General features: G+C 47.9%; 18 protein-coding genes, 1 long non-coding RNA gene and 1 other non-coding gene across 56 annotated transcripts in view; 11 read left to right on the top strand and 9 right to left on the bottom strand.

The window, feature by feature from the left end:
• The first annotated feature begins 26913 nt into the window (after positions 1 to 26913).
• On the top strand, positions 26914 to 31251 carry LOC134160739 (transcription factor sma-9-like). Of its 2 annotated transcripts, none has more exons than XM_062613015.1 (11): positions 26914 to 27290; positions 27638 to 27748; positions 28490 to 28611; positions 28717 to 28870; positions 29214 to 29402; positions 29527 to 29682; positions 29770 to 29889; positions 30410 to 30519; positions 30605 to 30679; positions 30855 to 30939; positions 31105 to 31251. In XM_062613015.1, exons 1-11 carry the CDS (start codon positions 27183 to 27185, stop codon positions 31216 to 31218), a joined length of 1344 nt encoding a protein of 447 aa, XP_062468999.1. In that variant the 5' UTR covers positions 26914 to 27182; the 3' UTR covers positions 31219 to 31251. The 2 variants fall into 2 exon arrangements, with proteins under 2 accessions (XP_062468999.1, XP_062469000.1); XM_062613016.1 differs by having other exon boundaries at positions 29551 to 29682.
• DHX38 (DEAH-box helicase 38) lies at positions 31199 to 40686 on the bottom strand. The gene is made up of 26 exons (XM_062613014.1): positions 40334 to 40686; positions 39669 to 39856; positions 39406 to 39510; positions 38820 to 38985; positions 38597 to 38715; positions 38386 to 38462; positions 38077 to 38232; positions 37294 to 37455; positions 37103 to 37210; positions 36625 to 36737; positions 36388 to 36525; positions 35950 to 36136; positions 35674 to 35859; positions 35068 to 35208; positions 34780 to 34890; positions 34578 to 34694; positions 34352 to 34459; positions 34116 to 34228; positions 33417 to 33625; positions 33182 to 33336; positions 32826 to 32981; positions 32616 to 32750; positions 32412 to 32537; positions 31914 to 32009; positions 31627 to 31748; positions 31199 to 31481 (listed from the first exon to the last, which is right to left on the bottom strand). Exons 1-26 carry the CDS (start codon positions 40645 to 40647, stop codon positions 31397 to 31399), a joined length of 3693 nt encoding a protein of 1230 aa, XP_062468998.1. The 5' UTR covers positions 40648 to 40686; the 3' UTR covers positions 31199 to 31396.
• A 1717-nt stretch (positions 40687 to 42403) lies between these two features.
• Positions 42404 to 44472, bottom strand: LOC134160740 (haptoglobin-like). 2 transcript variants are annotated; one of them, XM_062613017.1, is made up of 5 exons: positions 44334 to 44471; positions 43987 to 44048; positions 43715 to 43816; positions 43386 to 43460; positions 42404 to 43210 (listed from the first exon to the last, which is right to left on the bottom strand). In XM_062613017.1, the coding sequence occupies exons 1-5, from the start codon at positions 44342 to 44344 to the stop codon at positions 42447 to 42449; spliced, it is 1014 nt and encodes a 337-aa protein (XP_062469001.1). In that variant the 5' UTR covers positions 44345 to 44471; the 3' UTR covers positions 42404 to 42446. The 2 variants fall into 2 exon arrangements, with proteins under 2 accessions (XP_062469001.1, XP_062469002.1); XM_062613018.1 differs by lacking the exon at positions 43715 to 43816 and having other exon boundaries at positions 44334 to 44472.
• A 1674-nt stretch (positions 44473 to 46146) lies between these two features.
• On the bottom strand, positions 46147 to 49945 carry DHODH (dihydroorotate dehydrogenase (quinone)). Of its 2 annotated transcripts, none has more exons than XM_062613023.1 (8): positions 49867 to 49945; positions 49084 to 49283; positions 48796 to 48878; positions 48073 to 48260; positions 47569 to 47682; positions 47100 to 47253; positions 46872 to 47031; positions 46147 to 46736 (listed from the first exon to the last, which is right to left on the bottom strand). In XM_062613023.1, the coding sequence occupies exons 1-8, from the start codon at positions 49882 to 49884 to the stop codon at positions 46682 to 46684; spliced, it is 972 nt and encodes a 323-aa protein (XP_062469007.1). In that variant the 5' UTR covers positions 49885 to 49945; the 3' UTR covers positions 46147 to 46681. The 2 variants fall into 2 exon arrangements, with proteins under 2 accessions (XP_062469007.1, XP_062469006.1); XM_062613022.1 differs by lacking the exon at positions 49867 to 49945 and adding an exon at positions 49518 to 49749.
• Positions 49946 to 50794: 849 nt separating this feature from the next.
• IST1 (IST1 factor associated with ESCRT-III) lies at positions 50795 to 59910 on the bottom strand. Its single transcript, XM_062613021.1, has 10 exons — positions 59772 to 59910; positions 57126 to 57225; positions 56341 to 56521; positions 55995 to 56082; positions 55665 to 55748; positions 55205 to 55315; positions 54634 to 54840; positions 53451 to 53543; positions 52244 to 52289; positions 50795 to 51117 (listed from the first exon to the last, which is right to left on the bottom strand). The coding sequence occupies exons 2-10, from the start codon at positions 57211 to 57213 to the stop codon at positions 50918 to 50920; spliced, it is 1098 nt and encodes a 365-aa protein (XP_062469005.1). The 5' UTR covers positions 57214 to 57225; positions 59772 to 59910; the 3' UTR covers positions 50795 to 50917.
• A 576-nt stretch (positions 59911 to 60486) lies between these two features.
• ZNF821 (zinc finger protein 821) lies at positions 60487 to 72932 on the top strand. 24 transcript variants are annotated; one of them, XM_062613034.1, is made up of 9 exons: positions 60489 to 60625; positions 61948 to 62039; positions 62203 to 62514; positions 63959 to 64296; positions 65543 to 68792; positions 68888 to 69043; positions 69513 to 70316; positions 71173 to 71339; positions 72019 to 72932. In XM_062613034.1, the coding sequence occupies exons 8-9, from the start codon at positions 71206 to 71208 to the stop codon at positions 72671 to 72673; spliced, it is 789 nt and encodes a 262-aa protein (XP_062469018.1). In that variant the 5' UTR covers positions 60489 to 60625; positions 61948 to 62039; positions 62203 to 62514; positions 63959 to 64296; positions 65543 to 68792; positions 68888 to 69043; positions 69513 to 70316; positions 71173 to 71205; the 3' UTR covers positions 72674 to 72932. The 24 variants fall into 24 exon arrangements, with proteins under 24 accessions (XP_062469030.1, XP_062469026.1, XP_062469031.1 ...); XM_062613026.1 differs by having other exon boundaries at positions 65543 to 69043; XM_062613033.1 differs by having other exon boundaries at positions 63959 to 64189; positions 65543 to 69013.
• A 1767-nt stretch (positions 72933 to 74699) lies between these two features.
• Positions 74700 to 81714, bottom strand: ATXN1L (ataxin 1 like). Its single transcript, XM_062613019.1, has 2 exons — positions 81621 to 81714; positions 74700 to 81370 (listed from the first exon to the last, which is right to left on the bottom strand). The coding sequence occupies exon 2, from the start codon at positions 81258 to 81260 to the stop codon at positions 79182 to 79184; it is 2079 nt and encodes a 692-aa protein (XP_062469003.1). The 5' UTR covers positions 81261 to 81370; positions 81621 to 81714; the 3' UTR covers positions 74700 to 79181.
• Positions 81715 to 82368: 654 nt separating this feature from the next.
• On the top strand, positions 82369 to 136887 carry AP1G1 (adaptor related protein complex 1 subunit gamma 1). Of its 2 annotated transcripts, none has more exons than XM_062613071.1 (23): positions 82369 to 82556; positions 95551 to 95754; positions 100121 to 100245; positions 102854 to 102995; positions 104081 to 104177; positions 106320 to 106396; positions 110857 to 110952; positions 111448 to 111528; positions 111780 to 111878; positions 112287 to 112342; positions 112955 to 113068; positions 124779 to 124919; positions 125587 to 125641; positions 126471 to 126593; positions 126920 to 127009; positions 127495 to 127622; positions 128236 to 128340; positions 130467 to 130608; positions 131068 to 131194; positions 131639 to 131734; positions 131980 to 132140; positions 133175 to 133273; positions 135654 to 136887. In XM_062613071.1, exons 2-23 carry the CDS (start codon positions 95554 to 95556, stop codon positions 135753 to 135755), a joined length of 2457 nt encoding a protein of 818 aa, XP_062469055.1. In that variant the 5' UTR covers positions 82369 to 82556; positions 95551 to 95553; the 3' UTR covers positions 135756 to 136887. The 2 variants fall into 2 exon arrangements, with proteins under 2 accessions (XP_062469055.1, XP_062469056.1); XM_062613072.1 differs by lacking the exon at positions 82369 to 82556 and adding an exon at positions 83009 to 83031.
• Positions 122540 to 122622, top strand: LOC134160763 (small nucleolar RNA SNORD71). The gene has a single exon (XR_009963673.1). It is a non-coding gene; the product is annotated as a small nucleolar RNA SNORD71 (small nucleolar RNA).
• Positions 136888 to 140940: 4053 nt separating the features above from the next.
• Positions 140941 to 176307, top strand: PHLPP2 (PH domain and leucine rich repeat protein phosphatase 2). Of its 3 annotated transcripts, none has more exons than XM_062613069.1 (19): positions 140941 to 140959; positions 141655 to 141899; positions 150467 to 150600; positions 152780 to 152970; positions 153408 to 153533; positions 154742 to 154896; positions 158807 to 158953; positions 161354 to 161584; positions 162311 to 162513; positions 163631 to 163691; positions 164376 to 164471; positions 166461 to 166616; positions 167371 to 167571; positions 168554 to 168716; positions 169224 to 169354; positions 169750 to 169860; positions 170318 to 170506; positions 170641 to 170872; positions 173362 to 176307. In XM_062613069.1, the coding sequence occupies exons 3-19, from the start codon at positions 150546 to 150548 to the stop codon at positions 174490 to 174492; spliced, it is 3579 nt and encodes a 1192-aa protein (XP_062469053.1). In that variant the 5' UTR covers positions 140941 to 140959; positions 141655 to 141899; positions 150467 to 150545; the 3' UTR covers positions 174493 to 176307. The 3 variants fall into 3 exon arrangements, with proteins under 3 accessions (XP_062469053.1, XP_062469051.1, XP_062469054.1); XM_062613067.1 differs by lacking the exon at positions 140941 to 140959 and adding an exon at positions 141103 to 141279; XM_062613070.1 differs by lacking the exons at positions 140941 to 140959; positions 173362 to 176307 and adding an exon at positions 141133 to 141279 and having other exon boundaries at positions 170318 to 170453; positions 170641 to 170836.
• A 2010-nt stretch (positions 176308 to 178317) lies between these two features.
• On the bottom strand, positions 178318 to 182455 carry MARVELD3 (MARVEL domain containing 3). Its single transcript, XM_062613079.1, has 4 exons — positions 182452 to 182455; positions 181580 to 181934; positions 180662 to 180762; positions 178318 to 180561 (listed from the first exon to the last, which is right to left on the bottom strand). Exons 1-4 carry the CDS (start codon positions 182453 to 182455, stop codon positions 179957 to 179959), a joined length of 1065 nt encoding a protein of 354 aa, XP_062469063.1. The 3' UTR covers positions 178318 to 179956.
• A 7790-nt stretch (positions 182456 to 190245) lies between these two features.
• TAT (tyrosine aminotransferase) lies at positions 190246 to 196938 on the top strand. Of its 2 annotated transcripts, XM_062613050.1 has the most exons (11): positions 190246 to 190520; positions 190696 to 190800; positions 191485 to 191552; positions 191789 to 191947; positions 192117 to 192255; positions 192765 to 192817; positions 193185 to 193337; positions 194197 to 194325; positions 194749 to 194832; positions 195380 to 195478; positions 196315 to 196938. In XM_062613050.1, exons 1-11 carry the CDS (start codon positions 190280 to 190282, stop codon positions 196456 to 196458), a joined length of 1374 nt encoding a protein of 457 aa, XP_062469034.1. In that variant the 5' UTR covers positions 190246 to 190279; the 3' UTR covers positions 196459 to 196938. The 2 variants fall into 2 exon arrangements, with proteins under 2 accessions (XP_062469034.1, XP_062469036.1); XM_062613052.1 differs by lacking the exon at positions 193185 to 193337.
• A 12168-nt stretch (positions 196939 to 209106) lies between these two features.
• On the top strand, positions 209107 to 210555 carry CHST4 (carbohydrate sulfotransferase 4). Its single transcript, XM_062613053.1, has one exon. It carries the CDS (start codon positions 209107 to 209109, stop codon positions 210412 to 210414), a length of 1308 nt encoding a protein of 435 aa, XP_062469037.1. The 3' UTR covers positions 210415 to 210555.
• A 782-nt stretch (positions 210556 to 211337) lies between these two features.
• LOC134160747 (uncharacterized) lies at positions 211338 to 212804 on the bottom strand. The gene is made up of 2 exons (XR_009963667.1): positions 212669 to 212804; positions 211338 to 211441 (listed from the first exon to the last, which is right to left on the bottom strand). It is a non-coding gene; the product is annotated as an uncharacterized LOC134160747 (long non-coding RNA).
• Positions 212805 to 212819: 15 nt separating this feature from the next.
• On the bottom strand, positions 212820 to 214351 carry TERF2IP (TERF2 interacting protein). The gene is made up of 2 exons (XM_062613056.1): positions 213845 to 214351; positions 212820 to 213327 (listed from the first exon to the last, which is right to left on the bottom strand). Exons 1-2 carry the CDS (start codon positions 214349 to 214351, stop codon positions 212890 to 212892), a joined length of 945 nt encoding a protein of 314 aa, XP_062469040.1. The 3' UTR covers positions 212820 to 212889.
• KARS1 (lysyl-tRNA synthetase 1) lies at positions 214340 to 222533 on the top strand. Of its 2 annotated transcripts, none has more exons than XM_062613055.1 (14): positions 214340 to 214471; positions 215076 to 215226; positions 215441 to 215606; positions 215958 to 216051; positions 216344 to 216530; positions 216701 to 216826; positions 218034 to 218153; positions 218397 to 218559; positions 218653 to 218826; positions 219559 to 219644; positions 220330 to 220415; positions 220753 to 220879; positions 221627 to 221770; positions 222430 to 222533. In XM_062613055.1, exons 1-14 carry the CDS (start codon positions 214410 to 214412, stop codon positions 222502 to 222504), a joined length of 1761 nt encoding a protein of 586 aa, XP_062469039.1. In that variant the 5' UTR covers positions 214340 to 214409; the 3' UTR covers positions 222505 to 222533. The 2 variants fall into 2 exon arrangements, with proteins under 2 accessions (XP_062469039.1, XP_062469038.1); XM_062613054.1 differs by lacking the exon at positions 214340 to 214471 and adding an exon at positions 214541 to 214706.
• A 241-nt stretch (positions 222534 to 222774) lies between these two features.
• Positions 222775 to 248569, top strand: ADAT1 (adenosine deaminase tRNA specific 1). 4 transcript variants are annotated; one of them, XM_062613057.1, is made up of 9 exons: positions 222775 to 223015; positions 223678 to 223746; positions 224918 to 224972; positions 225640 to 225770; positions 227936 to 228554; positions 232773 to 232918; positions 235497 to 235596; positions 238181 to 238267; positions 245817 to 248569. In XM_062613057.1, the coding sequence occupies exons 1-9, from the start codon at positions 222775 to 222777 to the stop codon at positions 245947 to 245949; spliced, it is 1581 nt and encodes a 526-aa protein (XP_062469041.1). In that variant the 3' UTR covers positions 245950 to 248569. The 4 variants fall into 4 exon arrangements, with proteins under 4 accessions (XP_062469041.1, XP_062469044.1, XP_062469042.1 ...); XM_062613060.1 differs by lacking the exon at positions 222775 to 223015 and adding an exon at positions 223130 to 223271; XM_062613058.1 differs by lacking the exon at positions 222775 to 223015 and adding an exon at positions 223288 to 223306.
• Positions 248570 to 250949: 2380 nt separating this feature from the next.
• Positions 250950 to 258706, bottom strand: GABARAPL2 (GABA type A receptor associated protein like 2). The gene is made up of 4 exons (XM_062613062.1): positions 258650 to 258706; positions 258366 to 258421; positions 253148 to 253320; positions 250950 to 251524 (listed from the first exon to the last, which is right to left on the bottom strand). Exons 1-4 carry the CDS (start codon positions 258681 to 258683, stop codon positions 251434 to 251436), a joined length of 354 nt encoding a protein of 117 aa, XP_062469046.1. The 5' UTR covers positions 258684 to 258706; the 3' UTR covers positions 250950 to 251433.
• Positions 258707 to 258988: 282 nt separating this feature from the next.
• Positions 258989 to 264022, top strand: TMEM231 (transmembrane protein 231). Its single transcript, XM_062613063.1, has 7 exons — positions 258989 to 259190; positions 259271 to 259440; positions 260449 to 260577; positions 261412 to 261555; positions 261839 to 261920; positions 262054 to 262160; positions 263021 to 264022. The coding sequence occupies exons 1-7, from the start codon at positions 259049 to 259051 to the stop codon at positions 263207 to 263209; spliced, it is 963 nt and encodes a 320-aa protein (XP_062469047.1). The 5' UTR covers positions 258989 to 259048; the 3' UTR covers positions 263210 to 264022.
• Positions 264023 to 265389: 1367 nt separating this feature from the next.
• Positions 265390 to 274815, top strand: part of LOC134160753 (carbohydrate sulfotransferase 5-like) — a 10172-nt gene continuing 746 nt past the window's right edge. Inside the window, exons 1-2 of one of the 3 annotated variants that reach the window (XM_062613064.1) lie at positions 265390 to 265547; positions 274040 to 274815. The exon at positions 274040 to 274815 is cut by the window's right edge and continues 746 nt beyond it. In XM_062613064.1, the coding sequence (XP_062469048.1) occupies positions 274068 to 274815 (748 nt within the window). In that variant the 5' untranslated portion in view covers positions 265390 to 265547; positions 274040 to 274067. Of the gene's footprint in view, positions 265548 to 265653; positions 265775 to 270594; positions 271740 to 274039 lie in introns of those variants that run through there. The other 2 variants (XM_062613065.1, XM_062613066.1) reach the window with 2 other exon arrangements.

Raw genomic sequence — 274815 nt, forward strand, 5'->3', positions numbered from 1 at the left:
CAGCTGGAGCCAAGTGAGGCAGAGACAATGTGCTCAAGCATTCTGTCTGAGGGGAGTTTGGGGAGGGGGAGAGGGAAAAAGGCTGTTAGATCTATCGCTGGCAATTTAGATTCAGAGACATTTCATCTGCAGTTCCCTCAAGTGTTGAATTGAATAAAACCAGCACAGTGGAGGAGGCTGTGGGGGAAGGGCTCCCAGCACTCTCGGCTGAACAAAAAGAGACAGGCAGCTCATAACAAAAATGAATTGCATCCCTGAGATGCGAACACCGCTCCATGGGAGGGAAGGAGGGCGTGTGGCAGAGCCACCAGCAGGCAGGGAGGTGGGCTCCGTGCAGCACTCCTGCTGCCCCAGCACATCACAGCACCTGCTTCTGGGCCTTGTGATGCTCTGTGAGGTTGGAAGCTCCAGCTGTAGAATCAAGCAGGAAGAACAGTCCCATGCTTTTTCTGCTGTTACAAAAAATCCACTTTCCAGTGACACAGGAGAAAAGTGTGACAGTGAAACCCTCAAGGGTCAAAAATTCAGGAGATAAAGTAACTTAGCTCTTACAGTTTTGTAAACACTTGCTGTTTGGGGCCCAACCAGTGGTCATGGGCTAGCACAGCTGCCCTCATCAGTAGGTGTTTCCACTGGTCTGCCTTTGGGAGGCAGTTGCTGCTGGCTTTTGTTCTGGCCATGCATTGCAGCATTTGTTGTTCTCCGGATCTATCTTTCACTCCCTGACCATCAGGTGAGGACGTGGAGAGCCACACAGCCTTCAATCATGGCAGCCAGTCGAGAGAATCAGAGTACAACAGAAACTGAATTCCGGAGTCTGCTGCCTCCTGTGTGGTGCCACTGCTCCCACAGGGGTGCTCCCAGTGGCTTCTCAGGTCACAGAGAAACCTCAAGGGAGGTGTCTGCAGCCTGACCGTGACCTTCCTCAGGACTCCCCTTGGGACACTGAGGTGCCGCCTGCTTTGCTGGCAGCTCCTCTCCCTGCTGCAGCCCATAGGGGCCAGGCCTCCCACTCCATCTTCCCTGGGGTGGCCTCTGGTTCCCTCCTGCCAGGCTCCCCACAGCCACTGGAGCACCATTGTGCTGTACACAGCCGTACAGAAAACCTCCCGATGGCCAGGCCAGCACAGCACTTTCGCAGGTGCTTACGTAGCAGCAGCACATCTTTCAGCACCTATTCAGGCACAAGGCATAGTTCTGACATGTTCACCAACATGTTCTCGCTGACATGTCCTAATCCTATCTTGTGCCCCAGCGTGGACATGGCATGTGGCAGGCTTTGTATGTGATCACAGCCCAGAATTCCCTCAAGTGTGCAGGACCTGTGGGCTGCAAGCCTTTGCCAGCCTTACCTTGTCTGTCTCAGGCCTAAGGCACTGGTAGCCTGCTGGGGTTTTCCCTGGGGAATATTTAGGCCTGCTGAGATACAGGGTTAGAAAATGGTCTGCAACAGCACTTCCAGCAATGGTGGAGTAACAAGAAGCCTGCTGGTGCATCACCGGGAGCTTGAGCAGGGGGGTTCACGCTGTTCAGGTCCCACAGACACTGGCTCAGACACGGCGGAAGGGGCAGGCTGACACTCCTCAGCAGTTACTTCTTCCAAAAATGTGTTACTGCCTCAGGTGGAAAGGTGGATCTTTTGTTTGCCCCCATCATCTTCACTGACCTCCTTGCTGCCTTAGAACACCTTAGTGACAGACCTTCAGATGAGCATGTGCCCGTGGCCAGCGTGTGCTGCCACGGCCTGGCATGTGAGCAGAGGTAGGTATGCAGCCTCAGGAGGAGCAGGCGTAGGGCTGCAGGCAGGGCGCATACATGGGGCCAGCTTGACCCAGCTCTCTGTGCCTCACTGAGAGAAGCCCTCTGAATAAGCAGCATGTGCAGTCAGTACCCTGCAGCTAAGGTCTGGCCAGCACCGAGTTACCCAGTGATGCAGACGGACAGTTTGGGCTGGTTCTGAAGCCGTACTGGTTATGACTTGGTGGAGCACTGTGCTTACACTGAAATGCCACTGCCTTTGCTGGGCATAGCACAGAAGTGCATTGAAATACAAAGGCAAGAACAGGGTGAGGAGTCAGGACTTCTCAGAGCAGGCAGCGATACCTGTCTTTCAAGTCATTTCAGCTGTGAAACAGGGGTCATGATTCTTACTAATGTCACAAGGATCTGGGAGCCTGATTAGCTACAACCTGTAAAAGACTGAAGAAGTCTTACTGCGAATCTAGGACCAAAGAGTGGAGAATGAGAGAGGTTGTCTTATGGGCATTTATTATGCTGCCCTGATTTTCTCCTTGCATTATCGATCCAGTGGCTTGCTAAGATACAGCCCTGCCTGCTGTAGTTGTTTAATTCATTTTTAAGCATCATTATTTTTCATGTTGTGGTCTTCCCCTGCTTGGGGTGCTTCTCACTGCCCATCCCCAAACATGTCCGCTCCTGTCTGTGTTTCATGGCGTGCGCTGCTCCCACATGTGTGCGTGTGTACACCAGGGAGATGGTGAGGCAGCTTCAGCTACACTAAGCAATTAAACTCCGGTAGCTCAGGGATGAGCAGGAGGCCGTGATTTTCTTTTCCTTTGCAGTAATTGCCTCTGCAATCAGCTTTGATCACCCGAGAGCAGAGGAGATGAGTGCTGCAAGTTGACATCAGTGGTTTTAATATATCCATTTACATATACAGGAGCAGTGCAGCATACAGCTTTCCATAGCGCCTCTGACCTGAAACCATCGCCGCTCCATAGACACCTCATTTAATTTAATACTTCACCGCCACTGCGGAAGCCACAGGATGGGGATGGGAGGGGGGATAATCAAGCCCTCACTCTCTCACTCTCTCTGAATGTCTGCAGAAATGACATGAAAGTAATTGCTTTTGAAAAGCAAAGCAGAAATGGCACAATTGATTCCACTTAAATGAGAGAAGGGCTGGGGGTGGGGGATGTTCACCCTAAACATGCCACCTTCTTTCCTGCTGCAAGCAGATCACTTCGTGGGTCCGTGTGGGGATGAAGGAGAGGACGGCTCATCTCTGAGCAGCAGCAGGGGAAGAAGGAGAGCTCAGCCAGGCAGCACTGCTTTGGGCAGGATGTATCCTCTCAGCTAACTCGGACCCAAAAACAGGTTCTGCTTCATGAAGCCCTATGACATCCCCTGTTGTCACAGGCATTCCTGTTGCTGGGGAGCTGGTAGGGAGCCTCACTGCATTGAAAATTCTCAAATTATTCTGTCTTCAGAACCCACTCATCTGCCTAGCAGCTAGGGAAGCGGGTGTTTATTCTGCATGCTGAGGAGGCGTCAGTTCTCTGTCTCTCATCCATCTCAGAGTACCCCTGCGGGTAAAGTTTTGTGGCCTGGTGCCGGCTGGTGGGTACCCATCTCGGCACCACAGAGGCACATCTCTGCCTCCCCATTAGTGGGAGCTGGGACCCAGCCATGCCCCTGCAGCCACACTCATGGGGCTCCACTGCCCCTCTGCAGCCCTATGCTGTGGGGCAGGCATGGCTGCAGGAAGGGAAAGGAAAGGGAAAGGAAAAGGAAAAGAGAAAAGGAAAGGGAAAGGGAAAAGGAAAAGGGAAAAGGAAAAGGAAAGGGAAAAGGAAGAGGAAGAGGGAAAGGGAAGGGTGTTGTGTACCTTCAGCCTCTTTGGCTGTTGGCCTGTGCTGCTTGTGCAGCTTGTCTGCTCAAGCAGGTGGCTGTGTCCTCAGCCAAGTGCTGTTGGCAGCACAGGTTCCTGGGACAGCTCTGCAGGGATGAGTCCTCGCATGGATTTTAAATATGCTGCTGCTCCTTGCCCTCTCAGAGATGAGAACAAGCAACCTGCAGGTGCTTCATCTCTGCATGGCAGCCAGCTCATCTGTGCTCCAGACTCCAGCCACACACAGCAGCTTTGCCGTTTTCCTGGCTGCCAGGAGTTTCCCTGGCTGTTCCTCCAGGGCAGAGGTGGTCAAGGACTGCTGTGGAAACGCTGTGCCTGAGGCTGCGAAGGGGGTGTCCTACCTTGGTGCAGGAGCTGATGCTCTGGACTTACAGGCAGTGGTGCAGAGCTTGTCAGAGCCACAGCCTGACAGCCTCACACAGCACAGAGGGAGTGGGAAGGAAGTGCTTTGTCTGTGCCAGGCTGAATGAGGTGGCACATAAAAAGTCCTCCATGCCCCAGTGCTCATTCTGTTCTCTGTCACAGACAGGAAAAAAACACCACACAGGAGTCTTGGGGATTCTTCCCAGCTTGGGAAGACTCAGATACGTTGTACAAGACAAAGCAAAGGCTTTGCAGGATGTCTGTAGTGCTTGGCTCAGCCTGTGCTCTCACTGCAGTGGCAGTAGACTGTTATTGCCTGCAAAGGAGTAACCCAAGAGCCAGGCTGTCCCCTCTGCCCAACACTGGAGTGTGTCCTTTGCCCTTCAGAGCACACTGTTCACTGCTGTATCCTTGTCGTGGTTTAAACCACGACAATCCTGCACTCAGCACAGAGAGAGTCCCTGCTATTGCAGGGCAGGTTAGCACATGTGCACGCACTCACATTCACTCAGAATTTAAACATGTTCTGTTTTCAGTCTCAGTGCGCATTTCACTGGACAGCTATAACCTTTCTCACTGTGGGTTTGGATGGGTTACATGCATACAGAATATAGCTTGGAGGAATCCAGAATACTGTGCTAATAACAATGTCTCAAATACATCTTTAATGTAGACATTAATGTCATTTTATGTTAATAACATGCAAATTGATTATTAATATATTTATTGAATGTTGACAGCTGGGTGACAGTCTTCACTAAATATGTTTTACTAATCAGTTAGCATTTAATTAATATTGAAATTCTCTCTAGGTTTAGTAAGACAGTGAACATTAATGAGTCCCCTTGGTTGCTGTGCTGCAGGAGGGCTGCGGTGCTGCTGGCAGGGCCCAGCCGTGCTTGCAGCTCTGCAGGGCCCCGAGCAGCACAAGGACACAGGGATATGTGCCCAGGAGGCAGACAGACGTCTCTGGGAGGTGTTGGTCTTGGGAGCCCCACATGCAGTATGGGGACAGCACAGGGGCAGTGGGCACAACATCCTGGGCAGCCCCTGTTTCCAGGCAGAGACATACATAGAAAGCTGTTCTCTGAATGTTCTGCTTTGTTCCCACAGCTCTGCACAGCAACACAGGGACTGCTCACATCCAGTGCCAGCAAGATGTTTCCACTGTCTGTCCCCTGCATGTTACCTTGGTGAGTTACCTGGAAGCTCTGTAGAGCCCTGTTCCCCACCAAACAGCTGCTTCCAGATGCTCTGGAGCAGTAACAGCAGCATGCTGTTCTCACCTGCAGTGAACATAACTGAGGGTCCTACTGCAGTTATGGCAAGGCACTGCACAACCCCCTGGCCAGCGGTGCAGAGGATTTCATAATGCTGAATTTAAAACACCAAACAGACCAATTCTTAGCTCTGTTTTCTCTTGCCTCCCAGTCATAAGCAGGGCAAGAGCCAGGCAGAGCCTTTGCCCCTGCCCCACACACTTGCACCCACTGGCTGTGGCTCCTCTCACCCATCAGAAGGCAGTCAGCAGCATCCCTGAGATGTCCATTGATTGCAAAAGCACTGGGGTCAGTGGCTGGGCAGATCCACCACAGAACTGCTGCAGAACTGTTAGCTCTAGGATCGATACTTTAGCCTTGTCTTGCTAATTGCTCATTGGTTGACATTCATGATCCCCTTCTGCTCCCTCCCTGTGTAAACTCTTTCCAGCTGGGAGCCAAGAAGTGAAAACGCTGAGCCCTTGTTCAGAAAGGTTGGACGAAGTCTTGGTGACATGGTTTAGTGTGAGGTATCCCTGCCTATGGCAGGGGAGTTGGAACTGGATGGTCTTAAGGTCCCTTCCAGCCCAAACTATTCTATGATTCTATGACCAAGCCAGGGGCTTTGGAGCTCCTTCCCTTTTGCTCTGTGGACAGCAGGTGCAGGGAAGATGTCTGAAGGGGTCCTTAGGCAGGGTGAGGAGCACAGAGCCCCAGCATGCAGCCAGATCAGGAGCTGGTTATTTACTTACTAGTTAGAATAACTTTGGTTTTGCTCAGTTGCTGTTTGCTTCCCTCACGTAGGTTGCCTGATTCCCCTCCAGAGCAGAGGCAGGTACTTGCTGCAGCAGCCTCTGCCTTCCCTGAGTTGAATACACCGCTACTGCCGCAGGCGTGCATGTCAGATCACACCTACCATATTGGCTTCCTGTCCCCAGAACATCAGGTTTTTGCAGCTAATGTGTGTGGGGGGTGTCTCCTCCTGACAATCCCCACCCCCCGCAGCATCAGGCCTGTGCTGTTCGGGGTTTTGTTAAGCCGTTTAGTATTAATTGATTTTTTTTCCATTTTTTCTTTCTTTCCCTGGGCGGGTCAATAGCTGGATGCTCAAGAGCAGAGGATCTATCAACTGCAGACCAAGCAGAGGGAGAGGCAGGCAGAGCTGGAGCAGAAATGCAGCCGGATCCAGCAGCTCAGCCAGGACCTGAGGCCAGCCATCAGCTGCAGGAGGAAGCTCAGGAGCAGGTAGGAGAAGATGCCAGTCCACTCTAGCTTGGCAGCCCTGGCTGGGAAGGGAACTTCATTTAATGCATTCACAGCAGTAGTGATAATCTACTGTTCTGTTTACATGGCAGCATAAGGAAAGACTAAAGATGCGACAGTAGAGTGTCAACTCCCAGTGCGGAGGGGAAAGCCCAGGGAACTGGGAGACACCTACAGCTCTGCTGACTGTAAATGGGTGCTGGCATTGCCCTCGATTTGAGGGTGTGACTGCTGTAGTGCACAGATATCCTGGATGTTGCTCCCACTGCTGACCACCTCGGAGAGAAGGGAACAGGGCAGCCGGCAGAGACAGTGCCATGCAGGACAGCACTGTCCTCACTGGTGGTAGCAGTGACGTGTAGTGTGCCAGGAGACAAGCCTTGTTCAGCTCTGCTGCTGTGGATGAACTCCTCCACTCACTGCAGGACCTGCTGACAGTGAGGATGGGAGCACCCTCATGGCCCCACGGCCCTGGCCGGAGGCCTGTGGGGCAGCACATGTGTCAGCCCTCCCCGTGCCAGTCTCTGCCCCTGCCCTGCTACAGCTCCTTTCTCCCCACCCCTCTATTTCAAGCTGCCAGGAGTCAGAGTGTTTGCTCAGCATATTCCTTCTGCATGTGAATACCTGGCTTGGGAGAGTGTGCTGCTCCCCCATCTCCTCAGCCACAGGCTTGTCTGCCTGATGTCCACTCGGGCACCTGTAGTCATGAGCATGTATCAACCACAAGCTGTCATTCAGATCCATGTGGCAGAGATGAAGAGAGCTGATCCTGGAAATCTGTGCAGCTACTGCTGCTGCACACTGCGGGATTACTTGCTTAACCTGCGTCTCTCCATGGTACCAACCTTGAATCTCTTTCAGCACCCCATAAGCCAGAAATGTTATATCTGTTTCAACAACTTGATAGTTAAATATTCTCAGTGTTCTGGGAGACTAAACCAAGTACTCTTGATATTGGAGTATCGGGTACCAGCATGCTGGATAGCAGGAATGAGCTCAGAACAGCTGGTTTGTCTGAGGAGCATTTTAAAACAGGGGAGGGATGCCCTTATTATTCTAAGGGGAAGCATTTTATTTCACTTAATTCAGTGGTGGTGAATAGGTACATATGAATTCAAACATATATGAACAACATATGACTACAATGCCATGATTATGTTCATTGCATTTGAAGGAACATAATCAGATATTGTTCCATTTACTACCCAGTCCTCCATTGTTCTCTGCGTCTGTGCGTGGCTGAGCTGCTCGCTGCTCGCCTGCTCTGCAGCTGCCACTGCTGAAGCTGGATGTGGGAAGTTTGTGTCCCTTTGTCTGTGTTCATAGATGCCGGAGCACAAATGGATCTGCCAGTGTGTCAGCGGGTACCTGTGCTTTGTTCTACCTAGGTATATGTGTGACCATGTACTGATTTGTGCAAGGACACCATGGAAGGGGTGGAATCACACTTCTGTTTCATCTTATGGGTAGTCTTTCTCCCTTTGCATCCTTCCATCCATTGATACTGAGCTCAGCTCAGCCTAGCTGCTTGGTATTGGTTTGAAAGAGGCAGACAAACTAGCCCAGGTCTAAACTTTCTTTTACAAAACTCCCAATTAAAGTACTGAACATCAAGCCCTGTTACATCAAAATAAAACACTATTCTGGGTTAAAACGGTGTTCCACCTAGCTTTGTGTCTGGCAGCAGCTATGCCCGTGCCTGGGAAAGAGCTCTTTTCCCCTGGGAAAATGGGGGAAGCTTGTGATACTGCCCCAAGGTGCTCACTCACCCTCTGTGGTGAAAGGGCTTCCTGAGCCCAAGCAGGAGTCTTTGTGTTTAACAGCCCTGGAATAATTTTCATCCACAACTTGTCAAAACTATTTCTGTAACTCAGGTATTACCCATTTTCGGCAGTTTCTTGTAGCAGCAAGTTCCACTGCTTAACGTACACGGGATGCAGAGCCACCTCCTCTTGTTTATTTTGAACCTGTCCCCTGACAATTTCCGTTGCTTTATTGGAAGAGACCATGAACAGTCATTCCTTAGTTACCTTCCCTGTGACACTTCTGGTTTTACAGACCTCTGTTGTGTTTCCTTTCCAAAGTCCTTCTTTCAGACAGAAAGAAACCTTTTTTCCTTTGTTTTCCTGAGCCAGACACTGTTGCTGATAAATCTCTGGATCTGGGGGCTTTGGACTCCCATGACTGGCAGTCCCAGGATGCCTGTAGCAGGCTGCGCGTACCAGAAGCCCTCTGCAAGGAGCGTCAGATGTAATTTAGCACTGGGAGCATGAGTTATGGTCCTGCCCTTTAAGGAAAGGCTAGCAGCACAGCCCTGCCTGTCAGCTGAGTCCCCAACCTGATCATGAGCTCTCCTGGTGAATGAATCAGGATTTGGCATATCGTTGTTTAATACAGCCCCCATGCTAATGTCTTTTTGAAATGAAACTGAGAAAGCTGTTAACCTCAGTTAGCCAGCTGTCCTCACCGTGACCTGGATAAATCATTGTAGCAGGAGCTCCCAAGAACACCACTCTCACTGCTTTGGAACACAAAGCTGGAAGGGAAGTGCTGTGCTTCCAGCTTACGCCAGGAAGGCTTCTCTGCACCAGGGCTGACCAGCAAAGGGACTGCTTTGTCCTCCTCCCAGTGACCCTGCTGGTGCCCCAGGCTGGGGTCCAGTCCTGGACACTCACAGAGGCTGGAGAGCCCACTGCAGCCTCCCTGCCCAGAGTACATCATGGCATTACACTGACTGTGGAGAAGGGCCACAGTGTGTCTGGGAGAGGAGAGGGTAGATTTCCCCAGTGACCCCAGGGACTGGCTCCTTCCACCACTCAGACACATCCAGCCTGGCTCATGAGCACATACGTGGTTTTCCATGTTCATTCCCTTCACCTGGAGGCTGGACTTTCTCTAGGGCCATCTTCTTCTTTTCCCACCACATCTCAAGGTAGCTAGCCTTGAGCTGCCTGCCTCTGTGGTAGGAAAGTGTGTAAAGAGGACAATTTGGTGGCTACCACAAGGAGATCTAGATCTCCTGGAGCACAGCTTTCTCCTCACAAACCTTTTTTTTAACTCTGGTAGATGTTATCTTTATCACTTGATCTGTTCTCACAGGGCACGCTTAACTGCATTCCACCAGACAGGTTTTCTTTTGTTGTTTCTGATCTGGCCATTTTGTTGGTTTTTTTTCTCCTGCATGTCTAAGGAAAATCACACCACCAACTGCATGTAAGAAACTCCTGGAAAGGGAAACAAAGCCATCTGTTCTCCATGTCCATGAAGTCACACACAAGAATTAATGGGCATCGAGAAAGATTCAGGCCAGGAACATTTTTCTAATGGGGAAGAGAACAAAACAATGAACAGACTGTCAGGGGCCTGAAGATTCTGCATCACAACAGATCTTTTAAGGAGAGATAAACAAAAGACAGGGCACTTGTAGGTTCCCCTGTCTTAGAACTGCAATACTGGCTATCAACTGCTTGAGGTTCATGCCAGCCTTGCTCAATTCCTAAATCTATCCTTATTCATACTTTGGAACCCCGCTCTGCCTTCTTCAGAGCCCCACCACCATCCCCTTTAGTGTTCATGTGATACCAACATAACATGTCCTAGGCTGATTTCCTATCCTACCAAAGTGGCTGGACTAGAGTCTTGGAAGTGTGCTCGCATCCTATGGTGGTTCACCTGGTCCCAACTTTGTGCTTCAGCTGATGTCACATCTCCAGCTGTGCTGGCTGTGTTCCCATGCTGGGTAGCAACATTGGTTTGTAAAGCATTCTTCCACCTCACTGTTATGCCCCTGCAGGCTTGCTCACAGGAGAGACTTGCTGGGGTGTACACACTAACATTTCCCCATGTAAATTCACCCTTAAGTGCCTTCTTTCAGCTCTCTTCTCAAGGAACAGGGTTCTTTGTTGTGAGTGCTGTGGGCTGGAGATCTCTGTATGTGGAGAGACTCTCCCCTTCTAGCCCTCCACAGGTAAGTGTAGCTGCCTAATCCCTCACATTGAAGCCTTAGCGCTCACCTGAACATACTGGGCTGCTGACTTGGTGCTCCTCCGCACGCCCCAGAGGAACCTGTTCTCTGGGATGCTTCTGGGCGAAGACACACTCCATAGGGTGAGCAGAGGGCGCAGTGCCGCTGGCTGAGAACCCAGCCCAGGGCAGACAGGGATCAGCAACAGTGCAGCAGTGAGGGACACAAGTGCAGAGCTGACAGCCCTTGAACTGCTCCCTTCAGCACCTCATCCAGCAACTTGCTTGCTAAACCGCACCCAGGAACTGGCATGTGCAAAGAAAGCTGGATTTTGCCCCTTTTACCACCTACTTATCTAGTCAAAAGTTACCCAAAAGCCACAACACATGCTTTGACGTATGCTAAAGAGAGCAAGCAGAGCCTGGAGGATGTCAGTGGGTGATGAAGGCTCTGATACTACCATCTGTATGACATGTGCTGCTGTGCCTTAGGCTTTGGCCTGAGCATTGCAGTTCCACCACTGGTGGTAAACAGAAGATTAGGAAAAGATGGGAATGAGATTTGCTATCAGAACTTTTGGATTCAATTTCCATTCTCAGTAGAAAAGCTGTGTGCAGTTTCTTACATGTGCTGCTTTGCAAATCAGTTGTGCAGGAATGGCAATCAGTCAGGCTGCCTGGAGAGTAAGGTCAGCTTGATGCCATGTAGTCTTGCTGTGCAAGAGCTGGCCCAGGCCACGTGGAAGTCAGGGCCTGACTGATGGAAAGGTCTCACCTCTGCTCCTTGATGGCTATAGGAGTCCACTGCCCTTTGTCTACCTCCTACTGCTTGAGTGCAGCCATGGAACTTCAGTAGCTGGTGAGGTAGAACTGCCTGGATATCAGTGGTGGGTCTATCTGCTTGCTTTTCAGTAACCAACAGAGGGGCAGATGTGTGCTGCCAACCACAGAGCCTCACAGCTGTCTGACACATAGCAACCACGTTAATATGAAGCAGCACCCACTTGGGTTATGGGTCCTCACGGGGAGGGTGGAACATGCACAGACATATACTACATACCGCATAGCAGGATGCAGACCAGCTCATACAGACATTCCAGCACCACTAGCAGGTAGACAGGGCCAGAAACACACAGCCATGGCAGCCAGAGGGAACTGCGAGCGAAGGTGAACGGTGTTATTTGTGTAGGACCCCCACCGGGGGCCTGAGTCTGAGAGCCAGGTCTACAACACTGGCGTTACAGAGGGAATAAAGAAAATAATAGAGCGTTGACTAGAATGGACTGCAAGGCTGATTTCTCTCCATGCAGCCTCTGGAGGAGCAGCCTTTGGGGCTGTGGAGAAATAGGGAGCCTCCAGGCTGTGAGGCTAATGCAGAGCCACGGCTGTTTGTATAGCTGCAGAGCCTTTAAGAGAGACTTGGGAAAACTAGCTTGGATTCCAATGAATATTTACAATTACACTGCTCCAAAGCCGAATCCAATCACAGCACTGTGGTATGCAGGCTTTGTGCATCAAAAGAAAATGAGAGGAAAGCAGGAAAGATGGAGTTGCCTTTGGAGAGACTTATAAACACGGATCTCTCTGCTTGTGGCAGAACTAAAATGCTTTATTTCTGGTAGGAGCAATTTATTCTTCAGGCATTTTGCCTGATATTAGAAAGTCCCTGGCTGGTTTTGAAGTGAGAGTCTTCAGTAGACAGTCCTTAATTTAGAATGAAAGAAAGGAATGGAAAGTGTTGTAGTCTATAATTCTGATATTGTACTAACAAACTCCAGAAATAGGGGAGCATTTCCAACCAGAGCAGGGGCCCCCTTCACTCACTGCATTGTCAGATACCATGTGGAAACAGGCTGGGCAGAGCTACCCTTTTTACAACCATGCTTCTAGTATGATATTTGGCTGTTTACCATGCTCTGCCACTAAACAGGATGATGTAATAGAGAAAGAAAAGGGAAATGCTGAAAATTCATTGCAGCTCACTATTGGCCTCTCCTTTTTTTGCAGTGGAGGGTATACAAAAATAATGGTGATGGGGAATCACTGCATGATGAAAAGATGGAGGATTTGTGACTACCATACCACTGCAGAGAGCTGTGTGCAGCAGAATAGGACGTGTTGACAAAGCAGAGGCACTGCTTGCAGTGACAACAGGAACAGCACCAAGCAGCACCTGGTGTCATGGCCTGCCCATGCTTCCCACTGAGCACCCTTTCTACACAGTGCCACAGAAAATTATCTTGGATTCTCTCACTTGTATTCCTTGTGTTGGTATTTGGGAGAGCTGTAGGAATGGGCTTGGCTAAAGGGGTGCCCTTCTGGAAGCTTTAAGAAGACCTACAATGTGTCCCATCGGTTCCATCTCTTGGGAGCTTTTGTAGAACTCTTGGGAACTTTTCTGTGGACTCACTGCTGCAGTAGTGGAAGAAGTCAGGTATGAGAAGGGGCAAAAGCACAGGGCAGGCTGGGGACAACATGGATCACATAACCAACCGTTACTTCTTCCTCCAACACAGCATGCACAGGACATCAGTCAGCAGAGCTGCCAACGCATGGCTGCAGCCCCAAATGCTGCCTGCTCCTCTAACATACAGGGGCTGTGAATAATGTGTAGCCTTGGTGTGGTCCTATAGCACCAAAACACCACTGCTCTGAATTAACTACAAATATATAAGGTATATCCTTGCATTACACTATGCAGACATTCCCTGGCACCATGGCAGGATGCGTGCAAATAGTTTGAGAGAAGCCAGGTTAGGATTTACAGTGCAAGAGCATGCAGTAACTTGGACACGGTGTGCACTTACAAGCATACCTGACCTGGGAAAGCAACATCTGAAAGGCCAGCCTCTGCCATCCCCAAGGACACAGCAGGCAACATGTCTCCACCTGGAACAGAGGGCAGCATGTTGCTGTTCTCGGATTGTGCTAATCCCTTTGTGTGTTTTGAAGATGCCGTTTCCTGGTGCATTTCACCTTGTGGCTGCACAGATCCCTTCTGCTGGATGGCAATCTTAAAGGATGCTGATGGGAAATCCCAGGAAGCTGGTCTCTGATCTGAGTCACACCGCTGGTGCAGGGAAGCGCTCTGTCACATGCAGGCATAGCACAGGTTGTTCCCTGCAGCTTCGCATGTACCAAAGTCGATAGCCCTCAGCAGGAACTTGCATTCAGTATTACACTAAGAGGCTTAAAACTGACTATGAAGTTTCAGTAGAGCTGCAAAAAACCTGATTCCAGTTTGTCCGCTGGTAGCTTGCTCCAGACAGAGACAGTGCAATCTGGTGATTGACTCTTGGAATCTGACTAGTCCATCTATGCTGGTGTATTTGGAATCATGTTGTGTAATATGAAAAGCAGTCATTCATTTCATTTATTTGAAGTTGCCTTGCAGAAATGGCAGCTGCCCAGACAAACACCACATGAAGATGAAAACGTGACAGAGAGCCCAGGACTCTGTAGCAGAAATAATTGTGCAGTTTTTCACCCACCAGGATGCCACTGTGATCCATCTTGTTCTCCGTAGCTTATTGCAGATTCTTATACTAGCTCCTGATAGACACCAATTGCTGTAGCCAAAACCAGCGTTCCAGTTGACCAAAGGAGGAGTAGCATGCTTGCACAAACCTGCTGGAAAACTATGCCAATAGTTGCTAGTGTTAGAAGCAGGTTAAGGCTTAAAGCCACAAATGATGTTGGAGCAGGCCTTGGCATAACAGTCTACAGAAGCCACCAGCCCAGGAGCTGCAGTGGCTGTGAGGGTCTCCTCTGGCCAGTACTGTGTATCTCCTCTTTCATTTGGCTGGAGCATAACTGAGTTTCCTGAGCTCAGTGGGGCTGAAAGGCAAGCTTGGAGGAACAAGTCAACTGGAGTCACAGCTGAGGCCGATAGCAGGCAAAGCCCACGGTTACCTCAGAAGTCCCAACTGAGCCACCCAAGGAGGATGCAGGGGGCCCACATCACTGTGTGCCTGTACAGCTCTGCCCATGCTTTCAGCACTCCGTCTCCTCCCTCACCACCAGCCTCCCATGCTGTGCATGATATGGATGAGTGCTCTTCAGAACAGGTCCTGTGTCTTCTCTTTCTAAGCCCTACACGGCGCTCTCCTGTTTCCACAGCAGAGCTGTGCAGTGAGACTCACGCTGGCTGGGAGAGTTGATCAGGCTGTGTGCCCACATGGCTCTGAAAAGGCAAGAACCCTCACTGGTGTGGTGAGGTACAGGCGAGTGGGGAAAGGGCTGAAGGTGCTATCTCAGCTGTAGAGCCCAGAGAGCAAGCAATGCTACTCCAGATGGATGAAGAGCTGCTCCAACAGCCAGAGCCATCTCTACGGGACTGGGGGATCCTGGGCTGTGAACAGTGCAATGTAGAAGGCAGTGTTTGGTGGGTGCCTGTCCACCACAGCAAGCACTTGAAGTCTGTGAAAGCATGGTCTCTCCTGCTCACTGTCCTCTGGAGGCCTACAGCACTTGCCTCAGATAGGATCCCATGTTCCAGACTCACTGGGCTGAGCAGGAGCCTGTGTATGTCTGATGTGGAGCAGCTGACTTTCAGCTGGGGCCGTAGTGCCTCACATCACTTATCCAAGTCCCCTCAGCTACCTGGGCAGCCCTGAAGGCCCCAGGGACCTTTGCACTCTACAAGCCACAGCCAGGCACCAATGCCCTGAGCTAGCACCACCACATGGGTGCTCCCTGACTCGCAGGGGTACAAGTGCCCTCAACCCAGTAAGAACAAAGTGCAGGTTGCTGCACTGATGTTGGCTGCTGACACAGCAGCAAACTGCTGGACACCCTGGAACCCCATCACAGAGGGGACTGGGATACAAGCTTCTGCTGCTGTCACTGCCAGCTAAGAGAGTGTTGTTCAGGAGGGGGTGGTCTATGAAGGCTCACCTGCATCCCGGAACTGTGCGGAAGGGCAGTTGCTGACTCACCACTGTGAATTTTAAAGCAAGGCTTTTTGGACACAGCTCTTTAAAGAAGGAGAACAGACTTGCACAGACAGGGCAGGATCACCCCCTGCAAAGGAGCCTTGAGCAGTGAAGGGAAGAAAACCCTGCGATCAGCTGAAGACTGTCTAGTGAACCGTCTCATCTCTGCCACTCTCATCTCTGCTAGTTGCCAAGAACGGCTCTCTCAGTCAGTTTAAAGAGGGGACGCAGATACCACAGGGCTGCCCAAACTCCTCTGCCAGCCTCCAGGGATCCACAGCTCAGGCTTCAGAAGCAAGTGGGATCTTGGATTTAGTTGAGGTAAGTGGATTTTTTTCTCCCATTAAAGTGTTTAATTTCTTTATGAATGTATACAAACTTTGGGAACTCTCCGTATCCTATGTGAAGCACCAGAAAAAAAAAAGAACTAGTTTTTGGTTTGTAGTTGTTACCTGTTAATTTATGGGCTGCTGCTGCTTCTTATATTGAAGGGACAGTGAGAAATCATACTGCAGACAACCTCTGTATGGCAAACTTGATTTTATAATCCTCTTCAGTCACTTCTTCTCCAGGCTGAAGAGACTATCTACTTTTTGCTCACATGGAAAATATTCTTTGTATTTAATCATCCTTGTTGCTCTTCTCTGAAATGCTTCCAACTCTTTTTCTTGGGAGGCAGAACAGGACTGCATATGGTAATCACAGGGCAACTTCCACTGTGGATCTGTTCAGTGGCATAACTATGATGTGGTCCCCATTATTTTCCTAATGATTCTTAACAGTTTGCCTTTTGTGCTGCTTCTAGGCACTGAGCAAACATTTCCATAGAACCATCTCTATCTGGCTTTATCTAGCCTAGCCCCAAGCCCTCACTCCTGAGGAGGGAACAGAGCTACAGCGGCTGGGACTGCAAGGGAAATCTTGTAAGAAAGTGCAAACATCCCAGAACTCCAGCAGGATAAAGACCATCTGGCTGTGCACTGCACCTTCACCACAGGGACAGCTGCTAAACATCTGAAACCAAGGAACACTGAGTTCGGATGATCCTAACACCACTGCAGCCCTGACCTCTTCCAGGCACGTCTGCCCTCAAGCATCAGCCTTGCCTGAAGCTGCCAACACTGTTGGAATTGCTCAAGAACCTGCTCCTTGCTGAAGCCAAACTCAGGGTCCATCCCAGCAGAACCACTAGGAACAGCCCATGTCTGCCCTGCACGTGGAGCATCCCCAAGCAAAACACCCATGCCCATGGAACTCAGGCACCCTTTTAACCTTGTGCAAGGATTCCTTCCAAGATCCCCGTTCACTTCTCACAGCAAGCACAAAGGCTGATGCCATACATGCTACAGGACTGGCACACAGATAACGCATGTTCTCTTAGTCCTTCTTTGCATTTTTTTCCTGTAAATTCAGAGTGAGCAGGCAGGGACCACGCAGGGACCATGCAGTCTGACCTTCTGCACCTGCAGTCAAGAAAATTTCACCATGTCATTAGCTAACTCAGTAACTTGTTTGACAAAAGCAGCTTCGGCAGGCGCTCAGTGGGGCTTGAAGACATCAAGAGATGGCAAATGCTCTGCTTCCTCCCTTGGCAGTCAGTCCATTTGCATCACGCCTACTGGGTTTTTTCCCTCTGGTTATTGCTGTGCCACTGGAGCTAATGAAGCTTTCTATGCTTTATCTTTTCTGTATCTTAAAATATTCCTTCCTTTTTGGCCAAAGACTGAAGATTAACCATAAGGAAAGGAAGGGCATGAGGATGTTCTCTTTCTGCCTCCATTTTTGCATTCCTGTGCCCACCCTCTCCAACAGGGTTCTCCCTGTGGTCCCCACTTCAGGAGTCTTTTTCCACCTACCCAGCTCTCTCTGGTTTCTCTCTGTTTTCTGCCTCCACGTTTTCCCCTTTTCCCACCTGCTGCTGCATGGCACTGGTTTGGGAGAAGGCCCCCTGAGCCGATGCTGGTGTACCTGTCTGGGTGCACCATCCATCTCCTAGCAGCTTAGTAGCTGTAACTGAAGGAACAGTGCCCAGACCTGAGCAGCACTGCTTTTCCTTTACTCGTTCCTTCCTTCTTCCAGCAGGATTTCTGCTTTCTGATTTGTGGCTCAAGGTTCCTTACAGAAACGTGGCAGATCCTGCACAGCTTATGCGTGGTCTTAACCCTCAGACATGAAACCAAGAGACAGCTTGTGGTAGCAGTGGTGGTGATGGTTGCCACGATGAAGTAAGTACAGGACAGCACTGAGCAAGGCACTGCCAGCACGTGGCACTGAGGTGGAGGCAGCTCCAGCAGACTGGTGCCCTTCATGGTTGCCCTGGTGTCTACCCATGCATTCCCCTTACCCCAGCCAGAGGTGCTGAACAGCCAGGGCTGGAGGACAGGGGAGACACAGACTCCATGCTCCCACTGACCACAGCTCCTCTCCCACCAGCAGCACCAGGCATGGATGAGCCAAGGGGTCTGGTGCTTGAGCAATGGGGCTGTCAAGGGCTGGCTTCTGCATGACCGGGCTGGGTGGCCCCCACACACCACCAATCACTTCAGCACCTCCTGTGTACAAGGGAAGGTGCGGAGTGCCAGAGGGACAAGAGAGGCACAGAGCACTTCTGCCTGGGCCAGCAATTGGCTGGGGCTCTCAGCCTGGGCTGGAAATGCAGCAGGGCAGGTTCCGACCGAGCTTTGCCACTGTAGCTGTTTCCCCCTCCTGTGTGTTTACACAACCATTTATTCGTTTCTCCCTTCTCTGGAGGGAACCCTCACCAAGAGCCGCAATGTTTTTTAATAGGTATTTTTCAGGGGGCTGGCTGGGACCCTGGAAAAGATAATGAGATCATTTTCACTGCAGAATGCAAAGCTATGCGAGGCTTTCCTGTTATTTCTCCTCTGTAGACTCTTGACCGTGCTTCTGGTAATTTATGCCTGTTGATGTTCCTCCCCACCCAAACACAGAGTGCCCCACACGGTGCCCAGTGCGATGAGACCAAAGCCAGCGTCCTGCCTACACCCGGAACTGGGAATCACCGCTGAGACTGCACAGAAATAACCTTTAAGGCCATTAAAATTCCACGAACGCAAACACTGTTCCCGTCCTCCCTTTCTCGGATCCAGCGGCTCCGCGGGGGGGGCACCGACCCAGTGTCCCCCCGCCCGGGGCTCGGGGTCCCGCACAGCGCTCCCCGCACCCTCCACAGCCCTCCCGGGGCTCCGCCGCCGGGGAAACGGCGCGTCCGGGAGAAACCCGGGAAGGGCCCCGGTGCAACGGGCGGGTGGGGCAGCGCCCGCGGCACGCGGAGGCCTCGGGCCCGGCTCGGAGCGCGGAGCACGGAGCGCAGAGCACGGAGCGCGGAGCACGGAGCACGGAACACGGAGCACGGAGCACGGAGCGCGGAGCGCGGAGCACGGAGCGCGGAGCACGCAGCGGCTCCGGGCAGCGCGGCAGCACCGCGGCCCCGGCAGAACAAAGGTCCGGGTCCGGCGGCAGCAGCCACCGCAGCGCGGAGCGACAGCGACCCCTGCCGAGCGGTCACGGCACCGCGCGCGGCGGGCGGCACCCGCGAGCTTCCGGCGCACGGAGCGAGGGTGCTGCACCGGGCTGCGGGCGCGCAGGGCCGCCTCGTGCGGAGCCCGCTGCGGGGGGCGGCAGAACAGAGGCCGGAGGGGGCTGAGGTGCCGAGGAGGAATGTGGGTCCGGACAGGGGCGGGAGGCCAACAAGAACGGGGGGGCTGAGACCGTGGGACGCCAAAAAGGGGTGTGAGGGAGGCACAGCAGAACACAGAGGATGAAAACGCGCAGGAGGCTGAAAATGGGAGGGAGGCCAACACGAAGGAAGAGACTGAAGAGGGGCAGGAGGCCAAATAGCAGTGGAAGGCCAACGAGAACATAGAGGCCAAGATGGAGTGAGAGGCCAACAGGAAAGTAGAGCCTGAAAATGGGTAGGAAGGTTAGAAAGGGATGGGAGGCCAGGAGCAAAGCAGAGGCTGATGCCAAGAAGATTGTGAAGGCTGGAAAGGTGTGGGAGGGAGGCCCACATGGGCTGGGTGGCCAACAAGAAAAGAAGAGGCTGAACAAGGTTGGACGGCCAAAAAGGGGTGGGAGGACAACAAGTAAGCAGAGGCTAGAAACATGTTGGAGGGCTAACACACGGGAGGCCAAAAGAAGACATTAAAGGGTGAAATTGGTTGGAAGTCCAACAGAAAAGTAAACTGAAAATCTGGGAGGCTAAATAGCTGTGGGAGGCCAACAGCAAAGTCGAGGCTGAAAATGGGTACAAGACCAAAGAAGAGTGGGAGACCAACAAGAAAGAGGTTGAAAAGGGTGAAAGACCTGACAAAAGCATGGAAAGCCACCAAGAAAGCAGAGACCAAAAAGCAATGGGAGGTCAGCAAGAAAGTAGGGGCTGAAAATGAGTGCAAGTCCAAAAAGGAGAGGAGGCCAAAAAGAAAGTATTAGCTGAAAACAGGTTCATACAAGAGTGGGAGGCCAAAAAGAGCTTGGAGACACAAAAGGGGTGGGAGCCTGAATAGAGGTCAGAGGCCCAACAGTGGTATGAGGCCAAAATGGGGTTGAAGGCCAAGAAGAAATAGCTGCTGGAAACAGGTGTGAGGCTGGAGAAGAGTGGGACACCAAAAACTGTTGAAAGACCAGCAAGAATGGAGAGGATGAAGAGGGGTGGGTGGCAGAAAAGTTGTGAGAGGCTAACAAAATGAAGTAGAAGCTGAAAGCATTGGCAGGCTGAAAAGGGGTTCAAGGCCAAAAAGAAGGAAGGTCGACAAGAAAGTAAAGGCTAAAAAGCAATAGAATTCCAAAGATGGTTGGAGGACTAAATGGGATGGAAGGCTGGCATGCAGTCAGAGGCTTTGAAGGGGCAGAAGGCTGAACAACAAGCCAAAATGTGATAGGAGGCTGAACCAGGATGGGATGCCAAAAGGTGGGTGGAGGCTGATGTGATACTTGACGTCAAATAGGGGTGGAGCCAGAACCATGGCTGGATGCTAAAAGTGTATTTGGAGACCAGAAATATGTGAAAGGCAGAAAAATAGAGCACAAAAATAGAGCCCAAATATGACACAAACATGTCTTTGGTCCCCTCAGCACACATAACCACAGGTCACCTGTGACACAGGAACAGCTCCTCTGAGAAGGACCAAAACCTGAATAAAGCTTCCAGCCCAGGCTGTCTTTCAGCTTGCCCAGAGCCTGGGTCACCCCTAGAGCGCAAGCCCAGTGACAAGCACAGGGATGGGGGGGGGGGGGTCTGGCTCAATGTACCAGTGGACACCCAGCACATCTCCCACCCCACCAGAATTAATGTCTGCTTTGGCATTGGAGACTGGTGAGCAGAGGTGGAAACACACTGTCCAAACTTCTCTTTCAGTGGCCGCTGATGGCACGTCTGCAGCAGTCCCATTTACTCTGCTAACTACTAATTCATATGGGTTTTTTTCCCAGTTTGTTTAGCTTGTTTCCTCTTGCAGTCATCAGAGATGCACTTTCCTCCACTAGATCCAAGAGGGTTCTGTTAGGGTTCTGTTGTCCACAAAACCACTCACATATCCACATGTGAGCAAATTATCCATTGCTCTCCCCCACCAGACCCTGCGTTCAGCATCCCTGGAGTCCTGCAGGCTGAGGCAGTGCCTGTGACTGCTCCTGGAGCCCTTCCCAGAGCTCCAGCAGCCCCCACACCCTGAGCATCATGCCACCCCCAAGAGCCCACAGCCCCTCAATGAGCCAACTCAGCCATACTGTTGCCTCATCAGCCTCAGCTGCCTCTGAGCACCCACAAGCCGTGATCAGTCTCCAAGAGCACAGCAGCTTCCACCCTGCCTGTGATCCTGAACAAGTCACTGTGCTGCTGGGAGCAGGATTTTACATTTTGCACTGACCTGATATCATCTGCCTATTCCTGTCACACCACAACACCCAGAACTCTGAAGTGGCGGGACGCCTCCTTTGTTGTCCCCTCATCCCTGAATGCAGGAGCATGTCATTAATTATTTGATCAGTCTTGTCTTTGTTTTCTTCCATTTGTTAGGTAAAAACACTACCATCTGCTTTGGTACAGGTCCCTTGCATTTGCGGAAGTTCACCATTCCCTGTGCTTCCAGGAGGTTGCTCAGTTTAAAGTGATCCCAGGTCTGGGCTTTACTCCAAACAGATTCTTCCTTTCCATTTGCTCAGCAGCAGTATATTGGGCACGGGTACAGGGACCCTGCAGTCCAGAAACCCATGTGGGGACAGTGAGGCAGTGTTTGGGGTGGGGGGAAGCGGGCACGAATGTGCAGGGTCTGTCCCACATTTGGTGGGAAGGCAGAAGTTCCTTATGTTAAAAGGTGCTTCTACCTTTTAGCATTGCCCCCAAAATCACCAAAGACCATTCCATCAGTGGGGTTGACCCACTCTGGTGCCAGTAAATATATCTGATCAAAACCAGACAGGATTCTGGGGGTGTGATTATTTGCATACACATCAAATACTGAAATATAACTGAACTGACTCTCAGTGGCTCCACAACCGTGGCATTCCCTCTTTTCTGCAGAGGGGACAGTGAAGAATGGGCTGTTGGAGAAAGACAGGTTAAAATGCAGTTTAAAAAGAGAAGGCTCCTTTTAAAGTACCACCCAAAACTCTCAGGTGTGTTAAGAAGTTGGACCTCAGGACATGAGCGCTGCACATATCTAGACAGCATGAGATAAGAAAGCAAACAAAGCAAGGATTTAAGATCTGCCCTGCCCAGGGGATTTTCCTGTTTCCTGTGTGCAAAATCATGGCCATTGCCTTCTAAAAACTGTCCATTTAGGCTGGCTTCTAGGAAATAACATGCAGCCACAGATACAGCTAGCGTCAGTTGGTGGGAGCAGCAGGACTCAGAAGCAGAATGAGGAGCAGCACTCAGAGCCCCTCCACCAGCAGTGAGCTGCTGTCGGGTCCACGCAGGGCGACAAGGTGACATTTGCTGCAGGGGCACATTCCCAGGTCACTGCAGGTGATTCCTGTTGGCAGCTATCACAGGCAGGATACTCTGACCTGCGCTTTGTTGGCTGTCGGTGAATGCTGGCAAACTGCCCCTTGTGTGCACCATGGCTGGCGCTGCACCATGGCTGTGCTGCAGCCGGGCTGGGCGTTCGGCTGCACAACTGCCCTTTCCTGGGTCCAACACACTGCTGGTACGTGCAAATGTGATGGCTGCTGCTGCACAAGCTGCTTATGCATTCACATGGTTACAAGCGAGACCTTAACTTATCTGTGCTTCGGCTTCCCTGCGCAAAATGGAGATGATAATAACACTTGCTCATTTTGCAGAAGGGCTCTGCAGTTCAGTTCATGAATATCAAGTAGTTTGAGATCCTCTGATGGAAGGTGCTAGAGATGGACAAAGGGCCACTAATGGCACAAAGCTGACTAAGTCCCGAGCAGTAGTCGCACCCAGTGGCACTGTGTTTGCTAATCCAAGTGTGTAATCAGCGTATACAGAGGCGACATGTTGGTTCAGGCTGTGTAATACACAACTTCAAAGCACTCTCCCAACGTGAGCTCCTGCTTCCCGAGAGGGGCAGTCGTTGGCTCTGCACAGTGTCTGTGCACAGTGTCTGCAGCCACAAAGGGCTGTCAATGCGCACATGAACGTGGAGAGCTGCCTGGCAGCAGGAGCACAGGATGGGTGTTTGTCTAAATACAGACACAGTGCTGCTCCCTGGAACAGAAAACATCTACATGTCCCTCCTCCCTCCCCACCTCTGGCTGTCAGCTCTTCCAAATGAAGTCCCAGCTTTGTTTTCCTGATTTCCATTTTGTATCCTAAAATATTCACTCCAAGTTCCGCTTGACAGACATCCCTAATCTAATCTCCATGTCTGCTTTCTAATTTTCGCAGTCAGGATAAAACAAATTGGCTGGCGTTAATTGCCTGTGCAGCGGCCTGGAGCTTTGAGCCGTGATTTACGAGCTCGGAGCAGGCGCTCTGCAACACATTTTTCTTAATTTATTTTTAATGAGTCTCTCAATTAATTTTCTTGGAAACATCTTAATGATGTTAGAGGCGGGTGTTAATGAGGTTTGTACCAGTGCTTCATTTTGCATATTTTCAAGTACTGAATGGCATCCCAAACCAGCACCTAGTCCTAAACCAGAGAAAAGGCTGGAGAAAGGTCTCCTGCTCAGCTAACACTGCTCTCTCGGGCTAGGCTTTCAGGCTGCATTGGGTGATTTAGAACATTGAGATGAAGCTGGCCGAGCTCACAGGGATAGGGTGATCTCAGGAGGCGCAAGGGGTTGCGCTGGGGCACGGCTCGTGGCCGGATGCTTCCTAACAGATGGGATCAGGGCCTGGGCTCTGTGCCTGTCCTCAGCTCCTGGGCTTGGCTCCGTCCCGCCATGCCCCATAACTGGGCACCCCGTTGTGTCTCCCCAGCCAGATCTGGTGGGAGGCAGCACCCTGGGTCGTGGGGCCTGCTGGGGCATGGGGCCAGGCCACCTGGGGCTGTGGGTGCTCGGGGTGTCTCTGCGGCTTGCAGGGTCCCCAGTCATTGCTAGTGCATGTGCGGGTGAGAGGTAGCAGCTGATTGCCTTTGTTTTCTCTCAGCATGTCAGTCTTCATTAAACCAGAGGGGAATGAAAAAGGATTCACTTTTGTCCCAGCCAGAATGTGGCAGCTGTTTAATTTCAATTAACGTGGTACTGAAAAGAATAACATTACTGCAGTAATTAAAGTGAGACAGCTCCCACCCCAGCCCTGTGCAGTGCTGCTCAGCAGAGTCCGGTTTGACTTCCCATCCTCCCAGCACTAGGCGAGCACCAGCAGGCAGCTGTGGGTCTGGGCCGTGGGGCTGCCCCACAGGCTCACAAGGAGCTGGAGCAGGGCTGAGCACTCCCCGCCAGCCCCAGGGCAGCAGGATCGGCAGCACATCAGCTGCAGCAAGGAGAAAGCCACATAAGCAGTGGCTGCAAGTGGATCAAGGTGCTGCTGGCTGCATGTGGGTGCGCTCTGCTGCAGGACGACAGCGCAATGCCAAGCTGTGCTGAGCTGTGCTGAGCTGTGCTGAGCTGTGAGCCATGTGCCGGGCAGAACTGTGCCAGGCGAGCGGTTGGGGCTGCTCAGAGCTCAGTCCCAGCATGGGTGTGACATGTGGGGTGCTGCCAGGGGAGGGCAACCAGCTTTAACTAAAGCAGCAATGGCGCTGTGACCAAGGCAGAGGGTGGCACATGGGGGTTCCGTGTCCTGGCTGCCCCTGCCTGAAGAGCACTGAAACCCACAGAGAACCCCCCAGTTCCCCTGCACTGGCAGAAGTTGGGACTAAACTCAGTAGCATTGTGCACGGCGCGGTTTAGGTGGCTCTGCTTGCGGGACTGTTGGTGCTGCCGGTGCAGCGGATCGTCATGGCAACTGATGGTTCCTGAGACTGTGCATCTGTGTTCACCTCCTGGGACCAGGTTGGCCTTGGAGATTCCCGTCAGAAAGCTTACCTGTGAAACTGCACGAGCACCAGGGAGCGGCAACGGCACCGGGAGCTCCAGGGTGCAGGCAGAGCCAGCGGCTGGTGCGTGCCCCAGGCACCCCTGTGCAGCCACACTCAAGGTGGTGCTGGCACCCGGTGACACCAGCGCTGCCACCCGCGTGTCGTGTGGCCCTCGCAGTGCAGGCAGAGCAGCCACCCTGTGCCCGGAGCTGATGAGCCATGAGGGCGCTGACCGGGGTGCAGGGCTCCCCCAAACTCAGCACCACATACCCCATTGCACCAGCCAGCAAAACCATCCATTGTGCCTCTACGGACTGGACTTCACACACCTGCACTGCTGCACCCATCTACACTGAGCTAGCCCTGCCTCTCTCTGTCTGGCCACCATCGCACATGGTCCTTTGGCAGGTCAGTGAATTGCTCCCCAGCTCCCACTTGCTGCAGGGTGCCCCTCAGACAGAGCAGGTCTCCTGTGCCCCGGGAACTGGCTGGAAGTTACTGCCTGCCACGACAGGCACGCATACCTCCTGCCAGGGTCAGCCCATCCACTGTGCACCATTCTCCTAGAAGCCCTGGGTGCAGTTTCCTTGGCAGGATTTCCCTTTGCAAGAGCACTCGCCCTCTCCCCAGCAGGTCAGGGTCACACGTGTACCTGCAGGTTTGGGTTTCTGTGGACACCCCAGCCGGGCTGGCAGCCAGGCTCACCCCCATCCTCAGAGCTCCTCCTCACCCATGGGTGCTGTGCTTGCTCCAGGAAGCTTCTGGGGCACGCTCAGCCTCCATACAGAGACTGAGAGCAGAGAGGCTGCCCTGTGCAGCAGCAGCACACAGCCTACTGCCATCACTGAGCCAAATTCATTCATGTTTACCGTAACACACACAGGCAGAGAGTTTGGTTTGGGTTTGGTTTTTTTCTGGTGCTTTAAGAGGGGAAAAAACATTTCTCCCTCTCTGCCTAAACACTATTGATCTATGCCGGGAAGCCGCATGGAGAGGGAAGGGCGTGGAGAAACTGAAATTTCATTTCTGACAACTTGTTTCTGTTATTTTTACTTTTTTTTGGACAGGGAGAAGCAGGGTGCAGCGGCCTGGGCGATGTGGTCAATAGCTCCCCCCCAGCCGTGGCCTTGGGTGCTCACCGCGCACCACCGCGGCACCGGAGACACCTCACCGGGAGGGTTCCCCGCTGCGTGAGGTCACCAGGTTCCGGTTGTGGGCGGTGTCCCGGGGCCGCGGCCGGGCTCGGGCTGCGGGCAGGGAGGTGCCGGGGCGGGGGGGGCCGGAGCGCGGCAGCGATGGCGCGGGAGGGCTGCGGTGAGGACCCGGGCGGCGCTGGGGCCGTGCTGCCATGGAGGGGGCGCTGGGGCCGTGCTGCCATGGAGGGGGCGCTGGGCCCTGCGCAGCGCTGCTCTGCCGCTGCAGGAGCCCCAGGCCCGGCGGTTGAAGAGCCAGTGCCACAGGGCGGTGGGGCTGCCCCAGGCCAGGCCGGGCAACGCATGGAAGAACCCCGCTGGGACCGAGGGTCGTCGGGGCAGCAGGCAGGGCCTGAACCGTGCTGTGTCCTTCCCGCAGCGAGAGAGTGCCCGGTGTGTGGCACATCCAAGGAGGCTCCTGCACCTCCGGGCCAGCCCGAGAGTCCCAGTGAAGGGCTGCCGACACCGGAGGGGGCAACGTCAGACCTGAGCAGCTCCATCCGCCAGCTTCATCAGGAGACAGAGACCCAGGTGAGCGGTGCCAACCCCACTCCCACTCCAGGTGCTGGGTGTGGGTCCCCGGGCTGGTGGCTGGTGGTGCAGGAGGCCCTGGCCAGCGCTCACGCCTGCCAGCAGACGGCTCCTCCCCAGGGCTCGGGGATGTCCGCTCCTGCTGCAGCTGCACTGGTCCCACTGCCGCGATTTCCCACAGCAGCCACAGCTCCTGCTGGCATCGCTGCAGTGCCAGCAGGGTCAGGGGTTGGCTTCGTGAGCCCAAGAGGACTTTAGAGCACACACAGGGTGGTACCGCCTGGGGTGGGGGGGGGTCTGCACCCACCAGTTACCGACATACCCCAGTGCTGCTCTCTGGGCTGCCAGCAGCCTCATCCAGCCCTGGTGCGTGCCAGGAGCCGGAGGAGGGTCTGGCTGGAGCAGTGAGCAAGAGCAGTGCTGCTCATGCTGTGTCCTAGGGCCAAAGGCAAGCGTTGGTGCCGGAGCCATGGCAAGGGCAGCCCCAGGCATGCCAGGACACACCGGAGCTGGAGCCAGCCTCCATACGGGCACTGCAGCTGTACGTGGACTTCTGCAGGGGCATGAATCACGAGCTGCTGGTGCAGCTGCAGCACCAGGAGAGCACAGCAGAGCGGCAGCAGCAGCAGTTTGCCTTTCTGAGGCAGCAGTGCCAGGCGGTGATGGGCAAGGTACTGCTGGAGGGTGCCACAGGCCAGGCTGCAGGAGTCCCCCACCCTTGGCCATGTGCTTACATCTTGGGCAAGGCACCATGCCTGCCCAGCAGCCTGCCTGCGGGAACTGCTGGTGATCAGTGCTCAGGGACGGGCAGGATATATCCTGCCAGCCACATGTGGGACAAGGAGTTAGCACCTCACCCTGTATGGAGCACCCTAGACATGGGGCAGGCATGGCTGGCATGGCCCAGTAAACCCAGCTGAGCACAGCTGGAAGACTGCAGCTCCTAAGGGCCCCACTGACACTCTGGGCACCATCCAAGGGCTGGGCTCCCACAGGTCAGTGATGCACCTCTCCCCAGGAACAGAAGGATGAGGCAGTGCAGACAGAGGTCACCTTTGATGTGGCTGCCCATGGCCATGCGGACACCAGCTACAACATCCTGGAGAAGCACACACTGCTTCTCGAGCAGGTCAGTGCTGGCACACTGGGCCAGACAGGGGCCAGCACACAGCATACAGCAGTGCTGCTCACATAGGCAATGGTAGATGCAGAAATGAGGCACTGCAGGCAGAAGAGAGCAGCTAAGGAGTGCTGGTACTGACACAGAACACAGCTGGGGCGCGCGGCTGAGCCAGGCAGTGCTGAGGAAGGTGGGGTGGGTGAGGATGGGGCATCCAAGGCCTCTGGGCTGGAACATGTGAAGGCTGCAGCCTGCAGCCAGCAGCCTGGGCTGCCACAGTCTTGGTGGCTCCAGCCAGAGCTGCAGCCCAGTGCATGCCCCAGTGGCAGAGAGCAGCAGCAAGGAGACATTTGGCACCCATAAAGGCCAGCGTACATGTGGCTGGAGGATGAGGCACAAAAGGACCCCAGGAGGCAGCAGGCATCAGTTACTGCATGTTCACACACTGCAACACTCTGTCCATCCTGGTGTAACAATGGGGAATGGCAAGACCCTGTGGTCACCAGAGGCTCCCTGTGCTTTTGGGTCATCACCAGTTGCAGAGTTAAGGGGCAGACAGGGTTTGCCTCTGCAGTCCTGGGAGGGAGGATGGGCAGCCCCTGAGCCTGGGGGGAAGCAGCCAGGGGGGCACAGGAGCCACGAGTGCCCCAGAACCACAGCGGCGGCTCATCCCTGGGACAGGGGGAGGCAGTGCCAGCCACGCTGTCTCAAGCAGCCGAATTAGGCCCTGCCAGCCTGGACTCCCCGCAGCGCACAGGGGAGCAGCCGTGCCGGTGCCTGGGGGAGGACCCACAGCAAGATGAGGGCTGCGAGGTGGCAGCCGTGCTGCAGGAGGAAGCGGCCAGCAGTAGAGCAGAGCCGGCTTGGAGCAGGTGAGCCCCACACAGCCGGAGCACAGCAGGGCTCTCCCTGTGACTGCTCCATCACAGGCGGGCAGCCGGGCGCTGCAGCAGCTCAGGCTGTGCCTGTGCCCACAGGGAGCTGGCAGAGCAGCTCAAGGCAGAGCTGAGCCAGTGGCAGTGGAAGCATCAGGTGACCCTCGAGCAGGCACTGCAACACATGCATGCTGCGGCCCATGCTGCAGAGGAGCTGCAGAGGAACCAGAAACAGCTCCAAACCCTGAGGGAGCAGGTAGGGAGCAGGCAGGACCTGCTGTGGGGTCCCTCCGTCAGCCTGGGCCCGGTCTCTTCTGCCCCTGTGGGTAACCTAGGGCCCACCCAGTGCCAGCAGCAGGCTGCCACACCATGAGAGCTGCAAGGGGAGCTGCACTGTCAGTAGGATGGGAAAGAACAGCTCTAGCAAGAGCTGCTGCAGGCAAAGGAGTGGACGAGCACTCTCGAGAGTTAATAAAGCCCTGTACCAAAGCCTGTGCTGCAGGAGTGGACAGTGAGCTGGGATCAGCAGCAGGAGAGAGGGCACAGACCTCACTCGAGCACAGCAATGCTGCATTCCCTGATGCATTGCCTTCTCTCAGCTGAGGACACAGGAGGAGCAGAGCCAGGGCCTGCAGCATCACCTGGCTCGGCTGCAGGAAGAGCTGGGAGCCACCCAGGCCCGGGAGCAGCAAAACCTGCAGCAGCTGAGTGAAGCCAAGGAGACCATCCAAGTCCTGCACCAAGAAGTGGCCTCCAACAGAAAGCACATGGCAGAGCTGCTGCAGCAGGTGAGGGCAGGGACAGGGCAGCCCTTGGTGCAGAGCTCACTCTGCCCCTGGGCAGCACTGGCCCTGGGTAGCCCAGCCTGCCATGGCCTGGCCAGCACGCTCTGCCCCGTGATTCTGCACACAGGTGAGGGACATGACCACCCTGCAGGCAGAGCTGGCCCAGGCCCAGCAAGAGAAAGCCAAGCAGGAGGAGAACATTGCAGCCTATGTGATGCAGAAGCAGCAGCTCCACTGGGAGCTGAGGAAGCTGCAGGGGTCCCAGGAGCAGTGTAAGCAAGAGGTAAACATGTCCTGGGCCTTCCCACAGGGCACCAGGAGTCTATGCTCAGCCTGTGTCCCTCTCACTGCTTCTCTGTGCCACCAACAGGCCCATTCCCTCCAGGAGACGCTATGTGAGCTGAGGAGCCGAGCCCAATACTGGCAAGAGCTATACAAGGACAGCGCCCAAGCTCTGGCTATGCGAGAAGAGGAACTAGTTGTTTGCAAGGTGGAGCTGGCTTTCCTCAAGGAAGAGCTCAGCAAGGCCATGGAGCAGATGCAGGTTAGAAGGAGGCAGCACCACAGCCCAAGACAGGAGCACAGGATGGGCCCCCTAGTACCAGGGAATAACAAACATCCTGGTCCACAGGCAGGGGAGGGGGGGAAAGGAAAGGGGACAGCATTCTGCAGCTCCTAGCTGCCAAGGGAGGAAGCTGAGGGTCTGACAGCAGCAAAGCACACCACCTTCTCCTTAAAGTACCCCTCCTCACTCAGCTGCTAGAAGGAAGCACCTCTGCATTGAGCTACCATGTTAGAACAACAGTTCAGGGCAGTAGTGCTGAGGTTAACAGTGGTGCTCCAGAGCAGGTCTCCTGAGGCACCACCCTCTCAACCCTCTGCTCAGCCCAGGTCGCTGGTCCAGCACAGCCTGGGTTCTCCAACTGCCTTCAGCCCTTAGCTCATGGAGGCTGGGAAGAGCAGTCACAGGCACTGCAAAACACACATGGCACTGTGGTCACTCTTTCCAGGTGAAAACCCTGCACTCTGCCCAAGCTCTGCCATGCTCCAACAGTGGCAGACTGCAAAAGGAAACAGAGCTGCTGCTGGTCAACATCAGCCAGTGTGTGAAGGAGCCAACGTGAGTGAGAAGCCTTACTAGAACACAGGGGCAGGTGGCTGCCGCCTTCTCACACCGAGTCGCTCAGCTCATACCTTGTTTTCAGGTATTCAAATGAGAAACTAAGGCACAAGATCCAGTGGGAAATCAAGCAGACTGCAGAGCTGCTAGGTGAAAAGGAGTAAGTCCTGAACACAGGGGTGGAGCTGAGCTATCCCAAGCAGCAGTTACTGCTGCTGGCAGGAATGTATGGGACACATGGACAACTGCTGGACTAGTCAAGCTCCTGAAACACCAGCAGATCAGGGTTGTCTTTGCATCATTGCATCCCCTCATTTCCTCTCCCTTTCCTCCAGGCATGTTCAAGACACACTGCGGGAAGAAGACACATACCTCATGGTTGGAACAGATGAGCAGCAGCACAAGTGTGAGCAGCTGAAGGTGAGAATTCCTGGCACAGCCTGGCTTGAAACAGGGTTGGCCCTGTGGGCTTTTGTGGGCAAGGGCAGCTGAGCACAGGCTGTGGCAGAACTGCCTCTGCAGTAGTATGGGCCAGGGCGCCTTTGCCCTCTAGGTCAGTGTAACGCTGTGCCTTGTGTCCTATAGGGCAACAACTTCACATTACCAGCCCCCCACAATTCTGCAGGGCTGTTTCCACCCCCCTCTTGCCCAAGGGACAGGAAACAGCGCAAAACAAAGCAAGGACTAGACAACTTTTAAACAAATAAAAGTCTTTTCTGTTCTGTAGCAAAATCAGTGCCAAGCACTACATCCTTTCTGGGCCACAAGCTGTAGAGTGCCTCAGAGAGTACAGTGATCAGAGGAGGGGCTGGGCACACATCTAAGACTCAGCTTCTCCTGAAAGTCTTTAGGCTTCAAAGCAACGGGCACTGCTGCCTTAGAGGCCAAAGCGTGCTGGGGTGCGTCGTGGTGTCAGGGGCTCGCCCTGCTCCTTCCGCCCAGGGGTGTAGATTTTAGTAGATCTGCCAGGAGAGAACAAGGGTGATTAGCGGAATACGTAACTTTTCCCTGCACCACAGCACCCATGAGAAAGTTGGCGTGCTCCATGCAGCTCACTACTCCTGCTCCTCAGCAGGCATCCCACGGTCAGGCACAGCCAGCACCTACCTGGCACTGCCCAGAGGGTTGCGGCGCTCCTGCTCCTCCCGGCGGGCACGCAGCTGCTCCTCGGCCAGTGCCATCTCCTCCTCCATGGCAGACACTTCCTCCTTGGCACGGCGGCGGTTCTCCTGGAGCAGGGCAGGGGAGGTCAGGGAGAGGCAGAGCTGGCCAGCAGCCGACTCGCTGCAAGCCCACAGGCCTGCTCCCTCCACGCCAGAGAGCACACACCGTGCTGTAGAGCAGGTATGCAGTGGGCCTGCTGTCTGCCAGCTCATCCTGCACAGGAAACTCACCTGACGTGACTTGCCAGCATGCTTGATACTGTAGAACATGGGGCCCAGCTCTGCCAGCCACTCTCCATCCACAGCGGTGACACACTGCATGTATTCCTGCAGGGACAGAGGAAGGGACAGAGGAAAGGTCAGAGTAGCAGGATGGCACTTGCCGACTGGGCACCATTTCCAGAGCCATGGCAGCTCCCCCCTCCCCCACTTGCTGATGGCACTTTTCATGCTGGGGCTACACCCCTTCCAGATCATTCCTGCCAGCCTCAGAAGCTGCTATGGGCTGGACTTGGTGAGACTGCAAAGTTCAAACATGTCCCACACAGGTCAGGCTAAAAAAGGAACAAACAGGACTCTGCAGATGACATAGACATGCCTGGTTGGTATAGATGGGAAATGCTGATAACTGCCCCTCCAACAACTCCTAGTCACACGGCAAAGCCCTCCCACCTCCCTCATCATGACAGCACTCATCAGCCTTTCGGCCAGCCCTCAGCTCAAGCTCACCTTGGTGGTCATGACCAGCTCGTGATACACAATGTAGTCTGGTGTGTAGCCCATGCCAAACAGAGAGCTTGTGGGGTGCAGGTGGCAAGGCATGCCCGTACGGATGTTCACATACTCCCCAATGCCCTGCAAAGAGGAGTATCGTCAGTGACTCAGCTCCCAGACAGGGCTTTTCAGCCTCAGACCAGCAGAGACAACTCTCACCTTAAGCTTTGCAGCTTGATGGAAATACGCAGCACAGATGCACTTCCTGACAACATCCCAGTCAGTACCACAGGATGCCAGGCTCATCCGCTGCTGCACCATGATGTCCTTGAGCTGGGCACGCACCTCCCGCACCTGCAGGGGTGTGTGACAGTCAGACCCCTCTCCTGTGTAATGCTCCCACCCACAGCCTCATTGCCGCAGCCTCACCTTCCGCATGGCCTTGGCATGGATGAAGTGCTGGTTGCACCACAATGTGGAATACCTGTTGTTCTTCCACTGCAGGTAAACATTCAGGTAAGTCAAGTGATCACTCTCGGGAACAGCAAATTTCTCCCGCACTTGGTCACTCTCCTCCTCTCGGCCCTGAAGGGTGAGAAGAGAACACAGGTTAGTCAAAGACCAGGTTGGACAAGGCCTTGGGTGATATGATTTAGCGAAAGGTGTCCCTGCCCATGGCAGGGGGGTTGGAACAGGATGATCTTAAGGTCCTTTCCAACACTAACTATTCTATGATTCTAAATATCAGCAGAAAGCCCCAGACTGCTGAAGGAGCAAACAAGTACCTTAGGCCGATAAAAGATGGCAGGTACAGACAACATGGAGACAATAAGCAAGATCTCGGAGCTGCAACCCATGTCACAGGAGACAATGAGCATTTTGGAGAGTGCAGGATCCAGTGGAAACTCCACCATGAGACGTCCCGTTGAGGTCAGACCACCTATAGGAACAGCACAGTGGTCAGCAGCTGGGCAGGTCCCACTCCCACAAGGTGACAGCTTGCCCCAGCAGCCAAAGTACCAGTGTTATCCAGGGCTCCCAGGATCCACAGCTGATACATGGAGTTAAGCATGTTGTCCTCAGGGGGCGGATCCATGAAGTGGAACTGCAGCAGGTCCTGCACACCCAGGGACTTGAGCAAAAGCACCACATTGGCAAGGTTGGTGCGCTGGATCTCAGGCACTGTGGTTGTCAGCAGCTCATTCTTGTAGGCACTCTGGGTGTAGAGCCTGGAAAACAGATGACAAGAGCATGTTCCTCACATTCAGGCCATGGTGTCCCCTACTGACTCACCCACCGCTGCCCACCCCAGCCAGCAGGACATCAGAGGGGAACTTCTACCCTGGCCAACATGTGGCCTCCCCAGCGCTTAAGGGTACCCGTGCTGCAGCACAGCGCACACCCTTCACAAGCACAGTAATTCCCTGGGCACAGACCAGCCTCAAAGCAATGCATTGAGAAAGCTGCTTAGCTTGGCTGTTACCCTCACAGGATCAAGGGCAGAACAGCCACAAGTGAAGACAGGCAAGGGAAGAAACTGGAGCATGGCCTTTCCTCTGCAGAGGCACTGGGTCCAAAAGACAAGGGCTCAAGACCTGCCTACTGCTCTCATACCTCCAGAAGTTCAAGACAACAAACAGCTCCAGTGAGAAAAAAGTATGTATAACCTGATGCCAAGCTGCAGATAGGACAGGAACAGGAACACCATTATGTGCCTACCTGAAGCAGTGGCCTGGGCCCGTTCGGCCAGCTCGGCCTGCCCTCTGGTTGGCATTGGCTTGACTGATGGGGTAGATCTGCAGTGCATCCATGCCTATACGGGGGTTGAAAACCTGCAGGACATAAGCAGAACAGAGTGAAGAAAGAGGAAGGCTGGGTCATTACCCAGTCACAGAACCCCCTCAGACCAAACCCAGAGATGACAGACATAAATAGTACAGGAAATCATGGCTTACCTTCAACTTGCAGTAGCCAGAGTCAATCACAAACATGATGCCATCCACTGTTAGTGAGGTCTCTGCAATGTTGGTGGCAACAATGCACTTCCTGACCCCATCTGGAGCCTGCAAGCATACTGCACGTTAGTCACAAAAGGCATGCCTGCACCTCTCACTACCTCAGTAGTCTTCCCTGTACTAGTTTCTCCTACCCCCACCCCTACCACAGAGCACACATCAGCACCTTCTGGAAAATCTTGGCCTGCAAGTCCGATGGCAGCTGTGAATAGATAGGCAGAACAGCGAGCGCAGGCGCCTTCTCCAGCTCTTCGAGGTGCTCAATGATTTGCTCTGAGGTCACCTAGGCACAAGAGGGGTGTAACCATAAGATGGGGTGTAATCATAAACAACAAGGGGGTAGGATAGTGCCTACCCTTCCAGCTCACCTCTATGTCCTCCTGGCCAGGCATGAAGATGAGGATGTCTCCAGGAGCACCAGACAAATGGACCTGCAGGGCTTGTTTCACTGCAGCTTCCACATAATCCTCTTGTGGGGTCTGAAAGGCACAACCAGATTTCAGACATCAGTATGTGACCTGCCCAACCCTTCGTGCAAGACTGCATCACAGCCCAGCTTCTCCTCCTCTATCCTTTGACCACCACAGAGTGCTGTACACCCAAGAATCAACCCCCTTCTGTCACAACAGAACTTTCCCCTGCAACATTGACCATACCTTGCTGAAAAGAATATCAACAGGGAAGGTGCGCCCAGGAATGTGGAAAATGGGAACGTTTCCAAAGAAGGAGGCAAACTTATCCGCATCCATGGTGGCTGAGGTAACAACAAGCTTCAGATCTGAACGTCGGGCCACCACCTAGAAAGCGGATGAAAGGAACAGTAAGAAAAGGGCCCTTGGGCATGGCTGCAGGATGCTTCTATTGTTACTGAGACAACAGCACAGGACAGAGCTTCTGTACTCTAGAGTCACTGGCTGTTAATGCCAGGGAACACAGATGCAGTTAAGCTTATTTAACTGCTCTGTGCAGTTAAGTAAGACCAACCTTGGTCCAGGAAGCCTTAAGCCAGCAAAGATCTCTGTACCTAGTGACAGCTAGCCAGCAAGCTTCTGGCAGCACTTCTGGCACTAGGGGAGATTTAACAGCTAATTAAAACTAAGGGTTAGAACCACAGGCTAGGATGGTGGAGCAGCAATGCAGAGATGTGGCAGAGCTGCTTCCTTCTCCCAGACTTGGTAGAGAAGGCCCATCCCTGTCAATATTTTGTGTTAAGACCAGCTCATGTCCTCTGTGCTGCTGTTGTCCTCTCCAGGCTCACATACCTCCCGAAGCAAGCCAAAGAGCACGTCAGTATTGAGCGAGCGCTCATGTGCCTCATCCATGATGATAGCACTGTAGTTGTCCAGGTCAGCCTCTCGCAGGGACTCACGAAGAAGGATCCCATCTGTCATGTATTTGATCAACGTGTTCTCGGACGTGCAGTCCTCAAAGCGGATGGCGTAGCCCACCTGGGAGGGTAGAGATACAAGTTGGTCTCCGAACAGTCCCATGCACTCACTGTCCTCAGCCCACAGCCCTGCACCCACTGCCAGGCTCACCTCCTCCCCAAGCCGCACGCCCATCTCCTCACTGACCCGCTTGGCAACGGACATGGCTGCCACCCTGCGGGGCTGCGTGCAGCCAATCATGCCGTAGTCGGTGTACCCATCCTCATGCAGGTACTGTGTCAGCTGTGTCGTCTTCCCGCTCCCCGTCTCCCCCACCACAATCACAATGCTGTTGTCTCTGCAGAAAGGGAAAAAGTATTGCTTTACACACCATGAAGGGCTTTTGCACTCACAGCCCTGGCTGGTCACCCATGCATCACCCCCCTCAGACAGAAGAACTGCCACCAACCACACAAGGCAGCGGGGTTTGTTTCCTGAGGGTGCAGCATCCAAACAGGCCATGTAGCTCGGAGAAATTCTCACTTGGGTTTCTGAGATATAGGTCAATGCCCTGGGAATGCTCTCTGACCAGCTCCCTAGCAGCCATACCTGAGGATGGAGAGCAGCTCCTGCTGCACAGCAAAGATGGGCAGATACTGTCTCTGCTCCAGGATTGATTTCTTCTTGGCAAACTCGCTGCTGGCTTCATTTTTTTCTTTCATGTGCTCAGCAAACTTCTGCTCAGTCCTGAGGAAACACCAGAAGTCCACACACTTTGTTAAGCAAATGGGCACCATATAGACCCCATTACTGACTGAGCAGGAGTAACTAAAAGCAAGCTCATACTTGTAATCCACTTTGCCATCTTCTGTCACCATCTCATCCTTCTCGTCTTCTTTCTTGATCCCCATAATGTCTCCCAGTTTTGTGCCTGCCAGCTCCCAGTGCTTATGCTGAGCCTGGAAGGAGAGAGAGCACCATAACTGCCACAGCAAGCCCTGACAAATCATTCTCCTCCAATCCTATTCATAAGACTAGGAAAGCATGTTAGCCCCACAGTTCTAGTGCTAGAACACAGAACACATACCCCATTCCTATACCAAGTCTCCCTCTTCCAAGTGAGCCAAAGCAGAGCTCTTTAGACACTGGTCTGGATACAGAGAGTATCCAGATACGCTGGATAAACAATATCCCAGGTCACAAAAATATAAACTCCTTATTATCACTTGCTACCAAAGCCTATACTCTGCAAAGCCCAGACAAACGCTGTAAAGCACTATATAACGTATACAGGGCAGTAGTAAGTCAAAAGGTCACACCATACCCTCTTACGCTCCTTTTGCTCCCTGTGCTTTCGCACCAACTGGCTGCCTTTCCGGGCTATGATGGCCAAATCTGAGGTGGCGTCCTTGACAGGGATGACTGGCTCCGGCTAGAGGAAAGAGGTATTGTTTCAGCATGAAGAGCTCACACTTCTGGGGCTCCCTGCCACCAGTCTGCAGCCACAGTTTTTACCTGCTTGGTGAAGACAATCCTTCCATCTAGGAAAGGGGGCACCAGGTTGTGCACCAACAAATGCACTTTAGCTGAGTTATCCTCCTCAAAATCGTCATCGATTTCAATCCGATGAACCACACCGCTGGTCAGCATCCGATTTGTCTCCCAGCGCTCGTTATCCTAAGGGAAACAGCATGTTAGAAAGAATACAAAAGCCTCACAGAAAGCCCAAAAGATCACACCAGAGCTTAGGGGTCTGGGACCCACACTGACAATAGGATGAAACTGATGCTTCCAGCCTAGGAAGCCTGAAACCAAGCACTTAGGGAAGAATAAATAACTGGAAGCAGCAGGGTACAGGAAACACAGTCTGACCCGATGAAGCACATGCTCAACAAGGCTGTCTCCAAGGAAATGCAGGAGAGGCATTTTCCACAAGGCCCCTGCCATACTCAGAACACACCAGGAAGCCAGGACATAATCCTGCTTGTGCTAAGGGCAGCAACCCCCACCATCACTGGGCCAACAGCAGACAACCCGTGCGATGTAACTCACACCCCAGAACAGCAAGAGCATAGCCCTTCACATTCCTGTTGCCCTGCGCACTGTGAACCACTGCAGTTACTCTGTGCAGCAGGTACAGGGTTGCACTGTCCAGGGGAGCTTAGCAATAGCTTCCCTGTGAGCCTGGGCCAGGACACACACTGTGCTTCCCCACCTCGCAGCAGAGGCTTAGCTTTGCAGCCACCAACCAGATCTATGGAGGGACAGCAAACCCCACACGTTCACAACAGCCCTTACCTCGTTGATCTGCCGCCGCTGCGCTGAGATGCGCGTCTGCCTCTGCTTGTGCAAATGCTGCTCCCGCTTCTTCACGTACTCGTCGGAGGAGCAGGCCAAGGGGTTGTGAAACTCGTCGTAGCCCTCATCCATCATGTACCAGTCCCGGTCAGCTTGCTGGGAGGGGAGAGGCGCTGCCATGAGCACCCTCGGCCCCGGAAGCCACCAGGGCCGGGCCGGGCGCTGCCGCTGCTCCCGATGTGGCCGCCGGGGGGAGCCCGCCCGCCGCCCGCACTGCTGCCTGCCCGCCCCAGGACCCGCGGCTCTCACCCGCTGATCGTCCTCCCACTGCTGCCGCTCCTCCTCCGTCTCGAAGGCGATGCCCTCCTCCCCGTCTGTGCGCCGGCCTGGAGGGGCGAGCAGGTCAGTGCGGCCCCAGTCCGGGCGCGCAGGGGAAACCCTACAGCACCCAACCTGGTGCTTCCCGGGAGAAGGGAATTTCCACGGTGCTCTCCCAGGTAGCTCAACCCTGGCTCCTCACCTCTCCCTCTGGACAGCCGTGGTGTAGACCCGAGGTGTCTCCGGTCATCAGCCCACTCGTTGTATTTGTACGATGGTGTGGGCAATGGTGTCTTATCTGAGTACCTGCTCCTCACAGACCTGGAAAACAGCACAAGGGAGGAACTGGTGTCAACAGCCAGGCACAACCCTCACATACACCCTCCCCTTTCTGCAACTAACAGCTCAGCCCCAGGCACTCATACCTGTCCCGGTCTCTCCGGTCCGTGTCCCGCTGTGATGATGGCCGGTGGCTGCGCTCCGAGTCTCGGGAGGAAGGCATGGGCGAGGGAGATTCCCACTGTGAGCGACGAGCACTGCTGGAGCCAGTGTCATCCTCCTCCCAGCCAGAGCGAGACGGCGTGGCTGCATCTAGCAGAGAAGATGGGGTTTGGCACCTGGTGTTCAGTGACCTCCTAATGACCAGGAGCCACTGTACACCTTCTAGCAAGGAGCACGGAGAGAGGGTACCCATCTGCCCCTATCTAAAACATAGGACTGGGCCAGAATTCCAAGGAAAATTGCCAAGTGACCACATTTCTATCACACAGACCCAGAACAGACCCCACTGCACAGAGATCAGCCAGATGTCCACACACATGGCTGGCAGATTGCTCCTGGGCCCAGGTCAGGCTAGGAGTTTTAGGTTTACCCTAACCACAAATGTTAACAGATACAGGCTTTTTGACCCACACTTGTCGTGACAAAACCGGCAGAAAACATTAACAACAAAAAGAACAAACCCCTTCCTGTTTGGTCTCACATAAGAACTCTGCTGGGTCCCACTCCTACCTTTGGGCCGATGCCTGGGACTCTCTGGTTCACTCCTCCTGCTGCTGCGCTCTGATGAGCTGTCCCTGTCTGACCTGCTGCTGTGACGACTTCTGTCCCGTTCCTCTGCAAAAGGAAAGTGAGATCATGGGCCAAGTGCACCAGCAGGCTTCCCAGATCTGCTGCAGAAACTGCCATGAACATTAGCTAAGGACTGCAAACAGGCTGAGGGATGAGCCCAAGCCCTAAGCAGTAAGAGGCACAAAGGTCTTTTGGACAATTACCACGGTGCCGTTTGCGATCATGGTCCCGGTCCCTACTGCGTTCCTTCTTCTGCTGTTTCTCCTCCTTGGAGGAGGCAAAGACACCATGTGCCCGACGGTCCCTTTCACGCTGCCGGTTGCGTTCCCAAAACTCCTCACTGACGCCCCCCGTGTAGGAAGGTGATTCCACATGGGTAGAACGGTAATGCCTGCAAAGGCAGAGCAGAGAAGAAAAGCTCAAGAGTGCTGAGGAATAGTTGGCCTTCAACTTGACTCACACAACTCTACTTCTAACCTCTGCCGTAGCAGAAGCTTACAGCTGAAAGTGCTCTCTCTATCCTTTGCTAACAGCACACAGCGTCTCTGATGCTCTCACATGCAATTCTGAACAGGCCGCAGCCTTCAGGCATCGGGAAGCACGGACTCTCTCAACTGGGATGGCTGGTGACTGTAGGCCTGACAGCACCTACCCTTAACACCCCAGGCAGGGCAGCAGCGAAGAGCCTTGCCCAGAGTTCCTCAAACCTAGAGGTGCCCCCGGTCCTACCCGAGGAAATTCGCCGCCCCGCCGGTCACCGGCGCAGCCCCGCACACCCTGACGGTGCTCACGCTCATTCCCCCACGGGGATCCGGCAGCCGCGGAGGACCCGGTGGCACCGAACACCCGCCCGTCCCCGCAGACCTACCTGTGAACGCCGTGGCTGCTCCGGGTGCCCTCGTCGCTGTCCTCCTCGGCGTTGCCCGCCTCGCCGCGGCTCTCTTCCCGGTCCTCCCCGTGCGAGGCGACCCGGGACCGCTTCCTGCTCACCTCCTCCTCCCCTCGCTCCCGCCGCTTCTGGGCCGCCAGCACATCCAGGCCCAGCAAGGAACCCCGTGGTGCCGGCGCCTTGAAGACGTGCAGCTCGGCGGCGGCGCTGCGCTGCCGCAGAACCAGCCCGCCGGCCTCGCCGTCCGGGGTGGTCCCCGCCAGGCGGTGCAGAGACCCCTCGGCCATCGCCATCGCCGCCGATGAGCGGGCGAGAGGGGTAAGCACTGGAGCTCTGCCTCTGTCTGTGTCTGCCTCTGTCTGCGTCTGCCTCTGTCTGCGTCTGCCTCTGTCCCTGTCCCTGTCCCTGCCCCGTCCCCGCCCCTACCTACCCTACCCTACCCTACCCTACCCCTACCCTACCCTAACCCTGTCCCTATCCCCACCCCCGCCCCTACCTCTGCTCCCGCCTCCACCTCTGCCCCCACCCCCGCCCCCACCTCTCCCCCCACCCCCACCCCCGCCCCTACCTCTGCCCCTACCCCCGCCCCTACCTCTGCCCCTACCCCTGCCCCTGCCCCTGCCCCTGCCCCCGCCTCTGCCCCTGCCCCTGCCCCGCTTGCGGTTGCCTCAGCGCCGTTCCGCCAGCTCCCCCGGCGCCGAAATGGCCGCCCCACAGTGCTCCGCGGGAAGAGCCGCTCTAGCCGCGCGCACCACAGACACAGAGCCCAGAGCCTATAGGAGCGGCAGCCACCATAGAGTGCCGCGCCGCTGGGCAAGACGCGCTACCGGTCCCTCGGCGGACTTCCGGGGCGAGGGAACAGCGCGGGGTCATGTGGCTCCGGGGCACTTCCGGGTGCGAGCGGCCGGGGCTTCCCGTGCGCAGCGCTGAGCACGGGGCCGGTGGTGCGGGCCGGTAACGTTACGTTCTGAGTCACGCTAATTTTGATGGCTTTGTAACGGAAAGGAACGGCGGTGCTTGAAGGTCGTTCGCATAGCTTTGTGTGCTTAGGACCGTAGTTAAAAAAGCGTAAGGAAAGCAGAACAGAAAAACGGGAGCTGGGGATGGGGAGCGTCTGGGACTTGCAGATGTCCAGGGTGGGCGAAATAAAACTGATGAAGGGAAAGACAGGGTGATGGCTGTGTTTGTGGTGTTAATGAACCCATTGAGCTCGTGTAAACATCTGCTGGGGAGTATCCGGGCCTAGCAGATGTCCAGGATGGGAGCAGTTAAACTAACTGCTAAGTAGAAGGACGAGATAATTGCTGTGTCTGTGGTGTTAATTAAGCGGGTGATTCAAAGACTGCCAGAAGTGATGATTGTTGACAGAAGTAAACGACCCTCAGAGACCACCACCACATTTTTGTATGCATGCGGGAAACTTTCCGGAAAATGATATAATTCGTGTGTAGCCTCATGAATATGCATGTATGCCGAGTGACTGTATAAGGCCGGCTTGTGTAGCAATATGGTGACACGCGTTAGGAGGAGCTCTCCCCCGTGTCTCCCGGCGCCGCAATAAAGAATACCTGCTTGTCAGCTTGGAACTCTGTTCGAGAGTTTGTTCCTGGAGTTTTCTCTGAATCGGGCCTCACCAGTGCCCAGTGCAGGGGCACAACCCTGCCCTGGCCCTGCTGCCACACTGGTGCTGATACAGCCCAGGATGCTGGTGGCTGCCTGGGCACAAGCTGCCCAAGCTCAGCTCCATCAATCAGCACCCCCAGCTCCTTTCCCATGAGCAGTTTCCAGCCACTCTTCCCCAGCCACTCTTCCCAACCACCCACAGACCCCCACCAGTCTCTGGGGTTCTCACAGACACCCACGCAGGACAGGGGGGGAAGGAACCCCACACACAGGGGGAAGGGGAGAACCCCACAGAGCCCAATGCAGCCCCTGCAGACAAGCCCCCCCAGGCACCACCACAGGGGAGCACTGCACAGATTCCACAGGCACCATCCCACCAAGGGCATGCACACACTGTGTGCAGACAGATACACAGACAGAGCTTGCTTGTGGTGGGTGCAGGGCAGCTTTATTCATGCACGGCCCTCCCTCAGCTGGCTGCCACCGTGTCCTTGATCCAGGCCAGGACACGCTGCACATCCACGTATACTCCATACTTGGAGGCCCTGCAGGTCTTGTCATAGCTGAGGATGCCAGCTGCATACCATGTGTCATCATCGGGGTCCTGCACGGCGAAGGCACCACCAGCATCCCCATAGCATGTGTCTTCCTGCAGCTCACTCATGCCCACACAGAAGGTGTCATTGGTGAGGAGGGGCTGCACCCAAGAGGATGCATTCTGTGCCCCATAGTACTGCCGGCACTTCTCCCCCTCTGCCACTGGCAGCATCACATACTTCAGCATGCTGGAAAAGGCAAAGGTGGCACCACGGCCCCAGCCTGAGACATAACCCACACGCCCTGGCTGCACATAGTCCTTCTGTGGAAGGCAGATGGGCATTATCTCCTCTCCAAGGAACACCTTTTCCTTGAGCTTCAGCAGGGCCAGATCCACAGCCTCTGGGTAGCCGGGGTGCAGCACCACATGCTCAATGGCCAGGGCAGGCTGCTCCCGGCCACCCAGGAAGAGCTGCAGTGTAGGGGCAATCTCCTCCGGCTTGGTGCTGTCGCTGTGGTTCAGGTACACGTTCCTGCCCGTGGTCAGCAGCCACTGGTCACTGATGAGTGTGGCCCCCACAGTGAGGTTGTGGCGTGTCACCAGCCGGCCCTGCCAGGGAAAGCTGCCCTTCCCAGCCAGCAGGCCCCCGATGATACGCTGCATCTGCCTTGGGGGGTTCTTTGGCTTCCCACACACTGCATGGGGCAGAGCATGGCCCTGGTGAGCCCCTGAGGCTGGCAGGTGCCACCAGCAGCCCCAAGGAGAAGCGCTGAAATTGTGAGCAGCCCCTGCATTCCCTTGGCTGCACAGGCAGACACTGTCAGCCTCCTGCCACCTTGCTTGCTGCAGCCCCTGCAGCTCTGCTCTCACCTGGCTCGCAGACAGGTGCTTCCTTGCCAGCTCCAAGGCTTACCCATGCATGATTCTCATCACACTTGTATGTCCCTTTGGAGGGAAACCAGAGTCAGCACCTCTACTCTGCACAGGCGAAAGCCCCATAGCCAGGGAGGCACAAAGGTACTTGTACCTCCCCAGGCTTGAGCGAGTAGGGGAGCTAATTGTAGCCCCAAGGAAGCCAGGGGGGACGGGACAGGACAGGACTGCATCATCCAGCACTGGGGCAGGGGCAGCTCTGTGCAGCACCTGGACCAGCGGACAAGCCCCATCCTTGGGTGCTGTGCCCAGGCCCTGAGCCTCACCGTCACCAGCGCCACGCAGTTGGTAGTACGGGTCACAGTGGTACTTGACAAGGTGCTCCACGTACCCATGCTCGATCTCCGGAGGCTTTACACAGCTCCACTCTGCAGGAAGTGGAGGCTCAGCTGGCTGGGAGGAACAGCCCAGGACAGAGCCCTCATCTCCAGCAGGTCCCCCCAGTCCCATCTCCCTGCCCCACACCTGCCCCACACCTGCCCCACTGCCCATGCCTCTGTCTGTGCCCCTGAGCTCCCACCCATGCCCTGTAAGGTACCGGAGGCAGCTGCAGTCTCCAGCACAGTCCAGGCCAGGCCAGCAACCAGCAGCACTGCAGGTCTGCAGGGAAGAAGGGACACGCTCATCAGAGGACTCCTACCCCTGCTCCCAGCCTGGGCTCCACCACGACCAGTGCTGCAGCCAGGCTCATGCTCTGTTCCAGAGGCTCTGGGCACCAGACACAGGCTGGAGAAGTCACCTGGGTCAGACCCGAGCCCTGCTGCTGTGGAGGATGAGGCTGCAGTGCTGAGACCTGGAGCACCTCCAACCCCACTCCGGTCCCACCACAGCCCCCAAGCAGGGCCAGGTCCTCAGGACAAGCCGGGCAGACAGCGCATTGCTCACCCCATGCTCATGGCTCCCTCTCCTCACAGCAGCCTCCTCCCGCAGGCTGGTGCTGTCCCGGGCTCCCTCTTCATGCCTTTTATTGCCTCCTCCCTCTCCCTGGGGCAGCCCCCGCTCCAGACCTCTTGACCCCCACTGCCTGCAGCCAGCACCTTTCCCAGCAAGGAAGAGCACAAATCCAGCTGGCTCGCGGCCAGCCTGGAGCAGGTCCTGGAGCTGGCCAGGCCCCCGAGCAGCCCCATGCCAAGACATTCTGGGATCCTGCAGCTACGAACATGCAGGAAGGGATCTGACCGCAGCCCCGGCTGCCCTGGCACCGTGACACCGACTGAGGCTTGCAGGTAGCAGAGCCAGCCCCGCAGAGCTGCCCCACGCCATTGACTTGAGCGAGCCCTGCAGCGCACATGCCAGCCCCACAGAGCACCGGCACCCACCCACGGCTGGCAGGTGATGGGCACAGGGCCCGAGCCCCATCCACCCTGTGCCTGGCTCTGCACAAACACCCAGCACCCTTCCTGCCAGCCCTCACGTCGGGGTATACCCTGCACCCCACCACCTCTCACATCGGGGTACACCCTGCTGCCCCACAGTGCCCTGTGCAGCCCCAGCCGGGCTGGCCGAGGATGCAGCATCTCCGTTCCGCGGCAGGGTCCAAGGCACCGCGCCCGGGCCAACCTCTTCCCGCAAGCACCCGCCCCTTCCCGCACGCCCGCGGCCAGAGCCCCTCGGGGCGCTGGTTTGTCCTGACGGGAACCGGTGCAGCGGCCGCTGGACAGAGCCCAGCTGGAAGCGGCCGCAGCGGCGCGGAGCAGCACAGGGCAGCGCGGCGCTGGGAGCTGGGTCTGCTTCCAGCAGCGCAGCCAAGGGCAGCGAGCGGGGGCCGCGCACCCGCTGTCACCACTGAAGCTGGGCCTGCCGGGATCTCACCAGCACCCTCCTGTCCTCCAGCCCTCCGGGGCATCTGTCTGGTCCCACACTTCAGCAAAGCCCTTCCCACCCTGTGCAAGCTCCCTCCCCTCTCACGGGGTGCCTGTGCCACAAACCACGCAGGGCTGGACAGCTCTGGCCCAGCACCAGTCGCACTCGTGCAGCCACACTTGAAACACAGAAAGCTGGAGTCCAGCACATGATGCATCAGGGCTCCGATCCATGAACCGCACCAGCACTCAGGAAGGCGCTGTTGCGGTTGGCACCAGGCTTAGAGCAGCAATAAGCAGAACACCTTGGACATGAAGAAGCAGAGGGCTGCAGGAGCAGGGAGTAGGAGGGAGGCAGCCCTGATGTGAGCTTGGGGCCATAGAGAACAGGGTCAGCACTCCTGCTCTTCCTGTAAACAAGGCTGGTGAAGAGCTGTGTTGCAATCCTGCTCTGCAGGGCGGGCTGTGGGGCGGAAGAGAGAACACTGTGTCCAGGTCAAGCTGTGTTGCTCAAGAAAAGCTGGAGGACTACAGGGAGTCCAGGGTAAAGACGCAGCCAACACCGGAGGCTCCAAAGGCAAAGCAGACTCCAGAGGCATGAACAAACAGAGCCTTTTCATAACAACCAACAGGGCATAACCACAGCTCTCTCCAAACACCTATGTACTGTCAGCAAAGGGAGGAAACGCCACCTAGCACCTCCCAGGACCCAGCCTCAGGCAGAGCTCTCTACGAAGTAAGCCCTGGTGAGTTTTGTGTGGATCCATTCCAGAGCCGGGCTAGCACAGGGCTTCTGCCACAGGAAAAACACGCTCTGACAAGCAACAGCAGAGAGAGCTAAGCCCTCTGGACTGCATCCCTCTGACCCCAGGGGATCCCCGAAGCACACACAGGACCAGGGGAGTCAAACATTTATTGATGCTCGGGCAGGACCAAGGTCTGCATCAGTACCACATCTGGAGAAGGGAGGGGGGCAGATCCTGCTGTGGTGCTGTGGTGCAGGACCAGGCACCAGCAAGGGCAGGGGCTGTGGGTCCCAGGCAGGAGGACACTCCATACACTGTCTGGCCCACAGCTCTGGCAGTAACACAAGGGAAGACAAACCCTCCATGGGAAGTGCTGCAGCAGGAGCTAGGACAGAGGACAGCCCACAGTGCACAGCGCTGCCCCTTGGGGGCCTTTCTCGCCAGCCAGCAGAGCCTTACCCCATGCTGCTTTGTGCTGGGGAGCCCAAACACAGGAGAGCCAAAATACAGCCCTGGGCAGCAGCACCAGCAGGAGGTCCCTTCCCCTGCTCCCCATCAGCACTGACCCTTCCCAAAGGCTGGGACCGGGGCTTCAGCTTAGCCCCAGCCTGCCCAGCGCTGGAAACATCAGATGTATCCCTGCTTGTCCAGAGCTCCTCCAGCATGACCTTGGTTCTGCAGCATGTCAGGACTGGTGATCAGCTCCAACTGCCTCCATGACGTTCCTGAAGCCCTGCTCCCTACAAGGGACAGTGTGTGCCCACAGGCCGGCCTGGCACAGTGCCTCGGCCCAGCAGTACTGTGCCCGAGCACTGGCATATGGCTGCCTGGAGCTGCCCTTGGGCTCCATGGGGATATGTCTGGCCCTCACTCACCTCAGCAGCTCCTCCAGCTCCTGCTTCACTGCCTGCACCACTGCTGGCCCGTGGTACACGAGTGCTGTGTACATCTGCACAAGCGAGGCTCCAGCACGGATCTTCTCCAGGGCATCCTGCCCGCTGCTCACACCACCCACCCCGATGATGGGCACCTGGCCTGTGGCAGATACGGGGTCAGGACAGCACAGACGACACTGGCCCAGGCCCCCAGGCCCCTGCCCCTACCTCGGGTGAGGGCGTACATGTCCCTGATGGTCTGTGTGGAGAGCTCCCGCAGGGGCTTCCCACTGAGGCCACCAGGCTCCGAGCGCTGCCGGCTCTGGAGGCTGCTGGGACGGCTCACCGTGGTGTTGCTGACAATCAGCCCATCCACACCGAGCTGAGGGGGGGGCAGCAGCATGAGGTCCACGAGCAACCCCCGCTCTCACCCCCCAGTCGCCAGGCCAGCACCCCTTAGGGACATGCACCAGCAACGTGCGCCGGGACAAAGCAGCCACCTCCCCCTGCCTCTGGGTGGCACAGAGAGGCCCTCATAAACTCAGAGCTACAAAGGGCACTGTCCCTACAGCAGCCAGAGTGCTGCAGGTCTGCGTGTCCCTTCGGAGGTGACTTGCCAGGAGCACAGTGGTCCTGCGATCACGCTGCAGGACACAGCACCCAGCTCCTTGCCAGCCTCCCGCTCCCCCCTCCTCACCTCGCAGACAACGCTGGCAATGTCCTGCTTGTCCTGAGTGCTGAGGTCAGGGGCAATCTTCACCAGCACAGCTGGCTTGCGTGCGCAGGGCAATGCGTCCCGTGCTGCCAGTACCTGCAGGGCAGCGCATGGGCCACAGAGCAACATGTGCTGGGGACATGTGTGCACCCACTGCCAGCAGCAGCACGGGACGGGCCCTGCTCTCCTCATGTGCTGCCAGGGCACGCGACCTGCACAGGCCCACAGCGAGTCCCAGTGCCATGGGGCAGGGAGGCAAAGCAGAGGGCAGTGCCACACTGCTTATGTGATTCTTGATGGAATACAGTACCCCAGTGAGCCCTGTGCCAGCAGCTGACCAGGGGACATCTTGGTGGCTCTGCCCACCTCTCCAGGGTGCCACCATGCTCCTTCCTGTGCTGGCAAACCCGGCCGGAGCAGAGCAGGCACTACCAGATGCACCCACTGGTGCAGCTGTGGTCTGGGCTGGCTGTGAGGGTCACCCACCTTGGTCAGCAGGTCCTGCAGCTCAGCCTTGCCCTGCAGATGCCGCAGGCCTGGTGTGTTTGGGCTGGACACGTTCACAACCAGATAGTCAGCCAAAGGGCCCAGTGTCCGGACCCCAGCCACATAGTCAGCTGCAGCATCAGTGGAGCTCTTGTTCTTGCCCAGGTTGATTCCAAGCGGCATCCCCACTGGAACACAGACATGGCTGAAGCATAGCAGCAGGACCACCCACCGCCCAGAGCACCTGACACAGGAGCCCCGGCACCAGCTAAAATCAAGATGGGGATATGCAGACCATGTGTTTCATGGGGGTTTGCCTGGGAATGTCCTGCAAGCACAGGAGCATCACCACAGCTGCCCAGGTAACACCTACAGCACCGCAGCCTCCAGCCTGCACACACAGCAGAAACTGCTCTTGGAAACTGCCCAGCTCTGGCTGCTCTCAGCAGACACATCCTGCCCAAAGCAGCAAACGTAGCCTCTGTTGCAGAGCAAATGCCTGGAGAAAGGTGCTGATCACAGTCCCAAAGAGAAGAGCTACAGCCCCAAGAGAGTTCCTGCTGTCCGAGTGCACCTTGGTCTGCCCAGGGCCCTCCCATGCTTGGACACTGGCTTTACACACTCTTCCTGGCCTACATGGAACCCATGGAGACAAAAAACTACATGGGAGACCCCAAACCCACCCTGCAGACTCCGAGAGCAAAGGCTGATAAGCTGCCTCACCACCAGTGAGCCGGAGCTGTGTGTCCTGGCGGGCCCGCAGCCTGCACTCCACTGCAGCGTGGCCATGGCTGTTGAACCCATACCTGCACCACAACAGGCAAGGTTCAGGGCTGTGCTGGGGCCACAAGACCCGAGCAGGACACAGGAGAAACAGGAAGAGACAGCTCAGCTCTGCTCAGCACATCCCACATAGGAGCCACCACAGCAGAGCCAGTACCACCCAAACAAACACCCAGCCCCGTGTGGGCAGCCCATGGGACCCTGCAGAGCTGCACCCTCGGGTCCCACCTGTTAATGACTGCCTCGTCCTCCACCAGCCGGAACACCCTGGGCCTGGGGTTCCCCTCCTGGGGCAGGGGCGTTACAGTCCCGACTTCCACAAAGCCGAAGCCCATCTTGTACAGCCCATCCACGGCCTCGCCGTGCTTGTCGAAGCCAGCCGCCAGGCCCATCGGGTTGCAGAACCGGTGCCCGAGCACTCGCACCTCCTGCAGGGCAGGGGCCGGGTCACACACGGTCAGCCGGGAACCAGACCCTCGCCCCGGCCCGTCCTCCGTTTCTTCTGCCCGGGGGACCTGCGCTCCCGCCGGGGCCATCTTCTGAGCCCGGGACCACGCCAGGAGCCCCGGCGTGCACCTCCGCGGACCTGCTCGCTCTCTCCGCCGTGCCCGCTGCCCCCCGCCCGTCACCCGCCCCGGTGTCCGCCCACCGCAGAGCCGCACCAGCGCTGGGCCGTCGGGACGGGCGGGAGGCAGCAGCCCCAGAGCGGCGACGCGCAGAGCCAGCCTGTGCGCGGCTTCGGGGGGTAGGGCGCGGAGCGCGGGCATCGCCGCCGCGTAGAGCCGCTCATCGCCCGCCGCCAGCGCCGAGCCCAGCAGCAGCCCGCAGCCGCCCAGCGCCGCCGCCAGCGCCCGCAGCCGCCCCTACGGGAGATGGTCAGCAGCGACATCGTCAGGACGGCGCCCGCCCCGGCCCCGCGGACCCCCACCCGGCCGCCCCGGCCCCGCACCGCCCCGGCCCGGCCCCATTCCCCTACGTCCCCCGCCCGCCCGTGGCCCGCCGGCGGCTCACACGCAGCGGCGCCGCCATCTGCCCGGCCCGACACGTGGAGGGTCACTTCCGCGACCCCGCCCCGGTGATTGGCTGAGGCCGGAACCCTGCAGCCAATAGCGAAACGGCAGCGCTCGGGGCTACTGCCGAGGGGGCGGAGCCCGGAGCGAGCCCGCCCTCACCCCGCCCCAGCCCGGGGCTCCCGTGCTCTCGTCCCCGGTCCCCGCAGCACCGGACACGGCCGCTCCAGCCCCGGTTTTATTAGGAACCGACCCGCACCGTACAAATCACCCGGGCGCCAAGGAACGGTCCCGTGAAGCGCTACGTACAGAGACACCAGAGAGTGCCACAGCGGGCACGGGTACAAGCAGCACCCTCCACCGCGCTCCGTGCGAGCAGAGCTGCTGCCACGCGTCCTGTCAGGGCTCCTCAGCCTTGATCAACCGGCGCACTCAGTGCCCAGTCAGCATCCCAAGTTCCTCTGTCCAGCCTGCTTGCAGCGCCCGTGGGGTCAGGACAGGGAACGGGGCTGAGGACATGGCCAACACCCTGGAGAAGGACCACGTATCCAGCGGGAGTGAAAGAGGACATCAGGCAAACTGCGACCAGATACAGCTGGAGCCAGGGAGGTGGCAGATGGGCACAGCCTGAAGGGCAATGCCACATCTTCTCACGCAACCATATTCCCCACCTCAGCCCCAGTTAGCTGGAAATGCTAACACAGAGACTTAATCACCCTGACCACAGATGCCATGGAGCAGAGAGGGGGAGCCTGTGGGCAATGCTGCCCTCGAGACTGAAGGCCAAGCACAGCTTCCCTGTACAGCTTCCCAGACAGACAGGAGCTGTTTCCTGCTCCAGTCTCACCAGACTTCCCACAGCTCACCTCCTGGACCAACAAAGGTCAGGACAGTGCCAGCAGTTGGTTTAAGTACAGCGAGAAAAGAGCTCAAAAAGAAGAGTGCATTCATTTGAGGTTAACAGAGAAAACAAATTTCAAGGGGAGTCAGTTTCAGTGAGAAGAGCCATCACAGCTCTTACCCCTCACCTTGGGGTTACAGCCCAGTCAGTTTTATGTTTTCTTCTTCAGTTCCTCAAATCTCCTGGAAAGATCATCAAAGTCAATGTCTTCAGAGGCAGAAGAGTTGGCGCCAGCAGATGCTGTTGGCAGCGTGTCTGGTACAGATGGCAGTTCAGGCAGCACAAAGTTATCAACAGTATTAGGAGCTCCAGCCTGTGGTTTAGGAGAAGCCTCTGACTTGGGCCCGGGCCCTATTTAGAGTAAGATAAATACCATTTTACCTCAGTACCACAGACACAAGAGGGCCACACAAAAGAAAGGCTGTTCTACCAAAAACGGCAGTACCAACGTGGTTTTCAGAACAGGACCAGTGGTCAGGCAGCTCAGATTACACAGATTCACTGGGGAAAACCACAACATCTCAGCTTTAGAAGGCTGGAAGGAGCAGCAGCAGAGGCAGATACAGACCCGCAGCCCTGTGCTGAGGCTGCAGCAGAAGCCCCCCCGCAGCCTACAGCCCGCTGCGGCCGGGCTGGAGTTGCCCTTGCCTGCAATGGCGGGACTGTACCACCAGGATCCAAAGCCCCGGGCTCCTCACTCCAGCACCTCCTGGAGACACGCCGGTATCACACTGTCACACAGCTGAGACTGAAGCATACAGCCAGATCCAGTGCACCCAGAGGCCTATCTTCTTCAGCACACATGAACACTCCCCACAGAAAACCTTGCTGGAGCTGGCAAGGGTCTACTTACTCTAAAAAGCCTCTCAGCCTTTATCAAGTGCTAGAGATAACAAGTACTTTCAAAACACACAGAGCAAAATCACAATGCACAAGACAGGAGAATTTTGTTATGATCTAATTACGCTGCAAGAAGCACCTTGTAAGACTTTAGGTGGACCAAGGGATAACAGCTATCACTACTAGCCCTGCTCTGCTGTATGCAACTTCAACACTGACATTAATACAAAACCTGTCTACCCTCTTGGTACATACTTCTTTCATTCTCTTGCTGCAGAGCAGTATTATTTACAGTGTGTAAAAATATATTACCACTTAGAGCTGTTGTTTCCTCATTTTATCATGCAACACCCCATTTTTGCTCTGACAGGACAGCTTAAGCTGGAGACCTAGTACTGACTCCTATGTCAGACTCTAGTTCTTGAGTTCCTTGGTGGAAGTCTGGATCTGCCCTGTTTAGAGAGGATACTCTGCACTTCTGTCAGAATCCTCTTCAGACTCAAATCATGCTCTCAAAATGCATCAGGTTGTACAAATTTCTCCCTGTGTGGAAAGCTTCCTTCCAGGGACACCAGGATCCTGAGCTAAGTACAGCCCCTGACCATCCCAGGTTTCCCAGACTTCTGGATGTACTCACCAGGCACCGGCGCAGGAGTGTCCTTGTCAGCGCTAGGCTCGGCAATCTGAAAAAGACTCTGTTACTACAGCAATTTGCTACACGTCAGAGGATCTCACTGATGTGTAGGCACTGCTCATGGGCAGCAGCAGCCACAGTAGTGGGCTGGAGGCCATGGCTCCCAGCACACTCACAGGAACCTGCCTTTCTACCCTAGAAAAAGGGGCAGTGCTTTGACTTTCCCTCCCTGTCAATTAAAGCATTTCCACTGGCCATATTCCAGAACTGGATTAACAGAGCATGTCCACTAGCAGGTCTGAAATATTTATTACAGACATAGTGTGAGAAGACTGCCCTCTTCATCCACGGCTGTAATCACAGCCACCACTTCCTTTCTTTCATAAAGGACAGACATGTCCTTGTAACCAGTAGCAAGGTATGAAATGACCCCATCTCAGGTCTTCGTCCAGTTGGGACAAAGGCCCATTGTCAGCTGTGCTGGCATAACTCCTCATTCCCTGCAGGCTGCAGCCAGTAACATCTGTCCCCACCCAGCTAACAACTCCTGTGTCTGTGCCTGCACCTCTTGCACCCAAAGGCTGCTGTACAGCTGGTACAAGGTGTCAGCACTCAGGGGTGCTTGGCGATGCTCATCCCTATACCCAGGATACTAGAAAAAGAAGCAGCATATCACTGAAAGAAAGATGGGAGGCGTGGTCATGAACTGCAGCAACAAAAACATAGACAAGCAGAGAAAGAAAAGAGTACATCCTCTCTTTTGTTGTCCCCAAGGACTGAGAAAAGTCTGGGAGAGGAAGTGTTTAAACATATATCATCTAAGTCAGCCAAAATTGTTATCCAGGCTAACTATGCGTTAGTTCAAAAGCCATAATTAAGCAGACCAAAGGCAATATGCCCTCACATTAAAAAAATCAGAATTTGTGGACTCTACTTGTTAACTGTTTATCACCATTTTAACAAAGCAGTAACATAAATCTTGGCTCTCTTTTGCAGGCAAACCACACAGCTGAATGAGGTCACAAGTCATCCTCCCATCACATGCACTCAGTGATTCACCACACTGTAAGCAACACCAAGCACCACCCCCAGAGCTACACAGGTCAACAGCAATGTGCTTCATCAACATTTGCCTTTTCTGTGGCTACCACAGCCCTCTTCTTGCAGTTCCCTGTGCTGCCTACAATGGTGATCCAGCTCAGGCACTTACAGACTCATATGTTGGTGGGTTTGCTGGAACTGGTGGTGGATGAACGTTGGTGAAAGGCTGGTAGGTCCCCACTGGTACACCACCGAAGTTCTCCTGTACAGAGAGATTAAAGTCATGCACCAAACTACACACCTGGGAGAGTAACCATGACACCTATAGCTGTTGTGCGAGTCAAAGAAAGTAATCTGAGGTAAATGCAGGAAAGTACCCAACCCAGTACAGTTTATACTTATAAGGAAAAGATTTACAAGTATTAAGCCAGATGTAGTCACCTAGAACAACCAAATCCAAATAACAGCACTGTGGGCTATTCTAAAGAGCCATCATGACGGAACACTTCACCTTTCAAGGTATTAGGAAGTACCAGGACAAAGAAGGCAATACCCTGCATTAAACACACAAGAGCTATTTTCCAGAGTGCAGCATCACAAAGGACAAAGGAGGTCTCCGGCTCACTCAGAGCTTTGTATTACCCTTACTTCTAACACAACAGTGCCTCAAAAGACCTATATTTGTCACAAGTCCTCACTGTATTTATGCCTGGGACAACAGCCAGCTGATAATGCTTGGCCCAGATTCTGTACAAAAAACACTGCAGCACTGCTGGAACCATATGAAGACTCCAACCCATCCCACTGTTCCCGCCGCTTTGCAGTCTATACAGATACCCTGTGAATGGCTGAATTTGGAGAACACTGCTCTTTCCAGCTCCCACCTTCCAGGCTCACAATAAGACACCTCCAAGAGCCACTGGCCTGGTCTCCTTCCCTTGCAGGTCTGAAGGCAGAGCACTTCTGCATTCTTATGTGCTGTTCCCACCCTATAAAACTCACCTCATTTCCTTAACTGAATCTTGCCACACTACCAGCCTACCAACGTCAAAACGCAGCTCCAACCCATGGTCAAAAGTCTGGCAGTCAGAAGACTGACTCAAGAGTTAAGTCTGGACTCCCCTGTTCCCTGAAGGCAAAGAGGGCTGGCTGGAGAACAGGGCTAGGAACCTCCACAGCCAAGAAGCAACATGAAGCTTCAGCCGCACTGACAACAGTTTCCATCCGAACATGATAGCCTTCTGACACATCAAGGTATCAGGTACAGACACTCTCGAAGCAGCAGGCATAAGCTAAGCACCACAACTGGAGTCTTCCACAGAAAAAGGAAACAACAAAGCAAAGGCACTTACCGGTCCCTTTGGAGATGGATAGGAGAAGGGCGGAGTTGGTGTTGGCATGGGCATAGGCATCATCACTGGCATGGGTACTAATCCATCATGACCAATCATTGGGGCTGTAAACCCACCACCTCCTCCCCCTCCTTGGCCACCCTTCTTCACATCATCTGTAAATCCCACATCAATCAGATCTGCCTCTCCACCTGCAGGGGCTTCAGCCTGGAGAGGGTGGAAGAATTCTGCTCATCAACATATCCCTATTCTGATCCCATCCCTCTGAAGAGCATTAGATGCAGCTTGGAGAAGATGAGACAACACAATGAAGACAGAACAGACAGCAGCTACACAGTGATATTAATGGGAATCACAAAGGTAACCGGACTATAGCATGGCTAACTATAGCCACATGCTGCAGGGCTGTGGGAAGGAGCAGGGATCACGTACTCAAAGGCCGTCTACAAAATACCAAAGCACGATTATCACTGAGCTTGCTGCAATGCCACAGCCCTGTGCTCTGAAAGCCCACACATTTCAACCACTGGAACACCAAAAGGAGCTCCAGATTTGCAGATGCCTCACTCACCATCACCACAGAGTCAGGTTCATAGGGCACATTGTAATTCTTAGCAATCTCGATGAGGTATCTCTCCACCAGAATCTTGGGTGGTGCCTCCACACTCAGCTTGTGCATCAGCTAGAATACAAGGTGGAGAGACACTCATGGGACTGGGCAGTGCAGCAAAGGTCCATCCTGGCTGTTACAGGGAGGGATGCCCTTCCTCCCAGAACAGCACTGCTGCAAGGGGGGCTGCTGGCAGCCACAGGCCAGGGCTCCATGTGTGCTGCTCCTTTTCATCTGCAGCCAATGCAGCAAGGCCCCACCACCAGGGACCTCAGCACTGTGCCCCAGTGCAGGCAGGACCCTACCCTGCATGAACCACAGGCATCAGCCACTGGTGACCCAGAAAGGGAGCAAAAAGCCACAGCAGTCATGTCTGTTCTGCCAGCTCCAGCTGGCTGCTGCTGTTCCACCAGTTCATTACCCTGTCATTGACTGTCCCAATCTGGTTTGTCCGGCACAGCTTCCCATACTCCTTGCTGTACTTGGCACAGAGCTGGTCAGCAACCTGCAATAGGAGAAACCACACACTACATGTCTGCTGTATTGCTCTCATTTCTGCTACTGAGTGCCCCAGCTGAGCAGTCTTAGCCATCCCTGATGCTTCAGGGACACCTATACTGGGGTCTCAATCTGCAGAGCCCATAAAAACATGTCCTCTGCCTTAATAACAGAGGCCCAAAGACATCCATCAGCTTCTTGCAGCATCACCCCCACCCTGCACATGTAACACCCCTCAAATAACCCTACTCACAATCTTCAACTCAGCCACTTCTGACTGGAGTCGTGGTGCAGCCCAAATCAGTGTAGATACTGCTTCTGCCAGGCCAGAGTCCAGCTCCCTATGGATAACAGAAGACAATCTTATCTCCACACCAAGCACTTAAGTCTTTGCTGCCCTCAATCTGCCTAGTCTGAAGGTCCCATCAACCTTGCTGGGCTCCAGTTTTCCCTGCCTGAGAAAAAAAACTCTCTGAAATCCCTAGAAAACCCAAACATAGGTCCCCTTCTGTACCCCAGGCCTGCCCCTAACAGCATTCCTCCTTGAGCCCAGGGGCCTGGACCCTCTCCCACAGCACACCCTCTAGGCCAGAGCTTACTTCATGGACTGAATCAAGCCGAAGCGGGCTAGCAGCAGGTCGCAGTACAGCTCCAGGATCTCCATGGCCTCCACAAGGTAATCTTCACGGATGATGTGCTCCACACGAATCCTGGCACGCTCATCTTTTCCGGCTGCCAGATAATCTGCAATCTCCTTCCTTGCCTTCTGGGCCAGCTCAGCTACAGCACATATCCCCAAGACCCGTCACTGTGTTGGCAGAGCTGCTGCCTCCATACCCATCCACAGTCCCCACCACACAGTCACCACAAGCTTCTCTCTCTCCTTCATTGAGCTTCTGCAATGCAAGACACTCCACCATGGCTTGGTTGAGCCCTTGTGTCTAAGTCCTAGCACACTAACTCACAGAAGAACAGAGAGTGGGCTTTTAGGTGCCAAAAGTAATTCCTATACCTTCAATTTCCCTGCAGAGTCAGTCAGAACCATAGATCTTATCCATGCCCAAGCAGGACAGGCAGGGAGAGCCTCCACACCATGCTGTGAGTACAGAAAGCCCAGGAAAGCCCCTCCTGGGGCAAACTGCCATGTCCCTCCACACACAGCCCAATGTTACCACCCCATGTGCCCCACAGACTGCACACCAAGGAAGGTGGCCAGCCTGCTCCTCTGGGTACAGCAGGGCAGACTGCAAGGCCTGGGTCCAGCAAGGGAAAGCAAAAGACTGCTCCATAATTGGCCCATGAAAGTACCCCAACTCCAGAATAGTCTCAAGGCTCCTGAGCTCCAAGACCATCCTGGGTTGCACTTGTCCCCTCAAATACTCACTCTTCTTTTTCTCCAGCAGTTTGAGGCGATTGATGACAAGGCGCAGGTTAACTCGCAAGCGCTCAGCCTTGAACCCAGCGCCCAACATGATAGATGCTTGCTGTGGGAGAAGAGGGAAAGTCAGTGGAACCAAGACCTGCCAGTCAGGAGGAGCAGTCACGGCTTTACTCAAGGACAAAAAAAAGACCCAACAAAACAAACCCAAAAAACCCAAACCAAAAAAACCCTACCAGCGAATTCTCCAAACAAACAGGCCCAGGCCTGCTATTCCAGAACATGAATGGAGCTACAGCACTCATCATTCCCTTTTCCATTTTACAACCCTGCACCTATCCACAACACCAGGGAATAGAAACTTCCTGGATAGTCCCATTCTGATAGACTGAATTTTGCCCCCAGAAACAGATTTATGATGATCAAAACCTGGGATTACCCCATAAATATGAACAGGGTTAGAAAACACATCCTAAAACAAGAAGATAAGGGCCTGAGTCTCTTTAACCTAGGTAAGTGACACCAGCCATTGATGTCAATAGCAGTGCACAGTAAAGCTTTAGGAACATTAGAGAAACATCTACCAGCAGTGGTCTAGAAAAGTGTGGCTGTGCTCATTTCAGTACACTGAGCTTACTGAGATGTGTTTTGAGGTTCAGCTCCAGAAATCTAAGAAGCCTGAGTAGGGAAAACCCATAGATTTCACAATAAATAGCACAGCTGCTAGAAGACATGCTTTCGTTCCCTGCTTTGAAAGGTGAAGGAAGTAAACCAATGCCTCAAGATGCCATCTGTGACAACTAACACAGCCAAATCCTGTTACTTCATTGACAAAACCACATTTTTAACGGAAATGAAATCAATTGCAAGAACCAAGCCTATTAATAAGTAAGCTGTAAATTAGCTGTATAATTAACCCAAGGACTGTACAAACTAAGGTTGTTACTATCCTGTCATCAGGAGGAAGAAGTTGCTATTTCATATACCCCATGCTTCCTACTTCCTGAATGCATGCTCTGGCATGTCTCCAGTCTCTCATGAGTTCAACTCTTCAGCCCTACAGAAAATTAACTCAGAAGACATTTTGTTACAGCATTTTGTTACGCCAAGAACCAGTCATCAAAAATGCTTAAGAACTATCACATTGAAAGACTTTAACTTGTAACTGAAGAACACACTTGGTGAGGCTTTTGGATAGTGATATCATTTTGTGTGTAACAAGTGCTTTGCACTGTAACAAATCTTATCTACAGTACATCCAGTTTATTTAGCTGATCTATTCAGTTATTTGAGCGATGCACAGAACCCAGAAAGCTCAAAAAACGCTGCTGCAGAAATTATGTATGCATGATCCAAGCCTGATGCCATAAAAAAGGTTCTGCCCTTCTGTAACTCGAACATACTCCTACAACATTAAAAGAACTTTATAGTGCGGCATTGTCCTGGGTTCAGCAGTAGCAGTCATTTTTCCCCTTCTTGGTAGCTGGTGCAGTGCAGTGTTTTGACTTTCAGCTTGGGAACAGAGCTGATAACAAGGATATTTTGGTTTGGCCAAGGACTTTGTGAGCCTCATGCTCTGCCAGGGAGGAGGGGAGGCCAGGAGGAGGCAGAGACAGGACACCTGACCCAAACTGACCAAAGAGGTATTCCATACCACAGCACGTCATGCCCAGGATGTAACTGGGAGTTAGCCGGAAGGGCTGGGGGACTGCAGGGTTGGAGGAGGTATGGGTCGGAGCTTGGTCGGGCTTGGGGGGCGAGTTATCGGTCGGCTGGTGGTGAGGTGTTGTATTCTCTTCCCTTGTTATTTCCTTTATCATTATGATCATTGGTGGTAGCAGTAGTGATTTGTGTTATACCTTAGTTACTAAACTGTTCTTATCTCAACCCGTGGGAGTTGCATTCTTTTCGATTCTCCTCTCTGTCCCTCCGGGAGCAGGGGGAGGGCAAGAAAGGGGGGGAAGTGAGCGAACGAATTACCTGACTAGGTTTAAACCACGACAGGCATGAAACAGTCTCAGCACGAGTTGCAATGTCTCTGTAAAAGTACCTAGTAAACATCTATTCCAATTAACAGCCTGTTTAACAGATTAACTCAAATGTAGCCACTAAGCAGCCAGCTCATTGCTTCTTTTCCAACCATCCTGCCCCTTTAAAGAGTTCTGTTGCCCCCACTGCCCCGCATGAGGCTCCAGCCACGCTGCTGCAGAAGGGCTGACCCAATCCTTTCCTCCCTGCCTCGCCTCCCCGTCCCTTCCTACAGACGCGCAGCTACTGTGACCAGACTTAAATCAACCTCTCCCCGCAGCGCAACGAGGCTCTCGCCAGGGCGGCTTCCAGCGCGGCGCCAGCGGGCCCGACCCGCCGCGCAGGTCCAAGGGCCCAGCGCTATCTCCCAGCAGCGCAAGGCCCAGGGCTGGTTTTATCGGCGCGGCTGCACCGTGACGGGGTGAGGGCAGAGACCCCGACCCCTCCCGATCCGTCCCCAGCGAGGCGGCGCCGAGAGGTCTCACAGCGGAGGCGAGGCAGGCTCCGGACCTACCTTCGGCCCCGCCAGCGGGCACTCGGGAAAGGCGCCCCCCCCCCCCCCGCTACCGGCACCGCCCTGGCCCCCGATCGCATCCCGGCGGCGGCAGCCCCGGCCCCACTCACCGCCCGTCCTCCACGCAGCTTCCAGTACCTAAAATGGCGGCCGCCGCACCACCTCACCGCCCGCGGAAGGATCCGCGGGGCCGTCCCTCCTCACACCGCAACCGGGACACGACCGATCCGGTGCAACAGCTGCACCGCAACACCGTCCGCGATGCCGCCGCTCCAGAGCTAGCGTCCTGGGGAAGGAGAGACAGCGGCGCGGAGCCGGAGAGGAGACATTAAATGGTCCAGCGGAGCGATCCACCTCTAGCGAGTGCGTGAGTACGGCAGCCAATAGGTGCCCGCCGGTACCCGCCCCCGGAGTAGAGGTTCCGTCGGCAGCTCCCATGGCCGCGGGTCCCGCCTCCACGGGTAGGGCGCCGTTCGGTGGAAGGCTCCGTGCCGGTCGCAGGCGGGCGGAGGGCCCTCCGGTTCCCTGAGGGCCAGGCGACGGTTGTGGCTCCGTGAGGGACGGTCGGGCCGAGGCTGAGCCGGGTCCTGGTGCCTGCAGTCCTGCCGCCTCGGGTCCCGGTGCGGCGCAGTCCCGAGGGTAAGCTGGCCCGGGGCGGGCTGCTGCGGAGGGAGAGCTGTCGTGCAGAGAGGCGCCACGCCGCGGTTCGGTTCGGTTCGGTTCCAGGCAGGTGGTTGGGCTCACACCGCGGCGGCTTTTGGATGAATCGTAACCCGTAGCTCTTGCTTTTGCAGGGCACGAGACTCTGCAGCTCGGGCGGAGCGGGGCAGCCGCTTCCCGCCCCGGGCGAGAAGAGAGGCAGCGGCCAACTACGGGGCCGGGGCTTGCGAGACCCGTAACCGGCGCGAATGACCCCTCGCGGGCGGCCGGGGGCTGCGGGCTGGGACGGATCCATGAACAACAGGTGAGATGCTTCGGGGAATGGAGCGCGGCCCCTACCCGCCGGCACGGAGCTGCCCGCACCGGGCCGAGCTCCCCGTGCCCGCGCCGTGCCCGCGCCGCGCGCTCTGGCGGCGCCGCCATCTTGCCCGTCTGTCTGTCCGGCGGCCCTTTGTCTGTCTGCGGCTCCCGGCGCCTGCAGCGGGACCGGGTAAGGCGGGCCGGGCGGGGGCCGGGGCGGCTCCGCCGTGACCCCCAGGGTCGGTCCCTCTGCCTGCGGGGCCGGGCCGAGCCTTCCGTCCGGCCTGGCGGGCGGAGCGGTCCCCGGGTCGTATGTCGGGACCCTGGGCGCAGGGTTCGTCCGGCCGTGCCCCTGCCAGGGCAGCGGCATCCGTGTGTCCGCCTGCGGGCTGGATCCTTCCTGCCGCCTCCTGGGTGCTGTTTTGACAGCTGGTTCCTTCTGTCGGGGAGACTGGTGCGATCCCTGTGTCCGGCTGTCTGAGGAGGCTTACAGAATCCCTGTGTCTTAGGAGGCTGTCGGGAGTCCTGTGTCTGTCTGGGGGCAAATGGTTTCAGCGTCTCCTTTTGTCAGTCTGTCTGAGGGCCCTGTTGGGATTTATCCCTTCCTCTGCCCGTTGAGGACGGGGGGGCCATGTTTCCCCCTTTGTATGGTTTGAGGGGGTCGGTGTGTCCCTGCCTGTGAGGGACAGGGGCAGCGCATCCCCGATGTGAACTGCGGTGTCGGTGGTCCCTCCCCAGGTGAGGACACGGGGTGTGTGCCCAAGTGCCTGCCCCAGGCCTGCCTGCCCCCAGCGCCTGCCCGCAGGACGGCGAGGTCAGTCCGTCCAAGAGGCGGCTGTCTGAGATGGGTCCTGTCCCCGGGTTGGCTGCTGCCACCGTGTCTGGAGCTGTGACCACAGGGCTGCCGGCTCCCCTGTCTGCCTTCTGCGAGCGGTGAGGCCTTGTGTGCTCTCTGTCTCTATCTGGATGTGAAGCCAGAAGTGGGGCAGGGTCTGCAGGTTTGATAGCGCTGTGGGAATGGACAGGAGGGAGAAGGGTGTTTGGGATGAGGTTGCAGTCAGTCTTGAAGTAGGGCAGTCTTAGCTTTTTGTATGCTGGGGACAGGTTTGCTTATAACTTTGCTTGAGAACTGAGTGGGACTGTCCATACACGGTGGTTTGTGAAACGCCTGTAAATCACATTGAATGCTGGCACTGAAAATGGCTGTGGTGATGTAGAACAAGCCCTGTAGGCAGAAGGGCGGGGAATGACCCGAGGAGCCAGCTGCGTTTGCCCAGAGGCTCAGAAGGTTCCAGTGGTGTGCGTGACAGGCTCTTCTCTTCTCAGGTGAGCCCTCTGCTGAGGGAAGGAACAGTCTGTGCTCCCAGGTCAGGGAAACATGTCCCGTCGGAAACAGACCACTCCTAACAAAGTTCACTGTGAGTATTATGTGAAACAGCGTCGTGGGATCCTTGCCCTAGCTGAATTGCTGTGGAGTGAGATGGGGAGGAGGGAAATGATGACAAGGTACAGTTTGTAGGGGAATGATGGTTGCTCACTTTTTGTCTCAGGGATTATAAGAAACTGAGCTTTATGCGTCAGGAGAGCTGGCTGTGTCCTGGCATGGCAGGGATAGACTTGAACAAATAGGTAATGCTGTAAAGGTAGGTTGTGTATGTGCAGGGCCTGTAGCTGTGCTTCGCTTTCACACTGTCACAAGTGCAAATTAGTATACTAAGAAATGTGACTTGAGGGCCCTGGCCCATCTTGGGTAGCAAAGGAAGTTCTAGGCCAAAGTGTGTAGCAGAAAGCCAGGAATTCTTGGGTTCTGATCTTTGCCCTACCACAGACTCAACTGACTGACCTTGGACACATTCCTTGAGCTCACTCTACCTCAGCTTCCTACCAGATAATGTAAGTAAATGTAAGTAAAGCCATTCCTTGCAGGGAATGGGCAGTGGCCAAGTAATTTACTGGACAATAAATGCTGTCAGCTTATTTTTGAGCTGAGCTGATAGGACAGATCTCTGTTTCTCCAGCACTGCCAAGCCCCTGGCAGTTGAAGAGCTGAGGATGCTGTACATCAGCACTTCTTGTGGGCAGGCTACAGAGAGCTGTTAGCGGAGCTGGAGATGCGTATGGATGTTTGGCTCAAAGGGGAAACTGCACATATATGGCTTTTGTTTGACTGATTGCAGCTGAGGAATGCTGGGGGACTAAAGCTATGCCCTTGTTCATATCCAGCTGTGTTGCTAGAAACATGGTTAGAATTTGGGCTAGAATGAGGAAAACAAATTCCTGCTTCTGTAGATCTGTGAAAGCAAGCAAGGCTGATGAGAGGGCCCTCGGTATTGCTAAGCTTAGTAGCTGCCAGGGGTATGGGACAGAGAGTTGAATGCTGCAGCCCTAACACTGCCTCACTTTGCTGCTGGCTTGCATGTTTCTGCCTGTTTCTTTGTGTTGCCTTTCCATATGGGTATGGCAACAGGAATCTATGCTTGCTATTCTCTGTACTAGGGGAAAATACACTGGGATATAGCCTAACACTTTGTACACTCAGTGAGTGTACTGGGGAAATTTATCTCTGCTGGGACTTGAAAGCCCCATTGGCTGCTAGAGCCAGGCATGGGGGAGCTGACAAAGCTTTCCTTGGTGGCCATCTAAGAGTCTGAGGCATAGCTTTTGGCATCTGCACTGACTTGTGCTTTCCTATTCCTGCTTCTGGTGCTGGGTTCCACATGGGCAGAGTGTAGCTTTGATTTGCCTGATAGCATTTTAATGACTTTGAAATTGTCTCCCTTAGAGAAATAAGATTTGTCCTGTGCTTTGTCCTGTGATGCCAGTATCATATCTTTTGCCCACACACTTTTGCTTCTGAAAGTGCCCAGAGGTTACTCCTGGCGTTTAGGTCAGACTTAAGTAAGGCATGCATTTACACTGTCTCCCCTGGTGTAGAGTTGTGGCCTCTCATGTGTGGAAACCAAGGGTATTAAGCTCTACTGGTGCAGGTAGAGTTTCCATGAATGTTTAGGTGAGCAGTTTTCTGCACCTTACATGAGAAAACTCATACAGTTTCCCACGTAAGGGTGATGTTCTTCAGAAGCTTGAACTATTATATACAAAGCTATACATATGATGGAGTTCAGTGTATGCTATTTTCATGGTGAGCAGCAGCTTTTTTTATCTGCAATACAAGCGGTTGTACCTCCAGTGTTGGTCTTGGGGGAAGCTATCTGACAAATACGCTACCAGTGGGCATGATGTTGAGGTTGGCGTCTGGTATGCCATAGAGGGGAGTTCTGGGACCTGTTCACCTCCTTTACATGCAGTACACTGCTACAGAGCAACTATTCAACAGGAGCCATCAGAAGCAGTAAGTAGGACCACAAGAAAATAAAGGGACCGAAGGATACAAGAAACATGTCAATGGTGATGTCTCCAACTTGGGTTGGGAAATCTTGCCTGTCTTATGATGAACGCCATTGGGACTTTTCTGTCTACCTAGCCTGCTGTGTATCTGGAGGGCCCAGAAATGCCATGCAGTGCACTCACGAGGAAAATCGCAAAGAGCATCAGCTCCACGAACTGGGTGAGCCAGCAGAATGAGGAGTCAGGCTGAGACATAGCAGACACGTTACTGAGACTTCTTCACAGGGACTGAAGTGGTTGGGAGGAAAGGAGTAAAAGGGACAGCAGGTATGCAGCTTTTTGTGCAGTTGTCTGCACCTGGGGTCTGATTTGGCAGGCTATGGGGCTGGGGAAGTGCTTTTGGATTTGCATAAGTACCACTGTGAGTATCTAACTGAACAAATCTGTGGGAGGACAATGCCTACTTCTTTCTTGCATGGCTACTCCATGTTAGCTTCTTTCTTGGATTCACAAGGGCAAGCGGCAGCTGCAGATCTCCTCTCTTGGCTTGCTTGGTGCCACCTCTTTCCAGGGTTACTTTCAGGTTTGGCATGGCCCCCGTTTAACCTTGTTCTCACAACAGCATGGTTTGCTGTCCTCGCTTAACACATAATCATTCTGTTTAGCATGCAGATTGACCAGCTGGGTAGTTGTGTGGTTACGAAACCGTTTTAAATGGAAGTGAAAAATGTGTGAGGAAATTCAAAATAATACAGAAACAATGATAAAAATTACCACAAAAGTCTCCTGATGCATGATGGCCAGTCCTTCTACAGTATTAATTGTAGTCATTACCCCTTTGGCACGGCTGCAGCACACAACTGGTTCTTAATAATTTAATTTTGTTTTGCCACATGGTGCATGAAAAGCACACCTGGCAAATAGTAATACTGTAATAGATGGCAGTGCATTGCCCATTCCATATTGAACTGAAAACTACAATTAACTGAATTGTTCCTGTGAAGATAACCTTAATTGATTCATTTTGATCTTTATTTTCTCCCAGAGTCTGAAGTATAAAGTACAGAATCTCTCTAAGCCATTCATCTAATCTTGTGCTCAAGCTCACCCAGTGCTGTGCTTTCATCCCATCAATTATGCTGCTCTTCTGCTTGCCAGAAAGTTGCTGCAGGTGTTAGCGTGCACTTTTATTTCTGTCCCTGCTGTCCCAAGGGCTGTTCTTTCTATTGCTTGTACCCCTTGCAATTGATGCATATTTTAGAACTCTTGAGAACAGGTTTTGTTAGAGCTAGGAAGTGGGAATTAATTTGACTGTTTATCCTGGTACAAATATCCTATTAATCTTCTATTTCCTTTCCTCTCCTTCTGACACGCACACATTCTGGGCTCTTCAGTGTTCTTTGAATTCTGCTGTCTATAATATTCCCAGTTTGAAGAGAAAGTGTCTTGCAAGAAATAGCACCCACCATTCAAACCCGAGCAGAAATGTTACTTGCATCAAAATCCTTTGTTCTTAAAGGGCTCTGTGGGCTGCTGTTGTTAACTCTTTCAATTGTGTTGTTTTTCATTTCAGTAACCACTACAGCAGTGTGGACAACCCAAAATAGCGATGGGGCAGGTGGACTAGATTCACAGTGGTGGAAACACATGCAAATTTCAGGTCCAGGAAAGGAACACAGAAGACCTACATGAACAGGGACTTTAAATTGATGTATGAGGAGGGAATAAAGAGGCTCATCTGAGAGACCTTTCTGTTTAGGAAGGAAGACAGGGGAATGATGCCATTTCTTTTGATTTTGTTTTATGGATCTTGGCTTGGGGGTTGTTTGTTTGTGTGTTTGTTTTCCAGAACACCTGAGAGTTATCCTGCATTCATACAGTTCAAGAAGGGAAGGGCTCAGGAAAAATATCATTTCTGGCTACAAAGTTGATACAGCACCAGATCCTAGCAGTAATGCCCCTGTTGCACAGTTCCACAGGGTTGCCCCCTACCTGCACAGCTGCTCACATGGCATCCCACTCCATTTACAAGAGTATGGAGAGAACTGGAATGCAAAGCAGAGGCATTTTTATGATCTTTTATTGTCCTACATTTCTAGCTGCTTGTAAACAAATACACTGACTTGTTTTGGTGTTGTAGTCGGACTGTTTCAGTGTTGTGGTCAGCCTGCAGCCATTTTTGTATTTAATAAAGAAACTTCTGCAGAAGAGTGTGAGTTCACTATTGAACATAATATCCTTTACTGATAGTAGTGATTGTAAAGCTATCGCCTGTCTTACTCTCTTTCCAAATGAATAGAAGTGGATTCAAAGTGGGGTGGAGGTGGGGGTGTAAGTGTCTGCATGTGTGAGCGTGTGTGTGCAGAAACAAGTGTAACTTCATACTACCAAATAGTAGTCCATCAGTAGATGAACAGGACAGTGTTCCCTAAGTTCTTTTGGAGACAATATTAATTTAATACATAAGAAATTCTGTATAAGCTAAAGATAGCATTTTCAAAAGTTTGTCTTTCCCAATCCCATGCTGCCTTTTTTTAGATACAGGCTACTGGAGAATGCACAAGATGTCATCTGCTAACAGCACTGGTGTGGTTAACAATTTGCATTTCTGGCTGTGAGCTGACAGTTTTCTGCACTGCGCTGAATCAATGCTAACTTGGTTCTGGGTATGTTGTACAGAAAGGCCACTGGCAGACACAATCACTCTTAGTTGTTGTGGTTGATGCTAGTGTTACTGACAGGAGGAGTTTCCTTCTCAGCTACATTATGTAAAGATCACACCTTTTCAAATCCTGCAGGCTGTCTGCATAATCTGTATCTGAGCAGAAACCTGCTGCCGTAGTACTCCAGGCTGCTGCTCAGTGGAAACGTAAGCCATCTGGGAGGGGAAAGGGGAAGAAAACAAGCACCTACCTACTTGCACTGGGACATACAGTGGTGTTTGGGAATCCTGTTGTGTAACTCTGCCACAGGTAGCATGTCTCCCGCCACTGTTTTACATCTGTCCTGTGCTGGACAGGTTTCCTCATTCACCGTACTTTCCTTTGTCTTGCAATGCTTTTTTAGACTCTGCTCTTTAGCTTTTGACCTGGTGGTTGGTGCATATCTGCTTCCTGGAGAGGCACTGTAATTCTGTAATGTCTGCTGTTCATACAGTCTGTATCTCGGTCCCACCAGTGTGCGGTTGTGGTCCAAAACTAAAAGCAGCACTCCAGGCTATGAAAACCATTCAGTGTTGGAGTGGCTTCTGGTGGGGGTACATGTGTCACAGCAATCACGACAGTACCTGCTACTTTTGGTGACAAATACACTTTGGGTACTCCTCAGCACCTCTCATCAGCCCACATGGATTGTGTTCTTGAGTCTTCTCCACAGAAACCTCTCTCACATTTCTGAAACAGAATAATAAATGCCTTCAAATGCCTTTGGGGGGACATTGGGAATTAAGACTCCCACAGTCTCCATGAAACTTCTGAAGGTCTTTGAAATCTTCCTTAAATTACTGCTTTTTAAAGCACTGTCGGAAACTGGGAGGTAAGCACCAGAAAGGCAGTGTGAATATGAACACGGGGCAAAGCTGGCTGAAACAGGGTAGCATGTAGGAATGTATCTGTCCTTGTAACAGGGCTGGTGCTGTCTTCATGGCTCAAGAATGCAGTGCCCTGGTTATGCTGTTGTCAGTTGTGGCCCTATACTAAAAGGTACAATTTTCTTCTGAAAGCTATGTTTTGGCTTTGCTTTTATGTGAAGAATGCACTGCATCTTTGTTAGCATTTTTGCATTTATGCTTTGAGTGATTCTTGAGAGCTTAGACATCAGTTGATAGATTTAACCCAAAGCTGGCCCGCTGGGAATTTCAGCATCTTGCCCCAAGTGCTCCCAGCTCATCCACTGAGGGGTAAATCAGGACCAGATTTGGAACAAAGACATTTGATTAAATATGAAAATTAATTGTTGCCCTTTACTGTTATTCTTCGGAACCAGAAGTTCTACTTAGAAGAGAACACTGTAGGAGGTTTTCTTTCAGAGGCACAAATAATAGCTTCTTTCAATTTGTTTGCCATATCTTATTGAGTTGAAGTAGTAGTGATCAGTGTCTTTCAACAAACAGACTGTAAGCTCTCCTAACCCAGCATCTCAGCTCCCTATTTTCAATTCCCTTAGTTTTCTGTTTTGAGCATTGAAGTGCCACTGAGGTTTGTTTTAGCCAGAGCCATTCCTGGGCAAGATACGGTGGTGAAGCAAGTTACCTGTCACTTAATAGCAGGACAATACCAGCTCTGGGAGCAAACACCTTCCTGAAGGGCAGCGTGTCCTCAGTCTAAGACAGAGGGTGGTGACAGAACATGACAAGGACAAACCTTGGTTTTGATAGCACTGTGGAGGGCAGGTGAAGTGTCAGGAGCACAGGAAGGTACTGGTTTTGTGCAAGTTGCATGTTCTAGCAGGGAATAGGACTTCGTGATTTTCAAAGCCATATAGCACTGTGCCTGATCTGGTATGCGGTCGTAATCCTCCAGCGGCTTCCCTTCCACCCAGAGCTGTGCTGTAGCTCTACTGGGAGATAGCTTGGTAGCAGAGAAAGCCACCTGGCTATGTACGGCAAATAGATGGGATCTCACAGGGGTTTTGTGGCTGGAGTGGTGTATAAAGAGTATGCAGAGTGCAGCGCAATGCTGGACGTTTCTACTAGCAAGATTGTTCTACACACAGGGGCTGGACTCACCTCAGCGGGTACGAGAGGCTGGTGTTGCAGGGTAGGCAAGCAGAGAGTTACTTAAATGCTTTCTGAGAGGTGACTTCAGAGGTGCTGCACAGTGCAGGTGAGCAGCCCCATACTTGTTCTGGTTTTGGCAAGCCTTGGTGGTGAAAGCAAGGCAGTGGCATCAGTCTGACTCTCTGTCCTTGTGGCTGCCAGGGGAGCAAGTCTTTGCAGGGCTGGAGGAGCAAGCCCGACAAGCCATGATGAAAACCAACTTTCCTGGAGCTCTTGGTGACCAAAGGCCAGCCATTTGTCAACTGCAAGACCCCGACTCCAGCAGCAGTGAGTTCTGCCCCTTCCAATAATGGCAAGGTAGTGGACTGGGGACACCGTGACAAGGGGCTAGGTGCTGCACAGCTTGTGGGGGTCCTCTGAGGGCCATCTTACCCATCTCCTCTGGGTTAGCCCTTGGCTCCTGTGCAGGATTGTCTGCATACAGCCAAAGCAGGGCTGCTCCCTACAGGGATGTAAGCCCAGAGCCAAGGACCACCGCTCTCCAGGGTGGGTAATGACCTCACCACCAGGATGCGGTCTCAGTTCAGCAGAGCAGGGTGGTAACAAGAGGAGGTTCAGAGGCAGCCCAAGTGATAGTCAAGCAAGGCAGGGTAACAGGACATGTCATCTGAGCACCTCAGTCCTTAAAGTGCACCAGCCTGAGTTTAAACAGAGCCCCTGGTCTGAGGGGTGGGTAGAGGCCCCAGGTAATCTTAGTCAGGACAGTTAAGGCTTATGAGTGCTCTCAGGGTCCTGACACTTGGAATTACTGTTCTGCATGTTCTAGGTAGCAGTGATGACGAGGAAACCACTCAGGATGAAGTTTCTTCACATACCTCTGAGGAGGATGGCTCAGTGGTGAAAGTAAAGAAAGAGTTAGAGAATGCTGAACAACCTGTGGCTGAAGCCCCACTGATGGGAGAAAATGAGGCAAGTGTGTACTGGTGCTGCACTCACCTGGGCCTCCCAGGGGTGAGACAGGTACCATCTAAACACCTTCTCTCCCCATCATTGTTTATCTTTTTCTCCCTCCCACCTCCTCCAAACAACACCTTCTGGCAGGAAGGGAAAGTGTATGAAGAGTTCTTGGGCTGCCAGGAGCAGGAGATAACCTGCACAGATATGGTTCTCCTGGCTGGCCAAAATGATTGTGCAGAGTGTGCCCCCTTCTTTAAGTCCTCGTGGCTTTCTCTGACTGACTTCCCCTCCCTTCTGCTACAGAGCAGGCCTTGCCTACCAGAGCCACTGTGCTGGAAGAGCCTGTGTGTGCGTGGAGGCCTTGAGGCCTTTTGCCTGTTCTGCAGACACCAGAGTTTTGCTCAGAGGCTACATAAAGTAATTTTCAGAGTGCAACAGCATGAACCAGCCCCAGTGGGACTGGGCACACAGCCCTTGGTCTGGCCAAGTCCTGCCTGGTGGTACTGACCAGATACTAAGGGAAGGTGGTGTGTCTGCCTTACACCAGGGTGGCTTTTCTTCCCTGTAGGTGCCTGGGAGTTTGAATGCTGACCCTACGCTGGGACTGTCACAGTGCCCCCTCTGCCAGCTGGAGTGTGGAGGCAGAGAGCAGCTCATCACTCATGTATACCAGGTAACGGATATCTCTGGCCTTAAGCCCCAAATTCAGCAACAACCCAAAGCACAGGGTGGCTTTGTTCTGGTCTTTGCAGTCTCAGAAATGATCTTATAGCTAGGATGTGACTGAGGTTTAAAGCAGTAGACTGTCCAGAGGGTGTCCTGGGGAAAGAATCAGCAGGGCACCAGTCTGTAGAGCTGAAAACACAACTCAAGCCCAAGGCAGTCTCTGCAAGTAGTTGCAGGCTCAGACCAGGCAGTCCTTCAGATTAAACATGGAGGCAATTTTTACATTATTCAGTGAGATAAGAACCCTTCCTCCTAATCAGTCAGTTCTTTATTTTGTATCTTTATCCCAGTTCCTACCCATGAAAACAGCTGTTCTTCCTCTATTCCAGTATTGCAGGAAAACCATGCTGGAATCTCACAGGTTTTGTTGTCAGTGCTCTCTTCACAGCACATCAAAGTCTGTAAAAGAAGGAATGAAGCAGAACAGGCCACTTACCTGCACAAGGTGACTGCCTCCATCTAAGTGCTTCCTCACCAGTGTCATGCCTACTGTTAGTCCAGTCATGCTTTGTGCAGCAACGGCAGCTTCTCAGATGCATTTCTGAAAACAAGGGTCTTGCAATCCAAGTGTTTTGGCCTTAATTGTTTCTCTTGTATCAGAGTGGAGCTGTAGAAAGGTCTCCTCCTTGCTGTTTGACCTGTGACACCCTAGGTGTCTTGAGCTTAGTCTAGGAGCTGTCTGACAGAGGTTTAGTGGTAAAGTGTTCCCACTCCAGGAGGCTGAGCTGACTGGTTTGCCGTATCTGCTGAGCCCGTCTGAGACTGGGCAGTTGGTAACTAGCCACCTCGTTGTTGTTTCACAGCACAGTGCGGCAGTGGTGAGCGCCAAGAGCTACATGTGCCCTGTATGCGGCAGAGCCCTCAGCTCACCAGGATCCCTCGGGCGACATCTCCTGATCCACTCAGAGGACCAGCTGTCCAACTGTGCAGTGTGCGGGGCACAATTCACCAGCCACGCCACGTTCAACAGGTCAGGGTCACCCTGGATGGGGAGTGGGCTAGAGTACCCACAGTAGAGATTAGGTGCCTTAAATGAGACAGAAGTCATGGCTCTAGACCTACTGAACACCCCCAGTGAGTGAGATTCCCTTGATCCCTTTCTCCCTGTAGCTCTGCATCACCTGCTAAGACCTCCCTGGGCTGTGCTGCTGAAAGAGTGTTCCTTTGCTGTGTAAAGAGCTAGAACTGTGCAGAAAGCACTGGGGTCTCCAGTCACTGGAGAACAACCAACTGCTTCCTTTGCCACTTCCATCAGAGTAGGTCTGTACTGCCCAGGTGGGTTGATCATTTCCAGAGCAGGACTACAGGCAGAAACCAAAATATTCATTGTGTCCTGCCTGGTGGAAGATTAACCACTGACCAGTGGAACAGGACTGGTCAGTCCTACAGAATAGAAAAGAGAAATCTAGAAATGATGGTGAGGAGCAACTTGCTGCCTAATACCTACTCTTGCACTCTGACAATCCAGATAAGCTGCTTCTGACTCCTAGATATGATGTTGCTTCATTTTAGATGCTCACACGTGTCTGTGGGCAGGAATGGTTTAGCAGAGGCCCCTGTTGCGGGCTGTAGGAAGCCGCCCGGGCAGTCTGAGGTGGGGATGCTCCTGTTAGCACCAAGTTTCTGACTCTTCTCTTTCTGCTTTCCAGTGCGAAGCTGCCGGAGATGCTCAGTGCCGACCGGCTGCTGGCTCCACAGAGCCAGGGCCCCTCCAGTGCTGAAGGGAAGGACGTTGCTTTTCACCCCACGGTGTACCCTGCAGCCATCCTGCTGGTGTGCAACAACTGCACAGCATACCGCAGGCTGCTGGAAGCACAGGCGCCTGGCGTGCGCAAGTGGGCTCTGCGGCGGCAGAACGAGCCCCTGGAGGTGCGGCTGCAGCGGCTGGAGCGTGAGCGCACGGCCAAGAAGAGCCGGCGGGACAACGAGACGCCTGAAGAGCGGGAAGTAAGGCGCATGCGGGATCGGGAAGCCAAGCGCCTGCAGCGCATGCAGGAGACGGACGAGCAGCGGGCACGGCGGCTGCAGAGGGACCGGGAAGCCATGAGACTGAAACGCGCCAATGAGACCCCAGAGAAACGCCAGGCCCGGCTCATCCGGGAGCGTGAGGCCAAGAGGCTCAAGCGGCGCCTGGAGAAAATGGACATGATGCTCCGGGCACAGTTTGGCCAAGACCCCTCTGCCATGGCTGCTCTGGCAGCTGAAATGAACTTCTTTCAGCTACCAGTGAGCAGTGTGGAGCTGGAGAGCCAGCTGCTGGGCAAAATGACCTTTGAGGAGCAAAGCAACAGTGCGCTGCATTAAGCTACAGCCAAGGACCGTTCCACCTCTTGTATGGGCACACATGCATTAGTAGCTTCTCCTCTCATGAGGCTGCTGTGTGTCCCTGGCTAACACCCTGACAGACGGTTCTGGCTTTCTCCTGAGCACAGGAGGGGAAGAGCTGAGGGGTGCCTGCCAAAGTATCTCTGGTGGGAGCAGATTCTGAGGATACATTCTGCTCTGCGGACCAAGTCACTGCTTGTGAGCAGAGGGAAAATAAATTAATGCTCATGTTTATTTAGTTCCCTTCTTTACCTTTTGTGCTTTGTCCTGTTCTTGCATCCTTGCCCCATTAAATGGGTTTGGGCTGCTGCAGCTCTTGCAGTTCTGCTGTAGGTGAAAGCCTACAAAGTGCGAATTACGGAGCTGAGGACTTTGGTAGTCCACAACTCCTCCAGAAGTAAATTCCTTGCAGTTTGTGCCCATAAAGACAAAGCAAAGGAGGATGTTGTCTCCCTGGAAATGGCTGTGCACACCCTTTTTCTTAACACTATTATTATGTGCCTTTTTGCAGTATCATTCATGGAAAAACTAAATGGAAACTAAGTTCCTGTTCTAAGATACCCCATATAAATGCTAATAGAAAGGTTGTCTGAGGTAAGCAGACAAGTTTGGTTTACTCCCAAGTTCATTTTCACTTAAACAGCATTTCAGGTTTGCAAGGGAAAGAGTTGATTGAATGGTAAACAGTAAGGGTAAGTCAGTACTCTGGTACTGTATGGATTTATTTTTCCCTTTATTCAGCAGTGGTGAGGCCACACCTGAGTGTTGTGTCCAGTACCGGGCAAGAGTGCACAGTGTACACTGTGTACAGTGCAAGAGAGGCACAGATGTACCAGAGTCCAGCAAAGGGCCACTAAGAGGGTGAACTGGAACGTCTCCTGTGAGGAAACGCTGAGAGCTGGGCCTGTTCAGCCGAGAGAAGAGTGGGCTTGATTTTGTCAATGTGCATAAATACCTGAGGGTAACGTGAAGAAAATGGAGCCAGGCTGCTTTCAGTGATGCCCAGTGACAGGACAAGAGGTGATGGGCACAGACTGAAGCACAGGAAGTTCCCTCTGAACATCAGGAAACACTTCTCACTGCCCAGGGAAGTTGTGGAGTCTCCCAGCTTGGAGATGCTCCACAGACACTGTTCTGGGCAGCTGGATGTAGGTGGCGCTGCTGGAGCAGGGGGTTGGACTGGATGAACCTCCAGAGGTCCATTCCCACCACAACCCTTCTGTGATTTCATAGTAAGCTGACCTTGTTCAACCAATTCAGTACAGTCACATGTATTGATACACAGCCCATGTAGGACCACGGATCACACTCAGGTTATTAATTCTCATAGTGACAAATAGTGACTTTCAGTGGTCACTGCAGGTCACACTGTGGGGTGAGTGGGGACCACTGGCAAGAAGAAACACATGGGTCAAAAGTTGCTTTTGCTCCCACACTCAGCAGCAAAACTACTGTGAGGAATGTGGAAAAGTGGTGAGCTAGGGAGGAGCTGTGGAAAGCTCAGTAACCAAGTCTGGAAAAACCTGCTGGATGGCAGGGAATGTAAGCCATTTACGTCATTCATCACATACAACTGTCATCTGTGAGCTTGGGAAAACACCAGATCTGGAAAGGATCTATTCAGATCCTTTGTTCTCTGACCTGATCTCTCACTTCTGTCCTGAGCTCTGTCTGGTTTCATGCTCAAACGGACAGAGGTTGCTCCTCACAGTGTTTCCTGGTGCTGTGTCTGTATTGCTTTGCTAGCACACATGCAGCTTCACTGCCACCTGCAGCTGTGACCCCCCCTGCAGTGTCACCGGCACCTGATCATTATTGCAAGGGGTTCAAGAAAAAACATACAAACCCAGAAGTATCTGAGCACAGAATTATGGCTGTAATCCATCTGTCATGCAGCCTGTACCCTGCCCTCATCACAATCTGCAGATCACTGTGTAAGACCAGAGAAGCCACATCCTCACGATCACTGATGCTACAGATGAGCAAGAAGTCTCAAACACCAAAGGAAAAGCTATTGGTTTATATATAGATATATATATATAGATATATACTGTGTTTACAGAGTCAACAAGTTAAATGCAATATTCATAAGAGCATTAACAATAAAAATACAATCTGTGTGTAGCCAAGTACAGACTTAAAATGGTAAAACAGGAAAAAGGATCTCACCAAAAGTACAAATATACAGTACAAATTGATTTATTTAAAACAGTTACAAAAAAAGCACAACAAAATAGAGATTATCCTTATAATTATTAATGCTTTGTTAAAGATCAGGTAGAGGAGAAGGGCAGGAGCAAGGTTGGAGTGGAGCACCTGACTAGTTCTAAGGCTTTAGATACAATGCGGTCGGTTACATGTTAATACAGCCATTACATAACTGGGATTATAGTTGAGGGATCAGCACTTATCTACAAAGACCTCCCTGCCTCGGCAGCCCAGCCCCTTCCCCAGGGCCACGTCTCTGCTCTGCTTTGCTGGGGCAGACCCTCCCTGGTGCCTTGGAACAACCAGAGCATGCACGGTGTGCTTGCAAGGGGCCCACAGCAGCCTAGAAGGATGTTAGGGGCAAGTCCTGTCCTCCATGGACAGATGTGAAGATCATGGAAGGGCCTTGACCATCAGCATTTTAAGTCATACATGGAACACACCCTGGGCCAAACTCTGTACAGAGTGTGCATTCGGAGCCATCTTAGCAGGTTCTGCAAGGTTTCAGGCCCTAGGACAGCCTGAAAGACAAAGAGCAGTTGTGAGTGACGCTGGGGAAAGGCACGTGTGCTGCTGTGGGCAGGAACTAGCACGTGGGCTACTCAAGCTGCTGTCATTTCTGTTACAGTATTTTCTGAGTAACAAGGGGTGTTAGTTCTCTACTGGGCAAAGTGACTTCAAGTGTGGGGTGGGGACCGGGGGACGGGGACACTTAATGTGAAAAGTGCATTATACTTGTGCTCCTGCTGGAAAGGGGAGGCAGAGGGGCCCCTGCAGCTTTCCTTCTTTCCAGGCAGAGCTTCCTCTGCATAGTCTGCTCGTGATGAGCGCTTGTCGCAAGCCTCGTGTTCCTGGAGCTGCAGTGATGCAGAGCCTAGAACCAGGCCTGGCCTCTGCTGGGCAGCGGGCCCCAGGAGTGGCTTGTGAGATGGGACAGACGGATACAGACACCCATTATTGCATCCTACAGATTCTTGCCATGGAATGTCAGCCGGGTAAGGCCAGGAGGCCTCTTCCACAGCTCCCTCCCCTTCACAATAGCAGCAGGAAAACAGTATATTTCTCCGAGAAGCCTATCACATCTCTGCCAGCAGAAAGGCCCAGATAACCATCTCATTCCACAATGTTTTCCTGGCTTTACCTCCTCCATTCCCTGTAAACCTAAAAAATAAAAGCCTCCTCCATGGGCTCATTTACAGCATTTCTGCCTGCAGCAGTGCCTGCCTCACAATCCCCTATCTCAGGAGAGCCTCAACGCTCAGCACAACAGCCACCAAGGGCTGAGCAGCACAGGCCAGCCGAGCCAGGACAAATTCCAGCAATCACCGGCACTGCCAACCTGGGTCGGATGGCAGCCAGTGGCCCCTCCTGCCTGCCACCTCTGGGGCAAGCAGTGATGCCCAGATCCCTCATGTCACTGCCCTGCCACGAGATGTGCCCGACCACTGCCTCCATAGGAGAGCTGGCAGCAGTGCTCAGCAGTGGGACTGACAGGGAGTCTGGGTAGAAGCACCGAGGTCAAATTCACCCTGGCCTGTTTCACAGAGCTCAGAACCATGCTCAAGAGATGAGCAGCAACCCAAAGTTCAGGCCAACGGCCAGGTAAACACCGGAGCAAGCACCAGAGCAAGCACCTTCACAGCCCTTCAGCTGCCTACAGTACAAAGCTATTTTAGCCACACAGCATCTCGCCTCATGCACCAGTGTCTGCCCTTTCAGACCACTGTTGAGTGCTGCTGGGATCTAGAAGTAGTTACAGTAGTTACATGAGTAACTGATCTAGGAGTAATTACATGAGATAGCGCAGGCCCTCCAACCCTCCCTCTGAAAGACAGAGACTCCTGTGTTCAGGGAGGCACGCAAGGGGCCCTGCACCCCTCAGCTGCTCAGGCATCCCCTCCATGCGTGCAACCAGCCTGGCTACATTCACACACTGTGCGTGTGCAAGATCCTTTTAGCTGCCTGCCACAGCTCTGAACTCCTCTCATGCACCATGCAAAGCACAGGCAAGAGAGCTCGGGCTCTTCTGCCTTTGGCCACAGACACCCTGGGTATCCTGAGCATTAAGTACTAACCAACATTAATCGAGGTCTTTGCGTAGGAGAGTCCAATGAACAGCAACTGTAAAACACACACAGGGACGAGGCTGGGCTCCTGGGCCCAGACAGTACATTTCAGTGACACATGAAAACAGCATCTGTTCCCGCAGCTGCTGCGTCCAGGGAGGCAGTATCTTCACATGACAGCATCACCACGACAGCATACACTGCACATGCAGCTGATGAGATCAGAAGCAGTGTGGCATCTGGGGGAAGCTACATATGATACAGGCAGCATCCTCACCCTGGAGAAATCCCCATGAGGCACAAACACTGAAGGCATGAGTAGCACATATCTCACCTAAGGCCTGAAAAGAAACTGTCCTGGTGCAAGCATCTCAAAGGCAACAGAAATGGCTAGCAATGTGCTAGGAAAACAACTGGTGGCCTGGATGGAAGGGACATTCTGATGACTCTAATTTGCCTATACCCAGGCAGAGCACACCCTTGTCACACAGTCAGCTGAAGCCAACCAATTACAGGACACATTCCTGGGGCGTGCAGCGCAGCCCCGAGACACCAGTACTGCAGCTGTGCCAAGGAGAGGGACTGACACAGAAGCTGCTCAGCAAAAGAAAGGAGCAGTGCCCTGGCAGCCAGGCAGGCCCCACGGAACACGTGAGGAGAGAAGGGAGACAGAAAACAGAATGCTGAACATCAGGAGCAGCACCAGCACACAGCAGGGACCTGCACATGGAAAGAAACTCTCTCATAAGCCTCGTCCTAGCACAGAAATGGGCATCTTAATACAAGGAACACTTAATCCAAGTTAAGTCAGGGAAGACTCTTTTCATCAACATGATAGTCACTACTTCCTATTGTAGATAAGTAGTTAGAGCTGGTGTGATAACACACCATCAGAGAGGGCAAATTAGTGTAACTACAGGAGCCTTCACTTGAAAAGAGTGTTATTACCATAACGAGGTATTAATATACATTTGTATTAAATCTCACCATGACAAAAGACTACTCTTGATTTTGCCTTGTTGTTCTACAGAGGAACTCCGAAGTGAAGTATCAGAAAAACTAACATAAAACCACCCCAAAATGCCCCATGGTGCTGTGGTATTTTTAGAGTCCCTACATTAATCAGAGAACCATACTTAGCAGAAACTTTGTACCTTGCCCGCACATGCACTAACACTCCTCTTTTGTCTAGAGCTTATCCAGGAAAATGCCTGCAGGGAAGAATTAGCCATCTGGAAAGTGTTCTTCTGATTTAATTACAAAATAGTCTTGGTCTCCTCAAAGGATGTTTCCATCCCTCTCTGGAGAATGCTTAATATGTTTTACTTCAGCTTTAAAAAAAAAACAACCAAAACACCAAAATCCAAACAAACCCCCATCCATCCACAGGCTAAGCCTCTGCAAAAGCTGTAAGCCCAAGAGATCTATTTTTTTTTAAATGTTATTACGATGGAAAGATTTCATTTGATGACAAATGATTAAATGTATTTTATAGCAGAAAACTGACATCTCCCATCCTAACTCATGTCCTATTCCAAGTGCTCAAGTTTCCTGTTTACCTACACCTAAACCCATCCTTTTGGTCCTTCCCCTTGAATTTCTGTGATTCATTCACATCTGTACATTCCTTGCAAGAAGAAAGAACAGTTGGATTCAGTGGAAGAGACATTGAACAGAACCACCACAGATGCATCTCTGTCCTGCCCTCAAGAGCTCCATCGGTGAACGGTCCTTTTAAAGTGCATGTGTGAAGAAAAGGGATACTGGGAGTAGAGCCCCCTAAACTCCAGTGGGGACACATTTCTCCCCATCATGAGAAAAGAGGAATAAAATCTTCAGTAATTTTATCTGCTACCTTAAGCCGTGTCTGCCCTCCTCATCTCTCCACCTACCCTGAATGCTTGGACCCTGCTCTGCAGGGAACCAGTTATTCAGGGAGGTGCGAGAAAACCCCAGCCTCCAGAACACTCTCGTCTCAGGCTCATGAGCACATCCCTGGTCTCTACCCCATCTAGCCTGCTGCTGCTCCCTGAGGCACTGGAGCCCTCCTGATTCCCCAAGAGGAACTGGTCAGCCACTCAACTGGAATAAATCCAGTCCTGCAGGGCAGAAAGCAGCCTTGCTGGTGAACCTGCCACAAAGTCTGTGCAATTTCTTCATCCGACGGTGAGGCTCACCTAAAAGGGATGCCCTAGCTCACAGCCTCCAAGGGATCACTTCCCTGCATTAGAACGCCCTTCAATAGACAGCTTGACCTCCTGGGGAATGAAAGAGGGACGGAGCAGAGAGGGCCGCAGCTCCTCTGCCTGCACACTGTATCTTTGGAAGGCTGGGGCTGTCCAGCTGTGCTGACTGCTGGTCTCAGGCTGAGAGGGTTCCGCATGAGAGCTCTGGGCTGCGCTGTTCCTATCTGTGTGGCTCTTTCTTTCAGCAGCTCTGTCAGATGCTTCTCTGGACCCCTGAGCTGTTCTTTCAGCTGTCTCTCTAGTAGATAGCAACTGATCTGTGGGAGTGTAGTTAGCCTGAGAAGTGGAGTTGCCATTCACGCTCTGTAAACTGATTGATATACAGACATCCCCCACCTGCAGCCTGTGACAGGGCAAAGCAAAGAGCTGAGCAGTCCGCCCTGGGCTACAGGAGGACCAGCCCTGGCCATACACAAAGAAGGGATGCTCTGGGGGCACATCAATGCTCACTTTACTTTGTTGCTCCCCAACCACAAAATGCAGTGCAACTAGCCCAGGCCACTGGCTTTCCTGAATATCCACCACGGTGCTGGAGTCGATCTTCAGGCCCCCGCTCACCTCTGCACTGCGAACGAAGTCTTGAGTCTGCAGGTCCTCTACCCGCTTCAGCTCTCCTGTAGCCAGCTGGATGATGGCTCCTTTCATGAAATGAGAGGGCAAGTGTGAGGAGCTGGGTTGCTGCAGCTGGGCAGGATCCTTTTCCAGCACGCTTCCTCGAGCCTGTGCATCCGAGCTCCGCCCCACCAGGGCTTCTGAAATGGAAGGCCTGAGGGGCTCGGATCCAGCGGAAACCAGGACTGGCTTGCCGTTGGCTATTACCATTCCTTTGGTTAAGTGTCTTTGTCTAACCGGCTCTTCAGGGGACATTACATACGCGCTCCTGGACTGGCTTTTCTCAGCAGCGGTCCTTTCCACTGTGTTCCTCAGCACATCTTTTGACTCCCCCTGCTGATCAGGGATATTATGGCAAAGGTTTAAAGGGCTCGGGTCATCTTTCCTCTGGGCTGCCAGAATATGATAATCCTGAGATGCCAACGCCCCCACCACCCTCTGAACCTCCAGATCAGCATCTGGGGTGCTTCTGTGAGCTGGCACAGAGTCCTCTGTTCCCACCGTCTGGTAACCTGAAAGGAATTGTCCATCAACCACACATCCTGCTGCAGACCCTGGCAGACAGTCTTCAGCTTTACTACTGGCAGAGTCCACAGCCTCACTGGTCCTCCTTGAAACATTATGCTCCAGATGTCTCTGTCCACCATTGGCAGCAGCTACCTCTGAATTCAGCTGACTGTCTTGCTGAGGAGACTCTGGGCTTCTACCTGCTGCAGGTGTCTCATATGCTGAATACCCTGGTGGGAGGCGGGACATCTGATAATAAACAGGAATTCTACCTGGTGCAGTATCTAACGGCTGGGTCCCAGCATGGTGCTGCATCTGGCCAGAAGGAGAGACCGCAGAAGTGGATTTGCTGAAGGTGTGGGTAGGAGAGGTAGTCTGGGGGGAAGGAGTGGCTTCTTCCGTGAAGAGAGAGGCATATGGCACAAAGTGGGGGACATGAGAGGCGGTGAGGTTGGTGGAAGGAGACAGGAGTGGACTAGGCAGGAAGCCAGAAGGGACAGCATAGGGCACTGTGTAATGCGAGCCGATGAACTGCAGGGACGTTGGTGTGATCTGTGCGTAGTGAACGGGAGGGTAGGGCACCCCCGGGTGCTGGATGATGGGTGAGCTCACACTGAAGGCAGGGGGCAGGGGGCTCACGTTCACCACGGAGTGCAGACCCGGAGGGGAGAAGGTGGCAGGCGGCGCTGCCACTTTGTAAAGCATCCCGTACTGGTCCACCGTCAGCCCCGCCACTGCTTCCGCGGCCTCGCCCGGGCCATAGCGCAGGGCTGCCGGCACCGGCCCCGCTGTCCGGGCCCACTCGGGGCCCTCGCCCGAGGCCTGGACATCCCCCGCCCGTCCCGCCTCGGTGCCAGCGCTGGCGGCGGGAAGGTCCCGCTTCTTTGGCGGGAGGCACTCCTGGCTCCGCTCGTGGCCCGCTCTCATGGTGCCCCACGCTGTCCCGGCAGCCCCGGCCGCGACGCTCGTTCATGGGGGCACCCGCAGGGGCTGCCACACGCCGGCTCCCAGATCCCCGCTGCCGGCCGCCGCCTCACCTGTGCCAGGAACAGAGGGAGCTGTGAGTCCCGGCCCTGCCACCGAAAGACCCGGGAACGCCGGGAGCCCCGAGCGCCGGCCCTGCCCACAAGCGGGGCGATGGCCCCCAGCCCTAGTCCGGGACCCCGGGGACGGAGGGAGCCCGAGCCCGCTCAGCGGCCTCACAGTCCCGGCAGCGCCGCGCCGCGCCCCGCCCCGCCGAGCTCGCAGCGTCGCAGCGGCCGCTCCCCGCCCGGCCCCGGGGCTCACCCGCCATCACCCGGCTCCTCCTCCGCGGCCCGCAGCAGCCCCGGCGCCGCCCGCGGCCGCCTCCGGACCGACCCCTCCCAGCGCCGCGGCGCACGGCGATGACGCAGAGCCCCGCGCCAGGGAAGCGCCTCACCCATCGGTCGGGGGCGGCGGGCCCACGGCACACAGGGCTGACGTCACGGAGAGGCCGCCGCGCCGGTTGTCCTGGCAACCGGGACCGGCAGTGGAGGCCGCGCGGTGCCTGTCCCGCCTCCTGCCGGGAGTGCGAACGGGGGCTGCGGGGGGTGCCGGGCACCCGCGGGTGTTCGAAGCGGTGAGGTCCGGGGAGCGCAGGGAGAAAAGAGGCATGGGGCGGAAGCCCACCCCGTCTTGTCCCCCCCGTCTTGGGCACTGCCTCCCGGCCCGCCTCACGGCCGCTGCCCGCACCAGCCGCTCTGCTTCGCGCCTGCCGGCCGCGGGGAAGGCGCCGGGCCGAGCCCCCGGTGCCAGCGGAGCGCGGCGCTGTGCCCGCATCCGCAATGCCCGCTCGGCAGAAGCGGCCCCCGGAACCCTGGTTGCGGGAGGCGCGTCCCGCCCGGCCCCACCACGGGCACGCGCTTCGGGGAGGGCCGCCCCGTGCGTGACGTCATCACTGACTGCCACGGTGCAGACCTATCGCCACTCTCAAGACGGGAACGGCGGGTGCTTCCGCCAGGAAAAGTAGTGCGAGCGGCCACTCCCGCCCCGCCGGTGCCGGCTGCGCGCCGTGCCCGTGCTGTCGCCGCTGAGGCCGCCGCCGCGGCCCGGTCCTGCGGCCTCCAGGGGCCGGGAGGCAGAGGGGAGCGCGCCGGAGCGCAGATCCCTCCGCCTGCAGTAGCGGTGCTGCGGCCGCGCCGCCGCCATTTTGAATGCCTGGGTACGGCCGCCGCCGTTTCCTCCTCTGCTGGGACCGGCCCGGTGAGTGGGGCCGCGGCCCCGCCGCCGCAGCTCGCCCCTCGCCTGGCGCCCGCCACTCCCCTGCTCCCCTCCACCGCTCCCCGCGTACCGGCCGGGCCGGGTCTCTGCTGCCACGGCCTGCGAGGTCCCGACCGCCTGGGGCCCCCGTGTACCGTCGGCTGCTTCTACCCACTGCCGGGGCCCGCGACCGCGCCGCGGGCTACGCTGCTGCGGAGGCTGCCTTGTGCCCTCCTGCCGCCTCTGCTGGCAAGGCCTGCCGTGGGCCCCCCGCCCGCCTTCGGTCCCCGGCCGCGGCCTGTATCCCTCACCCGGTGTCCAGGCCCGCTCGGACTCTGCCCCGGGCTCTGGGCCGGGCGGTGGCCTTCCAGGGCGCGGCGGAGCCTCGGCTGGTACCCGCTGGAGCGGCACTGCCGGCGGCTTCTCTCGCCTCTCGTGGGACTCGGGCGGTCTTCCGCAGCGCTTCTAGCAGCGGCAGGTGCAGATCCCGGAGCCCAGCGGTGCGGGGCGCGGCGTGCGGCGTGACTTTGCCCGCGGTGCAGGAGGCCCCGGGCAGCAGCTTGGGGTTGTGCGTCCGTGCCTCCTTTGGTGTGCGAGAGCTTGTGCCGCCGCCACTCGCAGCGGAGCAGCCCGTGTCTCAGACGCAGTTGTTTGCGCGTTGTTTTACGGTTGCGTGGATTTTGATGGAAGCAAAAATCCTGTGATCTCTGGCCACAGGCTTTTGCAGTAAGCTGCAGATACGGGTTTGTGTTAGTGGCAGGCTGCTGCTTGGGAAGCCGTCAGTAGAGACAGGTTCAAGTCCCTTCTTCAGGGTTCGTATAGTTCTCTTTTCTCTTACCAGCTACAGAGAAATGGTAAGTTTTTTTGTAGTAAGCATTGTTTTTAAAGTTTGCACTTGTATTTATGGCAAATAGAACAGTTGCGTGATTTATTACATTGTAAGTGATGCTTAACAATGTTGGTAATAAGCTTTAGTTTTTGATGCTTAAAATATTAGAGGAACAGTATAGAATACCAGTGGGACATGCCTTTGGAAGGGTGGCATTTCACATGTGTGACCAGAAAGTGAGTTTGCCCCATACTGGTTTAAACAAAGTAAAATATATGTGGTTTTCCCCCTGAATAGTACCCCTGGCATCTTAGATTTAAACTGGCAGAGATTTTTGTGTTGTTTTCTTTTTCTCCTGTTCTGCTCCTATGTGACAGTGCATAGAGGGGTTTTGTGTGCCTGTTCCCTCTGCCCCCTTTCTCTAAATTACACTTGTTATTTTTTACTCTGTTTGTTTGCATGTTACATACTGTTGCCAAGTTCTTTTTTTTGCCTGTTCATGTGCACTCTGGTGTTTGGCACAGGATTTGAGAACTTTACTGGGGACCTGAGAGCCCAGTGGAGCTGAGACATTTTGTGGGTTGTTTTTCCTGAGGGGTTCAGTGGGAACCCCTCAATTCTTCCACGATGGAAAAAGGAGAGGAAGACTTCGAAACTCCTGTGAGTTGACAAGGGGAAACTAAGTCTGCAGTAATGTCGCTGCCATGGACAGAGGGATTGAGCGCACCCTCAGCAAGTTTGCCAATGACACCAAGCTGTGTGGTTCGGTTGATACCCTGGAGGGAAGGAATGCCATCCAGAGGGACCTTGACACGCTTGTGAGGTGGGCTGATGCCAACCTCATGAAGTTTAACCATGCCAAGTACAAGGTCCTACACCTGGGTCGGAGCAATCCCAGGCACAGCTACAGGCTGGGCAGAGAAGAGATTCAGAGCAGCCCTGCGGAGAAGGACTTGGGGGTGTTGGTGGATGAGAAAATGAACATGAGCCAGCTTCAGTGTGCGCTCACAGCCCAGAAAGCAACCGTATCCTGGGCTGCATCACAAGGAGCGTGACCAGCAGGTGGAAGGAGGTGATCCTGCCCCTCTACTCTGCTCTCGTGAGACCTCACTTGGAGCATTGTGTGCAGTTCTGGTGTCCTCAGCATAAAAAGGACATGGAACTGTTGGAACAAGTCCAGAGGAGGCCACGAGGATGATCAGGGACTGGAGCACCTCCTGTATGAAGACAGGCTGAGGAAGTTGGGGCTGTTCAGCCTGGAGAAGAGAAGGCTGCATGGAGACCTCATAGCAGCCTACCAGTAACTGAAGGGGGGCTATAGGGATGCTGGGGAGGGACTCTTCATTAGGGACTGTAGTGACAGGACAAGGGGAAACGGGTTAAAACTTAAACAGGGGAAGTTTAGATTAGATATAAAGAGGAAGTTCTTTAAGGGTAGTGAGGCACTGGAATGGGTTGTCCAGGGAAGCTGTGAATGCTCCACCCCTGGCAGTGTTCAAGGCCAGGTTGGATGAAGCCTTGGGTGACATGGTTTTGTGGGAGGTGTCCCTGCCCATGGCAGGGGGGTTGGAACTGGATGATCTTAAGGTCCTTTGTAACCCCAACTATTCTGTGATTCTATGAATTTGGAAGGGATCCAGCTTTTATGTCTCTAGTGTGTAAGACAACTTTCAGATTTCCTTGTTTTTTGACAAAAAAGCTTTTTCTCCCTCAACGCCTTGCCTGTGACTGCTGATCTGGTGTTTCTCCTAAAGGTGGTATGATAGGAACAGACGGGTCCTGCAGTACCTTTGTTGCAGTGTCCCAGTGAGAGAGAAAGGGATACAAAAAGGCTCAGATTCCTGGTAACTCCTTAGTATGCAGATTTTTGCGGTGGCATCATTGTAGGCTACAATGAGATCAGTGAATTTGTCAGACAATAGTGTGAGACGGTTATGAATAGTAGCAAAGGAACTGAAATTGTCTGTTCTTAGGCATGCAAACAGACTGCACTGGTTAGTATAGTTCAAGTTTGGAAAGTCACCTTTCAAAGTGAAAGGGCTCTTAAAAATCTTAATGGCTTCTGAAGCTGATGGTACTCATCCAGTAAAGCTTCTTGTGCCTCTTTGGTGTGAATATTTGTTTTTATTTTTGAGTTGGCAGTGTATGTAACTTTAGAAAATGTATTTTTTGGTTTAATTTATTTTTTAATCCCACACTGGTTTGGATTGAAGGTACCTTAAAGCTTATGCAGTTGCAACTCGCTGCCATGGGCAGGGACCCCTTCCACTGGAGCAGCTTGCTCCAAGCCCCTGTGTCCAACCTGGCCTTGAACACTGCCAGGGATGGGGCAGCCGCAGCTTCTCTGGGCACCCAGTGCCAGCGCACCCTCACAATAAAAGCAAACTTTTCTGACCAGAAGTGGTGGTTTTTTGTTCTAAATGATAACTCCTCTGAGGAAGAGGGTCTGCTCTGCCTTGGCAGCAATACTACTTAATTGGATGAGAGTTTTGGACTTAATAAGGGAATATGTGATGAGACTGTAACACGAGAAACAGTTACAGTAATGTGAGTACAAGTGACTGCTAATATCACAAGTAGTAGTAGCAGCAGCCCTTATTGGGTTTGGCAGAGATGTTATAGATAAAATCTACAACTGGAACTTTCTAGGGCATAGCTGAAGTTACCTGGTATATTGTCAAGATTCTATTAATGAAAGTAAAAATGTGGCATCTAGTCTGGCAACCAGCATTAATCAAGGTAAAGAGAAGTGGGGGTTTTGGTCACAAAGCAACAGCCTTTTTTTTAACCACAAACTAGTAGCTTGGTTTTATTTATTCATTTTTTATTTTAAGTCTGCAGGAAGTGAACAGGAAGTAAAATACCCAGATTCCTTTACAGATCAAAATAGTTAGGAAACTGGAAGCAGGTGAGAAATACAAGGGTAATGTGGGTCAGCAGTGATTGAAGTATAGAAACAAAAGCCAGGAAATCTGTAATTCTGATCAGAAGTGTCACGCTGATCAGCTGTGTGCATGTGCTAGCTCTTCTTACAGTGTTTCATTCACTAGCTTCTAAAGAAAGGGAAATAACTGTTTTTTTCTGTGGCAGATGTTGAAGTTAATATTTGTAATGGTTGCAAGCTCAGCGAAGCACCTTTTGAAGGCATTTCAGGCAGAGTTCAGTTTGGCGTATGCGTACTGCTGGGCAGAATGGGAACCTCATCAGAAGTGCCTGCCTTGTCTCACTGACTGTTTTTATGGGGCTGCAGCCCCAGGAAGCCAAAGAGGAGGGGTTGGGCTGTGATTGCTTTATCAGGCTTGTAGGATGTGTTCAACCCAAAGATCTTTAAGAACAGCAGCATAATATCCTCTATCACTCTTCTGGTTCTTGTCCCCCTCTCAGGGTCTGAGCAGCACAGTGGCTTGCCTCTTGAATACTCTTGTGCTGCATTTCTTGGGGTTTGAATGAAACTGGAAATCGGACCATCACTTCTTCTGAGACTGTTTTTTAGCTCTTTTGTGGCTTTTTTTTTTCTTTTCTTGCTTGACATGTCTTTTTTTGTTCCGCATGCTGTCTTTGTATAATGCAAAGTGTGACACTGGTGCCTTTTGTTACCATACTGTAGTGTGAAGCTCCCTGCTGCCTTAATTTCTTTTTGATTTTCTGATGTGACTTGCTTTCTACTTTCTAGCTCTGTGTTGTATTAAATAGCTTTTTCTAAGAAAGACTTTGTACTGCTTGAATCTTGCGTGCTTTGTTGCTTTTTCTCTCACCTTTTTTGTGTTGCTTTTGCCCTTCTTTGCCCTTCTTGGTGATGGTGGTGCTCGTTGCTTAGATATTTACTGTTTTCTGTGTAAATACAGATAACACTAGACCATACACCACTACCTCTGCTTTTGTTCACAGCTTTGTCTCTATCTCCAGTGTACCTTTCTGAGTTTATTGACAATATATCTTTTTTTTTATTTATTTATTTTTAATATCTGATAGAAGTGTGAAGCCTGCTGATAGTCTAGAGTTGATTCCCTTGGTGTTTTGTAGTTAATCATATCAGTTACTCCTTGCATGTAGTCTAGACATCATCTGCTGTTGTGTACAGGAGGCTTGATTCAGATATGCTGGAGTGAGTAGGGGCATTCTGCTGCTGATTTCAGTTGGGAGTTGTCAGGCTTTAATTGCGTAACTTCCCAGATGCTGTTTCGCCTGAGGAATGTGATTACCTGTACATGCACTGGGGTGGAGCAACTGAAGCTGTATAGTTTAGATGTATTTAAACGAACACTTCCTCAGTGTTGGGTTGCTCTCTAGGGTGAACCAGATTCAGAAATACTGTTTACAGGAAGAGCTATCGCTGGGTGTCTCACTGAACTGAAAATTCAGACAATTCCCCCAACAGTGAAGCTCTTCTGTGAATAATTCTGTGTACTTTGAATGGGGTTTATGGTTTAGGCTAAATAATAATGGAGTTTTAAAACATCTGCTGATGTGATAGCTTGTTCTAAATGAGTTAACTTTTTCTTCTGAGTAGGGGCATTCTGCCACTGATTTCAGTTGGGAGTTGTCAGGCTTTAATTCATAACTTTTTTTTGTTTCATTAATACAGTGGAAAAGTGATTGTTGGAGTTTTTGTGTATTTGGTTTGTTGTTGGTTGATTGGGTGTTTCTTAGACATAAGCCAACATTCCTGAATAGTTCCCAGGGGAAAGATCTCAGCTCAGTTCCATGTTTAAGGGTGGTAAATCGCAGTGCAGTTCCTGGTAGAGGAATATGTTGAGGCTCATGTGTTTGGCTGAAACACGTGAACATTTTACATGTGCGTTTTGGTAGTATTAGGTGCTTCTTGTAGATATAAAAAGTTATTTGGTGAACAATCATATTTGAATATGATTGTATTCAAAGACTATTAGTAAGGTTCTATACTTAAATGACTTTGGCATAATGTCATTTTGAATAAAGTGTTTTAACTTAGAACAAGCTTAACAAGTAAAAGTCTGTGAAAGGGGAGAAAATAGTAGATTAGGAGTGTAATTTAGATGAAAATTAAATGGTTTTAATACATTGTGATTTTTGTTCCCTTGCTTACTTTCCTTCTCCCCCCACCGCCCCCTTTTGACTGTTTACTAGGAATGAGTTGCATAAAGAAAGAATGCCTTTTTTATTGGTTCAGGGGAAGAATTCAGGAATAGCAGAGGGAAGAGAATCACTGAGCTAATGCCTTTCACGCAATCCAGAGGCTACTTAAAAAGCTGGAATTCTTTTTTTCAGCTCTGACAGTAGCTGCTTATACTGAGTCTGGTAACTATTTCACAAGCTTTGATCTTGCTAGTATGTTACTCTAGCGAGCAAGGGGGAAACAGACTTAATAAGGCAGAAGAATTCAGTCCTACCTGATACTGTTGATGTTAACTGGTGTTCAGGGGTCATCCCTGATATCTAGAGCTTGCAGTTAGCAAAGAAATGGCAGAGTGAAACTGCTGCTGGAAACAAAATGATGAAAGAGGTAACTACCTTGAAAAACTGCCTTGTAATTTGCAAAGAATGAAAACATTTGCCTGTACTGGGGAAAAATGTTCACTAGTCCTGAAGAACAAGACCTGCTACTTTGAAGGAAGTTCTAACCAGCATTTAGTCAGCTAAAGTTAAATTTCAGGTCTGCTATTACGGGATGATATGGTTGTCATTTCTCTGTTCATCATCTTGTGCAGTAAAATGCATTTATATAATATAGAGAAGCGTGTAAAATCTAATTCTTCATGGCAGTTTGCTGTCTGATAGGTTTGTGGTTTTCACCTGAAGCTGACTTTTCTTAAGGTTTCACATGGTTCAGACTGTGAAATTCAAACTTTTGTCTCATTTCAAGACAACTTATTTAGTCAAAATTAGATGATCACTTAAGTGTTTTAATTCTGAGCTCTGAATTGTTTAACCCTATTTATGTTTTGCTTGTGTAATTCCTTTGTATTGTTTTTGTTTTCACACTCATCAGTAATCTGTTGTTTGTCCAGATGCCTGCGCTGCACATACAGGTGTGGTTTTTACTGAAGTGGTGGTTTCTGTCCCAGCAGTCCCTCCTGCCTGGGATTCCCCCAGTCCTCTGGTTATTTACTCAGTAGCCCTGTGTCTGTACCATCTTGATGCTTGTCACCTGATGTAGTCAGGGAGCTAAGAGCTGCAATTAAAGTTTTTGTGGGCAACCTGTGGATCTTCAGGTGTATGTGCTGCGCAGATACCTCTAGTGGGAGTAGTAGGAAGCCATTCTGTGGGGTGACTGACTTTGTTTCCCCAGGCTGCTGCTTGGGATAGCGCTGCAGTAGCAGGAGCGTTTAAGCAGTTATGCCTGCAGAATCCCAGGGAGGTTGGTATTACCTGTGCTGTGTAGATGGGAACTGAGACCATGAGGCACTCATAAGAGAACTGATTTCTTGGTGGTTATGTGGAAGCCTTGTCTGACTGTCTTTCAAATGTGACAAAGTTCTTGAGAGACTCTGTAAAAAGGAAGAATTACTTAATATTTGTTTGAAGTTCTTGGGGGGATTTGTGTTATGTTCCTAAGCAAACTTCTTGATTTATTTTCCTGTCCTTATTCTTCTTTCCAACTGCTGTTGATAATTCGTCAGTACCTTAGCATGAATGAGATGCATTTTTTTACATTTTTTAATGTTCTGGTGACACCTAAAGACCATGTGCCTGAGTAGGACTCTTTGTTGTTGCCCGGTATAGGAATATGATACATAATAGAGACATATGCTACAAGTCTGACTGATAACCAGTGTGTGAAGAAGACAAATTTATAGGAAAAAAAAATCCACATTATTTACATCAGTGCTTTATATGGAAAAACTCATGTTGAAATCTGATGAATACTCTCAAACTGAAATGTCACAAGAACAGCTCTTGGAACAAATAGGTAGAATTAGTAATAAATTGCCAATAGGAAGTGGAGTTCACAATATCTCTGAAGGAACACAGAGCTGTTCAACTTCTAAATCTGGTGTGTTACTATCTTAATGATTGCTTTATTTACAACAAGAGTAGGTGGTAGTTTGTGTGATGCAGTTTTTTAAAAGGACTCCAGGAGAGGCCCAGCAACTGCATGGTTCTTGATAAGTCATGGGTGAAAGTTGTCAAGGTGATAAACAGTTGGGTTGGTTTTTTTTTTTTGTTTCAGAAATCTTGACAGAGCTCTAACCAAAGGTTTTTATAGCATGCTTTTTCCACGAGAGGTCTTATTGTCGATTAATAAGTAGCTAGGGAAGAAAGAAAAGTGTCCAGCCAATGGCATAAAATGTCTGCTTTCGTAACAGGAGGTGGTTATTGAGAGGTACAAATGAAGGATGCAAAGTAAATGTTCATAAAAAGCTGCATGGTAACTTCATTCAATGTAGTTTTCCCGTTGACTAAAACTATTTAGTCAGTCTGTCCTTTCTGTTATCTGGTGCCAAACTTAACCTCCTGAAGCCCTCTGTGGGCATAACTACAGCATGTTTTGATCCCATGGCAAGGAAAGCAGTGTGGTTGCGCAAGTCCCAGGCTGAAGGTATCAGTGTTCAGCAGTTTACAAGCTCTTCAAATAGAGCGTGGGAGCAGAAGGACTTGTGATATCAAGGCAAGCTGCTGCCAAACCTCAGTTTGTTTGCAGACTATGTGTTGGTGTTTCAGAAAGTTTCCAAAGAATTTTAAAATAAGAAAGTCAGTTATGATTTTAACTAGTAATAACCACTGCCTGTCTTCTCAGGATCATTGAAGTTCTAGATCAGTTAAGCTGGGTGCAGAGCCATGGCATAAGTGTGGTTTACTGCTGGAGGGAACACTTCCCATCGTTGTCACTCCCCTTTGAGTCTCCCAAAGCTGTGTCCTTGCTGCTGCCTTCATGTATGCACAAGCCAAACTGATTGTCCTGGTTTAAACCCAGTCAGACAGCTTGTTCACTCACTTCCCCCCCTTCTTGCCCTCCCCCTACTCCCGGAGGGACGGAGAGGAGAATCGAAAACAATGCAACTCCCACGGGTTGAGATAAGAACAGGTTAGTAACTAAGGTATAACACAGATCACTACTGCTACCACCAATGATAATAATGATAAAGGAAATAACAAGGGAAGAGCATACAACACCTCGCCACCAGCCGACCAATAACTCGACCCCCAGGCCCGACCAAGCACCGACCGATACCTCCTCCAACCCTGCAGTCCCCCAGCCCTTCCGGCTAACTCCCAGTTACACCCTGGGCATGACGTGCTGTGGTATGGAATACCTCTTTGGTCAGTTTGGGTCAGGTGTCCTGTCTCTCCTTCCTCCCGGCTTCCCCTCCTCCCTGGCAGAGCATGAGGCTCACAAAGTCCTTGGCCAAACCAAAACATCGCTATCAGCTCTGTTCCCAGGCCAAAAGTCAAAACACTGCAGTGCACCAGCTACCAAGAGGGAGAAACATGACTGCTACTGCTGAACCCAGGACACTGATGAGTCTCAAGACTACTCTAGGAGGAAAGCAGAGAGCTGGTGTTCAGGTGTCCAGGTTGCCTCATGTGGTGCACTGTCCCAGGAGTGCCAGTGTTAGGGTAAGGGGAGGGCTGGAACTACCTCTTTCAGCATGAGCCTGTGTATGGGTCATCTAAGTGATTGTGGAAATATTGCCCATAGACTGCAGAGGAATATTCCTGCAGTAGTGCTTTTATTTTTTTAACTTCTTCACAATTTTCCACAAGAGTGTGGCTTACTGAAATCAGTTTAGAACTGTGTGATTTGTGTGTGTGCTAGGTGAGTCTAGGGTAGAAGTTAGGGGCTTTAAGCACATCGTTGACAACCAGGAAAGAGATTTTTGGCTTCATGGTACTGTTATGTGAAGAAGACAAGCTGAGCACTTTGTAGCAATTTGAACCCCAAACTCAGCGTTACCAATTATAAGGAAAATAATAGTGTCCAAAATAGCAGACATTTTATACAAATAAATCAATGGCACATCTACCTCTTAACTGCTGCGTGCAGCATTTTGCTTCTTTCCTCCTTCAGAAAGGACATGGGAGAAGTGTAGAACACGCAGGAAAGACAAAGGAAATCAGTTTTGGAAGGGTTTAGATGTGAGGCTTTGTTTTTTGGACTGGGGGGGATGAGGGAAGGATGACAAATGGAAGTGTGTAGAGTAATTGGGAGCATCAATAGAAACAAGCAGTTGGCAATGCAGAGCAGAAGTAGCTGTGTCTCCGTATGTCATGCAGCGGAGCTGTGTGAAACTCGGGTTGTGTCCTGCAGAATGTTTTTGATTCCAGCAGTTTACCTGGGCTCCAAATAAAACCAGAGGGTTTTTTTTTTATTTCTGGCTTTGAAAGTTCTTGGGCCACGAATGGTTGAAGACTGTAAGAGAACTGTGAGGAATTGCTGCTGCATGCTTGCTCTGTTCGTACTCTCTTCCCTGGGCATCTGCTGTTGTCAGGAAAGGGGTACTGGACAGGGTGGAGCTTTGATCAGACCTGGTGTGCCATTTCCTATCTTTCTGCTCCTTTGATTGCCCAGTTAGAGCAGTGAAGGGTTGGCAGGTCATGCTACAGGTGGGGTGGAGAAGATATTCAGAGCAGCCCTGCAGAGAAGGACTTGAGGGTGTTGGTCAGAAACTTAACATGAGCCAGCTTCAGTGTGTGCTTAGCCCAGAAAGCAACCGTATCCTGGGTTGCTTCCAAAGGAGCGTGACCAGCAGGTTGAAGGAAGTGATCCTGCCCCTCTACTCTGCTCTTGTGAGACCTCACCTGGAGCACTGTGTGCAGTTCTGGTGTCCTCAACATAAAAAGGACATAGAACTGTTGGAAGAAGTCCAGAGGAGGCCACGAGGATGATCAGGGGACTGGAGCACCTCCCATATGAAGAAAGGCTGAGAAAGTTGGGGCTGCTCAGGTAGGAGAAGAGAAGGCTGCGTGGAGACCTCATAGCAGCCTTCCAGTCTCTGAAGGGGGTCCTGTAAGGATGCTGGGGAGGGACTCTTCATTAGGGACTGTAGTGATAGGACAAGGGGTAATGGGTTAAAACTGAAACAGGGGAAGTTTAGATTGGATAAAAGGGGGAAGTTCTTTACTGTAAGGGTGGTGAAGCACTGGAGTGAGTTGCCCAAAGAAGTGGTGAATGCTCCATTCCTGGCAGTGTTCAAGGCCACATTTGATGGAGTCTTGGGTGACATGGTCTATTGTGTGGTGTCCCTGCCCATGGCAGGGGGGTTGGAACTAGGTGGTCTTAAGGTCATTTCCAACCCTAACTATTCTATGATTCTATGTTCTTCATGTAGTGAGGTGTCAACTTGAATCAGTTGAGGACTGCTTTTATAGGAGATTGAGACCACTTCTGATATGACTCTTCAGAACAGAAACATGAACTTAATCAGATGTTGTATGGATTCATAGAATTTGAAAGGGAGTTGTATCCTGCCTTATTGCAGCTTGAAGACTAAAGACTCCATGTAACTAAAGGCTTCTCCATGTATGTGTAGATATGATTCTGTGTAAAGATCTTGTCACTTTACAAACATTACAAGCTGCTTGAAAAGAACATGACTGACGCAAAGAAAGACCTTATTTATGGCATGTTCAAATTCTTTTCTGGAGCTGGATTTCATACTTCTCTGTGGCCATTTCTGTGATGCTTGTTAGTGCAACATCTGAATGCATAGTAAGCATTCATATCGCAGTAGTGTGAGGAAGAACTGCAAGTTCACATGGGGAGCGAGGCAAGGCTAGGGATTAATGTGTTCAGTAATATTGATCCTACATGTCAGCATTTTGGGGCAGTTTCCTTATACAGAAAGAGCATCTCTACTCTTCTGTTTTCAAAATGGAATGCTCTGTGTTTCTGTAAATTCAGACTTTTTAGGTATGAAGATAGGGTACTGGAATATGAGCATGGAAACATGGTTTGACTGAAGAGACTTAGTGTTAAATGCATGAATTCTGTAGGAGGCCATATTTATAATCCAGACCTATAGAGCTGCATTCAGCTGTCTTATGGCAAGGCCGCCTTTACTCACTGGATGTGCATCTCTGCTTTTCTGCTGCAGACAAGTTCCCTGCTACCTCGGTATGCTTCCCAGTCTGTTCTGTGGTGTCATGCAAGCCAGTTAGTGCAGCATCTGAATGTACTTCTTTCTCTGATATGGCAGTGCTTGAAATACATGACATACTGTCACTGGGAAGATGGTGACCTAGACAAAACCTGTAACAACTGCCATGGCAACATTTTACAAGTTGATGTGACATTACCTGTTATCAGAATGGCTTAGTTATATTCACAATGTAGTGTGGGTGGAAGGAGTCTGTAGACGGGTTTGCACAGCCTGATCTCCCAGGAAGCAGAAAGTCAGCTTTGGTGAGATTAAACTAAAAGTTCAGCTGTTGAACATGATTCTGAAGTTTGGCTTTTATTTGAGAAAAATTCTCCTCATGAGGTTTACTCAGAAGGATAAATTGTTCTCTGGGTCAAACGATTCCATCAGTATTCCTTCTGGCAAAGTGAAACTACTTAAAGTTCACTTAGAAGACCCTTTTCTTGCACTCTTTCATACCAGTGCCACCAGATGGTAATGCAACAGGCTTGTTTTTTTTTCAGAAAGGATTGTTCTGTTTGGTGTGTAATACGGATGGTGTGAACTTGATTGATTGATCTTCAAAAGAAGATTCTCTGAAATACCCACACAGTTAGGACTGTTCTTCCATCTGCTTTTTCTGATCATTTCCTTTAAGAAGGAAGTATATGGCACAAGTTTGCAGGTTATTTGGAGCACTTCTATGAAATGTTGTGCAAGTTCTTAAATGCATTGCTTTTTGTAAAGGATTTCTGTCCTAAGTTGTCATGATTTTAGTATCAACTCACTTTGAAGTCTGTCTTTTCTGGAAAGAGGCAGATGATGGGAATATGGGAGCATACCTTGCAGAGTGTTATTTCTGCCAGTTTCAGTCATGCAATATTCAACCTGACAGCGCAAAGCATTGCAATTCCTGTTTCTAATATTCTGGAAAAGCAAATTCGAGGTACAGTGAATTCCTCTGGGTTTCAAGTTTACTTTTAAGTAAGTAAACTTTAAGTCTGCATTTTCTTAAATCTTTTATGTATATAATTTTAGGGTACGAAAGAAAAAAAATGTGCCAAAATATGAGACCATTATGAAGCCTTCAGGTGCAGTACAAGGTTTACAGATCTCTTTCTTCTCCTAGAGGATGCCAGCCCCCATCAGACTGCGGGAGTTGATCCGGACCATCCGGACAGCAAGAACCCAGGCAGAAGAGCGTGAGATGATCCAAAAAGAATGTGCTGCTATCCGGTCATCCTTCCGAGAGGAAGATAACACATACCGATGCAGAAATGTGGCAAAGCTGCTGTACATGCACATGCTGGGATACCCTGCACATTTTGGACAGGTAGGTCAGAGTTCCGTGCTTGCTGTGCTATATACGTATGTCAGTCTGTTTTGTGTGTCTTGGGCACGTTGACTTGTTTAGAGTATTCCCAGCTGCAGTTTTGCTGTCTGCTCTTTGGGATGTTCTGATGTCTGTCTTCATATATATTCTGATCCTACATTGATTAATTTTGACTTTTAGTGAGGTCTGCTGTTTGGAGATTTATGTATTTTGTTATGAAACTTAGGGTTAGCCAGCTTCTGCCATAGTGTCTGCTCCTAGCCACCCATGTTTCTGTGGAACAGTAGTTTTTGAACCACAGTCCAGTGCACATGGATATTTTTAGATGGGTTCAAAACAGCACTTTGTGTGAGGACATCTTTCTCTGATAGAAAATACCAGATGCTTCAAAGACAGTTCTATACCCTTTTCTTCCTATAGCCGTCTATTCTAGGTAGGTTAAGAGCTGGTCTGTTCCCAGCAATAGGGAATTGGTGTTCCTTAGCCCATCCCAGTGAGGTAACTTGGAGAATGCTTGTATGAGTTCTCCATCTCTTGTCTTATTTTTGGCACACTGATTTTGGCACAGATTATGGAAAAGGGAGATAAGATGAGAGTTCTCGATCTGCAAGGTGTTCTTCAGGTTGAGCTTTCCTTAGTCTTTGGTGTATAGTATGTTTTGCTTGGAAGTCAGTAAGTGTTCTGTTAGCAATAATCTAACCTAGGCCTTCCATAAAGCTAAAGTCAGATTGTTGTATTCCTTAAAGTAGCTTTGTCTTGGGAGGCTGTCCATTCAGGATTGGATTTATCAATCCTGGCATTTTACTAAGATAGTAAACTCAATCCACCAATACCAAATTCCAAATAGTCTTGGTGTTAGGGAGTGTGTCTGGGCTGCGCTGTTGCATATAAAGTGCATAATCTTCTACCTCATTGGATTATTCGCTCAGGATAATGACTAATTGAGTAAGAGCAAGTGAATTTGTGTATTATCCTGTTGTTAACACCTCATGTAGCCAGGATTCCTGGTCAAAGAGAGAAACTTCCTGTCACAAAAGAGAAGTCAAAGTATGTAATATCTGCAACAAGAATGAGCAGTATTTACAGATAAGTGTTATCTAGAATTTCTGCATTTAACCAATGTTAGGAATGTGTTTAAATTTTATTGGGATTATTTTGCTTGAGTGTTTAATCCTGTATATGGAAGATTAGACCAGTTTCTGCTTTGGTCAGTAATGGTAAATTACCTCTTCACTCACTGGAAGAGAATAAACCAGACTATTCACTATCTGTTATTGCCAGTGTGGCTACATCTCAAACAGAAGCATCAGTGCTAACTATTTTGGGAACAGACTACGTCATTTGATGGCCTTGTTCTCATGTAGTTTATCAGGTGCACTTTCAGGAAGGTATAGAGCCCAAGGCTGAGATGAGATTTTAACAAGTATTCTTAAAGTAAGTTCAACACCTCTGTATGTCCTCAATGCTTATGTCTGGAAGGATTCTTTCAAAGTGCTAATTTGTGTAGATGGAGTATAATTTGCATGAGTTGAGGATTTGCTGAAGATGCTTGCAATTCCAGCAGTGGAGTGTTGGAGACAGTTCAACACTGTAGACAGGAGGTTTCTGAGAGGGACAGGATAAATACACAGCAAATTTGTTTTGGTAGAAAACAGGAGAGGGCCACATGCTTTGTAAGACAGCCTCTCTTAAAGGTGTAAGCAGAACTGACTTCAGCTAAGACTGTGGATAATACAACCAGTAATAAAAGAGAATTTAGAGAAGGTGTTAGCATTAGTGAGTGGTTGATCTACTTCTTTCCATGTCAGGGATCCTCAGCTTTGATCCAGGGTTATGTTGTACAAAAATAGGAGCATGGGCCCTGCATTTAACCAGTGCATGCTGAAGTGCACTGGATGGCAAGCTCTCTTGAGCATGTGCAACGGCCATTTTTACAAGCTTAGAATTGTCAAGCAGTCTGGGCAAATCGTGAAATAACTTTATTAGTGTTGTCATTATTTCTGCTTGCAAAAAAAAATCCACTTGGAAGAGTGGCTGTGTCAGTAAAATCTTAGGTAAGCTGTAGTCTGGCTATATCCAGCTTTACTAGTGTATCTGTTACAGTACCGATGTAGCAGATTTTAATTGTTCCCTTGAATGAAACGGGTATAATGGTATCAAGATTTCTTCCACTAATTAGGTGTAGTGAGAGCTTCAGCTGATAATGTTTCTCATGTTTCATGCACAGTATCATTGTGCATGAAGCTAGTTTGCATGTATTTGTACACAAGTGAAACAAGAACTCACCAGCCTTTCATGTGGTAAATGTCAATTATATCTTTCAAATTCAAAAGTACCAGAAATACATCTTACAGTATCTGTTGCAGTCATTAGTTTCCTTCTGCTTTTTCTTAAGACATTTGTCTTCTGCCTTTGGCTCTTTCATTGTAGCTTAGGTGTCATCAATTCTACACTGTATTTTTGCAGAGGATTGTGTAAGAAAGTGTCTTGTAAATGAGGGTCAGAGGTGAGTTATTCTCTCACAAAAAGGTAACTTTAAGGTAATTTTCCACTGGAAGGATAGAAGGTCAATATCTGGTGTTCTCTACCTTTTCCCTGGTTGATCTTGCCCATTGTTGAAACTCAGTCATGCATGTGGATGACTGATATTATTCACAAATGTTTCTTTATTCTGTATTTCCAGCTACCTCAAACTAAACTCTCAAGTATTTTTAGTGTTGGTTTTTCTTGTTGTGTTTTTCTTTGTTTTTAACCTATTTGTCACCTTGCTCTAGCTGACATAGTGACATGGTGACTAGCTGACATAGTAACAACTTCTTGAATAGTTGAGTTGTATGTTCTGATGCCACTTAGCTGTGAGCTGTCAGTGGCTAGGCCATAGCATTTATGTTCTCTGGCATTTCAGTTTCTTTACCAGTATCATGTACAACTTTACCTTCCTGATCTGTGTGTGCTTCTTGCATCTACCCTGTGTCTGTTGCCCTATTCAAGCTTCCTTAGGGAAGGGACCATGAAAAGCCTGTATTTCTGCCTGTACATGCCCCTGTACTTCCTTTACAATGATCTGCTGCAAGCTCTGTGTGACTCCTCCTTCAGCCTACTGTGTACACTGCCTTGCAGCTCCAGCTAATTTGTAAAACAGACTTGCAGGGTATGTTTGTGAGGCATAGAGCTCTTACCAGCTTCGAGAAGCCATTTCTGCTACTTCCTGTCTAGAAAGTAGTTATTGATTATACTCAGTTTTCTGTTAGAGAAAAACATTTTAGTGTGTAGTAATGTGGTTAATTTCTTTTTGCAGTAAGAAATTGTTAAATTGAAAAATGGGTTACCTATTAAATTTTTAATCAGCTGAGTGCAAGTAGCAACTATGCATGTTATCTTAGGGATCTCCTTCATGCCGTTGAACATAGTTGACATTTCTACATTGTTAAAGGGAAGCTTGTGGTGGCTACAGTGCATATGGTTTTAGTCAGACTTCAGGGGTTGAAGTAGAGATTACAGAGCAGTGCAAAAACTTAGCTATCGCTTACTGTATTCTGGTTTACCTGGCTAGCAAGTTAGTTACAGATTATAACAAGCAAAATCTGATTTTAGTATCATAGAATCCCAGCCTGGTTTGTGTGGAAAGGGACCTTAAAGCTCATCCAGTTCCAGCCCCTGCCACGGGCAGGGACCCCTTCCGCTAGAGCAGCTTGCTCCAAGCCCTGTGCAACCTGGCCTTGAACACTGCCAGGGATGGGGCAGCCACAGCTTCTCTGGGCACCCTGTGCCAGCGCCTCAGCACCCTCACAGGGAAGAACTTCCTAATATCTACTCTAAATCTACCCTCTTTTTACCTCTTAAAGCCATTACTCCTTGTCCTATCACTACATGCCCGTGTTCAACAACTTAGAGAGCACTGATCCTCTCTCTCATAGGTAGATGAACCTATTTAAGCCCAGTTCAGAAATTTCCAGTGCAGATCAAACATGATGCATAATAGAGATTTCCAGATCTTTACTTTTTTAATGATGGATTTCTTGTTTCTGTAAATTTGCTATCTTTTACTTTTGTGGTCAGACATAAACCCACATACCTGGTACATCTGAGGTCAGTCATGGAAGGCCAACAGTGTTTAGCTACTTCAGGATGCAGGAGCTGCTAATCACTTTCCTGCTGGCTTCCTAGGAGCTTTGGGTCATTTAACTTCTCTTTGTTTTCCACATTACCAAAATGGGAATAAAATATACTTTTAAAAATGCATTCTGACACCTAAATGAGTACACATCAAAATTCAAACTGTTTCTTCTCTACCTAAGTAGTAGTTTAAGCTAATTCTGTCTTTTTGTTTTTTCTTCTTTTTTTTTTTCCTTTTGTTTTTTTCCAGTTGGAGTGCCTCAAGCTCATTGCCTCTCAGAAATTCACAGACAAGCGCATTGGGTACTTAGGTGCCATGTTGCTGCTGGATGAGAGACAGGATGTCCATCTTCTTATGACCAATTGCATCAAGAAGTAAGGGTACCACCTCTCTCTCCATCAACACATGCTTTGAGGTTTCAGGATCTGAAAGCACACTTCTAACAATGATATTTTGACTACTTTAGGTATTTTCCCCTGTGTTAAAAAAATGGTATTTTCAATTTGGTATATGCTGTTGACCATACAAGACTGTTCCAGTGTTGTATTGTGTTGGATGATCCTGTCTAGCTTCCTTAGAGGGAAGAGAGTATAAAATTGCATTGGTCCTCAAGAGATGTGTGTGGCAAACAGCACTTCATGGAACAACAGTTGCAGAATGGTAGTGTGTGTTTCTGGAGGCTATGTTAAGATAAATAAAATCAGGAAAAGTAAATGACCACAGTAAACTGCTGGGCCAGTGCAGGAGACCTCTAAGTGTCGCAAAGAACTTTCTTCCATTTCTGTAAATTAGTTATCTCCCAGCATGCAGTAGGAAGGAGCCAGGAGAGCATAATGCAGCATCGGTAAAAGTCCATGCACCTTCTAAATATGATTGAATCAGGATGTTCTTAAAACTTTGTGGTCTGGACTCACCATCATATGCCACAAAGTCATATATATTGCTGCATCCGTGTTGGCCTGGTTTGTTTACTTGGCTTCTGCTGATGACTTCTGAAGAGTTGTTTGACTTTAAGGATCAAGGCGCTGTGTCCTGCTTTCTTTTTAAGGTTGGCCTAATGATCCTGATGGATAGTTTTCCTTGGAAGCAAGGATGGCAGCTTGGAATTTGGTGTCTGCTTGGCATCGTGCTAAAATCAGAGAAGAGAAGATGGGACATAACTTCTTTTTTTTACTCTTTTTTTCTCTCAGCAGAATGCTGTTTAACTGAGACTGTTTTACATTATAGTTTAGTAGATGATCAGTTCATTTCCCTTTTCAAGATGGATGGTAGGAAGGGTGGAATAACTGGGTTCTAGTTGATTTATCCAGAGGCTTGGTTGGTTAGTGTGGTGTCTGTTTTTATTGTTATTTACTTTTAGAACATAAGCTTCCCAGATATTAGCAAGTGAAGTACTGATCTTCAGTTGGGCTGCAGCCTTAAAGTGCTTGGAAAGAAACTTGAGAAAACTGCAGGCCTGAGGATCTGCTAACTTTGGACTTGTTGTCCAGGAGAGAAGAGACATTTAAATTTTTCATTGAAATGAAAAAGATTCAAGGATTTTTCATTGAAATGTCATACCTGTAAGGCTTTTCCATTGCAGCCAGGCTGTTAGGTTAAGACTTCTCTTGATTATTTATTTTAAAATGAATTTGTGTGGTAAGTGTTTAGAGTTTGAACTGGAAATGGGTCAGACTGAAGCTGAGCAAAATGGGTGGGCAGCTTCCCACCACCTTAGTGGGTTGTTTATTCCTTTCTTCTTTGGCTTCTGCATCTACCACTTTGTCTTGCTTTTATCTAGACATGAAAGCATTTGATTTATGGCATTATCTTTCATTATTTAGAACAAGACCTAGATTTTTGGTAGAAAAAAGTAAGCACACACTTGCTATACACACACACAGCTTTATATAGCTGCCAAAAATCTGTTAAAGGAAGGAAACAACCAACCCATTTAGTGGCATGTACTGTCTGTACTTTTGCCTGCATGTTGCCATAACTGCTTGGTGTTACAACCAGAATACTTTCTCTGGCTTTTCTGCATGCTGTGAGCATTTGGTTACATAGCACTCACTTTCCCAGCTCTCCCATCATGTAGTCCGCAGCTCCCCTTGCTCCCAAACCAGGAATCATACTTCTTACTTTCTTCAGCACTGATCCTGGATACTGTGGCAACAAAAATACCAAATAGTCAGATGGAAAAGTAATACAGAAATCAGTTTGAAAGGCTGTTGGGATTGCCATGTGAAAGCTGTATTGTCTTGTACTTGGTCTGACACTGGTAGCCGGCCTTAAGAATGGCACCTACAGTTAGGTGGTTTAACTTCTCATTGACTGCTTTGCAACTTTCTTAGGCATAGGAACGTATAGGATTGCTAAACAGGATTCCTGCATGGATTATTTTCAAGGTGTGCGAGTGGTGGGCTTTGTAATTATCCTCAGGACAGAGGATATTTTTACATAGATTTTTCTACACTGTTTAGTTCTAAATGCAGAAGCTAAAGCCTGTCCTAGAGCATATTTAAACTGAACAACCCACAGAGTCACTGCAGGACTGTACCTCATGTTAGGTTCTTTTCTGCATACAAATTCCAAACTACAGCATTTTATCTTGAGAAGTTTTAACAGAATTGTGGGGTCTTTCTTCTTCTTGGCTCAATCCCTAGGTACCCACCTGATGGTTTTAACTAAGTATTTTATCTTTGTAACTGGGGTTTCTAAGTAGAAGTATTAGTAAACCCTGAGGCACATGCACTCAAAGTTGCTGTTGCTCTGCGTCCCTGCCCATGGCAGGGGGTTGGAACTAGATGATCTTAAGGTCCTTTTCCAACCCTAACTATTCTGTGATTCTATGCTCTCAAATAGCTGAGCACCTGGAGAGTTATCCTGCACCAGGTGTGTGGCTAGTTAGATGACTGCAGATACAGATGCCTTTTCCTGTGTGTTCAGGTTCTCTGCGCATGCTTACTGGCTTTTTCCATTTCTTTTTCTTTCCCTTTACAGTGACCTTAATCACAGCACGCAATATGTGCAGGGGCTGGCACTCTGCACTCTTGGCTGCATGGGCTCCTCAGAAATGTGCAGAGACCTTGCAGGAGAGGTGGAAAAGCTCCTCAAAACGTCAAACTCCTATCTTAGGAAGAAGGTACTTCAAGGAACTTTTGAATACTTTGTTATGGATTAAAACTCAAGGTTGATCAGATGCCTTGCTAATATCTGGAACAGTAGGAGGCTTGGAACATGCTGGCTGAGTATTTTCCCAGTGTGAAAGACAGATAGAGGTCAAAACTTCTTGTCTGTAGCCAGAAGGTGTGACAGTCTCTAAAAGACAAGCCTCCAACAGGTGAGGCAGTTGTTTCTATTTTGACAGTCTCCAGCAGTAATATACAAGAGAGGTTAAGGGTTTAAAACAAGCAAGCAACTTTAAGTTGTCTTGTTTCCGTAGCAAGCATGCCATAGCATCTGCAAAATGTAATCACCCTTGTTCTCTTACATTTATTTAATTGTCATTTTTAGGGGGGGTGAGAGTCAGTAGGATTTAGGAAGAGATGTGTTGTTACTTCTTTGTCTAGAGCTGGACCTAGAGAGAGATTGGAGAAAAAGCAGTGCTAGGAGATATTGCTGTATTCTGGGAAGAGGCCTTCAGTGCACTTGATTATCAAGCAGCAGCAAAGAACAGTGTCTCCTGTTGCTTCTGTACCCTAAAAGAAATAGGCAATTTTTTTGCATCATTCTTTGTTTTTCACAGGACACACCACCTGTGAGAGGAATTATTGTTATTTTGTGGGGAAGGAGGTGATATTCAGAGGAAAAAAAGAGCCATCATTTGACATAAATTTAATTGGCTGCTTCCAATACATTATGCCCTCCCTAGCAACAGGAAGACAGACTGAAATAGTCTTAAAAGGTAGAACTGCTTTGCAGTTATTACCACTTCTGAAGTGAATAATGTAAAAATGAGCTATTGCTAGTGGGTGTATTACTTTGTAGCTCAGTGCCTTTTTTCTTTTTTTTTTTTTTTTCCCTCCCCACCTTCTCACTTGTAGTTTTACTGAACTCTGTGATGCTATTTTGTATCTCATGTGGTAGAAAGTTGGGAAAATGTACCATAAATTTTCCAGGCCTTTGCATATTATGAAATCTCTGATAGCTCCCACTGTGCTGGATGTTCTCAAAGCATGTATCGTTGTCATTATGGTATGTACTAACAGAGATGTCTTTCCTATACAGGCAGCATTGTGTGCTGTTCATGTCATTAGAAAGGTGCCTGAACTCATGGAGATGTTCCTGCCAGCCACCAAAAACTTGCTGAATGAGAAGAACCACGGTAATACCCGGGACTCTACTTAGCCAGGTTATGCCATCCTTTACAGGATGGTGCACTACCTGTATGTTTTGTTGGGAAGGAACTTTTGAGGTGTATTTGTGTGATTTGTTTCTTCCTGTTTCTGTGCAGTGAAAGCAAATGTCTTTCAGGAAGAAGGGGTGTGTATGGCTCTACTAGTCAGCAGGTGTTTTGCATGGCAAAGGTGACAAAAGAAACTCTTTCACTCAAATGTTTTTTGATAAACTTCAGAATAGGCAGAATGGGAAAGATTGTAATTTTTTTTTTTTTTCTTAATCCAGTATTCCATCTAAACAGACTCTAAAGAGCGTTGTTTAGAGTTGGGGTTTTATATGTGTGTCCTGTTACCATAGGACTGTCGGATTCTCTGACATCATTTTAGTGGGCATTCCCAGGACTGAGATACCTTTATGACTGTCAGGAAAGAGTCTTTCTTCGGTGCTGTTTTCCATCAGAACTACCTCAGAAAACAGATTCTCACTTCAGTGTTACTTTGTGAGATTACTCTGTTTTAATGCATTTTCTTGCATAAGTGCTTCTAGAAGATCGTTTAAGAGAAATTCTAATACTAACACCTTGACTAATTTGCATCAAGCCTAGTGCTCACTTCCCAGAGTCTTACTCCTGTGGCACATCTGCAATGAGCATGTTACGTGGGTGTACAGTAGATGTTTACAGTGCTGAAAACCCATTACAGGGAGAAGTTCTGTCTCAAGACAAGGTAGTTGTAAATGCCAGTAGTACTAAGGGGCAGTGCATGTGGGATATAGTGTGTATGGTGCATCTAGTTTACCTTAATTTAAAATGTGATGATCAGAACGTTTAGAGTATGCACTGCTTCACATAGGCAGTGGTCTGTAAGACTCTGTCAGTAAGTAATGCCTACATGATCCATCTTGGCAGCATGAGATAGTCTGTCTTTGTCTTAATGCAATGCTAAAAAGCTTAGAGCTGTTCTGTTCCCCCTGTTCCCTCTTTAAATATGAGAATGCAGAAAGTTGAGTCTAGGTTCACCTGCATTCAAGAACCAGATCATCCTTTCTGCTTTCCTCATCCTTAAAAATCAACGTCTCCTTTCCATTAGTCTTACCCATGGGCTTTGTGTTGAGCTTTCTGTAAAACAGAACATCTATGAAACTCTTTTAGCAGCCTTTTGGAAGATCTTGGTGGTAAGTAAGCAACGTCAGTGTTTAAGAAAGCTGGATGTAAGCTTTATAGATAGATGCGTATTTCAAAACAAATTTTGGATAGAACCTGTAGGAGGTCAGAAAGCTGCATAGCTTGTGGAATATAAATGTTGTCATCTCTGTAGAAAATGTTGCTTATTAAGGAAGCTTCTGCTCTCTTTCTGAGTCAGGAGCTCTCCAGTACAGACTTAACAGCTGCAGAAAATTAATAACTGAAAAAGGTAGCATCTGGGGGAGATTGCTGTGTTGCAGCTCAATACGGATGTACAATGATGCTCATTGTTAAGTTTCTCACACGCTATCCAGCACTGATACCTAGTTAAGAGGGTTCTAAATGCTGTGCCTTTTCTAGCTGCTTTCAGAGCCCCTTAGCCGGGGTTTTGCTATGGCAGGGCACACAGCAGCTGGCTGCCAGTGCGCATGCACTGGTGTGACCACGCAGCTCCTGGAGTCTTTCTCTAGAGTTCTGAGACCTTCTGAGGTCACATCAGGTCAGTGCCCAAATCAGAAGAGAAAAATCAGGAACTGTGAGGAACCCAACACCTACAATGCAATTAACGTGTCTGTTGTCCTTGTAGAGTTCTGTGTGTGTATAGAATATAGAAGGGTTTGGGTTGGAAGAACCTTAAAAATCATCTAGTCAAACTGTGTCTGTTACCATCTGACTGTATATTTACGTCAGTTTATGCAGACAAAGTTCCAGTCGTCTCCTCCTTTGACTTTTAATTGCAGCTCTAAGACATGAGCACACTGCTGTCCGCTTTCCCTTGGCCACAGCAGCGAGCACAAATATATTGGGGTAGATCCGTTGAATTCAAGAATGATATTTTTTTTTTATGATTTCGTGTTGTTTCCTTATGATCTTTGTAATATGCCTGGAGCCAATGAAATGATGTTAAATGGAGATACTTTTTTCATTTTTTCCCTTTACCTTTAGGTGTTCTTCACACATCAGTTGTCCTCCTCACAGAGATGTGTGAGAGAAGCCCAGACATGCTTGCACACTTTAGAAAGGTAAGTGTGAACTGATAATAGTGCAAAGTTAATATTAATAGGTTTGTTTGTGAATGGCTGAGGATTTGGGGGGGGGGGGGGGGTGTGGCTTAGTTTGTTGAGGTTTTGTGTTGTATTTTGTTTTGGGGGTTTTTTGGGTTTTTTATAATGTGTCCTCTTAGTTTCTCTACCAAAAGCAATGTGTATGTCTTTTAATGAAATATTTGTGGTGAGAAGTCTGCTTGTTATCAAAATTAAAAGAGTCGCTATGTTTGAGAATTTTGTAAGTATCTAGCCCTAATCCCCTTCAGTAAGTTGGGTAAGTTACAGAACATCAGTCTTAAGATTGTGCAAAATGAAACTCATCTGAAAGTTAGGTATAAAATGTCCTCTTTATTCCCTTAGGGTTTTTTCCACTCTTTGTAGCTAAATGCATAGTGACATTGGCATCACAAATGTATTAAACGTAAAGAGGCAAAGATGAAAAACTGAGGTTTGTACTGGCACCTCAGTATCTTAACCACAGCCACATATTTTTATAAACTTGGGTCAAAAATACCACTGGAACTTCTAGCTGTATAGATAACTCGCCTTTGGTGCATGTTTTGTTGCATTATCTATCATTTTAACTTAAGGGTTTGAGAGTCAATGTCACTTCCTCTGGTTAGGAATGTTTGCTTCTCCTCCCCACCCCCGAGCTTCCTCATGCTGTTTGTTATAGTTTGCTGTGCAGTATTACTGCTGTATGAAACACTACCAATAGAAGGACATCTGAAAATTGCACTGATTAGAATTCTGACTTCTTGGAAGAAGGAGAAGTTGAGCAAAGCTGGTAGAACAGAACTGGCTGTTTGCTCCTCTGAAAAGTATTAAAGGTGCTTATGTACTCTTCTTCCATGGCTTGTCTGTACCACTAGGAATCTCAAGCAGTGCATCCTTTGGTGCATCTTAGCATTTTGGCATGCATCTTCCCTTGCCCTGGTTGCATACATGAAAGCAGGAATGGAAGTGGGACTAGGGTCATCTTTAAGGTAGCCATCCCTGCTACTAATTGCTCAGTTGAGGTGATAGTGATGGGAAAAGAGAAAAGAGCTGAGCCCACAAAATTTAGGTACGAGGTACATTCTTCTCTAGCTACCCTGTGTAGTTGTTTATGCTGTGAATGGTATACATGAATTTCTCCCTAATGCCTGCTTCATCTGTTTTGTCCCTTTTGTCTATTTGGAATCCTGCTGTGTGTTAGAATGAAAAGGTAAGAGTTAATTCTTCTAGATGGTGCATGCTTGCATTAAATCTGTAGACGCTTGTCACTTGTGAAGCAGTACCTCTTAATGCCACATCTGTGATTGGTGCCACATGCTTAGATTGATTCTACTTGTGTAATGCTTTTTTGTGCTGGTCTTGTCTTGTCACTAAACCTCTATGCCCATGGCAGCCCTGAATCTCAGTTGTGGTCTTCTCCAGACATGATTCTGCTTTCCTCAAGCTCACTTTCATTTGAGGAATACTTTTGGAAATTTTTTTCTGCCTAAGCCAACTGTAGCCCTGGTTTTCTTTCTTGTCAAAAACAGGGCTTTGTGTTTTGCCTGAACCTTGAGTGCTTCCCAAAAGGGAGCAGGAGAGACTTGGCTACCTGTAAGTGGGCTTGCTGTGCTGCAAGGAGCTATTAAGTACAGCTGCACTGCTGATGTGTTTCATGGTTGAATTTGACAACAGAAGATTGGGGGCGGAGTGACCCTCAATCAATATCTGTAGCTCTAATGATTCTCTTTGTTCTGTCCTCAGTCCTGATAACTCTTGCATATTAGAAGGCAAAGAAAATGTTAATCAGGGTTCCAGGAATGCTCCTGCAGGTCACTCCATTTGTCTTGGGAAAATATGTTGCTGCACCTTTTGGTTTCCTCTTTAAGGCAGATGATAAAAAATTCATGGTTCCTTTTTGTTTGCTTTGTGAAATGCCTGTTTTTAGAGGGGTATGTATTTCCTGAACAGTGAAGGTAGGAATAAAAAGAGATGATTTGGGAACTCTACTGGTTTTCGTATTGCACTGTACCTCAAATGTACAGGAATTCAGCCCAGAGAACATTGCCTGTTTGGTATGTCCACCTGCAGCTGTTGTGCTCTTTAAGTCACACTGTCCTTTTGGCACTTTCTGCTACTGTCTGTCCTGAACCTGGAGCACCTTCGTGATTTGATGTTGTCAGAAGTGACACTTTACTACAAGCAATCTCTAATCTGGTAACAATTAGAGTGAGTGCAATTCCTGCCTTGTAGGCAGACATGAATGCAGAAGCAGCCCATCTCAAGGGTGGGAAAGTCTGTGAAGTCTTAAAGATAAATCATTGAGAAGAGTTTTGTAGAGAACACTTTGCTAAACTCTTGCCATACGTGAGTTGAGAGAATAATGCTGTCCTGGTGCTAGCCATGATTCAGGAAGGGAAAATACAGTTAATGCAACCACCATAACACTTCTGTCTAGTTTGTCACATCATCTCCAGACAGTGTCTAGATTATTTTAATGATACCAGCAGAGAGGGATGGAAGAAACTTCCTATGAAAAGAATAAAGCTTATAAAGATCTGCATCTCTACGTCATCCACCAGGAGTGATTTTTCTCTTACAGCTTAATGAAAATGAGTCCAATTTCTGATTTTCAGCCTTAAGATTTTCCATTGGATGTGTTGAAAATTATCTTCCACTTCATGCCTAAGACTGTTTTGTTACTCACAGCTGTATTACGTTTTTTTGAGATAAATAGTAAATATATTACAGCTTGTCTGCTTTAATAATTGGCTTATTTGCTGTGTTCTGCCCTAAACTGATTAGTTGCTTGGCATGTGTGAGATACTATGGAGAAATGCTAGATGCTTGCAGCCCAGAAAGCCAACCGTATCCTGGGCTGCATCAAAAGGAGCATGACCAGCAGCAGGAAGGAGGTGATCCTGCCCCTCTGCTCTGCTCTCGTGAGACCTCACCTGGAGCATTGTGTGCAGTTCTGGTGTCCTCAACATAGAAAGGACATGGAACTGTTGGAACAAGTCCAGAGGAGGCCACGAGGATGATGAGGGACTGGAGCACCTCCTGTATGAAGACAGGCTGAGAGAGTTGGGGCTGTTCAGCCTGGAGAAGAGAAGGCTGCTTGGAGACCTCATAGCAGCCTTCCAGTATCTGAAGGGGGCCTGTAGGGATGCTGGGGAGGGACTCTTCATTAGGGACTGTAGTGATAGGACAAGGGATAATGGGTTAAAACTGAAACAGGGGAAGTTTAGATTGGATCTAAGGAGGAAATGCTTTCCTGTTAGGGTGGTGAGGCGCTGGAATAGATTGCCCAGGGAGGCTGTGAATGCTCCATCCCTGGCAGTGTTCAAGGCCAGGCTGGATGAGGCCTTGGGTGACATGATTTAGCATGAGGTGTCCCTGCCAATGGCATGGGGGTTGGAACTAGGTGATCTTAAGGTCTTTTCCCACCCTAAGTATTCTATGATTCTATGCATCCAAGATGAAGGGAATTGGACCAAACATTTGGAAATAGGTAGAATTTCTTCAAAGCTATGTACAAGTCTTGAAAGATAACCTACTCCCATGGGTAGGTGTCTACTGGGAGACCATAGACATCAACATCTGAGTAATCTGAACTGCTTTTGAAAGTATTGTTTAGCCTGCACAGTTGGAAAGAAACCTTAAAATATGAACAGTGTAAGTTGATACGATTTTGTGCTCCCAGATCTGGTGTAGTAGCAGTGCTGCCATCAGTTTCTCTGTTGCTATGCAGAACCCTTCTAACAACAGCGAGGCAAAGGGCTTGGTCATTTTAGTATTGCTGCTCTTGCCAAGAAGTTTGTGATGAAGAGAACAGACCCTGGAACTACTTGCGCAGTCTGACAGTAGAGCCCTGGGGGAAGGCTGGAGGGAAATCCATTCTCTGTCCTGTTTGGAAGCTCTTAGAGAGGGAGCAGATCATAAAGCTTTTCTTTCTAGAAGCTAAGCTGAATGGAGTGTCAAACTTGAAGGAGTTGTTAATAATGTAGTCATAACAGTACAGTACTTGAAAAGATCAAGACACTTGGCTGTGCCTGATGCTTCCATGGAGATGCATGCAAAGAATTAGTCAGGAGCTAATGTAAAGCCCTGAGGCAAAGTCCTGGAATTATACCATTTTTATAGTCCCAGCACATCCCCTTTTTATGCAGAGGGGAATTCAAGTTGGTATTTCCTCTCATGTCTCAACTGCCAGGCTCTGGTAGATTTAGCTCTTTAAAGATGCAACATGGTGCTCAGGACCCAGCTTAACTGTTTCTCATTGTGCTCTAGCTGAGCTGTAGGTATTTGTGTAACATCAGCTTTAGGTACGCAGGTTGAACTTTGTGGAGAAATCCATAGACTGACTTATTTCAAATACAATATTTGTTCTTGGACCGGTGCTTAAAAGCTGGGGTGAGGGAAGGAACTACACCCTAATAGGACAACTCTCTTCTTCACAGCTTGTTCCCCAATTAGTTCGTATTCTGAAGAACCTTATCATGTCTGGATATTCACCAGAGCATGATGTGTCTGGGATCAGTGACCCCTTTTTGCAGGTAAGAACTGATACAAACTGATTTAATTCCAGCGCTGTTTTGAGTCTTAGCTGTCATGAGGTGAGTACCTCAGAGCAGCTGTGTTGATTTTAAGATTTTTTTGTGTCTTTGTTAGAGCTGATTGTGCAGATGCTCTTCATTTACCTTAGTGAAAGGCACCTGCTTTAGTTTGAACAGCAGTTGTAGTGCCTTATCATATTATGCGAAGTTGTGACGAGGGGGAAGCAGTAACGTGTTGGTCATGCAAGTGTGTGCCCTAGTGGGTAGCAGAGGTACTCTTAAACAGTTCTGGCTACTGGGAAGAAAATGAGCACAGCATAAGCCTGTTCTTGTTGGTAAAGGTCTTGGTAAGGATAAGCATTTTGCTTAGGAATGGAAATTAGCAGCTTGTTCTGCTTCTTTCCTACTCCTCAGAAAATGTGCTGGGCATTTCATGGCCCTGAGGTAAAACGCTACCATCCAGTGAGCTTTGCTTTGCTTTATTTTGTCAAACAGGTACGAATCCTGCGGTTACTAAGAATTCTGGGACGAAATGATGATGATTCTAGTGAAGCAATGAATGATATACTTGCACAGGTGAGGTCTGAAAGGTCGATGAGCAGTTTAAACTTTCTCTTCTGGTTTCTTAGTACTTTGGATTCAGCAGCGCTGGTGAGGATACAGCGACTTGGTGTGCTGTGTGGAATTTTGCTGTAAGAGACACATGTTACTAGATGTGATACTTGTTTGCTAGTGATTGGTTAGTTTTACCTCATGCTTTTCCAAACTGCGGGCAGGAGATCTTCTTTGGATGGGTTGGAGTCCCTGATTTTGTTTCTTTTCTCCAGGTTGCCACCAATACAGAAACAAGTAAAAATGTGGGTAATGCCATTCTCTATGAAACTGTGCTGACGATAATGGACATAAAATCTGAGAGTGGGCTGCGGGTAAGTTGTCTTTGCTATGCCCCTGCCCTCCCCAGGTTGTATTAGAGTAATTTTTGTGGAGGACATGACGCAAAGTTGTTTCACCCAGACATAGCTCTGCAGTTGGCTCTAGATAAGACTGTAGCCGCTTCAGAAAGTGGTATTTGTTTTTTGTTGGGTTTTTAAATTTTTTTTAATAACAAAAGATAGCAAAACTTCCTGCAGACTGTGATCCCTTGAGAGCAAGAGAGAGCTTGTGCTGTGTTTTCTTAGTTTTTCTTCTGCTGAGGCAGCCTCTAGAGTTCTTCGTTATGCTTTTGGCCAAAAACTGCAGTAGTAACTTGGACACATTGCCTTTAAGATCATCTTGAAAGCAGAGATGACCAGAAGCTTTTTTCGATCACTGACCTTCCCTCACTCTCTCTGTAGGTGTTAGCCATTAACATCCTGGGCCGTTTCTTACTGAACAATGACAAAAACATTAGGTAAGTTGCATGAGGTGTGTTTTGGCAACACCCAGTTTAAAATGCATGAGAAGCAAATATGTAAAGATTGTGCTGCAGTAGAGCTTTGCTGTAGACCTCTTCAGGAAGTACTGTTGTTGGGGTTAGTATGACTGTCTAGCTTTCTTCTCTCTTGGTGCATTATATTACCTGTGCAAATCTTCACTGTGGACCTGCCTTTAAGTTGATTAGTCTGTGTGTATGATATACCATCTCTGGGTATTTTGATTGCAAATCCTGTTATAGGTAGAAGACTCCAGCCATGGGAGTTGCGATTCACGCTAGTTTGAGTGTATGATCTGCAGAGGTCTAATCTTTAATTGCCTTGATTTTTCAAAATCTTGGTGAAGACAGAACAACTGACATAAGCCCAGCAGCTGGGATGGGTGCTTGTCCAGCATCAGGGTGTTGTTGTGCTCATCACAGTTTAGGTGGTTACTCACCTTTGAAGATAGGCCAGGCAGTCCCCTGGGAGGTTTGTTACCGAGTGCAAGAACCCTGTTGTGTTGCAAAACAGGACTGAGTTCTGGGGGTGTGAGTGTGCATAGAAATTCTTACTGTCAAACTGTTCATTCCTATATGTCCTTATCTCAGATATGTAGCTTTGACATCATTGTTGAAAACTGTGCAGACAGACCATAATGCAGTACAGCGGCATAGAAGCACTATTGTTGACTGCCTGAAGGATCTGGATGTCTCCATTAAAAGGTAATTGAAATATCACTGACATTGTCTCTCAAGTTGACAGTGTTTGGAAAGTGAACAGGACATAGGGGAGAGAAAATTACAGTAATCTTGGGGAACTGTGAGCGAGACTGGTATTAATGCACTTTATGGCTCATACTTCAAGGAAGGTAATGAGGATGTGCAGGCACCTTCTTTGGGAGGCTGCTTTTACATTTTGGGCATCTAAGACTGGACAAATAAAAAACCTTTCTGTTTGCCTGAATTTTTCCAAAATGGAGTCTCAGTGAAGATGAGATTGTGTGCTCAGAAGATGGAAAGTCTCGATGAAGTATGACCCTAATCAAAGCTACTGTGACATGCTCCATATTGCTGCTCAGCCGGGCAAACAAATAGTGCCGTGTTGTCTTGAAGCAGTGCTAAGCCATCCAAATAATGTATTCTAGGTGAAATTTGATTAGGCAGTGGTAGAATTCAGAGTTGCTAGTTCAAATAATTTGCTTACAAACCACGTCTTGTTATGTATTCATGATGTTCATTTATCACTTAAATAGCAGTATGTTGCTGCTGCTCTGGGCAGTGGGAGAGCTTGCAGCCTGACTTCAAACTAGAGGAAAACATTTTTTCTGCTACTCAGTTTAAACTTCTTTGTCTTTTTCTCATTAGTCCAGTTATGTTCCTTTTCTTATAATAGTAACTTTCTCCTGTTTCCATCAGGTGCTCAGAGATACTCTTGAGTGTTTTGATCTCACTTCTTCCCAATGTAGGTGGAATGCTGCTCATCTAAATTGAGTTTTTCAGCTGTCAGTTGCTTGCTCTTTCTGTCAGAATCCTCTCACTCATAGTTGTCCTTTCTGTAAATAGATGGTGTCGTGGTTTAAACCCAGTCAGGTAGCTTGTTCACTCACTCCCAGTGAGTGGTGCCGAGCTGACAACAATCGAGGTCCGTGTCCGTCTCCCCCCCCGCACCGGGGCTCTCCCCTTCCCCGCTCCCGGAGGAACGGGGAGGAGGATCGAGAGAGTGCAACTCCTACGGGTTGAGACAAAAACAGTCCATCAACAAATCACCACCGCTACTATCAGCTAAAACAATGATAAGGGAAGATAACAAGGGAAGAGAATACGATACCACCGGCCAAGAAAACGAGTTCCACCCCAAAGCCCCTGTCCTTCCGGGTAACTCCCAGTTACCCCTCACCCCGGGCATGACGTGCTGTGGTATGGAATACCTCCCCGGCTAGCCCGGGTCAGGCGCCCCGTCTCTGCTTCCTCACAGCCTCCCCTCCTCCCTGGCAGAGCATGAGCCTCACAAAGTCCTTGGCCAAACCAAAATATCCTTGTTATCAGCTCTGTTCCCGAGCTGAAAGTCAAAACACTGCACTGCACCAGTTAACACAAAGGAAAAACATGACTGCTACTGCGGAACGCAGGACATTATCCACCCCTTATTCCATACCATTCACGTCGTGCTCAGATCCCACATTTTCAATACACCATCGCTCTCCCACATATATATACATCCATATACATACAGACCAAGAGGAAAAAATCGTTTTCTTAGTGCATGGACCAATCCCTATAATGCTGCCGAGTCCATTCGATCCATGATGTTCAAAGTTCATTCTCTGTTGGGATGATGGCTGGAGGGAAGTCAGGGCCAGTCGCTGGTGACCTGGAGACATCTAGTTGATGGGCTATAAAAGCATTACACAGCAGGCAACAGCATACAATTGAGTTCACTGGCTGTTTTCCCCTAAAATCAAATCCCCTTGAGGTATACATCGGACTTCCCCATCTTCCCGCATTACCCACCAAGTATATCCAGGTCCCTGAGCAAAAGCAATCCCACGAATGGGTTTGCCTTTACCAGAAGCAGGAATTACCCAGACTGTCTTCCCCAGCAAATTCTTCATATGCACCACGGGAACTTTGTCCCCCTCTACAATATGTAAAAGTTCTGACTGGGCTGGGCCAGCCCTGTTGGCAGATCCTCTGGTGTTGACCAACCAGGTGGCCTTTGGTAAGTGTGTATCCCAATGCTTGAAAGTTCCCCCACCCATTGCTCTCAGTGTAGTTTTTAACAGCCCATTGTACCGTTCGATTTTCCCAGAGGCTGGTGCATGGTAGGGGATGTGATATACCCACTCAATGCCATGCTCTTTGGCCCAAATATCTATAAGGTTATTCCGGAAATGAGTCCCATTGTCTGACTCAATTCTCTCTGGGGTGCCGTGTCGCCACAAAATCTGTTTCTCAAGGCCCAGGATGGTGTTCTGGGCAGTGGCATGGGGCACAGCGTATGTTTCCAGCCACCCGGTGGTTGCTTCCACCATGGTAAGCACATGGCGCTTGCCTTGGCGGGTTGGTGGCAGTGTGATATAGTCAATCTGCCAGGCCTCCCCATATTTATACTTCAACCATCGTCCTCCATACCAAAGAGGCTTTAACCGCTTGGCTTGTTTAATTGCAGCACATGTTTCACACTCATGAATAACCTGGGCAATAGTGTCCATTGTTAAGTCCACCCCTCGATCACGGGCCCATCTATATGTTGCATCTCTGCCCTGATGGCCTGAAGTGTCATGGGCCCACCGGGCCAAAAATAATTCACCTTTATGTTGCCAATCTAAGTCCATCTGAGCCACTTCAATCTTAGCCGCTTTATCCACTTGTTGGTTGTTCTGGTGTTCCTCAGTGGCCCGACTCTTGGGTACATGGGCATCTACATGACGTACCTTCACCACCAGGTTCTGCACCCTGGCAGCAATATCTTTCCACAGTGCAGCAGCCCAGATGGGTTTACCTCTGCGTTGCCAGTTGCTCTGCTTCCATTGCTTCAACCACCCCCACAGGGCATTTGCCACCATCCATGAGTCAGTATAAAGTACTGGCCACTTTTCTTGTTCAGCAATGTCCAGGGCCAGCTGGATGGCTTTCACCTCGGCAAACTGACTCGATTCACCCTCTCCGTCAGCAGTTTCTGCAACTTGTCGTGCAGGACTCCATACAGCTGCCTTCCATCTCCGATGCTTTCCCACAATACGGCAAGAGCCATCAGTAAACAAGGCATACTGCTTTTCACTTTCTGACAGTTTATTATATGGTGGGGCCTCTTCAGCGTGCATCACTTCCTCCTCTGGTGACATTCCAAAATCTTTGCCCTCTGGCCAGTCCATGATGACTTCTAGAATGCCTGGACGACTGGGATTTCCTATTCGAGTTCGTTGTGTAATTAGTGCAGCCCATTTACTCCATGTAGCATCGGTTGCATGATGTGTAGAGGAGACCCTGCCTTTGAGCATCCAGCCCAGCATGGGCAGCCGGGGTGCCAGAAGGAGCTGTGCTTCAGTGCCAATCACTTCCGAAGCAGCTCGAACCCCTTCATAGGCTGCCGGTATCTCTTTCTCAGTTGGGGTATAGCTGGCCTCAGATCCTTTATATCCCCGACTCCAAAAGCCGAGGGGTCGACCTCGAGTCTCCCCTGGAGCTTTCTGCCAGAGGCTCCAGGTAGGACCGTTCTCCCCAGCTGCAGTGTACAGCACATTTTTTACATCTGGTCCGGTCCGGACTGGTCCAAGGGCTACTGCATGAACTATCTCGCGTTTAATTTGCTCAAAGGCTTGTTGCTGCTCAGGGCCCCATTTAAAATCATTCTTCTTCCGGGTCACATGATAGAGAGGGCTTACAATCGAACTGTAATTTGGGATGTGCATTCTCCAGAACCCCACTGCACCCAAGAAAGCTTGCGTTTCTTTCTTATTAGTTGGTGGAGACATTGCTGTTATCTTGTTGATCACATCTGTGGGGATCTGTCTACGTCCATCTTGCCATTTTATTCCCAAAAATTGAATCTCCTGTGCAGGTCCCTTGACCTTACTCCGTTTTATGGCAAAACCGGCTTTCAGCAGGATTTGGATTATTTTCCTCCCTTTCTCAAAGACTTCTTCCGCTGTATCGCCCCACGCAATAATGTCATCAATGTATTGCAGGTGTTCTGGAGCTTGCCCCTGTTCCAGTGCATTCTGGATCAGTCCATGGCAAATGGTAGGGCTGTGTTTCCACCCCTGGGGCAGTCGGTTCCAAGTGAACTGGACACCCCTCCAAGTAAAAGCAAACTGTGGCCTGCACTCTGCTGCCAAAGGGATTGAGAAAAATGCATTGGCAATACCAATCGTGGCATACCACTTGGCTGCCTTTGACTCTAGTTCATACTGAAGTTCTAGCATGTCCGGTACGGCAGCACTCAATGGTGGTGCGACTTCATTCAGGCCACGATAGTCTACTGTTAGTCTCCATTCTCCATTAGACTTTCGCACTGGCCATATGGGGCTATTGAAGGGTGAGCGGGTCCTGCTGATCACCCCCTGACTCTCCAGTCTACGGATCAGCTGATGGATGGGAATCAGGGAGTCTCGGTTGGTGCGATATTGGCGCCGGTGCACTGTTGTGGTCGCAATTGGCACTTGTTGTTCTTCAACTTTCAGCAACCCCACAGCAGAGGGATCTTCTGAGAGACCAGGCAAGGTGGACAGCTGCTCAATTTCCTCAGTCTCCAAAGCAGCAATACCAAAAGCCCACCGGTACCCTTTTGGGTCTTTGAAGTACCCTCTCTTGAGGTAGTCTATGCCGAGAATGCATGGAGCCTCTGGACCAGTCAAAATAGGGTGCTTTTGCCATTCCCTCCCAGTCAGGCTGATTTCAGCCTCCAGCACAGTCAACTCTTGGGATCCTCCTGTTACTCCAGAAATATAGATGGGTTCCACCCCTTGACAGCTTGATGGCATCAGGGTACACTGTGCACCGGTATCTACTAGAGCCTTATACTTCTGTGGGACTGATGTGCCAGGCCATCTGATCCACACAGTCCAGTAAATCCGATTGTCCCCTACCTCCACCTGGCTGGAGGCAGGGCCCCTCTAATGGTCGTCACAGCATTGGACACTTAAGTCGTGTTGAAAGGGATTATTCTTCGTTATCACAGGAGCTGGAGTAAAATCAGCTCTTCCATTCCATCTGGGAAACTGCTCACCAGAGACTGAAGCCGTATCTCTCATTGGATGATCAGTCTTGGCCCTTGCTCCCCTCTTCAGTTCACTCACCCGTTCCTCCAAAGCTGAAGTAGGTTTTCCATCCCACTTTGTCATGTCTTCTCCGTGATCCAGCAGGTAAAACCATAGGGTACCCCGTGGCGTATACCTTCTGTATCTCCTCTCTTGAACAATAGGACGCCTTTTGTTAATAGCTGAGACGTGTGTTGGTACACGTGAGGAGCTGGATAAATCAGATAGATTGTCCTTCAATTGTTCGATGTCCTGGGACAGTTTTTTCACAGCTGAGATGATGGAAGGGGTGAGATTGTCTTCGAACTCTCGGAGTTTATGAACCATTTCATCCACTGTTAGTGGTACTATGTCATTCCTGGTTACTGTTGCCAATGAATGGGCATATGATGACGGTGCATTCCATGTAAGTTTTCGCCACATGGGTCATGTACATTCAACTTCATCTGGATCTATAGGTGTATCCCCGTTATTCGGCTTGATGTGATAGATCATCTCTACGATGGCCGATTCCCACAGAGACTGGATGCCTTTGTCTATAGTAGTCCACTTGGCCGAACGACTCGTAACATCGTCCTTGTACGGAAACCTTTCTTTCACAGCTGCCAAGAGCCGCCTCCAAAGGCTGAGGGACTTTTTCTCTCTTGCAATTGCTTTGTCAATTCCCCCTTCTCTAGCAAGTGATCCCAGCTGCTTGGCTTCTGTACCTTCTAGTTCGTGACCATCGGCCCCATTGTCCCAGCATCGGAGTAACCAGGTGATGATGTGCTCCCCTGGTTGACGGGTAAAATCTTTTCGCATATTCCGCAGCTCGGTTGAGGTCCGAGGTCGAGAAGTTACCTCTTCTTCTTCTTCTTCGTCATGTGATGATGACTCCTGATCAGATTCTGGACTGGGTGGTGAATTCATTGGTTCTTCATCTCGCTTCACCCTTTTTGCCTCCTTTTTGCTTGTTCTCTTGCGTACAGGGGCAACTGATATTGGTACGAATTGGTCCTCTGGTTTGGCTGCAGTGATTATCACTGTGGTTTGAGTAGCAACTTTACTTGTTGCTGGGGGTGGTGTAGCTACTGTGCTTGGAGCTGGGATAACCGCGCTGTCTGTTGCAGTTGAAGTTTGAGCAGCTGCTGTACTTGCCACTGGGGTAGCTGTGCTGTTCATTGCAGCCAAAGTTTGAGTAGCGACTGTCGCTTTGCCCTCAGATCCGCCAACATTCTTTTCCTTTTGAAGGTGCTGGATAGTGTTGAACAAGGCCCTGTAAGCGTACGCCAAGCCCCAGCACGTTGCCGTGATTTGTCCATCTCTGGTATGGCCGGAATGACCACACACCTCATTTAAGTGTTTTACTAATTCTTCTGGATTTTGCAGTTGTTCGGTAGTGAAATTCCAAAGTACTGGAGGGGCCCACTGACCTAGATACTTGCCCATACTATCCCACACACCCTGCCACTCATGGCTGTCCAGCCTCAGGGAAAATCTCTCGGTCCTCCTACATCGTCGTTTGACCCCAGACAAGACCCAAACCTGAATCTGCTTAACTCTTGAAATCAGTAGTGGGTAAAACACACTCTGTATGCGTGTTAGCATGGTGATTCCCATCACCATCAGCAAACAAGTCTCAACAGCATTAAAAGGCCATTCAAAAAATTCAAAACTCTCAAATGTAAATGGTCTGGGGGGACGACTGGGAGGGTAAAAGGATGTCTCCTTCCCAGGTTGAGCACCTGAGAAGGAGAAAAAAGATGTGTAGTTGCCAAGCACCTCCATCATGTACCTCCCAAAGTATAAAGGTGGTGACCACACTGGGAACGTAAGCCAGATCAGTTTCATGATCAATGATTCTATTGTATTACAAGTCATTACCATAAAGTACAATGGGATAAAAACCTTAGCCCAAGCCCCACACTTGAAAAACACTAATACAGCAAGTACCGGATGGACGTAAGATATCATATACTGAAACTGTGAGATCAAGAGGAACAACCTTGAGAGCCAATAAATCAGCATTGTGACGAGTGACTATCAATCCAGTCAGATCTGTTCTTATCTCAACCCCTCGTGCCCCACGTTGGGCGCCAAAAGAACTGTCGTGGTTTAAACCCAGTCAGCTAGCTTGTTCACTCACTCCCAGTGAGTGGTGCCGAGCTGATAACAATCGAGGTCCGTGTCCGTCTCCCGCCCCGCACCGGGGCTCTCCCCTTCCCCGCTCCCGGAGGAACGGGGAGGAGGATCGAGAGAGTGCAACTCCTACGGGTTGAGACAAAAACAGTCCAGCAACAAATCACCACCGCTACTATCAGCTAAAACAATGATAAGGGAAAATAACAAGGGAAGAGAATACGATACCACCGGCCAAGAAAACGAGTTCCACCCGGAAGCCCCTGTCCTTCCGGGTAACTCCCAGTTACCCCTCACCCCGGGCATGACGTGCTGTGGTATGGAATACCTCCCCGGCTAGCCCGGGTCAGGCGCCCCGTCTCTGCTTCCTCACAGCCTCCCCTCCTCCCTGGCAGAGCATGAGCCTCACAAAGTCCTTGACCAAACCAAAATATCCTTGTTATCAGCTCTGTTCCCGAGCTGAAAGTCAAAACACTGCACTGCACCAGTTAACACAAAGGAAAAACATGACTGCTACTGCGGAACGCAGGACAGATGGTCTGAGATCAGTGCAATATATGATATGTCAGTCATGGGGACAGTTGCATCCCTGTTGCAGTGTGTGGAATCTGTCTGCGGCAGGCCAAAATTCCATTCAGCAATAGAATCATAGACTCATAGAATAGTTAGGGTTGGAAATGACCTTAAGGTCATCTAGTTCCAGTCCTTCTGCCATGAGCAGGGACACCTCCCACTAAACCATGTCACCCAAGGCTTTGTCCAGCCTGGCCTTGAACACTGCCAGGGATGGAGCATTCACAACCTCCGTGGGCAACCCATTCCAGTGCCTCACCACCCTCACAGAAAAGAACTTCTTCCTTTCATCCAGTCTAAACTTCACCTGTTTGAGTTTTGACCTGTTACCCCTTGTCCTATCACTAAAATCTCAAATGAAGAGTCCCTCACCAGCATCCTTATAGGCCCCCTTCATATGCTGGAAGGCTGCTATGAGGTCTCCACGCAGACCAGGCTTTTCTGCAGGCTGAACAGCCCCGACTTTCTCAGCCTGTCTTCATACAGGAGGTGCTCCAGTCCCTCATCATCCTCGTGGCCTCCTCTGGAATTGTTCCAACAGTTCCATGTCCTTTCTATGTTGAGGACACCAGAACTGCACACAATGCTCCAGGTGAGGTCTCACAAGAGCAGAGCAGAGGAGCAGGATCACCTCCTTTGACCTGCTGGTCACGCTCCTTGTGATGCAGCCCAGGATACGGTTGCTTTCTGGGCTGTGAGCGCACACTGAAGCCGGCTCATGTTCATTTTCTCATCCACCAACACCCCCAAGTCCTTCTCCACAGGGCTGCTCTGAATCTCTTCTCTGCCCAACCTGTAGCTGTGCCTGGGATTGCTCCCACCCAGGCGTAGGACCTTGCACTTGGCATGGTTAAACTTCATGAGGTTGGCATCAGCCCACCTCACAAGCGTGTCGAGGTCCCTCTGGATGGCATTCCTTCCCTCCAGGGTATCAACCAAACCACACAGCTTGGTGTCATCGGCAAACTTGCTGAGGGCGCACTCAATCCCACTGTCCATGTCAGCGATGAAGATGTTGAACAAGACCGGTCCCAACCCCAATCCCTGAGGGGCACCACTCGTTACTGGTCTCCAGCTGGACATTGAGCCATTGACCACAACTCTTTGTGTGCGGCCATCCAGCCAGTTCTTTATCCACCGAGTGGTCCATCCATCAAATTGTTGTCTCTCCAATTTAGAGACAAGGATGTTGTGTGGGACAGTGTCGAATGCTGTGCACAAGTCCAGGTAGATGACATCAACTGCTCTACCCCTGTCTATCAGTTCCATAGCCCCACCATAGAAGGCTATCATCACATCATTAATATACTTTCAAAATTGCTCAGCCTATTTTTTTTCCCTCTTGTGAAACTGATAGGCCATAGATACTCTTCTGATCGGTATTTTTCAAATACATGCCTATCTTCTATTCAGATCTAGATTGTTAGCAGCACTGTTCAGTCTAATATGTTCAGAATAGAAAAGAAATTGGATCTGTCTCACTTCTGAAAACTTGGGTTTAACTGCTGTGTAATGGGTATTGTGTAATTTTTTACGGTTGCAATCAAAATACAAACACCAACTTGCATCTTGCATGCTGAGCAAGTCAGGATGCTGTTGCTGTCCAGTGCCAGAGCCAGCCTGCGGCAAGGCTGTGGAACAGCAAAGCCCCATCTAGGTTTTTGGTAGAAGGCAACAAAAGCATTTTGTTGGTGCCTGTTAGGAAAGCATTGGTGTGCTACAAATGACAGAGCTTCATGTCTCAAGTGCTGTTGAAGGAGAAAGCCTTTGATCCATCAGCAGAGCATGATGTTGCCATCCTGACACTCATGCTGCTGACAATGCAGTATCTTCATTTAAGCAATATATTGACTGGATGTCAGAGTCCCCAGATACCAGGTTTCAGCTGCTGTGACTTGAGGAAAAGAGGTAATACCTGGTTTGGTTTATCTGAAGCATCGTCTATTCCCATCATCTTTTAACCACTTCAGTGCATCTTTGGTCCATGTGGTATAAATCAGAATAGTTTTGCCGTAAAGTTCAAGTCTTCTTGTCTTATTATGCTTGAACTGCATTATTAGGAGCTTTCTGACATGAATGAGCCATGTAATATGACTGAAGGTAAGCTACATGTATTGAGATAAATGTGTGGTATTAAGATTGCAGTGTGCATCTGCAGTATTGATATATCTGCTGTAATGTGACTGAAAATTTAAGCCATGTTAAAATTATAACCCAGTAGGGCTAGGTGTAGGGAGTTGGGAATGAATTGGAGGGATGAAAATAATTCTAATGGTGGTGTAGGTCTTCAAGCAGGCACAGATCCGGATGATAAAAGATAATAATTTACTTAAGTATTTCTACCCTAATTCTGAACACTTCTGTGTTTTATAGGTCCCTGGATATCAGTTAGGTAAAAAGCAAAATAACACATTGACAGATGGGGCTTTGAGCAGCCTGGTCTAGTGGAAATTGACCTTGCCTGTGGGTGGCGGGTGGTGGAACTGTGAGCTTTAAGGTCCCTTCCAACCCAAACCATTATATGATTGCGGTAATAACAAGGGAGATACTGAGAAGCAGTGCTGTCCAGTGTTTCTAGGTTCTTGAGAACAAATAGCTTGTGCCCAATACTATTGGATTGGGTAACGTGCCTGGTTTAAATTGTTGATGTTTCATGAACTTTGGGAAATTACTAAACCATCAGAAAAGATAACTGTTGATGTATAGTAAATTGGCAAGCTTGGCACCGGAGCAAGAAGGAATCATTGGGACTGATCCTGGGCTTGCTGCCAGTAAATATGTGAAAGGATGACAGTAGAACTCGCATGTCTCAACATTATGACTTTAATGAGAACTGTTGGAGTCAAACACACGTTGAAGTCTGAGCTATTTGGAGAAAGTATGTATTACAAAACAGACTTCAGGCCTTTTGGCATAATTTTGGATGTAACTTGTTGAAAACAAGGAGTGCAAACAAAGTAGTTCAACAACTATCCAGGTGATTTCAAAAGATAACTGAAATGGGGGAGGAAGTTTTTGATGTGCTGTGAGGATTTTTCTAGCCTTCTGGTAGGCTGTCTCAGTGGCAGGCAGAGAACAAAGCTGCTGACAGTATGAAGAGGACACAACTTGGAGGTTTGGGTTCTGGGTTATGCCAAATGCTCAGTTTTTAAAGAACAGTCAGGGTTTTTTAGTGAAGCTATTTTCGTGCATTTTAACATAAGTCATTGCCAACATTGTACAGAAATCAAATCACATTTGAAGATAGTAGCCTTAATTCAAAGAAGTCAGAAGAGTGGAAGAGTTGTGCTAGAATCAGCTGCAGAAGCTTCAAGTAGAAGGCCTAAGGACTAGTCTCTGGAGTTGTGATAAGTACAAGTAGCAGCAAAGAGCCAGTACTCTGTCTAGTTGTGGTGTCAAGTTGGGGGTGGGTTCTCAGAAGAGCACCAGGGTAATTTGGAGTTCTAGAAGTCTTGTGTAGTCTATCTGACAGAATACAGCAAAGTCTATTTGTTAGTATTTTAAGTCTCTACTGTATTTGAATCCCTGCTATATGGAGATTGACTCTTCTGGATTCCTGAAGTTGGAGGAAGTGTGTTGTAACATGGATTACTTACTGAAGTTGTGTGTCAGAAGTGACCACCATTCGATTACAGATACTTGGGAAGTTAGACCTTAAAGTTGATGGATTCTGTTGTCTGAAAGATATTTCTAGCCCTTAGGACGTGTGGATAGGTATTTTTAGAGCACCACACAACGCCACTTTCTCTTAGGTATTTTTGGGGATAGTATTGTCTGCCCAGGAAGCCACTGTCTGTACCAGGAAGCCACTGGTACATTTAATGTGGAAGGCTGTTTTCACAGGATTAATAAATATTTCTCTTCTAATGGAAAGGTAAGTGCATTTGAGTAGCTGGACCTCTGGTTTGGTGGTTTTGGTGGTAATGGTTTTGTTTACTTCACTGGGCGAACATACTTTATCTGTTTTCTGTCTCTTGCCCTAGACGTGCAATGGAACTCAGTTTTGCTCTTGTTAATGGGAACAATGTCCGTGGAATGATGAAGGAGTTGCTGTATTTCCTAGATTCCTGTGAACCAGAGTTCAAGGCAGATTGTGCATCTGGAATATTTCTTGCAGCTGAAAAGTATGAGATAAATTTGCTTGCTATTATTTTTTTGTACATTCTCAGTATTCTGAGTTTTTTGTGTTGCTCCTTCCCTTCCTTATCCCCCAGGAGAGAATATGCTGATCACATCTCTGTTTGCTGATCTGTGTGTGGTGGTGTAGTCTGTCAGTTTTAACTCACTCTGAGGAACAGGACCCACTAGTGTGTGGTGCACATGGATAGCTCAGATATCCCTAAACCAGTCTATACTGACTGCTGCTACACATTGGAATACACGTTGTGCTGTCATCCAGGCCTTGCCCCTATTCACACACACAGCTTCTCTGGTTAGTTGTACAACTGAGATGAGTTGAGCCATTACTGTTGAGCCATTGTAACCAGCAGCCTGAAGTACTACATGTGCAAGGTACAGCTGTGCTATATTGTACAGCCTTGTATATTCATGCATCTTTCTGATGTTGGCATTAACACAAAAAAGTCAAAGAATATGAAATGTGTTTTGTTTTGTGAGGGCTTGGTGGTTTTGTGTGTGTGTGTGTGTGTGTGTGTGTTTTGGATGTTTCCCCCCTCAGGAAAGAGTGGGCCAGGAAATAACTGAATGGGGGAGGTTCTGATGATGATGGGTTTCTTGCTGCTGTTGAAAGCTAGCAGTTACTGCTCTAACTTGCTTTCTTAATCTTGTCAGATATGCTCCTTCCAAACGCTGGCACATAGACACAATTATGAGAGTCTTAACAACGGTAAGTGAAGCTGCCTCTCCTGCGTGTGACTACGTACCAAATTTTATTTCTGTAGGAAGTTACTCACCATCAAGTTGGAGATGGCTATAAAGGCTGGCAGATAACAGATGCTGCCACACAGAGGAAGTATGCTTAGATGGTAGTGACTCAGGGCAGCAAGTCAGAAACATGTAAACTTGGTAAATATGACTGTTTTTATAGAAGAAATGCATGATTTCAAAACGACACAAGAGTACAGGGTGTAACAGTTTTCCTACTAAAGTACCTTCTAAATCAGGATAGCTCTTGTGCTGTCTGTGGTTCCAATATACGGTATTTTCAGGGGAAAGTCAACACAGCCTTAAGTAACTTGCAGAGAGAAAGGGGTGAAGCAATATCTCGGAATTATTCCTATCCTCTAACCAAAGAGTGAGATGCAGGCAAGATTCAAGATCCTATGCTTGTTTGGCAGAGTCTTGCTTTGAGCAAGTGGTTGAATAAGCTGCATTCTGCCCCCAGAGTGTCTTAGACTTAAAGCCTTCCATGTAACAGGGGAGTTTTCTGTGTTGCTTTTTGTTTCTTCTGTAGCACAGGATTTTTATGTGGCCACTCTGCCTCCTGACAATTTCAGGATATCTGTAGTATGGATTTCTCTGGTTATAGTTGAGTTCATTGGGAAAATGTATTGTTCTGTACATCTGTCCATCTGAGCTGAGCCTACTCTAGTGCTTGGGGCTGAGTGGGTTGATTTTTATTTCCATGCGTCAAGTGACTTTGTGAAGGTTATCAGGAGATGCTGGGGGTTACTGAGAAGTTGGATAGTGAAACCTAACAGCAGCTGTTCTTGCAGGCAGGAAGTTATGTTCGTGATGATGCTGTTCCCAATCTGATTCAGCTAATAACTAATAGTGTGGAGATGCATGCCTACACTGTGCAGAGACTCTACAAAGCCATCCTTGGTGATTACTCCCAGGTAATACCCAAACTTGAACAGCTTCAGCTTCCTTGTTGTACTGCAATAAGCATGTTTACTAAGCATTGCAAGGTAAGTCAACATCACACTGTGTAGCTCCAAAGGGGACACTGCAGGGCAGGCATGTCTTTAAGTTCATGTATATTCTTTTTGTTTGATCTAATTCTCTTCTGAAATTCTTGATCACATCATATATTCCTGATTTTTGTGCTGAGAACATCCTTGGCTGGAAGGTGGGCTAAGCTTGCTCTGGGAAATGGGGATGGCTTAATTTGTCATACAGGTATCTATTTATCTCAGGTATCTGTTTTTCCTTCTTCAAACAGCAACCGCTGGTGCAAGTGGCCTCTTGGTGCATAGGAGAGTATGGAGATCTTCTGGTGTCTGGTCAGTGTGAAGAGGAGGAACCAATACAGGTATGGCTTGTACCTGGCTGAGGCTGGAGCTGCTTGCTGCTGGCTATGCGAGGGAAATGATTGCAGCAGTTACTTAGCACGGGTGTCCATGATGACGATGGACCGTGGGAGAAATCTCCTTCCCATGCCACAGGAGTGGGCTGCCTAAACACTCACAGCATGGAGTGCAGCTACAACTGGCAGAGCAGTGTGATCTCAGTGCTAGCCTAGCTTGCAGGGAAGCTGTAGGGTCTTAGCTGAGTATTTTGGTGATAAACCTGCTGTTCAGTGCATGTAACAGGAGCTGTATTTTAAAACTTATCTCCAAAGATCTCCACATAGATGCATGTGTTTTGTACACTCTGAACACAATGCTGCAGGCTCACCAAGTTGCAGAGGAGGTACAACATGGCTGTTAAGCAAGAGACAGGTTTTTACAGTGTGCCTTGCAAGGCTTGCTGCAAGGCTTCTCTCTCCCTTAGCCTAACCTTTCTGTACCTTTTCAGGTAACAGAGGATGAAGTTCTTGATATTTTAGAAAGTGTCCTGATATCTAATATGTCTGCATCTGTTACACGAGGCTATGCTCTCACTGCCATCATGAAGCTTTCCACAAGGTTCAGCTGCACTGTCAAGTGAGTTCTCATTGATGTACTGCACAGGGCTGTGTTGCAGATATGCTGGCATCAGTTGTCTTCAGTGGAAGTATTCCTTAAACATGCTTTGCTTCCATGATTTACAAGAATCATCTTATTATTTGTTGGGTTTTACAGGCCTCTTTGCTTGCAGGGTGGAAGACTTTCACTGATATATCCTGTTTTCTCTCTGGATGTCCTCTACTGTGTAGGGACTTTATAATCCCTGTTGCTGTTGCTTGAAACCTCTTTGTGGGGAAGAAAAGTCCTTACTTTCAGTGGACTGTCCTTTCCAGTTCCTTTTTTGGGTGATGGAGAGGAAAATGGCCTTATTTCCTACTGATGGTTTGTTGGTGTGGGTAGTTGAGCTTTCTGATGCTATACCTTGTGATGTTATATTAATCACCTGCTAATGCTGTTGTGAAGGGACAGTTCAAAAATGGGTGTTGCGTAGATACCCCAGGAAAACAGCAGACACCACTGTTTTAAAGTACTTAGGCAGTACACCTGTTAAGCAGAGGATGTCTTGTGAATGACACATGTTAATCCCTTGCTTATTTCTGCTAACTCGATGGTGTGGTGTGTTCTTTTGTTTCCCCCTTGCCCCACACAGTCGCATTAAGAAGGTAGTTTCCATTTACGGCAGCAGCATCGATGTGGAGCTACAGCAGAGGGCAGTGGAATATAATGCACTTTTCAAGAAATATGATCACATGAGGTAAGTGCTGATGAGTTTGAAAATCATTATAATCTACTTTGATCTCCTGTGTACCACACTTTGTGGTTTGAGAGCTTTGGTGATTTTAGTAGTTTTATAGAGGAACTAGAATCCCTCTATCGATGGATTAGTGAACAGAGTTAGTGAATGTTTTAAGAACTTAACATATCTTGGGAGATTATGATTTATGACTTTTGGCAGAGACCTTCTCTACTGAAACATTGCTTTGAGCTTGAACTTGACTAATTTTTACTTCCAAATGTTGAATCTTAAATTTGCTAGCTGAATAAGTGTCTGCAAGTAGCTTTTACCGTGCTAGCATTACCACAGTCGTTAGGTTTTAAAATGTCTTGAACATGCAGAGATCCATTGACCTGTCCTCATAAACTACGCTCTGAACTTCAGGTAATTCTTCCAATTGTTAATTTATTTCAGTTTTTCAGAAATCTTTTCAAATCTTAAATTTACAGTGTCTTCTTGTAATATCTGTTTAAAATCTCTGATTCTGCATGCAGAGGCATACTATTTCACCACACCACTCAGCATCTCTCTTTTAAAATTTGTGAGCAATTTAATCTCCTTACACCTTATCATTGATAGGTGCCCCATTCATCACTGCTTTTCTCAAGTGATTCTTTCTTTATGAGAAAGTTAAAACCCTGTTTTATTTCAATAATTAAAGCCATAATTCTTGGCAGAATAGTCATTAATCTGCTATGTGCAGTACTTAATTGTCAGTATGTATGAGCACCACAGATTCTTCTGTTCAGTAAGGATCATAAGATTGGAGGAGATCTTTTGGGGAATTAACTACATCCAACCTAAAAAACTTTCCATAAGATTCCATTGGATAGAGGAGCATTCATTTTAGAGCCTAGATGAAAGGACAGAAAATGGGATGCCACTTGACTAAATACTGCCTGTATTTGTCGGTGGCTCCAAGTCTTGTTTCAAAGACTCTTCACAGTGCCTTTATTCCATAGGTACTATCCTAGTCACTGTGTGTAGAACACAGAATTCTTGTAAATTCCACTTTTTTCTCCTCCCATGGAATCCATGCAGCAACTCAAAATTGTTCTTGGAAATGTGATGTTTATGAGCATGGGCATGTGAGCTTATGCTTAGGGCTTCATATAAAGCCATATGAATGAGCTGAGAAAAATCTAGCATGAACGCTTTTGATCTGAGTTGGCTATTGCAGACAGCAGTATCTAGTGATCAGCTGGCTTTTGATCACATGCAGTGTATCCTATTCATAGTTTTGGGATATGGTGCATCTCAGAAAACTGTGTAACTTGATTTAATTTACAAGTGAGCACCTGTGTTTTCTGCCAGTATATTCTGGTGTTCATTACAGTGTAAAGGTCAATGTTTAATAGTTTCTGCTTATTAGGATTTTGTCCATGGTCAAAAATGTGGCCCACTGTTGGGTTTATTGGCACTGGAATTCTTCTTTTCAGCCCACAAGACTGTGGCTTACCCCTGTTACATGCAGCGCTTTGCAGCTTGATCTGCAAGAGTAATGGCCTTTCTTGTATTATATAGACTAGTTCTGTCAATACAGGTTTCCTTAGTTTTTGGTTTGATGTCAGGATTCTGGATCCCATGCCTCCTCTTCAGTGTCTGCATCGTTTCAGGAAGGTACTCTCTAGAGCTGAACTTAATCTTGTTGGGAACTTAATTTGGCTAAATGAGAGCATGATGATTTCCTTGTCCAACTTTGTCACCTGTTCTAAGTGGTTAACCCTTCGACAAAGAGAAGTCAAATAAGCTGACTCTGACTCAGCTGCATATGGAACAGAGCAGTTGTATCCCATGCCTGCAATTAGTCCACTGTTACTCAGTTACTTAATCTTTCTCTTGGGTTTGTTATCCTAACACGACAGTGGAAAGTGTGTCAAGTACAAGCGGAAGACAGGAGGCAGGATGGTTGGTTTCTTTTTCAGCTGTCATCTAATGTATTTGCACTGGCACAGATTGCTTCTGACCACCTCAAGCTGTCACAGAGTTCTACAGCTCCCCTGCTAGAAGGCAGGTAGCCCTGTGGTTATAATCTCCTGAATGACTTAGTATTTGGATTGGGATCCAGAAAGATGGCACAGTGTAACTATGTCAGCTTCTTTCAGGCCAGCCCTGCTTGAGAGAATGCCAGTAATGGAGAAAGTCACCACAAATGGCCCTACTGAGATTGTACAGACCAACGGAGAGACTGAGCCAGCAGTACTGGAAACCAAACCTCCACCCTCTGGATTGCAGCCTGCTAGCCAGGTAATGGAAACTCATCTTGGATAAGTTTCCACTGCCTGTCAGACCACACTATACTAGCCACTGCCAACAGTAAGCTGAGACAGTCTCCTTCCCCCTCTCTGCCACTTTGCTGTGCTGGCCTGGTGATGGCTGCATCATCTCAGCTCTGATGGCTCTAGTGTCAAGGACAGGTGTGTGAAGGAGATTGCTGTGGGGAGGGCAAGAGCAGGGTGAGGTAAAGACATAGATCTCCCAACCTGTCTTGGTGTGTACAGACTTAGTCCTTCACTATCTCCATGGTTCCAAGAGCATGGGAGCTAGATCTCTTATGGGGCATGGGACTATAGACAAACTAGAACCTCTCTGACTGGCCAGCAGCTCTGTTGGTCTTCAATCTGAGCGCAAGTAGAATCCATTACATTTGCAAGGGAAAGCAGCAGGAAGTTGAATATGTAACAATTACGTCCACTCTTTCATTAGGCAAATGATTTATTGGACTTGTTGGGGGGAAGCGATATAACACCTGTAATCCCCACTGCACCTACAAGCAAGCCAGCTTCTGCTGGTGGGGAGCTCCTTGACCTCCTGGGAGACCTCAACCTGACAGGTGAGCAGCCTGTAGCTCTTAAAAGTCTCTCTTCTCAATCCTGGGGTGGGATGAGCTGGCTTGTTCTTCACTTTCTAGCAAGTGCTAGACTTCGCACTTACTTTTACCAAGGTCCATAGTAGTATACAGGTGGGAGTCAGGGAATGAAGTCACAACATGATTAGCTGGTGAGACTTGAGCATTTTCATGCTCTAGCTTCGGAATGCTGTGAGCCTTTCCAGGAAGGATTTGGGAGATGTGAGGAGTGAATTCCATCTGAATGCCTTTTAGCTCAAGAGGAACTAATCCTTGTTAGTGAAAGCAGAGAAAGTGAGGATGTCAGCACAGATGATTTGTAGAGCTTCATGTAAAGGAATATGGTATGCAGTAGTCAGTCTTCAGAGAAGGAGTAATTACTCTTAATTTCATGACAACTAAGTAATAATCCTTTAATGTTTCTTGTAGGTTCTCCAGTATCTGCCCCTGCACCCCAGATAGCACAGCCTCCATTCCTGCTTGATGGGCTTCCGTCACGGCCTCTCTTCAATGATATTTCTGCAGGTCAGGGACATGTAAATCCTTAGCCTAAGGTGCCACAGCAGCCAACTAGAATAATAAACAAGGGGTGGTAAAAAAAAAGGGGGGATTTGGAAGTAAAGTGTGGCAGAGACATTGGAGTGGGAGAAGGGGGTGGATTTCATCTTCAGAAATGTTCATGTCTGGGGTAAAGTAAGTACATTCTATGATATTGGGAATTATCTTTAGATTCTGGAGATTGATGGATTTCATGCTGTTTTGTTCTACAGGAATCCCCTCAATTACTGCGTACAACAAGAATGGGCTGAAGATTGACTTCACCTTTGAGAGGTCAAACACCAACCCTAGTGTCACCGTAATCACGATACAGGCCTCCAACAGCACAGAACTGGATATGACAGATTTTGTTTTCCAAGCTGCAGTACCAAAGGTAGAGCCATTTAGGGTGACTACAGGGATAGGTTTAGGGCCAGCTGCAAATACTTCCTGATCAGCTTTCATGTAGACAGATATTTACAAGGTAACAAGAACAGAAGCTGTTAATAGGTTCTCTTGGTGCTCAATTTGGTCATGTCTTTCTAGTCTGAAAGTAAATGTTATATATGCAGTAAAATACAGATTCCTACCAGATTGGACTACTTTTGCTTGGACAAAATCTTGCTTTAAAATCACCACTTTTTAGGAAAGTTGCTAAACCACATTCAGAGGAATGTTAGGTCAAAATAAAAGTGAAGGTACTAATCTTTCTCTTTATTCTTAGTTTCTAAGAAATATACCATGATCTTTGAAGCTCAGAATACTTGGAAAAAAATCCTTTGAAGCCCTTAAATGCTTATGAAAGTTTAAATGAGTCTCTGCATGGTTGATCGGTGATAGTCTTCCTTTTAAGCAGTGAATCATCTCCCCTTGCACTTAGCTGCAGCACAATGTATGGGGCACAGATACTGACTAGTTCATAGTAGAGCAAGCCATTTAAGCAGGGTGTGATTAGAATGTTCTTCCAGTTTGGGAAAAGGCATTCACTTCTGGGGGATTTATTTCTAAGAGTTAGTAATGCTTTGATTTGGGTTGGTTTCATACCTAAATGAAACTGGGGCCATATGAATGGAGGCCATTAAAATACATATAGAAGGAATTAAGGAAAGAATGGGCCTCCTGCAGTTGCAGGTGTGCTGAGCAGTCTTGACTGTTCCAGTGTGTGACACTGGAAACAATGCATCATTGCTGATTTTGATACGCTACAGTAAGCCCTCACCGCCTATTATTTTTGCCACCTGGATCTTAGTTATGTAGAAGGCAGGTGGGCCAATGAAAGTTTTGTTGTTTACAGATAGGGAATTAGAAGAACTGATTATTCAGAGCTGGGAACTGAACTCTTAATTTTCCTTGCTTTCAGTCTGCAAACAAATCACTTTGTGTTCTTGATTAAGCATGAAATTGTTTTCTTTTTACCCTTTCTTGAAGACATTCCAGCTGCAGCTCCTGTCTCCCAGCAGCAGTGTCATCCCTGCGTTTAACTCGGGGACCATCACACAGGTCATTAAAGTCCTGAATCCACAAAAGGTGAGTGATACCAAGAACAGTAATTGAAGATACTGTCTTGGAATTGTGCATTTAGTAGCAGTCAGTCAGGGATGCATCTCTGAGAGGTGAAGAGCGGTGATAGTGAATGATGTGTTTTAATGGCAATCATTTTGGCTAGGATTAGGAATATGTTAATGAAAAAGACAAGAGGTACTGGGCACAGGTTTTGCCTTCTATCGGGTTATAGTGTTAAAATAGATTCACAGCTTTCCTAGCTTCTTGAATTCATGAATGTCTTTTGCATTGGAATGATTGCTAAACAGGTTTTTAGAGGGCCTTTCTAGAGGAGCTCAACCTGGTGTTTGTGTGAGTTGTAAAAGTGATGTCTGAAAGGCAAGTGTCTTGCATTGAAATACATTCTTACACTGAATATTCATTCTTGCTGCCTGCAGTGGTGTTACTTGAAATGTTTGTTCCACAAAAATAGCTTGATACATAATTCAAAACAATATTCTCTCTCTTCAGTGGTGTTACTTATTTTTAATTTGATTAGTGTATTTTTAAACAGCAGATGGAAAGAATTATTTAGGTGTAATTTAATCATAATTCTGTTTGGTTTACAGACTTCATAGACAAGCTTCAAGACTGGGATAAAACAGACTTGAGGGGAGGGTGGGGGTTGACCACATGTCCTCCTTAAGAAGCTTTGCAAGTATTCACATAGCAGCAGAAAGAAAAATAAAATTAGGATCACTTCTTTCTTGGGTTGTGGGGAGACCCTTAAGATTTTCAGTATCTTTAAGAAATTAAAACATAAGTTTTTCACAGGTTAACAGTAAGATACTGTTGTAGATGCTGAGTGTTGCTGCTAGGCTGATGTGCAAATCAGAAAAAATCTCAAATCTCAGCCTAAGATTTTACTGAAATGGCTGTTTTCTAGTGCATATTTTTTGTGGTTTCCATTCATCTCCCCTTATGTCTGTGTAGGGTGCTCCCCTTTGTCTAAAGACACAAGACTATTCTCTTTGTCTTTTGTACATCTGTTAAGAATTTGTCTGTGGTGCTGTGGAGCACCTTTCAAAGATCACTTTCAAAGTTATTTTGTGAACTTGGGAGGGTTTAGGAGTTTTCCCGTAGGGTGACAGAAGTCGCAGTATACGCAGTTCGGGTGAGACCCACAAGGTAAAACACCCACAGATATCCAGATATGGGGTGCTGTCTTGTTGGAACACCAGACCTTTTATGAATGCTTCAGAATACAGAGGTGCAAAATAGTATTTTTCTATCCTCTTCTCTTCCCCACTCTTTGCTCACTCCTCCTCTTCAGGCCCACATGATTCTCTTACTGTCCTTTTGATTGCTACTGCCTGAAAGTACAGCTTTGCAAAAGCCCTCTCCATGAGATGGTGTATTTACCTGGAATACTTTGAGGCAGCTTTGGAATGTTGCCTTGCTACTTCAGAGGTAGCTGTCAGTATTGTAAAAACAAATAAGTCTGTTCACCTGGACATGGACTGTCATTATGCTGGATCAAAACTGGCCAGTTTGACAAAACAATACTAAACATAGCAAAAACTGCCACTGGTCATATTGATCTGTCAGTGATAAGGCATAGCTTCTTTATCTTGAGGCTGCTTGGAGCTGTCATTGTCGTCCTTTCCTCTCTCTGCTATCCCTTTTTTGTATTTCCCTGTAAGTATGGGGAAAAAGGCCAGAAACAGTCAACTTTGTTGCTTAAAGCAAAACCTGGGAAACAGGTTTTTTGAGAGTGAGGACAATAGGGAGCTTGGCTGGAGTATGCTGTGCTTTAGCTATTATTAAGGGCCACCTGAATGACAGCCAAATGACAATATAAAACAACTTCTGAGCTATTCCATCAGAGGAAATATTCCTAGAGACTTGTTTCCAGTCTTTCTCAGGCTATTTCCTTCACAGTGTTACAGAGCAGTACTTGAAGTTCCCAGGCAACTGCTTTGAATGAACAGCTAGTATGGGAATTGACACCTCTCCCTGCATGCCGCAGTGCAGAGCAGCAGAGTTTGGATATGCCTCCTGATTTCTTCCATTGTTAACTGGGATTTTAAGGCATCTATTTTTGTATTTAAGGACTTTGGTGCTTGAGAGAACAGGGCCAGTGCATAGAGTGATGTGGACAGGAGCTGTGCTGTAGCTTTTATGAGAGTTTGTACCTGATCTGACAGCTATAGAGACCGATCAATGTCCTGTCAGATTAAGCATTAATCTGCAGTGTCATAGCTTACCCTGCACATTCTTCCGGCAAGCTCTTGTGGTGAGGAAGGGTCTGTGTCTTGTATTCGTGGCGTGAGGGAGGGTAGCTGGTTGTGGGGGATTCACTGACCTTTAATGAAGACCTGAATGTGTTTTATGTTTGTTTTGGATTTTTCCTTTTCTCTTGTAGCAACAGCTACGTATGCGGATCAAGTTGACGTATAATCACAAGGGCTCAGCGATGCAGGATCTAGCAGAAGTCAACAACTTCCCCCCTCAGTCTTGGCAGTGAGGCTCTGGCACCATTCTTATTCTCACCCCACCCAATCAAAAGAACTCTGGGAAGAAGGTTGTGATCCTTGGCAATCCCCCAAACTGCACCATGGGCATGGGGAACAGATGAGACCTGCTGATGAGGAGGAATTTTCCTGAAGTGATTGCTGACTTTGAAGCATATCTGTTAAGACTAATCTCTCCTCCGCTGATGAGGCTGGCGGCTTGTGGAGGCTACTGTGCACTCCCTCACACATGCATTCACAGCCAGAAGCAACATTCCCTTCTCTCCTTCCCCATCTCTGCCACCTGCAAAGAAACAGCCTTGTTGGAAGAGAAGTCTGGAATTTCTAGCAGGGAAACTTTCTTCTCTCTGCAGCAAGTGAACAGCTGCCCTTTCTTTCTGCTGTCTCTTTCCTCTGGGGTGGGCAAGGCATATTGTCCTTCATTACTAGCTGGATTCCTTCAGGCACTTTCATCTGGGGCTCAGATTTTGGGCACTTGGGGAATGTCAGGCTGCCCTGACTCTTTCTTTTTGTATTCCCTATGTCTGAAGGGGCTGGAGACTGCTTATGGCCTATTCAGTGCATTACTGTATACACCCACCTCTTAGTTACGTGAAACATACCAAGAGCAAGTTAGGCCTTGGGAGTTCATCCGCAGACCCGGAACAGTGCAGGAAAATAGGTGCTGGTGAGAGTTGATAAAGTTGCTTTGGTGCTGTACTTGGAAATGAAGACCTTACACCTGAATTTTCTTCTTTACATCAATGGCTACTGCCATGCAGATTCACAGACAAGTGTTCCCAAAAACAGTGGTGATGTCTGAGATGTAGAGATCCAAGGAGCAGCTGGTTTTCTACCACAGACGGTTTCAAAGCCTTTTTAACCCATTAGTTGTGGTTTATGGGTAGAAGAGACATATTCGGTTTTGTAGATCAGTCTTTGAGCAAGGGCTCTGTTCCTGCTGGGGAGACTCATCAAAGACTGCTGCAAAGTTGCTCTTCTCAGTTATTCCAGACCTTCTCCCCAGTTTAATTTCCAGAGCCTATTGTAGACCCCTTGGAGTCCATTTGAGTTACTTCTGACTGGGATATTTGTGTTGTATCTGTAATATTGGCACTGAAATAAAGACCATGCAGTTTAAAGAGACCTTCTCCCATTTTGTTACTGAATTGATCCCTGTAGTTTGCTCCTTGCTCCCCTTTCAGAGAAATGTGCTAGTTCAGGTTCAGACTGAAAGTCACTGAACTCTTTTTGAATGGAAGCCAGTTTGAGTATTTGGATCAAAAGATGTGAGGTCCACTGCTTTTCTAAGCTTACAGAAAGCTGAGTTCAGTTATGCTTCCTAGGGTGAACTGTTGTTGAGGTAGTAAAGCTCTGCGAGTTCCCATGGAGGTAATGTATAGGACATAAAGCACGTTGTGACAAAACTGTTCAGATGTTGAGCCCTCTTCACGGAGGATGAGGGGAGGATGTATCTTACATCTTCATCTGTGAGTGTGCTGGCAAGCTGAAGGAACTCTACCTTCCCAACCCAGTGCTTTCTGAAAAGAAATGGACGGTACGTCTGCTTTATTTCTGTTCCAGGGTTTTTCAGATAGGGATCATTCAGTGCTCTGATGGCATGATTAGATACAGCTTTTTGTGTCTGCAAAAGTGCTAACACTAAGCTCCAAACCTTACCAAAACCACTGCAGGAGTGGTGCACAGTGTACTTGGAAAATTGAAGACCTGTTCTGCCTTTGAATTGGGAGCAGGAGGCCACTAAAGGTTGCTTAGTCTGGTTTTAACTGCATTAAGTAATATCAGTAGGACTGATTGTCACTGACTTAAGTGCTGGTCTGTGTAGTGGAGTAAGTTTACCTTTTCTTGGAGCATGATTTTTTGCTGGCTTGCTGATTAAACAGGTTTGGGCATTTGGATTAGCAAAGAGCTTTATTGTTCTACTGGAACTGGCCTCAGCACGGGGTTATAAAATCTAGAAGAATGATGTATGATTTCTGTAAAAGTAATTGTGGGCTGTGGTAGGGTCATGCCTTGTCTATCAGTGGTGAGATAGATACTGTGCTTCAGCTAGAAGCATCATGGAGCAGTCAGTCTAGCAGAAAATTGCTGAAGTCCGTTTGTAGGTGCTTAGCATTTTCTGTTGTTGCTTTCAGTGCAGTTGTGTCTTTTCACCCCACCAGCTCAAACTCCATAGCATTGGAGGCTGAGCCTGTTAAATGTTGACTCCAGGGAGATCTGAGAGTATCCCAGGTACAAAGCTAATGGAAAGTCTTTACCTTAGTTCCTGAACTCCCCATAAGCTCTCCCATTCTCCTCACAGAATTGTACATGGTCCTTTGTACTGAAAGCTGGTGCACCACCATCTCCATTGGTTTTGCTGAGGAAGAGTACTGATGCAGATTAGATGGGGAGAAGGAAGTAAATGGTCTCTCACCATTTTTCTGTCAACAAATGGCCTGTTTGTTGCAGCATGGTTGGGAACAGCTTACCTTGTCCTCTTGTTGTTCTTGTTTTCTATGCCCTAGAGCAGCTGGGGCTCGTTGTTGATCTCTGTCTGGTGCGTAGGGTAAATTCCTGCTATGTTCTTGGCTCCTTCGGCCCCCACACAGTGTTTGTGTTCAGGGAAATGAGTGCTGTCCCCCATATTTCTGAGTGGAGATGGAGGAGGCAGTTCACGTACCTGAAATGCATTTTGCTTAAAGCCATCCCTTGGCTATGAAGTACTCCTTTGTAGCAGCTGAACATTCCTCCAAGCTCTTTCCTTTCCCAGCTCAGGACAGGTGCTAACGTTACACGGGCAGGTGGATTTCACATGTCCTGTCTGCTGTACCAGATACCATTGCTTGCTCCTTGACCCCTAAGTGCAGCTCAAGCTCTGTGCTGCTGCTTTGTTTTCTCACTGGGGAGTACTTGTGTGTCCACGTCTGGGGCACTCTTGAGGATAGATCGGGTGAGTCTTTTTTCCACTAGTTCAGTGCAGCAGTTCTTACACGTCTGGTGAACGTTTTGCTTGCTTCAGCATAAGGTGAACGTAAAAGGAACAAGATACAGACTTCATGGCTAATCTTATTCATAATCTGCTTGGAGATTTTGGAGCTGGGAGAGACTGAATGTCTGGGTAGGTTTTTTTCAAATGAATGTATTCTGAGTAAAAAAATGACAGAGAGAACAGTGGCCATAATGGGCTTGAAGGGAGAGGAGACACAGGAAGGTCCTAAGGTTCAACTTTGTACAGGTTTTGATGGGACAAAATATGACCTTGAACAACCTTTTGAAGCAATAGCAGTGATGGGACTGCCACCTATACAGTACCTTGGGTTTGTAATGCAGAAGATACTGAAGCAGCTGGGAAAGGTGACTTTGTGCCTTCCCTGAGGGTGGGACTAGCTGCAAGACAGAGCAGCAAAGATGTTTTTTGTTTTTGTTTTTTTGTTCTGTTTTGTTGGCTTTGGGGGGTTGTGGGTGGTTTTTTTGGTTTTTTTTTTTTGAGATCTGCTGGTATGCTTTCTATGCTCATTTTCTGTTTGAGGCTGTGAGGGAAGGGGCTACTGGGCTGCTTCCCTTGGAACTTTCACTCTTCTGTATATTCCCTTTTCTTTCCTGATGTTGTAATTTATATCTTACATCGAGCCCCATCCCACCTCTTGGACACTGTAGTGGAAAAAAAAAAGAAAAAGGCAAACAAAAAAAACAACCCCCAGGAAACCCAACCAAATTCCAAGTGAAGCTATGCCCTTTGAGCAGGGAGCCCAGTGGCATTCCAACTTCTGCAGACCTATTTTTGAGATGTGAAAAAACTAAATAAATGCTGAATCTTAGGTGAGTGAGGAGCATAACAGATGTAAACATTTCCATGGGATGCATTAGACTTCTGCTGTGTGTATTGTCTTTTGGTTGAACAAATTATGAAGTGACTAATAAAACAAGTCAATATTCAATGATTTAAAATTGTGCCTTGTTGCTTTCTGCAAGTGCAGTGGGATAGGAGTTACTGATTCTTCATGTTTGGCCATGACAGATGATGTGAAATAATGACAGAATCTGAAAAATTTTCCAGGAGATTTTGGAGTGCAAAATGAGTAAACAACCATGGAACACTTGAGCAGCTCATGTGAACTACCCCCCAGAAGAAGAGCTGGTCCATCACTAGCAGCAGTACTTGTCAGGTGCTAGAAGAGCGTGATGAGATCCAAGCATGAGGAATGGTTTCCCTGTTCTGTGCTCCACATGGCCCTGGGGCAGGCCTGTTGTAACCTCACTCTGTCAGAGGAGCACACGTGCCTGCTGAACAGTTCCCCCTTGTGTTCTCCAGTCACAGTCACATTGTATTAGGCAACTTTTCATCTGTTTTCTAACACATAACTGCACTTCTCTCTGCCAGCTACCTCTGCATTGCCTATTGAATATCCTTTATGGAAATACTCTTGAGGCAAGCTGGTTACAGAACTGCAGAGCTTCAGCCAGCTATGCACTGTAGTCAGGCCTTTCCCTTGGGAAAACCCAACGGAAACTTGATTTATGTTTAAAGCTGTCTCAGCTTGTGTGTATCATCCGAAAGTGTTAAAACTAGGTGGCCTTTCCTGTGACTGACTTGTTTTAATGGCACGCATGAACACAGATTGCCAGGGAGCACTTCTAACCTTGCTGGTAAGACATCTTGTTTTCAGTTCCTTGTTTCTAAACAGAAAAGCCCTCCAGATACTGGAGAATTCATAAATGGCATCAGGAAGTGACAGTTAGCTGGGAGGGAGGTCAGTCGTTGTCAGACATGGTTCTGTAGCAGGCCAGGCTCTGAGAGCTGCTCCTTGTCCCTCCTGTGCAGTGCTGGCAGGAGCGGATCACAACTGTGCAGCAGAACGTTCAGACAGACCCGGGGAGAGGCTGTAGACGTTAAAGGAAACATGTAATAGAACTGAAAGCGTTTGGTGCAGTAAGCGTGTTTGGACTCTGATGCTGAGGGGAGACCAGGAACCGGTGCAGCAAGAATGGAATGTATGACAGGCTGCAACGTGTTGGAGTTTGGAAGCATTGATGATTATGGGGAAAGCAAGAGGCTCCTGCTGTGCTGTTTTCGACGTGCTTGATCCCGTTCCGGCTGTCCGGAAGCACGGACTAAGGCCTCCCAAGCTGCACATCGTTCCTGACAGCGGCTGGGGAGCCTGAGCCAGCGGGAGGGCCCTGCACGGCGCCGTGTGACGGTGACGAGCGCTCGGAGGTAAGCGGGCGATCACCGGAGCGTCCGCGGCAGCTCCCGCCCGCTCGGGTCCCGCTCCCAGCGCTGTCCCGTGGCGCGGCGGGCGGGCGGGCGGAAGCGCGGCAGCTTCCGGGGCGGGGCCCAAGCGGGGCGGAGGCGCCGCCGCCGCTGCCCGGGGTCTCGCGGTCCGGCCGGCAATGGGGGAGGCTGGGCCGGGGCCGGGGCCGGGACCCGCGCCGGGGCCCAGGGAGGCGCCGGAGCCTGAGGAGGACGAGGCGGCGGCGCAGGGCGGCGCGCGGAGGAGCAGGGCCGGGCCCCGCGGGGGCATCCGAGTGCTGAAGGTGAGGGGAGGGGGGACCGCGGCCTGCGCAGCGCGGGGCCGCCCGCCCGCTCCCGCACCGCGGCCGAGCGGGGCCGAGTCTTTCAGTGGGGCCGCTCCGGGGGCTCTGCGCCAAGGTTGAGCACTGCCCGCCTCGACCTTGGCGGAGCGGCCGGGCGGGCGGGACGGGGTCTGCCCTGCCTGAGGCCCGGCCCCGTGCTTCGCCCGGTGCCCGTGGCGCTGCCGCCGGCTCCCGGTCCCGCCGGTGCTCCAGGCGGCGAGGAGCGGCGGGGCTCTGCGGGCTCCCTGCGCTCGCGGAGGGCCGGGCCCGGTCACCGCGGGCGCCGGGTGCCGGCTCAGAGGCAGCCGCTGACGCTCCGGTTCCGCTGCCTTGCAGAGAAACGTGAAGCGCAACGGGAGCAGGAGCTGCCTGAACAGGAGCCGGTTTGGCTCCCGTGAGAGGGACTGGCTGAAGAAGGATGTCGGACGAGGCTGCGTTTACGTTTATGGCGGAGATTCTGCAGCTGCGGCTTCTTCAGACTTGCGCCTGGTTCTGTGCACGGTGGAGACCCCAGCGTCTGAGATATGCGATGGGGAAGGGGGGAAAAACCTCTTTTTGCAACTTCATGGAGACCTTGTCAGGTGAGGACTGGGAAGGGGTAAACCTCCTGGAGAAACGTCAGGTTTACTCTGACAGGCTCTGTTCGCTGTGTGCCTCCATACGGAGCAGTTGGGTGCAGCCTTTAGTAATGCTGTTCATAACACAGAAGCGGTGGTGTGCCTTCTGCACACCTAGTTAGGCCATAGGTGTGTTAGCTGGGAGGGTCTGATTGTGGTACAACCAGAAACATGTCCTCCTTCTGCAGGTAGAGCCTTCTGTTCATAAACTCCTTTGCTATATTCTGTGTTATGGACATTTTAGCATCCAGAAAAATTAAGCTATTGAAGAGGCTGTAAACAGTTATTCTGAGTAAGTGAAACATGTAAGGTGCTTTCACAGTTATGTAATTTTTGTATCTTAGTAATTTTCTTGTTAAGAAGAGTTGCCAGGTAAATAATTATAGGTATTCAGAAAGATAGTGTCATAAGGGTTATATAAAGAAGGCTTAAGGTTGTATATTTTATGCCTGCAGTTGATTTAGGTTGAAAATAGCTCAAGGTTTATGAACTTTATGCTGTGTTGGTGTATTATGGACTCCTCTGGGTTTACAACATCCCATTAGGTTTGTTAAGAGTTAGACTTTGCATTCATTCTTCTGGACTTAAGATCAGTTGTAAAGATGCCACTCCTGTCCTCAGGGAAGAAAAATTTGCTGTAGCCTCCATTCTTTGAGGCTGAGCAGCCATGCCAGCACACACTGTAGAGGACTGGTAGCTGGTTTGTGGAACAATAGTTCTAAGTTGCATATGTCCAGATTTAAAAAATGTGGAATGTGTTGGATGAGGCAAGGAATGGGAGAGCTCATGGTGAGGAATGTGGAGAATAGGATGGGGTTAAAACTGGCTGCTGGCAAAGTATTTTGAGACCCGCCTGCCCTGGCCAGTCTGGTTAGTGTAACCAGGGATATTTCAAATAGAAGTGCTGCTTCCAGCTCTATCAATAGATACAGCCAATCTAGATTTATAGATATTTACAGGGATAGATAGACACCTGAACACAGCCATTGAGGTGACTGAAAATCTCCATTTGTTGCTTGAAGAATTTATAAGGGTATTGGCTTGTTTTGGAGCCTAACAGGGAGCAGATTTGTCCAGCATTCAGAAAGAAGAGCAGAGTCTTTACTGCAGCTCATAGGAGTAGGCAAAGCTTGTAGGTGCATTCAGAGGCCATGTTTTGACTTTGTTTAGCTTTTGAAATGGCTTTTGTGTTTGAATTGTTTTCAGTATGTGTCTCTTCTCATGCTAGGTAGCCATGCCTGTCTGATTTCTGCAGGCTTTGCACTGGATTCGCAAATCAGTCCTGCTACCAGTGTTTTGGAAGCAGGTACTGAGTTGTAAATGTTGGCTTCCCACTCTTGTTGCCTCTTGGTGTGTGTAGCACTTTGTCAAGCTTTGTCTTTAAGTTAATGAGGAGTTCTTGATTGCAGAGTGTCTGTTGCATATAAATCTCAGAATGTATTTGCCACAGAAGAGATACCTGAATGACTTCCCTCTCAGTAGAGACATGGGAGTTACCAGTATTGCTTCAGTAGCATCTGTGTTAGTAACAGGAAGCAGGCCTGGATGGGACTTACTTGCATGTCCACAGGAAGATGACAGAATACTCAAGATATTCCCATGCCTTGTTGAGGTTAATTCCTTCCTTGTACAAAGTTTGCTGATTACTATAATAACCTGTTCACAAATACAAATTACTCCATTAAGCATCTGATTGCATTTTATTCTGGGCGCCTTTATCTCGCAAACAGCTTCTGAATTCTTCACCCTTTGGTATCAGTAGGTGACTTTCAGATGCTGAGTATGGCAGAGATTGATTTGGCTTCTGACTTTGAAAGCTGGATGATGAATGGAAGAATAACAGAATTCATTCTAAGTATTCAGTGGTGTCTTCATGATCATTTTGTGTTTCCTTTTAAAGTCTGCGCACAGGGGAGTCAGTTTCTGTCAGAACTTTCTTTTCTTCTTTGCAGTGCACCTCAAGGATCTTTAGAGTTCTTCTAGCCAGAATCTTTCCATATGTCAGAAACTTTTCACGTTTAGAAATTACACCTTCCAGCAGAGGGGAGGATTAAACAAAATAGCATGGGTACCTTCTTTGGTATATGGACACCCTTCACAACAAAAATTTAAACTATAAAGGTTTTAACATTTGCCTGTTGCTTATGTTGCAGTTGCAGCAGGAGTTTTGGAACTGTTGCTATTTTTTACTGGCTTTTCTGTCTCCTTATCCTGTGCACCTTCGCTTAACAGACCTGCTTCTCTCATGAGTGGAAGTGTCCAGTATCTGATATGTGATACTGATGCCAGATATAATGAGCTGTCTGTGTCAAATAGCAGGTGCTGTGACAGGCAGGATGTTCCCTACATGTGCCAGCATCCAGTGCATATTACACTGGGTACAAGATGAAGCTTTACATCTTGTAAGAAAATTAGGGGGTTTTCAAATCATCATTCAAATTAATGCCCTGCAGCATTAATTCACAGAATCCCAGACTAGTTTGTGTTGAAAGAGACATTAAGGCTAATCCAGTTCCAGCCGCCTGCCACGGGCAGGGACCCCTTCCACTAGAGCAGCTTGCTCCAAGCCCCTGTGTCCAATCTGGCCTTGAACACTGCCAGAGATGGGGCAGCCACAGCTTCTCTGGGCACCCTGTGCCAGCACCTCGGCACCCTCACAGGGAAGAACTTCTTAATATTTGATCTGAATCTACCCTCCTTCAGTTTATAACCATTCCTCTTGTCCTGTCCCTACAGGCCTTTGTCCAAAGCCTCTCTCTAGGTTTCTTGTAGCCTTTTTATGTACTGGGAGCTGCTGTAAGGTCTCACTGGAGCCTTCTCTTCTCCAAGCTGAACCAGCGCAGCTCTTGCTGAAGTGAAAGATGAGAAGAATAAAAATAATGAAGCATCAGATCTCATCTCCAGAAGGCTGAAGAATGGTGGGATACCATATCTAGCTTTTTCAGGAGGGTAACCACAGTAGTGTACCTCAGAGAGTGTTGGGCAACCTGTAGAACTGTGATTTAGTTTGTGTGGTGTGAATAGTGCTTATCCCTGTGCTGTATAAAGGTTCTTCCTGAATTCTGATGTTCAAGCATATCATTCAGCATGTACCCCCAAAAGCCTCTGTCCATTCAGCATCCAAATTGGAGTGTCTGTTTTTTCCTTAGGAGATCTAGATACAGACTACTTGGAAGTGTTGTTTCTGTGAGTGATGCTCAAGCACTTAGGTTCCTGAGCCATGAGTCACATGCTGGAAAAGCTGTTTTCTGGCAAACATAAGGCTTTAATAGCAAAGAAATTGGAATCTTAAGTGTAGCCAAGGGAAACTCAGCCAAGGCGTTTGGAGATCCAGTCAAATATCTCATATTATTCTTGAATTCTGTGCTGAGGAGTGGAAAACTCATCAGAGTTTACTGTACTGGAAGTCAGTATTGTTCAGTGCAATCTATTATTTATTACAGTTTCTAGTAGCTTGTCTGTTCCAGGACACAGGTTTGTCATTTCCAAGCTTACCTCTATCTGTTTCTGTGACAGAAAAAATTAAGTGATAACCTAAATCTCCTTTACGTATTTGTTGAAGTGCTTGGCTCTAAACTACTAGATCTTAACAGAAGATCTTAAAAAAGATCAAGAGCCTGTATTTGAACTGAAAAAATCCCTGCAGAGAAAGAAGCATTGAGGGCATTGCACTCCTTTGCCCCAATCCCTTGTCTTGTGTCCATCTCGCAAAACAGGGAAAGAAAAAGCATTTCATAAATCAGCTTCTCATGCTTATTGTATAAAGAGCTCTATTGTAGTTGGATTAGGCTCTTTTTCCAGGAGTTCCAAGAAACTGAGCAGTGTCAGAGTGATTGGTGGTGCTGCAGGTGGTGATCAGCACTGTTTGAATTTCCATTCTCAACTGCTGTTTACTTTTTTGGGGGAGTTTTATTTGGCTTGGAAACTATTTTCCATTTTATTTTGAAACACACTGGATCTGGTCCTTGCTTATATGTTCTCCAAATTATATCTGCAGTGAGATAACTCTTCTGAAATGAAGTGGATGACATCAAGTGAGGTCATCCCAGTTGCAAGAGGCAAGTTACACTTGTGATACTGAGTCAAACTTGGATTCTGCTTCCAAGACACATTAAATGGTACCAGCAACTTTCATGTGGTCTTGAGATTTGAAATTTGATGCAATTAGTACTGAATAACTAAGCCTGAACAGGTGCTGCCTTAAACCTGACGTGGAGATTAAACTCATTTCCAGTCAGTGTAACAGGGGCTAGAGATAGCTGTACTGAATTGTTGGCAGGTTAAACAGCAGCAGTGTCTGAGCTCAGTAATTTGGCATTGCATACCTTGAACTCCTGTGGATTCTGATTATTTGTTCCATTTATTTTGGAAAGTTTTGGTGTATTTGCATTTCACAGGATTTTTCTTCAAAGAAGGCATCACAGATAATTGGGAACATGACAGAAAACCGTGTCATTATCATACATGTGTGTCAGCATCTGAGTGGGTATCAGGAGAGAATAGTTAGGCCTGGTTAAGGAAAGCTATGGCTTGTGCTTTCTTCAGAAATTTATTTGAATTTGAATAAAGTACATTGGTTCGCTCTTTATTTCCTTTTCTTTACTGGTTTAAATAAGGAGCAGAAAGAAAAGGCAGTTTCCAAAAACGGTCTCTTTGAAAAAAAGCACCACCACAAACCCCCACAACAAACCAGTAGCAGCAATGCCATGCATTGCTGACAGTCACCTGATTACATCTTGAACTTAAAATTAATGCGTTAGTATTATCCTCCTGTATGAATTTTGGAGTGTACTTACAGTAAGTACATAGCAAGTTCTTATCTCTGACATTGCTTTTGGTCACATTGGAAGCTTCATGAAATTAGGATAAACTCTAAAAACTGACCAGAAATTATGACTGGTGACAGACACTGTATGAATAAACGTTTTCTGTGGGTAGGGCAGCTGGTATTTCAGAAACGAAGTCCTACTAATCCATTCAAGGAAGGAGTAAGAAAGATTTCCAAGCTAACCAGCACTACCAGGGAGTGATCCTTTGGGTGGATTTGAAGATGTAGAGCAAGGTTTTCCTCCTTTGTTAAATAAAGCCTATTTATGGGTTGAAATTTGCCAATAACTTTCCAATTATATTTAGGCTGACTAAAGGCTAGAGTCAGCAAGGCCTTATATCAGTTTATTAGTCAGGAGAAGGTCCAAGAGACAAGTTCTGAAGTGAGAGGAAGGGGGTTATCTCATGTACAGCCTTCTGGCTAGCAAGCTGATGTATTTCCATGTAAAACAAAAAGGGGGGGAGTTAAGTTGCCCTAATCAGCCTTAACAAACATTGAACAGTAAGAACTGCTTTTCTGGATCAGCTGCATATGAACTACGTTGTCTTTGCAGAATAAAAACGTTGTTGTTTTGGACCATAACTTTAAGAGTGATCCTTTTTCTGATCCAGAGGTTCTGTGTGTGCAGTAATGAGTTTCAGTGTATGTCTTTGAAATACCTGAGGTCGTTTTAGTTTTTGAGGTGTGTCCTGTTGACTGCAAAGGAAGTCTGGATGACCGGATAGTTGTAAATGGTGCACATTCTAAGAAATCAGTTCCGCTTCAGTTATGAGATGCCATTTGTGAAGCTCTTGGTTGTAGTGGAAGTACTACAATATAATCATTAAAAAGAATCAGAAATACTTTTGTTCTTCGGTTGAGAAGCAGCAGCAAGGTTCAGTACATACAGTAATAAAATACTTCACATTAAGACATGCAGTGTAAATAGAATCATAGAATAGTTAGGGTTGGAAAGGACCTTAAGATCGTCTAGTTCCAGCCCCCCTGCGTGGGCATGGACACCTTACACTAAATCATATCACCCAAGGCCCTGTCCAACCTGGTCTTGAACAGTGCCAGGGATGGAGAATTCACAGCCTCCCTGGGCAACCCATTCCGGGGCCTCACCACCCTAACAGGAAAGAATTTCCTCCTTATATCCAATCTAAACTTCCCCTGTTTAAGTTTTAACCCATTACCCCTTGTCCTATCACTAAAATCCCAAATGAAGAGTCCATCCCCACCATCCTTACAGGCCCCCTTCAGATACTGGAAAGCTGCTATGAGGTCTCCATGCAGCCTTCTCTTCTCCTACCTGAGCAGCCCCAACTTTCTCAGCCTGTCTTCATACGGAAGGTTCTCCAGCCCCTGATTATCCTCGTGGCCTCCTCTGGACTTGTTCCAACAGTTCCATGTCCTTTTTATGTTGAGGACACCAGAACTGCACACAATGCTCCAAGTGACGTCTCAGGAGAGCAGAGTAGAGGGGCAGGATCACCTCCTTCTCCCTGCTGGTCACGCTCCTTTGGATGCAGCCCAGGATACGGTTGCTTTCTTGGCTGCAAGCGCACACTGAAGCCGGCTCATGTTCATTTTCTCATCAACCAACACCCCCAAGTCCTTCTCTGCAGGGCTGCTCTGAATCTCTTCTCTGCCCAACCTGTAGCTGTGCCTGGGATTGCTCTGACCCAGGTGTAGGACCTTGCACTTGGCATGGTTAAACTTCATGAGGTTGGCATCAGCCCACCTCACAAGCGTGTTGAGGTCCCTCTGGATGGCATTCCTTCCCTCCAGGGTATCAACCGAACCACACAGCTCGGTGTCATCGGCAAACTTGCCGAGGGCACACTCAATCCCACTGTCCATGGCAGCGACGAAGATGTTGAACAAGACCGGTCCCAACACTGATCCCTGAGGGACCCCACTCGTTACTGGTCTCCAGCCGGACATTGAGCCATTGACCACAGCTCTTTGTGTGCGGCCATCCAGGCAGTTCTTTATCCACCGAGTGGTCCATCCATCAAATTGATGTCGCTCCAATGTAGAGACAAGGATGTCGTGTGGGACAGTGTCGAACACTTTGCACAAGTCCAGGTAGATGACATCAACTGCTCTACCCCTGTCCATCGGTTCTGTAGCCCCATCATAGAAGGCCACCAAATTGGTCAGGCAGGATTTCCCCTTAGTGAAGCCCTGCTGGCTGTCACCAAGCACCTTGTTGATTTTCATGTGCCTTAGCATGCCTTCCAGCAGAATCTGCTCCAAGATGTTGCCAGGCACAGAGGTGAGACTGACTGCTCTGTAATTCCCCGGTTCATCCATTTTCCCCTTCTTGAAAATGGGGGTTATATTTCCCTTTTTCCGGTCATCGGGAACTTCACCTGACTGCCATGATTTCTCGAATATGATGGCCAGCGGCTTAGCAACTTCATTCGCCAGCTCCTTCAGGACCCGCAGGTGGATCTTATCAGGTCCCATGGACTTGTGCATGTTCACATTTTTAAGATGGTCTCAAACCACTTCCTCTCCTACAGTGGGCACAGGGTCTTCATTCTCACAGTCCCTGCATCTGCCTTCCAAGACTTGGGTGGTGTGGTCAGAGCCTTTGCCAATGAAGACCGAGGCAAAGAAGTCATTCAGAACCTCAGCCTTCTCCAAATCCTGTATAGCCAGTTCTCCTGAGAGGACCTACATTCTGCCTAGTCTCTTTTTTATTTGCTATGTACCTGTAGAATCCCTTCCTGTTATCTTCAATACCTCTAGCCAAGTTTAATTCTAACTGGGCCGTAGCTTTCCTAACCTGGTCCCTAGTTTCCCGGACAACATCCCTGTATTCTTCCCAGGCCACCTGTCCTTGCTTCCACTTATTATAAGCCTCTTTTTTCAATTGGATTTTCCTCAGCAGCTCCTTATCCACCCAGGGAGGTCTCCTGGCCCTCCCGCTGCACTTCCTTCTGGTTGGGATGCAACACTCCTGAGCTTGCAGCAGGTGATCCTTGAGTAGCAACCAACACTCTTGGGTCCCCCTGCCCTCTAGGGCTGTATCCCATGGAACCTTCTGAAGCAGGTTCCTGAAGAGGCCAAAGTCTGCTCTCTTGCAGTCCAGGGCAGTGAGCTTGCTGCACTCTTCTCACTGTCCTGAGGATCTCAAATTCGAGCATCTCGTGATCGCTGCATCCAAGGCTGCCCTGGGGAGTCACATTTCCAACGAGCCCTTCCCTGTTGGTGAGCACGAGGTCCAGCATGGCACCTCTCCTTGTTGGCTCCTCTGTTACTTGCAGAAGGAAGTTGTCTTCCACACAATCGAGGAACCTCCTGGATTGCTTGTGCCGGGCCGTACCGTCCTTCCAACAGATGTCAGGGTGGTTGAAGTCCCCCATGAGAACAAGGGCCTGCGAGCATGGGGCTGTTCCTATCTGTCTATGGAGTGCTTCATCCGCAGGTTCTCCTTGATCAGGTGGTCTGTAACAGATATGTATGCGAGTCAACAAAGTTTAGTATGAAACAGGTCTTACTGAACAAACTTGATCTTGAGGCTTTGAAATTTCATGCTTGGTCACCAAAGGCATTAGTCATTTGTTATATGTGATGTTGGATGGACTCTGAGCAACTTATCTAGCTGGAGATGTCCCTGCTCATTTCAGTATTCCTTACACTTTAACTGCAATGAAACTTGTTTAATTTTCTTTGTGTTCTCAAACTACTTTCTTGTATGTTTTGACAGGCGGCTGGAGCCCACAGAAAAACCGCTTCAGATTGTGTATGACTACTTGGCTGGGTTGGGTTTTGATGATCCTGTCAGAATGCAGGAAGAGGCAGCAAACTCTGATCTCAGCTGTATGATTCGCTTTTACAGTGGTAAGAAATTGCGGGTGTGCACACTGTTGCTATTCCTATAGCTTTAACTGTGAGGTGGAACTCAGCTGAAGCCCAGGTCATGGACCTATTGGGTTTTTAAATGGCTACATCAAACATCCAAAAGTCCTAGTAAGCTTTTCTTAAAAAGAATGAATTTTCAATATTAATAGAAAAAAATAAATCCCACAGTTCTGTAGTTCTCTTGAGCGTATCTGTGGCTTAGAAAAAACAGCTCCAGTGGAAGACACAAGATTGCTCTGTTGGCTTTAGTTTCCAGTGTTTACTGCCAATGCCTTAGAGATCCTAATGAGAGAAGAAACATTGCAGTTCGGTCTAGATATGCCTGAAGATTGCAGTTCCAAAAGGTGTATGGATATGGGCAAGGTAGGTCTATAATAGAGAGTAAAAGTGCCAGCCATTTAAGAATAATGCAGGCTGCCATTAGAAACCCAGTGCATTTGACCACAGAAGCAAGACTTCTGACTGGCCTGTTGAGCCAGTTTGAGCAGGATCCCATATGCATAAGGAGCAACAGAATGGTAGTCATAGGCCCAATACAGCATCGGTGTATGCTGCTAGCAGTCAGAAAAGGAATTCATTGAAGTGAAGAGGAAATATAAAAGGAGTAAGGGGGAGAAAGGCTGATAATGAAATGATTTCATTACTTTTAATTACTTTTAAATACTTCACCTGTGTATTTCTTTTTGCGTTTCAGAAAAACATCGAAGTCCTTTTAATAGAAAATTGTTCTTTCATAGTGGAAGTAGGTAGCCTGACTAAGCTTCTAGCCATCCTTTGTTTATTCAGTATCAGAAAAATGTATCATCAGGATTCAGCTTCTCCACCTGAGAAAAACCCCTTCTGTTTCGGAGCTGTGTGCAGAACAGGCAAAACAGCGTAGAAGTATAATGGAGATGGAAGGAAGTGTACGGTGCTGGATTTATACAGTGTGGGTTTATAGGACAAGGGAGTCAGAAGTTACTTCACCTGGAAGGGAGGAGAGGCATCAAGCATAGGGGTGTAGAGAACTTCTGAGTTAAAAATGAGCAATTCAATTTGTGTATGTCAAGCAGGAGCTACTAAAGATTCAGGAACAGTGACTCAACTTCATGGAAGCAAGTAGGCAAAAAATGGGATTGAGTAATTTCAGTCAGCATGGGAAGGTAGTCCTGCTTAGAAAGAGGCTGTGGAGGAAGGAGTATAAGGATTGAAGAGTGTGCAGGAGACCTGTTCTAAGAAAGTAAAAGAAATGCTGACAAAGTGGTTCTTAAAGATAGTGGTAGAATTAGATGAAATGCTATGGAAGATTATGCAAAGCCTGCAGTTCAGAACATAGAGGATGCCAGAGAAACATTGCTTAGAATTGTAGAGTTACACAATGGTTTGGATTGGAAGGGACCTTTGAAGACCATCTAGTTCCAACCCCTGCAGCATTAATTCATAGAATCCCTGGCTGGTTTATGTTGGAAGAGACCTTAAAGCTCATCCAGTTCCTGCCATAGGATGAGCTGGATGATCATCATGTGGCATGATCATCCCCCTGCCATGGACAGGGATGCCTTCCACTAGAGCAGGTTGCTCCAAGCCATGTTCAACCTGGCCTTGAGCACTGCCAAGGATGGGGCAGCCACAGCTTCTCTGTGCACTCTGTGCCAGGGCCTTGCCGCCCTTACAGGGAAAAACTTCTTAATACCTCATCTAAATCTATTTCCTTCAGTTTATAACCATTGCCCCTTGTGCTGTCACTACAGGCCTTGGTAAAAAGTCTCTCTGTATCTTTCTTATAAGCACCTTTTAGATACTGAAACAGTAAAGAAAGGTCTCCCCAGAGCCTTCTCTTCTCCAGCCTGAACAACCCAACTCTCTGAGCCTTTCTTTATAGGAGAGGTGTTCCAGCCATCTGACCATTTCCATGGCCTCCTCTGGGCCTGCTCAAGTACTGAGAGCAACCTTCATGTTTCTCTCACTCCTTAGGGATGTCTCTCGAATTTCTCTGCTCTCTAAACCATGACAGGGTTTTGTTTGTTTTGTTTTATTTTTTTTTCTTTAAAGTGCATCCTGTTTTGTCTTTACTTGTTCTGTACAATTACTGATTGTTACAGCTGTGCTGCTATTTGAACTCACAGCTGAGAGTGAAGAACAAAGGGAAAAGAAATGCCGATGTCCCATTTTTCTTTAGAAAAGCCATGTCAAGTGGAACAGTTAGATCGTATCTTGCTCTCTGGAGTATATAACGTACGCAAAGGAAAAACCCAGTTGCACAAGTGGGCAGAGCGCTTGGTAATCCTCTGTGGTACGTGCCTCATTGTGTCCTCTGTGAAAGATAGCCACGCTGGGAAGATGCACATCTTGCCTCTGGTTGGAGGGAAGGTAAGGCTTTTTTGTTTCGTTTCCTGTGGCTTAGAAAGGAAGATACTGTAATGATGGGTATTACCCACAAGAAGTTAATCTAGGCTTTTGTTACAAATTACTCTGTGAACATGTACAGAGAGTTTTACAACCTCTTTCTATATGCTTTGCTTAGGTGGTAGTGTTAAGGCTAATCAAAGGAATAGGCATTAGTTCTGCTTTCATGTTAGTAGCCAGTGTTGTGAATGGGCATTCTAGAAATGATTACTTCTTGGATCTACTTCAGCAGAAAGATATTAAGATGTATTTACCTCTGTGTTTCTATCCAGTAACTACAGCAGTATTTTCAGCAAAATGCAGTCTTACCAGTAGTTGGTAGTACCTCCCACTACACCTCAGATCCACTGTAACTGTTGGAGTTCATGCAGACTGTTGTGGTTTTGATTCTCCCTGTGCAGGTTGAAGAGATGAAGCGCCGGCAGTACACACTGGCTTTCACATCTGCTGGAGCACAGGCTCAAACGTACCACGTTTCCTTTGAGACACTGGCAGAGTACCAGCGGTGGCACCGGCAGGCGTCCACGGTGAGGCCCTGCTGAGATCCAGATGGTGGGTGTGGGGGCAGGAGGGGTTTGAGGTGCAGGCAGAGATGAAGCTGGGATGCCTGTAAGCGTTCCCAACACTTTCCAGCTTTCTTCATTTCTTATGTGCTTAGGACTACAGAGATTTTCCTTTAGTCTTATTTTTTCTCTCTGCCTGTGCAACAGTGTTGAGTGGTAGTTCTGCATTGTTTTCACCCTTGCTGTGCCTATTAAGAGCAGCTAATCACAAGTCACTAGAGCAAACCCTAGGGACTGGTTGCCTTTACAGCCATAGAAACTTCTAAATTGCACCTGTTGCTCTACTTGCATCTGCTTGAACTGTGGCCTGACTGGCATGGTGCTACCCCGATAGGCTTGAGTTAACAGAGATCGTAGGTCAGAGGAAAGTGTACTTTGTTCAGAGCTGCATCCTCACTCCATATTGAAGTACAATTAGATGGTGATAGCTTAATGCTGAGCCACACTTCGACCTCATATACATATATATATATATATATATATATAAAAAAAAAACACATTATGAAATACAGCATGAGTTCAAGATAAAGCAGGTTGTAAAATCTGGAATGAAGCACTGCAGACCTTGAAACAAAGTATATTTAATGAAAGGAGATCTGATATTTGCAAAGACTTCACGATGTGTTGCAAAATCATCATTTATGAAGCCTTTTCATCATAACAGGTTATGGTTCCAAGATTATAGCCTGAATAAGGTAATGAAAGTAGGAAGAAGTCATTAGGCCAGGCAGAGATTCTGTAAACCTTAAAGGACTGAACTGAAAGTTGACTGCTTCTTGTTGCTGTTTGGATCTTTGGAGTGCACTTGGAGGTTATGCTTTCTCAGCAGAGTTTCCTCAGACAAAGACAGGGTTTTCTCCCATCTGTGTGGCCCTCTTGCAGTCTAGTTTTTAGGCAGTTCCTGTTGCGTGTGCTGAGCAGGGCTTTCTGTGTGTATGTGTCCTAGTTGGTATCCAGGTAAGTGTCCTTTTCAGGGGGCTTTCAGAAACAAAAGTATCAAATGGCATAAACTCATACTCTGTGGATTCAGTGTCCTGCGTGGACTCTACCTTGCAGGTACAAGGGGTTCTCTCATGTTCTTGCAGATTGTTTACTCCCGGCAGTTCTTGGCCTTACATTGGACGTACAGAGAAAATTGTTGCCCAGTTGCAGCTTTTCCTCTTCCTTTTCAGGTTGTGTCTATGCGACTTAGCATGGTTGATCTATCATGCTACAGCCTTGAGGAAGTACCTGAGCACCTCTTCTACAGTCAAGACATCATCTACCTCAACCTACGACACAATTTTATGAGATCAAGTGGAGCAGGGAGTCTTGACGCTCTTTGCAGGTCTGCAAAGAATTCTTTTTCTTCTACATTTGAAGTTCTTAACATGTGCATCCAGGGATGGAGAAGAGGGGGAGTGTATTGCCCATTTTCGTGGGGATGGGAAAAAGATTGATCTTCAGGAAGCTGTAAGAAATGAGGGGCCCAGGAAGCAGAACTGAGTAGTGCAGGCAGCCATAAGCTTCCAACAATTGACAGTATTCACATTCATAAACTCCCTTCCAGAAACCTTTTGTGCTAAGTTTGATCTGAGGTGAGCCTTGTGGAGTGATACGCCGTTTGTGTTGACAAGATGCAATAGTAATATAAGGTTGCTGGCTAAAGAACATTTTGGGGTATAAAATGAAAGGTGAGGGAAAGCATTATGCTGCTGTTGTGGGTGTTTGTAAGGAGAAGTGCAGATCTGGAAAAGCCTATTTTGGTAAGTTTTTAATGTACATTTAGAGTTAGTAGAGTAGTGAGACTTCCGCTTTGTTTTGGGAAATAGTAATGATCGCTTTTAAGAGAGTAGCAGTTGTGTGATGGCATGGGATCATAATACAGTCATCTTAGGTAAGTGAAGGAGTCTTACAGAAATATTTTAAAATCAATTCCTGAAAACCGTAAAAATCTAGGGGAAGATTAGTCTTGGTATCTGCACTAGCCATACCAAAAAGAATTCAAGGAACCACTCTCTGACTTCTAAAAGCTGTTAAGAAAACTGTGGTAATATTGTCAAATGGCTCTGTGTTTGGAACACATTATGCCTTAAGAAAAATGTATTTGGAGAAACTTTGCAAAACTACATTTTTTGTTTTGTTCTGGTTTTGTTTATCTCTAGGGATATATTACCAGGTTATTTCACTTTTCTTCCTACAGAGTAATGAGATGCCTAAGTATCCATGATGATATACAGGGGGGGAAATTGCTCACCTGTGCAAATTCTTTCATTGAGAGTCATTGGTTTTGTTTCAATTCCGAACTTGTTTAAATGTTTTCTAACTTCTGAATTGTAATAGATTCTGTTATTGGAAAAGCTGCTTAAAATAATTCAAGATTTTGCTTTCTGCTTCACACACATTATATGATTTTGAAAACTGTTATCAGAGCTTCATTTTCTAAAATGCGGTGTCCTTGGTTCACAGGATCAGCAAAGGGGCTTGAATTTTCTTTTGACCTTGCATGTAGTCAACAAGAGATCTGACATGTCAGAAACTCGACTCTTTTCCTGGCAGTATGTCTGATGAAGCCGAAATCCTCAAACAAACAAAAGCCATAAAAGAAGCCCTCACTTCACACAGTCTTGAATAAACAGGTAGCATTAGGTAGCCCACATAAGGCTGCTCATTGCCTTTTTTGCTTTCTGAGGTTTTTAGGATGTTTATCAGGTCACAGCCCCAAATGAAGAAACTTGCTTCTTTCCAGTAGGTCTTATCAGTGACCAGATAAGTGTCAGAGACTGACAATTCCAAACAGCAGAATTCTTTGCAGTGGTCAGGTCTTTTCCCCTGAGGAAATGTTGACATTCTAGGAGTCTAATTAGCTATAACTGTAATAATGGAAAAGAATAATTAACTAAAAGGGAGTTGTTAAGCAAAGAAAATTAAATAAGCCCACCCATTTTCTTACATCTTCTCGCTTATTTTCTATGTAAGGTACTGCCTTTCAGCTATCTCCCTTTACTGGAAAGCATTATCCAGCTTGATCTTCAGTGATAAATGTGTGTGTACACACGTTATATATAGTGCGTGCCTGTTATCACCATTCTAGCTAATTGATACAGGGTTGCACTGGGATGCTTTGGCAGCAGAGCAGGATGTTGTATTAAACTGGGAATGTTTCAGGCCAGCACCAGTTTGGGCTGATGAACAGAGGGGTGGGCATCCCACTGATTATTTGTGGCTGGGTTTCCACACCTCTTTGCATAATCTCAGTATGCCCTGTGAGAGTGCAGGCCAAAATTTGAGCCATAACTATTTCAGGATACTTATTCCCTCTAACATGTGGTTCATGTATAGAGCTTGAATGAGAGTTGGATTTGCATTCCATTCCTACATCCCTCCTGCTTGAGAGTATCAGGGCAAAGGAGAAAGAACAGAATGGGAACTCAGAAGGCATTTGAGTATTGTCCTCCCCACTGAATATGACAGTCTGCTCAAGGAGTCTCAGAAGAAGTTGTGTCAATGTACCATCTTCCCTCCAGCTTTTGGAAACTTTAATGCTCCCTCTGTGTTTGCTTTGATATTGTTCCAGAGGGATGAATTTTAAATATTGGATATGCTGTTTTATTTAATGCCATGCCTCCTGGGGCAGCTTCTCACCACACACTGCTAATCACAGAGAAAGAGTTGCTTAGTGTTAAGGACAGATGCCATACGAAATGCCATTGTAGAACACCAGAAAAAGCAGTTTCATTAACATGTTTTCTTATATTAAAACCTGAGAACTGTGATTTGTCCTAAGTCTCTTAAAGTTGAACCAGTTAATGAGAAAGCTCAGATCTGGAGGTATGCCCTCATTGTTTCCTCCCTTTCCATTACTGAAAGTGAAGTTCTATGTGCAGGCTTCTGATTTTTTTGTATCGTTAAATCTGTGTTAAATCTACAACGTGTTCCTTTTAGGAAGGCTGTTACCAATACAGCATCTTTCACTTGCATTACAGGAGAGTGTGTCTGTGGCCACAGCAAATATAAAATGCCTGGCCCTTATTTAAATGATTTCTCACAGCAAACAACCTGTGTTAAAGTTTCAGATATGCTTGTTCTTTTTAAAAACACCACCACTACCACCACCCTCAAACATTATAAAGCAAAACAGAGAAATATAATGCATCGTTCCCACACAAATTGTTCCAAGTATTTTGAATCTGAAAAAGGAGTCCCTATAAAGAATTTCTTTCAAATTTCAGAGATTTCAAAACCTTTCAGTCTTGTGCTTTAAGACATCTGCAGCTATGAGTAATATTCTCCCTCAAGCTAATTAACCTTATACTTACCACTGCCTAACAAAAAGTATGGCAGTTAGAGCAGATCGATGAACTGCATGTTTCCAAGAAGTACTTCTCTGGTAGATTCATAGTTGTGTCATAAAAGTATTATGATAATTTTCCCACTAATTAATTTCTCATGGTTCCAGTTTGGGATGATGTTGTTACCTGGGGAAGAACACTTTTGTTTCCTGTAGGAAGAGAACTCTGTGAGAAGAAACTTTTGCATATTACCCCAGCCCATGCTCTATTTCTTCCCTCTGTTTGGACCTAGCACAGTGATAGAAGGAGCTGGAACAGGCAACCATCTGTTAAAGACAAGTGGGACTGTAGTGACTTGAGGGGGTTGTGACAGTACTTGTGTGGCACTCATGCAAGTAAATGGCACTTTAGATGTGGGATCTCATCCAAAGACCTATGGATGCAGGTCTTGGGGCTTCACAGTGTGAAGTCAGCACTTTCCTAGTTTTCTCTTGTAGGACTCCACTAGGCTTTCTGTTGTGCATAGCTTGAAAAACATATTCCCCTCTTCTGTTCTATTCTCTGAACAGTTCCAGTTAATGTTTTCAGCTATTGTTTTCCCAAGCTGCACAACTGTAGTTTGTTAAATAATTCTTTGAAGGTACATTTTCTGAACTGAATGTTTTCAGTCTCCTTAATCTTAGTAACAGTCACTAGGAGGAAGCCTGTCAGGAGTCAGGGTTCAGAAGGTTCTTTGCCTCCCTTACACAAACACACCCCACACCCCCCGTGTTTTTTTCCTTCACAATAAGACCATGATAGCATTATCCCTGAGGTACAAATACCATGACTTAAAATCAGATTTGTGCAGAAACTCCTATAGTGAGTTAGCTGACTGTATCACCAGTGTATAACTTCATTACTCGTTTTGTATAGTTTGCTTTCAGACCATGGAGGTTGTGCATTAATTAGTATTCTTGCCAATAGGTTTTCTCAGTTGAAGAGCCTGAACCTGTCTCATAATAGATTGGGAGAGTTTCCTGTGTCACTGTGTGAGATCTCTACTCTGACAGAGCTTAATATTTCCTGTAATGGACTTCATTCCTTGCCAAGCCAGATTGGCAAACTGTTGAAGTAAGTATATTCTGTGTATCTGTAGTCATAAACATCCTTTGTTGTTTGGCTGAGCACAGCTGAGGTGAGGGTACTGCTTAGGAAAGTGTGAGTGCTGGGGCAGCTTTTTCTGTCCATGAAGACTGAGTGAGGGTTTTGACTCCAGCAGAAGTCAAGAACCCAGATGTCCAATAAGGTTTGGTTTTCCTTGAAAATGAAGATACCGCAGTGTTTTTATACAGTTGCCACTTAAAGTCACTGCTATGTGGCAAGTTAGCATTCATCATTTGTGACTTCCTGCCTATTCTACTACCTATGTAAAATATATTAGTGTAAATCAGTTTTCTAACAGAGATAATGGATTTTGCCTATTTTGGAGTGGCTGAGGAAGACACTTAACAGTCAGTTACAATGCCTTGAATCACAGGTGCCACCTTGCTGCAGTGGAGTGAATGTAAAGGCTGGGTTTTTTGTGGGGTTTTGTTTGTGTTTGTTTTTTTTTACTTTGGAGTGACTTGTATGATTTCTTGTGGGTTTACGTCCAATTTTTATGTAAATCTGAAAGCATCTTTTTCTGTTTGCATCTGCTGCTATCTTGCATTCCCTTGCCTGTTGTCTTCTCATTTTCTTCCTATATTGTCTTGTAATTTTTTTTTTTAACTAGTATTATGATGGTACCCTATCAATTAAACATAAATAGTATGTTTCCATAAAAACAGTTAGGAGTTTCTGAAGACCATGCTGTCAGGGCATTTCCACAACTGCAGATGGGTACAGTGGAACATCTGTGGAGACCAGTGGGGCTTTGTGGAACTAGGGAAGAATACACATGGCTCTCATCTTCAGAGGCCTAGCCTGTGGAGCTTATTTATATGAGCAAGAGCATGCTGGTTAAATTGTTGCAGTATTCAAAAGTGTCACACACAAAAAGGATTGCAGATTTCCTGACTGTATGCAAGTTTCAAGTATAAGGGTATCTCATAAGACCAGAGACACTCAGGTTCAATTCCTTAATCACTACTATGAAAACATTACAGCTGCCCATGTGGAAAAGATGAAGAAACACGATCCAGGTGAAAAATTGTCTGAAGACAATTGTATTGCTTCTCAAATAAGTTAATGTGCCTTTTTCTGCAGCTGCAGAAATGTGTAACTTTCTGAATTTCTGTTTCTTACTTGCATCTAAGGTTTTCAGTGCTGATGCAGTTTCTGTTACACTTTTAATTTATTATGTAAAATTTTTCTGTGGTAACTTCTTGCAGAGGTCTAGTGACTTTTGTCAGCACTAGTACATTTTGATGGCTTTCTATAGAATTGGTTCAGGTTTGTGTTAGAGGGTTTTAACATGGAAATACTTGAGCAATTCCCTCTGAAAATTTTGTCTTAAAGTGTTACTGGAATAAAAACATTCTCCATTTTCCCCAGTAGTTACTCAGAATGCGTAAAAGCTTAAGCTTAGGTAAATTTAAATGCAAGACTGTTACTGCATTTGTTTAGATAAATACTGATATAGATGAGGCCTTCAGTGACATGGTTTAATGGTGACCTTGGCAGTGCTGGGGAACAGTTGGACTTGATGATCTTAAAGTTCTTTTCCAACCTAGCTAGTCCTATGATACTGAGCTGTTAATTCCTTGTGGCCTGCTCTGCCCCAGCTTCTATCTTTACAAAAGGAGTGTCTGCAGCTACACCGGATATAAACAAGTCATTTCCAGAGCAATCTTTTAGCCATCTGCAAGCTGTGAGGGAAGAGCTGTGTGCTGGCTTTATGGTTTTCAGAGGTTTACAACTTAGTTATGTGTTCAGTCATCTTTTATGACTCCTTGAGCCTTTATTTGTAAGATCTTTTTATGGCCCCAGGTTGCATTTCTGCCATCGCTAAGCAGTGTTCAGAAAGTTCTTTGTTGGAACATAATCACAATGAGGGAGTTATGTTTTGTGGGTCTGAGTCTCAAAAGCCATGTAAACTTTAAAACAATTAATCTTGCAACAGAGAGCTACACTCTTCATTTCTGAGGATGTGAAAGGACAACTAGAATGTAAAAACCTGTTACCAGTATGTTCGTGGGACAGTAATTGTGATTAAGCTGTGCCATTTGTAGAAAATCAAGTGATTAAGTAAATTAGCTCTCATTTACAATGTGAGTACTGATTTCTGTTTTAGTTAGGTTAACTTGGAAGTTTACTTCCAGAATAATTTAGGAACTGTTTGGTATTGCATACATGCAGTTCCAAGCCTATTACATGCATGATAAAAGTACTCCAGTAACTTCTTGTGTATAAGAATAAAATTAGCTCGTAGGTACTTTTAAAAATAGCTACATTAACATCAGCAATATGGAAAAAAGTCACTGAAAATGCTAAATGTGATGTTTGCTTCTCTTTGCTGAATTATTTTCTTTCTCTTTTTCACTGCTGCAGTCTCCAGACCTTATGGCTTGATGGGAATTTCCTCACATCCTTACCAGAAGAAATGGGAAGTCTGCAACAGCTCAGCTGTCTTGGGCTTTCCTTCAATAATTTCTGTGAACTTCCAGCAATCTGTGAGAAGCTCATCCTCGTAGACAAACTGGCCCTGGCAGGGAACATGTTAGAGACCCTGGACCTGGCAGTGCTGAGCCGTATGAGTCACATCAAAAGTGTGGACCTGAGGTAAGGGGTTGAAACCTGCATATGGTTATAAAACAGATTGCCACTTTCCTTTTATAGCAGAGGAGCTGTGTAACTTCTAGAGCGTTTTGTAATAAACTATGTGTAGGGTTTTTTCTCTTACTGATTCTTCAGCTTTTAGGGAGTTCTGTTTCTAAGGGTGTGCAGAGTTCACTTAGAGGAGCCAGGTTAACTGATCAATGCCTGAAGCCACTGAATGCAGTTCCTAAGTGCTGGAATTAATTTTGTTTCCTCTTTTGATAATGCTGTTACTATGAGCTGCTGTAGTTCTTTGATCTCTCTGACCCTGTTTTGCCTTCCCCCAGCCCTGAGATTGAGATTCAGATTATTCAGGCTGCCAACTGCAGAGCTCTCAGAAAGGGACAAAGAACTTTGTGGTGAGGCAGTCTATTACGTAGTTTCTGCGTTAGCTCCCTGTGTCAGTGCAAAGGAGCTGTCTCTTGGCTTGGGCTCTCATTTCTAGACTGGTCTTCAGAATCTCTTAAGCACTGGGGAATAAGTAAAATGGTTTCACATAGCAGTTCAGACAAAGGAAGCGTTTTTCTTTGTATTCACTGCCTGGAATCTGTCATTGCTCCTCACACATTTGTCTGTGCTTAACTTTGGCGTTAGCCTTCACCTAACCCTTTCCTCTCCTGTCTTCTCTCTTCTTACTGACATCCAGTTTCTTGTTTTCTGACTTTATAACTCTTATCTCTGAGTGTTTAGGCTGAACAGCCTGAAGAGAGCAGCAGCTGACACTCTGGAGGTGAACAAATCTGTGACTTACATGGATTTACGAGACAATGAGATGACAGATCTGGACCTGAGCTCCTTGGGCAGCCTGGAGCAGCTGCACTGTGAGCGGAATAAGCTGAAAGAGTTGACACTGAGTGGCTTCTCCCTTCGGACCCTCTATGCCAGCAGCAACTGTATGTCTTTCTGCCTTCTTCACTTACTTTCCTCCTTCCAAGCCCTGAGAGAAAAAGTAAACAGCCGTTTGCCCTTGTTGCAGTTTAAGCCCAGCTGGTAACTCAGAACTACACAGCCACTCACTCGCTCCCTCCCTCCCTTCTTCTCCCCGCCCTGATCCCAGAGAGATGGGGAAGAGAATGGAAAGAATGCAACTCCCAGGGGTTTAGATAAGACCAGTCCAGTAACTAAGGTATAACACAAATCACTGCTGCTACCACCAATAATGATAATGATAAGGGGAATAACAAGGGGAGAGAAAGAAAACATAAAGGGGAAAAGGGAAACAAACACAACTGATGCACAATACAATTGCTCACCGCCTGCCAGCCGCTACCCAGCCTGACCTGAGCAGCTATTTGCTGCCCCCAGTTTCTATACTGGGCATGACGTGCTGTGGTATGAAATACCCCTTTGGTTAGTTTGGTCAGGTGTTCTGTCTCTGCTTCTTCCCATCTTCTTGTGCCCCTCATCCCTGGCAGAGCATGAGACTGAAAAGTCCTTGATTGAAGTAAACGTTAATTGGCAACTAAAACATCGGTGTTATAAGCATTGTACCCAGACTGAAGTTGAAAACACAGCACTAAGCTACTAAGAAGGATTAAAGTGACTGTTACTGCTGAACCCAGGACAGGCCTCTACCCACAAACAGAATACTTACACTGATGTTACAGTAGTGAAACCATGTGTGATGGATCTTGTGAGGTCAGCTCCTAGGGATCACATATGTCTGTATGTGTGCAGACTGTGTAATGGAGGAGGTTGTGGTGTTGAGTTACTGTCCAGGGAATTCCTTTTGCCTGTGAGATGTGTTTGTGAATCCACAAATAATAAAAAAAAATACAGTTCTCCCTTGTTCTGGTGCCCCATGTGGCAGATGGAGAAATGGAAAAGGAGCAGCTCTTGTGCCGTATGGCAGATTGTACTAAGTGTGAACTCTGTCTTGGGAAGGATGAGTAGAGACCTTGAGTGTGCATTAAGTAAGACTGACTCTCACTTGCTAACTAGTCTGCTGCTTTTCTATGCTGCTTTCCCTGTGAAGCTCTGCAATCATAATTATTTGCTTTATTTCATCAGGTTTGACTGCTGTCAATATTTATCGAGTTCCTGGTCAACTGACTTGTCTAGAACTCTCTCAGTAAGTGACTGTACACCACAGAATATAAAGTATCTGGACACCTTTGCTGTTTTCTGGAGAAACTTTCTGGAGCTTTTAATCTTTTGAAAGAGTTGAGAGTAATTAAGGGAAGGCAGTCCATCTTCACTGGAAAGCCCAGCACTAAAGAATGATGACCCAGCCCAGAAGCCCTTCTGAACCTAGTCTAGGTGACTGGCTATACTTCAGCCACAGGCTGTAATCAGCACAGAAAGCCAAACAGGGACCATTGAACAGCTTACTGGGCTGAATGGTGGGAGTCTGTGGAGCAGACATTTAGAGTAGCTGCCAGTGATCTCTGCTTTTGGCTTCACTGCCGATGGTTGCCCTTGGAGCAGCACTGTGAGACCTGATCACCTTTTGCTTTGGTTTTAGGTTGAAGCACAATAGAAGGATGACATAGGGTGGCCTGTTCTCCTGATGTCAGTGCTGTAAACCAAAAGCCTGATCGTTAGGGCCTTGCGTGAGGACTTTCTAGCAATCATGCACCAGCTTGGTGTTACACAACTAGCCGTGAAATAAATTCCACGTGACTAGCTCAAATACTGTTGTTCATTTTCTGCCTATTGTTTTTGGTTTGGCTGTCACTCATGTCATACAGTATTCAAACAGGGTATATTCCATATGCAGTGCTGATGTCTAGCTTTTCCCCCTTGCTTTTCTCAGCAATCAACTTCAGTGTGTCCCAGACTGGGCCTGTGAAGCAAAGAATCTGGAAGTTTTGGATGTGAGCCACAACCTCCTTGTGGAGCTTCCACTGAGGTCAGCAAACCTTATACAGAGCTGAGCTTTCTTCTATGGTGAGCTGACTGGGGAGAGAGAAATAGTGCACTTCCATTTGCTTTATTCCTTGTTGTGCAGAGATATCATTTAATTGCTTTCTCTGTGCAGCATCAAAATAGTCTGTATTCAAATGTTGGAAAGAACTGACTTCCACATCAGCTTCATGAATAATAGGGGTCAGGTGACTTCATCTTGTGCTTCTGGCTTCTACTGCAGCTGTTTGCACCTAAAGTAGAACATGCTGCTGTGATTTTTTTTGTTGTTGTTGTTACCATAGTGTTTATGAACATAGGTCATAGGTGAGACCCTGATAAGTCTTGCATTGCCCCACAGAGATTCCATCTGTTAACCTGTCACAGGGAGATAGCAGAGGTATGGTACATCTGATCTCAGAGGTAGCTTATAAAACACATCATAAGCCAACTCCTTTCTTCTTGTTTCCCTTTCAGTTTCTGCAGAAATGCAGCAAAAAGAGGAGCCAAGAACTGAGGTAGTTTTGCAGATGTTTTGAATGACTTCTCCAGGGTACGAGGGATACCACGGGAAGGAGCAAAACACAAATGTTCTTAGTCTAACAAATGTGTTTGGTGGGTGTGATTGTAATGAATAAGGCACAGTTTCTAGAGTAAGCTATACTGAAATAGAGTGCAAGGATGAATTCCAGTGAAGAAATGCAGAGAGCAGGTTGAAGCAGTTAAAGCATCAGGTGTAGAAAATCATCTCAACAGTAACATTCTAATGGTTGTCAGAGAGAAGACTATATACATTAAAAGCAAGTAAAGGATGTAACAAGGATGCAGTAATGACAATTTAGAAAATAATTTTAGCCATACCAGTGGATGAAAAGGACCAAACTTTAAGTATGTTATGTTAAACCTGCAGAATTCAGATGCAGAAATACATATTCTAACAAGATATTTATGCCTCTTTAAAGATTTGTAAGTGCTGGAATTAACTGCATCCAGTGTGGATCTCTTCCAGTATATGTTTGTCATTAACACTGTATGTCTTGTGTACAGTTAGAATTTAGCCAGCACTGACTTTCAGCTAGTTATCAGGTTAATCCATCAGACTAAAGCTTTAAGGAGCCTCACATAGGGGGATATCATTCACTGTGAAGTTGTCTGGTACAACTATTTTTTGAGGCAACTAAGTGTAAAAAGTGTGACAGTTTTGGGTGGAGATGCCCATCCAGCTCTGTGTGAATCAGCTTGAATGAGGAAACTGGTGTATCTGCATTTGAATGGTTTTTGATTTGGTTCTTTTTTCCTCGCCAGTGTAATGAGCTTTGAGAAGCTACAGTTTACAGAAAGAAATAATTGATCTGCATGGAGTAGTGCACTAATGAAGCTTTAACATTCAATCTGTGAAGCTGTTCTGTTCAGGGTGCTCAGAATGTAATCCCAAATTACCACCTCATGCAAATGGGCAGGTTCTGGGCAATGCCCAGGTGTGTTCAGATATCCTTTCTCGGAATTCCTGCAAACAAATCTCTGAAGTTCATGGGGATAGAGGCCTTTTCCTTCAATAAGAACTGCAGCTCTGGAAAATGTGACAACAGCCGCAGAAGTAACACAGGAATGCTAAGCAGCTGCTTAAAGTTCTGAATTTAAATTGGCACAGGGGAAGCGCTTCTTTCTGCCTACAAGTGAGAACAGGCATTTAAACCCATGCTTGTGACTTCCCTTCTTCTGTTTGCCTGAGAGAATGCTCACAGTCATATCACACGTTAGTAATCTGCAGTAGCATAGAGGAAAATGTACATACACTTGCAGGCATTCAGAGTGATGTGAGGCAACTTCTACCATGTGTGTTCTTACGCTTGTCATTGTTTACATTTTATGAATCAGTCTCTTCTAATTTTTTTCTGCTGTACAATCAAATTATAACATATTAAATACTACTTTTCCCACTCTGGATGTGCAAATGAGTAAACCGGGCTGACAGAAAAAACCTGTGTCTTTCTAGGATCCTCAGCAGCTTGAGCCTTCGGAAGTTGATGGTGGGACACAATCGTCTGCAGAGCCTTCCGCCTCTTGCGGAACACATTCCACTGGAGGTGCTGGACATTCAGCACAACCTGTTGACTAAACTCCCAGAGACGCTCTTTGTCAAGGCTCTGAAGTGAGTGGCTGTAGCAAGTATCTTTTGTCTGCATTGACCTTTGGTACTATAAAGGCTGATAGTGGCATCTGTGTGTCTGTCCTTGCAAGGTGCCATTTACATAAGAGATAATGAGGCATGTGCTTTAAGAGGTCGTAATTCAGGTGCCATAAGGGAAGTCATCAAGCTGATTCGAGGGAATCAGTCCATGTTATAGTTTAATTGCAGGTTTAATTAGGCTTGCCAAACCCAACAGTGAACTGAAAAATGAACTTCAGTTGCAACTGTTTCTAAGATACTGGCTGAAGAACTCTGTCTTTAAAACTAGTGTGTAAATGCGGGTGCAAAGGAAAAAAGCCATATGGATTTTCAGATGTTTCAGCAGAAAATACATCGGGTCGTTGGAGAACAGCAAGAGACACCCTTACAAATGAACAACTTTTCATAAGTGTCTATTCAGTCATGAGTCAACCCTTGTTTTAAAGACTAAGAGTTCATGTAGTCTGCTTTCACCAGTATTACCCACCCCCTCCAATGATTCTTCAGTATGCACTTTTACTGTAAAATGCTGTGTGCATCTGCAGTGCTATGTAGCTACTAAGTCATTAGTGGACTCGTAGATCTTAATTTAAGTAGGGATGTTACAGTGTGTTTTCTGGCCTCCTGTCTAACGTTGTTGCTCTGTCCACACTGGCATTTGTATAACACCTTTTCCTGCCATAAATGGAGTGGTTTATATGATGTGAAGTCTGATTTTTGCCCTTGCTATGGTTAGCCTCAGGTACCTGAATGCATCTGCAAACAGCCTGGAGTCCTTGCCTTCTGCATGTACAGGGGAGGAGAGTCTAAGCATGCTGCAGCTGCTTTATTTGACCAATAATAACCTCACAGATCAGTGCATCCCTGTCTTGGTGGGACACCCGAGCCTACGGATCCTACATCTGGCAAACAACCACCTACAGACTTTCCCTGCAAGGTAGGTGAGGCTGGTGGGTGAGATAGTGCTCAGCAGGAGATGTTGCCTGTGTTCCTGCAATTGTGTGTGAATTGGGGTCAAAACACGATGCTCTTCCTGTGTCTTGATGACAGAGGCTGCCATTCCTACACACACCTAAACTGAGGAATAGCATGTTAAGGGGAATTAGCACAGGATTATGTTGGCTGCAGTGGTTCCTGTCCCAGGAGAGGTGAGGTTGTTCATTCTGGAGAAGCGGCAGCTTCAGGAAGACCTTTCTGGGACCTTTCAGTATATAAAAGGGGCTCATGAGAAAGGCACAGAGAGACTTTTTAACCAAGGCCTGTAGTGACAGTACAAGGGGCAACACTTCTAAACTGAAGGAGGGTAGATTTAGATCGAACATAAGAAAGAAATGTTTTACAGTGAGGGTGCTGAGGCGCTGGCACAGGGTGCCCAGAGAAGCTGTGGCTGCCCCATCCCTGGCAGTGTTCAAGGCCAGGTTGGACACAGGGGCTTGGAGCAAGCTGCTCTAGTGGAAGGGGTCCCTGCCTGTGGCAGGGGTTGGAGCTGGATGAGCTTTAAGCTCCCTTCCAACCCAAACTAGGCTGGGATTCTATGATTTTCCAAGTGTAGTTTAAGAGAATTTCACCTGCCTATGCGTAATGATAAATACATTCATCACTTTCATGTAAATCTATTTAATCCTCCAAAGTACAGGCATGGCTGAGGGGCTTTTGCCAGTTTTAAAAATAAGACACTACAGTCTTCTCCTTCAGTGCTTTACAAGTCAGGGGTGAAGGGATCTGTCTGTTGTATAAATACAAGCCAGGCTTGAGGACCCTGAGCTCTTATGAGAGCATCTCTTAAAACTTTTGGTCTGTTGTCGATAAATTAGAAATGTAGCTCATAAAGGGCACTGTCTCTGGATACCTTATCTGCAGGGTTAGAAAGTGCCAAGTTCATGCCTGTAAGATGTAGTATTCTTTTGTTTCCCCTTCAGCAAACTTAGTAAGCTGGAGCACTTGGAAGAGCTGAACCTGAGTGGCAACAAGCTGAAAACAATTCCCACAACAGTGGCAAACTGCAAGCTGCTTCACACACTTATTGCACACTCTAATGAAATCAGCATCTTTCCAGAGATCCTGCATTTGCCCCATATTCAGGTATTCTGATGCAGAGGTTAAAGATGTATCAGGGGAAAGTTTGGGCTGGAGGATGAAGAGTAACTGTTAGTGGAGGAACTGGAGATTCCAGCATTCTGCTTAAACAACCCAAGAAGAAGGCACAGAATATACATTCTAGATCTGCTGATCTAGACTTGGTCAAAGATGTCTCATCTCTTGTTCATCTTTACCCTCTGTCTCTGACTCGATGTATTTCTGGTTTACTACCTGAGACAGGGAGTGTTAAATAGCTAGGCAGGTCTGTATGTATACGCCTGCTATTACCTTTAGTGTGACCTGTTCTTTCAGTACTGGAGTCCTTGCTATTGCAGGTTATAAGTATTTGCTGCTTATAAATTGTTCTTCTACTGATAGATCAGACCCATTTTCAATGACCTGTTTTGTGGGATACAATCAACAGTGGGGTTTTATGATGTTTGGAAATATCACTGGAGTAACTGATCCCATGACACAACAGAGAATATTGTGCTTTCTTTGGTACTGCAGTTTGTGGACTTGAGCTGCAATGAGTTAACTGAAATACTAATCCCTGAGGCACTGCCAGGTGCCTTGCGAGAGTTGGACCTGAGTGGAAACACTAACCTGGTGCTAGAACACAAGACACTGGATGTCTTCAGGTGAGCCATGGAGATGCTAACGCAGCAGCGACCTGCACAGGGAAGAGTAACCCTTCCCAGGAGGGGAAATTGGATAGTAAAGTGCATATCCCAGAACTTAATGTTATAACGTCCCCTGAGGCACCTGAGGTTTTCTATCTTGTAGGAAGGGAAAAGTCTGGGGCCAAGTCATCAGAGCAAGCAAACAATTTCTCAGGTGGTATGAGGTTCTCTGAGCTGTCTCTGGCAGAAGCAGACAGACATCTCCAGGAGGTCAAGACCTTAAACTCCTCTCCTTGGTGCAGTTATTTCCACAGGCTGCTGTCTATAACTCTAGATTAGACAAGGTCCTTTGGTCACAAACTGCTCAGGAGGGTCTAGGAGACAATGACTTCTGTTCTTCTCTCTCTCTGTAGTCACATTACCACGTTGAAGATTGATGCTAAGCCCTCCCTCACAGGAGACTCAGCACTCAGTTCTACCTTCTGGAGTCATGGAGTAGCTGAGATGGCAGGCCAAAGAAATAAGTGAGTATTGTGGTCTGCTGGACATTGACGCTGTCTTCTCAGTGTGCTGGGTGGAGCTTATTCTAAGTACCCAGAAAGGCCTCTTTTGCTCAAGAGCTCATCCAACCCTCTGTCTCTCCAGATCTCCTGCCAAGTCTTCATTACTCAAGCCTCCAGCATTGTCCTTTCCCTGTTTTCACACTTAACCCTGGGACCTTGCTCAGGGACTACCCTGGCAGAGATGCTTTTTCTTTTTCTTGATGCTGTGCCCACTGCCATCTCCTGAGTGTAGGCAAGGAGGGATTGGGAGTTCCAATAATAAAATGCAGCTTTACATCCCATAGGGCAGTGAATGAGGAGCAGGAGCTTTGCTGCCCTCTGAGAACAGCACTCACATCAAGGTGCCTGATGGCTGTGGTTTTTAGAACCATAGAACCTTTTGAGACATATTAACTTTGCTTGTGTGCTTTTCTAACAGGCTGTGTGTGTCATCCCTGGCTCTGGGGAGCTTTGCAGAGGGGGTGGAGGCTGTGTATGGCATGTTTGATGGAGACAAGAATGAGGAACTGCCTCGCTTGCTGCAGTGCACCATGGCTGATGTGCTCCTGGAGGAGGTACAGCAGTCAGACACCATGTTCATGTCCAACACCTTCTTGGTCTCCCACAGGTAGGACAGTGAGCAAGCTGGTCCTGGTGGGACCTACATAGGTATATCACTTAATGTCTTAAGTGGGGTGAGGCAGCTCTCCAGAATGCCTGTCACTGGAGTCTGGAGCCTTCCTACACCTTCTCCTCCAACAGGAAGCTGGGTATGGCTGGGCAGAAGCTGGGTTCCTCTGCTGTCCTTTGCTATATTCGTCATGATGTGGCTGATCCAGCCAGCAACTTTTCTCTGACGGTGGCCAATGTGGGGACTTGCCAAGCCATTCTGTGCCGAAGTGGAAAACCACTGCCTCTCTCCAAAGTCTTCAGCCTTGAACAATGCTCAGAAGAAGCCAAGAGAATTAAGGAGCAAAAAGCCATTATAACAGAGGTTGGTTTGGACCCTCTTCAGTTCAGCTTCTACCCTCCTTTAAAAGCTTCATAGTAATATATGAGCTCTGCTGCAGGGGAGAGGATGGCATGAAGATGTTCAAGTGATTTTTATGGTGCTTCCTGCTCTGCTTCTCTCACTGATTAGCTATTCAGAATGGAATTTCATAAAATACGTATTATGGCCTGAGAACTACAGGTATAGGATACCAAAGACAGCTTGGGGAGAGAAGGAGGAAAGAAAACAGGTGTGGAGCTAAAGGAGGGGAGACATGAATAGTTCAGGTTGGAAAAGATCTTTAAGTCTGTTGACCCAGCGCTGCCCAAGTCCACCACTGAATCATGTCCCCAGGCACCACATCTACATGTCTTTTAAATACCCCCAGGGATGGCAACTCTGCCACTGCCCTGGGCAGCCTGTTCCAATGCTTGGCAACCCTTCTGGGGAAGAAATTGTGCTTAGTCTCCAGTCTAAACCTCCCCTGGTGCAGCTTGAACCCATTTTCTCTTGTCCTATCACATAGTACTTGGGAGAAAAGACCAAGCCCCCCTCACTGCAACCGCCTTTCAGGTAGTTCTAGAGAGCGATGAGATTTCCCCTCAGCCTCCTTTTCTCCAGGCCAAACAACCCCAGTTCCCTTGGCTGCTCCTCAAGGCACTTGTGCCCCAGACCTTTTACCTCATGCACTAAGTACGTTGCTTTGTCATAGAAGCCACCTGATGGCACTCAAGATGATCTGCTCCATACCTTCCCTGGCACTAGGGTCAGGCTGACAGGCATGTAGTTTCTGGATCCTCCTTCCAGCCCTTCTTGTAGGTGGTGTTGTGTTTGCTAACTTCCAGTCAACTGGGGCTTCCCAGTTCCTTGGGAATAACAGGGAAGTTCCAAAGAACTGGAAAATATGTCACTGGTGGAACTGTGATAAATCAGTGCCAGTCACAGTAGTTTCATGTGCAGTGGGCCTTTTAAACAGGTTGCTTGATAAAAGTGTTTCTGGCAGGGTGTCGTGGCTGAAGCCCAGCCGGCAACCCAGAACCACACAGCCGGTCACTTACTCCCCCCACTTCCTCTGCCCGCTCCCAGAGGGATGGGCAGGAGAATGGAAAGAATGCAACTCCCATGGGTTGAGATAAGAACAGTCCAGTAACTAAGGTATAACACAAACCACTACTGCTACCACCAATCATAATAATGATAAGGGAAATAACAAGGGAAGAGAATACAACTGCTCACCACCCACCGACCAATACCCAGCCTGACTTGAGCAGTGATCTCGCCCTTGTGGGTAACTGCCCCCAGTTCATATACTGGGCATGACGTGCTGTGGTATGGAACACCTCTTTGGTCAGTTTGGGTCAGGTGTCCTGCCTCTGCTTCCTCCCGACTTCCCTTCCTCCCTGGCAGAGCATGAGACTCAAAGTTCTTGGTCAGACTAAATATTACTGAACAACAACTAAAACCATCGGTGTTATCAGCGCTGTTCCCAGGCTGAAAGTCAAAAACACAGCACTGCACCAGCTGCTAAGAGGGAGAAAAATGACTGCTACTGCTGAACCCAGGACACAGGGGTAATCTGTTCATGTGGTACAGCTCTGGAAGGTGCAATATTCCATGGAGGTCTGACTGAACGTAACTGGAATCAATGTAGTACGTTAAATGGTTTAAAAATTGATGAAAGGATTATGAAAAATAAAATCATTGTCTAAGGAGACTTCCCTGCATCTGTCCTCTGCTGGTTTTTAATACTTGGTAGCAGCAGCAACATGTAACACCAAGAGGATGCAGAAATTAAGAACACTAAATGATTAAAAAATAAACTACTAGGAAGCTGTGCACTTTGTATGCACGGACTTGGAACAGGCTCAGAGGCATATGGGCAGTTTTCTGGCCAGGACACTGGTGCCAGGCTGGCCATGGGACCACCTAGCAGGAGGAGGAAGGAGGTAATACCTCCAGGTTACAGCAGTAGTGTAAGATTCCTACTTGTTCTTTTCTTCCTCAGGATGCCGTGTCTGCACTTCAGAGTGCAGCTATATGTTAATAAAGAGGGAAATAGTTCAGAAAATAGACAAATTAATTAATGTCTGGATAATCTGCCTTACAACAAGGAATTAAAAGTCGTGATCTTGCTCATACTGCAAAAATAAGTTTCAGTAAGACTCCTGGGTGAGTTTCTCTGATCAGTGTACTGCAGGAAGCAGAGCTGTGCATTTCACAGGAGTTTCCTGCAGTTCTTCAGAATGTGACAAAATGCCTTTTCAGATAAAATTGTGGTTTGCCAGCATGGATGATGGGCAGTTACTGTACCTAGTGATCAAGTACAGTGAATGTCTGTGCTGTGGTCCCTTGGCCTAGATCCCTTCCTGCTGTGCTGTGCTGTGTACTGGCATTTCTCAAGGCTGCAGAGCTGTATATGGGCAAGGGAAAGTCTGCTCTGCACATGGTCTAATAGCAGATCTAGCTCATTGCCCTTTTCCTTTTGTCTGCAGGACAATAAGGTCAATGGTGTGACTTGCTGTACACGGATGCTGGGCTGCACGTACTTGCATCCTTGGATCCTGCCCAAACCACACGTGAATTCCATTCCGCTGACTGTTCAAGATGAGCTGCTACTGATAGGGAACAAAGCTCTCTGGGAACACCTCTCGTACACGGAGGCTATCTTGGCTGTGCGCCACCTGCATGACCCGCTAGCTGCTGCAAAGAAACTCTGCACTTTAGCCCAAAGCTATGGTTGCCAAGACAATGTAGGTGCAATGGTGGTGTGTCTGAACATCAGTGAGGACAGCTGCACATGTGAGATGCATGGCCTCACACTGCCAGGTCCTGGGGGATTTAGCTCCACCACGAAGCCAGCAACACCTTCATCCAGCAGTGGAATTGCTTCAGAGTTCAGCAGTGAACTGTCTGCTTCTGAGGTTAGCAGTGAGGTAGGCTCTACTGCTTCAGATGAACACAACGCTGTTAATCTTGATAGTGGTTTGCTACCACGGCAAGAGCGGCGTTGCAGTCTGCATCCTGTGCCTCCCTCAAGCATCTTCCAGCGCCAGCCTTCCAGTGCCACCTTCTCTAGCAACCAGTCTGACAATGGTCTGGATAGTGATGATGAGCAGCCTGTGGAAGGTGTGATGACAAATGGTAGTAAAGTGGAGGTAGAGGTTGACATTCACTGCTGTAAAGGAAGTGGTCTGGAGTTAGAACCTCTTGCTGCAGAGTACAGCTCCTCTACTCCAGTGCCAGAGGATGACTCTGGGCTTGTCCTTGTCATTCGGAGACAGAACAGTGTGAACACTGTGCAGAGAGGGGTAAGGGAGAAGTGTGAACTGCAAAAATCTCTTTCCACATGCTGTCTGTATGGAAAGAAGCTTTCCAATGGTTCCATAGTGCCCTTGGAGGAGAGCCTCAACCTCATTGAAGTAGCCACAGAGGCACCCAAGAAGAAGACAGGCTATTTTGCTGCTCCATCCCAGGTGGAGCCAGAAGATCAATTTGTGGTGCCACCTGATCTGGAGGAGGAAGTGAAGGAACAAATGAAGCAGCGCCAGGAGAATGGAGCAGATCAGGAACAGAAAGAGGAACATGCAGCAACTCTGCCAGAGGAGTTTGACACAGCTTTGTAACCCTACAAGTACTGCTCCCACTCTGTCTGTCCCAGGAAGCCCTGTCCCACAGGGGCTGTCTTGACCTCCGAGGGGAGCTGGGATCTGCAAGGAGTACAGGCATCTGCTGCTTCCTTAATGGAAGAACTGGGGTGTGCCAAGGTCTGAGCTGTTGAGTTTTCACTGTAGCATCCTGGTTGTTCCATGAGCACTCGGACCAGTAGCTCTGTGCTAGGGACCACCTGGGAATCGTGCAGGCACTAGAACGAAGGCAGATGTTCAACACCTGCCTGTAACCCTTTGAACCCTGAGGTTCTGCCAGATCTGCAGCTTAGGGGCTGGCGGGGGGGGGGTGAGGAGGCTGCTGAGGGGCAATGTTTGGGGTCCCATGAATATTTCTGATGCAGCTCCCCACCCCCCAGCACCTGACTTTGTTATTCCTTGAAAGAATACAGCCAGTTGCAATGCAGCTGACCCAAGAATGGTTTCCTGCAGTAATTGAAAGCACTTTTATTGATTGCACTTAAGCTGTTCTGCTCCCCTTCAGCCCAGCACTTTATTATATAGGGTCAGGGGAGAGAGCAGTCCCCAGAAGGTGTGTAGGGGGCTTTTCTCAGTGGACATTGTTAAGGCAGTGAAGGACTCAGGATACCAGTGTTCTGATGAGCACTGGTGCAGGTAGTGTGAAGCTCATGATGGGATCAGGCTGTGTGGGATGAGCTGAGTGCTGAGCAGGTGCCTGCTGATGCATCTCACAGGGACCACAGGAAGATCAGCTCTTGGCTGGTTGATTAACACACACCTGGTTCTCCTCACTGTAAGCACCAGCCCAGCCCAGCAGCACTTTGGCCACCTCCTAATGGATGCTTCCCAGTAGAGGCTTCCTTATCCAGAAAATACGGGGTGAAAGCAGGAGCTTGTGCTTGTTTCAGTGGTACCGTGTCTAAGAGGAAAAGCAGTTGTAAACAGTGGTGTGCTGCTCTAAGCCAGTGAGCAGTGAGGCTGCCCTTCTTATGCTGGGGAAGCATTCAGTGCTCTGTGCCACCAACACAAACTTCTGCATTGTCAGCTACAGCATCTTTGCTTGCCTCTGCAATTGGAGTCAAATTACCCCAAATCCACAGCAACCTGCATTTCATGGTACATGCCCAGTTTGGCCACAGACAAGTTGAAAGCATACTTCTGCTTAGCTTTCAATGCAAAAGGGAAAATAGAACTTTTCACCTTAGTAGCATCCTTATCAGCATTGGAAAAGATATTTTAAACAGTCCCTCTAATGGCAAACAAGCCAGTCTGCATTTGCAGATGCACTGTTTCCATTAGGACTTTTCTTGCAGGCTGTGGGTTGGTGGCCTGTGTAGTCCCCTGTGTAAGGGTTGTGTGCAGACACCTGGCCCTGGAGCACGCAGATCTGTCCTCCTCTGGCAGACCTGGTTAGCAGCTACCCCATCGTGCTGGTGGTGCAGTAATCCTGGCTAATGTGGGCTAGTGCCTTGTCTTCTTTATTAATTTTATTTATGAAGAAAACTTGAGAGTTTCTTCTCAAGAGCTCTGAGAGGCTTGAGTTGCGTATTTTTTGATCAAACTCAGGCCTTGCTCAGAAGGAAATACTGTGCAGACTACTTGTGGGGATTAGACTGACACAATCTAATGGAGTTTTACTGAGATTTCAAAGCACTTTGAATTTCTTCTCACCAGGAAAAAAAAAAAAAAGCATTTTTACCATGCATGAAAGAGCAACATTTTAGGATATACCTTGTGCTACTTACAGTGTAATCATGAAACAACCCAACCTTTTTGCAAGGTTTAAACTCTCACAGATTTTTGCTGTTTAAATGGCTGTTTTATTTGGAAATGAGAGAAAAGCTAATTCTTAGAATGTCAAACAGCAGCATTTGGATCAGTTAAGCAGAGAAACAAGAGGAGAAAACATCAGAAGACTAAACCCCAAACCTCTTTCATGTTCTCTTCATGTACGTACACAGAGAAGGCTCAGCCCAGTGTGTGTGACTGACTTTCAGTTGTCATTGGTGATAATTTTACCAAATGTCTGTGCCCAGCCCAGCACTTGATACCTGACAGGGCTGTAAAGCAGCTTCTGTTCGGTACATGACTGATGCAGAAATACACTCTTCTTTCTGAGTAAGACTGGACAAACCTCACACTAGGAGAGTGGCAGATCTAATGCAAATCAGGTCTCTACTTCTTGCACCGAAGTGGAAAATCACTGATTGTGGAAAACTCCTTACCAGTGTGAACCAGTAGCACTGCATGGAGAGTTGGTATGTCCACAGTGACTTAGTCACGAATGGCTCTACCTAGCTCAGTGGGAAAGGACTGAGTAACATAAAGCTCTGCAATGGAGCATACAGATTTATGAGCTGCACCTCTTCATGGTAGTAGCAGAATGGAACGCAAGGAATTCCTGTGTAGCTTTTTTCTCCGGTGCTGTTTCTGGTTTTGAAGCAGAGTTTAATGCAGCCAGCTCCTATTTCCTATAGGTGTGAATAGTCATGACAGAACATAGATTGTTTTCTTACACTAGGTGGAGTCCAGAGCCTTCTCTGCTTAAGCTGGTACATGAACTGGTTGTCTTACCCTGCGCAACACATCCTGACTGCTTTCCTCTTCCACCACCTTTTGTTCTCCTGTCTCCCTCGAGGTAGTCAAGCTTCTCCTTTTGTTTTTCTCATCTTACTTGCTAATGCCACCTTACATTTCAAGCTCCCTGAGAGCACTGCTGTAGGTGGAACAGGTATGAACGGGCAAGTCTAATGAAGGACTCATAGCAGGGGATAGATAGTGTTTTCCCAGTTCTTTTCCTGTTCTCCAGTCTCTTCCCTGTTTTTTGTTTGTGGTTCTTGCACAGATACATCATGCCCACAGAGACACTTCACTAAGGATGTCCCATTTCTTAGAGAGTTGCCATTGGAGGAGTATTCTTGGCTTGGGGTCATCAGGCTCTCTTGGCTCTGCTGAGCAATGCAGACGTGCCGTGCTCGTGTAGCCACAGTTGGGTTTGGCTGTGAATTCCTTTGTTCATCATGTCAGTAGTTCTGGCTCTGCAGATGACCACACTTCTTGGGAACAGGTACTCTGAAGGCACTGACCTGTCTGGCCTTCCCTGTGCAGAAAGGCTTCCAAGAAAGGAACCCATAAAGATTTTATTGTGATGAGCAGCTGGGGCCAAAGGATTGCAGGTAACGGATAGTCTCCAAGTTGCTCCAGGCACCAGGAATGGGCCTGGTGGAAGCAGCGCCACATCAGGGACCCGATGACAATCCTCAAGTGGATGGGAGGGTAGAACCCTGTTCGAGGAACAAGCAAGTATTTCCCCTTCCCCTCCATGGGGACAGGCTGCTGTGAAGCTGAAATCCTCCTAGTGCACAGGACATGCAGCCGTGCTGGCAGCCCTGGGGGCATCTGGAGCTCCTGCGCTCCAGCAGGCATGGGTTCCTGTCATTTGCCAAAGGCCTCCTTCGGGCAGTAGGTTGACCTCTTTTGTTTCGGGCAATCATTGTCTGCTGTTCTGTTGCTGTCTGAACACTCAAATGTGGTTATTTTCCTCTTTTTTTCACATTTTTAAATGTTACTTTTTTTTAACTTGACTCTCATGACCCAGTGCATATTAAAGAAGTATTGCAGCGCACCACCTGTCTATTTATAATTTTTTTCTTTTTCTTTTAAAAAAAGAGAATATTCTCTGTATCCCACTCTAGCATGCACCTGTAATAATCCCCATTTTTATTGTGTAAGGGAGTAGATTGTCCAGTGAATGCACCTTCAGCACTGAAGCCTGTGTTTGTATTTCTCTGGAGAGACAAATCATGTAAGATTGCTGGAAAACACTATTCCATTGATTCTTTATTCAGATGTATAGAGCAGTCCAGGAAGGAAGAATATTTTTGCATCAACTTTTCAGCTGACTTAGCAATAAAAGAGTTTTTACTTTCATCTAACTCTATATTCTGACTCCATTACTGTGCTGGAGGGAATCTGCAATGCCTCAGTCACACACAGCCATGGTGAAGAGTAGCTGTGCTGAAGGGTCTCCTTCTCTGAGTGCTGGTGCTACTTTGCCCATCAGCCTTCCGTACAAAAGGTACTGGGCAGAATGCTGTGAGGGTGGAATTCATGACACCCATTACTGGGCAGCTTTCTGTGTCCTGCCCTAGGAGTCCTGAGCTGTTGCTCTAAACAGGACTGTAGAGCTCCAGCAGGAGCTGCAGCAGCCAGGAAGTACAGATAGCAGTGAACTGTCCACATAAATCCCTGCACTAGTGCAGGGATGTATTTGCATACCTAGCTACTGAAAGAGTGAGTACATCCAGCTACTAAAAGGGAGGAGAAAGCAAACAACCCCAAGTACTGAATGTTACTATTTAGCGTTTGTTCTACTTTCATATTTCTAATTCTGACAGTGTTCCATGGAATTGGTAATTGTGAGGATTTAGCCACTGGTGCCAGTGATACTGGAGCTCTGTCCAGGACACAGGACGTTTCTGGTATGTTTAGTTTGGTGTTTGGGTTTTGGGGATTTTTTAATGTGGGCAGAACAGGTCTAAGATACCAGTGGTGTATCCACCTTCATATGCAAAATGCACATCCATAGAAAGTGGGCACTGCTCTGAAGTGACATTTCATTCTGAGGCATGATTTTGTGTCTCTAGTGCTCCTCTTTTCCCTGATAAAAATTTCCTATAGAAGTTTTTTTAAAAGTAAAGTTTATCCTTTTTTTTTTATGAAGTGCAAGAGCAGCATGTCATTTCCCCAGCTTGTACATTAAAAATGTATTTTGAAAACAATATACTTCTACCTTGAACCATATCTTTGAGCTCTTAAAGCTTTCATCTTACAATCCCAACATGGGGCATCTTCTTAAGCAAAACTGTTAGACACAAGTTCTGTAAAGGACCATTTTATACAAAACGGTGCCCCCTGCAGGAATATGAAAAGCATCAAATCACATCTTGGGCAGAGTACTGATCGTGTTGCACCTTTTTATTTCAGGGTTGTCTGATGGCTCCATACACACCATGTTCAAGAGGCCCTTAGTTCTAACAGACATGCGGGAAAGCAGCAACAAGATGCCACAACCACTGGCCTCTCTTCTCAGTGAACTGTCCCATGCCCTTTGTAAGGAGCCTCAGCTACAGAAGGGATGTAGTAGCAGTACTTGGAGCAAGACCTCACTGGAGGGAGCAAGGCTCCGGTGGAGGGGAGGGAAAGGCTGTTCATCTGCAGGATGGTCACACTCTGCTATGGGACAGCCGCCAGACACAGACCCTGGGTCTACCCTCATGTCCACTGATAACCCAGTAATGCAAATCTAGGTTAGGGACTGCTTCACTCTCCCATGTTTAGTGTGTGCTCTGGGGCAGCATCAAGAATGCACTGCTCAGAAGTGAAGAAAAGCAGTAAGGAGGTTTTGCCTTCCTGTGTAAGGAGGGTGGCAAAAATCATGGCCAGTGCTGGAGTGGAGGGATCATTCTAACTGCACTGGCTTCTGCTTCAGTGTCCGAACGGCTGTGAAAGCCCTGGCTGCAAGGCCTGCACTGAGCAGGTATGCCATGGCAACCATGCAGCCCCACAGCCCAGCCGCAATCTCTGCCGCATGCAGGCTGCACCTAAAGCCCTGGTAGCCTTTGCTTTGATAAAGCTGCTCTCTCTCTTTGCACACTGATGAATTATAAACCTCCAGCAGAAAGTGGAAGTAGTAGTACAGAGCAGGCACCATGCCCACTGCGACCACTGCATCCAGGGCACATTCTAGCAGCAGCCACGCTGGGAAGCGCCACGGTAACCGCAGAACCCCAAGCGAAAGAAGGACGCAGGAGACGGCCAGGAGACAGCCTCCCACGGCCATCGCTGCCCTCGCCACCGGCAGCTTCAGCACGTAGAAGCGCTGGTCGAGCTCCCGGGCTTTCTCGCCGTCCGCCCCGCTGAAGCCGCTGTAGGCGCCGCCATACTGGTAGTAGTAGATGCCACCCAGGTCGGGCAGGCCGGTGTAGCCGCCCGGGGGCCCGCAGGACACGGAGGCGCAGACCAGGATGAGCACGGCGAGCAGCGCCTGCACCATCTGGCAGCACGCTGGAGGGGAGAGAGAGCGTGGGCACGGGAGCTGCGGCGGCCGGGGCGGTCCCGGCACGGGGCAGGGGGGAAGCGCCTCCAGCGGTCCCGCTCCGCTCACCCCTGCCCGTGCGCAGGTACCGGCAGCGGCGGCTCCACAGCGGTCCCGGGGCGGCGGCGCGTCTGCTCGGCGGCCCCTCCAGCCCCGCTCCGGGCACAGCGCTGCGGAGAGACGGCGGCGGGGATAGCAACGGCGCGCCAGGACCCCCCGTCCCCATCCTCACTCCTCCTGCCCGCCCCTCCCCGTCCCCATCCTCACTCCTCCTGCCCCCCCCCCATCCTCCTCCTGCCCGCCCCGTCCTGAGTCCTGCCCCCCCGTCCCCATCCTCACTCCTCCTGCCCCCCCCGTCCCCATCCTCACTCCTGCCCGCCCCGTCCTGAGTCCTGCCCCCCCCATCCCCATCCTCACTCCTCCTGCCCCCCCCCCCTCCTGCCCGCCCCGTCCTGAGTCCTGCCCCCCCGTCCCCATCCTCACTCCTGCCCGCCCCGTCCTGAGTCCTGCCCCCCCCATCCCCATCCTCACTCCTCCTCCCCCCCCCCCCCTCCTGCCCGCCCCGTCCTGAGTCCTGCCCCCCCGTCCCGTCCCCATCCTCACTCCTCCTGCCCCCCCGTCCCGTCCCCATCCTCACTCCTCCTGCCCGCCCCCCCCCGTCCCCATCCTCACTCCTCCTGCCCCCCCCCCCATCCTCCTCCTGCCCGCCCCGTCCTGAGTCCTGCCCCCCTGTCCCGTCCCCATCCTCACTCCTCCTGCCCGCCCCGTTCCGATCCCGGCCCAGGCTCTTCACAGCCACCCGCCTGCCCAATCCCTCCCCGTCCCGATTTCCCCCCTCCTCCCAAGCCCTCACAGCCGCCTGCCCTTCCCGTCCCGTCCCGATCCCCGCCCCGTCCCGGCCTCCTACAGCCGCCTGCCCGGCCCGTCGAGCCCCGACCCGACCCGACCCGTCCCGCCCCGCCGCCCTCCCGCCAGTCCCCTCCTCACTGCCCGCCCTCCCAGGCGCGTCCCGCCGGCGGGGCTCGGGGGCTGCTCTGCTCCGCCATGGCCCGGCCCGGCCCGGCCCCTCCGCCCGGGCTCCGCCGAGGTCTCGGCGCGGCTCCTGCCGGCCCGGAGGAAGGGCGTGCAGAGGGCGGGACGGGGCCGCTCCCCCGGCACCTGCGCACGCCCCGATCCCGCCCCGCCCGCTCCCGCTCGGGTCCCGGTGCCCCCGCACGGTCTCGGGTGTTTGCAGCCGCTGGGGGCCGAGCGCCGGCGGCTCCGGCACCGGGGCGCCTCTTCCTGCGCTGTGAGCTCGGTGCCAGCCCGGGGCGCCCCGGAGCCCGGGTCCTGCTGCTCTGCTCTGTCCGCAAACCCGAGCCCAGCCGGGTCAGCCCCCGCTGTACGAGCTGCCCTTCCCCAGCTCCCCCGCATCAGTTGCCCCACAGTCACTGGGACAGCAGAACGACTGCCCCTGCCCGGTGCTGTGCTTCCCCTGGCAGCACCCGGCAGGTTGTTGCCGCTCCAGCTTCCCGGTTATGTGCAGCCTGTGCCCCCTGTGGACAGGGAACAGCGCCTTGGGATTTTTCCTGTAGTGCCTCTGCCAGCGCTCTGCAGGCCGCGTGCAAGCGCGTTCCCTTGTGTTTATCCGTAAGGAACCAACCAGACCTGTGTGTCTGCTGGAGACCACTTCAGGCAATACGATACGACCTTCTTGCTGGCTGCCCCATTTCCATGTACAGTCATATCCTGCTGCATGGTGGGACTGGTGCCATCCTGTCCCAGGAGGCTGCTGCCACAGCCAACACCTTTCAGCACAGGCGATGAATTGCTCCTTTGTTGGTGGCTGCAGGAGTGAATGCAAGTGCCCAAGAGCTCACCCATGCCCGAGTGACACACAAGGTCCTCAGGGCCGACTCTAGAAAGGCTGTTTGGCCTGGGAGAAAAATAACTTGGAAACACAGGGACAGCTTGGAAAGCCAGAGTGAATGATTTCATCCAGGAGTTTCACCAAACACTGCCTGGAAGAGCTTTAGGTCTCAACAAAAGAAAGACTTCTGTTGAATTTAGGAAAACAGAAACTTTTCTGGAAGCAGGGTTACACTGTGGGGCCTCAGACACAGCGTCTGAATATGTGCCCTGAGAGGTTCAGATTGGTCAATAAGAGGTAGAAATATGTTTCCTCCATCTGTAAGATTGGTGGCAACACTGAAGTAGCTTCACCCTTCTGTCCTTTCAGGAGCAATAGCAGCAGCCTATAGATTTGATAGTCTATGAACTGCTGTGCTTGTGCACCTCAGCACTGTTGGAGAGCACTCCTCAGCATTTCGCCTGGCTCCAGGAAGAACCAGAGATCTGAAAAGTAACCTTAAAATTCACTTAGTTTGGGGTAAGGGAGAAACAGAACAGAAGTCTTTGTTCAACCCCCAGTTCAGATAGAGGGGACAGGAGCTGTACGATCATGATAAGTTAGGAAATGGGAAGACCAAAGGGAGTTTAGGACGAGGGCCCTGGGGATCGTGCAGATGCTCAGCAGCGAGGCTGTGGCGCACACCTTCTGGTGTGCATGTGTTGATCACTCGTGTTCATGTGCCAAGACCCAGGGCTCCTCGCTGCCAAGGACAGGATGAGCTTAAAAGCTTCAGCAACCCTTTGTATACTTTTAGGATCATGGGCAGTGCCATTTTGCTCAGTAGAGCTTTTACCTGCCATGAGAGGGACGTGAATAACAAAGTTGCATAATCATGAGTCACAAGAGGGGATGAAATAAGTGTTTCATTCATATGCAGGTCATCCAACAACCTGAGCTGAAGCTTTCTTTGGAATTTCTGATGTGCCGGAATTACTTGTTCGAAGACAGAGCTGGGAAGCGCTGCTCTGTTGATTTGGCGATGCATTCAGGTTTACTACAGTGTTGCTGCTAGCAAGTGAGGTACAAACTTCAAGGTGTTGCAGAACTGAGTCAGTCTTATTCCATTTCTGCTGCTGTATGGGGAACTGTCTAAAAAATGCCTTGTGTCACTTCACTCCTGCTCCAGGTACCACAGCTGAGTTTGGTCAGCGCTGGATCCTGGGTCCGTGTTCTCACTGCAGCAGCAGCAGTCAGCAGAAGAGAGAAGGAACTGAGGACACCATCATTAACTTTCATCCTCACTTTGGCTTTTCTTTCATTTATTTTTGGCTCCGCTGTGTCCAGCTGCTCCTAACGTTGCTGCTGCACAAATGGGATGGAACGGCCTTGCTTGGTTTGCCATGGGCCAAGAGCTCTGACCTGGTTCAGTGCCCTCCCTGGGAACTTCGAGGGTGAAGTGGAAGGAACAAGCCATGAACTGCCTCATATTTCTCCAATGTGAGGCAGCTGGGAGCTGCAGCACAATCACTCCTGGACATCACAGCCAGATTTATTGACTGTCCCACATGAATAAATAATCACAGGAACAATGAGCGCAGCATGATGACGATACAGCCCTGCTGCTGAAAAGAACTGGAGGTTATTGTGACTGACAAACTGAACTCAAGTCCACAATGTCATCCTGTTGCGAAAAAAGCTAACATTGCTATGGTGTATAAACAGGAATGTCACATGTAGGACACATGAAGAAATTCCTCTGTTTCCCCCTTCAGAGCTGTTTGTTAGGCCTCGAGTCTTGCACACTGTGTTTCCAGAGGCAAGTGGATCAGCTGGAGGGGATCCAGAGGAAAGCAAAAGAAAGCTCTAGAAATACACCCTGTGAGAAGCAGCTTGCTCCAGTCCTCCCGTTTGACAGGATGGATGTCTCTTTAACACCCTGAAAGCTTGTAAATGGGGAAGTGTCTGAACAACATTCAAACCTGCACAAAGCTGATGTCAAAAGGAAGGGAATCATGTTCTCCCTGTCTGCTGCTGGTGTGGTCAGGAAGCAATGAGTTTAGCTTGAAGCAAAAGGCATGTGATTTAGGTACCCCAAACACCCCCCGATACTTCTCCCACACACCCTGCTTTCACCACTTTGCAAGGAAATGAGCAGTTGTTGCTGCAGAAGATGGGGCAGATGATGGATTTCCATCACTGGGGCTCAAATTCAGTCATGTGAGGGGCTGGGCTGTCTGTGCTCTGAGAGAAAAAGATGCCCGGTGCTGCGCACCCCACTCACTGCAAGATCATGGTGTTGCCTTGCCCCACAAAGCCACCATGCCCTTTTCCATCCCATGTCCATTGGCTGGTCACTGTCCCTGTGGCTCCAAGGCCATCAAGGGGGCAGCTGCCACAACGAGGCATGCAAGAGCTCCAGTCTCTGAGGTCATAACAAACATAGGGTATGCACTTACATACTGTTTACCTGGATGTAAGCAAGCAAAGCGCAAGGCTGGACAAGGTGTCTCTCTTTGCTGTGCCTGTACCCAGGAGCCGTTAACACTCAGGCATTGTGGAACGCTCCTCTCAGCATCTGTAACAGGGCTGCGAGTCTTTCACTGTGGCTGCTGGGCCTGTCACTCCCCAGTGCTTCCAGCTCTCCGTGAACCCGGAGATCACCCTGTGCCTCTCAGCAAGTGTCAAGGAATGTAGTGCCCAGGCTGAGTGTGCAAGGGCACCCAGCCTCTGCACTCCGTCCCTTCCCCGTGCTGCAGTGGTCCATGCTGGGGAGGGCAATGTGGACTGACAGCACAGCCGGGACCAGCTTGTCCAAGTGCATTCGCAGGCACCGGTATTGTGGGAGGCCCACGGGATGTCACAGTCACGAAGGCGTTTGGGGTTGATGTTCCTGGTTTACTTGACAGAGGGACTCAGTGCGCTGGTGCCCTGCTCTGCGCCCAGCGCAGGGCCTGTGGACAGGAGCTCTGCAGGAGCCCAGGCGCTGCCGCTGCCCTGCCCAGCGCGCTGCTCCCTGCGCGGTGAGCACCGTGCTGAGTGTCAGAAGTGCAGTGATCCGAGCGGACCCAGATGCCAGCGCTGCCCATCCCAAAGCCAGGCTCACCAAGGCGGGAGCGCCATGGCTGCTCTGTGCCATTTGCCTTCTAGTGCCTTTCTCATTTTTATTTCTGAGATCAAACGAAAGCCGACCCTAAGTATGGCAGACAGATGAAGCAGACACTGTGCATTTTTGAGTCACTCGGTTACTGGCTTTGAGTCACTGTGTGGATCGTTGTATCTTTGTGGCTCTTCAACGTTTGTGCAGCTTTGCATGGCCTAGCCGGGTTTTTCTTGGAAATGAGTTTCTGCTCTGGTTATGCAAGGAGATGACAGGGGTTGTGCTTTGTTTCAGGTGAATGCCAGGCAATTCAGACTGCTGGAGGCAGGGCCATCATCAGGCTTGATCAGAGACTCATGCAGGTATATGTAGGTTTAGCATAGCAGCCCTGCCCATGCCACAGGCAGACTTAACTGTGAATGTGTGCATTTTCATAGTGGCCTGACCTGTAACAGACAAGGCTTGTCCCTGCACTTCAGGAAACCTGCTCTGGTGTTATAAATATGCTGTGGGAATTGATAGGCAGTCACAAAATTAATGAGAGCCAAGGAGGCTTCATGGCTGTTTGATCTTCTAAATAAGAGATTAACAGTAAATTGATTAAAAAAAAAAAAAGGAAGAAAAAGGAAAATTCACATACTTGGTTATTAAATGCTGATTCAACTGGAAATGCAAAGCCCCAAGGTTAGGCTACACACATATTTGTGGATACCAACCCTGAACTGGGTGGGGCTGTACCAGTGTCAGAACAGAGCAGACAGAAATAGCTGAAACTCAAAGTGTGAGGAGGTAACTAGTGCCTGTTCGTCACTGACCCTGGTGGATCTCTGCAGAGTGCAGCAGGACTCTGTCGTGGAGCAGGGCACATGGGCAAAACTCCACTGATGGATGTCCCACCTGCAGCCTGACAGTGACACAGGTCTGTCGGTGCAGAGATGCTTGAGCCTGTGCTCCAGGTGTCAGTCCTGCTTTGTTACTGTGGCTGGTCTTGGAAGAGGGATCCGCTTGCTCTTGCTGGCTTGGCCCCTGTTCACAGGAACGGGGTTTTGGGCAGTCCTCGTACCAGAGCAAGGCAGTACCAAAGCCACACTGAAGCCATCACCAGTATCTCCTTCCACTGAGAAAAGATGAAAATCCATTTCCCAAGCTACACAGGAAGAGGGAGCAGAAGAGGTGTGTGACCTGTGGGGAGGGCTGCTGAGGAAGAGGAACACACTGCAGCAGGGAGGCTGGTCAGGGCTGCTGGGGTACTGGCATCCTGGCAGCCAGGACAGACAGTGCAGGGCTTGGCCACCTCTGTCACTGCTCCACACAAGGGGTGCTCAGCCAGATTTGTACAATATGAATTGCTGAGCTGTGCACTCCTGCTTCAGCCCTGGGAGGCTCTGTGACCGTGGTGGGCTGCAAACCTCTTGTGAGAGCACCCAGGGGTCTGCAGTCATGCAGAGACGAGAAAGGCATAGTAATAGCAGGAGAATCATGCTGACCCCACTGTACACCCCTGTCCTGCCCCCTGCTTCTGGCCAGGAGCTCAGCCTTATGTAACTGGGTCTATCTCTGTCTCCAGAGCTCTCTTGGCAGCCGGCTCCGTCATGCCCTCCCCTGAACCCCACTGCTGTGTGCAGTATTACGGTAGAGCTGGTTGCATCAGCTCAGGGTTGTTGCTAGGCAGAACATTCAGCATCGTCCTTGAGGCCTCCCAAAGCCACATTTAACCCTGGCAGGGCTGCAGCATGGCAAGAGATGGGAAGGAAGAAAATAACCCATAGGTCCTTTGACAGGGCCTGCACGGACTTCTGAAGGTCGCTCCTGTCAGGCTTCTGTAAAAGGAAGAAAGAAACTAGTCTGGACCTGTGCAGCTTCAGCACAAGAGCCTGTGTGTGAAGAGTGTTGGAAAAGTGCTGTTCCTTACCCAAAGCCCCTGGGCTGGCTGCTGTGGGGGGGCTGCACCCACCACCTCCTGCTGCCCCAGCCCAAGCCTCCTGCAGCCTCAGCAGTGCCTGCTGCAGCACTGCTCAGGGTGGTCACTGGAGGGTCACAGCTCCCACATCACCCCAGTGCAGAGGGAAGGGGCCACTGCTGCGCCTGGGGAGGTGCAGCCCTGTCACTGGTGTGGTGAGCGCAGGTTGAGTGCAAGTGGTGCTTCCTCCAGCCACAGGCAGTGGGAGGAAACAGGCAAAGTTACAGTGACCGCTGCCCTCCACAGAGAAGGCATCAGTCTGTTTCCAAGGTTCCCTCTTGTCCCTGAGCAGCTCTCTGGTCTCTGCCCATTTGCTACCAAGTAAGGGAGGACCTGGAGCAGCCCTTGGGAGACAGGAAGGGTCAGATGCCTCTCATTTATCCCAGGCCTGCAGGAGGCAAGGGACAAGAAGGCATGGATTTCACATCGCTTAGCAAAAAATGGCCTTCTGGGAATGGTGTCATCTGTGCTTTTGCATCAGAAAGGGAAGAATTGCATCATTTCTGTTAGCTGTCAAAATCAGGAGTTCACTTGGATCTTCCAAAAAAAAGAAAACCCCACCAAGCCCATGGCAGCTTGAGCTTCCTTTAACTGTTCAGGTCCTGCTTCCTCCAAGACACCAGCTAGGGAGGTGCCTGTCTCCCTTCAGCCTATGGAGGAAGATGTCTCCTGTTGTAATGATGCCACAACTCTCCTTTCTCATCTGGTGCATTAGGAGCCCAGAGCCTTTGAGATCAGGACAGACTGATGTCTTCCACAAGCTTTGGGGTCCATCAATTCACTCTTGGTGCATTACAAGATGCTAGGGCTGGGCTACCTGGGCTCAGTGCAGATTTGCCCCCACAGCCTTTGAGTTCTGAGTGAAGTGGCGCTGAAGGGGACAACCAGGGCCCCCAGGAAGCCAAGCCGCATCCCTCTTCAGCTGCTTCCCGAAAGAGTTAATGCACAGGCATGTTCTGTGTTTGAACACAGCAGCAATAGGGAGGAGAGGGTGGTTTTGGGTGGGGAGAGCAGCCCTCTCTGGGAGCCAATGGCCAAACGATTCGGTCCTAACGCCCAGTTTTGGGGCTTATTTCATGGGCAAGAATCTGCAGGAATTTCTTCTCAAAGGGACTTGTCCTGGATCAAAAGTAGGGACTGGACCCCCAAGCTTATTGGTGGCTCCCTCTTTGCTGAAAGGTAATGTGCTATGCTCTGGTACTTTTCTTCTTTCAGGGGGAGAAGTGCGGAGATCTTGCCTATGTCGAAGGCACCCACTGTGCCTGTGTCGGCAGCTCCCCTTTGCACAGGAACCATGTTGCAGGGTGCTGTGAAGGCTCTGCTGGGATGGGCTCTGCGCTGGGCATGTGGGACTCAGCCCTGCTGTTGAACTGAGATATATGGCTCTTTTCTTTGCTCAGTTTTTATGCGGCCCTGCTGCATGATTCTTCAGCTGCCTTTCTTTGGTAGAAATGAGACCCAGAGGGTGTTAGGCATTAGCAGCAGAGAAGCTGAAGTCTTGCTTTGTGACCCTATTAGATGAGCCTAAGTGGCCAGAAGCAGCCTAATGAGGTAGGTTGGCAGAGTAACTGCAGCAGCATGGAGCATCTCTAGGTACAAACTTCACTGAAGCAGTGAGAAATTTGCTCAGAAGGCAAATCCCACCTGGATCAGGCAATGCTGCAGCCCTTTTAGCTCGGTCTCTGCCTCAAGTGAGAGGTAACTGTGTTGTGAATATCCGAAAACATGGGGCTAAGTAACTACCATCAGGAAAGGTTCACTGTTCACTGAATTGCCTTTCAGTGGGTAAGAGAAATAGTGTGGTACAGACAGCATAAGCAGTTTGTGTCAGGATTGCAAGATAGCATGCCAGTATCAGCAAGAATGGCCTTGGTGGCTCAGGAAGCCTCTGCATGCCCCTGTGCCTGATACCTGACCTCCTGCAGACAGAAAGCTGTATTTGTAAGCAAGACTTTTACTGGTGGGGCAGGCTCACGCTCTGGGTACACATGCTGTGGTGTGTAAGTCATGTTTGTGTGCATTTTGAGGCCTAAAAGGCAGCTGTTCCTCTGCTGTGCCTTACTTGTTTCCCAGTCTCAGTCAGGGCTATAGGCCCTTTACCTAGGTCAATGCCACCTCCTTTATTTCCCTCTTGCGTGTACTAGTCTTGCACCATTTTCTAAGCACTGTGTTTTGATCCAGGGTCTTGGGACTGGGCTATTGCTGTGCTGACAGAGGCAAGTATCTGTAACCTACACCCTGCCACTGCCTGTAGCATCCTGATTGATAGCACTGGACCAGAACTACCTTTTTAGCACCTGAGATTTGATTTAAACAGTGCTGCATTTCTGTAGCAGACTGGAGGGATGTTCTGGATGTGTTTCTTAGGGTTGAAGTGTGCGGGCTGATAGCAGAGGGAGGAGGAGGATGTCCTGGCCCTTCTGCCAGTGGAACATTGAGTCTGCAGCCAAGCGGCAACTACAACATGCTGTTAACACTCGGACAGTAGCTCTAGTGGGGCTGGTTTCTCCTCAGCACAGCAAGTCCATGCTAGGCAGTGGTGCATTTAGGACAGAGAGGTGCCTCTATCTTTCCCACTGCATAGTGCTCTCACATTTATGTAGGGTTTCACTCCATCCTGGCCCTGAATATTGCCCTACTTGCTGCTGCTGAGCTGTCCATAGGCAGTAGGTAGGGTCTGCAGCTTTGAGAAGTTTTTCTTATGGAGAGCCATGGGCTGTGTCCCCAGATGGACAGATCCCTTGTCTGGCACGTGTTAACTAAGCCCAGGAAATCCACTTCACACTGACAGCTCTCAGGATGGACTCGTACCTGATCCAAGTGAACGGCCATGATGATCATGGAGACCACGCTATGCTGGACGTTCATCTCAAGACCAATGGGAACACCATACCTCTGGGGAAGGCGAAGGGCCGGAAGCCAAGATGGGCCGTCAGGGCTTCTGAAATGTCAAAGAAGACCTTCAATCCTGTCCGAGCCATCGTAGACAGCATGAAGGTGGAGCCCAACCCAAAGAAAGCCATGATCTCCTTGTCCTTAGGTGAGCATAGTGCTGTGGCTAAAGCCACCGGGCAGTGGGGTCCGCTGTGTGGCTGGCAGACTGGAGGGCTCTGAAGCACAAAGCTTGTGCCAACAGCCAGAGGCAGGCCAGACAACCACACAGCTCTGCCTGTCACACACCAGTGAGAACTTCGCTGTTTTTCAATCCTGAAAAGGGGACCCAACGGTGTTCGGAAACCTCCCCACAAACAACGAGGTCACACGGGCTGTGAAGGAGGTTTTGGACTCGGGACGTTGCAATGGTTACGCTCCATCTGTTGGTAAGTTGACAGAGCTCTTCCTGTGAGAGTGGAACGAAAGTGTGTGCCAGCTCCCTTCCCACAGCAGGTACCTGGGGCCCACAGACACCTTTCCAGTGGCACCCTGCAGCTGCCCTCTCCAGTAGTTCCATGCACACACAAGCACACGTGTGCCCCAGATGCACCTGAGGGCCCATCCGTGCGGGGTCTGTCTGAGGCACAGAGCCTCCTGCAGAGGCTGTGTTTGCCCCCACCGCCATTAGGGCAGGCAGAGTTCCAGGCACGCAGAAGGGCTCGGGGTTGCAGCTACGTTCCTTTCTGATCTGGCACCACCACACAACGTGAGCCCTGTTTGCACACAGCGCAAAGAGCGCCTCAGAGCATAGCTCACGGGGCACTGTGGTGGCAGGGCGGCTGCCCCTGTGCCATCCAGCCATCACTGGGCACGGAAGGCCATGCAACAGCCCTCGGCCTCCCGCTGGCTCAGAGCAGCTCCGTGGCTCCCCTCCACCCTGCTCCTGTCAGCTCTGTGCCAGGGATGTGCTGGCGGCAGAGCCTGCCCCTGCCCGGGTGCGTCCCTGCGCTGCCCTCAGCCTGGGGCAGCGTCACCAGCGAGCGTGTTTCCGCGGCTGTGAGCCTTGCTCCAGCCATGGGAAGGAGATGGTTTGTTAAAAGCTGCCTCGTGCTCGGCTCCTCTCTCCCCAGGATACCAGTCCTGCCGGGAAGCCGTGGCTGCATTCTATACCTGCCCAGAGGCACCGCTGGAGGCCCAGGTACCAAAGCCTAGCCCACGGCCTTACCCCACAGCACCCTCCTGCTCCCATCCCTGCCCTGAGCCCTTTTCCACGCTCCCCAGGAGGAGCTGAGCTTCCCGTCTGTTGGGGGTTTCCTGCTCTCACACAGGACTTGTCCTTTTGGCTGAGCAGCTTTCTGCTGGCGCAGCCTGGGCACCGCGTCACCGGGCACTTCGGATGGCCGTGCTTTATGCTGACCCCCGTGCTCTTTGCAGGATGTCATCCTAACAAGTGGCTGCAGCCAGGCCATAGAGCTCGCCTTGGCAGTGCTGGCCAACCCAGGCCAGAACATCCTGGTGCCACGGCCCGGCTTCTCGCTCTACAAGACTTTGGCGTTGTCTATGGGGATTGAGGTCAAACTCTACAACCTCTTGGTAAGTGATGGCAAGCCTGCAAAGGGTTTCTGCCTCTCGGAAATACCCTGGCGCTGCCTGGGAATTGAGCGAACATGCCATGCTCAACCCTGGGCACTCTGTCCCACCTCTCCTCATGTGGCAAGTCCAGTTCCTCAGCTGTTGCTTCCATTTCTCTTCACTTCATTAGCCAGAGAAGGCCTGGGAAATTGACTTGAAGCAGCTGGAGTCTCTGGTGGATGAGAAGACGGCTTGCCTCATTGTGAACAACCCGTCGAACCCCTGTGGCTCTGTTTTCAGCAAGAGACACCTCCAGAAGATCCTGGCAGGTGAGTCTGCCTGTGCACATGTGGGCATGATTGCCCATCTCTCAGTCACTGCAGCATCATGGCTAAAGGGCTTTGATTCTCAGTTCAGGACTGACTCCAACTCAGGAAGCAGGCCTTGTTAGTGTGAAAGTGTTGCTTTATCCGGGCAAGAACATGCAGAGTGTGTGTCTTGCTCTTCCTTAAATGCTCTGTGTGGCTTGGATTGCTCATTTCTCCACTCTGGCTCCACAGTGGGAGCATGTTCATAGGGAGCACTATGCTTCCCAAGCCCTGGCCTGTTGATGGGAGGCTGTGCTGCCTGCTCCCAAGGCAAGAGCAGAACTAGGCTTAGCCCTCACAGGGATATCCAGTGCCTTGGCTGTCAGGATACACTGTCTGTGGGAGGAAGACAGCGACCCTCTGCCATGGGACAGAGCTTCCCTCAGAGCTCAGTCAGCCCTGCAGCAAAGGGCAAGCGTGCTCCCATGGAGGATGCAGGGTGGCCAGGCTGAATGCCCTCTCTCCCACAGTGGCATCAAGACAGTGCGTGCCCATCCTTGCTGATGAGATCTATGGAGACATGGTGAGTGTCTGGTGCAGTCCTTGCACCCCCATGCTGCCTGTCCTTTCTGATGCACTGCCCTGTGGCTGGCAGCCAGGTCTCCAGAGGTGAGTGAAAACTCCCGTCTACGGTGCCTGGGTCCATGCCTGGAGCTCCCAGTCCTCTGATGCACAGTCATGAGGGTATGCCTCACGTCCAGCTCCTTTCCTTTTCCCAAATGGCTCACTTTCATGTGAGTGCACTTAACTATGTTCATACCTCAAAGCTGTGAGCTTTTACCATCATTTTCCCATTGCTTCCCTGCCTACCTGCTTGCTGTGCCTCATGCACACCCCTCTGCTCTCACAGCGAGAGGCAGGGACAGCCCTAATGCAACCTCCCATCACAGGTGTTTGATGACTGCAAATTTGAACCCATTGCAACCCTCAGCACCAATGTCCCAATCTTGTCCTGTGGTGGCTTGGCAAAGCGGTGGCTTGTCCCTGGCTGGCGCATGGGCTGGATCCTAATTCATGACAGGAGAGACATCTTTGGTAATGAGGTGAGAACTGCAGAGTGTTGCTGTCACTGCACCAGACCTGCAGTGTCTTCAGTGTATGGATCACCAGGGCTTGAATTGGTGCAGGCATGTACTACTCTTACATGGGTGTCACCCAATTGTTTATATGCTTTTCTGCACCTCTCAGCTTCTCATGTCCATCTGCTCCCAAACATGGCCTTCTACTCACAGCTAAGCTGTAACACACTCTTTGTCTCTGCTGCTACTTCGTCCTTTTTGTGTCCTTCTAATTCCTTCTTTTCTCAAATAGCTTCAGTCTCCACTGGAAGTATTTCATGTATATTGCATCCAGCACATGGAGTCCCTCTATGGTCTCTATGTGCTCTTATATGGTTTGTCTTAAAAGTAAGAACAAAGCACCTGGCAGTACTGCCAATGCTTTATCCGCTTCTTTGTTCAGCTGTGTTCTAACAACCATCTGCTGCAGTGACCTTTACACCTAGAGGGCTTTCTGCAGAGGAAGAGGGAGAAGAGAGGACCAACTGAGTGAGCAGAAGAGCTTGTTCCTACCTGGCTTTGAAAGTATGGATTGTGGGCCCAAACCTAAGGGTATTTGGACCAGCTCTGGCTTCATTTGTATTAGCGCTATTCCAGCCTGGTTTGAGTCTGATTGGAAAGCTCTGAAGGTTGTCTCTGTTTGCATTAGAATCTGCAACTCTGGAACAGAGAACGACACTGTAAATCCTCTGCAAATACCCAGCATATAGTCAAGCAGACGTTCGGTAGTACTCTGTATGCTCACTGAAGGGAGGGGTGTGAGCAGCTGCAGCAATACAGAAAAAGTTGCCCCTTTCCTTCACCAAAGCACTGTCTGAGCTGTGAATATCACTGTTTTTTTCAGATCAGAGATGGACTTGTAAGACTGAGTCAAAGGATCCTAGGACCCTGTACACTTGTCCAAGGAGCACTGGAACGTATCTTGCATCGAACACCCTCTGAGTTCTACCACAACACCCTCAGCATCCTCAAGGTAATCGTGCTGTAACAGGCCAGCCCAGTTTGTTCATGGATGGTTTGGAGGGAGTCATGTCCCTCGAGCTCATTATCCCTCCCCATGCCACTTCAAGGTGCTGTTTTGCTGTGACTAGGGGAGCCCAACAAATCAAATTCCATGGTTAATTGGGGCAGAAATACTGCTGCAATAAGTTTTAGGCATCCCAGCCCTGCAGCTGGTGACCCAGGGTGGGTGGAAGCCTGGCACTGGCTTGCTGAGCTCAGCACAGTCATACCTCTTGCACTCAAGGCCATGATCACCCATGCTGTTTGCACTTGTGCTCCCTTTATTTGCAGTGGGCAAACCTGTTTATAGTCCTGGTCCAGAGCTTGGCTTCTATTCGCCAAGCTGCTTCCTGGAATTTCTCCTGTTTTGAAATTTCTCCTTTCTGCTTTTCAGTCCAATGCTGACCTTTGTTATGCTGCCTTATCTGCTATCCCTGGCCTCCGTCCTGTCCGGCCCGCTGGAGCCATGTACCTCATGGTAAGCAAGGAGGGTGACATGCCATTTCCAGATCATCAGCACTCACACTAAGTCTTATTTCCAATCCTTGTCAGTGCTTTCAGATTGGTCCTTAGCACCAGGTCTCCATTACCATGCATTTTCACACTGCCCTCTGCAGTAGATGTGTCCCTTGGTCACTTTAGATGGCTGGACTATGTTCTTCACTTCTCACATAGTAGAAGCTAGTGCACTTCTCTCACTTGCTCCTGCACAAAACTCAATGACTTGTACTTTGCAAGACAATATTGTTTTACTCGGATTTGAAGCTAGCTGGCAATGGGAAGCCCCCACACCACAAGTCAGATTATCGTATGTCCGGTTAAAGATGGATTCTTCTTCCCACCACCACATCTGTCTTCTGCCTATGCTGTTGCCTCTTTCTCAGCCTTATATTCTAGAGGTCCCACATCATGAGCAAAACTGAGGGCAGACAGCTGCACTTGACTGGGAAGTTGCTGGGTCATGTGGATGAGCGGGGACACTGGTTTGGTGCCCTTGGTTGTCATGTTACATCACTCTGCTGCAGGTTGAGATTGAGATGGAGCATTTCCCTGAATTTGAAAATGATGTGGAGTTCACGGAGCGCCTCATCTCAGAGCAGTCTGTGTTCTGCTTGCCAGCCACGGTGAGCCTAACGCTGAGAGCCCAGGGAGCTGTGGGGCCAAAGCATGGGCAGGGAAGCAATAAAGGTTTGCAGCCCTCAGCTATGGGGCCCGGATGGGAGTTGTGTGTGCAGTGTCCATGGTCTGCAATGGTGCGTTTGTGCTGGTTGTGAACTCCAAGTGCTGTGTGTAGGGATGGGCCTGGGTACTGGCAGCCTCTGTCTCACCAGTAGCCCTCAGGCTGTCAGGATCTTCTCAGCTTCAGGCTTCCTCTGTATTTCTCAAGCTGGCAGAGAACACTATGCTCCTGAACCCTATGTACCCCCCCACCTTACTGCTCCCTAAGAGGACTGGGGCTGCTCCCACCTATGCTCCTTTCTTTGCTGTTTTCAGTCCTGTGCCCCTGCAGGCTGAGAACACCTGTCCCAGTGCCCACTTCCTTCCAGCTCCCCTTCTTGCGCTGAATATGGATAAGTCCTTGGGTACTCTCCAGCCCTATCCTTCCCTAGCTCCTTCCAGCCCATTCCCGGGGTCCTGCATAGTCCAAAGGACTCTGTATGGCCTGTCACCCTTGCAGCATCATGTCTACACAGATAAAGATGGGAATATGCATGGAGCAAAAAAATCCCAAAACAAACCCCCCAAAAACCCAACCAACAAAAACAAAAATAAACCAAAAAAAAAAAACCAAAACAACCAACCCCCCAAAATACCCCTAACCTAAGGGAGCAATAGCCCAGCCCTGCTGTCCAACACTGACCATTTTCCCTTGCTGACACAGTATGTCGCCTCAAGTCAGGGCTCTAAAACTATAGCACTGTCCCGGGTGATGTGCCAGCTTCATCCTTTCTCATTTCAGTGCTTTGAGTACCCAAACTTCTTCCGTGTGGTGATCACCGTGCCTGAGGAGATGATCTTGGAGGCCTGCAGTCGCATTCAGGAGTTCTGTGAGATGCACTACCAGGGTGCTGAGGGGGCCCAGGATCTGGAGTGTGACAAATAGCCCCAGCTCCCCTCCTGCCTCTGCCAGGCTCAACCTTGTTTTAGGCAGCAGCCGGGGAGGCAGGGCTGCTTCCAGCCAGCCCCACATGCCCCTGCCTGCAACAGCCACTGTCCTGTTGCTTCACTTTGTGCTCCTCAGACCCTTCAGCACTCTGGGAAGAAGCAACCACTTCTCTCTGCTCCTTCACTGCAGCTTGCATACCCTCTGGCACCCGGTGCCTTTGGTCAATACATCCACTGCGTTTGCCTCTGTGCTGGTCTGTGCTGCCTGTGAGCCAACTGCAGGCAGAGCCTGTGCCATGGCCCTGCGAGGCCAGTGTGCTTGGCTGCGCTTCCCTGGGGAGGACAAGAGAAGAGCACCCATCTCTAACTTACCCATGTCAACCTTCGGAAGCCAGAGCTCTTTATACTGAGCCCTTTGTGCGACAAAGGGAGTAAGTTATTGTGACTTTTTTTATTAATAAACAGTCTGACGCACCAGCCCCTGCACTGTGCTCCTGTTGTGCTGGGTCTGGGGGAGCACCCTTGCTTGCCCCTGGTGCTGCGGTGCCCAGGCCCACCTCTGGGGTGGAGGGCATGCTCAGCCCCTCAAAGGCACCCAGGATGGCCCTCAAGCCTGGCACAGGGGCTGGCTGCTCCTGCCCACTGGTGCCAGAGGCTTGCTGCGACAGCTGGGCCCCTCTCCACGGAGCCAGCTGTGCTGGATGCTGGTGCCTGAGTGTTCAGGGCCAGGACAGCTAGGCATTTCCTCCTGCAGGGGTGAATCACTGGCTGGCACGCCATAAAATGCTCCTACACTACAGAGTGCTTGTGATGTGCCAGCATTTAGTCCCTTCAAACCTTGTCTGTGCTTGGCCTCCACCCTCCATTAACTCTAGTTTTAGCAGAGCTGTTTTGTACTGTTTTTTAATAGTACAAAAAGGCTTGTGGTACTCCTTGGAATTGCAAACACATGCACAGAGACCATGTTTCTCAATTGGATATTTCAACCGATTGCCAAACACATCAGCTCCATAAAGTAATAAGGAACTGGTGGCTTAGTGTCCGTTCATCCCATGGAAACAGGAGGAGTGCCTGTGCAGTCAAGAGATGCCAGTGCCCACCTGGCAACCTGTTCTGGTGAGCTGCTCAGGGGGCTGGGAAGCCCCCTCTGAAACTTGTTGAGGGGTGACAGGCAGAGTGCAGCCTGCCACCTACAGCTCTGTTCACCTGGCCTCCTGCAGAACTGAGATCCATGGGTCAACTCTGCCTTCCCAATGATCGGAACAGTGAGCTAGCTCTAGACTGCACACTGCCAGACCTCCTGCCAGCCTCTGTAGACATCTCATTGCCTTCTCTTCTCCTGCCCAGGACAAGGTCTTGGTACCAGGTCTCCATCAGAGCAGAGGTACCTATATGAGAAAGATAACAGCGTATGGAAAGGTCATTGACACATCAGCTGAGTGTCCATACTACATCCTTTCCCTTCAAAGGGAGCAATCCCAGAACAAAAAGAGAGAAGCTAGGGCTATGGGTGAATGGTAGACATCTTCAGAGATTTTGTGCCATTAGATCTCCAAACAGAGCCAAATAACCCAAGCTGTTTATGACAAAACATTGACAAATACAAAGTAGGGTGGTGTGTGAAACATCTGTGGAGGAAGACCTTTACAGCATGATGTTGTTGCATTGTTATGATGTTTTGCATCTACTACAGCTGTTAAGTTTCATCTGTCTCCTTGAACTCTTCTCCATGTATCTTGGGTTCTGTGACTTCAATTCCCATCACTAATGAACAGATGCTGTTTTTAGAGAAAACTGCTCCTTTCGGGCTCCTCCCTCTTCATAGGATCACAGAATCACCCAGCTTGGAAAAGACCTTTGAGACCATCAAGTCCAACTGCTGTCCCAGGACTGCCAATTCCACCACTAAACCACGTCATTAACATTATAATGTCCAAGTCATAACATCAGCCATGGAGCCCTTTCAAAGTGCACTCAGAGATGTCTGTTGACATGCAAATATTCTGCAATGATTAACACCACTCCATTTCTTCTTAGCCCAGCAGCCTTTGGCCAAGGACACTGATAACCAGATAAGCAGGCATAAGCATAGCTCATAAATCTCAAAATATTTAGATTTCTCAGAGCCACATCCTCTATTGCCATGATTTGCAAACACAACACTGCCTTTTGACCACACCTAGGTTTTTCTCTACTGCAATAGCAAACTAGCATTAAACCACAAATGTGCTGGTAAAAGCTTCCAGACATTATACTCACTGATGCTATATGTCATAGTGTGGGTGTCACATAGAGCACCCTGCCAGCCACACAAACTAGCCTAAGCCGGCATTTAGAGGTGCTTTGTTTTAAAGAAAGCCCCTTCATCACTGAAACCATGGAAGAAGCCAAGACACGGGTCTGGAGCTGCTCTTCCTCAAATGCTCAGACAAGGTCTGAAGGGCTTTGACAGACCTCCCTCAGTGCCTTTTTGGCTGATTGTGGGAAAATAACAGAATATTGCTGGGGAAGGTTTCCTTTAATCTGCGGATGTGTGGTTGTTCCTGTGTCCTGCCTGTGCTGGCTCACACACAGACCCACAGCCATACTCCCTGTCTAGCTGGGGAGCATCAGCTGTGCCCCCTGGAGCAGGCTTGCAGGGTGAACCTGCTCTTCTCTGCATGGGACTGGCCATATTGAGGAGGGTGACGTACTCAGACACGGGGACCTGGGCAATGGGGCAGCCTCGTGCCTGGTGCTTGGGAAAGGAAGGAACTTCTCAGCTCACATCCAACCCTCAGTGTCCAAAGTCCCCGCAGCAGGGCCCAGCCCAGCAGCACAAACGGGCACTGCAGGCAGGTTTGGCCAAACCACCCCTGCCAGCAAGGGAGGTCATCGGCTCCCCAGTGCCCCAGGAACCTGGGTGCAGACCAGCACAGCCCTGGCCCTGGCCTTGCCATCTCTGTCTTCCAGCAGCCCTGGCTGCCTGCAGGCTGCAGCCTGAGCAGCCCCTGAGCATCTTCCTGCAGTGGAGCCATGGCCCTGGGCCATGAGAGCCTGGCTGAACCGCCCTGCCCTGCACCAGCGTGCAGCCACCCAGCACCTGCACAGGGAGGATGTGGCTGCCCTGAGCGCACCCAGGACTGTTCAGCCAGGACCTGGGGAAGCAGGGCCCATCCTCGGGGCACTCAGGTGAGGCCCACACACGGCTGGGCTGTGGGACAGTGATGAGGCCTCAGGGGATGGTGCCTGAGCAAAGCTTCTTTGTACATGAAAGCTGCTGTATAACCTCATCTTTCCAGGGGGCACAGGCCTGTTAGAGGTCAGATGAGCTGCTCTATTCTGGAGGCATTACCCGTGAGGCTGGAGGACAGAAATGCTTGGCACAGGGCACACCTATGTTTCCACAGGAGAACAAATGGCTAGGGAGAGACTGTGCAAGAGGAGGCAGCAGGAGTGTTCTGGGAGACAATACCTGCTGGGAGGGACTGGAAGGGATATGGCAAACCAGACTGTGAGAGGGCAGAGGAGCTCTGGAGGAGAAGAAAGGCTCAGAGCAGGCAAAGCCTTGCTACTGACAGGGCAGCCACAAAGGACAGAGCCTCATCAGGCTTCCAGAAGCTGGTAGGCACCTAAAAGCTGGCTGACTAAGCTTAACAACTGGTCAGAAGAAGGTTGGGGCTGTATCTTCTATACTGGCCTTCAGCCTGGGATCCCAGCAGTGGGGAAGGCTTCTGAGGGGCAGAATCCCTGGATCTTTCTTATGTTTTGGCTGTCTGGCATGGGCTCTCACAGTGCTGAGAGCACAGACCTACATGACCCCTTTGCTTTGTCAGGTATTGTGCTCCCTTAGCTTAGTTGACTTGGGTCAGTGAGCCGTGAAGCCTTGCCAGAGCAAACAGTTACTGTCAATAGGTCTGAATGACATTTCCTGGTGCTAGCATAGGGTCTTCTGCACTCTAGTGCATGGTGTGGACTATGCAAGTTTCAGCTCTGCTTACTGCTGTTGCTCCTCTCAACTCTAGACTAGCTATTCAGTGCATTATGCTTCAGTGCATGTGCTGATTTCTGGCCTTAGACTGTAAAGAAGGCAGAAGCTGACCAGTGAAATTAATTCAAAAGCTGAATAAATAAATTTATTTTCTTATCATTTTCTTCTTTTCTGTTATATGTGGTAAAGTATCATGGGACCTCTCTTGCAGGCCTATCTGCACAGGGCTCCAAGCTTCTTTCTTTATCTCCTGTTTTCCCATTCCCCCACCACTTGAGATATTAGAGTACTATAGTATAATGAAGTCAATAAATGAGTGTTGCCACTGCATTATTTTTTAAGACATGGGAACAAGATCCAGCAAGGCTCTTCCTGGGTTATGGATCCCTACTTTCTGCTATTGAACAGACAGCTCTAGGGCAGAGTGCAGCCATGGTCAAATACCTTTTTATGTCATTCCATAAAAAAATTGAAAAGGCAGATAAACAACAGTAAAATCAGTTAGTGCATGGGTTGGTAGTAAGGAGAAAATAGTGATATTAAGAAAACTATCTATCCCAGTTGAAACCAGGACAGGGTAACTAAGCTCTTTTGAAAAAGAATTACTTACAGAGATGTTTCAACTGCAAGCAGATTAAAGAAGGGAGGGAGCTGCCTGCCATCCTTTCTCTGGCCTACTGCAACTTTGGGTCCTCCAGTGCCAACTCAGACAAGTCTATTTATCTCAAACCGCTTCTAAATCAAAATACAACTTTAAAACTTACCTTCAATACAAAAGAAAGGCCATAGCAATATGAGTGGAGGACCTCATCAGCCTGCCCTTGGAGAGATGTCTCATATAGGACATCATATTTGTCTCATTTTTCCTTGTTCTGGAAGCCACATGGGGGTCAAGATCCGCTTTGGCTTGGGAGGAACTTGCCCTGGCTGGAATTTAGCACAGATACTGCACCAATGCATTCTGGTGCTTGCCTGACTTCTGTGTTTCCTTTCCATCATCTATAAATGATGATTTGTGAAGCAACTAGAGTGACTGTATACAACATCCTTGCCAAACAAGCTCTTTCCGAAAGCCAGAGTTCTGCTTTGTTGCCTTCATTCCCAGAAAAGTGATGAGCAATTGACACATGGACTTCCTTTTTTTTTTTAAGATTCCTGTCAAGTTTCTTTTCTGCAAGGAGCAGGGTTCTCCTTGTGCATTCCAAACCACAGATATGCAGAAATACTCAAAATCCAGTGACCAGTACAAGAGATCATGCATGGCTCTTGTGTGAGCAGCCACATGGAAGCTTTCTGTCACACTCAATCTTGCAGAGCCATGAACTTCCATCTTTCCTCTACAGCTTTAGTGTTGCCAGCTAGAAAACACCTGAACTCTGTCTCCTTTGAATGGGAGATCTCTTTCTGTGGCAAGCATTTACCAGTGCTCAGTGATCACACTGACTCTCATGGCAGCTCCCCGATGTCATACCTTTGGGATGCAGGAAATGTGAGCCATCCCACCTAACAACTCTTTCAGGTGTACTGTGACACTAGGATCTAACTCATCCCTCTAAATAAATATTAAAAAACACAAGTGAGACACTTGCAGTCTCCTAAATCAGGCTTTCTGCCAGGAAGGCAAGAAAAACTGGCAGCATATCAGTCCTTGTGTTTGAGAATCTAAACGGTTTTTATAAGGTCCAAGTTGTGATCTCGGCCAGACAGGACGTTGCAAGATAGAACTTCCTTTCAGCGTTTAGAAGAGAATGCCCTTCTTATCTCTGCCTGGAATCCTGTCAGTGAATAAACATTGCTGCCACCAAAGGAAGGTGCTCCTAAGGGCAGTGCCCATGAGACAAATGAGTTGATATATGGAAGAAGAGGAGAAAGATGCAAAATGTACAAAGGCCTTTTGTCAATCTGAGTCCCCTTGTATGTTGTACAGGGCTGTAATCTATCTTGCATGACGGCTCCAGGGTTGATATTTCTCTGGCTTAGCCATACAGGCTCCTTTTGCAAATCAGAGACAGAATCTCCTGCAGCATGACTCCCAGGAGCTGCTTCAGATACCAGCGTGGTACACGACGAGTTGTGTTCTGCAGGGCATAAAAGAGCAGATGCTAAAATCCTCTATAGTTCAAAGACTGTGAATAGGAAGAAATGACTCATTGTCTCTCTTGATTAAAAAATGGTGGTATTACCAAATGCAGTTTTTATATGCCAGGTTCAGAACAGAGGGAAGTAGTTCCCACAACATGCAGCTGGACATATTCTGGTTGCCAGAACAACAGGCATCTGCTGATGCCAGAAGTATCTGTGAGTTCAAAACATGAATGGACAAGTGATTAGTAAAAATCTAGGTGTTATAAATGCAGGCAATCTTGATCTCAACTGATTTTAAACAGCTTCAGTGCAGATACCTACTCACAAACATCAAAGACCCTCCTTGTCACCGCCAACAGAAAGAACCAGGAACTTCTAGGGCATCCCTTCCTAGTTTATTTTGAACACCTACATTCAGAAAGGTCATTCATGTACTCCAAACCCTGCTGCAGACTAGGAGAGCACCTAGGAGGAAATGTGCTGGTTGTTCTCTTCCCATCTGTTCTTGATGATGGCAGAAGATAGGGCATGGGGTTAGTCAGACCTTTCAGCTGAGCTGGTTCCACTGTTCCAGGTGTGCCTGTTTCTCTCATCAGACTACCAAAGACGTACCTTTAGGGAGGGAGCCTTCTCCAGTCACAGCACAGAGGAGTTACTTCTAGTCCATACCTCTGACATTAATTCTATGACCCTACTGCCATTACTGCTGCAGTGGGTCAGGTGTGCTGTGTGTACATGTGATTGCATATGAATCATGAACCATGATATGAACCATGGAATGGTTTGGTTGGAATGTGCCCTAAAACTCATCCACTTCAAACCCCCTGCCACGGACAGGGACCCCTTCCACTAGAGCAGCTTGCTCCAAGCCCCTGTGTCCAACCTGGCCTTGAACACTGCCAGGGATGGGGCAGCCACAGCTTCTCTGGGCACCCTGTGCCAGCGCCTCAGCACCCTCACAGGGAAGAGCTTCTGCCTAAGAGCTCAGCTCAGTCTCCCCTCTGGCAGGTTAAAGCCATTCCCCTTGGCCTGTCCCTACAAGCCCTTGTCCCAAGCCCCTCTCCAGGTTTCCTGCAGCCCCTTTAGGCACTGGAGCTGCTCTCAGGTCTCCCCTTCAGGAGCCTTCTCTTCTCCAGGCTGACCCAGCCCAGCTCTCTCAGCCTGGCTCCAGAGCAGAGCTGCTTCAGCCCTCGCAGCACCTCTGTGGCCTCCTCTGGGCTTGCTCCAACAGCTCCACGTCCCTCTTGTGCTGCTGCCCCAGAGCTGGATCAGGGCTGCAGCGGGGTTCTCTCCAGAGTGCAGCAGAGGGGCAGGATCCCCTCCCTGAGCTGCTGCTCATGCTCTGGGGGTGCAGCCCAGCACATGGCCGGGTTCTGGGCTCAAGTGCACATTGAAGCCGGGTCATGGGGAGCTTCTCATTGACCAAGTCTTTCTCCTCAGGGCTGCTCTCAATCCATTCTCTGCACAGCTTGTATTTGTGCTTGAGATTGCCCCAAATGCTTCTGCTTTGCTTCATAAACCTTATGAGTCAGACATAAAGGGAGAATTATGTCCCTTTTTCAGGAGCCAGAGGATTCCTTCTCCACTTTCCACAATATGCAGGTCTCAGGAAACGCACTGTGCCCTCCCAAGCCTTGACTCCAAAGAAGAGTACATTCTTCTCCTCTGCGCAACTGCTTATGTCACAGATGCTGCCTTCTAGAAAGCTCAGCCAAACTAGTTAGAACCTGGGATCTGTGCAACTGAAAAAATGTGCCCAGCGCTGTGACTATAGGATGTACAGCAGTGTTCAGTGCTGTCCTGAAGACCAACTATCCATTGCAAAGGACCGGCATGTTTTGGGCAAGCTACATAGAGGTGGAACAGGAGTTTTGGTATCTCGCTGTTCATACAACTGTTGGCCCGGAAGCAATAAGGCTTCAGGAAGAGTCACTCAAGTAGTGATATGAACCAGCTTTGTAACACTTACTGGGATACAGGTAAATCCTTAATACAAATGGTGTCAGTGCAGGGTATAGGAACATGTAGTCAAAAATCAGCTTGGACAGAAAATGGCATGGTTCTCTCTGCACCCTGCTGCCTGTACCACTGCCAGCTTCTCTCCTTGCTTCCTAGCCCAGAATTACCAGGGCTTGACCATCTGTATTTGCAATGCAGCAAGTGAAAGGGAACATGACCTATCCCTTTCAGGTTGTCCCTCCTGCTGGAAGGAACAGTCTTGCTCGGATTTTTTGCTTCTTTTGTCTCCTGTACTCTGCTTTTCCTCAGAGCAGCTCAGTGAGTTCTTTGGGGACAGAGGCCACCATCAACAGAAGCTCTGCACCTTCTGTTGTGACAGAAATGGTGAGACTTGGAATAGGAATGACCCAAAGTCATTGTCTCTGCGTGGCCGCAGAATACCAGGTGTTTCTCTGAGCCCAGCACTGCCCTGCTTCACTGCCCTACCTGGCACAGCCCCACTCCGCTCCAGCACTTCTGAGAACCATGCAGAGGCCAAGCCCTTCACAGCTTCTTTCACAGAGTTTTCTCTCCCAGCCCCAAAATACTTAACTCGAGCAAGGCACAGATAGAAAAGACTTAAAAAGACACTGTGTAAATCTACATCTGCTGACAATGTGGCAAGCAGCCAGAGCAATAGCAGGCAAATATGCCCTATCTTCCCACTCCTGGCGGGCAAACTGGTCCTCCTTGTAACAGAGGTTCCTGTTTGCCCTTTGCTCTGACACTCCACAGACATTCCTGTTCCTTTTATGGAGAGCAGTCTTTTGGGGGCTTGCAGTGCGACTTAACATAAAAGCACCTCTCAGTCTCCTTCATGAATTTCCTGGCCCTTCTCCTTTAGTAGCACTGTTCGGTCAGCTGTGCCTCTGGAAGCAACTGCCATTCCCATGCTTTGTGCTTCGTGCAGGGTGGAGTTTACCAGCCCAAGGCTGGTCAAAGTAGGCGGGCACTGTAGAATTGTCAGTCCTAGGGTTGGGACATACACAAGTGAGGGGACAGGAGAGAGAAGACAGGTATAGGTAAGAGCTGAGTACATGTGTCTGTGAGCCTAGCACGAAGGCGGGTGCCAGTAGGTGAGTACGGGGCTGTTTGTGTGGCTGCCCGCAGGACTGTGTACAACAGCGGTGTACGTGCGTGAGGGCAGCTTTGCCTGAACCAGGCATGGTGGTACTTCAAGAGGACATGCTAAGGTGAGATTTTCAATCATTTCTTGGTCTCTGCTGTGAACACTTTGGTGCCCAGGACTGCGTTCACTGCTCATGCTCAGCAGCCTGGAGATAATTTTTGGATAACACTGTAAACATATGGATGCCAGTAAATTGCTACACGAGTCCTCCTGCAGACACAAGCTGTTGGTCTGCCTTAGAGGGTAGTTCCTGCTTCTGTAGGCTGTCTTCTCAGTGCCCCTCCTCAGGATTTCCCGCAGTCATGTCATCATTCTCCTCTGAACGGGTGGATGCTACTTCTACAGCACAAGCTGGTCTGGCCAAATTGAAGGATTTGGCAAATCTATGAGCAACCGTCAGTGCCATCAAAGACCAGTGTCTGGGGCTTCCCTTATCTCTTTGCTGCACTGCTGCCACTACAGCAGCGAAGGCTCTGTACAGGTCTGGAGAGCTCCCCAGACCTGCAGAGCGCTCAGCCACAGTCTGCGTAACACAAGGTATTTGGGGCTGCGTTGTCAGACGCACAGGTTTGGCAGACCAGTACTCTGAGGATATGCTGCCCATGTGCAGAGTGTGTTTGGTGGGTACATCTCTGTGGGGCTGCTTGTTACTTTCAGTAACGCTCTTTCTTTGCCAGGATCAAGCATTTCCAAGGCTCCTCTGTGTTTCTGGAAAGCTTAAAACTCTGTTCATTGTTTTGGAGACTCATGCTGCTCAGTCAGGCAGATCCCAGTTCTTTGCATTCTCATGTATATGCTGTGGGAGACTCTGGACTGTTGTATTTTTCAGTAGTTTCTGCTCTTCATCCTCAGTGCATGGAGATTTTTCCTGTTCTTTTACTCTCATCCAAATCCTAGCTCATCTCTCTGCCAGCAGGCAGTAACAGTGTGTGGTTTCTTGTTCTGCAGCTGAGATTGTCTCAGTCACTCTGGAATGATCTTTGCAGCTTTGTGAGGGCTTCATATTTCACTTGTTCAATACAAAATGAACTGAATCACTTGTGACTCTGAATGTTTGCTGTAGGGAAAATGTGGTTAAGCATGAGACCGTAATTTATAAATTTCCCACCTGCCACAGTTGAGAGACACAGTGGTGAAAGTAAGGTTATCTAATTAGTATTTCTTTCATATTAGGAAATGCCTGATAGAACCTCTGCTGCTCTTTTCTTCTCCTCTGTTCCATTTCACCAGGCACACACAACCCATTTCGGTCCTTGTTCCCTCCTTGTGGAACTGACTGCCCTGTGGGTCAGAGCAACGGTCATCACTACTTGTGTAAAAGTGAAGAAGCTGTTGAGGCTGTGGCCTCATGTGAGGCCATTTCTACCAAGAGGAGATACAGAGATGGTCTGTATGCTCTGTGAAATGTCTAAAATATCACACTGTCCCACCCTGGCTTGGTTCAAGATAAAAGCACACTCTTGCTTCCCAAGAAACATGAATCCATTCTCTTTGGCTCATACTCAGACTATTCACACAGGTTTCAAGAGTAATGATTTATGTGGTTTAAAATCTGCCTGGGTATCTTAATGCCAGTGTTTGTGTCTGCTAACAGAGTCTTTCCCACTTAAGAGCTTCCGGCTTTAATCCAGGAACTCTGCTGGGAGTTACAATAACAGTATTAATGGTACCAGATGGAAGTGATATCACCAAAGCCAGGACTTCTGGTAAACAACGCTGTATTCATTTGCAAGGAGGAAGATGATAATATGACTTACTTTTACAAGTCTTTTATTGCAGTTCTTCCTAGGCTTGACCCAAACAGTGACCTGAATCAGCTTCTTCTCAGACCTGAACACTACAATCTGCTTGTATAATCAAAAAACATCAGCAGGCCTCTTGTCCAGGAAACCAGAAGTAAGTGGTTCCTCACTAAATGCACAGCCCCATCCCTGCAAGACATTCTAAAATAAAATGCATACTGAGGTAGGACTTACTGGCAAGAACCAGGCTTACCTATTGGGCTGGGAATTGTCCTGGTTCTGAGCAATTAGAATTGCTGCCTTACAAATCCTAAACTCAAAATGAATGCACAGATTAGCCAATTCATGCATGTACGCTGCAGGGAAAGATGAGTGCTGTTTCTAGTTGGTTAGCAGCAGTGGCTGTACCTGGAAATCTCAACATCAGTGCTAGAGGAACTAAAAGCATGCAGGCTAGTTGGAAAGTTTCACTGAAGAGGGAAATTGAAGCAAAGCATAAGGAAGAAGTTAGGGAAATTTTGACTGTGAACATTCAGGCATTATCATGGATCCAGAAGATAACTTGGTAAGCACACAGCAGAGAAGTGAGGCACACTTTATACCTCTGCTGCTTTCAAGGGAGGCAGCTGCTCTGCGTGGCCAAGGCTGCGCAAGATCCGTAGTCTTGGGCTACACAAAAGCTGTGTACAAAGCTCTGAGGACCTGGGCTCCAGTACTGCCCTGTCCAGGACTCCCACCTTGCCCTGCAGCCTCAGGACCTTGCTCTCTCTATCCTCTCTGGCTGTGGAGAGACTGACCATGCCTGAGAGCCAGTAAGGTGTTTTAAGTTTAGTTCACCTTGGGAAATGTAAAGCAGTTGCAGTGGCCTGAGATGCCCGTCTCCACTGCAGTACAGCTAACATGGCCAGCCTGGCATGTGGTGACAGGGGAGCACACCAAGCTGTGGGGTGACAGGGTGCACTACAGCATTTTCCAATAATGTCATCCACAACAGGCAGAATAGAGGTTTAATGGAAGAAACAAGGAGCTAGGTTTGGGCAGACCTCTGAGCTGGACTACCATGTTCTGTTGTACCTCTTCTCACAGAAGACCTACAGCATTAGTGGGGTTGGAGGGAAGAGTAGCAGGAGACAGCTTCTAGAAAGGAGTTAGACTAAGAAAGGTATTGGTTGTAGGTAAGCCTCACCTCAACAAGATGGATAAGAAACTCTCATGACTTTCTACCAAATTGTCTGTGATGCTCTGATTGCAGAGGAGATATTGTTGTGCTTGGATTTATTACAGTTCCAAGTGACCTCCTCTGGTACGTGAGATTTTGCCTGTCATGACAAGAAAAGTTTCCTGAAATTCCAAAAAGAATATAAGCAAAAGAGGTGGAAACATACATTTTATTTGTACAGCATTCTGGCACAAAACCAATTGTAAACAGTGGTCAGAGCAGGAGCTTAAAAGTAACAGCATGGAACTGCTGAATTGTCCACAAAAAAAAAAAAAAAAGTTATTTCATCTTTCCTCCATAAAAATTGCAGGGATCATATCTGCAGGAATTGTGTATACTAAGTACATATTTGTGTGTACTGACTTATTTCAATACACTGAACTAGCTCTTAAGCTTTGATAAAAGTGCAAACAAGCTTTTCAGTGATCTTCTAAGACAGCATTAGAATGATTTGCTAACAAACAGCGGGTTTGTTACTGAAAACTTTCAGCCCTGCAGTATTTATGTTCTTTCCAATGGCACTTTTTGCTGTGGTTGTCACAGCATCACTTGTAGTGTGGCAGCTTTTCAAAACCCTGAGCCTGCAGAGGGATTCATACGAGTCCGATTTGCTGCATCCTGCCTTCTTCATGATCCTGAACTTCCTCTGTCTCTGCAGGTCCCTTGCAACCATGATGAAGTCCAGAAGGGTGCAGGTGCTCCTGATTCTGGCAGTTCTGACCTTCCTTCTTATCCACTGCCACTTCCAACCCTGCAGCAACAATGCCCCTGTGGAAAGAAAACCTTCTTCAGTCCACATCCTCATTCTCTCCTCCTGGCGGTCAGGGTCTTCCTTCACCGGACAACTTTTCAGCCAGCACCCCAGTGTCTTCTACCTGATGGAGCCTGCATGGCACGTGTGGGTTACAATGTACCAGAACAGTGCCAAGGTCTTGCACATGGCAGTGCGGGACCTTGTCAGGTCGGTTTTTCTGTGTGACATGTCTGTGTTTGATGCTTACATGTCTAGCCAGAAGAAAAAGTCTGATTTATTTCAGTGGGAGACAAGCCGAGCCTTGTGCTCCCCCCCGGCCTGTGACTTATTCAGTCGCAGTGACATAATCACTGCAGGCAACTGCAGAACAATCTGTGCCAAGTCCCCATTCAGCACAGTGGAGGAAGCCTGTAAAACCTACAGCCATGTCGCCATCAAGGAGGTTCGGTTCTTTGACCTGAAAGTGCTCTACCCCCTTCTCACTGATCCATCCCTGAACCTCAAGATCATTCACTTGGTCCGTGACCCTCGGGCTGTATTCAGATCGCGAGAGAATACAGTGGCAGACCTGAAACGTGACAGTAACATTGTTGTGGGGGCCGAGAGGACAAAGGGAGAAATGGGACCTTACAACACCATGCAAGTAATCTGCAAAAGCCACGTTGAGATTTACAAGGCTGGCAGCCAGGCTGTCCCCAGCTTCCTGAAGGACCGCTACCTGCTGGTTCGCTATGAAGACATTGTCAGAGACCCGCTAGCATTGGCTGCTCAGATGTACAGGTTTGCAGAACTCCATTTTACACCCGAACTTCAGAAGTGGGTGCACAACATCACCCATGGGAATGGGCAAGGAGCACAGGCCTTTGATATTAGCTCCAGAGATGCTCTGAAGGTATCTCAGGCCTGGAGGAAGACCCTTCCCTTCCAGAAAATAGAAAAAGTGCAAAGAGTGTGCAAGGATGCAATGGACCTGTTGGGCTACCAGCTCATTCAGTCTGAAGGAGACCAAAAAAATATGTCACTGGATCTTTTGTTTGATCATAACTCCTCTAAGTAACAAATTTTGAAGGCAGAAAAGCTGCTCTCTGCACCTACTCTCTCAAGGCTGCAGAGCAGAGAACTGTAAAGTGTTTGCCAAAGCAAAGAACAGAGGTATGTGCACGCGTGCTAAGAGTGCACACATGGATGTGCTAAGCAAGGATAAGTAACAGGATCCCCAGCTGCAGTCGTGACAGCCTTCTCAGCAGCACAGGCTGCTCTCCAAAGTCCTGGAGGCTCAGCCACAATTGCAGCATCATAGAATCAGCAAAGCTGGAAAAGACCTTTAAGCTCATCCAGTCCAACTGTTGCCCAGCACTGCCAAGGCCACCGCTGACCCACGTCACTGAGGCCCTCATCTACATGATGTGTGAACACTTGCAGGGACGGTGACTCCAGCACTGCCCTGGGCAGCCTGTTCCAATGCCTGAGCACCCTTTAGGGAAAAAATTCTTCCCAATTTCCAGTCTAAACCTCCCCTGGTGCAGCTTGAGGCCGTTTCCTCTTGTCTCATCCCTTGTTCCTTGGGAGCAGAGCCCAGCCCCTCCTGGCTCCATCCTCCTGTCAGGCAGTTGTAGGGAGCCATCAGGTCCCCCCTGAGCCTTCTCTTCTCCACACTGAACCCCCCAGGTCCCTCAGCCGTTCCCCATCACACTTGGGCTCCAGGCCCTGCACCAGCTCTGTTGCCCTTCTCTGGCCCCGCTCCAGCATCTCAATGTCTCTCTTGTAGTGAGGGACCCAGAGCAGAACATAGGATTCGAGGTGTGGACTCACCAGTGGCCAGCAGAGGGGCACAATTGCTGACCTGGCCCTGCTGCCACACTGGTGCTGATACAGGCCAGGATGCTGGTGGCTTCCTGGCTGCCTGGGCACAAGCTGCCCATGTGCAGCTCCATCAATCAGCACCCCCAGGAAAATGGAGGCTGAAGTAATGCAAGTCTGTTTTGCAAATTAAATCCATGGTTTATGCAAAAAAAAAAAAGAAGTACAGGTAGGTTGGAGCAAACAATGCCAAAGGAGTGGGACCAGACAGCAGAGCTCAAAACCTTCATGGACCACAGCTAAATGTGTAAAACCACACAGAGCAATTATACTGCAAAGGAAGAGACATACATGGAAGCTGAATAAAGCAAGCATCATTTGTCATGCTGCCACACATGATAAGTAATGACAGAAGAGATGCAAGGATGACCAGACGATGGTTTCTAGAATGATTCTTTTTTTGGGGATAGTTGAGTTTTCAAGCCCAGTTTCCTTTTGCTCCATTCCCATGCCTGGGTATCCAGCCTTGGTGGCAATGTTTGGGGAAACGTTTGCGTTCACTTACTGTATAATGGGAAAATGGAATAAACCAGCTATAGATGAAAATAAAAACTTCTGAGTTTGCATATGGTGATCCATATCTGGGACTATGTGAATCCATTTATTTTTTAGCAGAAATAATTCTGTCTTCTGGCTTCCAAAACCAGTAATAGTTGTTCTCCGGGACGCTCTCAGAGCCCATGTTCTTGAAATCATGAAGGAAAATGGTAAGGTTGATGTTATTAATCAAACCCTGCAATATTAGCATGGGAGAATAAATACTAGAATATGGGTAATAAAAACTGGAATCATCTCAACCAGCCTGAGGTTTTAACTGACGTATCTCTGTAACGTGAGTGTGAGCGTTTTAACGTCACAGGGACCTTTTTTGGCCACTCCCAGTACACAGGGCCACTCTCAAGACATCTCAGCACTGATGTATGAGACCAAGTGCATCATCTTCTGGCATGAATGTTCTTGATCCCTCTTTTGAATAGTTACATTTGCATTGTTACTATCTCCAAGTGACTGCTGCTAATCAAGGTTTATTAGCAGCAAAAAGTAATGACAACTGGCAGCCCAGGTTATTAAATAACCATCCACAGCAGTCTGAAGTAAGACACATGGTAGAGATCACGATGCTGTTGTGCACTACTACAGGTGCATTACAGGTTAGAGCACTTAAATGCGACTGTCAAACTTTGGTGACATGCCTATTCGAAATCCTGTGCATGCGGAGCAACATATAAGTGGGACTGTCAATCCGCCTATATAGCAGATACACACTCTTCACTGGAAAAAAGTTGATACTGTATGGAGTCCTTATCTTCACCATTTTCTACTTTAAGATGTTTAGTGCAGTCAGTAATATAAAAATGAGCCTTTTATGAAAAAAAAATTTTAAAGCATTTCTGAAATTTCAGAATGCTGCATCAGATTTTCTGCTGGGACCAGACAACAGAGCTCAAAACCCTCACGGACCACAGCTAAATGTGTGAAACCACACAGAGCAATTATACTGCAAAGGAAGAAGAGATATACATGGAAGCTGAATAAAGCAAGCATCGTTTGTCACGCTGCCACGCGTGATAAGTAATGCCAGAAGAGATGGAAATACGCATCTCTGAAATGACCAGGGTTTTTTTAAGTTCCTGCACAGTCCTACATCAGCCATTCCTCTCTGCTTTGCCAGCTAACTCTTCCTAAATGCTATCCTCTTTGCTACGTTTTCAGCTCCAAATTTTGCTATCAATTTATTTCTGACAGACTCATCATCCTTTTGCAATTCCAAATCATCCTCTCTGCTCCACACAGGGTACCCGTCCTGGCGTCGCCCCGTCTGCAGGAAGTGCAAAGTAGCCTCCACATCACCGCTGTTTTTCAGAAAGGCCTGTGTGATGGTGAGCAGGTCCATGCTAGACTTCTCCATTAAGCACTGCATCGTTTTTACTGCATCTGCCACCGTGCTGGGAGAAGAGCAAGTGCTTGTTGGTTGTTCTTCCATCTGTAACCTGGTGTCAGGGCCAGCAGACTCCTGCAGGACAGTTTTCAAACCAGATGCTGTTTCTCCTGGGGAAATTCTCTCTTTTGTAGGAAGTTCTCCTGAGATTTCTGAGGCGTCATTTCTTGACTAAGAGAAGTAGAGCCATCAGTTAGACACGGTATGTTCTGGCAAGCTTCTTTCATCCCCGCTACCCAACCACCTTCCACTGTGCCTCTACAGTACATAAAAACCTCAGAAATTAGTAGACAAGGTAAAATTCATGCCTGAAATGAAGCCATGTGTTAACAAGGACTCACAAGACCACAGAAAGCATGAAATAAGACAGAATTTAGTAAGGAAGGAAGAAAATGAAAGCGTAAAAGGCAAAAGCGCTAATGCATCGGCAGGCACGCTTTATGCCTGAAGCGAAAGGATGACGTCCATCTGCCAACGCAGCTCCCGGTGTGACCGCGCTGCCACACCGGCTCCCTCCAGCCAAGCCCGGCCGGGACTCAATCTAGGACAGGACAGCACAGCGCAGCGGGGCGCGGCTCTTCGCGGCTCACAAGAAACAGTCACGGGGCGCTCTGGGACGGATCGGACCCTGGCGCCAGGCCCGGGTGCCCGCGCAGCCTCGGCGCGGGTCGCTCGGGCCCGGCCTCACCTCCATGGTCTCGAACTCGCGGTTCGCCGCCTCGAAGAGCCCCTTGCGCTGCAGGTGCCTGAGGTAGCGGTCGCGCATGGCCTGCCAGCTGTGCCGCATCAGCCCCGCGCGCTCCAGCTCCTGCCACAGCGCGCGCCCGCGCGCCCGCTCCTCGCCGCGCTCGCGCACCGCGCGCACCAGCGCCGCGTCCTCCGCCGCCGAGAAGGCCGAGCGGCCCCGCGGCGCGGCGGCGGCGGCCGGCGCGGCGGGCAGCCGGAAGGGCTCCAGCGGAAGCCGCTCGTTGCGCCTCACACACTCCGTCACGTAGTCGGTGGAGACGGCCCCGCCGGGCGCCGCCTCGCCGGGCTGCGCCAGGAGCACGGCTCCCGGCTCCTGCACGCGGCAGAGCCGCCCGCCGCCCGCCAGCACGAGCGGTGCCAGGCGCAGCTTGGCCCGCCCGGGCCGCACGTAGAACCGCATCGGGCTGCCGTTGTCGCACAGGAACAGCGACCGCGAGCAGTCCGCCATAGCGGCCCCGGGCGCGCAGGCGCGGCACCTACCGGAAAGGCTGGGTGGAGCGCGGAAGATGGCGGCGGTCGTGGAGGGCGCGTGCGAAGCGGCGGGGACCGAGTCGCGCCTCAGCAAAAAGTGAGGGTGGCGGCGGGGCCGCGCCGGCGGAGCCGCTCCGTGCGGGCGAGGCCGCGCCGGGGACGCGAGGCGAGCGCCCGGCTGGCCTGGGCGCGCCGCCGCCAGGTCTCCCGTCGGAGCGCGCCATGCTGAGCCCCGGCGCCGCGCTGCTCCGCGCCTCGGCACGAGCCTGGTCCTGGTCCTGGAGGGCCGCGGCCGCGCTCCGGTGGCGCCGGGCGCTCCATGACCAGAGCAGGTCGGTGCTTCGCGGTCTGCCCGGGCCCTCCTCTTGCCTCGTCAAGTCCGTGCCCGCGGGGTCGGGAGCCGCGGGAAGCGCCGCTGTGCGGGCGCGCCGTGCGGCCGCCTTCGGGACCCCGGACGCTCGTTTCGGGGCAGAACGCCCTGTTCCAGCCACACCCGGCCCGCGGGTGCACGGAGGCGCGCGAGAGGGCCTGCGGCACGTTGGCGAGTGTCCGAGTGTTTGCATCTCGGCGCTTAAACACGCTTATCTTGACTTTGGGTCAGAGAAATGAAAGGGTTACTGTACAGTAAGCTTTTGATAGTTCTGCCGTGTGTTACCTGCTAGCAGAGTTCCTCCTGTACCTGGTTCCCTTCTGTTCTGCAGTGAGCTGAAGAGGCGTTTAAAAGCTGAGAGAAAAATTGCTGAGAAAGAGGCAAAGCAGAAAGAACAAAGTGAAAAGCAGTCAAGTAAACCTGCCTTGGCTTCTGACTCTGAGAATAACACTGGTGCTGATGAGGAGAGCTTGGATCCAAATGTGAGCACCTGGCCTCATGCTTAATTGCTATTCTGGGAACAAATGTTACTTATTTACATTGTTGGGAGTTTTTTAATTCATGGGTAACTAAATGGTTAAAGGGGGAGAGACCTACATATTCCTGTATAAGTGAAGCTGTGTTTAATTCACACACTGTAAAGTATTTTCATTTCCTAACAGAAATGTGTTGGGTTTTGTTTGTTTCTGGTGACAGCAATACTACAAGATCCGTAGCCAGGCGATCCAGCAGCTGAAGGGCACCAGCGAAGATCCCTATCCTCATAAGTTCCATGTAGACTTATCCCTCTCAGATTTTATAGAGAAGTACAGTCATCTGCAGCCAGGAGATCACCTGACAGACATTACATTGAGAGTGGCAGGTAAAAGCTTCTCTGGGATACAGGAGGATGGTCTGTTGCTTTGCTAAGCCAAGTCTTTGCTGCTGTAGCAGTGCTAGACTATTCAGAACATGTGCTGTCAGACTGAGTGGAACCATGCCACATCCCTTACACCTACAAGATCAGATTATGGTATGACCTGCAGTACCCTGAAGTTTATATAGTCTTTTGTGCACTGGTATTCATTTTGAGACTTGACTGCTGCTCTTCCACAGTTAGTGATCAGTTCGGAGCTGATGAGCCTTTGTCCAAGTGATACTACTGTGCTTTTTGCCCCTGTGCCCTTTTTGCTAGGGACTCCTTTCCTGATGTCCTGCATACTTTGATATTTAGGTCGAATTCATGCGAAGCGTGCCTCTGGAGGGAAGCTGATTTTCTATGATCTTCGTGGCGAAGGAGTCAAGTTGCAGGTCATGGCAAATTCCAGGTAAGGAGAGGTATTTGCAGTAGCATTCTAAAATGGACTGTATTCTGGGGCCTAGATGTCTGATTTGGTCACTCTTCATCTCCTTAGGCAGTTTGTCTCTGTGTTGGCTTAGGAAGCCAGGTAAACTTGTGCTTAGGAAGCCAGGTAAACTTGTGCTTAGGAAGCTAGGTAAACTTGTGCTTAGGATGTTGTGGTTGGCCTCCCTGCTAGAAGAGTCTCGGGAGAGACTTGAAGGACAGTTTGGAATGGTGAATTTTAAACAAATGTGCTTACATTGGCTTCGTAATTACAGGCTCTACAAATCCGAGGAAGAGTATTTCCGTATTAATAACAAGCTGCGTCGTGGAGACATTATTGGTGTAGAGGGGAATCCTGGGAAAACAAAGAAAGGAGAACTGAGTATTATTCCTTATGAAATAACTCTGTTGTCTCCATGCCTCCACATGTTGCCTCATCTTCACTTTGGCCTCAAAGATAAAGTAAGTATCATATCTGTCACTCTTGAAGGGAGTTTGACAGATAGGTCAGAATGGATGACCTTTTATATCTGCTGGTGGTATCAGTCACCAAAGGAACGTCAGTTTTGTTTTAGTTTTTCTTTGGCAGCACATTTTGTGTAGCTTGTTCTAAAGATACTTGTTCTTTCCAGGAAACTAGGTATCGTCAGAGATACTTGGATTTGATTCTTAATGATTATGTGAGGCAGAAATTTATAACCCGTGCAAAGATCATTACATATATTCGAAGCTTTCTAGATGAGTTGGGCTTCCTTGAGGTAAGGCTTCAGTGTTTTATTTGTCTCTGCATACTGAACTTGCTTAAAGCTTCTCAGCTTCAAGGGTGTTTTATATTTAGGCTCACATGCAAGTATTTACAGAAGTGAGAATAATTACTTTGGCATGGTGTGCTTTATCCGTGTAACGTAATGGGAACAGTTAATCTCTCTTTAAAGTTAAGATTACTCCTCAGTTGATGTTATGACTCAGGAAACTTTGAAACAGGGTATACTTCAAACTACTGCTGTCCTGTCCTTATGTCAGTGAATTAAGGTGAAAATAACACCTTTGAAATGATGTTTTGTCTCTGGAGATAAATGCAGGTTTAACTTCTGGTAAGTAAAGTTGGTTTTGTCTTAAGATCTATTGTAGCATATGAAAAAAACATTACTAGCTCTGCTCTCTCGCATCTAGATTCTTGGTGGTTCTTTATAGTCAGCAAAAAAGTTAGAACTTAATGTAGTTTATTTACAAATGTTTACCAGCTGAATCTGCAAAAGCTGCCAGTGGGTTTTGAGAGCAATGGGATGCTGAACCTGTGCTGTGTTGTCTGTGTTGTGTGTGTAATGACTGTAGTGCTTCAGGTGGGGCCTCATGGGAGTGGAGTAGAGAGGGAGAATCCCCTCCCTCAACGTGCTGGCCATGCTTTTCCTGATTCATCCCAGGATACAACTGGATTTCTGGGTGCATGTTGCCAGCGTGTGCCCAGTTTCTCAAGCACCAGTAACCTCAAGTCCTTCTCTACTGGGCTGCTCTCAATCCATTCATTCCCAAAGCTCAGCTGATAGTGGGGAATTTCCCTGCCCCAGGTGCAGGAACTTGTACTTGGCCTTGCTGAACTTCATTTTCTGCAATGAAGAAAGACAGTTCTGTGACAATGCCTCAGCTAAGTTCCTGGCTTTGATAATATGAACACAGCAGGTTCACATTTATAGGAAACAAAAGTGATTCTTGTTAGCAACAAGTAATTTAAATAATTTGTCTTTATGGATGCATCTTTTAAAAGTAAGTGCTCTTTAGTTCAGAATTACTTTAATTTACTGGAATGTCAAGCAGTAAATGAAATCCAGAGGTTTTTCATCAGAGCTAGCTATGGTTTCTTTGTTTGCTTGACCTACAGAGTTCTGCTTTGGAAACAGTTTCACAGTTATGAGCCTGGAAATGTTTACGCCACTGTTAAATTATTTTGTTGTTGTTATTTTACAGATTGAAACTCCTATGATGAATATAATTCCAGGTGGAGCTGTGGCAAAACCTTTTATCACATACCACAACGAGCTGGATATGAATTTGTACATGAGAATTGCACCAGAGCTTTACCATAAGGTAAAATACAAACCCTTCTGATGGCTAAGCCCATGTTCTCCAGACTGTTGTGATCTTGTTCTACAAAAGAAAATGTAGCCAAAATGAGGATTATTCTTCAAGAAAGGTGGACTCATTTGTCTGGAGGAGAGAAAATGTATCTTGAGTGAAATTTGTACAGTCATGTTGCAGTTGTGTGTGTTTGAGCTCTCTTCAGGTCTTTTGAAAAAGTTGGTTTGTTCACTGGGATTTCCTTTTGTTTAGATGTTGGTGGTTGGAGGCATGGACAGAGTATATGAGATTGGGCGTCAGTTCCGAAATGAGGGAATTGATATGACTCATAACCCTGAGTTCACAACTTGTGAATTCTACATGGCTTATGCAGACTACCATGACCTGATGGAAATTACAGAGAAGTTGCTTTCAGGTGATGTATGCAACATTAAAAAAAAGCAAGAATCTCGTAGAAGTGCATATTATGTGGCATACTCTTGTTCTAAACTTCAGGTTCCTTTCGCAGGGATGGTGAAACATATTACTGGAAGTTACAAGATCACTTATCATCCAGATGGTCAAGAGGGACAGGCCTATGAGATAGATTTTACCCCTCCCTTCCGGCGAATTAGTATGGTGTCTGATCTGGAAAAGGCCATAGGAGTGAAATTTCCACCAGCTGAGTGTTTTGAAGCTGAAGGTTAGATGCTGAGTATGAATGTCCTGTCATTCTTCCTTAACAGAAAAACAGTAAAAACTCTTGAGTTCCCAGCCTGCAGTCTGTCAGCTGCGTTTTGAGGTGGTACTAACACACGGGATTTCTTTTCTCTGGTTTTGTGTGTTACTGAAGAGTCCAGAAAGAAGTCTTCATGCCTTGCAGTCTTTAGCAGGATCTGACTCTTTTGCTACTTCCTTTCTTGAGTATATGTGATGTTATTCCCCAGAGGCACGATCTGGGGAGTCGTTGATCTGCTGAAGAGACCCAGCTTTTTATTATTTGTTGTCTTCTGTGCAGGTGAATCTCCATGCATGTGATTGTAGGTTAGGAGTATGAGTACTCTGGGCTTTCTTCACAATGTGTGTATGGGCTATTTTGTTCCTGGAATCCTGAGCCATAGGAAACAAACTCATATATTTTTCAGTGGTATACTTTTTTACATTTTATTGCTGTCCCCTAGTGATAATGGCCAGCACTTGTGTGGGGTTGTGCTTAACTGTTGTCAAGTTTTTGAAATTCAAAATAGATTTTAGTGCAGATTGATCAAAAATCAAACTCTACTTTTGTAGATTGACTTCTAAGCTCATGGTTTCTGTGGTGTATACCATTAAGATCTTAGAAATCACTCTAAGACACGTTGAAGGGTGCAGAAATTAAAAAAAAAAAAGTGGCGGCCTTAGTGGCTTTTCTAATTTTTCTCTACAACAATTTCAGAAACTCGCAAGTTCTTTGATGATCTTTGTGCAGAGAGAAATGTTGAGTGTCCACCTCCAAGGACAACAGCCAGGCTTCTTGACAAGGTAAGTAAAGGTGGTGTTTTTATAACCCTAATGTCCTGAAGGATCTTTCCGTATCAACAGGTACCAACAGAGGTCCCTTCAGAGCAAAAGTTTAGCTGCCTTTTGGAAAACGTGGTGAAATGCACTTCAGCTTTTCTTCGCAGTGAGAAAACTTGCTGCATCAAAATCTTTTTGGTGTTGTCTACACCGAAATGTAGTTTACAGATGCCTGTTTAATGTGAGCTCTAGAGTTTGATAATTAGTGTCTTATGATTAAAGCAGATGTGCTTTGCCTTATGTCAGTTTTATCTGTGAGATCTGTGCGTTTGGATGTACCTTACAAAGCTAGTAGGCTTACCATGTAGTTCTGCTGTCAGCTCTACTAAGTCTTTTCCTTTGTACCTAAATTTGCCTGATAGCTTTTTTTCTGCTGCTTTTCCTATTGGCTGTTGTCACAATGTCCAATTTGAATAATGCTGTTGGTTTTTTTGTACAGTTTCTGCTATCTCATTTTTCTTATCCAAGCAGGACATGTACTCTCTGTTAATGAAGACATTACCATGATTAGTAATGATCACTTGGGAAACTGTTCAGTTTTATGGCACCTTCTTCAGATGTGGAAAGAAGGAAGTAGGATGTGTGGGGAAGGCAGTGCTACGAATGTGATACTGTGCTCTGCATACTTGTTTTACTTTTGTTTTCCCAGTTAGTTGGTGAATTCCTGGAAGTCACATGCATCAACCCTACATTCATCTGTGACCATCCACAGATCATGAGTCCTCTAGCCAAATGGTAAGATTATGAGACACAGTCAGTGTGTAACTCTTTTAGACCCTCTACTCCTACTTTATTAACAAGGAAAAAAAATGAAGAAAGAAAAAATCCAAGTCATGTGTGAAAATAGATTCTGATGTTATATACTAGTTTGTGAACTCTAATACCAGCCAAGGTAAACATTGGTTCCTGAAACCCATCATCCAGGGCACAGGTGGGCTGATGTTCAGTGATTTGAGGTTTTGACAGCTGTTAATTGCTGAGCATGGGCACTTCCCCGGAGCACTTAATTTATGTGGTCTTTTCTTCTGTAAAGATGTTTATTTGAAGATGTGGTTGTTTTATCTTCACTTAGGCATCGCTCTCATGTGGGACTAACAGAACGCTTTGAACTCTTCGTCATGAAGAAGGAGGTGTGCAATGCGTACACAGAACTTAATGATCCTTTCCGTCAGCGGCAGCTCTTTGAGGATCAGGCCAAGGTATGGTGCTTGCTGATACGGAATCACTGATACAGGCACATGAGCAAAGAATACTCCTATGTTAGTCCCTAATGCTGTGCTGTGGCTTAAGCCCTGGCAGTACCTCAGCACCACGCAATTGCTTGCTCACTCTCCTTCTCCTCCCCCCACCCCAACCCGCTCCCAGAGGGATGGGCAGGAGAATGGGAAGAACACAATTCCCATGGGTTGAGATAAGAACAGTCCAGTAACTAAGGTGTAACACAAACCACTGCTGCTACCACCAATCATAATAATGATAAGGGAAATAACAAGGGAAGAGAATATAGCCACTCACCACGGCTTCCCCTCCTCCCTGGCTGAGCATGAGACTCATAAAGTCCTTGGTCAGAGTAAACATTACTGAGCAGGAACTAAAAACATCGGTGTTATCAGCATTGTTCCCAGGCTGAAAGTCAAAAATGCAGCAGTGCACCAGCTACTAAGAAGGGGAAAAATGGCTGCTACTGCTGAACCCAGGACAGAAACTTGCAGATAAGGAAGGAACTGAGCCTAGAGCTGTTTTGGCAACAGCTGTACAAGTGAGCTCTGTGATTGTCCAGGTGCTGAGGTTCCTTCATCTGTTTCTCATGCAGCTGTACAAGGCTGTGGTGTTACCTGTTACATGGTTGCTAAAAATATCAATATATTCCCCCTTTTTGGTAGGAGTTAGGAGAAGTGGTACTACGGAGCTCTCTGCAACCCATGTTTTACTGCTCATTCTCTTAGGCAAAGGCTGTGGGTGATGATGAAGCCATGTTCATTGATGAGAACTTCTGCATGGCGCTAGAGTATGGCCTTCCTCCCACGGCAGGCTGGGGCATGGGCATTGATCGCTTCACCATGTTCCTGACGGATTCCAACAATATCAAGGTGAGTGGTAGAAATGGCAGCACCTACCAGGTGGGTGACACTGCAGAACAGCCTGCCTTTCTAACCAACACCAGACACCATGGCCATTGAGTAGAACACTCTCTACAGCTACCTGAAAGATAGTTGCCCTAGTAACCAGAAATAGGACAAGAGGAAACGGCATCAAACTGTGCCAGGAGAGGTTTAGAGTGCTCCATCTTGTCAGTGTTCAAGGCCAGGTTGGACACAGGGGCTTGGAGCAAGCTGCTCTAGTGGAAGGGGTCCCTGCCCGTGGCAGGGGTTGGAACTGGGTGAGCCTTAAGGTCCCTTCTAGGCCAAACCAGTCTGGGATTCTTTGATATTAGGAGCAGTTCCTTCCCCAGAGGGTGCTCAGGCATTGGAACAGGCTGCCCAGGGCATTGCTGGAGTCACTGTCCCTCCAGGTGTTCACACGCTGTGAAGATGAGGCCGCAGTACCATGGGTTAGGGGTGGCCTGGGCAATGCAGGGGATGATGTGAAAGGCCTTTCCCAACCCGGCTGGTTCCACAATGCCATGGAACACGCTTCCCTCACGGCACTTAGGCCTGACCGGGCCCGCCGCGGGGCCAGGGCCGGTGTCCCGTGCCGGGGAGCGGTGCCCGAGGTGGGCCGGTGTCGCTGACAGTTGCCGTTTCCGCAGGAGGTGCTGCTGTTCCCCGCCATGAAGCCGGAGGACAAGAGGGAGGCGCCGCCCGCCGAGGGCACCTCCGTGTGACGGTCGCGTCAATAAACAGCGCCACTCCGCCCGCCTCGCCTGTGTGTGTCTGTGTTCGTGTGCGCATGCGCGGCCGACCCGCTCCCGGCGGGCTCCGCGGCACGGGGCTGCGCGTGCGCAGTTGCGGTGTGGCGCTGCCCGGGGCCGGGCGCTGAGGGCGCTGCCGCTGAGGGAGCCCCGGTCCTGGCAGTTCCTGGCTCCGTGCGGTGCTCTTCGGTATAAACGGTGCTGGAGAGGGGTGCGGCTGCGCCTCTGGGGCGGGACACCGGCATGCAGCGCAAAGTGGGAGAGAAGGGGGCTGCAGATCAGTGCTGTGATGGGATCCGGCGCCTCTCGGGAGCCGCGTGGTCAGCTGATGAAGTTGCTGAGCTGTGCTGCCTGCACTATAGGAGCAGGCTCCCTAAGCAGGGGAAGCCAGATCCAAGCAGGGAGTGGACTTCACTGGCAGCTGTTGTCAAAGTGGAGTCCGCAACCCAAAGAGAGGTTCTTGCTAGTGCAGGGGCTCTGCAGGGTAAGACAGCCGTGGGGACGGGGGCAGCTGGCGGCGAAGGGGAGAGGAGATGGCAGCCCTTGGTGCTTTCTTATTTAATACCTTTGAAAAAAAAACCCCATTTGCGTCTCCACCCAAATGCTTTACTCTTTGCAAAAGCTTTTACCGCTTCTGCCTAGAAAGAGACGGTTATGGTGAAGCTCTGTTCTTCTCAGGCTGTATCTGAGAGCAAAGAAGTTTAGGAGGACCTGAATTACTAATGTAAACCCTTGCACAGGTGTGTTCAGCTGCTACTTGAAAGAGTGCTGGAAGGTCTCAGCTGGCTCTCCATTAACAGGCTGCCTTATTACGTTTTGTGTTGGTGATAGTTCCCCATTACCTTTTCCTTTGCTGGCACTTCCATAGTGCTTCACAAATTATATCCCATGCTTGCTTACAAGTTTGAGGAATCATCTGCCAGCGTCGCAGGGTCTAGCCAAGCATGTCAGGCATGTGCTAGTGCTGCTGTAATGTATCACAGACCTTTTCTGGATGGTGAGATACTGTTTCCTTTCTGGAATGTGGTATGGCCTGCCTTACTGTATCTTACCTTTGACACAATGTCCTGTGTGTTACCTCAATGACTTTATGAGAGCAGTGCTTCTGGTCACGGCTTGTTTAAGTAATAATGTTTCCTTTTTCAGTTACAAAGGAAGTTGTCGCTATGGGAACCGGAACAAAATGTATTGGCCAAAACAAAATGAGAAAAACTGGTAAGTATGGTGTTCAGACCGGACATCCTGTGCTACCTTTTCTTGCTGGTGTCATAAAATCGGTGCAAATGTCCCAGGCTCAGACTTGAAGGCAGAAGTGTCAGGCAGGTTTCACTTCATTAAGAAGAGAGGAGTTTAGGCAGCCAGAATGGCTGCCCTGGAGCTTGTTGTACTTGCTGCCTTGAAGGTGAATAAACTTTATATATGTGAAAATGTGTAATTTAGGCCCTTCATCTGCATGCCCAAAGAGTTCATGACTAAAAGCAAACCAAAACACAAGCAAAATAATTGTGCTGCTGTTACCTCTGATGATCCGGTTTTGTTGTGGCCTGATGCGAAAGAGCCACTGCTGAGTTAGGGGAGGGATGGCACCAGGAATGTACTAACAGGCTACTTCTCTTTACCATGTGTTGTGCAGCTAGCTAGTTTCAGGTATATGTACAATAGTGTGTGTGGCACAAACATGACTTCTCACAGCTACATTTCTTACCATTTATTGTAGGATTTTGCTCTGCATGTCTGCTTCTTTACTCGGGATGTTTGTTCCCTCTCCTAGGAGAGGGCAGAAGCTATAGGAACTAAAGGAAAAGTGTTTGTAAATATGTAGGTACAGGGCTTTCTACCTTCTTTAGGTAGATCTGCAGATCCTGTTCCTTTAGATACTGCAGTAGGCAGATATTGCTGGAAGTTTGACGGTGAGATGTGTAAATCTGGTAAATATCAGTGTTATTTACAAGAAAAGTAATTTATATTGTACATAGTGCAACAAGAGATTTCACCCAACAGCTTAACAAACACTTAAAATTTTCTGAATGCTATGCTTCATCTGAGAATATAAAGAGTTACCATTTAGAAAAAACACCATGAGGGTTTTGAAGGAAGCCAGTGTTTATTCAACTCAAAGGATTTCAGATGCCAGAAGAGTTACAATTTGGTATTTCAACAAGTCTCTGGTTTGCTGCGGAGTGAAGAGTTTTATCCTTCATTTGAGTAGGCTGTTGACCTCCTTTTGTAGCTATAGGAATTGTAAATATCTTGCAGTAACCGAATACCAATGTTAAACCTTCACATGCTAACAAATCTGGAGAACTGACACCTGTCAAATCTTGTTTGCTTTGTTGTCTCCTTTTTAGTAATGTTGCATAATGTTCTCATTTGGTTGTTGCTTCAGGAGATGTTCTGAATGACAGTCATGCTGAAATTGTGGCCAAGAGGAGCTTCCAGAGGTGAGGCATGAAGTTTACGTGCTGTTACTCAGTGCCTCTTGAGGTTGGTTGTTTTGATAAAAATGTTTTGACCTATAACAAAATAGCCGTATTTTGCAGCCTCAGGGATAAGAGTGTAATGAAAGAGAATGGTATTACTTCTGTGTAGGCAACACTTTTTTTCCCCTTTGCAACAAGCAGTTTAGCTTAATTTTTACACTTTTAAGTGGTGTGAAGGCCCTTTCACAAAAGCTTGTTTCTTTGTTCTTGTAGAGCCTCTGAACAAAGTAGGATCTGATTTCATGTGATGTCAGTGCTGATTTGATGAGTAGCTGTCAAGGGTAGCCTTTTTTCTCTTTCCTACATAACAGCTGTCGTGTTCACATTGGATAAGCTGGTTCAAGGAACCCAGACAGGAGAATAGTAAAGCTACAGAACAGAGACGTGATTTGAAGAGACATTTAACTCCACTGAATCTGACCCTGTCAGGTTGCTGTTACTAAGGTTCCAATGATGTGTTTTTTGTTTATGGATTATGTTGGATCCCATCTATCTTTAGAAGCAAAACTTCCTTGCTCCTCACAGACTTCATCAGGACAGGACAGGCACTAGTGGGTGTCTCATGTTTGTTATTTTCCCACGCATCAGAAATGAAGTAAATGTTTCATGAAAACTTTCTGCCTAACAGGTATCTTCTCCATCAGATGTGGCTGGCAGCTTCCCATCAGCAATGCAGTATCTTTATTCCAGGAACTGAAACTGGGAAATGGAAACTCAAACCAAATGTCATATTTGTTTTCTTCTCCAGTCACACCCCATGTGAGTATGCTGGAGTGAACTAATTTCATTGCTCTCACTTGTAGAATCTCTTCTGCCCCCTGCCTTTGGTCTTTTTGGTCTTTTTGGTCTGGAGCGAGTGTGAGGCAGTAATTCATGTTATTAGTATGTGCCCTAAGATGTACTTGACTGGTCCTTCACACATACATTTGGCATTTTTTTCTCACTGGATGTGATTTGTGAGAATTCAGGAAATCTGGTATGTTGTTCGTTATATAGTGGAATGCTTCGCTTTCTCTTTAGATGATAACAGCTACTATTCTATTTCCCAGAAACTAACATACTTGTCAGAGGTCCTGTCATGTCTCCTGATTGCTTTGCTTTAAACATTGTCTCCTTGGATTCAAATTATAATGGTATCATTGCCAATTATCACAGTTCCTTAAAAAAAACCCAGCAAGCAAAGAAACCCAAAACCAGCAATCCATCAAACACAAAACCTCAGAAAAAAAGCCGATAACAACCAAAATAACCCCAACCACAGCCATTGTTTAAGCCCAGCCTGTAACCCAGAACCATGCAGCTGCTTGCTCACCGCCCCGCTTCTTCCCTCCTGCTCCTGGAGGGATGGGGAGAAGAATGGAAAGAATGTAACTCCCATGGGTTAAGACCAGTCCAGTAACTAAGGTATAACACAAATCACTACTGCTACCACCAATAATAATGATGATAAGGGGAATAACAAGGAGAGAGAATATAAAAATAAAAAAGGAAGGGGAAAATACCAGTAAACACAAGTGATGCACAAATAATTGCTCATCACCTGCCAACAGATAACTGACCCAAGCACTGATTTGGGCCTTCTGGGTAATTCCCCCCAGTTTTTGTACTGGGCATGATGTGCTGTGGTATGGAATACCCCTTTCGTTAGTTTGGATCAGGTGTCCTGTCTCTGCTCCTCCTGGCTTCCCGTGTCCCTCCTCACTGGCAGAGCATGAGTGACTGAAAAGTCCTTGACTGTGGTAAGTGCTGCTGAGCAACAATGAAAACACCCATGTGTTATCAGCAGTGTTCTCAGACTCAATCCCAAGCACAGCACTGCAACAGATACTAAGACGGAGAAAAGTGACTTGTTACAACTGAATGCAGGACACACAAAAACCCCCAAACCACTAAAAAAAAAGATAAAACTCAATCAAACCAAAGAAAAAACCACCAAACCCAAACAACACACCACCATAACAAAACCAAAAACCCTCTAACAAATTAAAACCAAATTCCCACAAAACAACCAAAATTCCCACCTACAGAACAGTCCCCTAATCCAAAACTTATGAGATGGATGCAACTTCTTGTTTTGTCCAGGAAAACACTTTTGTTAAAAAAACCAAACCAACAAACATCACAAAGATGAGATCTATTAGCAAAATGTAGGAATGAGACTTCTTGGGTCTGTCATTTTAATGGAGGTCTCAATGTTATCACAATCTTACCAGTATATTCTTCAACTGCTAGTCTGTTACCAGAGTCAAGAGATCACAGTGCTCTCAAAATACACCTCATTAGTACTTCACATAGTGAATTAGTTGCTCATACTTTTGTGTGATTTTGATGGTGTTGCTGGAATATACTATGATGGTTTTCTTTAGTAATGCAATATCAGAATAGAGTCCACATCTATCTTCAAATTTAATAGCAAGAATAGTTTCCTGACTGCCTTTTTCTCACATACCTGTCATGCCTGGTTGGCTTTGAACTGAGCTTCAGAATTCTGTTTTGATCTTGTTTTAATAATACAGATTAAAATTTGCATTTTTATTTGATAGGTTATTATTTACTTACTCCTTTGAGAGCTGTATTGTTTAGTTAGATCAGACTAGTTTTCCTCTGAGTCTTCAGCACTGCCTGTGGTCTGTCAGATGCCAATGACACCTTTAGCTTTATGATTTTTATTTTAAATTTTGCTTTGTTGATTATTTCTTACGTAGAATGGAAAACATGAAATTAAACATAGGTTGGATAAAATTTCAATGAAATCTGATTCTTCATTGTACATCAGTGTTGCTTGAAAAGCATGTTCTTGTAGTTAAAATTTTCCTGAGTGCAAATCTGTGAAAGCCAATAGCAGTCATCATAGTACTGCTGTGATGTGTTCCAATCACAAGAGATACATTTGGCAAATTTAAATATTATTTCTTCTGTTGTAGGTGGAGATGCTTCTATTATTCCAATGAGTGAACCAGTGAACCAGCTTTGTAAGCCAGCAACTGGAGCTGATGCTGTTGGACAGTTAGCAGAGTGTAGAAGTAACCATGATCATTTGGGTCTAGAAGATAAAAGGAAATCAGAGAAAATGGCAAGTGACCATAAAATCAAGAGAATGAAAACTGACAATGATGGTTATTTTTCTGTAATCACTGAAGGCCTGACTGTTCAGCAAGGATCTGTGGAACGAGAAGATGATGCAAATCCAGAGGGCTGTGAAGGTTCTGCAGAGAGGCAAACAGCTGATAAGGAGACTACCTTAAGGAGACCAAAGGTAGCAGATGTTTATAGAACTGGAGCAAAATGCGTGCCTGGAGAGCTGAGTGATGCCCGAATACCTGGACTAGGTTATCACTGTGTGGGGTTATTACGAGTGAAGCCAGGTCGTGGGGACAGAACATGCTCAATGTCCTGCAGTGATAAACTGGCTCGTTGGAATGTATTAGGGTGTCAAGGAGCTCTTCTGATGCATTTCCTGCAGTATCCATTATATCTGTCAGCAATTATAGTGGGGAAGTGTCCATATAGCCAAGAAGTCATGAGGAGAGCAATTATTGAAAGGTAAGTGTTCTCTGGAAATCACATAGTGTGTATGGAGACAATGAATTATGGAAGACAACATATCACACAAATACCAGAACTTTTTTCCAGGGTCATATGCAGAAAATGTCAATTTCTGCAAATTCACATTTTCAGAAAGTGGCCCTGTGGAGTATGGAGAAAAGGTGACTCCTGCTGGTGGATCAGACTTGAAGATTCACAAAAGAGTTTCCATTAGATTCTGGATCCCCTTGGTTGTCCCATCACAGAGCACTGAGGAGCTGTTACCCACCAGAGTTTTTCTAAAAGCTTTCCAGCAGAAAAAGCAGCTGGAAGGACATGCAGTCAGTGTAGTGAAGTTGGACTTCTCAATTTATTCAGTTATCCGTACTCCAGAGAGTCATTCTGAGTAGTAAGGTTCCTTTTACATAACTGTGTTGATGAGCAAAAGCAGCTTTTATGTCGTGCAGCAGCATTCCTAATATTAAATTAAAAACCTCGCAAATCCATCCATCATAAATGCAATCTGAAATTACTCCAAGTAAATGCATAGGTAGACTTTTGCACTGTCTTTCTGGTTGTCCTTCCAGACCTTTATAACAGCCTTAAATTCAGCTTTCACTGATTTTAGACCCTGCTTTCAAACTAACTTTCTAGCAACTAAAAGAGGCAGTATATTAAACTTACTTGGAAGGGAATTGTAGTAAAACCAGTTTACTTTTTGCTGTCTTTCTGAGCTTGGATCTGAACTTAAAATTTCCCAGGAGGTTAATATTTGGGTTATTGCATTTGCATATAAGTCCATCCCATGTAAAATTTCAAAATTATATTGTCAGCCGTTCTCAGTAGAAGCTTGTGAAAGCTGCTGTTCTAAAGTTGTGAGACTGTTCCTTGTGTCTTCAGGTGAGCTGTGCATCCCTTGGAAACTGACTTCGGGAACTAGCACAGAAATTTCTGTGGTGTGGTGGAGTACATTTAGGTTTAGAAAGATGAGTCTGTTTGGCAACCAGATTGAAAAGTCATGATCTCATGTCAGCACTTGTTTCTGTTCATATTCATAGAATCATAGAATAGTTAGGGTTGGAAAGGACCTTAAGATCATTCAGTTCCAGCCCCCCTGCCATGCGCAGGGACACCTCACACTAAACCATCTCACCCAAGGCTTTGTCCAACCTGGCCTTGAGCACTGCCAGGGATGGAGCATTCACAGCATCCCTGGTCAACCCATTCCAGTGCCTCACCACCCTCACAGTAAAGAGCTTCCTCCTTATATCCAATCTAAACATCCCCTGTTTGAGTTTTAACCTGATACCCCTTATCCTGTCACTACAGTCTCTAATGAAGAGTCCCTCCCCAGCATCTCTATAGGCCCCCTTCAGATACTGGAAGGCTGCTATGAGGTCTCCACGCAGCCTTCTCTTCTCCAGGCTGAACAGCCCCAACTTTCTCAGCCTGTCTTCATATGGGAGGTGCTCCAGCCCCTGATCATCCTTGTGGCCTCCTCTGGACTTGTTCCAACAGTTCCATGTCCTTTTTATGTTGAGGACACCAGAACTGCACACAGTGCTCCAAGTGAGGTCTCACAAGAGCAGAGTAGAGGGGCAGGATCACCTCCTTTGACCTGCTGGTCACGCCCCTTTTGATGCAGCCCAGGATACGGTTGCTTTCTTGGCTGCGAGCGCACACTGAAGCCGGCTCACGTTCATTTTCTCATCAACCAACACCCCCAAGTCCTTCTCCTTGGGCTGCTCTGAATCTCTTCTCTGCCCAGCCTGTAGCTGTGCCTGGGATTGCTCCGACCCAGGTGTAGGACCCTGCACTTTACATGATTAAACTCCATGAGGTTGGCATCAGCCCACCTCAGAAGCATGTCCAGGTCCCTCTGGATGGCATTCCTTCCCTCCAGGGTATCAACCGAACCACACAGCTTGGTGTCATGAGCAAACTTGCTGAGGGTGCACTCAATCCCCCTGCCCATGGCAGCGACAAAGATGTTGAACAGGACCAGTCCCAACACCAGTCCCTGAGGGACACCACTCGTTACTGGTCTCCAGCCGGACATTGAGCCATTGACCACAACTCTTTGCATGCGGCCATCCAGCCAGTTCTTTATCCACCCAGTGGTCCATCCATCAAATTGATGTCTCTCTAATTTAGAGACAAGGATGTCATGTGGGACAGTGTCGAATGCTCTGCACAAGTCCAGGTAGATGACATCAACTGCTCTACCCCTGTCCATCAGTTCTGTAGCCCCATCATAGAAGGCCACCAAATTGGTCAGGCAGGATTTCCCCTTAGTGAAGCCATGCTGGCTGTCACCAAGCACCTTGTTGTTTTTCATGTGCCTTAGCATGCCTTCCAGGAGAATCTGCTCCAAGATGTTGCCAGGCACAGAGGTGAGACTGACTGCTCTGTAATTCCCCGGGTCATCCATTTTCCCCTTCTTGAAAGTGGGGGTTATATTTCCCTTTTTCTAGTCATTGGGAACTTCACCTGACTGCCATGATTTTTCAAATATGATGGACAGTGGCTTAGCAACTTCATTTGCCAGCTTCTTGAGCAAAAGTTCATGCTTCTGGGACACTTCACACTTCCCATGCAAGCTAGTATCTCTGCCTGGTCCGTCCCACCACTTCCATTCACGCTTTGAATGTGCAGTGCAAGCTCACCTTTTGTAGTTTTCATGCCTTCTGAGGGATGCACTTCAGAATTCTGCTGTGAGACTGGGCCTTCAGCTTCTGTAAAGGATGAGATTTGTGGCTTCTTAAATCTGGCTTTGGCGTACTTGTTTCTCATCCTCCTGCTCTGCAATGTAGAAAGAATTTTATTTTTTGAACCTGACCCACCATTAGGAATGATTGAAATGGCAGAGAGAGGAGCCAAGGAGGAGAGGTACTCTGCTGCACTTCATATTCGCCGACAATGAGGGGATCAGTGGGGATGTGAAAGGCAAAAGAGGCCCTGGTTGCAGTGACCATGAATTGGTGGAGTTCAGGATTCCAAGGGGAGGGAAGGAAGTAAAAAGCAAACTCACAACCATGGACTTCAGGAGAGCAGGCTGCTTCGAAGAGTCATGCAGGATGTGTCACCTAGCATGTGACAGCTTGCACTGGTCGGCTGTGAAAACAGAGTTGTCTTAGACTGGAAATGCCAAGTGTAGGTGCTTATCTGTGGTGGTAAAAATCTGTCTGCTTCTTTGATCTGAACTACACCCTGTGTAGTTTTTCATTATATAGTGGAATGCTTCACTTTACTGTGAGCAGTGTTCTGGTAACACAACTTGTCACCTCAGGGAAGTTTATGCGAGGTGAGGTGCACTGCTGCTAAATGAAGAAAATCCTCTGGTGTTCACTGGCTTTCTTGCTCCTCACAACTCTGAGTTGATGAAAACTATTCCAGCAACAAAAGGATTGGAAGTGAGTATTTCTCTTGCTTAGGAGGTTGGTTCAGTTCAACAAAGGTATCTGCAAGTTTTAAAGGACAGTAAGTGGAACAGGGCAGAGTGAAGGGAAAGGAGGACAAGAAGGAAACCCAGGAGCTGAACCTCTCCCATTAAGAGCCAGTTACTACACCAGTTCCTCTGAAAGGTTTATTTAGTAACTCCTTTTCTCCATAGCGTTGCATCCTTCTAGGATGGTTATAAAAGACATCATAGTATATTAATTGGGGAAACTCTATAGCTATCTCTGCAGTGGAGTTTACTGGGTAATTCTTTCCTCACTCTGTAATACTTGATGTCTTTCCTCATACAATCATAATCCCATTCAGTGTGTAGCAGTAATTTAAAGTAACGCAGGTAAGATTATGCATGTAACTGCAAATGTATCTTGTACCTTTTTAGTCTTTGATTATGAACTTCCAGGTTCATAAAACAGTTGTTAGTGTAATATGGTTTACTATGTAAACACTTTGATTATTGCAGTCTTTATCCTCCGTATTTTACCTCCATTGATTAGGAAGGTTAACTAACCCTTATATCTAGACCTTTTTAAAAATCAGTCACATTTTTTTAAGATGGACAAAGTCTTAACAAACTAGGTCGCTTTGTTTTTTTAGCAAATACTTTTTTGAAGGGAAACGTGCCCTCAAGCCTCCTTGTCTTTCTTCCATAACTCATGCTAAATTCAGTTTTAATGTAAAAAGTAACATATTTTAGATTGTGGGTGGAAACTGCACAAAATCAGCTTGTTTAGGAAGAGCAGACTTAAAATCACTTGCATTTTTCTGTGCCTACTTTAGGTGTCAGCACATCTCATGTTTACCAGCTGGTTTTGTCACCCAGGAGGTTAAGCTGCTGCAGTCAGATCTTCAGTTTGAGCACAGCCGTCAGGCAATTCAGGAAGCGCAGACTAACAGCAAAACAAAACTTGTGCCTTGCAGTGCAGGTGAGTTCACCTGGGCTAGTTGCATAACTGTGTGCAGAAATCCAAATAGAAATGAGGTGGTTTTTCTGGTTTTCTAAAATGGAACATCATTCATCGCCAATGCTAGAGGCAACATGTGACTTAGAGCAAGGAATTAATTTCAGGTCAGAACTTAATTGTTAATAATTAATAATACTCAGCTCAGCCTCTAGTTCTCTGCAGGTAGTTTTCAGACTGAATGAACACCTGGTTGATGCCATGAAGAATTTCTAAGCTAAACAAAGACAGGAAACAAGCAGCTAAAGTGGAAGTTCTGAGGTCACTAAAAACCCCCAAAATATCAAAAGGCTGCTTGTTTCAGTTAGTTTTGCATTCTCCTTGGTAATGAACAGAAGACTTGCCGTGCTGAGTTATGCTTGTAACTGCTGCAGAAATCTGTGAACGTAAAAAGAATACAGAGTAGTATAGTGTGAGGGTTTAATTGATAGAGGGTTTGGACATTGCATTTTTTGTCATGGTGATGAATGAATATGCAAGTCACGCTGTGATTTAGCAACATGGTGTCTTTTGGGAAAAAACTCAAACACTGGAGCTGCCACCATGCATGTACGGTTACTAGTACTAGTTAAACAGTTTCTTTAAGCTTGGACATGCCTACCCTCTGCTGTTGTATACTTTTCTGGCTTAACTGGAACTGGAAATTATTCTCCTACAATAGACCTGATGATAAAACAGACTGCAAACAAAGGGTTCCTGAATGGAATTCAGATTCATTAGATTGGATTTTTTGCAGGTGCCAGGAAGGAAAATATTTTGATTCTGTGAGATAGGAAACAAAATCCATCATTGAAAAATGGTGCCAGTTTACTTTGCAAAAAAGATCTGAAGCCAGCTGCTAAATCCCTGTGTATGACTTTCTTTCTGTACAGTTACCCATGTCAGTCTATTAAATAAAGATGAATGATGCTTTATCACACTTTTTTGCATATAGAAATTATGCCGTGTTGATTTTTTTTCTTGAAGAGGTGAAAATCAGAATAAATTCAGGGCTGTTACATTGAGGATTGAAATATGCTTGATAGGAACATTGCAGCTGGTATTAAAAATAGAAATGTGTTCTTTTTAATATTTTGAAGTTTGTGCTATAAAAAAGGAAAAAAAAAGAAAAACATTCTCATGTTTAAGTAGATTTTTATCTCTTTGTCAGAGGATGTCAGACTCTGACCAGGTGGTTTTAGATACTCCCCACATGTAAGATGAAGTGTTCAGTAACAGTTTTTTGTATTTCATGTTGTTTGACATTACACAGAATTTTAATTCAGCAGAGCGATACAGCATTGTACCTAAATCACAGTGCAAGTACCATTTACACTTAGGAGAGCAGGGTAATTGCAGCATACAGCTGAATCACGATACGAGTGCGATTAACATAATCAGCTGCCATAATATGCTTTATAATGTGTAGGTTTTGAGCATCTTGAATGGCAAGATGGTATCATGAAGGAGAAAAACTGAATATTTTCTTTAGAGTTAATGCATGTGCAGCTGTTTTGCCTGTTAGGAACACAGAAAAATGGGAGAACTTAGGGAACAAAAAATGTCTCCCCTCTTTTTTTCTCCCCTCAGGAGGGATGGGGAGGAGAATTGAAAGAATGTAATTCCCACGGGTTGAGATAAGAGCAGTCCAGTAACTAAGGTGTAACATAAACCACTGCTGCTACCACCAATAATAATAATGATAAGGGAAATAACAAAGGAAGAGAATATAACTGCTCACCACCCACCTACAGATACCCAGCCCAACCCAAGCATCGATCTAGCCCTTCCATGTAACTGTCCCCACTTTATGCGCTGTGGTATGGAATACCCCTTTGGCTAGTTTGGGTCAGGTGTCCTGTCTCTGCTTCCTCCTGTCTTCCCCTCCTCCCTGGCAGAGCATAAGGCTCACAAAGTCCTTGGTCAGAGTAAACATTACTGAGCAACACTAAAACCATCGGTGTTATCAGCGCTGTTCCCAGGCTGAAAGTCAAAACCACAGCACTGCATCAGCTACTAAGAAGGAGAAAAAATTACTGCTACTGCTGAACCCAGGACAGCAGTAGAAGTTAAAAACTGTTTTCAGGATATTGCAGGACAGATTAGGTATACAGTTTTGTTGCTGTTAACATGCCACTGAGCTTTGGTCCTTATTTATGAATCTATGAGGCATGGTATGCAGAGTTTCAGCATTAAGAAGTTTACAGTCTTAAGATGATAATAAGGTAACCAGAATGGTAAAGGATAAGGTTGTTGGCACTTGCTATGTCTTTGAACAGATTATTTTTATTTGACTTCTAGATAATAATATTTTTTAAGTACAGTCAGCAAATATTTGATGTATGTCAGTTATCAAACTCAGAGAGAACTATTTGGAGCATACCATACATAATAAAATAGTAGCACACAGTAAATAAGGAAGATGTAGACTGTCTGGTGCAAGTAGTCTGAATTATTTTGGGAATCAGCATGGTATCACGTGAACACGTGGAATGAAACGAACTGTTAAATTCTGCTTTTGTGATGAGAGCATATCCCTTGTTCATAATCCTTTCTTCTGCAGCTATCAGTTGGACTGCAGTCCCTGAGCAGCCTCTGGATGTCACCTCAGATGGCTTCCGTCAGGGAACAACAAAGAAGATGATTGGGAGCCATCAGAGCAGGTATGAAAATGTTGTGGTGTCTGAATGCAGAGATCTTTTTTGTTAGCCAACACACACGTCTGTCAGCTCATGTGGTGCCTGGCGTATTGTCAGAGTAGAGGAAATACAGGGAGTGAGGAAAAAAGGGGAAAGGCAGGGAGCTGGGGAAAGAGAAGAGTCACTGTGTAAGGGAGAGAAGGGGAGTTGGAATGGCAAAAATTGATGAGGGTTAACAAGTTTATCCTATTTCTTTGCTTTCACTGTTGATTAAAACTAGAATTGTAGGTAATGGTGGTGGTGGATTACGATAAATTTTTATTAAAATATAGATTATCGTTGAAATTAGCAGAATTTTTGCTTTGTATCTCTTGAGTTGGTGACTGTGAAGGAAATGCGTGTTCTACAGGTCCTTCTTCTAGATTTCTGTAAGAGTCAGCCAGCTGATCTGCTTGTATGATTGTTAAAACTGTTGTTTTGCAATGTGGCTTTCTGCTTTAAAGTTTTAAAATGTTATGAAGTGCCTGTAGCATCTTCCTAACACAAAACATGTCACTTTCCAATAGTTTCTTGACACTGTGCTCTCTAAGAAACATCATAATCCATGTTTAAAGAAACAGTTACACATTTTTCTTGTGGTTGAGAGGAATTACTTGTAAACATCTGCAGACAAATCTCTCTCTACACCTTTCTCGGTTTAGGTGAGGTGACCAAAATTAGCACTGGTCTGTGGAAGTTCAGCTTGAGGGCTGCAGTCATGTTTTGGTTATTGGCTGCTTATACTACGGTTTATCAATGGTCATGGTGTTCTTTTTTTTCCTGGGCTTTCTGGGAGAAATATGATAGTCCTGACAGTAGTGAATAAGTAGATCTTGGACAATTCTAGAGGATAATTCATTCACATGCCTGAGAGTTGCATGTTCTGAGCTTCTCATTGACTGAAGGTTATCCTGGTATATCCTAGTATTTCTAGTTTTCCCTGAAAGAAGAGGACTACTAGCTTTGTGGTCTGTTATGTGTGACATTGGTTTGTGGGGTATTGTTAGCACAGGTGACCTCGGTGACTTAGTGTGTCTTTTGAGACAGGCTTTATGTGCACAGTGGAATATTAGTTTTCATTAGGTGGTATGTAATGTATTCCAGAAGATGTGTGAAAGATCAGACAAACCAAACAACCTCTTCTTCTCAGTAGGCTTAAATTTGTTACGTAGCATTTGTGGATCCTCAACTCTCAAACTCTAGAGCCACTGCTAGGTGCCAGTGTGCTGTAGAAATTTAGTTATTGTTGAGAGCTCCTCCTCTCTTTTACATGTGCCCAAAATTTACTAAAACATTCAGAAATTATGGGAGAGGGCCTACAAGACTGTGTGACTTCAAAGGCCTTGTTTCCTTAGGAAATCAGGATTAAAAACGTCTGTCAAAGAATACGTAAACTGTTCACACTGGTGTGATAAATCGTCACGAAAGGAACTTCTATCATGAAAATAAGGAATTCATATCCTTACTGGCAGTGGGTGATTAATAATAAACAGGACTTAATTTCCCTCAAGGAAGCTCATGGTGATTCGTGGGGGGTGTTGTTTAGAGTTTCCCCCCCTTGTATGCTAGATAACACTAAATATCAAGGAAGGTAAAGCTGACTGACTAAAAGGAATTTGTAGGTAGATGTCTGGTATGTGCTTTTGTTAATACTTATTTAACCAAAACACCAGAAAATACAATATGAACTACTGGCAGATTAACATGAAGATGAAATTTTAGAACATCTTTGCATGCCAATTTTGAGGTTCTTAAAGAACATACTACCAAAATAGAAAGGTTTTTTTTGACTGGTGGTTTTTTTCAGTGTTTCTGGAGAATCAGTTTGCACTTGTTGGAGAGCTCAGTCATTGTAAAGACAAGTGTATAAAGAGAATTTACTTAAATAGAGAAAATAGCTGGGGCTCTCAAAAATGAACCATGCTTTATAAACAGCTCTTCTAGCTGTGTTCTCTTTGGGGAGGGTGAGGGGCTTAAAGCTGACTGAGATGCATATGGTATCTTCAAACTTTGACTCACTTTATTTTTTGATGAGCCTTTTAATATTTAACTGCTTTGCAGCTGTTGCTGTGTGTGTCCTTGTCACTATTGTGAGAAGGACAGCATTGTTCCATCTAGTCCTCCTGATTCTTTTATTTGTTCTGAATAAGTCTGCCAGTTTGAACAAGCCTTTCAAGTCCTCCTGTGCTTGTTTGATCAGTTCTGGGACTACTCCTTCTGGCTCAATCTTGCTGTAGTTGTGATCTGATGATGGTGCACTCTCACACAGATAACAATGTGTGGCTATTAAAATGTTCTCTGCAAACTGATAAGAGTGCTGGCTGGCACCATGGTGGCAACAGAGCTCTTTGTCAGTACAACATTTAAACAAAGTAAAAAGGCAGGTGGGCCACTTGGATGGGGTAGGAAAAGTTAAATTGTTGAGAACTTTCTACATTCTTTGAGAAGTGAAAATGTTTTTCATCAAAAACATTCAGCTGGGATGTAATACTGTGAGGTGTAAGAGGAAGTACATTTCTGAATCCTTTTTCCATCAGAATTCCTGATTTTATTTTTTTTTTTCTATCAGATCCAAGATCTGTAAAGTGGAACTCTTCCATACATTCCAAAAGCTGGTGATGAGTATTCCACCTGAGGATCTGCCAGACACGCTCCGGTAAAGACATTTTTGTTAGATTTAGAAAAGTGATTTCAAACTTAATGAAACTCAATAATTATGTGATAATATCAGAATCTGCTCATGAATCTCACTTTTGATAAGTTCATTGTTAAAATTTGGTCTTTGAAAATTATGGCATGTACTTGATGGGTTAGGAAGACTTTTTGGTCTTTCTAATCACCTCCATGGAGAAATAGCTATCACATCTCATATGTTAATGACAGAAGAAATTGCAGGTGGGTTGTTTGGAGTTAAGGTAAGAATCTGGGGCAGCTGATCTGTTCTGAAGGCTTACTTCTTTTGAGAAGGGTAAACTGTTCCTGATCAGTGGGGCATTGCACTAGGTCTGGTGTCTAGCTGATGGACACCTCTGTAAGCCTCTTCAACTTGCTGTCTTTGCAGAAAACTCTACATTTTGTTTGTTTGTCTTCTGAGTCAAAGTGGTTTTGTCTGAAACAGAATTTGAGGAAAAAAAGTTTGCTGTTTTGTTTTGGTTGGTTTTTTTGGTTTTTTTTAGAAAACTGTGGGCTAAAATCTTTTTTTTCATCCAAGTGTATGATGGATTGAGAGCTAGTAAGGTGAGAAGTTGTAGGGCTCTTTCTGCAATGTATGTATTATGAAGACTTTCTGGAAAGACAGAAAGTTGGCTGAGGAAGCTACACTTGGAGGTTTCTTTTATATTATTAGAAACAAGTTTGATTTATCAGACTGCAGTTTCTTGTGATAGTCACCTGGTCTGGCATTGCATTATGTGCATTACGTGTCTGGTGGTATTCCAGCCAGAGCAGCTACCATGGAGTAGGGCGTAGTTTTACATATACAAAAAACTTAACTCTCACTTTGGCTTAGAGATTTGGAGAGATGTAGAAGGTTCCAAATCCACTGCCTTGAAAGGGTTAGTTTATTTCAGAGTTATTTCCAGGTATGATTTCACCAGGGATGTGATTACGCCAGCTGTTAAGCTAATTTAACTGCTGGTAGCTGCTGAGGGTGATGGTCCCACAGCAGTCTCTGCTGCTGATGGCTGTAGATTCTTGTTTTCTCCCTTGTATCAGTTGCACTTCTCCAGCCTCAGGGTGAGGCAGTTCAACTAGCTTATGCTGCAGAAAACAATTTCCTTGTCTTCTACGTTTTCTATTGGATGAGCTGAATTGGCTCGTGTAGGGCTAAAACATGTAATAAATCCTTTGCAAAGGAAGTAAGAGGTATGTGTAGCTGGAAGAAAGGGAGATGGGCTGTTTCTGCCTTTCCTGGTAGCAACATATTAGCTGAGGTGAACCCAAAAAAAAAAAGTGTGCCCTGGATTTTTATTATTAGATCTTGCATGCCATTGGGTTTCTTGCAGTTACCTTTTTTGTCTGTAGAAGTCTCATAACTATTTTAAAGTTCTGATGCCAGCAGGAGCCGTGCCACTGCTGAAACACTTTCAACTGATTCTATAAATAGAATACACTCTTCTTCAGTTTTAAATATAAAATTGTTAACCTTTTTTGAGTGGGAGTTTTTATCACTTGTTCAGCCATCATAACATCCTCCAAGTAGAGCGTGAGCAGAGTGTGAGCTGTGCCTTGTTGGGTAGGTGACTCATTGTGCTGATCATGTGCTGCTTACATAAAGTCACTTCCCCTCAGGGCTTTTCTAGACTCCAGTGGCTTTGTAATTTCCTTTGACTTTTTTGTCCTTTACCATTCTTCTGCTTGGGTTTCTCCTGACAAAGTCCATCTGATGTGCAGATGTGGCTGCACAAACTCGATTTATACAGTAGAGGTGCTAGCTCACCAGTCAGCTTGTCCAGTTGCTTTCCTGTTGGAAGTCTTTTTTTTCCCCTACTCTTCACTTAGAAAGCAAAATTTAAAAAAAATTTGTATTGCTGTTTCCTCCTTCTTCTCTTTCCTTTCCTGCAAAATATTCTGATGTGTTTTCTTCCTTTTTCTTCCTTTCCTCCTTGTAGTTTGAATTTGAGTGGCCCTCAGATAAAAAATCCCACACTCTCAAGTTGTTTCCTCTAAACTCCTGTGTATTTAAGTTACCCAGCTCCATATCTTCTTCCCATTCAAATGCATCTTATCTCCTCCCACAAATGTTTGGCTCTGGTGCTATGCTGTCACCTAGTTTCCTTTTTCCACTTTGTCCTTAAGTTCCTGCTTTGCTTCTTCTAGTCCACTTCTTGGTCTCTTGCCACCCATCCTTTCTGCTCCATCAAGGGAATCTCATTGTGTTGTCCTTTAAAATTTGCTGAACAGTTTTGTCTTGGTACATTCAGACACAAGCCATTCTTTACTTAACGTTTCCTTCATCTAAGGTCGTCCACTGTCAGACCTAGGATACCGGGGCAGTTAAAGCTTTACATGGAACTAGTATACTGCTGCTGATGCTCTTTTGTTTTCTTCTTTATGGTGTCTAAAGCTGCTTCTCTGGCTTCTTGTGCCTTGCCTTCTCTTTTATTCTTCACTTCTCTCCAGGGGATTGATGTGGGCACTGTTACATTGGAAAAGGGAGAACGCCTACTGGGGCAGAACTCTGCTGGCTCTCCAAGATGCTAAACATTACACTGAGCAGTTGTTTTTGTCAGGATTTAGTTTATTTGCTTTCAACTGAGACAGTGAAGAGGTTGTGTTTACCTGGCATTAGCTACTTCATGAAGAACCAGATAGTGCTGTGTTATGTTGTTACACTTTCTTCCTTTCTGATAATTTCTATGACCTCTGGCTTCTGAACCTTACTTATATTTTCATTCACGTCTCTAGCTAGACTATCTAAACTTACTTGTTTTTTTATAACCTCCACTTGCCATACTCCATTCTCTTCTGTTGTCTCCCTTTCACATGTTGTTTCATGTTAATGTTTTGAAATTACTGGTACATAAATCCATCATCCTCACCATGTTGTTTGTGCTCACTGTCAAAGGAGACGTGCTGTGTGGCAGTGTTGTGCCATTGCTAATCTTAATTGTTATGTAGAAACCTCTGCAATATTATTGTTATTTGCAGATCTCTTAGTGGTTTCTTAGTGGTTATATGGCAAAGGAGGTTTTTTGCATTTTTGGTTGTTTTCCCTGCTGGTAGAAAAACTGCATGCTTTGTGCATCACCTGAGGAAGTGAAAGACTTCTTTTGTCACACAGTGGTATCCACCATACAGAGTCACCAGGCCTTTCAGTTTGTGCAAGGTGTGGCTGGCTCTGCAACCCTTTGTCTGAATGTAAGGGAGGCTTTGTAACATAAACCTGCCCCAAGTTTCTTGTTGGGCTTATTACATGGATCACTGATTCTCTTTTCTCTTAAATTGTAGCCAGGAGCCCTCACAATTAGGATCGGGCTTTATTCGTGGTTCCCATTCTGTCTGCAGTAGGAGCAATTCCAGTTCCAGTGACACCTGATTGGAGGGTGTGGGCTGCTGTAGAGAGCAGTGCAAGGACTTTCAGATGGCTTTAAGATACATTATAAAACCTTTGTTTGAGGTTCATGTTTAAGGTCTTTTTGCCAGTGTTTATTTATGAAAAACAAAAGGATGTCACCAGGTGGCTGCTAAATATTTCCCTATGGAATGAGGGAGGATGATGGTAAGGAAGTGTCAGCCTAATGAAAGTAACTGTCATTGGAGAGGTGCAGTTTCAGTGTTACTGATGTTCTCCAAATTAAAACCAAACCAGAACAACCACCATATCTGGCAAGAATTCTGTTGCAATTTTCTAGTACCTTTTCCATTTTCTTTTTAAGATTGGTACATGAAACAGTTTCTGTGATGGTCCCACCACTGCATGGAGGCCTGTGGAGCAGCTAGGTCCTCCGCACTTTCTATAGTGCACATCACAGATGCTTGTTTAGGTCTTTGCCAGATTGAAGAATCTTTTAGTAAGTAGTATATTCTGCCCCATAAAGATTCTTCATAATGATCTCAAGACTTGGTCCTTATTTTTTTAATTACTCTGTTGAGCTTTTACATCTTTCTCTATGGGATTGATTTTTTCCACATCTCAGATGACACTGGAAAAAGCCACAAAGTTATTTTTCCTATTTTTGAACAATACATTAAAAATCTGGTATCCCAAGCTTAGGCACAGCAATATACCGACAGTCTTCCAGATACTGCAGAGCCTTATGTTACTGTTAGAGCTTGTTGTATTTGAGCAGACCCCACTCACAGGAAGTCAGTGAGCTAACTCAGCATCTTGCCTGCAGTGACTGCATTTGGTCTGTAGCTCTGAAGAAGACACTAACAGAATCAGGCCCTGTATGTTTTTCTGACCCCTGTCATTATGGATTCACATCAGATTTTTACATACTGGAGCTCTGTGAACTTTTGCCCTCTTAGATGCGATTCATTAATTTTTGTACAACAGTATGTTCTGTTTGATGCCTTGTGCTTACATCAACATTTTTCATGTGCAGAGTCACTGGAATCTCAAAAGTATATTTTAGTTCAATGTATACGTTTGAATACGTGGTTAAAGAGGTGGAGTTTGTTGCTGAGAAGAAAGTACTGCAGAGTGCATTGCTTTTCTTTGCAGGTTGCCTTGCTGGTGAGCCCATTTTTGCTCAGCTTTCCAAGTAGCTGAGCACATGAATGTTTTCAAGCAATAATGGTGATTTGTATAAGACTTTTCCGAGAGTGCAATATCTTTCAGAATGAAACCTGTGGATCACATCTCATGTCCGTGGCACACAGCCATCAAAATCACTGTCTCTCTCTTACATAGTAGTGAAGGGGCAAGATGAAAATAGTAAAGAGAAACATAAAAGGAATGTAGTCAGGCAGACCTGGGCAGGCAGTAGATCATACAGTTGTACTGCACTTTGCATGGAGCAGCAAATTGGCACTTCTGCCAAAAAAATGTCACAGGTTCTTTATTACTGATGCTCAGACCCTCAATGGCCCAAACACAGCTGAGATACAAATCGTGAGGGATTTAGGCAGATGTAAGGTGCCTTGAATTTGTGTCATAGTTTAAAACCAGGCAGAGCTCCTTCACTCACTGTACCCCCCCTCTTCTTGCCCTCCCCCTACTCCCGGAGGGACAGAGAGGAGAATCGAAAAGAATGCAACTCCCACAGGTTGAGATAAGAACAGTTTAGTAACTAAGGTATAACACAGATCACTACTGCTACCACCAATGATCATAATGATAAAGGAAATAACAAGGGAAGAGAGTACAACACCTCACCACCAGCCAACCGATAACTCACCCCCCAGGCCCAACCAAGCTCCGACCGATACCTCCTCCAACCCTGCAGTCCCCCAGCCCTTCCAGGTAACTCCCCGTTACATCCTGGGCATGACGTGCTGTGGTATGGAATACCTCTTTGGTCAGTTTGGGTCAGGTGTCCTGTCTCTGCTTCCTCCTGGCTTCCCCTCCTCCCTGGCAGAGCATAAGGCTCACAAAGTCCTTGGCCAAACCAAAACATCATTGTTACCAGCTCTGTTTCTGAGCCGAAAGTCAAAAGCACAGCACTGCACCAGCTACCAAGAAGGAGAAACATGACTGCTACTGCTGAACCCAGTAATTTGAAAGCATTTTTCCCATATATAGATTGAAAATTTCTTAGAAGCTTAATGGAGATTTTGAACATGAATTGAATAAATCTGTTTGATTTTGGCAGCTCTTTGAGGAAGCTGTTTAAAATGCAGCTTTCTCTTGCATCCACTGTTAAATTCTACAGTGATGTTGTCTGCTTGGAGAATGAGAGCCCAAGAGGCTGCACTCACATGTGCTCTTGTAACTACTACTACAGTGGGGTGAAAATACTGAGCTGCTCCTTGCTGTCTATCCTGCTTTTGTGCTGTGTTGTCCTCTACTGTCTCCTGTAATAGTTTCCAAACAAAGGTCTATTGGAATGATCTAGGTTAGAAGAATCTCTCTCATTTCTCATAGGCTTAGAAAGTTGGGGCTGTTCAGCCTGGAGAAGAGAAGGCTGCGTGGAGACCTCATAGCAGCCTTCCAGTATCTGAAGGGGGCCTATAGGGATGCTGGGGAGGGACTCTTCATTAGGGACTGTAGTGACAGGACAAGGGGTAACGGGTTCAAACTTAAACAGGGGAAGTTTAGATTGGATATAAGGAAGAAGCCCTTTACTGTTAGGGTGGTGAGGCACTGGAATGGGTTGCCCAGGGAGGTTGCTCCATCCCTGGCAGTGTTCAAGGCCAGGTTGGACAGAGCCTTGGGTGACATGGTTTAGTGTGAGGTGTCCCTGCCCATGGCAGGAAGGTTGGAACTGGATGAACTTAAGGTCCTTTCCAACCCTGACTATTCTCTGATTCTATGTGTTTTAATTAAATTGTTTCACACTGCTGGATATGAGTTGAAGAGCCGTTGATCTGCCAGCAGATGCAGGAAAACCAGGAACATTTAGCAAGGATGAAATGCAGAACAGCTAGGCATTGGAGTATTTCTCTTGGCTTAGTGGCAGGTGCAATATCTGTCTGTCTGGATCTGCATCTACATATATGCATTCACAGCAAATGCAAGCAAAACAGCTGTTTCACCTTTAACAAGACTGAGCAGGTCAAAAGATCTGTGTTGTAGAACTCATTTTTGATCTTTGACCATCTTAAATGTGACCTCATAAGTACAAGTAGCTGTGTTTTGAAGATAAAAGCAGCATCTAGTATTAGCTATTCTGTGATAAAGAACAAATATATGTCATTAGATGATTTTATAGTGAAGAAGGGCAGGGTCAAGATCTTAAACAAATATGTCAGACATGCTTGAAGTGCAAGAAGCATGCTAGCATGAAAGAGTTTCTCCCAAAAGAAACATTTGGTCATTACCCGTGAATGTAAGCGTGCACACTGCTCCCCAGGGTGTGGTTTTGAGGTGGAGCAGAAGGTGCAGGTGGTTTGTACCATGTCTGACGTACACGTTGGGAGTACCTGGGAGAGAACAATTTGCCTATGGTAAGGATTCGGAGGTGGTTGTGGTGAATTGACCTTGGCCTTTCTTGGAACTGTGTCGTTCTGCTGAGGTTGTAGGGAGTAGGTGCTACATGCAGAAGGGGAGCAGAGCACCAAAACTGCTGAGTCTCTTTTGCTTTAGAGAGAAGATAAAAATATGTTTTCTCCTTTGTCTCACTCTTCTCCATTATTTTGTGTTGGAAAAGAAAAGCTATCCTCTTTGCCCTTGTCACCTTTCCTTCCCGCCAGTAATCGTGTCTGTTCTTCAAGCAGAACTAGGCTACTTGTTCTGCACCTATCTCTAGCCACCTTTTCAGCTTTCCTATGACATTTCTTTGCTATAATGGAAGTTTTCTATAAGCTATGACACAAACAATGACACTTCTGTTGCTGGAGAGTGGTGAAGCATGGAGAGGAACTGGTTTGCTTCCTTTTGTAAGACTGCTGACAGCGTCTAGATAGATACACTAGCTTCAGGGTCCGTCCTCTCCAGGTCTTGTCTAGAAGCACAAGAGAATTTCACTTACTAGCATGAAAGAGCTCAAATGGCATCATCATGTGCTTGGGTGCTTGGGTTTTGTGGGTTTCTTTCATTTTGTAGCATTACATTCAATAGGATAATAGAAATGTTTTCTGTGTTGTGTATTTCCTGTCAGGATGAAGACTCTAGAAACCTACTGGGACTACAAGGAAGCTGCACTAAATTATCAAGAAGCCTGGAAAGTGCTGCGTAGCCAAGCCCTAATGGGCTGGGTCAAGAATACCAAGGAATACCTGCAGTTCACGTGAGAATACATGCGGCTGTGTAAATCCAGCAATGAGCTCTGGTGCACAGATACCGCTGCAGTTCAAGGACTAGGAAAAGATATCCTCTAGTTTGTCCCTGCCCATGGCAGGCGGGTTGGAACTAGATGATCTTAAGGTCCTTTCCAACCCTAACTATTCTGTGATTCTATGTGCTGTAAGGAGACAGTGAAAAGGAAAGCAGTTTAGAGAAGTCTTTATTTTGGTTGAGTTGAAGCCCCTTTTTATTGAAATATAGAAAAGAATCATTGTAGACTTGAAGTTCTGAGCTGCATGAAACAATTATGCCTCAAAAGAAAGGAAGAAGTGACGTGCTATCCCCTGTTACCCGAGGATATGATCAACCATAGTCCATTGCAGTGGAAGTAATGTCAACTGAAACTAAAGCAGCGCTATGGCCATCACTTGTAAATTTTACTGCTGCTTTTAAATCCCCCCTCTTCATAATGTTATGGTTGGGTTTGTGTTGCTGGGACGACCCTGATGTGTAATAAGTAATGTTTTTATAACTCTTGGCTCTCCTTGTCTGGCTCCTGGAAGAATTTTCCACGTCCCCCAACCCCATTGCTTCTAACTGGAAATACAGGTTCTGTTAAAGGGTCTTTTTTTCTGGAAATCCTTCATGTAAGCTTCTAGTTACTAAACACAGCCAAAGCAGAAGTAAAAAAGTTCTGGGGAGAAGCAGTGTCAAATAATACCACTTGTGATCTATCTCATGTGCCTGTTTTAATTTCACGACTTTCCCAGATACCTGTTCAACTGCTTTGCTTCTGTGGGCAGGAAAGAAACCTCCTGGTTCAAACCTGTCAGTCCTGTGTAATTCCTGGCAAACAGTTACCTACTTTGCAGTGTTTCAAGTGCTGTCCAACCCCTGTCTCCCTGTGATATGTGGTTAATTAAAAGCAGGGGTACCTTAACCATTTATGTCACTGTTTCCTGGCAACTGTTCATTAATTGCCTGGCACAAGTGGAGATGCTTTGGGGGAGACTGAAGTGGTCTCTGACAGTCTTTGCCTTTATGCTTTATTACCAAGTAATGTCTACATGGCAGTCAGTAAATGCTGGGGGCTGGGGGAGACAGCAGGTAATTCTCTGTAAGCTTTTTGTCCCAATTATTGCATTCTGTGAGCAAGTTCAGGACTATGTAACTGCTACTGAGCACACTCCCCTTTTGTACCTTTTCTGCTGTAAATTGTGCTTCATAAAACATTTGCACAAGGCAATGGGAGGATGAAAGAAGTGGATAATTTAGAACCTAAGAATTTTTTAGTGACTTGAATTTTCTGGTTTTTTGGTATCTTACCACAGTTTCGGATTTGAAAAATGGGCACAGCAGTTCTCCAAACAGCCTGTACAGTCAACCTGCTGAGCTGCATATGGGACTGTTCAGTACATATTGCATTACAGTCTGAGAACTGATTACAGCAAATCCTTTTACTTCACACTTGGGTTGACTGGTCAAATAAGAATAGTGCTCTTGTCGAAGAACTAACAAAACCCAAATGCTGTGTGTATGAGCCTGTCCTCCCAAATCCAGCAGAAAGACCAGTTGTATTGGTGAAGGGGGGAGCCATTGCATGTGTCTTTAGAGGACAGGGGATTATGGAGAATGGTAACTGGCATTAGTCACCAGGGGATGAAAAATGGCCAGATGCTATCACAGATTTGCTACATGGTGAACTGCATTGCAGGGGCAGAGTCCTGTAGTGTACCTAAGAGATAATTAGTGCATTTCCAGACTCCTAAAATTTACCTTTGTCCTTCCCTGAAATCTTGCAGAAACTGTAACTTACCGTACCTAGTTTCCCTTTGTTAATCAAGAAGGTCTGTAGGGAACCTGCTGACCAGACTGGAATGTTCCCATTTCCCATCCAGCTGCAATATTAAAATGGGTTACATAAGGCTAGTTCTGTCTTGGCATCCAGCTAGTTTTCAGATGAGCAGTTACATGATGTAAATGCTTTTAACTCTTTCATAAAATTCGAGCCTGGCTGTTGGGAAAGGTTGTTCCTGGATTTTCCTGTGTGTTTGTAAAGTACTTGTGACCTGTAGACTGCTGCTTTCCACTACTTGTCAGGCTTAAAAGTAGTTTTATAGGTGCTGAACAGTAATACTAACCTCACTTTTGGATTTAGTTGAGGACATATTTTAGCCTAGAGTGAGTCAATGAATATGCAGAGAGAGGAGCTAAAACAAAGCAGCATTTAAGGATGGGGCCTGATCCTGCATGATCCTTAGGGAGAACATTAGAATGCAGAGACCCTGTCACAGAGGAGCACAGTTGTGGGTAGGTGTAAGTAGAGGAAACCAAGTGCCCACAGTTGATGGTTAGTGAGGACAACCAAACGGTTGCCAAGTGGAGCAGCAGAGCTCATGAGGGCACCAAGCTTCCCAAGGCATGTGTAAAATGAGCGTATTTGTATTACTGGATAGGTCCCTGATTTTCCCAAACTAGTATGGGGGCCAGTGGTCCCTATTTTTCAGAAGAAGGAAACTAACCCTTGTTTTGAGTGGGACATCTTCAACAGCTTCACCGTTGGAGACACCATTATATTTTCAACTGCAGTAACAAGGCAGGGCCACCTGCTTACCTTTAAGGAAGTCAGAGCATGGAAATACGTGGTTTTGTCCAAAAGTAGAAGTAAACAGCCTGTTTGAGCTGGAGGCTGCAGTTCATGACATAACATGCTAACATCCAGTACCTTTGCAAAGGAAGGTTTTAATCTTCGCAGGGTGCTTCCACTGCTCACCTTAGGCAGGCTGGAGCACTTACTGATCTCAGTACATTCAGAGTAAACTCAAGACTATTCAAGTTACTCTCTTTCTTTGTAGAAAAACAAGCCATGAACCCAAACCCCAGGGTAGCTTTTCCCTAGGAGTTAAATCAGCTTTGCTGTAAGCCCAGAAGCGCTAGAGGAAAGAATGAGCTAAAGCTCTGCTGCTGCTGCTTCCTCTTGCTTGTTACAAACTATTAACTGGTTATGAAACCAGACCTGGAGAAAATGCCTGAGGCATGAGCATGGAAATGAATTGAGAATTAGTTCTGGGAAGCTACTGTTGGTAGGGAGGAAAGAAAGGCACTGAGTAAAATTGGGAGCCATAGTTGAGGGGCTACAACCAGCAGTTCTTTCTCTCAAAGCACAACCATCCCAAGCATCTGATAATGTCATTATGAGAAGGCTGCAGCAGGGATTTACAGGTAGAAGATAATTTTTTGAGGAAACACTATCTGAATTCATCTAGCAGTGGTTTAGTTATATTGGAGATGACATTTTACATTAGCTTGAAGATAGGTGATGTGGAACTGTGGCTGTAGGAATTGAGGTATTTCTGTTCAGTGTATAAATTGAGATGCCTTTCCAGGCCTGAAGGGTTAGCAGAAAGTGAGACTCACATGGGACCCAAAACTTTTCATGATTTTACAGGTGTGACTATGCTATCTAAAGGCATGCATTTCATCTCTGCATTTCAGGTGAAACCTCTTATGTTTTATTGCCATTTTAAGTGCATTTGTAGATTAAAAGTTAAGTTACTGCTTAGCACAAGTATTCTTGCATTCTCTGGAATGACTCATGTACCTGGTCTCCTAAATCTAAATTCATCATTACAGAAATGTTACAGTAGTTATGTGGGGTTTTTTAGAGGCTTATGAAGGATATTCAAAAAGTCACCTAGATCATAACATTGGGAATAAAACTTCACCTTCCCTTGTTTTGTTTAGATATATCTATATGTTAACATGTCATTAGCTTTATCTAGCAGCTTTAAGTTACATTTCTTACTCCTGTTAACTGCTAGCAAAAAGCACTGAAAACCATAGTCAAACTGTGGAGTTCTAGCTTAAAGGAAACAGAACATTTTCCAGTAATAAAACATAATAAAAAAATCACAGATGAAACCACTTTTCATTCTGAATCAAAAATTCTGTGAAGAGTAAACATTAATACTACATGTGTGGAAAGGGTGGTGGTGGAAGGAATTTGGGATGGAAGCAGTGATGGAATGTTTATTACAGCAGTACTATACAATGCAGTGCTATTCTGAACAGTGAAAGGCTTACTGAAACCAACAGCATGTTTTCAGTTGCAGTAAGCACATGCAGCACTGTTACTGTGACAAGGCTTGTAACAGTGCCAGTGCTTCACAGCCTCCTACCTTCTCATTTTGGAGTCCTTCTGCCTGTACCTGTGAGTAACTGTAGAGCCAGACATAATTCTAGGCATAAGGTGACTTCATGAGGGTTTGAGTTAGTATGAATCTGATTTGAGCCTCAAAAGTGATAGATTTCCACTGGGTGCAAACATTTTAAAAAGTGAACTCCTCCACCATGCAGCATAAAAATGGAGTAAAACTGTTATTAGGAATCTACACTTTGTGTTTCCTTGCTGGCTTATGAAGTTCAAAGTGATGCTACTTTTCCAACACAGTGTTATCCTTTAATTTCAAAGTGTAAACACCAGTACTGTGCAAAAAGATCAATCAGGTGTCTTTTCCAGACCACATCTTTGCTTCTTGCCCTGTATGTAGAGGCAGCTGAGTAACTGTGGTAAGCCCATTTGGAGAGAAACTGAGACCCTCATGAATAACAACGTGTTCTGTGTTTGTGGCAAAGCCTCTTACCTCTGCTGTGCTGTGTACCTGCTGTGGCAGTGGTGCTCATCAACTGCAGGAACTGACCATGAGTTCTTCATCTTGCATGCAGCATTTTTAATTGCAGTTGTCTGCCTCACCATGGTAGAATCATAGAATGGTTTAGGCTGACAGCCTGTGGGCAGGCATAGCTGCTCTCCTGATGAGACCTAGTAGCTCTGAAGCTACTGGTTTTGGAACCTACAGATAGCTGCTTGTTTTTTCCTTGTATCATCATCCACGTTGAGAAGCTCTGCAGTGTCTAGTAAATAACATAAGGAACTCTATAGCATCTAGTAAATGTGATATATAACTTTCTGGCCAAAATTAAGGCAAAGAAATGACAGCACTGCCTGTTTGTGACAGGAATTTTTATTGTACTTGTTTGTTAATTGAGAAAGGAACATATTAGCTCAACTGATAATGATCACATTGTGCTCTTGCTTAGGACAAGCTAGTAAATCCAGTGTTCCCAATACTAATTCGATATTTTTATCTCTTAAACACCTCAAAACAGAATAAATGTGTATTCTTCTCTTCATGTTCTAGTAGCCCAACTACTTTGCTTTATTATTTAATCCATGTCATCAGGTGTATCCCCCAAAGGAATGAAGCTCTGGGAATTCATAGCATGAGGGAAAAAGAAAAAAAAACCACAAAACCAACAAAACTTCTTTATAATTTAACAGTCTAATAAAACAAGACCTATCAATATATTAAGAAATAAATCCAGTTACAAATGCATGTATATAGAAGGAACTTCTGTGGATGTCAGAACAGAAAATGATCAGCTATTTACAAGATACACAGCAGGATGGTACGGTAGCCAGGACCCACCATTCAGAAACCAAATGTGTTCTCTCCACTGTAGGCAACATACAAGAATCCATCCTCATCCTTTTCCTTCTCATAAAGTTGTCCCATAGTTAAGCTTTAAGGGGAAAAAAAGAGAAATGGTTTGCTTGCATCATGACAGCTGCAAATAGTAGCAGTTAGAACCTCACAAAGACAAGGATTAATAAAAGCTAAAACTTGTGAATCTGTGTAAATTAAAATACAAAAATGGGGATATATGAAAACAGTTGACTCCTGAGATAGAAAAATGATCCTGGGCTCTCTGCAGTGTCTAGGGTTTTGCTCTTTGCAAATGCATGTGTCACAAAGCTACCTTATTTCACTGAAAAAAATAGTCACTGAAGGTATTTCAGGTTCTGAATCACCCATTATTGATGCTGTGACTAATACAAGGCTCAACAGCCTCACTGCACCTTCCTTGAATGCAGCTGCATTAATGTTGTGCTTCTTGCGTGAGCCACCTCATTTCTCCCTCCACCTTGTGTAGTTGTGAATGTTCGGTTGGTCTCTGGTCTATCAAGATTGTGCTTTTTGGACTGTTTCCTTGAGCTCTGGGTTATTCTGGGAAGCAAAAGCTTTGTTTTCTGTATCGTTAAAAAGTAATGACTTCAAGTAATGCCAGTACCAAAATGTGTGGGCAGGAAATGACAAGTTACCCAGGAACTTGTTTTTTCCAGAGGTAAGGTTCTGAACATTTGATCAAATGAAAATGTTTGTCACTGAACAGGCATGTGGCCCTTCACAGTGTAAGCAGCCATGGTCTTTAGGGCAATGCCTGTGTTTTGACAACAAAAGGAAACCCAAGCAGTTACTTGGCCAGTACAACTGCTCCAACCATCTTCCTGCAGATGGAACAGCAAGTTGACGTTGGGCAGCTGCACAAGTGACACCTCCTCAGCTCACCCTTCCCTACCTACCCAAGACTGAGAAAAGGGTCAGGAACTGAAAGATTTAGACTGAGTGATGGGGAAAGGAGAACATCTTTTACCAGAGGGAGGGGCTGGGAGGAGCTGCAGCACTACTTGTAATGAAAGGGAACTGGTGAGCACTAGATAAACTTCCGGAGAAGGAGAGGATATCACGGGTTTAGTGATCTACGTAATGAACTCAGCCCACAAGACGAGCAGAGCTGTTAACAGATCAGATTTTGATTTACCTGTTAACAAGTTACCATTTTTGCATTAATACTGAAAGGTTCAATGCCCTGTTTTTCCAGCAGATATGACATCCCATCATGAACAATGTGTCCTTTCTTTTTCTGTCCCATTCCTAGCAGTTCTGCAGCACTGTTAAGACAATCACATTCCTAATACTCTTACGAGAAAGCAAGCAGGAAAAGATGGTTCTCACAGGTCCGTGTTGTGTATCACAAAGTAAATAAAGATATTGCTAACAGTCTGGACAGGTTACCCGGAGGAACTGTTCCTGTTACACAGGTAAGGCTTAATAAGAGCTCACCCTCTTCCCATAGAAGTAAATCATAAAGAGATTTTTTCAGTCACCTTTCCTTTCAGCCTAGCTCAAGAAATGTTTATCAAACTCATGAGAAAAAAAAAACCAATCCTATCACAGTGAGACTAAGATGTAGCCACACCCCTCCTAAAATCACCAGATAAGCCTCAAAGAGGGGAGCTCCTGTCCATCAGGTACGCACAGGCTTGCAGACATGGGTCTGAATACCAAGTGAATAGCTTCTCACCTGGATTGTGGGACAGTCTTGTCTACGAAGAGGAATATTGCTTTCTCAGATGGCAGCTGAATCCTCTTCCTGATGATCCACATGAACTGGGCCACGGTGATGTCAGATGGAACTAAGTACTTCCTCTTGTCAATGTCAACAATCTGAGATCCTGAGACCTTCTCCACTATGACCTGTAAAGCACAGGTGTGAAGGTTAGGTTTTTCAGGACTGCTATGAACAGACAGCTTTCAGAAGCCACTTGCTGGTGCAGGCTTACAACAGTGAGCAGAGGGGAGGAACAATGGTTTCTTGACCAAATGAGGCAAATAAGAGGTAAGACTGGTTCAACACTGTAAAACCTGATCTTAAAGGGCACTGAAACCTAAATTCATATACAGAATAGCTCAAAACTTCCTTTGCCTGTTGACAGTCATGGAGTGAAAGATGCAAGGTGTTTAAAAGAAACCTGTGCCAGGAAAGCATATGCATCTGTTAGCTTTTTGTACACTGACGATATGAAATTACTGTGATGTAGACTCCAAGTTGAGAAAGATCCCGCAGTGTGCCCTGGCAGCAAAGAAGGCTGATGGTACCTCAGGCTGCAAGTATTATTGCCAGCAGGTCCAGGGACATGATCCTTCCCTGGAACTGGCACTGGTGAAGCCACACCTAAGTGCTGTGTCTAGTTCTGGGCTCCTCAGTACAGGAGAGACATGGACATATTGGAGAGAGTACAACAAAGAGACTCCAAGCTGTTTAAGGGATTGGAGCATCTCTCATATGGGGAAAGGCTGAGAGCTGGGACTGTTCAGCCTGGAGAAGAGAACGCTCAGTGGAATCTTACCAGCATTTATAAATACCCGAGGGGAACGTGAAGAAAATGGAGCCAGGCTGCTTACGGTGATGCCCAGTGACAGGACAAGAGGTGATGGGCACAGACTGAAGCACATTTTGTGCTTCAGGAACATCAGGAAACACTTCTCACTGCCCAGGGAAGTTGTGGAGTCTCCCAGCTTGGAGATGCTCCAGAGACACTGTTCTGGGCAGCTGGATGCAGGAGGCCCTGCTGGAGCAGGGGGGTGGACTGGATGAACCTCCAGAGGTCCATCCCCACCACAACCCTTATGTGATTCTGTGACTTACCCATACCAGGACACTTATGTCCTACTGTGTTTAAATATGGGTAATTTTCAATGTGTTTTAAAAAGTTTGCCATATGCACTAGCCAAAAACAGTGTATTCTGTAACAAAAGATTGGGGCAGGAGAGGAATTGGCATCTCCTGAGATGTCTGAAGCATGGCAGCTTGAGAACTTGAGATTTAAGAGTGGCTTGTCTGCACTACTTCCCTTTAACTGGTGATTGAGGGAAGGAGTCCAGGACTTCTGTCTTCTCAATTAATCTAGTTGATAGTAACAAACTGAAAAATCATTTAACCATGTTCCTTCTTGCCCCATTCACCTGTAAAGGAAGTCATGAAAAATTTAACCAGACTGCAGCACTGGTACCTGAGCAATGGCAGGTGATTCGGGGAAGTGCATTCCCTTAGTACAGATGCTGCTTACTTTGTTTTGTCACTGTCACAATGTAAAAAGAAAGCAGACTACAATAGACTAGTTCAACAACAATCATCTGGTCCAACAGCCTGACCAATTCAGGGCCAACCAAAAATTAAAGCATGTCATTCAGAGCACTGTCCAACTGCCTCTTCAACACTGACAGGCCTGGAGCATCAACCACGTCTAGGAAGTCTGTTCCGGTGTTTGACCACCCTCATGTTAAAGAACTTCTTTCTAATGTCAAGTCTGAACCTCCTCTGCTGCAGCTTTGAACCATTCCCATGTGTCCTGCCCTGGATCCCAACACCCGCCCCATCTCCATGTCTCCTCATCAGGAAGCTGCAGAGAACAATGAGGTGACCCCTCAGCCTCCTTCTCTCCAACCTAGACAAACCTAGAGTCCCGAACTGGACATGACCATCATTGCTTGCAATCTCATTACATACAGTTCTAGTTTGCAAGAAGCATGGCCTCTCCTCATTTAAACTGTCATGGGGCTAAATAAAATGCCACAATACGAAGAAATACAGGTTTAATATACACACCTCTACCACCCTTCCAACTTAACTGTCTTCTTTAAACAATGCCTCAAGCTGACCCTAACATGACAGAACGAACTGTCCATGTGTAGCAGACATCAAAAGGAAAAAAACCCAAACAGGAAGAAATACTAGAAATAAATTTCAGTAACACTGAAGCTACAAAATCAGAATTTAGGTAAATGGGAGGGAGAAGCATCAGCCTAGTCTAGTATCAGGTCTGGCATTTCATCTGTTCTGCACACACCACAGATGCCAGAATGACTTTCAGGCTTCCATCTACAGCATTACAGTATTCATCAGTACTTTTACATCAGAAACCTCCTTGCTAAATAGAGGCACAGGCATCCTTCAGGGAGACTGGGGCAGAGCTGAAGAAGCCATGCTGTATCTGAATAGTCAAACTCCGATACTGTATGAGTTGTGGTATAATGCAAGTTTCTAGTTGGCCATAGACCACATGCGCATTTTTCACAGTGCTTTGCAGTACTGCTTTTGATTTGACATCCATGTTCTCTGCATTTCTGCAACTACTCCAGCAGTTACTACTGACAGGGCAAAGCAAGCCACCAAGCACTTTAACAATGCCTTGAGAAGTGAAGCATGGCTGCAGCATGCTGCAACACTAGCTCAGCTTCAAGGGTGCCAGCTGAGCCCACCAAATCCCCAGAAAGGTGCTGTGATGTGATGCTGTGTGTGTGCCTCTGCTGTACCAGACTTACAGTGCTAATCCAGAAGTGTATGCAGCTCATGTTAATTACAGCTTCAGTTGATTGGCTACAGTTACAAGACAGCAGTGAAGCCATACCAACAAGGTGTAGGTTTTAGCTCTGTATGAATGACAGCCAGATGGGGTAGGTAGGCTTTAAGGAAAAAAATTAAGTAAAAAATTAGGAAAAGAAAAAACAATCTACAAGCTTTGCTTGTGCTGTGCAGCCACCTCAGGAACTGGGATATTCCCGGCCTATACTACAGTGTTTGGCAGAAGAAAGCAGGAAAGGACCAAAGCAGAGATGCCTGGGTAAGAAGGTGTTTGCAGCATCAACAGGCTTTTGTTTGCAACTCTGAAAAAAAGACTGCCTGTGTTAATCACCATTTCAGGATGTCTGTAGATTCAGGTCTGCAGTAACATACTGATTTACCACTGGAAAACAGATTTTTTTTATTTTCACACATGTTATTCTGAATATAACTGCACTCTAAGGCGTATTGTTCATTCCACTGTGTTTCTGTTGTCAAGGTAGGACTCACCGATGCTGTTCTCTACTTTGTATTATGCTGGACTGGCATTAGAGTATCTTACTTCATGTTAGGAAATCAGAAACTGACTACAGGAAGGACAGATGGCCACAAACAAACCAAACAAAAAGCAACAGGTAGAGGAAGAGGAATTAAGTATTACTTGTGGAAAGGACCTGGTGCTTATTGCTCCATACAGACCAGTTCTTGAAGGAAAAATATAGTACATGAGGAAGTAAGGCTTACAAGAGGTTCCAGTGTCTGCATTCCTTACCTCTGCGTTCCCCATTGCTACAGCATCCAGGTAATGCCCAGACAGATATCCAGAATACACTATCCTATGATGTGGAGAGGGTTTTCCTTATAATTTCTTCAGATCTGCCTACAGAAACAGGAGCTGCCTCCTGCAATTCAGTATGAGGGAACTGTAAAGTGGTCAAAAAGCAGCCTGACAGACATACCAAAGCCTTAACAACTGATACTTCTGTATTTTTAAGATTACAATAACACACTGGGCATTTCAGCTTCGTAACACAGAAAATGTCACAAAAGGAAGTCAAGGCTGTTGGTGAACTGCCTCTAGTAAAACTTACAGATACCTTTAACCCTTAGACCACTTGATTACTCAGGCAAATTTAAGACTGCAGTGCTTAGCAAGCATGAATTTCTTTCACCTCACATTTTATTCCTATACAGTCCACCCTAGGACAGAGTCGGGCTGTTCTTACATTATCTTAATAGGTTTGAATCACTGAAATATCTCTAAATCCAGGTACACAGATACAGCATCTGAGAATTGAAATAATTTTGACATCTGTCACTCTGGATATAAGCTATAACCTGGAAAGCAGGAAACGTACATTAAGTCTGAAAAACACTTCTATTAAATGCCAAAAATATACTTGGTAACTATTTTGTGAAAGGTACATGGCTCAATTGGAATTTTATTGGCCTAGCCAAAGCATCACACTGCAATTTAATTTCTGTATCTACACACACCTTGCTGTCCATTCCTGATATATCATCACGTAATTCTGACTCATACTGTGAGTTTCAATGTCTCTTTATGCCCTAAGGTCATGAGGGATATTCCTGAAATGGACATGATGGGGTAGTTAGGCAAGCAGAGAACAGTGAGGATCAGCTCAGCTTGCCAGACTGCAGCTGGAGAATGTGCTGTGCGTAGGGGCAGCTCAGCAGCAGAGAAATTCAATGGGATTAGAGGTTCTTCTCTGGGCTGCACTGCCTAATGAATGCTGTTTACCAAAAGCTCAGTCAGAGGTGGCACCAACTGGCCTGTGGTCAGCATAGATGTGGGAATTTTACTCCCAAGCAGATGGCCGTGTTGCCAACTGTAACAGATGTGAAGTGTGGTCATTTCACTGAACCACAATAAAAGGAAAAAAAGAATTGTGCTGTGAAGAGGAAAGGTCATTCACTATTTAGCAGGTAGGGAGGCATTAATGCAAAAAGGAGGGGTCATCACTTGCACTGGCTCTTCCAGCAACGGGGTACAGGTATGGCTACATGAGGAGAAATCACCCTCTTCACAGAGCCAGGATAGAAGATTGTGAAGGTTTAGAGAATTTAGTGTTCTTGGGATTGGGCACAGAATGAATCCTCAGGACACTGAAGGTATTTGCTGGGATATAATTGCCATCTGAAGAAATCAGGACACTGAAAATCATGAACGTGCCTGGAAAGTGTTTAGAAAGTCAGGCACTCTTGCAGTAGGGCAGAGGAAGGGTTACGGTCAGTCAGATGTGTCTGGGGCCTCTTTAGAACACCTGAGGACACACAAGGGAAGATGAATTTCTTCAGTAAGATCTGATCAAATGAGGCGGTGGGATGGGACCAGCTTTGCCTCCAGCGGCCCGCTGCAGCTGGCTCGGTTACTCACCGGGACACGGTCAGGGTATTTGGCTCGGATTTTTGCCGACTCGACACATCTGTGCTCTGTGGACAAAACTCGCCGTTAGTCAGCGCACGGCAGCGGCACCGCCGTGCCCCGAGCCGGGGGGTAAGGCCTCAGGGGCGGCAGCCCGCAGGCCGCCCAGGGGGCTCCGGAACCGTCCCGGTCATCGCGGCGGGGCTGGGCGGCTGTCAGCGCGCAGACAGGCCGACCCACAGGGCCCACCGGGGCACGCAGCGACACTGCAAGCGGCGAGCAGCGCCCGGCCTTACCCAGCGCGTGGTCCTCCTTGAACATCCACTTCATGGCGCGGCGGCGGGGCTCAGGCCGGGGCTGGCGCTGTCACAACAACAACACCGCGGCTCGGCGGGCGGGACTTCCGGCTCGCCGGTCTCCTAGCAACAGCCCGAGCGCGGCGCTTCCGGCGGGCCCGCGGGAGGGGCGGGGGCGGCGGGAGGGAGGGGGGGGGGGGGTGCGGCCGCCGGCGCCGGGTTCGAGGCCGCTCGAGGCCGCTCGAGGCTCCGCCGTCGCCGCGGGCCCCGGGAGCAGCGGACTGCAGCAGAGCGCGCTGATTGGCTGGCGCGCCCGTTCCCCCCGGCGCCTGGGCCGCTGCTAGGCGCGGCGTCCCGCCCGTCAGGGCCCCGCCGTTGCCACGGTGAGGGCGCGGGGCGATGGCGGCCGTGGAGCTGTTCTCGCACCCCGCGCTTCACACGCGGTACCGCGCCGGTCTCTGCTCCGCTGCCGCGCTGGCGCTGCTGCTCGTCACGCTGCTCACCTACGTGCCGCCGCTGCTCGTGGCCTACCGGAGCCACGGTGAGCGCCACCGCACCGCGCGCGGCCCGGAGCGGAGCGGCCCGGGCGGCGCTGAGCCCTCGCGATTCCTCTCCCCGCAGGTTTCTGGCTGAAGCAGAGCTCGTACCTGGAGCAGCCCACAGTGCGGTTCCGGTACGAGCTGCTCCTCGTGGCCACCACCGGGCCCAGCCCGGGCAGCTTCTTGGCGTGGAGCACGTTTCCAGCGTTCAACCGGCTGCAGGGGGAGCGGCTGCGGGTCCCGCTGCTGTCGGTAGGCCCGCCCGGGGCGGGAGAGGGGCGCCCAGGGCAGCAGAGCCGGGGCTAGTGCTGGTGCTGCGAGCAGGAGGCCTGTCCCGCTCTGCTGCCTGCTAGTAACAGCAGCTTCATGTGTCACTTCGTGTCTCACACCAAAATTCACTCGGGACAAGTGGTTATTAACCAGTCCAGTTTTACTTCCTCTCAGTGTTGTAGAATCGTTTCTGTTGGAAAAGATCCTTAAGATCATCAAGTCCAACCGTTAACCTAGCAGTACCAAGTCCACCACTAAACCATGTTCCTAAGCACTACTGGTGGTTTGCATGAGCGCATCAGTTTACTCAAATTAATTACTCTCTTCCTCCTCCATATGGCTTGTGAGGATCTGAAGTTTGCAGGGGTTCCTCATTAGCCCCTGGTTTTGAAAGCAGGTATGTGCTTTCTAACCTGCCTGGCTTCTGCCCTGCAACTGTTGTTCCTACTGGGAGTCAACAGCGGCAGTTATTTTTCTGCATTTCCTCTGGTACGGTCCTGTTATGTATCCAGATAGCTGAAGTGCTGGGCATCTGTGGCACAGAAGTGTGTCAAGCCTTGGCTTATAACCAGGAGTCGTCATGCAGAGACCATTAACAGGCAGGCTGCAGGGGCAAGAGGCAAAAGCTTGGCAAACAGTCACACACTTGCACAGGATGTGACATAAGATCGAGCACTAGTGTGTGCTTTGTAGCATGCTGGGGAGGTGGTTGGAATGGCACAGGGCAGAAGAGACCTTCAAGAGTCTGATATGCTTTCCTTCCTTTGGGGGCAAATGAGACATTGTATAACAGACAAAACTGCAGCCTCTAGTCCTGTGTCTAATAAAGTCAAGCAGCTTTTTGTTGCGTTCCTAACAGTGGTTTATCTGCTTCCTCAGCATGTGCATGCTGCAGCTGTGGACATCCACTGGGGTTTTACCTTTGGTTTTCTTTCTAGTAGAAGTTCCTGTTTAAAAAACCCCAACTAAAAATCTTACTGGTTCTTCTAGACTAGAGAAGAAGACAAAAACCAAGATGGCAAAATGGATCAGTTGCATTTTCGATTGGAACTTCCGCTACAACCTACAGAGCATGTAGTTGGTGTTCAGCTGATTCTACTCTTTTCCTACCAGCTTTATGTGAGCATTTCTAGTTTTATTTGTTGTGACGTTTAGACACAATATAATATTCCAGTAGTGGTTATGCAAAGCATGGAAGAACCTTTCCATATTTGAAATTACTATCTAAAAGTTTTATTTTGCTAACAAATACTTAATTTTCTCCTCCTCTGCTGGGTCATCCCTAGTCTATCTCTCTTGCATCTTTTGATATGTTTTGTGGGTCTTGGTTTTGATTTGATTTCATTTTGGATTTTGGGGTGGGGTGTTCTCAAAGCTATGAGGCCCAGAGTAAAGGCCTGACAGGACTAAATTTGTGCTGGAGTTTCAGGTCAGTGATTAATATCACAGACAGTTCTGATATTCACAGCACATTTGTTTTAAGTAAATAAGAAAATTTTCATTCAGATTGAGTGGTTGATAATGGCAGATGAACTTGTTTGGTCCTTCCTTCCTTCCACAGTGAGTCCTTAGCTGACTTTGACTGCTTGAGTATTTTAAAGTGTGTCTCCAATTAACCTGTTTAGTCATCTTGCTGCTTTTCACATGTTATGGCAAGTTGAATCCTTCTGTCATTAGCCACAGATTGCTGAACTGCCCTGAAGTTCCCATGGAACTGTTTGGTTTATAAAGTTTGTTAACTCACAAATAAGGTAGTTCACTTTCAGAAAAAAACTGAAAAAATAAATAATATCTTATTTGGTGTTCCCTTGTTTAGACTAATGTGACAGTCTGAAACTGGGGGTCAGGAAAAAAATAAAATCCATGCAGAAAATCTGCAGATACAAAGAATTTCAAAAGTGTGTTGTGTTCCCCTCCCCCCCCAATTATCTTCTCTCGTGTTCACCATTTCAGAGGATGTCAACGTTTGTGATGCAGAGCATGGCTTTTCTTCAGTATTTTTCTCCTGTGCCAGGGTCTCAGCTGTATATGAATGGAGACCTGAAACTGAAGCAGAGGCAATTACTTAACTATTGTGGACTGGATACCAGATACAATGTGAGGAAACTTTTTTCCTTCTCCATAAATTCTCCCCTCTCTTTATCCTCCTAGTGCCATAGGTGACACCCTATTCATACTCCTGCGCAAAGGGGACCGCAGAACTTTGAAAGTGGTGTTTTCTTGTTAGGCTGAAAGGTGGACCAGGTTATTCTGTCAAAACATTCAGTCTGATAGTTACGTGCATTCCTTCAAGGGCATGGTTACTTAGCATAAAAAAACTTGGTAGAGTTACTTCCTTGAGGAGTGAACAAGTAATGCAAGTATCTCTTTGTTGTAACAGGTGTCTCTGGTCAATGGCACAAGTCCCTTTGCAAGTGATTATGATCTAACAAACATCATTGCAGCATATCGGGATAGAAATGGTAAGCCTGAATGTACAGCTCTGAATTACAGGGCAGCAGCAGTTCTCATACTGGCAGTTATTCTGTGAGGATTTGAGCTCTGTGTTAAGACTGAAAAGCCCCTTAACCTGGATGTTTTCTTTCCCCATTGTAGTTACAACAGTCTTTTCAGATCCCAACCCTCTCTGGATGGCTGGAAGAGCAACAGATACACCATTTATCATTAACGCCACTATTCATTACCCAGTGGAAGTTATCTTATATCCTTTGAAAACTGCATAAACTGTGACACAACAGGGTTGCATTATTTAGGACTTTGCATATAGGCCAAAAGAAAACTGTTTGCTTCTAGACTTGCTGTGTTAGCTAAGCAAATGCTATAGTTCTGGAGCCAGCTGAATACCTATTTGCCCATTCTTCTGGGTGGTTCTGCTAGCATAACCACCTTTTGTATTTCCTTGCTAGGAACCCACGTTGCTTTCCAGTCTTTCTATACTGGCCTTTATAGCAGTTTCTTAGCCATCCACAGTAAATATCCTTAGGAAGTCTTGCTTTGCTCCTGCAGCACCTGCTGTCCCAATGTGTCATAGATGCCACTAGCAAAGCATGATACTGTATTCTGTGACTTAAAGCAAATCATTAGAAATCTGAATGCAAGGTAAGCTCACCAGATCATAATCCCTGCAGTGGATGTGGCAAACCTGTTGCATGTGCAGACATACCTGGTGTTTTTTTTTCCCCCTGTAAAATAATTATTCATTCATTACACTTTTTACTCATTTTGTCTGATAAGAACAAGCCTGTGTTTAAAAGAATTTGTATGAAGCACTCTTCTTACAAGGTTTGTTTACCTGCTTGACTACTACTAACTACTTTCTGGTGAGTCAGGGACAAACTAGGCACTTTGCACAGTATTGATCTAAATGTCTTCTAGGGTAGACATTCTCTGCAACTGTTGTTGCATACTATGGTAAAAGGCTTTGCATTTGCCACATGAACTGATGTCTTAACAAGTTTTATTAACAAGAAGTTTTGCCTTTCCACCTTCAAGTTCCTTTGTTTAATTATTGCAGTAGTAGTAGCAGAAGCTGCTTCTTGAACACTCCTTGACTTCCTTTAAGTATCAGCCAGGATTTTGGGAAGTGATTAAATTTGCCTGGATCCAGTATGTCAGCATTCTCCTTATATTTCTTTGGGTGTTTGGTAGGATTAAAATGTTTATATTCCAGAATCATGTGTTGACGACAACTTCAGTAACACCAGTTTTGCCAGTGTCTCCAGTACTGTCCTACAAACAGCACCAGTCCTGAGGAGATACTTGAGAATACTTTAAAGAAATGCAATTCAAAAAATAGATCCCTGACTTTGTGTGTTTTTTACTTAGGAAGATCAAACTTTGTAGGTGTGTTCCAATTTTGTTCTGTTTTTGTTTCTTTTTTCAAGTACATGTTCATTCATCTTTTTCTCTGGGAACACTGCTTTGGGACTGAAAAGTTTTGTATCTTTGACAGAAGAAGAACCTAGTTTTTTGTTTGTTTTTTTTTTCAACTAGAACACACTTCGAAAACCAGCAGAAAGCAATGAAGCTGCTTTTTCATGATCTTGATTTTGCTTAACCTTGAAGATTGAAAATAACATGCCAACAGTATCAGCATAAGCTGTTTTTACTGTCTTGTAAATTAATTCACCATTAAGGTAGAGTTCTGCCAAGGGGTATTTGTACATGCGTTTATATGCACTATGAAAGGAAAAAATACAAGGAATGTGAAGAAGTGTATGGATGAGTTACCATCAGAGCCATACTTCCATAACTGTGGCTATATGTGCTCACCGATTTAGGTATTAAGTTGGATAAATTCAAGATTGATGTGAGAAACTGGGTTGTGGGTGACAGTGTCTGCAAGGTTTGCACAGTTGTCTGCTGTTGGCATTATTACTGTAGCACTACACCATTAATTGTAAATTGGGAATAGTAAAACAGAGAAGCCTGATATTTGTTTAAAGAACACTAACAACAACAAAAACCTACCAGAGAAGCTTCAGAGTTCCGAAGCAAGTGAAAAATTACTTTCAGAACTTAAATGATAACTTAGAATAAATAAAAATTAAATCAATTATTATCACCTGGTGAGTGCTGATATGTCCCTCTTTCTTAGTGTGGGTGGTAAGGAAGATTGTTTAGTTTTATTTTCTCTTTCTAAGCTTACTTTTTGTTCTAGACAAGCTTAAAATGGAAACCAACAACATTTCTGCTGTGTTTTCAGTTTTGTAGTTCTAGCAAAGCCATGTTATGGCAGGAAGGAGTAAAACAATTTTAGGTGCTAGTTAAATTTTGTGTTGGTTCTCTTTTAAGTCTCAAGACATGGTGCAGCTATGAAACATGAAAGAGCAACTTGTAAAGCAACAGCCGACCTTTGGACCATTGTTCTCTGGGATTCAGCATCCTGGCAGTTTTGAGAACTACCTATTCCAGAAATCTCCAGTTTGCTCTGCGAACTCCACTCATGGCAGCCGTGGACTGCTGGCAGTTGGCTTTGTATCCCAGTGCACTGTCAACAGCAACTGTCTACTGCTTTTCAGTGTTCTTAGCACTGCAGAGGATGAACATAGGGCCCGTGCACTTGTTTCACCAGCATCTCATGCTGACATACATCTCTCCTGCTGTAGTCCCAGTTCTTCTTCCTTGCAGTGGTGATAGTGTGTGAGTGCATGAGCTATCAGTTCATTATGGTTGATAATGAGTTCATTATGGTAAAGGTCATATTTACCAAATATATTCACTTTTTCAGAGAAGTCAGTTCCCTGAATGAGCTTGGTATGTGTCTGCACAAGCATTAGGGTGGGCATAAAGCAAGGGATAGAAATCCCTAGAGACCATAGGCCCATTTTAAGGGTTTGAGCTGCTGTACTCTCACAGAAATGGAATTCCAAGCCGAACAGAAGCCTGTTTAAGGTAGCAGCTGGAAGAGGAGAGAGGCTAATGTCAGAAAACAGCAGTAAAACCAGGAGACCCCATCCCCCTATTTTGCTTTTCTCTCGTCTCCTTCCACATGAAGTTACAACAGCTCAGAGCAACAGCTCAGTGAATGCATGCGAAAGGAAAAATGGTGGATAGGTCTGGTTCAGGAAATAGATGAGTGAGTGTCTGCTGGTTAAGAGCCCTGTGCATAAACAAAAGCGGTGATGTGGGCAGGGAAGAGGCACGGGTGCCGAGGTTTCCATGGGGCGATGCTTGAACGAAGGAGGCGGCCCCTGGGGGGTCGGGGTCCGGACGGGACGGGACAAGGACGGCTACGGTCCCGTTCCCCCCGCAGGACGCGGTCTGAGGGGTGGCGGCGGGCGGAGGGGCAGGGAGGCGGCGCAGGCCTGAGGGAGCTACAGCGGCCCGGCTCCGGTAAGGCTGCCGCCACCATCAGCGCCCGGCCGCTGTCCCGAGGCTCCCCGCCGCGCCGGTCCCATTGGAGCGGGCGGTGCTGTGCGGGGCGGGGCGGGCAGGGCTGCGCCTCTGCCCGGGGATGCTCCGGGAGCGGGGCGGATCGGCTCGGATCGGCTCCTCCCGCTGCCCCGTGTCCTCGGCCACGTCTGAAAGCGGTTCATTGTCTCCGCAGGCAGCTCGGGTCCGCGGCGGTGCCGGGAGGCGGCGGGAAGGCACGGGTAGGCCGGGGGGGGGTTGTTCATCGTCCCGCTAGGCGGGCCGGGCGATGACGGACCGGTTGCTTTGGGTGTCCGATGTCGGTGTTTGTCACCGGTTGCACTGCGTTCAGGAGATGTTTGTGAGCCGTTGGCTGAGCCGGTGAGGTAGCGGTGGTACCGGCGCGGCGGTCCCGCGCAGCCCGGGCGGGCGCTGCGTGAGGCGCAGTCAGCTCGTGTCTGAGGTAAAGGTGTTCGAAATGTTGGAAATCTGCCTTATTTTTTATTTTCTCCGACACCACCACCCCACCCCGCCCCCCCGATTCGGGCTGAATTAGTTTTTGTTGCCGGATTTAGATGGTGAAATGAGGTGCTCTAGAGAACATTCCCCATCATTCGGGGGAATCCTTCCCCATTCTCCTGCTGTGTCCCGCCTGTTCCCAGTGGACAGAGAATTTGTTGTTATTTCGTTGTTGCAGCAGTTGCTGTGGTGGGGCACAGGGCGCACCTCAGCCCGTTCGCCCTCGGAGAGTGTGGGGTGTCAGCGAGGTCTCCGATGTGAGCAGCATTCAGTCACTGTCACCCCCGTTTGGCCATCCTTAAAACCGTAAGTAATAATTCCTAACAAAAGCTGCAGCTGAGCAGACCTTGTTTCTTGAGCGCCGGTAATCGGAATAGCTGAAAACACTTCGTAATCTTCAGGTGCATTGCATGGAGAAATAGGTGTTGTAGGGACGGCTGTGCCTTCACATGGCTGTTTGTTCAGGCTGGACAACTCATCCTAGCCTCAAATTATATATATATATATAAAAGCCCAGTGCCTTTTTTCTGGTCACATATGAAACCTATGGTATACTTCATTGTGTTATCAAGTCTTTATGCCTGATGATAACCTGGAAGCAACTCTTTCAATCTCATTTTCCACTAGATTGTAAAAGGAAGAATGTTTTAAAAACTGAGCTAACACTATCAGCTGAAATGCTAATACAATGTTAGAATTCAAAATGACTGATTACAGTAAATTTATTGTACTTTCTGTTGCCATTTCACTGTTGTATTTTAAAAAAAAAAAAAGCAGGCTTACTAATTTTTTTTCAATTATTTAGCAGTGATCAGCTGTTAGAAATACTTTTAGCTCTTGTTGAAGTATCAGTGGTTATGGAAGGCACTCATTGAACTCTTCTTTCCTCATTCGAAGTCCAATCTACATATTGTTGGCTTTTGCCCTGTGCAGATGTGTCATTTCTAGCTGTGCAGGAGCAGTGAAAACTGACATTTTGTCAGCTGGGTGATTTATATCAAGAACTACTAGAAATACTGCTGTGCGTTTTTCTTGGACCAGCTTTGTCACGTTCCTGTGTTTCAGTTTTTTCAGCAGCAAGCTATGTTTGTAATGTTAGCTCATAGCAGCCAGTCTGGTGGTGATTGCATTGGTGTGATGTCTTAGAAGTGAAGTACGTAGTGAGTAAATGTCTCCATGAGGTATAGTAGGCCTTTAGGTGGTCTTTGATCTGTTTATCACACCATGCACATACATTTTCCTATTAATTCTATAAAATGCATGATACCATTTACTGTTACAATTTTTTTCACAGGCAGTACTGAAGTATTTTGCTGAATTATAAGTACATAAATGATACTTATATCTAGCTGATATGGTTGCTCTGAAAGTCAGCATTTAGTATATGACAGGCATACAGGACAAAATCATTTTTGGCGAGCAAGAGGTTGAACACAGTATATCATTAGGCTATCATTTTTCAGTAGAAGAGATCAATCTGGGAAATTATGTATGCATTTTTGCATTTTGTGGGAATTGAAGTATTTTCTGCCTAATGAGTTTGGCTTTAAAGTGTTGCATAAACTGTTTTAAATGAAAGTGTGCTGGAAACTCTCTCAGACACAAAATGGCTGGAGAAGACTTTGACAAAGACTGCTAAGATTCAGTTGCCCAGAAGTCACTTTAGGGGACAAGATACTTGTACTTCTTCTCTCAGTTGTTCTGCTTTCTTCCAGCCATATTTTTCAGTCTTCCAGAAACAGATCCAGACCCATTTGTTCCAAGGGAGTCTTTCATCTCAGCCTTTTGTCCCAGGCTCAAAGCAAGCCCATGTTTCTCTACAGCTCTAATGTGGGGCACTTTCTTGCTATCTTTCTATAGTTTTAGTATTCCAGAAAAAATGAGCAGTGTAACAGGAGGGTCTTTTTTTTAGCTATAAAGTTAATTTACTAGGTCTCTTCAGGTTGAATTCTGTACTGAAACGAAGTTCACTGAGCAACTGTGCTCCTTACAGTGCTGACCTGCAAAGGTTTGATTACTGAATTCCAACATTACTTATCTTACATGACAAACGAGTAAAAATGAAAACAAGAGCCAAACAATCATCCACTGCACAATTTAGTTATTTCCTCCTCCATTCGTTTCTACGAGTCTGGGTCTGAAAAGTGCTCTGTTTAGAAAACAAGGTGTCTGGGATCAATACTACCACTCACTGTGTGTTTAGCCTGCCTGGTAAAACTGGATAGCTTTCTGTAATGGATCTTAGTTTCAGGAAGCAGTGGTAGATGCTAGTGGCCCTGCAGCTCAGGATTCTGTCAGAGCCAGTTTAAGTGATGAAGAAAATCATTGCTCTGTTAGCCACTTTGTATAATTCATTTCCTTTCCACAATATGTAAGAATAGTTATTCTGGGACAGAGCCAGGATTCATCTCGTCCAGGATCTTGTTTCCATTAGTAGCCATTAGCAGACAAGCCCAGTTACTGGCTTGACTCAGGACTCTCAGATAAACCATATATACAGATTTTCAGATCACTTTTTGAACATTTTCATAGGCTTGTGAAGAGATGGTTCTGCCTAAAGATTTTGTTAGAATGAGATTTTTGGTTATTTTGCTGTTTGCCAGAGCTCTCCCTGCCAAAATATTATCACAACAAAAGTAATACTACTCTCAAAGAAAAGGAATACCACTGTGATTGTTATTAAAATCGTTTATGCTTAGCAGTATTCATTAAGTACAAAAGCTTGTATTGTGGTACTACCAAATACTGCAACACTTCAGGTGTCTCAGGTGAGAGATGCAGAAGGCATTGGAGTGCTCTATGCTTGGCATCCCTCACAGTCTGTTTTTCTGCCTCTGTAGCCCCCTTGACACTTCTGGTCAGTCTGATTTCATGAGTCAACAAGGAGGTAGGTGCCTGCTGGAGGTTCTGTCTCTGAGGTGGCAGTTGACAGCTGAAGATGTACTCAAGCTGGATGTCTGGCTGTCCTGGTGCTTCTCCCTTTCAGTCAGCAGTCCTGCTCGAGTAAAGGCAGGGGCAGCACAAGAAAGCTGTGCTGGGAAGCAGAGAAGGAGGAAGAGGGACGGGAACAAGCCCCTTTCTAGCTCCCCTGGGGTCCCCACGTTCCCACGCTCAGTTGTCGGAGGAGAAGGAGCACACTAGCAGAGAAAGAGGAGAGGCAATGCAGAGCAATGGCCAGACTAGTAACTGGTCAAGTTTTGGCATCTTGCCTTTCTGTGTGGAAAGAGCTTGCCTCGCAGCACCCTCTGGCGGGCCCTGCGATGGAGTAAATGGAGGATCAGAAGCAGGCTGTATTGTAAGGTGTTTTCCCTCACAATTAGAATAATGGAATCGTTTAGGTTGGAAAAGACCATCCAGTCCAACATCGCCTGGCAGTTAACCCAGCACTGCCAAGGTGATGATATAATGTAATCTGTAGATTTATATATATATAAATATATAATTTCATGAGACGGTGATTTTTCAGGGTGTTCAAGATCTGCTTTCTGCCTGCCAACATTTGTCAAAAATCCTGAAGGAGCTTGGTGGGTTATAAAGCTGCACATTAAAGGAGTGAGAGTTTAATGTGGGCAGAAAACACCTTATCTGCAGAATGCAACTGCAGATGGTAAAAGGGTATTTACTTGCAAAGAGAATTATAGTGCCCAGTGTGAGAAATGCAGAAATTAAAGGTACTGTTTACAGAGAAAAAACAGTGAACTGGATGTGTGTTTGGCCTCATGCACTGGAAACTGCCCCAGAGAATACTCTTACAGATGCTCCATTTTATTGTGTAATTACTCATTTCTGTGTGGTGACTACGTGCATGCATATTCCCTAGAAACATCACAACTCACCTGAAAGCACAGAAGATGAATTTTAAATACTGAAAATGAAAATCTGCTTAGTGCTTTATTTTGGTATCACAATCTTTCTTGCAGTTTATATCATACTAAAGAGTAGGGAAATACTTTGGCTGCAGCCATTTTGCATATTATTTGTACTGCTTACAGTGGGTGGACTAGTTCAGACACAAATTATGGACTAATAGTTATGCTGTCTGTGTTTTTGTTGGCACAGTACTGTCTGCAGCAGTACTTGGGTGGGAATCAGAGTGAGGAGAGGTCAGAGAGGCAGTCAACACAGATTTGAGTTTAAAACCCCAGCTTTTTGTTTGACATCTACATGATTTTATTCCTTACTCCCTCATCCCTTGCTGATAAGGTATAAAGACCAGTTAGTATTTTATTCCTGCTGTGGTCTTCATTAGAGTGGAGCAGCAGTTCTGTGTAGTTAGAACAGAAACACATTAATTCGTTAGGAAGTATCACTGTGTCTCTAAAAGGTATGTAATGGGCCAGACTGTCAGGAGCTACAGGATGCAGCCAGTACAGAAAATACCTGACTTTTGCAGAGACTTGACGTAGTTCTGGCTGCCTGTCTTTCAGGTGTAGAAACTGTTTCAGGAAAACTTGAACTAGCAAAAGCAGCTGCTCTTCCGTGTTAACTTGGGTTCTTTCCTCACCTCTGTTGAAGTGTCAGTGCAGACTGCTGGGTTGCTGATAGTCGCCACTGCGTTGAGAAAACTTATAAATGCTTCTGGTGGCATAATATGCAAAAAATAGTATTTGAATAAAGCAGATTTTACCTATGAAGAATTGAATTGAATTAGTTCAGCCATACTGAATTAAACTGGATGTTTATCTACCTGTTCTTGTGCCCAACAGTAGCAGGTATTGCATTGCTAGGCAAAATGTTAAATAAAGGATGTGTTTTCTCCGAGTAGACCTCCCAGATGCAGGCAGACACCTCCGGCCATCTACAGTCAAGGGAGTTGCTAAACCACCAGTTGGAGCCTCGTCTTTGCTTTCACAGCCTTATGGAGGTTCTCTTCCATTAATTACTTTCAGTGGATATAATAATTTGTTGAACTCTTGTATAGTCTTGCTGCCACAGCATTTTGAGGTAGAGTTTCACATTTTTATAATGCAGTGTACAGAAAGCTTTTGTCATGAGTGATCATTTAATTGAATTCTCCCAATTTTCCTGTTTTGAGCAGTTGTGAGAAAGTGTTTTTGCAGATACTCTGTCCAGGCCAGTTGTGACCTGTTCAGGAAGCATTTCTTCCAGGCTGAGGAACTTCAGTATTCCTTTTACAGAAGTAATTGACTGTCATTTTGATTAATCTTTGTACTTGACTGTATTCTGCTACATTGTCTTGAAGGATTATCATGGCCAATTAGCATGCAAAATATGATGCTCTAAAAACAGTCATTGGTCCCGGAGAGAGTCAGGAGTCATTGGGATCTGAGTCAGGAGATTTTGGCATTAGGCCAAGGGGCCAGTGGTTCCATAGTTAACATTTTATGGTTTAGTGCAGGGTATCAGACTACACCCGTCATTCTTCAGTTCCCTTTTGAGTACAGCTATCATATTGATTGTGCAGCAAATACAAAAGCCAACTCACAGTGTGTTTGGTCCACAGACACCTTGCCACCCCATCCCATTGCCAAAAATTGGCAGCATTATTTGTTTGCAGGCCAAACATTAATACCAGAGTAGAGAGACTGCGCTACTCTTTCCATACTTGTCTGCCTGGATATATTAGTGGGCATTTCAGTGAATATAGTGACATCTGGGTCTAGTAAAAGGTCTGTTTTTTTGTGGCTTTAAATTTGCTCATGAGCCCGGCCCTGAGAAAATAAGGTTATTTATGAGCACTCTGTTACATTTTGTCTCATCTTGCTATTTAAAAACCAAGCCTGTTGAAGTGAGAACAATCAGGTTACTGTGCAAAGGAGCTGGCACGGGGCAGCGGGATGAGCGGACAGTGGGGTGGATTGCAGCCTGGCTGAAGGCCAGGCCCACAGGCTGGTGGTCAGTGGAATGAAGTCTAGTTGAGGGCCAGTAACTAGCAGTGTACCCCAGAGGTCAGTGCAGAATCCAGACCTGCCCTCACTAACAAAATGGATGATGGGGAAGAGTGTACCTTCAGCAAGTTTGCTGAGGATAGGAAACTGGGAGGAGCGGCTGATACTGGGAGATCTCGCCAATGTTTATAAATATCTGAAGGGAGAGTGTAAAGAAAATGGAGCGAGGCTGCTTTCAGTGGTGCCCAGTGACAGGACAAGAGGTGATGGGCACAAACTGAACCACAGAAAGCTCCCTCTGAGCATCAGGAAACACTTCTCACTGTGCAGGTGATGGAGCACTGACAGTGGCTGCCCAGGGAAGTTGTGTAGTCTCCCAGGTTGGAGATGCTCCAGAGCCATCTGGACACTGTTCTGGGCTGGATGTAGATTGATGAGAATGTAGAGAAAAGGGTCTTGCCTCAGCAGGCAACACCACCACTAAATCCTCAGTGATAAACACAGTTTTAGAAATTACTAAATGCTGTTGCTAAGCTACAGAAACAGATTGTATGGTGAAGCCAGGAACATAAAACAGTGAAGAGGCATTTTTAACTGAGTGGCTATAAATTGGAGTGGATGTGAGGAATATACAGATCTTTGAATCCAGAGAAGAGCAGTGAAGCTGGTGAAGGGTCTCGAGAACAAGTGCCGTGAGGAGCCGCTGAGGGAGCTGGGCTTGTTTAGCCTGGAGAAAAGGAGGCTGAGGGGATACCTTATCACTCTCTGCAACTACCTGAAAGGAGGTTGCAGGGAGGTGGAGTCAGTCTCTGCTCCCAAATAACAAGTGATAGGATGAGAGGAAATAGCCTCAAGTTGTGCCAGGGAAGGTTTAGACTGAATATTAGGAACAATTTCTTCACCAAAAGGTTATCAAACATTGGAACAGGCTGCCCAGGGACATGGTTGAACCACCACCCCTGGGGGTGGTTAAAAGACATGGTGTAGACATGGTGCACAGGGACATGGTTTAGTCCTGGGTTAACAGCTGGACTTGATCTTAAAGGCTTTTTCAAACCAAAATGACTGTGTCTTGGGAGAAAAGTGTCTGCAAGCAAACTAATACCTTACTCATTTGCCATACCCTCCTTAGGAGATACGATATGATACCAAAGGTGGATGTCTTTATTGACTCCTTTTTCCTACTCAGCTCATATTTCTGCTGTTTTTCTTGGCTTTTAAATAAAAGTTTAGTAGCAAAATTGTGTTAATTTAAGGTAGAATGCATTTCTTGATATAGTGAAGAAGCATTTGCACAGTGGAAGGAGCCAAATCTGCCCATTTCTACTATCTCTTTCAATTGACCATTTATTTCAACTTTTGGTACTAGTTAATAGTCTTTTTCATGTTTCCTTGGGCTAGCACTAAGAACTTAATGTATGTATTATGTCAAATCAGTGTGTATCTATATTCACTAGTCTGCATTATTTACTTTCAGGAATTCAGTGTGTTGATACCTGTTGACATCTTCAGTGTAACAATAAAAATATTGCCTAAATGCAGCTAGATAGCAAATGCTTATATGTAAAACTCTTGAGATGATCTGCATGCACGAGGATTCTTATCATCCTAATACCGTGCCTGCTAACATACACTGACTGCTTACAAGTGGAATCTGCAAAAGTGAGAGCACAAAGGGGTAGGTGCCAAAAACCTCCAGTATGAGATCATGAGGAGTGCATGTGGCTTGAACTTTGACTTCCAAGTAAAACAGAAGTCCACTTGTGGGCAACATGCCTAAAATTTTCCAGGAGTTACATGCAGATTAATTGTAACTCACAAATGGATAACTTCTTAAATGCAAATTCAGAGTATTCAGTCATGGGGTATCTGCACTCCAGTCCAAAGGCATGCCAGCTTCATTATTTTAGTAGTCACAGTTACTGCCTTTCCTGTCTGCTCCTGTGAAGGGATAGAAGCCCTCGCAGACAGAAATGGAAATACTGTGGAATGATTCAGAAAGATTTTTTTCCCCTCAGCAGTGTTTACCAGAATTCAAGTTGAGGGCTTTGTGTATTCTGTAAATTTTTACTTCTCCAGTAGTTGAGCTGCATCAACTCAAGGTTTCCTTCAGCATCAAGCACATGCTCCAAAAGAATTTCTGCTGTGATTTTGCTGTCACACACTACTTTCTTGCAGCTTCTGATACCTGTCACCTGCAAATGATCATCTCCCAGTGCCACTTGTTGAGGAAGCGAAGACTGCCTAATGCATATTTGAAAGAAGGTTTTGCTAATGCAAGAGCTTGTACTGTGTAAATTGTGACATTATTATGTGCCATAGGGGCAATGGTTCACATGCATTTTCCTTTTCTTTTTCAGCTTTTGTAATTGCTTTTCCTTGGTGAGAATGGCAAGGATTCGGATTCCTAGCACAGTTGTTATAATTTTTGTTGCGGTTCAGACCGGATTCTTACTCTTCATGTATGCCCGGTATAGTAGCTTCATGACTCAGCCCGAGGAGAAACCATCTCAAGTCCACATCCTCATTCTCTCTTCTTGGCGGTCAGGATCTTCTTTTGTTGGTCAACTTTTCAGCCAGCACCCCAGTGTCTTCTACCTGATGGAGCCTGCATGGCACGTGTGGGTTACAATGTACCAGAGCAGCGCCAAGGTCTTGCACATGGCAGTGCGGGACCTTGTCAGGTCGGTTTTTCTGTGTGACATGTCTGTGTTTGATGCTTACATGCCTTGGAAAAGAAACTTATCTGATCTTTTCCAGTGGGCAGTGAGTCGGGCTCTGTGTTCAGCTCCTGCCTGTGACTCCTTTCAGCGTACTGACATAACCAGTGAAATGGCATGCAAGACTCTTTGTGGACGGTACCCATTCAGCAAGGTGGAGGAAGCCTGTAAAACCTACAGTCATGTTGTCATCAAGGAGGTTCGATTCTTTGACTTGAAGGTCCTCTACCCCCTTCTCACTGATCCGTCCCTGAATCTCAAAATCATTCACTTGGTCCGTGACCCCAGGGCAGTCGTCAAGTCACGGGAACAATCGGTCAAAGCATTAGCCCGTGACAACGGGATCGTTTTGAGCACCAATGGCACCAAAGTGGAAGACAGCAAATACAAAGTAATGCAAGAGATCTGTAGAAGTC

Source organism: Pezoporus occidentalis, unplaced genomic scaffold (assembly GCF_034315485.1).
Source record: "Pezoporus occidentalis ecotype Australia unplaced genomic scaffold, CSIRO_AGI_Poc_V1 ctg163, whole genome shotgun sequence".
Classification (NCBI taxonomy): Eukaryota; Metazoa; Chordata; class Aves; order Psittaciformes; family Psittacidae; genus Pezoporus; species Pezoporus occidentalis.

What these genes read in the sequence shown, in the direction of transcription:
- DHX38 (XM_062613014.1), bottom strand. Translation starts at nt 40,647, where the DNA reads ATGGCGATGGCCGAGGGGTCTCTGCACCGCCTGGCGGGGACCACCCCG. An exon ending in TCTTTGGCTTGCTTCGGGAG is followed by an intron (nt 35,209 to 35,673) that starts GTATGTGAGCCT and finishes TCCGCTTTCTAG; the next exon opens with GTGGTGGCCCGACGTTCAGA. An exon ending in AACCCTCTGGGCAGTGCCAG is followed by an intron (nt 31,482 to 31,626) that starts GTAGGTGCTGGC and finishes CTCTCCTGGCAG; the next exon opens with ATCTACTAAAATCTACACCC.
- TMEM231 (XM_062613063.1), top strand. Translation starts at nt 259,049, where the DNA reads ATGGCGGCCGTGGAGCTGTTCTCGCACCCCGCGCTTCACACGCGGTAC. An exon ending in CGTGGCCTACCGGAGCCACG is followed by an intron (nt 259,191 to 259,270) that starts GTGAGCGCCACC and finishes CTCTCCCCGCAG; the next exon opens with GTTTCTGGCTGAAGCAGAGC. An exon ending in ACCCAGTGGAAGTTATCTTA is followed by an intron (nt 262,161 to 263,020) that starts TATCCTTTGAAA and finishes ACTTCCTTTAAG; the next exon opens with TATCAGCCAGGATTTTGGGA.
- ATXN1L (XM_062613019.1), bottom strand. Translation starts at nt 81,260, where the DNA reads ATGAGAGCGGGCCACGAGCGGAGCCAGGAGTGCCTCCCGCCAAAGAAG.
- ZNF821 (XM_062613049.1), top strand. Translation starts at nt 62,000, where the DNA reads ATGTCCCGTCGGAAACAGACCACTCCTAACAAAGTTCACT. An exon ending in AGACCCCGACTCCAGCAGCA is followed by an intron (nt 69,014 to 69,512) that starts GTGAGTTCTGCC and finishes TGCATGTTCTAG; the next exon opens with GTAGCAGTGATGACGAGGAA. An exon ending in TCATCACTCATGTATACCAG is followed by an intron (nt 70,317 to 71,172) that starts GTAACGGATATC and finishes GTTGTTTCACAG; the next exon opens with CACAGTGCGGCAGTGGTGAG.
- TAT (XM_062613050.1), top strand. Translation starts at nt 190,280, where the DNA reads ATGGACTCGTACCTGATCCAAGTGAACGGCCATGATGATCATGGAGAC. An exon ending in ATGAGATCTATGGAGACATG is followed by an intron (nt 192,818 to 193,184) that starts GTGAGTGTCTGG and finishes CTCCCATCACAG; the next exon opens with GTGTTTGATGACTGCAAATT. An exon ending in ACACCCTCAGCATCCTCAAG is followed by an intron (nt 194,326 to 194,748) that starts GTAATCGTGCTG and finishes TCTGCTTTTCAG; the next exon opens with TCCAATGCTGACCTTTGTTA.
- LOC134160740 (XM_062613017.1), bottom strand. An exon ending in GGAGACTGCAGCTGCCTCCG is followed by an intron (nt 43,817 to 43,986) that starts GTACCTTACAGG and finishes CACTTCCTGCAG; the next exon opens with AGTGGAGCTGTGTAAAGCCT. An exon ending in ACTGCGTGGCGCTGGTGACG is followed by an intron (nt 43,461 to 43,714) that starts GTGAGGCTCAGG and finishes TTCCCTCCAAAG; the next exon opens with GGACATACAAGTGTGATGAG.
- LOC134160739 (XM_062613015.1), top strand. Translation starts at nt 27,183, where the DNA reads ATGAATCACGAGCTGCTGGTGCAGCTGCAGCACCAGGAGAGCACAGCA. An exon ending in ACACACTGCTTCTCGAGCAG is followed by an intron (nt 27,749 to 28,489) that starts GTCAGTGCTGGC and finishes GACTCCCCGCAG; the next exon opens with CGCACAGGGGAGCAGCCGTG. An exon ending in TCCAAACCCTGAGGGAGCAG is followed by an intron (nt 28,871 to 29,213) that starts GTAGGGAGCAGG and finishes GCCTTCTCTCAG; the next exon opens with CTGAGGACACAGGAGGAGCA.
- CHST4 (XM_062613053.1), top strand. Translation starts at nt 209,107, where the DNA reads ATGTTCTTTCCAATGGCACTTTTTGCTGTGGTTGTCACAGCATCACTT.
- TERF2IP (XM_062613056.1), bottom strand. Translation starts at nt 214,351, where the DNA reads ATGGCGGACTGCTCGCGGTCGCTGTTCCTGTGCGACAACGGCAGCCCG. An exon ending in GCGAGTTCGAGACCATGGAG is followed by an intron (nt 213,328 to 213,844) that starts GTGAGGCCGGGC and finishes TACTTCTCTTAG; the next exon opens with TCAAGAAATGACGCCTCAGA.
- AP1G1 (XM_062613071.1), top strand. Translation starts at nt 95,554, where the DNA reads ATGCCAGCCCCCATCAGACTGCGGGAGTTGATCCGGACCATCCGGACA. An exon ending in GATTGCAGCCTGCTAGCCAG is followed by an intron (nt 130,609 to 131,067) that starts GTAATGGAAACT and finishes CTCTTTCATTAG; the next exon opens with GCAAATGATTTATTGGACTT. An exon ending in AAGTCCTGAATCCACAAAAG is followed by an intron (nt 133,274 to 135,653) that starts GTGAGTGATACC and finishes TTTCTCTTGTAG; the next exon opens with CAACAGCTACGTATGCGGAT.
- MARVELD3 (XM_062613079.1), bottom strand. An exon ending in CGCGCCTGGGAGGGCGGGCA is followed by an intron (nt 180,763 to 181,579) that starts GTGAGGAGGGGA and finishes GTCTCTCCGCAG; the next exon opens with CGCTGTGCCCGGAGCGGGGC. An exon ending in GTACCTGCGCACGGGCAGGG is followed by an intron (nt 180,562 to 180,661) that starts GTGAGCGGAGCG and finishes TCTCCCCTCCAG; the next exon opens with CGTGCTGCCAGATGGTGCAG.
- DHODH (XM_062613022.1), bottom strand. Translation starts at nt 49,622, where the DNA reads ATGCCCGCGCTCCGCGCCCTACCCCCCGAAGCCGCGCACAGGCTGGCT. An exon ending in TGCAGGACCTGCTGACCAAG is followed by an intron (nt 47,683 to 48,072) that starts GTGGGTGACCCT and finishes GCTGCCCTGCAG; the next exon opens with GTACTGGCAGCACGGGACGC. An exon ending in TTGCCAGCGTTGTCTGCGAG is followed by an intron (nt 47,254 to 47,568) that starts GTGAGGAGGGGG and finishes CCCCCCCCTCAG; the next exon opens with CTCGGTGTGGATGGGCTGAT.
- GABARAPL2 (XM_062613062.1), bottom strand. Translation starts at nt 258,683, where the DNA reads ATGAAGTGGATGTTCAAGGAGGACCACGCGCTGG. An exon ending in AATACCCTGACCGTGTCCCG is followed by an intron (nt 253,321 to 258,365) that starts GTGAGTAACCGA and finishes TGTGCTTTACAG; the next exon opens with GTCATAGTGGAGAAGGTCTC. An exon ending in AAGACTGTCCCACAATCCAG is followed by an intron (nt 251,525 to 253,147) that starts GTGAGAAGCTAT and finishes TTCCCCTTAAAG; the next exon opens with CTTAACTATGGGACAACTTT.
- ADAT1 (XM_062613057.1), top strand. Translation starts at nt 222,775, where the DNA reads ATGCAGCGCAAAGTGGGAGAGAAGGGGGCTGCAGATCAGTGCTGTGAT. An exon ending in AGGAGAGCAATTATTGAAAG is followed by an intron (nt 228,555 to 232,772) that starts GTAAGTGTTCTC and finishes TGCCTACTTTAG; the next exon opens with GTGTCAGCACATCTCATGTT. An exon ending in ATTGGGAGCCATCAGAGCAG is followed by an intron (nt 235,597 to 238,180) that starts GTATGAAAATGT and finishes TTTTTCTATCAG; the next exon opens with ATCCAAGATCTGTAAAGTGG.
- KARS1 (XM_062613054.1), top strand. Translation starts at nt 214,597, where the DNA reads ATGCTGAGCCCCGGCGCCGCGCTGCTCCGCGCCTCGGCACGAGCCTGG. An exon ending in ATGAGTTGGGCTTCCTTGAG is followed by an intron (nt 216,827 to 218,033) that starts GTAAGGCTTCAG and finishes GTTATTTTACAG; the next exon opens with ATTGAAACTCCTATGATGAA. An exon ending in CACCAGAGCTTTACCATAAG is followed by an intron (nt 218,154 to 218,396) that starts GTAAAATACAAA and finishes CCTTTTGTTTAG; the next exon opens with ATGTTGGTGGTTGGAGGCAT.
- IST1 (XM_062613021.1), bottom strand. Translation starts at nt 57,213, where the DNA reads ATGTTGGGCGCTGGGTTCAAGGCTGAGCGCTTGCGAGTTAACCTGCGC. An exon ending in GGCTTGATTCAGTCCATGAA is followed by an intron (nt 56,083 to 56,340) that starts GTAAGCTCTGGC and finishes TGTTATCCATAG; the next exon opens with GGAGCTGGACTCTGGCCTGG. An exon ending in TTGGGACAGTCAATGACAGG is followed by an intron (nt 55,316 to 55,664) that starts GTAATGAACTGG and finishes CTTGTATTCTAG; the next exon opens with CTGATGCACAAGCTGAGTGT.
- PHLPP2 (XM_062613067.1), top strand. Translation starts at nt 141,136, where the DNA reads ATGGGGGAGGCTGGGCCGGGGCCGGGGCCGGGACCCGCGCCGGGGCCC. An exon ending in ACTTGTCTAGAACTCTCTCA is followed by an intron (nt 163,692 to 164,375) that starts GTAAGTGACTGT and finishes TGCTTTTCTCAG; the next exon opens with CAATCAACTTCAGTGTGTCC. An exon ending in CTTGTGGAGCTTCCACTGAG is followed by an intron (nt 164,472 to 166,460) that starts GTCAGCAAACCT and finishes GTGTCTTTCTAG; the next exon opens with GATCCTCAGCAGCTTGAGCC.